Consider the following 288,358-nt stretch of genomic DNA (forward strand, 5'->3'; position numbering starts at 1 on the left):
CAACTATGGTGTGCAAAAAATTTGGAGCTTTTATAAGATGTTTCCTGGAATAATGTGTTAGATTAATTCACTCTATAGGGGGTAAATTATGGTCATAGGAGTTGTTGATTTTTTGGGGGAGTGAGCTTTGATTTCTAGACCAACAGACTTGACACTAAAGTTATCAATATGTTGTACGGTGTATGCTGGTTTTGACACAAGTTTGAAACAATGCGGAAACTTGTAAGTGGAATGACAAAATACCAGCTGTGGACAAGAGCTTTCATGGCAAAAAAGAAAAAAATATCAAGACATGTCCAAAAAAAATTGTATTTCTGCATTCATAACAATAAAATATATTATTTTACACAAATAGTAATTGTTTAAGTTGTTAAATTACAAAAAAAATAGTAATAAACCAGAATTGCTATTGTCTTAAAAAAAAGTATAGAAGCAAAGACCATCATAATAAAAATACTAAAAAGTCCTCATGCAAAAAAACCTGACAAATGATGCCTTTTAGAATATGGGTAAAAATAAAATGTGCAGAAAAATACTTTTAAATGATCTGACTGAAAACACGTGATCTGATAAAGTCATAACAATATAGAAAAATCATGTTTTCCATCCAAGATGTGCATCACCCAAACAAAAGAGCAACTTTGTGCAAGAACCCAAGATGTGCATCACCCAAACAGTGGAGCAACTTTGTGCAAGAACCCAAGATGTGCATCACCAAAACAGTGGAGCAACTTTGTGCAAGAACCCAAGATGTGCATCACCAAAACAGTGGAGCAACTTTGTGCAAGAATCCAAGATGTGCATCACTCAAACAGTGGAGCAACTTTGTGCAAGAATCCAAGATGTGCATCACTCAAACAGTGGAGCAACTTTGTGCAAGAATCCAAGATGTGCATCACCCAAGTAGTGGAGCAACTTTGTGCAAGAACCCAAGATGTGCATCACCCAAACAGTGGAGCAACTTTGTGCAAGAACCCAAGATGTGCATCACCCAAACAGTGGAGCAACTTTGTGCAAGAACCCAAGATGTGCATCACCCAAACAGTGGAGCAACTTTGTGCAAGAACCCAAGATGTGCATCACCCAAACAGTGGAGCAACTTTGTGCAAAAACCCAAGATGTGCATCACCCAAACAGTAGAGCAACTTTGTGCAAGAACCCAAGATGTGCATCACCCAAACAGTGGAGCAACTTTGTGCAAGAACCCAAGATGTGCATCACCCAAACAGTGGAGCAACTTTGTGCAAGAACCCAAGATGTGCATCACCAAAACAGTGGAGCAACTTTGTGCAAGAATCCAAGATGTGCATCACTCAAACAGTGGAGCAACTTTGTGCAAGAACCCAAGATGTGCATCACCCAAACAGTGGAGCAACTTTGTGCAAGAACCCAAGATGTGCATCACCAAAACAGTGGAGCAACTTTGTGCAAGAACCCAAGATGTGCATCACCCAAACAGTAGAGCAACTTTGTGCAAGAACCCAAGATGTGCATCACCCAAACAGTGGAGCAACTTTGTGCAAGAACCCAAGATGTGCATCACCCAAACAGTGGAGCAACTTTGTGCAAGAACCCAAGATGTGCATCACCCAAACAGTGGAGCAACTTTGTGCAAGAACCCAAGATGTGCATCACCCAAACAGTAGAGCAACTTTGTGCAAGAACCCAAGATGTGCATCACCCAAACAGTGGAGCAACTTTGTGCAAGAACCCAAGATGTGCATCACCCAAACAGTGGAGCAACTTTGTGCAAGAACCCAAGATATGCATCGCCCAAACAGTGGAGCAACTTTGTGCAAAAACCGAAGATGTGCATCACCCAAACAGTGGAGCAACTTTGTGCAAGAATTTTGCAACTTTTAAAAATATTTTTCCAAAAACATCTGGCAATGAATGAGGAGAACCGACACATGTACCAACATCTCTCCAGTCAGTGGAAGTTGGATACCGACTAGAAAGGGGGATTGTGGACACTTATTTTGGAGATACGAGCGGGTCCCAGAGGTACGTTGACTTTTATGGCACATAATATGTGAGAACCCTTATCAGTCATCTTAAAACTTCAAACTTAGTTATTTAGTAAAAACAAAAAGACAATTTGAACTATGTGTGACAGATATAACTCTATGGCATCTGTTTAATATTTTCATATTGATGCCATCTGTAGGATCTTTGCCTATCAGGAGATCAGGGGTCCACTGCCCACTGCCTGCCAATGTCTGCCCAATACTTGAATCTTGGGATGTGGCAACATTAAAAATGCAGCGGCCAGGATTTAGTGAATGGTCAGTGGACCACCGTTCGATCCAACTGCAGGATCTCACAATCCATCATGGCAGCTTCTAGTGTCAGTACATCAAAGTCTGCATTCTTTTGTGAGATCCCATACACTGACTAACATAAACAATCTCTACTTAGAACAGGGGTGAGGAGCCTTTTTTTGGTAAGGGCCATTTGGATATTTATCCCATTCTTAGGGGGTCATACAAATCGCGTACTAACTCTGCCCACAACGTACGTCCTGACGCTGGCACTGGCGTCATGATGTAATCTTTCATTGCACATGCCTCAGCTATCAGTAATGAACACTGTGTGAGCATACTCAAAGAGCAAGAAGAAACTAAAGGGCCAGCCCAAGCACTGTGGTGCCCAGAAACCTGATCGGGGGCCGGATAAAAGGCCTGAGGTTCCCCACTCTTGACCTAGACTAGAGCATGGTAAAAAAAAGTTACATTTCAGTAACCAAACGACAAATGGGTCTGTATGCTTATAAAAGCAGGGGTGAATTTAAGATCCAAACTGGCCATGATCTTGTCTATCTATTGTACATATTTCATATAATATTTGTAACATGTAATAATACAACTATTAGAAAAACAATCAACACATTACGCTAAACCAACAAATGACATGTTTATGGAAGACAATTGTGATCAGTTGCAGCTTGTACTGAAAAGTGTAAAATTTCAGCTGCAGATTCAGTTTATTTCGTCTTTTCGAAATGTGTATTTTGTAATTTTGTAGATTCAGACTACAGGCACCGAAAAGACAAAAGGACATACTTGGACAGGGAGTAAAGAAACAAGAGTGAAACACTCCAGAATAAGTGCTAATCCTTAGTATCCCCCTTTTACTCTGAGCCCAGCTTTGTGGGACCTTGGCATTCTCTCAAGCAACTTCGCCAGGAAGTCACCTAGAATAGCTTACAATGACAAGGTATGCTTCGTCAATAGTTAATTTGTGGGATCACCGGCCTTCAGAAAAGTGTTTGCAACTGTCAGGTGTGTTTTGCAGATTCAGCATTGCTCTAAGCCGGAAAATGACAAGAACCACTCAACTAAGTAAAGAAAAAGGACGTTCTTTTTAACAGGTCATTCAATCCAGAAAACTGCTAGTTTTTAACCCCTTAAGCCCCAAGGGTGGTTTGCACGTTAATGACGGGCCAATTTTTACAATTCTGACCACTGTCCCTTTATGAGGTTATAACTCTGGAACGCTTCAACGGATCCTGATGATTCTGACATTGTTTTCTCGTGACATATTGTACTTCATGATAGTAGTAAAATTTATTCGATAAGGCTTGCGTTTATTTGTGAGAAAAATGGAAATTTGGCGAAAATTTTGCAATTTGCTAACTTTGAATTTTTATGCCCTTAAATCACAGAGATATGTCACGCAAAATACTTAATAAGTAACATTTCCCACATGTCTACATCAGCACAATTTTAGAACCAAATTTTTTTTTGTTAGGGATTTATAAGGTGTGAAGAAACCAGATTGTATCTTAACCAGATTGTATATTAATTTCCCAGACAACCATGTTTTTTGCAAACCAAAAGAACTGGCTTTTTATGTATATTGGCTTGTGAATTTAAGTGTTTATGTCTGGTGAGTCAAGAAGACAGACTTGCCAACTGATATACTATCTAGCATACTGTGTAAAGGTACCGTCACACTCAGCAACTTTGCAACGAGAACGATCCGTGACATTGCAGCGTCCTGGATAACGATCTCGTTATGTTTGACACGCAGCAGCGATCTGGATCCCGCTGTGACATCGCTGGTCGGAGCTAGAAGTCCAGAAATTTATTTGGTCGTCAGGTCGGCGTGTATCGTCATGTTTGACATCAAAAGCAACGATGCCTACAACGTTTTACATGGAGCTAACAACCAGCGAGAACGATAAGTGAGTCGCCGTTACGTCACTGGATCGCTCCTGCATCATTCTGGAGTTGCCGTGTTTGACGTCTCTACAGCGACCTAAACAGTGACGCTCCAGTGATCGGCTCGTTGTCTATATCGCTGCAGCGTCGCTGAGTGTGACGGTACCTTAAGTCTGTAATAGTGACTGTACATAGGGTGTGTTAAGCTTTGTGTATTGATTTTTGCTTATATGCTAATAGTGCTACTTAATCCCATCACCATTGTATACTTTATCTTGATGTTGGACTGAAGGACCCTGGGTAATTCTAAAAATAGCTTACATGCCTTGGGTATAAAAAGACTCAGAGATCACATCCTGGGAGACTGAAGTAACACAGAGCTACCAGCCGCACATTCTGCAAACCACCCAACAGACAAGAGAACGGACTGCAGCCAATTCATCATGGCACCATCACGAGGGACACTGGTCTATGATTCTATAGGAAACAACCTAGGGGTTTTTGGCTCCGGTTGGAAGGACACAGATCTGATCCAGTGACCATCTCTGAACCATGGATATGTTTGAAGAAAGCTAGGTTTGGGATCCACTGGTCACTTGGCTCCATGGACATGGTCAGATAAGCCAGGTGGTGACTCTCGTGTCAACTGGCTTTGGACCTTGTATGGACGCTATCGACAGATCTGGGTCATCTCCCTATGCTTGTCGTTATCTCTGCTCTGTGCGTGCATCCACAGATGGAGTAGCGACCGTGGGAGCTCTGACTCTCGTGTCAACTGGCTTTGGACCTTGTATGGACTCTAGGGACAGTTCTTGGTCATATCCCTATGCTTGTCATTACCTCTTCTCTGTGCATGCATCCACAGATGAAGTAGTGACCCTGGGAGCTCTGACATAATGTCATACTGGAAATACGTGGAGATGCAGTGATCTTTTATATGCGCCCATGTAACTGTCAACTGGCTTTGGACCTTATATGGACACTATGGACAGTTCTTGGTCATATCCCTATGCTTGTCGTTACCTCTTCTCTGTGCGTGCATCCACAGATAAAGTAGCGACACTGGGAGCTCTGACATCATGTCATACTGGAAATACGTGGAGATGCAGTGATCTTTTATATGCGCCCATGAAATCAAGCAATTCCAGCCATGTTGGGATTGTTCTGTTTGCTATTGTGTGCTGTGGTTCAATAAAGTATTGCCACACTGTTTTACCTTAACCCTGTGTTGTCTGTGTAGTGTATTGCCCACTGGGAGATAGAGCGGGCATTCAGTGGTATGAGCCATTGTCCATGCAGTCTTGCTTAAGACAGCCGGGCCAGCGGATGAGAGCACCCACTGACACCGTTTCTTCAATTAAGGGTTAAAAGTTGACCAGCAATTTCTCATTTTTACAACACCATTTTTTTTAGGGATCACATCTTATTTGAGATCATTTAGAGGGGTCTAAATGATAAATATACCATATGAAAATAACCAAGTATGACACCATTCTAAAAACTGCACCCCTCAAGGTACTCAAAACCACATTCAAGAAGTTTATTAACCCTTCAGGTGTTTCACAGGAATTTTTGGAATGTTTAAATAAAAATGAACATTTTAATTTTTTCACACAAAATTTACTTCAGCTCCAATTTGTTTTATTTTACCAAGGGTAACATGAGAAAATGGACACCAAAAGTTGTTGTACAATTTGTCCTGAGTACGCCGATACCCAATATGTGGGAGTAAACCACTGTTTGGGCGCATGGCAGAGCTCGGAAGGGAAGGGGCGCTATTTGACTTTTCAATGAAAAATTGACTGGAATTGAGATGGGATGCCATGTTGCATTCAGAGAACCCCTGATGTGCCTAAACATTGAAACCCCCACAAGTGACACCATTTTGGAATGTACACCCCCTAAGGAACTTGTCTAGATGTGTGGTGAGCACTTTGACCCACCAAGTGCTTCACAGAAGTTTATAATGCAGAGCCATAAAAATACAAAATCATATTTTTTCATAAAAAATTTCTTTTTGCCCCAATTTTTTATTTTCCCAAGGGTAAGAGAAGAAATTGGACTCCAAAAGTTGTTGTGCAATTTGTTCTGAGTATGCTGATACCCCAAATTTGGGGATAAACCACTGTTTGAGCGCATGGCAGAGCTCAGAAGGGAAGGCCCGATATTTGACTTTTCAATGCAAAATTGACTGGAATTGAGATGGGACGCCATGTTGCGTTTGGAGAGCCACTGATATGCCTAAACATTGAAACCTCCCAAAAGAGACACAATTTTGGAAAGTAGACCCTCTAAGGAACTCATCTAGATGTGTTGTGAGAGCTTTGAACCCCCAAGTGTTTCACTACAGTTTATAATGCAGAGCCGTGAAAATAAAAATTATTTTTTTCCAACAAAAATTATTTTTTAGCCCCCAGTTTTGTATTTTCCCAAGGGTAACAGGAGAAATTGGACCCCAAATGTTGTCCAATTTGTCCTGAGTACACTAATACCCCATATGTGGGGTAGGGAACCACCATTTGGGTGCATGGCAGAGCTCGGAAAGGAAGGAGCGCCATTTGGAATGCAGACTTAGATGGATTGGTCTGCAGGCGTCACATTGCGTTTGCAGAGCCCCTAATGTACCTAAACAGTAGAAACCCCCCACAAGCGACCCCATATTAGAAACTAGACCTCCCCAAAAAAACTTATCTAGATGTGTTGTGAGAACTTTGAAGCCCCAAGTGTTTCACTAGTTTTTCACGCAGAGCCGTGAAAATAAAAAATCATTTTTTTCCCCAAAATTATTTTTTAGCCCCCAGTTTTGTATTTTCCTAAGGGTAGCAGGAGAAATTGGAAACCAAAAGTTGTTGTCCAATTTGTCCTGAGTACGTTGATACCCCATATGTGGGGGAAACCACCGTTTGGGCGCATGGCAGAGCTTGGAAGGGAAGGAGTGCTATTTGGAATGCAGACTTAGGCTTCTTTCACACTTGCGTCGGTACGGGGCCGTCGCAATGCGTCGACCCGATGTATCGACGCACGCTGTGAAAATTGTGCACAACATGGACACAGGATGCAGTTTTTCAACGCATCCGCTGCCCAGTCTATGTCCCGGGAATGAGGGGGCGGAGTTCTGGCCACGCATGTGCGGTCGGAAATGGCAGACGCAGCACAAATAGGTTACATTGAACCTTTTTTGTGACAACGGTCTGCCAAAACACAACGGATCCAGTGCACGACGGACGCGACGTGTGTGGCCATCCGTCGTGATCCATCGGCAATACAAGTCTATGTGCAAAAAAACGCATCCTGCGGGCACATTTGCAGGATCCCTTTTTTGTCCAAAACGACAGATTGCGACGGATGCCACACAACGCAACTGTGAAAGTAGCCTAAGATGGAATGGTCTGCAGGCATCACATTGCGTTTGCAGAGCCCCTAATGTACCTAAACAGTAGAAACCACCAAGTGACCCCATATTAGAAACTAGACCCCCCAAGGAACTTATCTAGATGTGTTGTGAGAACTTTGAACCCCCAAGTGTTTCACTACAGTTTATAACGCAGAGCCGTGAAAATAAAAAATCATTTTTTTCCACAAAAATTATTTTTTAGCCCCCAGTTTTGTATTTTCCCAAGGATAACAGGAGAAATTGGACCCCAAAAGTTGTACAATTTGTCCTAAGTATGCTGATGCCCCATATGTGGGGGGGACCACCGTTTGGGCGCATGGCAGAGCTCGAAAGGGAAGGAGAGCCATTTGGAATGCAGACTTAGATGGATTGGTCTGCAGGTGTCACGTTGCGTTTGCAGAGCCCCTGATGTACCTAAACAGTGGAAACCCCCCACAAGTGACCCCATATTAGAAACTAGACCCCCCAAGGAACTTATCTACATGTGTTGTGAGAACTTTGAACCCCTAAGTGTTTCACTACAGTTTATAACGCAGAGCCGTGAAAATAAAAAATCATTTTTTTCCCACAAAAATGTTTTTTTTAGCCCCCTAAATGTTTATTTTCCCAAGGTTAACAAGAGAAATTTGGCCTCAAAAGTTGTTGTCCAATTTGTCCTGAGTTGGGGTAAACCCCTGTTTGGGCACACGGGAGAGCTCGGAAGGGAAGAACTGTTTTACTTTTTCAACGCAGAATTGGCTGGAATTGAGATCGGATGCCATGTCGCGTTTGGAGAGCCCCTGATGTGCCTAAACAGTGGAAACCCCCAATTATAACTGAAACCCTAACCCCAGCCCTAACCTTAACCCTACCCCTAATCCTAACCCTAGCCCTAACCTTAGCCTTAACCCTAGCCCTAACCCTAATGGGAAAATAGAAATACATTTTTTTAATTTTATTATTTTTCCCTAAAGGGTGATGAAGGGGGGTTTGATTTACTATTTATAGCTTTTTTAGCGGATTTTTAAGATTGGCAGCCGTCACACACTGAAAGACGCTTTTTATTGCAAAAAATAATTTTTGCTTCTCAACATTTTGTGAGCTATAATTTTTCCATATTTTGGTCCACAGAGTCATGTGAGATCTTGTTTTTTTGCGGGACGAGTTGACGTTTTTATTGGTAACATTTTCGGGCACGTGACATTCTTTGATCTTTTTATTCCGATTTTTGTGAGGCAAAATGACCAAAAACCAGCTATTCATGAATTTCTTTTGGGGGAGGCGTTTATACCGTTCTGCGTTTGGTAAAATTGATAAAGCAGTTTTAATCTTCGGGTCAGTACGATTACAGCGATACATTTATATCATTTTTTTATGTTTTGACGCTTTTATACGATAAAAACTATTTTATAGAAGAAATAATTATTTTTGCATCGCTTTATTCTGAGGACTATAACTTTTTTATTTTTTCGCTGATGATGCTGTATGGTGGCTCATATTTTGCGGGACAAGATGACGTTTTCAGCGGTACCATGGTTATTTATATCCATCTTTTTGATCGCGTGTTATTCCACTTTTTGTTCGGTGGTATGATAATAAAGCGTTGTTTTTTGCCTCATTTTTTTTTTTACCGCCTTCACTGAAGGGGTTAACTAGTGGGACAGTTTTATAGGTGGGGTCATTACGAACGCGGTGATACTAAATATGTGTACTTTTATTGTTTTTTTTATTATTTAGATAGAAATGTATTTATGGGAACAATATATATATATTTTTTCTTAATTTAGGATTTTTTTTTTTTTTTACACATGTGAATATTTTTTTTTACTTTATAGCATTGCCCCAGGGGGGCATCATGTTATAGGGTCAGATCGCTGATCTGACACTTTGCAGAGCACTGTGTCAGATCAGCTATCTGACATGCAGGGCTGCAGGCTCACTAGCACTTGCTCTGAGCAGGCGCTGGTAAGCCACCTCCCTGCAGGACCCGGATGTAGCCCAGCGGCCATTTTGGATCCAGGGCATGCAGGGAGGAGACGCTCGGTACAAGGTGAGCACATCACCTTGTACCGAGGGTCTCAGGAAAGCACGCAGGGAGCCCACTCCCTGCGCGATGCTTCCCTGTACCGCCGGAATGCTGCAATCATATTTGATCATAGCATTCTGGGGGTTAATGTGCCAGGAGCACATTAACCCCCGCACCTGACCGCTCCTGGCACATAGTACCGGATGTCAGCTGCGATAGTCAGCTGACACCCGGCCGCGCTCCCCCCGTGAGTGCGGCTGATCACATATGACGTACTATTCCGCGGGTGGTCATACGGGCCCACCCCACCTTGACGGGATAGTACGTCATATGGGATTAAGATATCCTCAAGTGCAATCTTGAAAACCATCATTTGATGAAACTAGCTCTCAATAGGACAGCCCAGGGAAAGGACGACCAAGAATTATCTGTGCTGCAGAGGATAAGTTCAACAGAGTTACCAGCCTCAGGAACCGAAGATTGGCAGCAGCTATAACAGCCCCTATAAATTATGCACAGACATCAGGAAGCAGACGCATCTCAAACTCAGCTGTCCATAGGAGATTGCGAGCAGTATATATATATATATATATATATATATATATATACATACATACAGTTGTGCTCAAAGGTTTATATACCGAGGCAGAATTTTTGCTTTTTGGCCATGGTTAGTGGTTGGGTGAAGCCATTAGGTGTCAAACTACTGTGTTTTCTCTTTCTAAATCATAATGACAACCCAAAACATTCAAATGACCCTGATCAAAAGTTCACATACCCCATTTCTTAATAACGTGCATTGCCGCCTCTAACATCAATGTCAGCTTGAAGTCATTTGTGGTAGTTGTGGATGAGGTTCTTTATTTTCTCAGATGGTAAAGCTGCCCACTCTTCTTGGCAAAAGCTTCCAGTTCCTGTTACTTCCTGGGCTGTCCCAGAGTGGCTCAATGATATTGAGGTCAGGAGACTGAGATGGCCACTCTGGAACCTTCACCTTGTTCTGCTTTAGCCTATGACAGGTCGACTTGGCCTTGTGTTGTGGATCATTGTCATGTTGGAACATCCAAGTACATCCCTTGCACAGCTTCTGGGCTGATGAGTGCAAATTTGCCTCCAGCATTTGCTGATAACATGCTGCATTCATCTTTCTTTCGACTTTGACCAAGTTTCTTTTGTCTGTGTAGCTCACATCCCCAAAATATCAGCGATTCACCTCTGTGTTTTACAGTAGGACTGGTGTTCCTTTTATCATACAGTTTCCCCACAGTACAGCGGTAAGGCTTATCAGCCTGAAATTCCTGAAGAACCCGTCGCAAATCAGGGGAGATGGCAGAAAGAACCACCCCTTCCTTCAAAATGCCGACTTGCTCAAGAACCCCAGGGGAATCAGGAAAAAAAGTCCTAGAGAGGGCATCCGCCTTAACATTCTTAGTACCAGGAATGTACGAGACCACAAAATCAAAACGGGAGAAAAACAGGGACCATCGAGCCTGTCTAGGATTCAGCCGTTTGGCAGACTCGAGGTAAATCAGATTCTTATGATCGGTCAGGACTACAATACGGTGCTTGGCCCCCTCAAGCCAATGTCGCCACTCCTCAAATGCCCACTTCATAGCCAACAACTCCCGATTGCCGACATCATAATTGCGTTCCGCAGGCAAAAACTTCCGAGAAAAGAAGGCACACGGTTTCATCAAGGAACCATCAGAATTCCTCTGAGACAAAAAGGCCCCTGCCCCAATCTCAGACGCATCAACCTCAACCTGAAATGGAAGAGAAACATCTGGCTGATGCAACACAGGGGCAGAAGTAAATCGGCGTTTAAGCTCCTGAAAGGCAGAAACAGCCGCGGAGGACCAATTCGTCACATCAGCGCCTTTCTTGGTCAAATCGGTCAGAGGTTTAACCACACTGGAGAAGTTGGCAATGAAACGACGATAAAAATTAGCAAAGCCCAAGAATTTCTGAAGGCTCTTCACAGATGTGGGCTGAATCCAATCATGAATGGCCTGAACCTTAACCGGATCCATTTCTATAGATGAGGGAGAAAAAATGAAACCCAAAAAAGAAACCTTCTGCACTCCAAAGAGGCACTTTGACCCCTTCACAAATAAATCATTATTATGGAGGATCTGAAATACCATCCTGACCTGTTTCACATGAGACTCCCAATCATTGGAAAAAATCAAAATATCATCCAAATATACAACCATGAATTTATCAAGATAACTCCGAAAGATATCATGCATGAAGGATTGGAACACAGATGGGGCATTAGAGAGTGCAAATGGCATCACAACGTATTCAAAATGGCCTTCAGACGTATTAAATGCAGTTTTCCATTCGTCACCCTGCTTGATACGAATAAGATTATATGCCCCTCGAAGGTCAAGCTTAGTAAACCAGCTAGCCCCCTTAATCCTAGCAAACAAATCAGTAAGCAAAGGCAAGGGGTATTGAAACTTGACCGTGATCTTATTCAAGAGGCGATAATCAATACAGGGTCTCAAGGAGCCATCCTTCTTGGCAACAAAAAAGAACCCCGCTCCCAACGGTGAAGAGGATGGCCGAATATGCCCTTTCTCCAAAGACTCCTTAATATAGCTCCGCATGGCGGTATGTTCAGGCACAGACAGGTTGAAAAGTCGGCCCTTAGGGAACTTACAACCTGGAATCAAATCAATAGCACAATCACAGTCCCTATGCGGTGGAAGGGAACTGGATTTGGGCTCATCGAATACATCCTGGAAGTCAGACAAAAACTCAGGAACTTCAGAAGAGGGGAAAGAGGAGATTGACATCAAAGGAACCTGATCATGAACCCCCTGACAACCCCAACTAGTCACAGACATGGATTTCCAATCTAACACCGGATTATGTAGCTGCAACCATGGAAAACCCAGCACAATATCATCATGCAAATTATGCAACACCAGAAAACGAAAACGACAATCTTCCTGATGGGCTGGCGCCATGCGCATGGTCAGCTGTGTCCAAAACTGAGGTTTATTTTTAGCCAACGGTGAAGCATCAATGCCCCTCAAAGGAATAGGGTTCTGCAAAGGCTGCAAGGGAAAACCACAATGTCTGGCAAATTCTAAGTCCATTAAGTTCAGAGCGGCGCCTGAATCCACAAATGCCATGACAGAAAATGATGACAGTGAGATCAAGGACACAGATAACAGAAATTTAGGTTGTATAGTACTGATGGCAACAGAACTAAGGATTCTCTTAGTACGCTTAGGGCAATCAGAAATAACATGAGCAGAATCGCTGCAGTAAAAACACAACCTATTCTGACGCCTGAATGTTTGACGTTCAGCTCTAGACAAAATCCTATCACACTGCATAGGCTCAGGGCTCCGCTCAGAGGACAATGCCACAGTGTGCACAATTCTGCGCTCGCGCAAGCGCCGATCAATCTGAATGGCCAGAGACATAGAATCACTCAGACCAGCAGGCGTTGGGAACCCCACCATAACATCTTTAACGGATTCAGAAAGATCCTTTCTGAAAATTGCCGCCAAGGCATCCTCATTCCATTTAGTCAGTACAGACCATTTTCTAAATTTCTGGCAATACAATTCTGCCGCTTCTTGACCTTGACACAGGGCTAACAAGATTTTCTCAGCCTGATCCACAGAATTAACCCCAATGCCTGAAAGAACGAATCAACATTAAGCAAAGCAGGATTGCCAGATTCCAGGAAAAATGCCCAATCCTGTGGGTCACCACGCAGCAGAGATATGATGATTTTAACCTGCTGAATAGGATCACCAGAAGACCGGTGTCTTAATGCAAATAACAGTTTACAGTTATTTTTGAAACTCAAAAATTTGGATCCGTCACCAAAGAATAAATCAGGAGTGGGAATCTTAGGTTCTAAGGCAGGAGTTTGAACAATGAAATCTGAAATATCCTGTACCCTAGCAGCAAGCTGATCCACCCGAGAAACTAACTCCTGAACATTCATGTTAATACTAGACTCCGTAGCCACCCAGAGGTAAAGAGGGAGGAACAGACCAAACAGGCTAAGGAAAAAAAATGGTTCAAAATCTTTCCACCCTTCTTCTGAGATGCAATTAACCCATTGTTGGCCAGTTGTACTGTTATGATCTGGTGGCCTTGGAGCAGCATGAGACGGACTCTGGAGAAGGTGGTCCCTGTACTGACCGCAAACCCTGAACCTAGCAGCGCAACTAGAAGTAGCCGTGGGGGGTACCTAACACTCCCTAGACCCCTCGGCACAGCCTAAGATCTAACTACCCCTAAAGACAGAAACAGGAAACTTATCTTGCCTCAGAGAAAATCCCCAAAGGATAGATAGCCCCCCACAAATATTGACTGTGAGAGGAGAGGGAAAAAACATACGCAGATATGAAATCAGATTTTAGCATAGGAGGCCATACTAGCTAAAAAGAAGGAATAGAACAGAGTACTATGCGGTCAGTATAAAAACACTAGAAAATATCCACCGCAGAAAATATGGATCACCACATCTGACTAAAGACATGGGGGGTATATCTGCATCTCCAGAGAAATAGCTAGGCTGCAAAAAATCCTTCACAGACCAAGCTGGACAAGACAAAAACATGAAAATGCACAGAACTATAAGGTCCACTGCAGGTGGACAGCAAAAACAAAGCCAGGACTTATCTTTGTAGAAAAACACAGCAAACTGGAGAGACCAGCAGGGAAGTGAATCCTTCAAGAACAATGGACAACTGGCACTGACTAAAGGATCCTGCAAAGCTATATACCCCAGTCAGTCCTGCAATTAGTAGATACACATGTCCACTCCTGCAATCCAGGCACAACTGCATTACCCTCTACAACCACTGGAGGGAGCCCAAAAGCTGAATTCACAACACCCTTATTTTCCATTTGTTAATCACAGTTTGAACACTGCTGACTGGCATTATCAATTCCTTGGATATTGTTTTATATCCTGTTTTATACAGTTCAACTACCTTTTCCCGTAGATCTGTTGACAATTCTTTTGCTTTCCCCATCACTCACAATCCAGAAACGTCAGTGGCTGAATGAAAGATGCAAGAGTCTGGATCCCAGAAACTCACTCAGCTTTTATGCACACACACTGATTACAAGCAAACAGGTCACAGGTGAGGATGTTACCTTTAGTAGCCATTCAAACCCATTTGTGTCAACGTCTGTGCATATTATCAGGCCAAAATCACCAGGGTATGTGAACTTTTGATCAGGGTCATTTCGATGTTTTGGGTTGTCATTATGATTAAAAAGGAGAAAACACAGTAGTTTGAAAATAAACTGCTTCACCCAACCACTAACCATGACTGGAGAAAAGGTTTTGGTGTTATCGTTCATATTCTCTGAAAAAAGGCCAAGAAAGCAAAAATTCTGCCGGGGTATGTACGCTTATGAGCACAACTGTATATACAGGCGTATATATTAAATAGAAGTAATTAGTGTGATCTTACGACAGTGTTAAAGAGCCACTCCTATGTAATTAACCCAAAATAAATACTTTCCGATTCCTTATAATACCATACATGCAGCAAATACACACAAGCACACAGACACACTGGTTCTTGAGAAATTAATATCTATTACATAATTTTAGGATGCTGAACAAGAAAATGCGAGATTGGTTCTTGTTTGGAAGTTACAGAGCCTTCCCTCAATACAAGTGTGTATATGGAGAGCGAGGTCGTGCCCACTGGCCGGGTGTATCTATAGCTCATACATACCCCCCCGGTTTTAGCTCAGAAATCGTCAAATCCCCACAGCGCACAGTGCGTATGTTGGGGGGGATTCATAAGTAAGTAGTCACTGTGTGTGTAGTTACACATAGTGCTGCTTACCTATGATAGGGGGAGGACAAAATGAGCCCAACAATGCTCCCCCAACACGCGTTTCACGAAAAGCTTTTTTTCAAGGTGAGGTTTCCACTCTAATTTAGTATACTTTATTTTATGATTGCTGCTTTGTATACTAGACTGTTTTGATGCATCACATTTTTCCTCATTTGGACTCACATGTATTGAATGGTATACTACGTTTTAGTGAATTTCTCATTGAATTAATTTTTAATTTTATTGGTTTATGGTGACTCCCTTTGCTCTGATTATTTTTGTTAATATGACAGGTCATCTTGGAGGGCAACCTACGTATACCTATAAATTACTCCAGCCACTACTTTGTTTTTCGCTGTAGGACATTTTTAGTATGGATGATCGTTTTGTTTGTTTTATATAAATTACTAAAAATGTATTGATCTCGGAGCTGTTATTAGGCTGTGTTGCCAAGGGGGTAAAGACACAAAAAGCACAAGCTATAAAAAAAAGTCACGTTCCTGACATCAATAGCCTTTGTCCTTTCAAGAAAATGCTTAGCATTGTGCAGACAATCTGGCAATCGTTTGAAGTTCGTTAGCCATGTATACCGCTAACAGTCCTAATTTAGAATTAATCCCGAAGATGATCGTTCGTCACGTATTTGTTTTGTAGATTTTCATGAAGAGTGGACAGTATAGTGTCATGTGTACCGCTTATTGTTATACATTAAGCACTCTTTTGATGATAATGTCTTGGTGTTGCTTTGCATCTGTTTTTGACAAGTAGTTGCGGTCAGGTGGTGACCCTTTTATCTTGTTTGTTTTGAGTACAGGGCACAGGTTTGAGGAGGGGTGATGCCCCTGAAATGTTGCGATCGTGATCTCACATCGGTCACAACTGAGCCTCAAGCAGTGCCTCCGAATGTCCTACACCGCTGCTTCTACTGAAGGACCTTTTCAGCCCAAAATCAACAGGAGATCAACGCTATATGTGACTTTATGTTGAATATTTGGTTATTCATCGGATCAACCTGTATTTTTGTCAATCATTTTTTATTTTCCTAAACACTATAACTTATTTTAAGGTACCGTGTCCTCGCATTTTTCTTGCATTGAAGACTAGACCGACCAAGTCGTTTCTGCCACCCACTTCTAGATCTTTATCTGTTGCTGAGCATAGCAACATCCTTCCTTTCCTACTCAGTCCGTTCTCAGTCTGCTTCCCACGTTACTCCATTCATGTGCTACTTGGCTTTTGTGCGCCTTTTTGTTGTCTGTAAATGATCTTTCTCTTTAGTTTTCCGAGGCAATGCAATCCGACACATTCTTTTCGTTTGATAAAAGATACTGTTACGCCGCCGCAGCCGCGCAGCTCACTCGTAAGGAGGAATTCCTAGAAAGAAAACTATTTCTCAACAGCACAGATCTATGGGAAATGTGTATTTCATACCAAACTCTGAATTGGCATTGGTCTGTCACTGCTGAAAGGATTAATGACCATCAAAAATAAACCAGCATGGTAACATTTCCCCAAATACCAACCTATAAATTGAGTGGATTGGTCAGTTGACAGCTCTCTTTCCCGACTCCTCCAAAATACAAAAATACTAGGCTCAACAAAGCGCTCCTGTGTTCTCCATGAGAGGTCCCCTGCCTGAATTATCAGAGATAGGCTTTTCTCCCAACTGAAGAATTGACCATTGAATTTCCAACAGCTAGATTCTTCTCGTGACCCTTTTGTGGGCGAGTCAGTTGACCTTCATACACGTTAAGACACCAGCATGCTCGGCTGAGCTTAGTCTAAGGCTATGTTCACATCGTGTTTTAGCCTATGGTCAGTCACTGTAATGATACAGATGGAGTCACTGTAGGACATCATTTTCAACCATATATGTCTATGTGAGGCACCAAAACCCAATTAACCATGTCTCGGAGTCCACCACAAGTAGACGTTACTTGGTCAAAGATGATGCCTGAATGAACACACAGTGACTACGTCTCCATTATTACAGTCAGTGGCCCCACCAGGGCACACGCCAAAATCCTATTTTCCAGATCTTCAGACATAAGCCCCAACTATAAGCTAAAACACGATGCAAACATAGCTTTACGTGAATGGGCCTTAACTCTTTAATGCTTGTTCTCACAGCTTCAAAGGCTTTAAAATTGCTTACAATTATAGCATTTCCAAGTCCCGACTTATAGAAAACTTCTGGATCCAAATTGTCACTTGAGACTATTTTGCATGGGCAAGACACAGTCAGAAAACTTTTCTCTTTCCGATCCGGCATTGTCAAAGATCTAAATTCTCAAAGAGGTCATGTCACACATTATTATTATTGTTTATTGTTATAGCGCCATTTATTCCATGGCGCTTTACATGTAAGGGGTATACATAATAAAAACAAGTACAATAATCTTAAACAATACAAGTCATAACTGGTACAGGAGGAGAGAGGACCCTGCCCGCGAAGGCTCACAATCTACAAGGGATGGGTGAGAATACACTAGGCGAGGATAGAGCTGGTCATGCAAAAGTTTGATCGATCGGTGGTCACTGCAGGCTGTAGGCTTGTCGGAAGAGGTGGGTCTTCAGGCTCTTTTTGAAGGTTTCGATAGTAGGCGAGAGTCTGATGTGTTGTGGTAGAGTTCCAGAGTAGGGGTGATGCGCGAGAGAAATCTTGTATGCGATTGTGGGAAGAGGAGATAAGAGGGGAATAGAGGAGATCTTGTGAGGATCGGAGGTTGCGTGCAGGAAAGTACCGGGAGACAAGGTCACAGATGTATGAAGGAGACAGCTTGTGGATGGCTTTCTACGTCATGGTTAGGGATTTGTACTGGAGTCTCTGGGCAATGGGGAGCCACTGAAGGGATTGACAGAGGGGAGAAGCTGGGGAATAACGGGTGGACAGGTGGATTAGTCGGGCAGCAGAGTTTAGAATAGATTGGAGGGGTGCAAGAGTGTTCGAGGGGAGGCCACAGAGCAGGAGGTTGCAGTAGTCAAGGCGAGAGATGATGAGGGTATGGACTAGGGTTTTTGCAGATTCTTGGTTGAGGAATGAACAGATTCATGAAATATTTTTGAGTTGAAGTCGGCAGGAAGTGGAAAGGGTTTGGATATGTGGTTTGAAGGAGAGATCAGCGTCAAGGATTACGCAGAGGCAGCGAGCTTGTGGGACTGGGGAGAGTGGGCAGCCATTTACTGTAATGGATAGGTTTGTTGGGGGGGTCACGTGAGATGGGGGAAAGATGATGAATTCTGTTTTGTCCATGTTAAGTTTCAGAAATCTGACGGAGAAGGATGAAATAGTTGAGACATTGAGGGATTCTGGTTAGTAGGGAGGTGATATCTGGACCAGAGATGTAGATCTGTGTGTCATCAGCATAGAGATGATTCTGAAATCCATGAGATTCTATGAGCTGTCCCAGGCCAAAGGTGTAAATGGAGAAGAGCAGGGGCCCTAGGACTGAACCTTGTGGGACTCCGACAGATAGGGGGCGAGGTGAGGAGGTGGTGTGTGAGTGGGAGACGCTGAATGTCTGTTAGGTATGATGAGATCCAGGATAGGGCCAAGTCTGTGATGCCAAGGGATGAGAAGGTCTGTAATAATAAGGAATGGTCCACTGTGTCAAAGGCAGCCGACAGGTCCAGGAGGAGGAGGACAGAGTAGTGTCGCTTGCTCTTGGCGGTTAAGAGGTCACTGGTGACTTTAGTAAGGGCAGTTTCAGTGGACTGGTGTGACCGGAAGCAAGATTGTAAGCGGTCAAAGAGGGAGCAAGAAGAGAGATGGAAGGACAGTTTAAGGTAGACATGTTGTTCCAGTAGCTTGGAGGCATAGGGGAGAAGTGATATAGGGTGATAGCTAGATACAGAGGATGGGTGAAGAGAGGGCTTTTTGAGGATAGGTGTGATGGAGGCATGTTTAAAGCTTGAGGGGAAAACACCAGTTGTTAGTGATAGGTTGAAGAGATGGGTTAGGGTTGGGATGAAGACTGTGGTGAGGTTTGGGATGAAGTGGGATGGGATCGGGTCAAGTGCACAGGTGGTGAGATGTGATCTTGAGAGTAGAGTGGAGAGTCGATCTTCTGTAATGGTGGAGAAGTTGGTTTTGGAGGTGGAGGGCTGGGAAGTCGGGAGGAAGGGCTCTGGGGGTTGTTGACCAAAACTGTCTCTGATGTTATCAATCTTCTGCTTGAAAAATGAGGCAAAGTCTTCAGCTGAGATGAGTGGGGAGAGAGGTGCTGGGGGACGGAGGAGAGAATTGAAGGTGTTGAATAACTGTTTAGGGTTGTGAGACAGGGAGGATATGAGAGATGAGAAGTAGGTTTGTTTAGCTGTGGCGAGTGTGGTCTTGAAAGTAGTGAGGGACTGTTTGAATGCGATGAAGTGCTCGTTGGAGTGGGATTCCCACACATAATGGGGAATCTTGAAAACACAACACAATTAAAACCAAAGCTTTTCTGGAATTCCTTACTCAATTTTACAAGCCCCGAGAAATTGGCCTTCATCAGTCTCATCTTGTTTACATCTGAAATGTGTTACTGTGTAGCACAAGACCATGACACGATATGGCAGAACTATGCCCACATCAGACAGATGCCATTAACAATGATGTCACTAATATAGCCATGCTGAATATTTGAGGTGCCCCCCAAAATAGCCATTTTGTTTCCACATCATCTGAGAGGCAGCCTGTTGCAACAAGAGGTCAAGGGTTAATTGTGTTCAGGCTTCCGTTTTTTCCTTCTAGATTTATACAATCCGGTTAATGAGAGAGAGAGAGAGAGAAAGACCAGAAGGGAAAATCTGCATGATTTGTATGGAAAATGCTTTGAGAACCGGATCCGGATTCATTGTTTCACACCTCCGTTTCATGCGTTATTGGCTGCTTCCGTCGCTGCACAAAAAAAGTTGCTGTGGACGTTTTTTCTGTCCGCCGGAAACGACTATTTGGACGGAAAAGGAAAAATATGGATGGAACGTCTGGCCATCAGGCGCAAATCCGGCACTAATACAACTCTATGAGAAAAAAACGGATCCGGTGTAAACAAAAAATCTAAGAAGCATCATTGTCAGAAGCTCCCTGTCCTCTCCAACAGCTGCAGGTACTTTTCCTTGCAACCAGAAAAAATGTAAAACCTGTCCATTTATAATGACCACGGACAAGATAAAGATCCCCAATTCACATCAGGACTACAAGATCCCAGGTACTTTCAGCTGTGTCACTTCTAATGTGGTTGTACTAAATGTCCAACTGGGGGTCTGTATGTGGGGGAGACAGGGCAGAAGCTTAGAACAAGAATGAATTCTCACCGCCACACAATAAGAGAAAAAAGAATGGATCTACCTGTGGCAATACATTTTTGTCTCCCAAATCATAACATTATGGACATGAAATTACTTGTGCTAAAAGGTAGCTTCAAATCTCAGAGAGACAGAAGAGTCTGGGAATATACAGTTAGGGCCAGAAATATTTGGACAGTGACACAAGTTTTGCTATTTTAGCTGTTTACAAAAACATGTTCAGAAATACAATTATATATGTAATATGGGCTGAAAGTGCACACTCCCAGCTGCAATATGATAGTTTCCACATCCAAATCGGAGAAAGGGTTTAGGAATCATAGCTCTGTAATGCATAGCGTCCTCTTTTTCAAGGGACCAAAAGTAATTGGACAATGGACCCTAAGGGCTGCAATTAACTCTGAAGGCGTCTCCCTCATTAACCTGTAATCAATGAAGTAGTTAAAAGGTCAGGGGTGGATTCCAGGTGTGTGGTTTTGCATTTGGAAGCTGTTGCTGTGAGCAGACAACATGCGGTCAAAGGAACTCTCAATTGAGGTGAAGCAGAACATCCTGAGGCTGAAAAAAAAGAAAAAATCCATCAGAGAGATAGCAGACATGCTTGGAGTAGCAAAATCAACAGTTGGGTACATTCTGAGAAAAAAGGAATTGACTGGTGAGCTTGGGAACTCAAAAAGGCCTGGGCGTCCACGGATGACAACAGTGGTGGATGATCGCCGCATACTTAATTTGGTGAAGAAGAACCCGTTCACAACATCAACTGAAGTCCAGAACACTCTCAGTGAAGTAGGTGTATCTGTCTCTAAGTCAACAGTAAAGAGAAGACTCCATGACAGTAAATACAAAGGGTTCACATCTAGATGCAAACCATTCATCAATACCAAAAATAGACAGGCCAGAGTTAAATTTGCAGAAAAACACCTCAAGAAGCCAGCTCAGTTCTGGAAAAGTATTCTATGGACAGATGAGACAAAGATCAACCTGTACCAGAATGATGGGAAGAAAAAAGTTTGGAGAAGAAAGGGAACGGCACATGATCCAAGGCACACCACATCCTCTGTAAAACATGGTGGAGGCAACGTGATGGCATGGGCATGCATGGCTTTCAATGGCACTGGGTCACTTGTGTTTATTGATGACATAAGAGCAGACAAGAGTAGCCGGATGAATTCTGAAGTGTACCGGGATATACTTTCAGCCCAGATTCAGCCAAATGCTGCAAAGTTGATTGGACGGTGCTTCATAGTACAGATGGACAATGACCCCAAGCATACAGCCAAAGCTACCCAGGAGTTCATGAGTGCCAAAAAGTGGAACATTCTGCAATGGCCAAGTCAATCTCCAGATCTAAACCCAATTGAGCATGCATTTCACTTGCTCAAATCCAGACTTAAGACGGAAAGACCCACAAACAAGCAAGACCTGAAGGCTGCGGCTGTAAAGGCCTGGCAAAGCATTAAGAAGGAGGAAACCCAGCGTTTGGTGATGTCCATGGGTTCCAGACTTAAGGCAGTGATTGCCTCCAAAGGATTTGCAACAAAATATTGAAAATAAAAATATTTTGTTTGGGTTATGTTTATTTGTCCAATTACTTTTGACCTCCTAAAATGTGGAGTGTTTGTAAAGAAATGTGTACAATTCCTACATTTTCTATCAGATATTTTTGTTCAACCCTTCAAATTAAACGTTACAATCTGCACTTGAATTCTGTTGTAGAGGTTTCATTTCAAATCCAATGTGGTGGCATGCAGAGCCCAACTCGCGAAAATTGTGTCACTGTCCAAATATTTCTGGCCCTAACTGTAAACTGATGACGACCTTTGACATTCACTGCAGGAATGAATGTGTCGCACGGATTTATGTCTTTTTCCATCAACTAAGGAACTTGCCCCTCAGACTATGAGGGGTCATCACAACAGAACCAGACCCCAATAAAACAATCCTTATCTAAGAACTGGCCCAATATTTATGGACGTAACTGTTTACCACTCATGGTAATTCTGCTTCATGTCACCTGTCTTATCCATGGTCTGTCTTATCCATGGTTTTTCCCTTTTTTTTTCTGTGCTATGTTGTGCATAAATATGTGATTCTTCAGAATTTGTTTTAGTCTTTGCCTGATGAAGAGACGTATGTAGTCTGGAAAGCTTGCAATCTGTTACCATCTTTTCAGTTAGCCATTAAACGGTATCAACCACTGAGGACTCTCAATTCTAAATATTTTTCTATCTACTGGCTAACACGGTACCAAGATATATTTCTTTCCTGTAGTAGACCACGGACACACTTGTCCATTGATTTTATTACTGACCTACCAGTATCTGCAGGCAAGACTGCTGTCCTGGTAGTTGTCGATAGATTCAGCAAAATGGTTAATTTTGTCGCATTACCGGCACTTCCGAATGCCAAGACTCTTGCTCAGATGTTTATAAATGAGACTATGAAGCTTCACGGGGTTCCCTCCAATGTGGTGTCAGATCTGGGAACCCAGTTTTTTTCCAAGTTCTGAAGGGCGTTCTATTCTCGACTGGGGGTTCAGCTGGCATTTTCCTCTGCCTTCCATCCCATCAAATGAACAGACTGAGCGCGTTAACCGTAATCTAGAGACCTCAGGTGTTTTGTCTCTGAAAATTAGGATTGAACATCCTACTTACCGCTGGCAGGATTTTATATCAATAATCACCATCAAGAATCTACCAGCAGGTCACTGTTCTTTGGTACGTATTCTTACCATCCGCAGTTTGGTACTTTTAGTGGGGGAGGGGCTTTGGAAGTTCTGGAAGAGGAATGTTTTGCTTTGTCGCTCTCCTCAGTGTGGCGGGGTAATTTGAAGATTATGGGAGACAGGTACAAATATATGGCTGACAGAAAACAAGTGTCAAGTCCGGAACTGAATGGGAATGACTTTGTCGTTGTCGACCAGGAATATCAGGTTGAAGATTCCTTCCTGGAAGTTGGGACCTAGATTTATTGGTTCCTATAAAATAACAGCCGTCATTAATCCAGCAGCGTTTCATCTTGAGCTACCACAGGATCTTAAGATCCACAATGTCTTCCATAGTTCTTTGCTCAAGAAGTATGTGAAACCTCTTGAGCCCTCACCCCTAACGCCACCCCCAATAATAGTTGATGGAAATCTCGAGTTTCAGATTTCGAGGATTGTAGATTCTCGCCTCAAACGTTGTTCCCTGCAATACTAGGTGCACAGGAAGGGTTACGGTCCTGAGGAAAGGATGTGGGTCTCGGCATCAGAGGTGAAAGCCCCCAGGCTGGTTCATTCATTTCACACCTCTTATCCCGAGAAACCAGGTCCTGAGTGTCCAGAAGCCAAATCTTAAGGTACCGTCACATTTAGCGACGCTGCAGCGATCTAGACAACGATCCCGATCGCTGCAGCGTTGCTGTGTGGTCGCTGGAGAGCTGTCACACAGAGAGCTCTCCAGCGACCAACGATGCCGGTCCCCTGGTAACCAGGGTAAACATCGGGTTACTAAGTGCAGGGCCGCGCTTAGTAACCCGATGTTTACCCTGGTTACCATCATAAACGTAAAAAAAAACAAACACTACATACTTACATTCCGGTGTCTGTCCCCGGCGCTGTGCTTCTCTGCACTGACTGTGAGCGCCGGCTGGAAAGCACAGCGGTGACGTCACCGCTGTAATCTGCTTTCCGGCTGGTGCTGACAGTGCAGAGAAGCACAACGCCGGGGACAGACACCGGAATGTAAGTATGTAGTGTTTGTTTTTTTACTTTTAGGATGGTAACCAGGGTAAACATTGGGTTACTAAACGCGGCCCTGCACTTAGTAACCCGATGTTTACCCTGGTTACCAGTGAAGACATCGCTGAATCGGCGTCACACAGGCCGATTCAGCGATGTCAGCGGGAGATCCAGCGACTAAATAAAGTTCTGGACTTTCTGCTCCGACCAACGATGTCACAGCAGGATCCAGATCGCTGCTGCCTGTCAAAGTCAACGATATCGCTATCCAGGACGCTGCAACGTCACGGATCGCTAGCGATATCGTCTAGTGTGAAGGTACCTTATGAAGGGGGGTACTGTCATGGGTATGTCAGAAGCTGCAGTCAGACTACATCTAACGCAGAAGGTCTATGGAATATTTATGGGGTGTGCTTATTCTAGGTATATTTATAGGGTGCACTGTGTCGTGGGATTTGTTAAGGGGCTCTATGTTGTGGGATCATTATGAGGGATCTCTGTTTTGGGATGTTTAGAGGACACTCTCTGTAGTGGGATCACTATGGGGAAACTGTTGAGGGATCACATTATGGGGACACTATTTTGGGATGGTTAGGGGACATACTGTGGTGGGTTCACTCTCTGTTGCCGGCTGGTTTGGGGGGCACTCTGTCCTGGGATGTTTCGGTGGAGGGCTCCTCTCTGTGGCCGGTGTAGATGTGAGCGCCGTCCTCCCTCCATCCTGCACACACTGACAGAAGCTGTAGCAGCATGTCGTCCGGTCACATGACCTAAGAGCCCGCGCGCCGCCCTGCTCGGTTACCCCGGTAATGGAGTTTGCTGGACGCTTTTATCTTGTCACTTCCGGTCAGGTGACGTACCAAGGTGGCGACGACGATGGCAGACAGAGCGGAGCAGGAGCTGAGGCTGCGGGGACATGCGGCGGAGAAGGCGGGGGGCCAACCTGCAGCGGCAGGTGCCGGTGTGTAGGAGAAGACATGCTGTGACTTGTAGTTCTTCAGCGGGCTTTGCTGTGTTTATCAGTGGCGGGACTGTAGGAAGGTGCCCGTCAGCTGTTCAGGCTCTTGTCTCCTTCCTCCTCACAAGGATCCGGCCTCTGTGCGCGCCATTAGGGCAGTGACTTGGGTCTCAGCTCACGGTGTCTGCTGTGGTGTCACCGTCCTCCTGCCTCAGGCTGTGGGTCTGCGCCTCCTCCGTGCTTTACACTGCGGCTTTGCTCTTGGCGCCTCCTCCGTGCTTTACACTGCGGCTTTGCTCTTGGCGTCTCCTCCGTGCTTTACACTGCGGCTTTGCTCTTGGTGCCTCCTCCGTTCTTTACACTGCCGCTTTGCCTTTGGCGCCTCCTCCGTGCTTTACACTGCGGCTTTGCTCTTGGCGCCTCCTCCGTGCTTTACACCGCAGCTTTGCTCTTGGCGCCTCCTCCGTGCTTTACACTGCGGCTTTGCTCTTGGCGCCTCCTCCGTGCTTTACACTGCGGCTTTGCTCTTGGCGTCTCCTCCGTGCTTTACACTGCGGCTTTGCTCTTGGTGCCTCCTCCGTTCTTTACACTGCCGCTTTGCCTTTGGCGCCTCCTCCGTGCTTTACACTGCGGCTTTGCTCTTGGCGTCTCCTCCGTGCTTTACACTGCGGCTTTGCTCTTGGTGCCTCCTCCGTTCTTTACACTGCCGCTTTGCCTTTGGCGCCTCCTCCGTGCTTTACACTGCGGCTTTGCTCTTGTTTATAAGCGCAGTCTTTGCAGGAAACTTGTGTAATGAATCAAATGATCAATAAGGCTATGTGCACACGTTGCGGATTTTCCTGCGGATCCGCAGCAGTTTTCCATGCATTTTACAGTACCATGTAAACCTATGGAAAACCGAATTCGCTGTACACATGCTGCGTGAAAAAACGTGCGGAAGCGCTGCGGTTTCTCCGCAGCATGTCAATTCTTTTGGCAGATCTGCAGCATTTCTGCACCCATTGACTTGCATTGAGCCAGGCCAATCCGCAGCAAAACTGCAGAAGTAAAAAAGATCTGCTGTTTAGCTGGGGGGAAATGCTGCAGATCGGGAGGAGGGAGTGTTTGGACTGTGACTGTGTGTGCGTGCGGGCGTGGTCTGCGGGCTGTCAGTGGGTGTCCGGGGGGGGGGGGGTTCCCTTTGTGTTTGTGTGTGTGTGCGCGTGCAGGCATCGTCCGATGGGACTACATATCTAATCCGGCTATGCCTGCCACAGTGACAGTGATTGACACATTAGCCAATGATGGGATAGTAGTTGTCCCATCATCCGGCTAATGTGTTGAATGTATATAAAAAAAAAAAACCATACTGTACATATAAAGTACCAATCACCTTGATCCCGAAGCCATCGATCAACTGTAAAAAAATATTAAAATAAACAAAAAATATACTCCCTGATCCGCAGATATCCAATTAATACGAGTGTCCTACGACGATCTTTTGTGGAGAGCATCAGCAGTTGCGACCACTCTCCAGGGGCACTGGCGATACAATGACGGAAGGTATCCTTCCGCACTGTATCCCTCCTCCGCTGTGAGTATAGCTCATACTCTCACTTGCGGCACTGTTGGGTGGGAATATTCCCACGCAGCATTGCCATAAAGTGAGAGCAATGAACTCTGGTAACCTCAGTGATGCACTGCAGGAGCCATTGTCTCCTGTCACTGTGTCACTGGAGGCCCTATAGAGCAGTGACATCACCCGATGTCACTGTTCTATAGGGGAGATCGTCGTGGGACACTCATTATTAATTGGACTACGGCGGACAGGTAGTATACGGTTGGTTTATTATATTTCTTTTTGCAAGTGACCGAGGGCATCGCAAGAATTAGGCGTGGTTTTAAGTATGGTGAAATTAAGAATATTAAAATACTTTTTTCTGGCTGTGTCTTTTTTTTTTTTACTTTTTCACTACTATTGGATTAGTAATGGATAGGCGTCTTATTGACATCTCTCCATTATTAAACCGGGCTTAATGTCACCTTACAATACAAAGGTGACATTAACCCCTTATTACCCCATATCCCACCGCTACAGGGGAGTGGGAAGAAAGGGGCTAAGTGCGACATTCCTGGGGCAGCCGCGGGGGGTGCAAATATCCATGGCCCCTTCCTAGGCTATGAATATAAGCCCGCAGCTGTCTGCATAGCCTTTCTGGCTATAAAGTATAGGGGGACCCCACATCATTTATTTATTTTTCGGGGGATGGGTCCCCCTATTTTAATAGTAAAGCAGCGATTTTTTTTTTTTTTTTTTTTTTTTTTTTTTTTCCCCTTCCACGCAGAAATGCTGCAGATCTCCAAGGGATTTACAGTACAATGTAAATCAATGGCAAAAAAAATCTCGGAAAACGCAGCAGATTCAAAAAAGGACCATGTCACTTCTTTTGTGCGGATCTGCAGCGTTTCTGCACCCATTCCATTATAGAAATCCGCAGGGGTAAAATCGCATGAAATCCGCACAGAGTCCGCAGGAAAACTACACAAAATCTGCAAGAAAAACGCATCAAATCCGCACCTGCGTTTTCTGCCAAGAGATGCAGAATCCGCACAGAAAATTCCAGAGGCAAATCTGCAACGTGTGCACATAACCTAAAAGAGGTTTTCTCATGTTTGTAAACAATACAATAGTGCTGGTAAAACAAACAAACCAGGAACTCTGCAATTTGCTGCCTACTAATCTGAAGCACGGGAGGGGTTTTAAATCTTAGGTTAAATTTCGGGTGCTAATTTTCCAGCCGATGTCCTGGGCAAGGAGGATGTGACTTTAAATGCTGGGCTTGACCAGTTTGCACCCTGCGTTCCTTAGAGGTAAAGCTCCATGGCTGAACCAAGGGCCCGCATTGTGCCTGACCTGTCAGTCATCAGGAACTCGCCGCCCCATGACAGCCAGGAGGCAGGGGCGCACTGTGCACCTGAAGAGCAAACATGAGACCATCCCTATACCAGTCATACCAGAATGTGCTGCTCAGATCATGAGTCCTGCGGTACCCCCAGACTCATCCTAAGGGTGTCTAAGGCTGGTTTCACATTTGCATTTAAAAACGCAGCGTTTTAAACGCAAACGCATTTGGTGAAAAAACGCATGTTAACGCGTTTAAACGCTGCGTTTTTTTGACGCATGCGTTTTTGCATGTTTTAATACAAATGCGGTGTTTTGACGCGTTTACAAGCGTTTTTTCATGCGTTTGCGTTTTTTAAACGCATGATGAGAAGTGTGTGACAGCTGCCAATCCTCAAAATCAACAAGAAAACTCACTATTAACAAAAATAGCTAGGGTTAGGGTTTGGATCCCTAGTAACCCTAGGGATCCTAACCCAACCCCTAACCCTAAGGGATCCTAACCCTAAGGGATCCTAACCCTAAGGGATCCTAACCCTACCCCTAACCCTAAGGGATCCTAACCCTACCCCTAACCCTAGGGATCCTAACCCTAATCCTAAGCCGCTAAAAAATACTACATGTTGCATTTCTGCAACACAATGCATGCATACAAACGACGCATGCGGCGGCAAAACGCATGCAAAAAAACGCATGCATTTTTAATGTTAAGTATAGGGAAAAAAAGCATGCGTTTTTTTGCGCAAAAACGCAGCGTCAAAAAACGCAAAAGTGAAACCAGCCTTACTGAATGGCTGCCACATTGTGTTCATATTCAAGCTGCTGTTTCTGGCTCCCGTGTGGTGATGTGACCGAACGCAGTCATCTTTGTAGGGGCGCAGTCGTCTGAAGGGGGCGCAGTGGTCTATGAAGGGACCTGTCATCTTTGTAGGGGCGCAGTTGTCTGAAGGGGGCACAGTGGTCTATGTAGGGGCACAGTCGTCTGAAGGGGGCACAGTGGTTTATGTAGGGGCGCAGCCGTCTATGAAGGAACCTGTCATCTTTGTAGGGGCGCAGTCGTCTGAAGGGGGCACAGTGGTCTATGTAGGGGTGCAGTCGTCTATGTAGGGGTGCAGTGGTCTATGTAGGGGCGCAGTCATCTATGAAAGGACTAATCATCTTTGTAGGGGTGCAGCGGTCTATGTAGGGGAGCAGCCGTCTATGTAGGGGCGCAGCCGTCTATGAAGGGACTAATCATCCTTGTAGGGGCGCAGCCGTCCATGTAGGGGCGCAGCGGTCTATGTAGGGGTGCAGCCGTCTATGTAGGGGAGCAGCCGTCTATATAGGGGCGCAGCCATCTATGTAGGGGCGCAGCCGTCTATGAAGGGACTAATCATCTTTGTAGGGGCGCAGTCGTCTGAAGGGGGCACAGTGGTCTATGTAAGGGTGCAGTCGTCTATGTAGGGACGCAGTGGTCTATGTAGGGGTGCAGTCGTCTATGAAAGGACTAATCATCTTTGTAGGGGTGCAGTGGTCTATGTAGGGGTGCAGTGGTCTATGTAGGGGCGCAGTCGTCTATGAAAGGACTAATCATCTTTGTAGGGGTGCAGTGGTCTATGTAGGGGTGCACCCGTCTATGTAGGGGTGCACCCGTCTATGTAGGGGTGCAGCCGTCTATGTAGGGGTGCAGCCGTCTATGTAGGGGTGCAGCCGTCTATGTAGGGGTGCAGCCGTCTATGTAGGGGAGCAGCCGTCTATGTAGGGGAGCAGCCGTCTATGTAGGGGCGCAGCCATCTATGTAGGGGCGCAGCCGTCTATGAAGGGACTAATCATCTTTATAGGGGTGCAGCTGTCTATGTAGGGGTGCAGCTGTCTATGTAGGGGCGCAGCCATCTATGTAGGGGCGCAGCCGTCTATGAAGGGACCAATTATCCTTGTAGGGGCGCAGCGGTCTATGTAGGGGTGCAGCCGTCTATGAAGGGACTAATCATCTTTGTAGGGGCGCAGTGGTCTATGTAGGGGTGCAGCTGTCTATGTAGGGGCGCAGCCGTCTATGAAGGGACCAATCATCCTTGTAGGGGCGCAGCGGTCTATGTAGGGGTGCAGCCGTCTATGTAGGGGTGCAGCCGTCTATGTAGGGGAGCAGCCGTCTATGTAGGGGCGCAGCCATCTATGTAGGGGCGCAGCCGTCTATGAAGGGACTAATCATCTTTGTAGGGGCGCAGTGGTCTATGTAGGGGTGCAGCTGTCTATGTAGGGGCGCAGCCATCTATGTAGGGGCGCAGCCGTCTATGAAGGGACCAATCATCCTTGTAGGGGCGCAGCCGTCCATGTAGGGGCGCAGCAGTCTATGTAGGGGCGCAGCGGTCTATGTAGGGGCGCAGCGGTCTCTGACAGGGCGCAGCCGTCTTTGTAGGGTCGCAGCCGTCTTTGTAGGGTCGCAGCCGTCTTTGTTCACACGTTGCATTTTTGCTGCAGTTTTTTATGCAAATCTTAACCTGCATTCTTTTTTTCAGTACCAGCAAAGCCCATGAGACTTCCGATATCTCATACACACACATTTTTATTTTCCTGGCTGGTTTTGAAAACTGCAGCATGTCACTACTTTAGTGTTTTTTTTTTTTTTTTTTTTGTAGCAGGTTTTGCCTGCAGCAAAAACGCAACGTGTGAATATAGCCTGAGCATCTCAGTGGCCGACCAGTGTGGAAGTAAATACTTGACCTACTCAATGTTCTTCCAATATCTTGGGTAAACTATACCCAACCAATTCACCTGCCCCTGTTCTTACATTTTGCAGTCGTGTATTTTTTTTTTTTTTCAGAATAGTCACTATTTTTTTCAGAGTTAAAACTTATTCCACTAAATAATTTGAACAATGTACCCTTTTTTTTTTTTTTTTCTTTCAAAAATGTCTTATGGTTTCACACACGTCTCACATTGTTCATACTTCTGTGAAAATCCTGAAATGCAAAGAATTGTCTTGAGAATCGCTGTGATGTTTCCATCCTTGTGTCTTCTATAGAGAAAGAGAAGAAAAAGACTCTTCAATCCAGATTTAATGCCCACGCTGTGACTTGGATTTTGGCTGCGGTTTTCTTGACTTACTATATGAATTTCTTTCAAGTTGTCCACTCAATTTACCAAGAAGGCTGGTATGAGATTGTACACCCTTATTACTGCACCGCCGGAGTTAAATAAGTGAATATTTTATTGATTTTTTTTTTTTTTTTTTTGGATTTTTTTTTTTCTTCTTAGAAACACGTGGGCTGATTGTCTAGACCTTTTATATCCAAAGTTAAAGTTGTTAAAGTGTCAAGTACATTCTGAGCTCTTGATGAAGTGTGGGGTTATTTGCAAGTTATTTGCATTTAGTTTATGATGGAATTTAAGACTACATAAAAATATTTTTTTCAATTGGGCAGCTGTATAGGTAGCGAGGTAGTGTGCTAAAGTCGTGGGCGTCACAGTGTTTAGTGATATTCAATCTTGTTAGGCTATGTGCAGACGTTCAGGAATTTTCGCAGTTTTTTCGGTATAAAAATGCGGTAAACCCCCCCCCCCCCCCCAAAAAAAAAAAACCTGCATACATTAAGCATCCTATTTATTAGAATGCATTCCGCATTTTTTGTGCCCATGCTGCGTTTTTTTCCGCAGCGGAATCGCATTCCGGATAAAAAATGCAGCATGTTCATTCTTTGTGCGGAATCGCGGGGATTCCGCACACATAAGAATGCATTGATCCGCTTACTTCCAGCATGTGGCTATGCCCACCAATGCGGGAAGTAAGTGGATCATGTGCGGTTGGTACCCAGGGTGGAGGAGATGAGACTCTCCTCCACGCCCTGGGAACCATATAATTGTTAAAAAAAAAAAGAATTAAAATGATAAATCGTGATATTCTCACCTTCCGACGTCCCTCGCAGCGTTCCCGCTCCTCGCGATGCTCCCGTTCCCAATAATGCATTGATAGAATGACGTGTGATGATGTACGGTCTTGCGAGACCGCTACGCCATCTGGAGTCATTGCCGCTAGGCATTATTGGGAACGGGAGCATCGCGAGGAGCGGGAAGGCTGCCGGGGACACCTGAAGGTGAGAATATCGCGATTTGTTTTTTGTTTTTTTAATTATTTTTAACATTCAATCTCTTTACTATTGATGCTGCACAGGCAGCATCAATAGTAAAAAGTTGGTCACACTTGTCAAACACTATGTTTGCGTGACCAACCTGTCAATCAGTTTTCCAAGCGATGCTACAGATCGCTTGGAGAACGTTCGCATTCTGCAAGTTAATTACGCGTGTAAAACGCTAGTGTTTAGCAGGAAAACGCATCATTTTGTCTTTTACAGGCTTTGCTTCCTGCACATTTCAGATTTCATTCAGCTGAGAACGTCAGATAAGGGTTATAAACTGTCTATCTGATCGTCATAGTGAGCTGACTGATGGTTTCTCAGTTACGTCATCCTGCAGCCATCAACGAACAGTGCAACACAGAAGCTATAAGAAAGCAAAGGGTGCAGAGTCTTCGATAAAACCCAATTGTAATTTTTTTTTGTAAGTCTTAAATGAAAAGCTGGTGCGTGGGTGGGGGGGGGCAATAAACAAGGTAAAAGTGCTAGATTTTAATAGTCCAGCACCCGATGGTCCTAATTGGGGGCATAAGGCGAAGCATTGCATGTAAAGATGTGTAACACTTTCTTCACCGGCCATTCTTTGTGTCCTTGCAGTGTGTGGCTCAATGTCGGGGGTCTGTCGTTGTCCGTCGGTCTGTCGATAATGCTGTACTGCGTCGTTTATCTGGAGTGGCGATGTGGGATTAATGACTACGATGCCCAGTATCCGTGGCTCGTACCCGTGGCCATTGTGTCGTTTCTGGTGGGAGGACTCTGGTGAGTAAAGCCTGTGATCGCCTGCGGTCTAGTGCTGACATAAAGGCACTTACTGTCTGTCTTCTCTCCAGCCTCAATGTTTCCTTATGGGCTGTGTGGTCGTATTTCACCCCGGCAGTAACATTTACTCAGTTCATGGGAACAGTCATGCTGGTGTCGCTCTTTGGTTGACAGTAAGGAGGTAAGAATTTTTTATTTGTTTTCTTATTTTCTCAGTTTTTGCCACCTTTGACGTATTAGTATTTCATGGCGTTGGTGTACGGGGTGGTCTTGGAAGCTCACTCTTTATTGGGCAGAGGGTAGCTATGTCAAAAAGCAGAGATCATAGCTGGCTCCTGTCGCTGCTAATTAACCACTTAAAGCAACACTACTGTCTATAATTTTGTGTGAGTGCATTAATGTAGTCGCATACCGCTGCTCTCTCCGGTGTCCAGCGCTCTTCTGCTTCTCTTCTCAGTGACGTCACCACAATTCTGACTATCGGGCTCACTGTAAGCATGAGCCGGAAATCTCTCTTGTAATGTAAGTCTATATAGCTTCGTTCTGACGCTCCATAGACCGACCTTGTATAAGCCATTCCTGGTTCACGCAGAGTGACACAACAGTCTACAGTGGTGACATCACAGAGAAGAGGAGCAGAACAACGCTGGACACGAGAGCCGCTGTAGGTGAGCATATTATTGCACTCATTAATATTACTGCTTCTTTAAGTGGCACAATCTTGAACAAGCATCCATCACTCTCCTCCTGCCCTTGTTAGATCTCTGCATGCCAATAGCTGCCATCCTGGTCCTCCTGTCTCCATGGGCGGTTAGGATTTTCACTATATCCAATTTCAAAATATTCTATATCTTAGAGAAAACATGGAGTCAGTCCACAATCATATGCAAAATTTAAGATATTTAATAAGGACTAAAAAAAATCAGGCACAAGAATCAATATTAAGGGTATGTGCACACGTCAAGATTTCTTTCAGAAATTTCCTGACAAAAAACGGACATTTCTGCCAGAAATCCGCATGCGTTTTTTTCGTGGTTTTTATGCGTGTTTTTTGTGCGTTTTTTTTTTCACCTTTTTTTGTGTTTTTTCCCAATGCATAGAATAGCGGGAAAAACGGGAAAAATCCGAAAAATTAATGCGCATGCTGCCTTTTTTATCGCGATGTGTTTTTTTCCCCGAATGTGCACAAAAATTGCAGAATACATTCTAAATTATAGGATGCAAATGTATGCGTCTTTAATGCATTTTTATAGCGTTTTTATCGCGAAGAAACGCGCAAAAAACGCAAAAACAAACCTGAACGTATGCACATACCCTTAAAATCAAATGCGAAGACACAGGCGTCTGTGGCTGCTGATCCACAAACTGGTAGGGGGCGTGGGAAGTATTGGTCTTGTGTTTATATACACATTGCTCAAAAAAATAAAGGGAACACTTAACCCCTTAACGACCGCCGATACGCCCTTTAACGGCGGCAGTTCAGGGCACTTAAACCACAGCGCCGTTAATTAACGGTGCTGTGGAAAAAGTGTATAGCGCCCCCCAGAGTCGGAATTTCTCTGGGGTCTCAGCTGCCGGGGGTAGCCGAGACCCCAAAGATCATGATCGGGGTCGGCTTTTACCGACCACCGGGTTGCGATTGCCGGTAAATAACCGTTTACCGGCGGCCGCAAAAACAACAAAAAAAAGGGATTTCACATTTAATTTCTCTGTCCTCCGATGTGATCGCACATCAGAGGACAGAGAAATGGGGTCCCCGATAGCCCCCCCGATACTCACCCGTCTCCCCCGATGCTCCTCGTGGCTCCCAATAGGCGCCACCATCTTTTTCCGGGAAAAAAATGGCGGGCACATGCGCAGTGCGCCCGCCGGCCTGCACCGGGAAGATCTTTGGCAGCTCGGCTGCCGGGGGTAGCCGAGACCCCAAAGAACATGATCGGGGTCGGTTTTTACCGACCCCTGTTTTGTGATTGCCAGTAAATAACTGTTTACCGGCGACCGCAAAAAGAAAAAAAAAAGCGGCGTGTCATTCTCTGTCCTCTGATGTGATCGCACATCAGAGGACAGAGAAATAGGTGGATTCGGGGACCCTGTCATACTTACCGGTGTCCTTGGGTCCTCCTGCGTCCCCTCCTGGCCGCCGGCTTTTTCCTCCGGGAAGAAAATGGCGGTGGCATGCGCAGTGCGCCCGCCGTGATGTGCTGGCCGGCAGAGGAAGATTCTTCCTCTTGTTTTATTTTGGTCATTGTGAGATCCTATCACAGTGATCAAAATAGAAAAAAATAGTAAGTAACCCCCCCTTTATCACCCCCTTAGTTAGGAAAAAAATGATAAAATAATTTTTTTTTATGTATTTCTATTTTCCAATTAGGGTTAGGGCTAGGGTTAGGGTTGGGGTTAAAGTTAGGGTTAGGGTTGGGGCTAAAGTTAGGGTTAGGGTTGGGGCTAAAGTTAGGGTTAGGGCTAAAGTTAGGGTTGGGGCTAAAGTTAGGGTTAGGGCTAAAGTTAGGGTTAGAGTTGGGATTAGGATTGGGGTTAGGGTTGGTATTAGGGTTAAGATTGGCATTAGGGTTACGTTTGGGATTAGGGTTAGGTTTGGGATTAGGGTTAAGGTTAGGGTTGAGATTATGATTAGGGGTGTGTTGGGTTTAGGGATTTGATTAGGGTTGGGATTAGGGTTAGGGGTGTTTTGGTGTTAGGGTTGTGATTAGGATTATGGTTGGGTTTAGGGGTGTTTTGGGGTTAGGGTTTTGATTAGGGTTATGGATTGGGTTGGGATTAGGGTTAGGGATGTGTTGGGGTTACGGTTGGAGTTAGAATTGGGGGGGTTTCCACTGTTTAGGCACATCAGGGGTCTCCTAACGCGACAGCAAATTTTGCGTTCAAAAAGTCAATTGGTGCTCCCTCTCTTCTGAGCTCTGCCGTGCGCCCAAACAATGGTTTACCCCCACATATGGGGTATCAGCGTACTCAGGACTGATTGGACAACAAATTTTGGGGTCCACTTTCTCCTGTTACCTTTGAGAAAATAACAAATTGCGAGCTAAATCATCTTTTTTGAGGAAAAACAAAGGATTTTTTATTTTCACGGCTCTGTTATAAACTTCTGTGAAGCACTTAGAGGTTCAAAGTGCTCACCACACATCTAGATAAGTTCCTTAAGGGGGTCTAGTTTCCAAAATGGGGTCACACGTGGGGGGTTTCCACTGTTTAGGCACATCAGGGGCTCTCCAAATGCGACATGGCGTCCGATCTCAATTCCAGCCAATTCTGCATTGAAAAAGTCAAACGGCACTCTTTCCCTTCTGAGCTCTGCCATGCGCCCAAATAGTGGTTTACCCCCACATATGGGGTATCGACCTATTCAGGAGAAATTGCACAACAAATTTTGTGGTTCATTTTCTCTTTTTACACTTGTGAAAATAAAAAAATTGTTGGTTCTGAAGTAAAATGTTTGCCAAAAAAAGTTAAATGTTCATTTTTTCCTTCCACATTGTTTCAGTTGCTGTGAAGCACGTCAAGGGTTAATAAAGTTCTTGAATGTGGTTTTGAGAACCTTGAGGGGTGTAGTTTTTAGAATGGTGTCAAGTTTGGGTATTTTCAGCCATATAGACCCCTCAAAGTGACTTTAAATGTGAGGTGGTCCCTAAAAAAATGGTTTTGTAAATTTTGTTGTAAAAATGAGAAATCGCTGGTCAACTTTTAACCCTTATAACTACCTAACAAAATAAAATGTTGTTTCCAAAATTGTGCTGATGTAAAGTAGACATGTGGGAAATGTTATTTATTAACTATTTTGTGTGACATATGTCTCTGATTTAAGGGCATAAAAATTAAAAGTTTGAAAATTGCAAAATTTTAAAAATTTTCGCCATATTTCCGTTTTTTTTCATAAATAATCGCAAGTAATATCGAATAAATGTTACCACTAACAAGAAGTACAATATGTTACGAAAAAACATGAGAATGAGCTGGATCCGTTAAAGCGTTCCAGAATTATAACCTCATAAAGTGACAGTGGTCAGAATTGTAAAAATTGGCTCGGTCATTAAGTACCAAATTGGCTCTGTCACTAAGGGGTTAAGCAACAGAATATAACTCCAAGTAAATCAAACTTCTGTGAAATCAAACGTTCCACTTAGGAAGCAACACTGATTGACAATCAATTTCACATGCTGTTGTGCAAATGGAATAGACAACAGATGGCAATTACGGTATCAAGACACCCTCAATAAAGGAGTGGTTCTGCAGGTGGGGACCACAGACCACATCTCGGTACCAATGCTTTCTGGCTGATGTTTTGGTCACTTTTGAATGTTGGTTGTGCTTTCACACTCGTGATAGCATGAGACGAACTCTACAACCCACACAAGTGGCTCAGGTAGTGCAGCTCATCACCAGTACACCAGGAGACGTGGAGGGGGCTGTAGGAGGGCAACAATCCAGCAGCAAGACCACTACCTCAGCCTTTGTGCAAGGAGGCACAGGAGGAGCACTGCCAGAGCCCTGCAAAATGACCTCCAGCAGGCCACAAATGTGCATGTGTCTGCACAAACAGTTAGAAACCGACTCCATGAAGATGGTCTGAGTGCCCGACGTCCACAGATGAGGGTTGTGCTCACAGATGAGAGCAGGTTCACACTGAGCACATGTGACAGACGTGATCTGCTGCCTACAACATCCTTCAGCATGACCGGTTTGGCAGTGGGTCAGTAATGGTGTGGGGTGGCATTTCTTTGGAGGGCTGCACAGCCCTCCATGTGCTCGCCAGAGGTAGCCTGACTGCCATTAGGTACCGAGATGAGATCCTCAGACCCCTTGTGAGACCATATGCTGGTGCGGTTGGCCCTGGGTTCCTCCTAATGCAGGACAATGCCAGACCTCATGTGGCTGGAGTGTGTCAGCAGTTCCTGCAAGATGAAGGCATTGAAGCTATGGACTGGCCCGCCCGTTCCCCAGACCTGAATCAGATTGTGCACAAATGGGACATCATGTCTCTCTCCATCCACCAACGTGACGTTGCACCACAGACTGTCCAGGAGTTGGCGGATGCTTTAGTCCAGGTCTGGGAGGAGATCCCTCAGGAGACCGTCCGCCGCCTCATCAGGAGCATGCCCAGGTGTTGTAGGGAGGTCATACAGGCACGTGGAGGCCACACACACTACTGAGCATCATTTCCTTGTCATGTGGCATTTCCACTGAAGTTAGATCAGCCTGTAATTTGATTTTCCACTTTGATTATCATTCCAAATCCAGACCTCCGTGGGATATTAATTTTGATTTACATTGATAATTATGTTTTATTGTTCTGAACACATTCCACTATGCAATGAATAAAAATTTGCAACTGGAATATTTCATTCAGAGAAAATCAGACCGACTGACCAAATTCAATAAATACTGACAGATGTGTAGGTAAACTAATATAACTTGGTGTATAAAGTGCTAGTGCCTCTACTTAATAACCACCTATACCATGTGATTAAGTGTAGTCAAATGCACATAGTTGATATTATGTCCCACATACCTACCACGAATAGACACCATGATCAACCCCAAATCCTCAGTCTATATAAAGCGGGTGGGGAACTTTTTTCCAGCCGGGGGCCATTTAGAAATTTCTACCATCATCCGGGGGCCACATGAAAATGATCACCTTGAAAATTACCCCGGTATATTTAGTCAAACAAATAATTACGGTAACTCGCCCTTAATGTGACGGCTGGAGCTGTTTCTCTTTGGTACAGCTGTGATGTTGGGTGATACAGATCATGTTGCTTCTCACAGCTGCTTTTCCAGGGGTGGCATGAAGATAACGGGGGCACAAAGATCAAAGGAGGGCACATAGCCAGGGGGGGCACATAGCTGGAGGGAACAAATCACAGGGGGCACAAATATCAAGGGGGGTACATAGCAGTGGGGCACAAAGCTGGGAACCACAGATCACAGGGATGCACATAGCTGGAAGGCACAGGGCTCACAGGGGGGCATATAGCTGGAGGGCACAGAAATCACAGGGGGGCATACAGCTGGAGGGCACAGAAATCACAGGGGGGTATATAGCTGGAGAGCACAGAAATCGGGGTACAGATCACGGAGGGGAACAAAGCTAGAGAGGACAGATCACAGGGGACACAGATGACATGGGAGCACAAATATTGCAGGGGAGCACAGGGATCACAGGGGGCATATAGCTAGGGGGCACAGATCACAGGGGCATATAGCTGGAGGGCACAGAAATCACGGGGGTATATAGCTGGAGAGCACAGAAATCGGGGTACAGATCACGGAGGGGAACAAAGCTAGAGAGGACAGATCACAGGGGACACAGATGACATGGGAGCACAAATATTGCAGGGGAGCACAGGGATCACAGGGGGCATATAGCTAGGGGGCACAGATCACAGGGGGGCATATAGCTGGAGGGCACAGAAATCACGGGGGGGCATATAGCTGGAGGGCACAAATCACGGGGTACAAAGCTAACGGGCATATAGCTGGAGGGCACAAAAATCACAGGGGGGCATATAGCTGGAGAGCACAGATCACGGTGGGGCACAAAGCTGGCGGGGACAGATCACAGGGGGCACAGATGACATGGGAGCACAAATATTGCAGGGGAGCACAGGGATCAGAGGGGGGCATATATCTAGGGGGCACAGATCACTGGGGGGCAATATAGCTGAAGGGCACAGAAATCACAGGGGGCACATAGCTGGGGGGACAGATCACTGGGCATATAGCTGGAGGGCACAGAAATCACGGGGGCATGGAGCTGCGGGAGAGTAGAGAGGTCATGGGGAACAGATCACGGGGGCACAGATGACATGGGGGCTAATAGCTGGGAGGCACATAGATCACAGGGGGCTTATAGTTGGGGAAGCAAAGAGATCATATTGGGGCACATAGGTGAGGGGGCGAAGAGATCAGTGGGCACATACCTGAGGGGCACAGATCACCTGCAGACACAGAGCTGCCAGCACAGAGATCGCTCTGCACTCTCTGGCAGCAGTTCCTCTTCCTGGACAGGAGAGCATTCGGCGCTTACCTTGCCCACCCTGATGACATGATTCATGTGCAGGGCAGGCATAAACACAAACTAATTTTTTTCTTGTTTTATAATTTTCCAACACTTTTTGAAGGAACTCTTGGTGCTAAAATTTCAGTAATTGGTTAATAACAAAAATATATATATATACAGTATATACTCGAGTATAAGCCGAGATTTTCAGCCCAAATTTTTGGGCTGAAAGTGCCCCTCTCGGCTTATACTCGAGTCAAGGTGGGTGGCAGGGTCGGCGGGTGAGGGCGCTGAGGCATACTTACCTAGTCCCAGCGATCCTGACGCTCCCTCTGCCTGTCACAGCTGTCTTCTGTGCTGCAGCGTCTTCCCCTCTTCAGCGGTCACGTGGGACCGCTCATTAGAAAAATGAATAGGCAGCTCCACCTCCCATAGGGGTGGAGCCGCGTATTCATTTCTCTAATCAGCGGTGCCGGTGACCGCTGATAGAGGAAGAAGCTGCGGCACCGACGACAGCTGTGACAGGCAGAGGGAGCGTCAGGATCGCTGGGACCAGGTAAGTATGTAATATTCACCTGTCCGCGTTCCAGCCGCCGGGCGTCGCTCCATCTTCCCGGCATCTGCGCTCTGACTGTTCAGGTCAGAGGGCGCGATGACGCATATAGTGTGCGCGCCGCCCTCTGCCTGATCAGTAAGAGCAGAGACGCCGGGAAGATGCAGGCGCCGGGACCGGACGCTGGGAGCTGCAAGCAAGAGAGGTGAGTGTGTTTTTTTTTTTTTTTATTGCAGCAGCAGCGGCACAGATTTATGTGGAGCATCTATGGGGAAATATGAACGCTGCAGAGCACTATATGGGGCACAGCTATGGGGCACAATGAACGGTGCAGAGCACTATATGGCACAGCTATGGGGCACAATGAACGGTGCAGAGCACTATATGGCACAGCTATGGGGCACAATGAACGGTGCAGAGCACTATATGGCACAGCTATGGGGCACAATGAACGGTGCAGAGCACTATATGGCACAGCTATGGGGCACAATGAACGGTGCAGAGCACTGTATATGGGGCACAGCTATGAGGCACAATGAATGGTGCAGAGCACTGTATATGGGGCACAGCTATGGGGCACAATGAACGGTGCAGAGCACTGTATATGGGGCACAGCTATGGGGCACAATGAACGGTGCAGAGCACTGTATATGGGGCACAATGAACGGTGCAGAGCACTGTATGGGGCACAGCTATGGGACAAAATGAACGGTGCAGAGCATTGTATATGGGGCACAGATATGGGACAAAATGAACGGTGCAGAGCACTATATGGGGCACAGCTATGGGACAAAATGAACGGTGCAGAGCACTATATGGGGCACAGCTATGGGACAAAATGAACGGTGCAGTGCACTATATGGGGCACAGCTATGGGACAAAATGAACGGTGCAGAGCACTATATGGGGCACAGCTATGGGACAAAATGAACGGTGCAGAGCACTATATGGGGCACAGCTATGGGACAAAATGAACGGTGCAGAGCACTACATGGGGCACAGCTATGGGGAAATATGAACGGTGCAGAGCACTATATGGCACAGCTATGGGGAAATATGAACGGTGCAGAGCACTATATGGCACAGCTATGGGGAAATAATGATCTATTTTTATTTTTGAAATTCACCGGTAAATGCTGCATTTCCACCCTAGGCTTATACTCGAGTCAATAAGTTTTCCCAGTTTTTTGTGGCAAAATTAGGGGGTCGGCTTATACTCGGGTTGGCTTATACTCGAGTATATACGGTATATATTTTTTTTTAATTTTGCTCCAAAATCCAGAAGCAAATAACAATACAAAAAGGTGACTTCAATATATTACAAATGATGAATGTGGTCCATGACGTTGTGAGGTCTCTACTCTCTGCAGTAAAGACAATGAAATGGAAAGTTTGGTGCACGTCCAATAGAGAGATTATTGTTGTCCATCTAGCGGCACAGAGCGGCCAGAGCCCCTGCTTCTCATATCTAGATACAAGCAGGGTCCTGTGCTGTCCCCAATATGGCACCCAGCACCGTAGGGTAATGGGATTCTGGAGACCATACCAAGGTCTCTAGTGTATAAATGTGAGCCAGAGGGACGCGATCTGTCTCTGCGTCTGTTCTAAAGTGGAGGCACTACTGTTCAACCCTGTCCTCCAATCTATGTAATTGGATCTACCGGGTAAAGTATAGCTGCCACGAGTAAGCTGCGAAAATTCATGGACCATATCCTGCCAATTTTGAAGAATTTGGCACAAAAACCAGTAACAAATGCCAAATTGCCCCAAATGAACCCACTAAGAATCTCGCACTAATCTTCGAAAGCCACAAGTGTCCATGAGCAGGTGAAGGTTCAAAGTACCTGAGGAGAAAAGGATATTGCTTTCCTGGGCTATAAGACTAAGCAGTCCCTACACCTCCCCCCTTGTGCCGCTGCATGGGATGGCCTCTGGCTTTTTATTTTGGTGGTGTTAGCCTGAGCTTTTTCACATTATGGGACCCTATTAAATGTAGTATGGAAATGGGAGTTACAATGGGGTCCTATACAGATGAATGGGTGGTGTATGTGATCTCTTATGGCATGGTAGGACACTGCGTCATGCCCATCGCAGTGTGATGGTGATATAATGCAGGAAGTCTCTACTGACTTGCCACCTGGATCAATGGATAAGCTAAAGAGGGCAGAAAGCATCTGGTCACCAGCAAAACATCTGCCTGTGATTGTGAGCTGAGGGATAGATCAGCAGTTAGGATATCACTGCAAGATTCACTGTGGCCATAATATGGTCAAGGGCTATTATTTATAGTCGAAAGGAACCGGTCACCAGGTTTTCCCTGTATAGACTGTATCCATCACCTTTGACTTTTTCCAGCTTTCCTGTAAACTTTAAGAGCCCAGCTGTGATGCATCCCCATCGGACTAGATGGATTATAAAGGGTCTCTCCAGACCCTGCTTGGATCCTCTGTCCCCGTAATCGCCTTTTCTTTTCTTTTTTAATTCTTTTTCTTCTTCCTTGGCTGACATTACAGTCGTTGCAGCTCTTTTTCCCGACTGTGCAGGCTTGAGTGTTGGGTAGACTGTACAGATGGGATGACATAAGGAGACGTCAATCACTGTAGGAGGATGGCGGCTGCAGGGACAGGAGGCGCTGGGCACTGTCTGGAGTCGTAAGCAGAAAGCTGCTGACTTATGAAGAGGCTATGACGTGTTATTAAAGGGAATCTGTCACCCCCAAAATCGTATATGAGTTGCAGCCACCGGCATCAGGGGCTTATCTACAGCATTCTGTAATGCATTCTGTAATGCTGTAGATAAGCCCCCGATGTAACGTGAAAGATGAGAAATAAAGGTTATATTATACTCACCCAGGGGCGGTGCGGTCCGATGGGCGTCACGGTCCTGTCCGGGGCCTCCCATCTTCTTCTATCAAGAACTGCCATCCCGCTCAGGTCACCCCCACTTTCCACACTTATAGAAACATACAGGCCATTAACACCCAGGAACTTATGAAGAACTTGCAGTCCTCATTGGCCCCAATCTCCTCCATCTCATGTCCTGATTCTGCTCTGAAGCATTACAATGAAACCCTGCAAAGTGCCCTGGATGAAGCTGCTCCTCCTATACATAAAACAACTCGGCACAGACGGCAACAACCGTGGCACACGCTGCAAACACGTTTCCTGCAGCGGTGCTCCAGGTGCGCAGAACGTCTGTGGAGAAAATCTAATCTACCCGAAGATTTCATCCATTATAAGTTCATGCTAAAGACATACAATTCTGCCCTTCACCTCTCCAAACAAACCTACTTCAACACCCTCATCACCTCCCTGTCCAATAACCCTAAACGTCTCTTTGACACGTTCCAGTCCCTACTCAACCCAAGAGCGCAGGCCCCAACCACGGATCTCCGTGCTGACAATCTGGCCAATTACTTCAAAGAAAAAATTGACCATATTCGACAGGAAATCATCTCCCAATCTCTTCATACCATGCACTGTCCTCCCTCCCCCACTGCATCTAGTTCACTCTCTGACTTTGAACCAGTTACAGAAGAAGAAGTAAGCAGGCTCCTTGCATCTTCTCGCCCGACCACTTGCACCAGTGACCCCATTCCGTCACATTTCCTCCAGTCCCTTTCCCCGGCTGTCACCTCTCACCTAACTAAAATATTCAACCTTTCCCTCACTTCCGGTATTTTTCCCTCCTCATTTAAGCATGCCATCATACATCCATTACTTAAAAAACCATCCCTCGACCAAAACTGTGCCGCTAATTATAGACCTGTCTCTAATCTTCCCTTCATCTCTAAACTCCTCGAACGCCTGGTCCACTCCCGTCTTACCCGCTATCTCTCAGATAACTCTCTTCTCGACCCTCTTCAATCTGGTTTCCGCTCTTTACACTCTACTGAAACTGCCCTCACTAAAGTCTCTAATGACCTACTAACAGCTAAATCTAATGGTCACTACTCCATGCTAATCCTCTTGGATCTCTCTGCAGCATTTGATACTGTGGATCATCAGCTCCTCCTCACTATGCTCCGCTCCATCGGCCTCAAGGACACCGTTCTCTCCTGGTTCTCCTCCTATCTCTCTGACCGATCCTTCACTGTATGTTTCGCTGGTTCCTCCTCCTCTCACCTTCCCCTTACTGTTGGGGTTCCTCAAGGATCAGTCCTAGGCCCCCTCCTCTTCTCTTTGTATACTGCCCCTATTGGACAAACAATCAGTAGATTTGGCTTCCAGTACCATCTCTATGCTGACGACACCCAACTATACACTTCTTCTCCTGATCTCACGCCTGCCTTATTAGAAAACACCAGTGATTGTCTTACCGCTGTCTCTAGCATCATGTCCTCCCTCTATCTGAAACTAAACCTGTCAAAAACTGAACTCCTCGTGTTTTCTCCCTCTACTAACCTACCTTTGCCTGACATTGCCATCTCCGTTTGCGGTTCCACCATTACTCCAAAGCAACATGCCCGCTGCCTTGGGGTCATCCTTGATTCTGACCTTTCATTCACCCCCCACATCCGATCACTGGCTCGCTCTTCTTACCTGCATCTCAAAAACATTTCTAGAATTCGCCCTTTTCTTACTTTCGACTCTGCAAAAACTCTTACTGTTTCACTTATTCATTCTCGTCTGGACTATTGTAACTCTCTACTAATCGGCCTCCCTCTTACCAAACTCTCCCCGCTCCAATCTGTCCTGAATGCTGCTGCCAGGATCATATTCCTCACCAACCGTTACACCGATGCCTCTACCTTGTGCCAGTCATTACACTGGTTACCCATCCACTCAAGAATCCAGTACAAAACTACTACCCTCATCCACAAAGCACTCCATGGCTCAGCACCACCCTACATCTCCTCTCTGGTCTCAGTCTACCACCCTACCCGTGCCCTCCGCTCCGCTGATGACCTCAGGTTAGCATCCTCAATAATCAGAACCTCCCACTCCCGTCTCCAAGACTTTACACGTGCTGCGCCGATTCTTTGGAATGCACTACCTAGGATAATACGATTAATCCCCAATCCCCACAGTTTTAAGCGTGCCCTAAAAACTCATTTGTTCAGACTGGCCTACCGCCTCAATGCATTAACCTAACGATCCCTGTGTGGCCTATATTAAAAAAAAAAAAAAAATTAATTAACTGGTTCATGCAGCTTTACATGAACACCCAAGCCTTACACTATGGCTGGTCCGAATAACTATAGCAATTGTTACCATCCACCTCTCGTGTCTCCCCTTTTCCTCATAGTTTGTAAGCTTGCGAGCAGGGCCCTCACTCCTCTTGGTATCTGTTTTGAACTGTATTTCTGTTATGCTGTAATGTCTATTGTATGTACAAGTCCCCTCTATAATTTGTAAAGCGCTGCGGAATATGTTGGCGCTATATAAATAAAAATTATTATTATTATTATTATTATTATCTTCTTACGATGGCGTCCTCTTCTGAAGACAAGAAGAGGACATCATCGTATGAAGATGGGTGACCCTGGACTGCAACGTCCATCGGACCGCACCGCCCCGGTTGAGTATAATCTAACCTTTATTTCTCATCTTTTAGGATACATCGGGGCTTATCTACAGCATTACAGAATGCATTACAGAATGCTGTAGATAAGCCCCTGATGCCGCTGGCTGCAGCTCATATACGATTTTGGGGGTGACACTCTCTCTAAAGATGAAGGCTACAGTTTATATAGCAAAAATCCAGTGACTTTCTTTCTTTTTACATTTCTGCCGCTGATTCTCTTCCATGATTAACACTTACCTCCTTTTTTTCTTGCAGGCTTTTCTACAAGACCCTGAAGTGTATGACGATGTGCTTGGAGTGCTGCAGGCAGCCACAGGCATCTGATACATATATATATATATTTTTTTCTTTTCCATGAGGAATGTCTTTGCTCTGCACCCTGCATATCTTTTAAGCCGTTATTAAAGTTTACAAACTTTACAACATTAGCAATTACTTTTTTTTAAGAGATGGAAAGCCAAGTGGTGTACATCAGTAATCCATCTCCAATGAACTGTGGTTAGGTCTGGGCTTTTTCCACAGCTTCTGATACCATCTTAAATATAATCCAGTATTGGACAGATCTGTTGTGGTAAAAATAATGTACATGGGCCTTTTCAATTGCCCAAAAACGTCTGCTGTAGACCTGTGTAAGCTCATCCAGCCCTCTGGTCGGTTCAGTATGGATCGGAAAAGCCGGTGGTGTCCTACCCGAGCGTTGGGAGAGCCAAGTGCCAAACGATGCAGCAATTTCCCCAATCTCCTCGCCCAAAAAGCATCTGAATTTCAACAATAGTGGAGTGTGGAGCGGTGTATTCCTCCTGCCTGAGTCTCTGCTCAGCAGGCACAGTGATATCAGATGGCGCTGGCTGCACGGAGCCCCAGCGAGATGACGGAACAAGACTAGGTGAGTAGTTTTTTTTTTTTCTATTGATTAAAATGAACTTTTTGTTTGTCGGAAAACCCCCTTTAAGGGTTCATACTGTCTGGGATACTTTATGAGCTAGCAGAGGGAGGAATGATGCCGTTTGCTGAGCTGAGTGTACATCCTATTGTGTTGGGCGCTAATCCAGGTGCAAGGGCTGAGTAACGGGAGCAGTAGGATTATAAACTTTATATTAAGCAGTAAATTTATATGGCTTTGATTAGCTGCTACTGATAAGAACACGTTACAATAAGCCACGGCTAGGTAGTAGCGGGGAGTCAACAGACTTGGTTCTGTTTTAATAGTTTGTGCTCTTATTTATTTTTTAATATTGAGCAAAATGAATTTTAGATTATTGGTTCGTTCCTCCCTTCACCACAGTCAGTGTCTCATCTGGCTCCTTGGGTTAATTGCCGTCTCGTGTTCTAGTGTACGGCGAGCTCAGGACGCTCCTGGTTAATTGACTCGATGTATTACTTGGAAATCAAACACTAGATTACACTTCTGCAGGTTTATATTCTGTATAGCAATGACAGAATTGTCAGCCATTATTAGGTATAAATTAAACCACAAAATAAATTTTATATAACCTTCAATAACTAAATTTATTGGATTCATACTACCTATTTTTCAGTAGTTATCATCAAACCAGTTTGGGTGGATCCTGTCTTATCTATTGCATATGGGAGATGCCATCTACCACCCTATCACAATAGGCAATGTCATAGCCAATCTCTCTACCCCCCCCCCCCACAGTACAGAATGATCTTTTGCACACGCTCATTAGATGCTTAAATACAAAAGATGGGGGCCTGTCTAATGCTCCTAATGTACGTGTGTCAAACAGGAAGTAGGCGTTTTGATTTGGATTGTGTCAAATATGAAAATTGTAAGGTTTTAATATAGTGATATTTTTGTCAAGTGCATTTCGCATATCAAATGGTTTCAGTTTTTTTTAACTACTTACCTTTATTTTTATCTTTCCCTTTAATAGTAAAGTTCTGATTTAAAAATAAAAAAATGATGTTATACATGTTGTCTAATGATTACTATTTTATATATTTTTTAGAACCAGGAATGTAGACAGTATATTTATCCTATTAAGTGATATTTAATCAATAAATGTATTAAAATGTTTGCTTTTGAAGGTGTGCGGTGTTTTTTTTGTTTTTTGTTTTTTTCCTTCACTCTAATTCTTTCCCTCTTGGCAGTGAAACCGCTGTGTATAAAACCTAGCTATTTCCGTAGTTGTGTGTGTGTTTTTTTTTTGCGCAGGATAGATGTGACTTGTCTACAGTACATCTTTAATAAACTCTTTTTTTCACCAAAAACCCAGTGAATTTTATGTTTTTTTTGTTACTTTCTGTGGTTGGCAAATAGTGATGGGCAAACCCAAACAGTAAAGTTCATGGTCTGTACCGAACACATAGTGTCCATGCATGGACCCCGAACACTGAATTCTCCAGGAAGTCCCGTGTTACTGTTCAGGTTTGGGAACTCGCACATTGGCTGTTTCCCATCTGTGTGACAGCGAGAGAATCTCCGGCATCTCTGATTGGCTGTAACTTAGTTACCGCTGGCGAGAGTGCTGCCGTTCCCACACTGTCAGCTGACAGCATGCGAGCCAGCGGTAAAAAGGTAACCGCTGCCTACAGGCATCGCTGAGAGTACTACTCTTATCTTACACCTGCTGTTGCTGATAGCAGCTTGATTAGTAGAGGCTGATGAGTATTAATCAGCTGGCACCTGTGCAAGAAATCATAAATTAAAAAAAATCACATAGGATCTCTTCTATTTTTGATAACCAGTACAGGAAAAACAGACAGCTGCAGCCCTCACCTGTCAGAGCTATCCTGGCTGGTTATCAAGAATATTGGAGTCACACACAGTTTTTTAAAATTATTTAAAAAAAAAAAAAAAATCTACTGGAAATGCTAGTCACTTACATACTAGGAAAAAAAATCCGTGTTTTCAAACTTTTTTGTTTGATTTCATTTGAGTGGATGAAAAACACTGAAAGAACTCACACTCTGCGGATGTGAAACTGTCAGGAAAAACAACAAGCACAGTTTGCATGAGGCTTCAGCAGTCTCACTTTGCTGACATTATTATAATTTTTTTTTTTCCCCTACGGCAAAATGCGCATGAAAAACGCAACGTGTGAACATACCCTTTGGCTGCGTTTCCTTTAGTGTTTAAGTTTTGGATTTAGATTTTCTTCAGCATTTTTACTATTAACTATTGGTGATATTAAGTCACTTGTGATTTTTTTTTTTTTTTTTACTGTTTTTAAGTGGGTTTTTTCTTTTCCATCAGCAGATTTTTTTTTTTTTTCTTTGGTGTCCTTTTAATTAAAAACTGCTATGCTTTGGAAACTTCCTCGCATTTAGCTTTTCACAAAACTCAGTCACGTGCGGATTACATGCCTATTTATTGTTTCAGCTGCGGAAATGCACTAAAAACGTGAATGCGTTTTTATTATTTTAACTATTTGGATTTTCCTTATCTCATTCAATAGGGAAAATCCAGAAATAAAATGGATATTTACTGTTAGAGAAACTGATATTCTGCGCATTAATAAAAATGGGCAGGAGATTTTTATAAATCACATTCCAAAGTTGTTGGAACTGTAAGACAGCGAGTTTTTTTTTTTGGGCAGCAAAAATATTCAGCGTGAAAAACTGATCATATACTCATCACAGGAATGTAAACTTATGGCCGGGATATATTAGGCAGTGACTAAAGAATCACTTCTTGTTCTTGATGTATTGGAAGGATGGTCAAGTGTAGCAACCAGAACAACTTTCACTGAAGTAATATTGCGCTGACATGTTCAGTTCAAATTTAATGCAGTCATAAATCAGCTGAGAGCAACTTCAAAGAACAAAGATTAGAGTTATAAACTTTTCCCACTCGAAACTCACTGATAAATTCTATTTTAACTCATTATGCAGCCAGAGCTAGACAGTGCAACACAGAGGATATACAACCCCTGGCAAAAATTATGGAATCACCGGCCTTGGAGGATGTTCAATCAGTTGTTTAATTTTGTAGAAAAAAAAGCAGATCACAGACACGGCACAAAACTACAGTCATTTCAAATGGCAACTTTCTGGCTTTAATAAACACTAAAAGCAATCTAGAACAAAAATATGGTAGTCAATAATGGTTACTGTTTAGAACAAGCAGAGGGAAAAAATTATGGACTAACTCAATTATGTGGGAAAAAAATTATGGAATCACCCTCTAAATTTCAATTCCCAAAACTAACACCTGCATCAAATTAGATCTGCTCGTTAGTCTGCATCTAAAAAGGAGTGATCACACCTTGGAGAGCTGTTGCACCAAGTGGACTGACATGAATCATGGCTCCAACACGAGAGTTATCAATGTAAACAAAGGAGAGGATTATCAAACTCTTAAGAGGGTAAATCATCACGCAATGTTGCAAAAGATGTTGGTTGTTCACAGTCAGCTGTGTCTAAAATCTGGACCAAATACAAACAACATGGGAAGGTTGTTAAAGGCAAACATACTGGTAGACCAAGGAAGACATCAAAGCGTCAAGACCGGAAAATGAAAGCAATATCTCTCTAAAACAGGAAATGCACAACAAAACAAATGAGGAACGAATGGGTTGAAACTGGAGTCAACGTCTGTGACCGAACTGTAAGAAACCTCCTAAAGGAAATGGGATTTACATACAGAAAAGCTAAACAAAAGCCATCATTAACACCTAAACAGAAAAAAACAAGGTTACAATGGGCTAAGGAACAGCAATCGCGGATTGTGGATGATTGGATGAAAGTCATAATCAGTGATGAATCGCGAATCTGCATTGGGCAAGGTGATGATGCTGGAACGTTTGTTTGGTGCCGTTCCAATGAGATTTATAAAGATGACTGCCTGAAGAGAACATGCAAATTTCCACAGTCATTGATGATATGGGACTGCATGTCAGGTAAAGGCACTGGGGAGATGGCTGTCATCACATCTTCAATAAATGCACAAGTTTATGTTGATATTTTGGACACTTTTCTTATTCCATCAATTGAAAAGATGTTTGGGGAAGATTAAATAATTTTTCAAGATGATAATGCCTCCTGCCATAGAGCAAAAACTGTGCAAACATTCCTTGAAGAAAGACACATAAGGTCAATGTCATGGCCTGCAAATAGTCCGGATCTCGATCCAAGTGAAAATCTTTGGTGGAAATTGAAGAAAATGGTCCATGACAAGAATCCAACCTGCAAAGCTGATCTGGCAACAGCAACCAGAGAAAGTTGGAGCCAGATTGATGAAGAGTCCTGTGTGACGCTCATTAAGTCCAGGCCTCAGAGACTGCAAGCTGTTAGAAAAGCCAGAGGTGGTGCAACAAAATACTAGTGATGTTTGGAGTCTTTTTTTTATTTTTGTTTTTCATTATTCCAAAGTGTTTTTTCAGAATTGAGTGACTCCATAATTTTTCCTCTGTGCTTGGTTAAAAAAAAAGTAACCATTACTGACTACCACATTTTTTGTTCTTGATTTCTTTTAGTGTTTCTTAAAGCCAGCAAGTTGCCATTTGAAATGACTGTAGTTTTGTGCCTTGTCTGTGATCTGCTTTTTTTTTTCTACAAAATTAAACAACTGAATGAACATCCTCCAATGCTGATGATTCCATAATTTTTGCCAGGAGGTTTAGAAGGCAAATGGTGCAAAAGTTTCTATGGCACACAATTACAATTTTTTTTTTGTGCCAGCACTACATGCGTAATAGTAAAACAAAATAATCATGAAGATCCCCATCCTTCAAAGCTTGATTCCTCAGTATTTTTTGATGCTTAGACTTTTTTATATAATCTTCCCATTTTGTGTATATTTGCACCAAGCGATTTTCAGTGATGGATCGATGTTGTCCAAGGAGCTGATGCTGAAAGTTTTGTCCGGTGCCATTCTGATCAAATAAAGATGGCGACCTGAAGAAAACATTCTCCTTCATGATATGGAGTTTCATGGGAGTTAATGGCCCAGCGGAGGAGGGAATGATCAAATTGAGGTCTCGTTCACACAACCATATTTTCAATCCGAGTGCTGTCATTGGAAAAAATGGATCACACTCATCTGGACCAGTGTTATTCTATGAGGCAGTGTGATTGAGTGATTTTTTTTTTCACTGACTGAATCTATGTGTGAAAAAAAAATCCCAGCGGTCACTAGCTCTTTCTGTAGATTATCACTGGAAGACTGATAAACCTGCTGCCATGTATTCCAGTGATACCTCCACCACTGATTGGCAGCTTACTGCCTATGCACTGTGGACACAAAATGCTGCCAATCACTGACAAATTGCCTTTTTAAGAATTCTCATTTGGTTATTCCCATTTTGGACATTTATGTAAAATCCACAGACTTTGCCACAAAATAGCTGACAGATGACAGACCCATCCCTGTGCCCTGCATCTATTTCAAGAATGTGTCACCGGGAACATGGAGGAAGCCACCGATGCAGCTCTCACTATTCATTTGTAGGGGATTTCGGAAAATTAACCAGTTCTTGCTCAGCAATTTTCAGTTTCACAGTTTTGAGGTTGAAAGAAGTCACAAGTCCATCGAGCTCAACCTATATCCTATTGTGTTGATCCAGAGGAAGGCAAAAATCTCATGAGTTTGATGCTGATTGCCTCATATTAGGGGAAAAATTCCTTCCCAATTCCGTATACAGCCATTGGACTAATTCCTTCGATTAACGTCCCATCACAGTATCTAGTGCCCATGACCTTTTCAACAAAGGAGTTCATACCTTTCCTGTACTTGTTGAATGAATCAACCAGGAACATAGTCTCACTGCTCGGACAGTAAGGAATCCATAGTCTCACTGCTCGGACAGTAAGGAATCCATAGTATCACTGCTCATACGGTAAGGAATCCATAGTATCACTGCTCAGACAGTAAGGAATCCATAGTATCACGGCTCATACGGTAAGGAATCCATAGTATCACTGCTCAGTCAGTAAGGATTCCATAGTCTCACTGCTCGGATAGTAAGGAATCCATAGTCTCACTGCTCAGACAGTAAGGAATCCATAGTCTCACTGCTCAGACAGTAAGGAATCCATAGTCTCACTGCTCGGATAGTAAGGAATCCATAGTCTCACTGCTCGGATAGTAAGGAATCCATAGTCTCACTGCTCGGATAGTAAGGAATCCATAGTCTCACTGCTCGGATAGTAAGGAATCCATAGTCTCACTGCTCGGATAGTAAGGAATCCATAGTCTCACTGCTCAGGAAGTAAGGAATCCATAGTCTCACTGCTCGGATAGTAAGGAATCCATAGTCTCACTGCTCGGATAGTAAGGAATCCATAGTCTCACTGCTCAGGAAGTAAGGAATCCATAGTCTCACTGCTCACACAGTAAGGAATCCATAGTCTCACTGCTCGGATAGTAAGGAATCCATAGTCTCACTGCTCAGACAGTAAGGAATCCATAGTCTCGCTGCTCAGACAGCAAAGAATCGACTCTTTGCTCATGCCGGCTCAGTGATTGGTTAAAGCAGTGGCGCATGCAGTTAACATGTAGCGGAAACACTGGGACTGGAGCAGTGGTTGGGAGCCATTGCTGGACTCGGTCAGAGTAAGTACCTGCTGACCTTGTAATTTTATGTATTTTATGCAATTTGGGACCCAATTTTCTGAAACTGGACAAAACCTTTAGCCCCTCAGATGCCACAGTCAATAGCGAAAGCAGCAAGTGAGGAGTTGGAGAAAAGGGATATCGCTCCTTCTGTCAGCCCATCACAACCCCTGCCGGTCAATCGCAGGGTGCCGATATTTGCTATGGCGACAAGAAGGCCTAACAGCTGCCTCCAGGTCTGGAATATCCCTCCAGCTACCAGATCCTGATGGAGGTAGAGCCTGATAGACATAACTGTCAGGCAAACACTGACAGATTAGATAATGCACTGCACTACAAAGGTAGTACAGTGTATGATCAATGCGATCAAAGGATCATTGTGAGACTAGAAGGTACTGTAAGCAAAAAAAAGTTTTTAAGTTAAAAAAAGCAAAATAAAAAGACAAAACCACAGTTTTAGCAACGAAAAAATGGTTTATTTGTAAGAGATACTAGACCCCCTCGCAAAAACGGCACATATTTGGTATTGCCACAATCATAACGAGCTGTACTATGAACAATATAATTTTTCATCCTGTATGGTGAATACCATAAAAAAAAAAAGAGGAAAAGAAAGTATGCCATAATTGCTGTTTTTGTTAATCTTGGCTCAAAAAAAAGTGATCAAAAAGTCTTATAGTTCCAAATAGGTGCAAATCAAAACAGCTCGTTACACAAAAAAAAAAAAAACTATCATACAGTTCTGTAAACAGAATTTATTTAAAAAAATTAAGATTCTTACAATTTGACAAAAAATAGAAGTGAAAAAGATGTAAAAAAAAAGTATAAATTGAGTATCAGTGTAAACGTATCCAGCCACATAACCAAAGTAACATGTCAATTACACTGCAGGGTGAACTCTGCAAAAAAATAAAATGTAAAAAGTTCCAAAATCGTACCAGTACAAACTACAGCTTGCCCAAGAAAAAAAACAAGCCTTCAGACAGCTCCCCAAAAATTATATAAATTTTGGAAGGCCTTGCACTAATGTTTTATTTGTGCAGGATGATGAAGTGTGAAATTTAGAATACAAAAACAGCAGAATTGCTGTTTTCTTTATATTCCTTTACATAAAAAAGTTAGTTAAAGTTTGTTAATAGGTTTTCTATGTGTCCCAAAATGATGCCACTGACAAACATAACAAGTGCTGGAAAAAAAAAACAACAACTTAGAACGACTATGTCACCAAAAAATGTTTTAAAAGGTATGGCTCATGGGGCGACGAAATAGAAAAACGGGAGAAAACAAAAAATGTTTGTATTAAGGGCCAAAACTGACGGTGACGCCAAGGGGTTAATGTCTGTATTAGTTTATTGTTCTTGCTACATATCTTTATTGTCTTGATTGCTCATCTGTGATTACATTGTATATAGGAGCAGTTACTAAGGATGACAGGGTATTAGTGAAAAACATCTCTTCCTTGTAGTGAGCGCTGTATTTATTTCATGCGGTATCGTCACACTCACCTTTCACCTTATGCTCTTGCGTTCACTATACATTTGGCTGCTCTTCATTCTAGTTCAGCTGTGTCCTTCTTATATACCGGAGCCCTAAAATTGTACACAGTGTTCTAAGGCTATGTGCACACTCTGAAGATTTTTCTACAACAAAAAAATTCAATTTTTTTTAACGTGGTTTTGATGCCTTTTTTCCCCATTCATTTGAACTGCAAAAACGCTAAAACAATTGACATGCTGCAGAACTGAAAAAATGTTTTAAAAGGGGTATACCCATCTCCAAGATCCTATCCCAATATGTAGAAGGTGTAATAATAATAATATTAGCAAATACCTCCAATTAGAAATTTTGAAATTTTGCTCCCCTTCCTCCCAGAGCCATAACTTTTTTTTCATCTTTCCGTCAATATGGCCATGTGAGGGCTCGTTTTTTTGCGGGACGAGTTGTACTTTTTAACGACACCATTGGTTTTTCTGGTAAACGGACAAAAATTCCAAGTGTCGTGAGATTGCAAAAACAAATAAAAATTTAATTCCACAATTGTTTTTAAGTGCTAAAACTGACTGGACAATATGATTCTCCTGGTCATTACGAGTTTGCAAATACCAAACATGCATAGTTTATTTTTTATCTAAGTGGTGAAAAAAAATCTAAAGTTTGTAAGAAAAAACAAAAATGTCGCCATATTCCAGGACCCCTAGCTTCTTCATTTTTCAGGATCTGGGGCTGGGTGAGGGCTTATTTTTTGTGCGCCGAGCTGATGTTTCTATTGATACCATTTTGGGATAGATATGATGTTTTGATCGCCTTTTATTTCATTTTATTGCAATGCTGCGATGACCAAAAAAACTAAATTCTGGCGTTTCAATTTTTTTTCTTGTTAGCAATCGGATTAATTTAGTTTATGTTTTGATAGATTGAATATTTCTGAATGCAGCGATACCAAATGTAGCAAAAAGAGGTTTAATTTAAATTTAATATTTTTAAAAAATCCTTTTTTTTTTGCACTTTTTACTCTTTTTAGGAGACTTGAAGCTGCGATCATCTGATCGCCTGTGCTACACATAGCAGGGATTCAGCAGCGACATAATTAACAACATTTACCATGTTAACAGCCGCGGGTGGATCACGATTCCACCTGCGGCTGTTAGGGGCACATGACTGCTGATCAAATTAGCTGTCATGTGCCGGGAACGATGAGGGTTTCACAACTGTTTGCTAGGCAATCCCTCCATGTGTTGTGGCCGTCGAACAGTGCCGAGACATGCAGACGCGGGGACTCGAACATATTTTTCGAGCACGCCGGAGACACTTGGTTAGCAGACGAGCATGGCCAGATAACACCTTATTCGAGCACATTCGCTCATCACTATAAGTTAGCAGATCTGGGTGTCCTGTCTGGGATTTGGGGTTTTGGGTGACCAGTCTCTAGGTTTGGGCTCTCTACCGACAGTGTACGATTATTATTATTATTATTTATTGTTAGAGCGCCATTTATCCCATGGCGCTTTACATGTGAGGAGGGGTATACATAATAAAAACAAGTACAATAATCTTAAACAATACAAGTCATAACTGGTACAGGAGGAGAGAGGACCCTGCCCGCGAAGGCTCACAATCTACAAGGGATGGGTGAGGATACAGTACGTGAGGGTAGAGCTGGTCATGCAGCGGTTTGGTCGATCGGTGGTTATTGCAGTTTGTAGGCTTGTCGGAAGAGGTGGGTCTTCAGGTTCTTTTTGAAGGTTTCGATGGTAGGTGAGAGTCTGATGTGTTGTGGTAGAGGGTTCCAGAGTAGGGGTGATATGCGAGAGAAATCATTGCCTTTGTTTGGCAACTTCTCAGACCACTTTTGAAGATGTCAACAGGTGGTCATTTATAGCTTACAAATGCTTGTCCTTTCTTCCTATCATTTGCGTCTGTCATCCAGCCACTTCAGTGCTGTGTGTGTGACAGCAGCGAGCAGCATTTCCAGGAACAGTGGCTGTCTGTGAGGTCCTGGAGTAGAGCTGGAGGAGAAGGGGCAGGACACTACCTCCCGTGACTACACTATACTGAGGTGTTCTCCTGAAATCCTATCCACCTGCAGGCTGCTTCCCTATGACGTCTACTGCAAAACCATCCCTATAAGAGGGATCAAAGCCGCAGCTCGGGACAAAGTCCCATCGGAGACAATTTAGCCTCGTTACTCCTGCGTCCTGCTGCACTGAGATCACACCTGTGGATGTGGTAAGGAAATACGGAAATTCTTTGCGAGAATCTCTCTAATTTTTTAGAAATATTATTTGTAAATTATTATTTTTTTTAATTCATTGATTGCCTTTTGCTTTTGCTGTAGCAGAACCTGAGTGTGTTTTGTAAAATGGGCAAAATTCAATCCCGGTGTTATCTGCTATCTGTTATCACTTTGCCGTTTAATTGTAGCGCTGCACTATTTTTGCAATTAAAGATCTGTTATATTGAGCAATTTTGCAAAACTGTATGTGAAGACTACAATATGTAATTTTTTTCTGTAGGTAATACGATATATAAGTACACTTGCCGCCTGGCTGATAAATTACTGGCACGGCTGGTATTTCTACTCAGATGCTGGTAAAAATTAAATAAAATTACAAAACCCGTAATTTTTTGCCTTAAGAAATGGAGTGTGGCAGTAAAGTTACTTCCTATTTGGACTAATTATTACTAATTATCACTCCTCTGCCTCTTCCGTCTACTTTTATTCACTTCAGTAGTATCAGGATTAGGTCAAATGTAGGATCAACACCAGTGGGAGATGCTAATGGGAAGACATGATCTGTCCGTCTGCTTCTTACATCCTTTTAGCCTCGCTGGTATGCATCATTAAACGTTCTTACTGCCGCCCAGATTATCACAATTTTAGAAAGAGGTATCCAATATAAAATATCCTAGAATCCGTAATTTTGCATGGCAGATTCCTCTTGTTTTTTTTTTCTTAGTTCAATTTCTCCGAAATCACACCAAAAAATTGTACAAAACCAGTACATGTAAATCACCCTGAGCCTGGGTAATATTTTTGGTTGGAATCAGGATCAAAAGCAACTAGATTATAAATGGCGGCAAACCTAAAGTTATTGGTAAATAACTATGTTAAGACGAATATATTTTAATACCCGAAGGTGCCTTTAAGACATTTTCCGTATCTTGCAAATTGGGATTAAGTGTATGGATCGTGCTCAGTAGCTGTGCCCGCACCATACCCATCCACCATGTGCCTGCAACAGCAGCAATCAGAGCTCAGCTCCTGTTAACCCCTCATACACTACTGTCAATCTTTGACAGCGGCATTTGCGCTATACAGTTTGAAGCCACGCTGTTCAAAGAGTCCTTTGGCTCCCCGTAATGTTATTGCATGGTGCCAATGGGTTGTGTCCCATGACGGTTGTCTCCCATGACAGCAGCAATCAGAGCTCAGCTCCTGTTAACCTCTCACACACCGCTGTCAATCTCTGACAGCGGCATTTACGACATACGTTTCCGAGGCCATGCTATTCCAAGTGTCCATTGGCTCCCCGCAATGTGATTGCAGGGTGCCAATGGGTTGTCTCACATGACAGTGCTTCTCTGAAACCCAGCTCGCAGCTGACATTCATAGGAGATCATGATTTTCTGTATATATATTACAATACAGTTATATTGAAGCATATTGTACAAGCTATCAGATGATCACAAGTTCAAGTCCCCTTAAAGGGAGTAAAAAAAGAAAAGTTTTAATAATTCCCTTGTAGATTGTGAGCCCTCGCGGGCAGGGTCCTCTCTCCTCCTGTACTAGTTGTGACTTGTATTGTTCAAGATTATTGTACTTGTTTTTATTATGTTCACCCCTCCTTACATGTAAAGCGCCATGGAATAAATGGCGCTATAATAATAAATAATAATAATAATAAATATATATTTAAAAAAATTCAAAAGCCTAAAAATTCAAATCATTCCAGATTTCATCCATTATAAAAAAAATCATATTTGTAAAAGTCAGGTTTAGCAAAATATAAAACAGTTTGACCCGTCTGTAATATGTCGTAGCGCACAAGAAATTTCAAAACATTAAATTTGCCGTTTTATTAATTGTCACATCTCTGTAAAAGAAAAGAAGCAAAAAGTGATAAAGATATATCATATATCCCCCCCCAAAAAAAATGAAAGCGTCAGCCTACTCGCCAAGAAAAACAGCTCCCTTACATCCCAATTGGTGGAAAAATGAAAAAAACTTACAGTTCTCGGAAAAATGAAAAAAACTTACAGTTCTCGAAAAAATGGAATGCAAACAAAATTTTTATTTTTACAAATTTCTCATTTTTTTTAGCCACTAAAACATAATTTAAAAAATGGACAAATTTGATATCTTCTACTACCCTGGATAATCATATTGTCTGGTCCGTTTTACTACACAATGAACGCCATCAAAATAAAAAATCAAAAATCTATGTCGGAATTGTGGAGGTTTTTTTTATAGGAATTTTACCGCACTTGGAATTTGTTTCCCATTTTCCATTGTATGGTAAAATAAATGGTGTCGTTCAAAATTACAACTCATCCTGCAAAAAAAAAAACAAAACGGGTAAGTGGACGGAAAGATAAAAAGTTATGACTTTTGGAATAAAGGGAGGAAAAACGCAAAAAAGAAAGAGGTTAAAGGAAATGAGTGTGAAAGTATTACTATACAAAGCTATGAATGGCTCTATCAAGGGCTGAGGTAAGGGTTAAGCTATAGGGTCGAATGCCTTGATGCGAAAATTGTGGAGGTAGAAACAAGTTTTTCAATGGGCAAAGCTAATGCTATTATCATGATGTATTCTCAAAGGTTTTCATAGAACAGCAGGTAATTATAATTAGTTACGATCATGCACAAGAAATGCAACCCAAGAGAAGGGATCGACCAATTCCAGCAGTCAACAAAAAAAAACATTTTTTTAATTATTATAGGGATATTTGGGGTAAAAAAAACACATTTTTTTACTGTAAATGAAAATTTGTAATAACTCAACTTTTTTTTTCTCTTTTGTCCTTTAAACAATATCCTTCCTACTTAATTACGTAGAAGAAAATATGGCGGAAGAAAACAAGCTAGATACATTGCCTTCGCCAGAGGAACGCCAAAAATCGCCAGAAAAGAAATTCCACCTGAATTTGATTCACAACTATCCTCAAAAAAACGCAGAGATCCTCAGCAGCCAATATGGCTTCAATATCTTTCTGGTGGGGCTGCTGCTGATGTTCGCCTGGGCCATTCATGCCGTTGGGATTACAGACAGAGACCCCCTGTCCTATCTCATCACATTGATGCTCATTCAGGTGGTGTGGATGCTTTGGTACATTTTCGGGAGTTACACTCAAAGAAGAAGCATTATTGAGAAAGACGTGGATGCTGGAGCACGGTGGCTGAGATGTAAGTGATGTGAAGCGTCTTTTTTTTTATATGACCTCTAGGGGGACGCAATCTGGGTAAGATTTTAAAAGGGTTAACTTGTTTTAACTGGACATCATTAGAGAAGAGCAAACCCAAACTTAAAAGTTCTGGGTTCATACCGATTAGTGTCCAGTGCTAAACATGGGCTTCTCTCGGAAGTCCGTTGCAATTTTCGGAGTTCCATGGGAAGTCCAAGGAGAGATAGAGAGATTTTTTTTCCAGTTCAAACGTTTGGGACCCAATTGTTTTCAATGGAGTCAAGGTTCTGGTTAAAGTTCGGGTACAGTCCTGGTACCCAAGCCAAACTTTGGAGTAACATTTGGGCAGGGTACCAAAACCCCAAATTCCGCTCATTCCTAGTTATCACTATTGTGCTGTGTAGGTGATAACTTGCTGATCAGTGGAGATCTCACCGCTGTTTAACCTCGTTAATAGAGTGGCAGGTTGGACTCCTGACCACTATTTAATTAATTCTCTAAGGAACTGCGGGAAAAAGCTGAGCACAGCTATCGGCCGCCCTTTGGGGATGAATGAAGTAGTGGTCGCACATGCACACTTCCCCCTCCATTCTAACAGGGTTAAAAGTGACCTGTTATGGCTATTGGGTTGGACCACCACTGATCGAAAAGTTTTCACCTGTAAAAATCCTTTAATTACTGGGATCTTTTGAAAATAGAACAAAAGTATGTAATTTATAAAGTCATGTGAATGTGAGGTTCACACTCCCCCATCTATAGAATAAACAGTTGACGCCCATTTTTTGGGTTGGGCTTATCTCAAAATGGTAACCAAATGATCACGTTGACTATCACGTTGACTATCTTTTGAAATCTCCAAAGCTTTGATAGCTCGAATAGTGCCGCGTTGTGTGCTGTTCTTGTCATCCAACGTTATGGAACCCCAGTTGGAGCACCTCACACCACCACTAAATGTAAATTTGAACACAGCATTAGCTGACAGTCTTCTTCAAATCATGTTCTGTAAGGTAGATCAGCACCCCAAAAAGGTGGTATGACTACTGGGTGTGGAAAACCTTGATTACATTTATAGGAGTCTATAAAATAGTATATCACGATGGATGTGAGTTAATACCTGAAGGTGCCGTAAAATAAATTTAGTGAATAAGGTTTACTATACCATGCCACACTATTTCAGGTAAAAAACCCTCATCAAACTTATGTAATGCAGGAATGGAAGGTTCAGTATTTTCTATCACTTGGAACTTCCCATCAATCAATGGCAGGACAGACCAGACGTGGTAGAAGGGTGAGGGAAATGATCCTGTCTCTGTATGCTAAGGCTGCTCTCATTGTATTTCCTGATCTAAATCAATGACTGAATTGTGGTCTATGAACATAATGGAGTAGAAGAGTACTCCGCATACTGTATATTCAGGTTCTGATACAAAAAAATTATGTTCTATTTCTATTGGACTTTATCAAATTAGCTGATGTGAAGGCTCAATTTTGGATAGAGGCATACATAGAAGTCACGAGGCCCCATAGCAGGAGTCCTAATTGCACCCACCCTCACCAACAACCCCTAAAAAATATTTGGCAGAGTAGGCAATATCATACCTCCTAAGTTTTAAACACAGGAAGAGGAACATGTATTGTGGCATGTTCACAGTATTTATGCCCTTACTGAAGACCTCCAGTGTTCTCACCCACTATAATACCCCCTTCATGGCCCTTATAGAATATGATCGCCCCCAAAATACCCTAGCCACAGTGTGATGACACTACAATGCCTCCAGCAAGTTATGAAACCCCTATAGTGCTTCCACCTATTATGATGATGCCTCCGTACCCCTAAAAGAGTATGATGGCCCCCACAGTGACCTCAAATACAGTGCAACAGCATGATGTCCCCAAAGTGCTCTTCACACAGTATGATATATCCATAGTTCCCCACTGTCACGGTGCCACCTGCCGCTGCTCCTGCTACCACGCCTGCCGCTCTCTCTACGCGCCGACATACTTACACGTCCTGGCGCGCTCCAGTGGTGTGCGCGCGCCTTCCGGTCTCTTCTGACTCGCCGCCGGCCCCTGACTCTCGTCGGGTGCGTGCCTCTCACTGCGCACGCGCACTTCCTCTCTCTGGTCTGCAAATGCTCCATTCCTCCACTCTATGATTCTGGAGGATCTTGACCCGGAAGTTCTGCAGCACTCGGTCTATTTAAGGTAACTCCTTCCTCTGCTCCTTGCCTGATTGTCATTTGTCCTCATTTGACCCAAGTCCTGTGCGTCCGCCGTACCTTGCTCTGTCCTGTGCGTCCACCGTACCTTGCTCTGTCCTGTGCGTCCGCCGTGCCTTGCTCTGTCCTGTGCGTCCGCCATACCTTGCTCTGTCCTGTGCGTCCGTCATACCCTGCCTGTCCTGTGTTTCCACCATACCCCACCTGTCCTGTGTTTCCACCATACCCCGCCTGTCCTGTGTTTCCGCCATACCCTACCTGTCCTGTGTTTCCACCATATCCAGTCTGTCCTGTGTTTTCACCATATCCAGTCTGTCCTGGGCGTATGCCATATCCTGCCTATTCTTAGTCTCAGTCATTGCCAGTCTGTCCTGTGTCTCCGTTACAGTCAGTACTGCGTCTCTTCCGCTCCTACTTCCTGTACCCGGGTATCGCTTCTGCGGCAATAGTCTCCCTCGGGCCTGCCCCTAACACTCCCTGTATTGGGTGGTCCACCAGGCCTGCTCACCCTTGAGAGGTTCGTTGTCGTGGTTCTGCGGGTTCACTTTAGGAGTTCCAAAAGATCTGACACCCACACGTACAGTATCATGGCCCCCAAACCAAACCGCCTACTCAGTATGATCCCACAAACCTCCACACAGTAATATTCCCCCACAGTTCTCCCGCTACATACAGTATAATGGTCCACAGCCTCTCATACAGCATCATGTCCTTCAGAAGTCCTGACATTAAAAATTAACTAAAAACAACTCACTTTGCCCCATTTCCCCGATGTGCTGCTCCGGGCTGTGCTGCGTGTGGACTGAGGCTCTGTACAGCAGATGGATGTAGTGATGTCATTGAGCCTACTGTGCTGAGGCTCAAAAGCTTCAGCTGAGGAGTGCTGCAGACAGCAGATGGCTCTATGAGCCATTGAAATAGTAACCTCCCAAAAGTGGGGGTAAACTACCGGAACCTCACCAACTCACAGACCCAATAGTAGCCGCATAGACATCACATTTAAAAAAAGACATTGAAAAACTGGAGCAAGTTCAGAGAAGAGCTACCAAGATAGTGAGCGGACTGCACACTATGTCCTTTGAGGAGCAGGAATGTTTCGCTTGCAAAAAAGAAGTCTAAGAGGAGACTAAATAGCTGTCTACAAATATCTGAAGGGCTGTCACAGTGTAGAGGGATCATCCTTATTCTCATTTGCACATGGAAAAACGAGAAGCAATGGAAAAACTTTTTGACAGTTAGAGTGATCAATTAGTGGAACAGGCGGCCACGAGAGGTGGTGAGTTCTCCTTCAATGGAAGTCTTCAAACATGGCTGGACAGACATCTGTCTGAGATGGTTTAATGAATCCTGCATTGAGCCGGGGGTTGGACACGATGACCCTGGAGGTCCCTTCCGACTCTAATATTCTATCGTTCCATGTTCTGACACTATGTACTGTATTCCCCTGATTTTGGAGTAAACATAATTTACGAACTCAAATTAAAGTTAACCTCCACCTCAGAATAAAAAAATCACAATAAATGCATAATGCATAGTTAAATACATGGTATCCTCCTTTTTCATCTGTCTGACACTGCTCCTCCTAGTCTCAATCATCTTTGTGTATGAAAAAATGGTTGCCAGAATTTTCTATGCGCAATATGCTGAGAGCTGCAAACTGTCCAGAAATTCCTGAGTAGTATGTGAAAATAGGGCACTTTTTTGCCCGTCCTTAAAAGCATTAAATTGTCCGCAATTTTTTTTTATAAGCTGAAGAAACTTATGCAAATTATTTTGACAGTAATTATCATTTTACAGTTTACAGTGAAGGCAGCTGATGTCTTCATTTAGGAGTTATGGGCTGGAGACATAAAGATTTATTAAGCTTTTCCAATGTGCCCATAAAGAATCTTGTTTATCTGCAATTTTTATGTTAAGCTGTTCAAGAAAAATAAAAGTCAAGTTGGCAACCCTGAATGTTTTCTGAGTCTGAGCCACTCCTCCTGTTCTGGGCAGGTCCATCTAGGAGTAGGGGGGAAGCTCATGCTACCAAAAAAAAGATTTCGATTTTAACCTGAAACAGTGCTTTTTATACTACCGAAGAAAAATTGTGCATAATTTAGCCCGGGATACTCCCCCCTGCTCTTTGATGGACCAGTCCAGACCAGGAGGACTACTAAATCACATTGTGCAGAGTGTAAGCCAGCAGACAGAAGAGGATCGGGAATCAGAGGGACAGTGTCAGAAAGATTAAAAAGGACGGCACTAGGAACTTTTATCTCAGAAACATTAAAAAGGAGGGCGTCAGGAATTTTCATCTCAGAAATATAAAAGGGGGGCACCAAGAATTTTCATCACAGAAAAATTAAAAAGGAGGCACCAAGAATTTTCATCAAAGAACGATTAAAAAGGAGGGCACCAAGAATTTTCATCACAGAAATCTTAAAAAGGAGGGCACCATGAATTTCCATCTCAAAAATATTAAAAAGGAGGCACCAAGAATTTTCATCTCAGAAATATTAAAAAGGAGGCACCAAGAATTTTCATCACAGAAAGATTAAAAAGGAGGGCACCAAGAATTTTCATCTCAAGAATATTAAAAAGGAGGGCACCAAGAATTTTCATCTCAGAAATATTAAAAAAGGAGGCACCAAGAATTTTCATCTCAGAAATATTAAAAAGGAGGCACCAAGAATTTTCATCACAGAAAGATTAAAAAGGAGGGCACCAGGAATTTCCATCTCAGAAATATTAAAAAGGAGGGCACCAGGAATTTTCATCTCAGAAATATTAAAAAAGAGGCACCAAGAATTTTCATCTCAGAAATATTAAAAAGGAGGCACCAAGAATTTTCATCACAGAAAGATTAAAAAGGAGGGCACCAGTAATATTCGTCACAGAAAGATTAAAAAGGAGGCACCAGGAATTTCCATCTCAGAAATATTAAAAAGGAGGCACCAAGAATTTTCATCACAGAAAGATTAAAAAGGAGGGCACCAAGAATTTTCATCACAGAAAGATTAAAAAGGAGGGCACCAGGAATTTTCATCACAGAAAGATTAAAAAGGAGGGCACCAGGAATTTCCATCTCAGAAATATTAAAAAGGAGGCACCAAGAATTTTCATCACAGAAAGATTAAAAAGGAGGGCACCAAGAATTTTCATCACAGAAAGATTAAAAAGGAGGGCACCAGGAATTTTCATCACAGAAAGATTAAAAAGGAGGCACCAAGAATTTTTATCACAGAAAGATTAGAAAGGAGGGCACCTGGAATTTCCATCTCAGAAATATTAAAAAGGAGGGCACCAGGAATTTCCATCTCAGAAATATTAAAAAGGAGGCACCAAGAATTTTCATCACAGAAAGATTAAAAAGGAGGGCACCAAGAATTTTCATCACAAAAAGATTAAAAAGGAGGGCACCAGGAATTTCCATCTCAGAAATATTAAAAAGGAGGCACCAGGAATTTCCATCTCAGAAATATTAAAAAGGAGGCACCAAGAATTTTCATCACAGAAAGATTAAAAAGGAGGGCACCAAGAATTTTCATCACAGAAAGATTAAAAAGGAGGGCACCAGGAATTTTCATCACAGAAAGATTAAAAAGGAGGCACCAAGAATTTTTATCACAGAAAGATTAGAAAGGAGGGCACCTGGAATTTCCATCTCAGAAATATTAAAAAGGAGGGCACCAGGAATTTCCATCTCAGAAATATTAAAAAGGAGGGCACCAGGAATTTCCATCTCAGAAATATTAAAAAGGAGGGCACCAGGAATTTTCATCTCAGAAATATTAAAAAGGATGCACCAGGAATTTTCATCTCAGAAATATTAAAAAGGAGGCACCAAGAATTTTCATCTCAGAAATATTAAAAAGGATGCACCAGGAATTTTCATCTCAGAAATATTAAAAAGGAGGGCACCAAGAATTTTCATCACAGAAAGATTAAAAAGGAGGCACCAAGAATTTTCATCACAGAAAGATTAAAAAGGAGGCACCAAGAATTTTAATCTCAGAAATATTAAAAAGGAGGGCACCAGGAATTTCCATTTCAGAAATATTAAAAAGGAGGCACCAAGAATTTCCATCTCAGAAATATTAAAAAGGAGGGCACCAGGAATTTCCATCTCAGAAAGATTAAAAAGGAGGCACCAAGAATTTTCATCACAGAAAGATTAAAAATGAGGGCACCAGGAATTTTCATCTCAGGAATATTAAAAAGGAGGCACCAAGAATTTTTATCACAGAAAGATTAGAAAGGAGGGCACCAGGAATTTTCATCTTTGTCACATTTTTTTGTTGGAAGATGCAAATTTTCTTTAATTTTTGTTTTTCCACACACCCTGTAAAAAAACCAAATGCTGTCTTTTTTGTGTTTGTTTTCAATTTTTATAAGGTTCACTGTGCAGCACACAGTTTTTATTCTGTGTCTTTGTATGATTACAATATATCAATTTTTCTATTGAAGTTTTTTTTTACATTTTTAATAATTATTACAGTTTTCTTTTTTAAAGCAGATTCCGTGAATAACATTTTAGTCACTTCCAAATAATAACTTTTATAAGGCCACCTTTCCAGATGCCATGTAACCCATTATTGTATTACGGAAAGCTGGAGAATTGACGGAGGTAGCCTTATATGCTACAATCACCAAAGAGTTAACCTGCCAGGATTGGAATCACGGTATCTCTGATTCCGCAGAAGCGATGTTGTGTAATAGAGTCATATAGTCTTGTTCTTGCCGCTTTTCTCACTTGTGCACCGAATGTCACTAGCTTTTACATGTGACACTTCAATCGTTTTTTTTCCACTTTGAAACTTCTATCAATATTCATTCACCATACTGATCACTTTTGTGCCCCCTTGAAAATTGCAGCTTGCAAATTTTGTGCTAGATTATTGTATGTGATTCAATCTAAGCTTTCTATTTTTCTATGTATCATATACCTTTACATACCATATACCTTATCTCTGAATGTTTTATGACAACAGCATTGATTAAGATACAAGATAATTTATGTCACTTATATATTAACCTTACCAGTTCCAGGCCACACATAGACTTTAAACGTCAGGGCTGGCCGCACTTTATTGTACACTGATGTTCGAAAACATCAATGCAGAATATGCTGCTTGCACGAGATGGGAGACATCTGTCAGACACAGCCAGACTCCACATAGAAAAAGCAGAGATGGTTTGATACCATCTTTGCCCTGTTGATCCCTGTTTAGGCCTGTCCCACACATCCAGATAATTCCGGTACCGGAAAAATCAGTACCGGAATTATCCGTGTCCGTGTGCTTTCATAGCACATCAGTGTGGCACACGTGCGGCAGCCGTATGCCGCCCGTGTGCCGACTGAGGACCACACAGACCATGCAGGAGACAGCGCTACAGTTAAGCGCTATCCCCTGCGTGCGGTGCTGAAGCCGGTATTCATCCCTTCTTCCCAGCAGCGTTCGCTGGAGAGAAGGAATTAATAATTTTTTTTTTCTTTCCCCTTAAAAATAAAGTTTGTGCGTCCCCTCCCGCCTCCCATCCCCTGTGCGCCCCCCCCCCCCACTTGTCAGGAAATACTCATCGACACCCAGCTCCAGCGATGTCTCCTCTCAGCGCCGGCTGTTGTGAATTCTGTGGCAGAGCTCCCTCCTGTGGTCACAAGTGGTACTTCGGCTGATTCTCTCTATGAGCTTCCGTTGGTGGAGGAAAGTGGTACTGCGGCTTCTGAGTTTCCTTCCTCAGGTGATGTGGTGAAGTCATTAGGTGCTGCTCTATTTAACTCCACCTAGTGCTTTGATCCTGGCCTCCAGTCAATGTTCTAGTATTGGACTTGCTTCCTCCTGTATCGTTCCTGTGGCCTGCTGCTCTGCATAGCTAAGTTGCTCTTGTGTTATTTTTGTTTGCTGTTTTTTCTGTCCAGCTTGTTTATTTGGTTTTTCTTGCTTGCTGGAAGCTCTGGGACGCAGAGGGTGTACCTCCGTGCCGTTAGTCGGTACGGAGGGTCTTTTTGCCCCCTTTAACATAGTAACATAGTTAGTAAGGCCGAAAAAAGACATTTGTCCATCCAGTTCAGCCTATATTCCATCATAATAAATCCCCAGATCTACGTCCTTCTACAGAACCTAATAATTGTATGATACAATATTGTTCTGCTCCAGGAAGACATCCAGGCCTCTCTTGAACCCCTCGACTGAGTTCGCCATCACCACCTCCTCAGGCAAGCAATTCCAGATTCTCACTGCCCTAACAGTAAAGAATCCTCTTCTATGCTGGTGGAAAAACCTTCTCTCCTCCAGACACAAAGAATGCCCCCTTGTGCCTGTCACCTTCCTTGGTATAAACAGATCCTCAGCGAGATATTTCTATTGTCCCCTTATATACTTATACATGGTTATTAGATCGCCCCTCAGTCGTCTTTTTTCTAGACTAAATAATCCTAATTTCGCTAATCTATCTGGGTATTGTAGTTCTCCCATCCCCTTTATTAATTTTGTTGCCCTCCTTTGTACTCTCTCTAGTTCCATTATATCCTTCTTGAGCACCGGTGCCCAAAACTGGACACAGTACTCCATGTGCGGTCTAACTAGGGATTTGTACAGAGGCAGTATAATGCTCTCATCATGTGTATCCAGACCTCTTTTAATGCACCCCATGATCCTGTTTGCCTTGGCAGCTGCTGCCTGGCACTGGCTGCTCCAGGTAAGTTTATCATTAACTAGGATCCCCAAGTCCTTCTCCCTGTCAGATTTACCCAGTGGTTTCCCGTTCAGTGTGTAATGGTGATATTGATTCCTTCTTCCCATGTGTATAACCTTACATTTATCATTGTTAAACCTCATCTGCCACCTTTCAGCCCAAGTTTCCAACTTATCCAGATCCATCTGTAGCAGAATACTATCTTCTCTTGTATTAACTGCTTTACATAGTTTTGTATCATCTGCAAATATCGATATTTTACTGTGTAAACCTTCTACCAGATCATTAATGAATATGTTGAAGAGAACAGGTCCCAATACTGACCCCTGCGGTACCCCACTGGTCACAGCGACCCAGTTAGAGACTATACCATTTATAACCACCCTCTGCTTTCTATCACTAAGCCAGTTACTAACCCATTTACACACAATTTCCCCCAGACCAAGCATTCTCATTTTGTGTACCAACCTCTTGTGCGGCACGGTATCAAACGCTTTGGAAAAATCGAGATATACCACGTCCAATGACTCACCGTGGTCCAGCCTATAGCTTACCTCTTCATAAAAACTGATTAGATTGGTTTGACAGGAGCGATTTCTCATAAACCCATGCTGATATGGAGTTAAACAGTTATTCTCATTGAGATAATCCAGAATAACATCCCTCAGAAACCCTTCAAATATTTTACCAACAATAGAGGTTAGACTTACTGGCCTATAATTTCCAGGTTCACTTTTAGAGCCCTTTTTGAATATTGGCACCACATTTGCTACGCGCCAATCCTGCGGAACAGACCCTGTCGCTATAGAGTCCCTAAAAATAAGAAATAATGGTTTATCTATTACATTACTTAGTTCTCTTAGTACTCGTGGGTGTATGCCATCCGGACCCGGAGATTTATCTATTTTAATCTTATTTAGCCGGTTTCGCACCTCTTCTTGGGTTAGATTGGTGACCCTTAATATAGGGTTTTCATTGTTTCTTGGGATTTCACCTAGCATTTCATTTTCCACCGTGAATACCGTGGAGAAGAAGGTGTTTAATATGTTAGCTTTTTCCTCGTCATCTACAACCATTCTTTCCTCACTATTTTTTAAGGGGCCTACATTTTCAGTTTTTATTCTTTTACTATTGATATAGTTGAAGAACAGTTTGGGATTAGTTTTACTCTCCTTAGCAATGTGCTTCTCTGTTTCCTTTTTGGCAGCTTTAATTAGTTTTTTAGATAAAGTATTTTTCTCCCTATAGTTTTTTAGAGCTTCAATGGTGCCATCCTGCTTTGCGTGGTTGTTTGTAGGGTTTTGTGTTGACCGCAAAGTTACCTTTCCTATCCTCGCTCTGTTCAGAAAGTCGGGCCTCACTTTGCTAAATCTATTTCATCTCTACGTTTGTCTTTTCATCTTAACTCACAGTCATTATATGTGGGGGGCTGCCTTTTCCTTTGGGGTATTTCTCTGAGGCAAGGTAGGCTTATTTTCTATCTTCAGGCTAGCTAGTTTCTCAGGCTGTGCCGAGTTGCATAGGGAGCATTAGGCGCAACCCACGGCTGCCTCTAGTGTGGTTGGAGAGGATTAGGGATCAGCAGAGTTCCCACGTCTCAGAGCTCGTTCTATGTTTTTGGGTTATTGTCAGGTCACTGTATGTGCTCTGACTTCTATGCCCATTGTGGTACTGAATTACCTAATCATAACAGCCGGCAGCAGGCCCTGTGTGAGCAGTCACGTGGTCCCGCTCATTGCAGTGAGGAATATGCGCATATGCGGGACCACGTGACCGCTCACACAGCACAGGCTGCAGCTGCTGAGAGGAGACATCGCTGGAGCTGGGTGTCGGTGAGTATTTCCTGGCAAGCGGGAAGGGGGCGCACAGGGGATGGGAGGCAGGAGGGGACGCACAAACTTTATTTTTAAGGGGAAAGAAGAAAAAGAAAGATTATTCATTCCTTCTCTCCAGCGAACGCTGCTGGGAAAAAGGGATGAATTCCGGCTTCAGCACCACATGCGGGGGGGACAGCGCTTACAGTAGCGCTGTCTCCTGCACGGCTCACGGACTGCACACGGTCAGCATCCGTGTGCGGTACGTGTTTTACAGGGACCCATTGACTTTAATGGGTCCGTGCGATCCGTGCGTTCCCACAAACACTGACTGTCTCCGTGTTTTTCAAACGGACACGCGGTCCGTGAAAACACGCTGACATGTGCAGAGACACATTGATTTTAATGTGTCTATGTGAGTCAGTGTCTCCGGTACGTGAGATCCTTAGGCCTTTTTCACACTAGAAAAATTAGCGATGAAGCGCCGATAAAAATTAGCAAAGTCCAGGAACTTTTGCAGGCTCTTCACAGATGTCGGCTGAGTCCAATCGTAAATGGCCTGGACTTTAACAGGGTCCATCTCGATAGTAGAAGGGGAAAAAATGAACCCCAAAAATGAAACCTTCTGAACTCCAAAGAGACACTTTGACCCCTTCACAAACAAGGAATTCGCACGAAGGACCTGGAACACCATTCTGACTTGCTTCACATGAGACTCCCAATCATCCGAAAAGACCAAAATATCATCCAAATACACAATCAGGAATTTATCCAGGTACTCTCGGAAGATGTCATGCATAAAGGACTGAAATACTGATGGAGCATTGGAAAGCCCGAATGGCATAACCAGGTACTCACAATGGCCCTCGGGCGTATTAAATGCTGTTTTCCATTCATCGCCTTGTTTAATACGCACAAGATTATACGCCCCTCGAAGATCTATCTTGGTGAACCAACTAGCCCCTTTAATACGAGCAAACAAATCAGACAGCAACGGCAAAGGATACTGAAATTTGACTGTAATTTTATTAAGAAGGCGGTAATCAATACAAGGTCTCAAAGAACCATCCTTCTTGGCCACAAAAAAGAACCCTGCTCCTAACGGTGATGACGACGGGCGAATATGGCCTTTCTCCAAGGATTCCTTTATATAACTCCGCATAGCGGCGTGTTCTGGCACAGATAAATTGAACAATCGGCCCTTAGGAAACTTACTACCAGGAATCAAATCAATAGCACAATCGCAATCCCTATGAGGAGGTAGGGCACTGGCTTTGGGCTCATCAAATACATCCCGATAATCCGACAAAAACTCTGGAACCTCAGAAGGAGTGGAAGACGAAATAGACAAAAATGGAACATCACCATGTACCCCCTGGCAACCCCAGCTGGACACAGACATAGATTTCCAGTCCAATACTGGAGTATGAACCTGTAGCCATGGCAACCCCAAAACGACCACATCATGCAGATTATGCAACACCAGAAAGCGGATATCCTCCTGATGTGCAGGAGCCATGCACATGGTCAATTGGGTCCAGTACTGAGGCTTATTCTTGGCCAAAGGTGTAGCATCAATTCCTCTCAATGGAATAGGATACTGCAAGGGCTCCAAGAAAAAACCACAGCGCCTAGCATACTCCAAGTCCATCAAATTCAGGGCAGCGCCTGAATCCACAAATGCCATAACAGAATAGGATGACAAAGAGCAAATCAGAGTAACGGACAATAGAAATTTAGACTGTACCGTACCAATGGTGGCAGAGATAGCGACTTAGGACAATCGGAGATAGCATGAGTGGAATCACCACAGTAAAAACATAGCCCTTTCCGACGTCTGTGTTCTTGCCGTTCAGCTCTGGTCAAAGTCCTATCACATTGCATAGGCTCAGGCACATCCTGAGATAGTACCGCCAAATGGTGCACAGCTTTACGCTCACGCAAGCGTCGATCGATCTGAATGGCCAAAGACATAGACTCATTCAGACCAGCAGGCATGGGAAATCCCACCATGACATCCTTAAGGGCTTCAGAGAGACCCTTTCTGAAGATTGCTGCCACGGCACATTCATTCCACTGAGTGAGCACAGACCACGTTCTAAACTTCTGACAATATATCTCCGCTTCATCCTGACCCTGACACAGAGCCAGCAAGATTTTCTCTGCCTGATCCACTGAATTAGGTTCGTCATAAAGCAATCCAAGCGCCAGGAAAAACGCATCAACATCACGCAATGCCGGATCTCCTGGCGCAAGGGAAAATGCCCAGTCTTGAGGGTCACCACGTAACAAAGAAATAATGATCTTTACTTGTTCAACAGGGTCACCTGAGGAGCGAGGTTTCAAGGCAAGAAACAATTTACAATTATTTTTGAAATTCAAGAACTTAGATCTATCACCAAAAAACAAATCAGGAATTGGAATCCTAGGCTCTGACATCGGATTCTGAACCACAAACTCTTGAATGTTTTGTACCCTTGTAGTGAGATTATCCATCCAAGAGGACAGACCTTGAATGTCCATGTTTACACCTGTGTCCTGAACCACCCAGAGGTAAAGGGGAAAAGAGAGACAAAACACACTGCAAAGAAAAAAAAATGGTCTCAGAACTTCTCTTATCCCTCTATTGAGATGCATTAGTACTTTGGGCCACCTGTACTGTTGTGACCTGGTGGTCAGGACAATAATGGACCTGGTGGTTAAGAGCACACGGAATGACCTGATAGTTACTGATAATAAGGACGAGCTCTGGGACGTGGGAACTCTGCTGACCGCAATCCCTAATCCTATCACACACACTAGAAATAGCCGTGGATTGCTCCTAACGCTCCCTATGCAACTCGGCACAGCCTAAGGAACTAGCTAGCCCTGAAGATAGAAAAATAAAGCCTACCTTGCCTCAGAGAAATTCCCCAAAGGAAAAGGCAGCCCCCCACATATAATGACTGTGAGTAAAGATAAAAATACAAACACAGAGATGAAATAGATATAGCAAAGTGAGTCCCGACTTACTGAACAGACTGAGGATAGGAAAGGTTGCTTTGCGGTCAGCACAAAAACCTAAAAAAAAAACACGCAGAGGGCGCAAAAAGACCCTCCGCACCGACTCACGGTGCGGAGGTGCTCCCTCTGCGTCCCAGAGCTTCCAGCAAGCAAGACAACAATAAAAATAGCAAGCTGGACGGAAAAATAGCAAACCAAAGAAAAACAAGCAGGAACTTATCTTCTGCTGGGAAGACAGGTCACAAGAACGATCCAGGAGTGAACTAGACCAATACTGGAACATTGACAGGTGGCATGGAGCAAAGATCTAAGTGGAGTTAAATAGAGCAGCCAGCTAACGAATCAACCTCGTCACCTGTGGAAGGAAACTCAGAAACACCCACCAGAGGAAGTCCATGGACAGAACCAGCCGAAGTACCATTCATGACCACAGGAGGGAGCCCGACAACAGAATTCACAACAGTGATCACCAGTAACATTATACACAGGAGCTCTTTATATAGTGTCAATGTACAGGTAATACAGTGATCACCGGCGACATTATGCACAGGAGCTCTGTATATAGTGTACAGGTAATACAGTGATCATCGGTAACATTATACTCAGGAGCTCTATATATAGTGTCAGTGTACTGGTAATACAGGGATCACCAGTGACATTATACATAGGACCTCTGTATAGAGTGTCAGTGTACAGATAATATAGTGATCACTGGTGAAATTTACCAACACAGGAGCTCTGCACGTAGTATACAATGTCAGTGTACACATAATACAGTGATCACTAGCGACATTATACACATGACCTCTGTATATAGTATACAGTGTATAGTGTCAGTGTACTGGTAGCACACTGACTCATTAGTGACGTCTCTAGCTGTAGTCCTTCATCTTTGCTTTTCTTTTTCATGCAGCGCAGACTGCCACCACTTCTTCCAGCTAGGACTCGTCTCTGCATAAAACACATAGTTATGTAGAGCACCGCTTCCAGAGCACATTCCCCACTTTTTCCCTCTCTTCCACACTACACATCTGAATACAGATATGCAACCCACCATTCCAAATATAAATTATAATCTGCCACTGTTCCCCAACTAACTATACATAGCCACTTTCCCCACCTAATAAATATATAAATTAATTTTAGCACCTGTACTCTTTCCCCCAATTCATTACCAGTCACTGCATATTCAACGCCCCCACTATGTACCTCCTGCTCCGCCGATTCATTATATTTACATGCCCCTTCCGCTCCAATTCATTGTCATGTCTTCTCTCTCTCCCACCCTCTTTTCATTATCAACAGCTCTCCCACCACATTCGATACATCATTTACTCCCCCACCCTAAAAATTCATCATTATTTGATCTCCCCACCCCCCACCTTCAATTCAATTGCTGTCCCCGTCCCTCACTCTCAATTCATGCAGTTTCCCATCCCCTCCCCCTACTTCATCATGTGCAGTCCCCTTCCCACCACTTAATAATAATAATAATAATAATAATCTTCATCATGTGCAGTTCCCTTCCCATCACTCTTCACTTCATCATGTTAAGTCCTCTTCCCCCACTTCATCATGTGCAGTCCCCTTCACCCCACTTCATCATGTGCAGTCCCCTTAGCCCTACTTCATGTGAAATCCCCCTTATCCCACACTTCATCATTTGCAATCCCCTTTAACCCCCCACTTCATCATTTGCAGTCCCCTTTACCCCCACTTCATTATGTGCAGTCCCCCTTACCCCCACTTCACCATGTGCAGTCACCTTTACCCCCCACTTCATGTGCAGTGCACCTTACAACCCCACATCATCATGTGCACAGAAAAAATTGAAGGACATGGGTAAACATCAATGTGATGTGGAGGACTTCAGACTGAGGTCCTTTATACGCACTAAGGCGATGATACATTGTTGTTCACTATGCTTACTCTCATTGGAAATATGCACTAAGAACTTTATTATATATATATATATATATATATATATATATATATATATATATAATTTATTATTGCTACCTGATCTTGCTGCTTTTTGTCTCTAGTACTGTTATATAATTTTTTGGATTTATGTTATTATGTTTTTTGTACAAGTATATGTTAATTTGGGGACTCAGTACTCCAATTTTAGTAGTTGCATTTAGGAGTGTCCTACTTCAATGTTGTGCCATAGATCTGGCCACGTGGCCTTTGATCTGTCTGGCTTTTGTTTCTTGATGGCTCCATATATGGTTTATATGTGTCCCACTTCATCATGAGGAGTCTCCTTACCCCCACTTCATAATGTGCAGTCCCCTTTCCCCCAATTCATCATGTGCATCCCTCCTTCATAATGTGCAGTCCCCTTTAACCCCCACTTCATTATTTTCAGTCCCTTTTAACTCCCACTTCCTCATGTGCAGTCCACTTTAACCCCCCAATTCATCATGTGCAGTCATCCTCACCCCCACCTCATTATTTGCAATCCCCTTCCCCCACTTCATCATGTGCAGTCCCCTTTACCCCCACTTCATTATCTACAATCCACCCTTCCCCCCACTTAATCATGTGCAGTTCACTTTAACCCACCACTTCATTATTTGCACTCCCCATTCCCCCACTTCATCATGTGCATTCCCCCTTCACCCACACTTCATCATGTGCAGTCCCCTTCATCCCCCACTTCATCATGTGCAGTTCCCCTTACCCCCACTTCATCATGTACAGTCTTGTTTATCCTCCTCACTTAATGTGCAGTCCCCCTTACCCCCACTTCATCATGTGCAGTCCCCTTTACCCCAGTTTCATGTCCAGTCCACCTTACTCCTCACTTCATGTGCAGTCCCCTTACCCCACTTCATAATGTGCAGTCCCCTTTCCCCATTTCATCATGTGCAGTCCCCCTTCCTCCCACTTCATCATGTGCAGTCCCCTTTAACCTCCACATCCTCATGTGCAGTCCCCCTCACCCCCACCTCATTATTTGCAATCCCCTTTCCCCCACTTCATCATGTGCAGTCCCCTTTAACTCCCCACTTTATTATTTGCAATCCCCCTTCTCCCACTTCATCATGTGCTATTTTACCGCCACCCCTGCCTTATCTCCTGAACTAGCCCTCTGTCTGTTCTCTTCCCCCACCCAGGGAAGAGGGATGCTACTGTGCACCGCAGTGCACCAACACGACAAACAAAGCAACACAAACAAAAGTAAACTGAAAATACCAGGCATATAAATATTCACTCACATATAACAGAGGAATGCACCATGGAGTGGAAGACAGTGGGGGGAGGAACCAAAGTAAAAGGAGGAAAGGGATTTATCACACTTACAAACCATACAACAGTCACAGATAACTCCTTCAAAACTCCTCATATAAACACCTCTCCTCCAAGCCATGCATCAAAAGCTAGCTCAGACATGGGTTTGACCTAGATTATAAAGAGGATAGGAGTGGCTAACTGAGCTCAGATCAGAGATCATACTCCTAGAGTTTCTAACATGGCCGATTAACCCCTTTACTGCCAAAAGAAATAAACACAATTGAAAAAGAAGGAGAAGTGTTTCTTTTCAGTTCAGGAGTAGGAGCAATCAGACACTGCGGTCTTCTGGCTCCTCTCATTGTGCTCTCGTGACAATGATGTTATAATCTTTTTGTGTTCTTTTTTTTAAGTCAATTATCTCATCTTTTAACTTTTTGGACCACTCTCGATCCATATTTCTAACATGCAATTAAATGGTACAATAACCAAACCCCTTGCCAGTAAAGGTTTTTGATGTGTTTTATCTCAGCAACACCTAACTACTACAAAATGCCAGTGATTGTGTGATATCTAACATTATGTTCTCTTTGTATCTGAAGCTAACATTTTCCAAAACTGAACTTCATCTGGACTACTACAACTTTCTACTAATCAACCTTTCCCTTACTAAACTCTCCCCATTCTAAGCTATATTGAATGCAACGGCTAAGGTCCTATTTCTGTCAAGCTGCTACACCGATGACTCCACCCTGTGCCAGTTACTGCACTGGCTGCCCATTTATTACAGAATATAGTATAAACTTATCACTCTCATTCATAAATTTCTCCAGTAGAGATGAATGGATAGAGTGGATGCGGAAGATAGAGTTCAAGTCGAATTTCCTGACATTCGCGATTTTGCACGAATTTGAACATTTTGAAATTTAATTTGCAGTTCATAAAAAACCCCTCCCAATTACCATTTCTCGTGTTGCTGAAGCATCAGAGAATGGGCTTCCCCATTTGTGCCCTGAAGATAAGGCACCTAACGGATTATCATACTTTGTACAGTGGTGTTCAGTGCCTGGGGCCATCACAGACCGGTGGTTCCCAGTGGAGCACAATTTGAATGTCAAAAGTTGTTTTCTATCTCTCGAGTCACTAGGTAAGTCTCTCCTGTAGGTTGCAAGATTTTATGATCCGCAGTGTCCTCTCTCTCTCTCTTCTGTAGAGTTTAAGCTCTCCTGTAAGGTGTAGGCTCTTATGGTCAGCAGGGTCTTCCCTCACTTTTTTTTATTAAATCCTGTAAGTCCTTATGGTCTACAGGTTCCTTTCTCTTTTGTAGAATTTAAGCTCTTATGGTCAGTGAGGTCCTCTCTCCTGTAGAGTGTAAGCTCTTATGGTCAGTGAGGTCCTCTCTCCTGTAGAGTGTAAGCTCTTATGGTCAGTGGGGTCCTCTCTCTCCTGTAGAGTGTAAGCTCTTATGGTCAGCGGGGTCCTCTCTCTCTCTCCTGTAGAGTGTAAGCTCTTATGGTCAGTGGGGTCCTCTCTCTCTCCTGTAGAGTGTAAGCTCTTATGGTCAGCGGGGTCCTCTCTCTCCTGTAGAGTGTAAGCTCTTATGGTCAGTAATGTCCTGTCTCTCTCTCCTGCAGAGTGTAAGCTCTTATGGTCAGTGAGGTCCTCTATCTCCTGTAGAGTGTAAGCTCTTATGGTCAGGGAGGTCCTCTCTCTCCTGTAGAGTGGAAGCTCTTATGGTCAGTAATGTCCTGTCTCTCTCTCCTGTAGAGTGTAAGCTCTTATGGTCAGTAATGTCCTGTCTCTCTCTCCTGTAGAGTGTAAGCTCTTATGGTCAGTAATGTCCTGTCTCTCTCTCCTGTAGAGTGTAAGCTCTTATGGTCAGTAATGTCCTCTCTCTCTCCTGTAGAGTGTAAGCTCTTATGCTTAGCAAAGTTATACCTTTCTCTCTTCTCCTCCACATGTATTTTGCAAGAAGAAATTACAAACTTTCTTCTAGTACGATTAGAGCAAAATTTATTCGCCTCTAACCAAATTTTTAAATAAAATTTGTTGAAGTTGGCGAGTTTCTAAGACGTCTCTTATGCTGCGTCTGCTTTCTGGAGTGCACTACCCCAGACAATTTGGTGAATTCCCAGTACCCACAGTTTTAGGTATTTCTTAGAGAGGCCTATAGCTTCACCTCAATAAACTAACTGTTCTCTGTTTTCACTTCCAAACTTTTCCATAGAATCTGTTCCTTTCTAGCATTTGTTCTCAAACCCTTCATGCAGTCAGTGGCACTATGTATCTGGACATAAACAAATGCTGGTGACAGATTCATGTACTTCGACTTCAATATCTTTATTTATTGTAGCTGGACCATACATGTACATGTTCCCTCTGAATTGTAGAGTGCTGCGGAATATATAAGTTATAATAATCAAGTGTTTCATTAATAATAATATGAGTTTGCTTGAGACAAATGTGAACGCTTGTCAGGGATTCTATTCATCAGTTGAATCTGAGACTGCAGTCGTTAGAAAAAGGGGCAATTTGTGTTGAATTTGGAGAAACAACTTGTTATATTTTTTGTTTTATTCAAATTGTTTTACAAACAGAAAAAGGTTGGAAATGTTCCTAAAAATTTACATTGGGGAGGGATGAATAGTTTTGATTGCAGGTGTAAATGTATTTTAATTGGGAGACACGGGGGTATCCAAACTATGGGAGCCACGCAGATCCTGAAAATGAAGGGGTTTCAGCACTGATGTAGACTGCTGTGTTGCTGATCATTTGGCTGAGCCTTCTCCATTCATTTGGGCAGCTCTGTGGTTCCCTGCACAGCCGCTAGCACTGGGCTGCAATGCAGAGGACATAAAGTTAACCACCCCGAGGGTGGTTTGTACGTTCATGACCAGGCCAATTTTTACAATTCTGACCACTGTAAACTTATGAGGTTGTAACTCTGGAACACTTCAACGGATCCCGGTGATTCAGAGATTGGTTTTTTTTTGCGTGACATATTGTACTTCATGATAGTGGTAACATTTCCTTGGTATGACTTGCATTAATTTGTGAAAAAAAAAAGAAATTTGTCAAAAATTTTGAAAATTTCACGTCACAAAACATAGTTAATAAATAACATTTCCCACAAGTCAACTTTACATCAGCACAATTTTGTAACCAACATTTTTTTTGTTAGGAAGGTATAAGGGTTAAAAGTTGACCAGTGATTTTTAATTTATCCAACAAAATTTACAAAACCATATTTTTGGGACCACTTCACATTTGAAGTCACTTTGAGGGGTCTATATGATAGAAAATACCCCCAAATGACACCATGCTAAAAATTGCACCCCTCCAGGTGTTCAAAACCACATTAAAGAAGTTTATTAACCCTTCAGGAGCTTCACAGGAATTTTTGGAATGTTGAAAAAAAATGAACATTTAACTTTCTTTCACAAAAAAATTATTTCAGATCCAATTTTTTTTATATTTTGACAAGGGTAACAAGAAAAAAGAGACCCCCAAATGTGTTGTGTAATTTCTCCAGAGCATGCCAATACCCCATATGAAGGAGAAAACTACTCTTTGGGCGCACAGCAGGGCTCGGAAGGGAAGGAACGCCGACTTTTTGAATTGCAAAATTTGCTGGAATAATTGGCGGACGCCATGTCCGGGTTGGAGAGCCTCTGACGTGCCTAAACAGTGAAAATCTCCCACAAGTGACACCATTTTAGACTCCTCAGGGAACTGATCTAGATGTGTGGTGAGCACATTGAACCCTCAAGTGCTTCACAGAAGTTTATAACGTTGAGCCGTGTCAATAATAAAATCAAATTTTCCTGACAAAAAATGTTATTTTAACCCCAAATTTTGCATTTTCATAAGGGTAACAGGAGAAATTGCACTATACAATCTGTAGTACAATTTCTCCTAAGTACGCCGATACCCCATATGAGGGAGGAAACTACTGTTTGGGCGCACTGCAGGGCTCGGAAGCGAAAGAGCGCTATTTGAATGTAAAATTTCCTGGAATCATTAGCGGATGTAATTTCCTATTTGGTGAGCCCCTGATGTGCATAAACAGTGGAAACCCCTCACAAGTGACCCCATTTTTGAAACTAGACGCCTCATGGAATGTATTTAGATGTGTGGTGAGCACCTTGAACCCCCAGGTGCTTCACAGAAGTTTGTAACGTTGAGCCGTGTGAATGAAAGAATAACATTTTCCTGAAAGTGGACAAACCCTTCAATCCTGGTCTTGTGTTTTTACTGTTCTTGATGTCACCACTTACAGCATGTCTACCAACTTTTGAAGAACAGAAAGAGGGACAAATTATGTGGTGTGCGTAGCACAGTGCCTCAAATTTTGGCCTCACCCCTGGACACACCCCAATTTACACCCTTTTACCATTTTTTTCTCCTCTAGTAGGAGGATATGTCAGAGAGGCGGTGGCAGTGAGGCAAATTTATCAGACGCTGGAGACTGCAGGGCGTAGACCCAAATCCAGGAATGTCCGCTGTGTCCGGGACTGTCAGGACTAAAGATGAGCAGATCGATTCATGAAACTCTGGTCCAGCATCTAGATCAGGGGTGTCAAACTGCATTCCTCGAGGGCTGCAAACAGGTCATGTTTTCAGGATTTCCTTGCATTGCACAGGTGATAATTTAATCACCTGCAGAGAATGACCCCAGCACCTTGTGCAATGCTAAGGAAATCTTGAAAACACGCATGGTTTGAGGCCCTCGAGGAATGCAGTTTGACACCCCTGGTCTAGATCACTGGTACCGGGCAACTGAACGGAATGCCACAAATCTCTTACCTCCCAGTGTCCCCGACGCGGCTTTTGATTGGCCAGTGCTGGGGCAAACGTCATCCTTGCTCATCGCTAATTGGGACCTGTGGATTTACTTTTTGTTTGTTCATTCACAGTCAAAGCCGCCAGAACTTTGTCATCTTTATGTAGCTTCATTATGTGACATCCAGCTTTTTTGTGTCTGTAAAACTGTGTTTAGCATAAATACTGTGGGTTTTTTTCTGCAGAAGTCCTCACCAAACTACACAATAGCAATCTCTGATTATTGCTGTATTTTTAGGCCTCCCCCCACCTAATGTGATTAATTTCTGGTGCAGATACAAAGCCATGTTTTGAATGTGTTTTTTATAGTACAGAAAAGTTTTGATTCTGCACTTAAAGAAGTGACAAGTTTTTTATATGGTTTTTTTATTCTCGACGTAGAAGCCTCCAGACAAAAAAGCTCCAAAACTGCCAGCTAACCAGCGTGTTTGGATGCACATGGGGCGCAGATTTCGTGACATCACATCCTCTTTGCTTGGACAGTTAAACACAGTAAAATTTCTGTGTAAAAAAGCAGCAGAAAATACACGCCATTTACGCTACATGTGAGTTGGAGCGCCCCCAGACACAGGGCCACAGGTTACTCGGTACCGTTCCTGTCTGTCTCATTTCTAGGGTTGTCACGGTGGCTGGACCCGGTCCGTGACCCTGCTAAGGGGCGTCTAATAAAAGGGATGATGGCAGTTTTTCAAGGTTTCGTGATGCCACCTGTGGTATTCGGTCAGGGTGACCGACGCTGCTTGGGGTCCACAGGGGTGATGTGATGGCAGCTAGATGGCACACCTTCCCACAGGTGAAGTGTGTCCCCAGGGCTTCCCGATAATGTAGATGGCGATGGTGTGAGGTGCAGTCAATAACGAGGACACAGGGTTGCAGTCTCTTTACCTCTTTACTGAAGACTTCAGGATCCTCAATTCAGAGCACTGTTAACAGGGCTGTCTGAGACCGGCTGGTCCAAAGGCACATCCAGAGTTCCCTTTGCAGGTGGAAATCGTGGCCTACCACTAGCGCCTGTGTGTTGTAGTGCTTCCCTGCTGAGCATTCGGGATAGTCCTCAAAACTTCTGTTCTCGTTCATTCCAGTTCTTTCTAGTTCTTTCTATTCTCCGTCCCCCAGGTTTGTTATGGCTAGGACGCACCCGTTTGACGGGAAGGCTCGGAGCTCTTCCGGGACCCTAGAGATGCCCCTCTCCATGCGTTGCCCCCTATGTCTGCTTAGGTGATGTAAGGTAGACAGCCAACCTATAATTAACTGTCCTGTGGTATTTGAAGTAAGGCATAGAGTCAGTTACTTCCTCGGTGTTCCGGCCACCGGCTATGCGCCTCAGTAGGATGTTGCCATTCTCCGGGCACGACTCCTATTGGCTCTCCTTTGTGCTTTTATCTTGTTTCTCACTGTCCACAATATCCTTCGCTTCGTGTCCTTTCTTTGGATGCCGCCGCAGATAGCGCAGGCGCGGCTCCGTAACGTTCTATCCTTGTCGCTAGGTGCCTGCCAGGTTCCCACGCCTGACAGGGACCCCCCTGAATCTTCCCCCGCAACACCCCCTGCCACGGGATGTTGCCTGAACAAAACCCAGTCAGCTTCTGACTAACTTCCTATCCAACCCCTAGTTTTACCAGTGTGAGGAGTGGCCTAATAAATAAAACCTTTTGCTCCCCCTAGTGGCCGGAGTGTGAAGTAGAATGTGTGCTGGTGATACCTGGTCAGATGAACTCCTTTAGTGCCATCAGATGTACCATCACTCCCCTTAGTGGCAGAGCAATACTACTGCAACGATCAGGTCTCTGGGGCGCTGCATGAGCATGGTCCAAATGTCGAAGCAAAATGGATGTGATTCCATGAAATCTCCCCCCCTTGTGCATCAAAACTGAATTTAGACTCTGAGGTTTTGGTGTATTGAACACGGCCTCAGCATTACATTTTTAATACATTTTTATAGGTTTAATAGAGAAAAAAATATTAATTGCGCCAGTTACCGATACTGATCCCAGTAAATAATCTGATTGCTGTGTTGTGTGGGTTGTTACGATTACGGGGACACCAATTGTGTCTGTTATTTTCTGATTTGTGATGTTTATTATTTAAAAAAAAATGCATTAAGGATGACATTATTTTAAATGTTTTTCAATATTTTTAAATAATTTTATAGGATTTTATTCTCCCTCTAGACTACAAATACATAAAAATACACTGCTGTGAACAATTTATCAGTACAATCTGCCTGTGGAGTCAGCCCGGTATAAAACAAAGAGGATACCAGCCATAATACCTTATCACTAAGATTATCATGATTTCTTGGGTGTACTTTACTTTAGGTCGTGCCCGATGAAGGATCTGTGACCTGAAACATTACTTCCAAGAAATAATATTTACACATGCTCTGTTGTTTCTGGATCTGGAAAATATAATAGCGATGTTTTGACGCAAACCTGTAAATTGGAGCTGGTCTATCTTCTCTTTTACACGTTCTCCTGTAAGGGGAATAAGGACCATATGTTGTATGCCGCTTTGAGAAAATGTTTGGTTTTGTAGTTATATTGTTGTTACCATGTAATACTTTATCGTATTGTGTTGTTCTTTGCCCAAAACTTTCTTCGCTCCATGTGGACCAAGGGCCCAAAACTGTCTGCTCTCCATGTGGACCAAAAGACAGTGAACCGGCGACACTGCCATGCTCTGTCAGAGAAACTAGGCAACAGCAATGGTAGATTTCTGGCTGCCAGCTTACAAGAAGAGCCTGATGTTGATGTATATGCATCCATATTGCTGGTAGGGAAGAACAAGGGAGAATCTTTATACAGTAGTGTTTGGCACAAGAGTGGACAGTGCGGGGAGATCATGTGAGGTTGTTGAGGAACCTGTGAGAGCAGTAGACTTGACTTTGTCCACTGTAGACTTCACCGGAAGGCTGAAAGCAGTGACACATGATGGTGTGCTTGAATGGAAAGTAGGAAGTAGGTCTCTAGAAGTTAGGACAAAGCTTTATAAGTCCAGACATTGCAGAATGAAATCTTGTAACAAGGCTGGAATGTAGTCACTGAGCCAGGAGCTGATGGACAGAAAATGCCTCATCAATGATGTGAGGCTATGTGTGACTTCACTAAATGAAGAAGTAGATGAATCAGTGTCAGCCTAGAGCAAGCTAACTTTCTGTTAAGTCGCTTCTCTTCTTGCCAGAGCTGGATTCATATCGGAACTGCTTAGTACTGCTGTTTTATTTCCTCCATACTGCTGATTTTTTTGTTCTAAGGAATGAAGTGCAGGACTCACTCTCTGTGTGCTTGGCTGTGTATGTGAGGCACCATAGCAGCCATTCTCCACCCACCAGCTCAGAGTCAGTTGCAGAATTATAAATAGTGTCTGTAGGGGGGGGGGGGGGAATTGTGAAAAAATGCAAGTTATTTAATGTATTGAACAGTGTTATTTCTCATTTATAAACACAGGTCATCACAAGACAAAAGGTTACATGAAAGTATAGTTACACTTTAAGGCAAGCGATTGGAGAATATCCTTTCTCCTGTGACGGCGGTAAAGGGGCAGGACGGCGTACTGAGACCCGCACCTGTCCCTGCCACTATAAAGGGGCCCTGGCTTTCCCTTATCTCAGGGGTACCTATAATGGTTAGGAGGCCTGAGCCACCAGCGTATCCCTGTCTCCGGTGCAGGCCCTATCAGTGGCCCCCTCTCCCCCCAAGGGAGGTAGACTGCACCAGTGTATAAATACGGCAATTAAACAGGGTATACAAACAAGGTAACTAAAAGTCTCAAACTCACCAAATGCTCACACAACCACAGAGGAAACACAGCGAAGGGAAGAGAAGGAAAAAACTAGGAAAGAAAACAGGTATAACATGCAACCAAAACAGCAGACACCAATCTCTGTAAATAAACCTCCAAGCTCCTAATACCACGCTCCTTCTCACTCCAAGCCAGGCAGCAGAACTGATCTCTGACAACAGTTGTAGACAAAGCTGAGTCTATATAGGAGCGGAGATTACCAAAACCAAATCAGCTGAGAGACATAGCTCTCAGTAACTTCAGTAACAAGGTTTTAACTCCTGCCCTGCTGGCACAAAACAGCCTGGTCAGACTTCAGGAGAAGAGCTTCTGTTCATCGTGTGTGAACGAGGCCCAGAGCTCTGCGGTTCTCTGAAACCTCTCTGTCGCGGTAGCCCCGTGACATAACCCATGGAATGTAAGTCCGCAAGGACAGGGTCCTCTCCCCTCTGTACCAGTCTGTCATTGTAAATTTGTTTACTGTAATCGATATCTATAACTCTGTACATAACCCCTTTATCATGTACAGCACCATGGAATTACTGGTGCTATATAAATAAATAATAATAATAATAATCTACTATATAATTGTCTAAGGGTCGCTTCCATCTTTCTGTCTGTCTGTCTTTCTGTCTGTAACGGAAATCCCAAGTCGCTGATTGGTCATGGCCATTTTGCCACAACCAATCAGTGACGGGCACAATTCGGCGGCAAAATGGCCGCTCCCTACTCCCCTGCAGTCAGTGCCCGCTCCATACTCCCCTCCAGTCAGCGATCACACAGGGTTAATGGCAGCATTAACGGACCGCGTTATGCCGCGGTGTAACACACTCCGTTAACACTGCTATTAACCCTGTGTGACCAACTTTTTACTATTAATGCTGCCTATGCATCAATAGTAAAAAGATCTAATGTTAAAAATAATAAAAAAATTAAAAAATCATTATATACTCGCGACGCTCCGGTGACCGGTCAATGCATTGCGGTCTCGCGAGATGATGACGTAGTGGTCTTGCGAGACCGCTACGTCATCATCTCACGAGACCGCAATGCACTCTTGGGACCGGAGCGTCACGAGGAGCATCGGTAAATGCCTCGGCTGGATCTGGGGGCCGACGGAGGGTGAGTATATAGCTATTTTTTATTTTAATTCTTTTTTTAACAGGGATATGGTGCCCACATTGCTATATACTACGTGGGCTGTGTTATATACTACATCTCTGTGCCATATACTATGTGGGCTGTGCTATATACTACGTGGCTGTGGAATATATTATGTGGCTGGGCAATATACTACATCGTTGTGTTCTATATAAATCATCCCAAATAAAAAGTGCAAAAAAAAGACAATGTATAAAATTATTTTTAAAGAAAATAATATAAAGTATAAAAAACTAATATAATCATCAAATATAGCTGATAAACATGGGCACAATGTAATAGTATGAACAGATGCCAACCAAATATTACAAAAATTACAAAATAATATATAGACCTCCACAATACATAGTAACATAGTTAGTAAGGCCGAAAAAAGACATTTGTCCATCCAGTTCAGCCTATATTCCATCATAATAAATCCCCAGATCTACGTCCTTCTACAGCACCTAATAATTGAATGATACAATATTGTTCTGCTCCAGGAAGACATCCAGGCCTCTCTTGAACCCCTCGACTGAGTTCGCCATCACCACCTCCTCAGGCAAGCAATTCCAGATTCTCACTGCCCTAACAGTAAAGAATCCTCTTCTATGTTGGTGGAAAAACCTTCTCTCCTCCAGACGCAAAGAATGCCCCCTTGTGCCCGTCACCTTCCTTGGTATAAACAAATCATCAGCGAGATATTTGTATTGTCCCCTTATATACTTATACATGGTTATTAGATCGCCCCTCAGTCGTCTTTTTTCTAGACTAAATAATCCTAATTTCGCTAATCTATCTGGGTATTGTAGTTCTCCCATCCCCTTTATTAATTTTGTTGCCCTCCTTTGTACTCTCTCTAGTTCCATTATATCCTTCCTGCACAATAATATGGTACAGTGGGGCAAAAAAGTATTTAGTCAGTCAGCAATAGTGCAAGTTCCACCACTTAAAAAGATGAGAGGCGTCTGTAATTTACATCATAGGTAGACCTCAACTATGGGAGACAAACTGAGAAAAAAAAATTCAGAAAATCACATTGTCTGTTTTTTTATCATTTTATTTGCATATTATGGAGGAAAATAAGTATTTGGTCAGAAACAAACAATCAAGATTTCTGGCTCTCACAGACCTGTAACTTCTTCTTTAAGAGTCTCCTCTTTCCTCCACTCATTACCTGTAGTAATGGCACCTGTTTAAACTTGTTATCAGTATAAAAAGACACCTGTGCACACCCTCAAACAGTCTGACTCCAAACTCCACTATGGTGAAGACCAAAGAGCTGTCAAAGGACACCAGAAACAAAATTGTAGCCCTGCACCAGGCTGGGAAGACTGAATCTGCAATAGCCAACCAGCTTGGAGTGAATAAATCAACAGTGGGAGCAATAATTAGAAAATGGAAGACATAAAAGACCACTGATAATCTCCCTCGATCTGGGGCTCCACGCAAAATCCCACCCCGTGGGGTCAGAATGATCACAAGAACGGTGAGCAAAAATCCCAGAACCACGCGGGGGGACCTAGTGAATGAACTGCAGAGAGCTGAGACCAATGTAACAAGGCCTACCATAAGTAACACACTACGCCACCATGGACTCAGATCCTGCAGTGCCAGACGTGTCCCACTGCTTAAGCCAATACATGTCCGGGCCCGTCTGAAGTTTGCTAGAGAGCATTTGGATGATCCAGAGGAGTTTTGGGAGAATGTCCTATGGTCTGATGAAACCAAACTGGAACTGTTTGGTAGAAACACAACTTGTCGTGTTTGGAGGAAAAAGAATACTGAGTTGCATCCATCAAACACCATACCTACTGTAAAGCATGGTGGTGGAAACATCATGCTTTGGGGCTGTTTCTCTGCAAAGGGGCCAGGACGACTGATCCGGGTACATGAAAGAATGAATGGGGCCATGTATCGTGAGATTTTGAGTGCAAACCTCCTTCCATCAGCAAGGGCATTGAAGATGAAACGTGGCTGGGTCTTTCAACGTGACAATGATCCAAAGCACACCGCCAGGGCATCAAAGGAGTGGCTTCGTAAGAAGCATTTCAAGGTCCTGGAGTGGCCTAGCCAGTCTCCAGATCTCAACCCTATAGAAAACCTTTGGAGGGAGTTGAAAGTCCGTGTTGCCAAGCGAAAAGCCAAAAACATCACTGCTCTAGAGGAGATCTGCATGGAGGAATGGGCCAACATACCAACAACAGTGTGTGGCAACCTTGTGAAGACTTACAGAAAACGTTTGACCTCTGTCATTGCCAACAAAGGATATATTACAAAGTATTGAGATGAAATTTTGTTTCTGACCAAATACTTATTTTCCACCATAATATGCAAATAAAATGATAAAAAAACAGACAATGTGATTTTCTGGATTTTTTTTTCTCAGTTTGTCTCCCATAGTTGAGGTCTACCTATGATGTAAATTACAGACGCCTCTCATCTTTTTAAGTGGTGGAACTTGCACTATTGCTGACTGACTAAATACTTTTTTGCCCCACTGTATATACCAGCACTATTCCAAAAATAATAAAAAAAAATTAATAACAGCCACTCAAAAGTGCATAGTGCATGAATTGTGCAAATTGTACAAAATTTGTGCAAAAAAAAAAAAACATAACAATTTCTTTAAAAAAAAAACTTGTGCAACAAAGCAACAAAATTACAAAAAAGCACCAAAAAAGTTGTGTAAACAAATGTTAAATAATATGCACACATCAAATTTATGAAATTGTGATAGACCAAAGTGCAATAGTGCTATAAAGGGTGCCAAAAAATTGCAAAACCAGGCCAATATTGCGCAATATAAATAGTTAATTCAATTGCACATGGGCCCATACAAATATAGCATAACTATTGCTGTAATAAGAAAAGTGCTAGGTAGAACAATAAAGTGCAGGAAGTGGCGGTAGCTAAAAAATCACTAACACATTACCATAACAAAGTGGATAAAATTGGTAAAATCCAGTAATATTGGAGGCTCCACATACCTACATGTGCTCAGGACCCAACGCGCGTTTCGGCACTTGCCTTCTTCCGGGGGGCGTATACAATAGCACGAATAGAATGGATTTATATAAGGTTCTGATTGCTAATGAGTTACTCACGCTGAGCGGTTTGAGCGGCGCATGCGCGGCCGCCCAGCCAATGGCCGCTTCCATCCAGCGTCACCCCGGCAACGCGAAACGCCAACCAACCCCGCCCACGTGTGTCACGTGACTAGGGAAGGCGGGGACCACGTCACCAGGGAGATAGACGCCGGAATGAATGAGACCAGAAAGCCTGGAAAACCGCGCACGCGCACCACCGCCAAACTGGAACTCAGAGGATCAAGAGAGTATAGTTCAGGGACATTTAAGCAATGCAAAGGAAAACATAGCAGAAATAGCTCATATTAGGACATAATATATTATTGCACTGCACACCAAAATAATTAAATAAATACCAAATAAATTATATGAGTAAATAATAAATAATAATTAAATAATTTATATAATAATTACATAATATATATTATATAGAAAAATAATACAATTGCACTGTGCACAAAAAATTATTTTTTATACAGAAATGAAAGTATATGACAACATAACCAAAAAAATGTATTATAAATGAGTGAATGAATAAATAATACTGAGATGATTTCTATAAAAATTTCATAATAAAGACAGTAATAAACTGACAAAATAAATATTTCAATACAATATAAATATTAGTCCACGTAGAAGAATTAAAATCCACAAAGAGGTACATCATCCAATGATATTCAAAATCTTCACTCTGGGATTCCAGAATAAGTGTTCAAAAGAATCCCCAACAATCCAAAGCAATCAATGCAATTTATTAGGAATCATGAACTGAAAATGAATATAAAATAATTAAATGAGCACGTTAAAATCCAAAATTTAAAAAAGATGTTTAAAAAATATATAAAACATTATTATTAAAAATTATTACGGAATTCCAAAGAAGATCAGAGAAATGGCGAATAACTCAAAGCCTCATAGGCTGAAGTGTACGGAGAGTCCATATCCATCTACTCTCTTTCTGGGCAAGTCTACGACTAACGTTACCCCCACGCAAATCAGTGATAATCCTATCTATACCAATCACACGAAGACCAGTTGGATCACAACCATGATGGGTCCTAAAATGTCTTGGTAACGGTTTTCAAATGTTCCACGGGTATTTCCTTCTCAGCTGCTTTAATTTCTCTTACATGTTCACGCACACGTATTTTCAGGGGTCTAGTTGTGAGTCCAATATAAATTTTAGAACACGGACATGTAGCATGGTATATTACCGCTTTTGTGCTACATGTAATTGTCTGCGTAATTTTGTAAGATTCATTATCGGATCCAACAAAGCCAGTAGCCCAATCAATGTTGGAACATGCAATACAGTTCCCACATGGGGCGCAGCCCCATTTCTCAATTGGTTTTGAAATGAGAGAGTGAAATAGCAGCGATTGATTATCGATAGGATAAAAACTCCTAGTAAGATGATCCTTTAAATTGCGTGCACGACGTGCTGTAACGCATGGTCGTTCAGGTAGATAGCGTTTTAAAATGGGGTCACTTGTGAGTACAGACCAGTGTTTCGAAAGGATGTCACGCATCAACTCCCAATGGGAGTGATATTCAGTAATTAGCCTAGCTTTGACATCTTTCTGGGGCTTACAAGTGGAAAAGATTAAAGGGAACCTGTCACCTGAATTTGGCGGGACTGGTTTTGGGTCATATGGGCGGAGTTTTCGGGTGTTTGATTCACCCTTTCCTTACCCGCTGGCTGCATGCTGGCCGCAATATTGGATTGAAGTTCATTCTCTGTCTTCCGTAGTACACACCTGCGCAAGGCAATCTTGCCTTGCGCAGACATGTACTACATAGGACAGAGAATTAATTTCAATCCAATATTGCAGCCAGCATGCAGCCAGCGGGTAAGGAAAGGGTGAATCAAACACCCAAAAACTCCGGCCAAATGACCCAAAACCAGTCCCGCCAAATTCAGGTGACAGGTTCCCTTTAAATTCTCACGTTCTGTTCTCAAAGCTCGATAATAGGCTTTTTTTTAAAAAAAAGCATAAAAAAGCCTATTATCAGGCTTTGAGAACAGAACGTGAGAATTTAATTTATCTACCGGAACGACCATGCGTTACAGCACGTCGTGCTGTAAAAATGTTTAGAAAGTTTTGAAACATTCAAGTTCATGACATTTTCCCAATTCAAAAATTAAGAAATTGCAAAAATTGCAAAAAAAAAAAAAAAAAAGAACATTTGAAATCTATTAGACCATAAATGTGTAATTGGAGTTAAAAATTATCCAAAAGTCGTATATATGCACGACAAAATGGTACCAATAAAAACTGTATATTGCCTCCCAATAGAAAAACCCAGTAGCTAGCTCCATCAACCAAACGATAAAAAAAAGTTACAGGTCTTAAAAAACAGTAACATGAATCAAGTTTTTTTCTTTACAATAAAGTTTAGATTTTTTTTTTTAAAGCAGCAAAGCATAAACATTACTATATATTTGGCATCACCTGTAATCATACTGACCTGTAGAATTATGTTACCAGGTGATTTTTTACTACACAATAAATACCATAAAAATGAATCCCCTCCAAAAAGCCCCAATGGCAAAATTGCTTTTTTTTACCCTTTTTTTTAAAGTACATTATAATGGTAAAGTGAATGTTGTCATTCAGAAATCAATTCGTCCTGCGAAAAAACAAGGGTCGCCGAAAGAAGAAGAAAAAAAAAGTCATGGCTTCTGAAAGGAGAGGAAAAAAAGGAAAAGAATACTAAACAAAAACTAATATTGGTAGGAAGTTGTTAAAAATGCCTCTAATATTGACCTTTCCAAGATCTCTCAAACTTTTGTGCGAATAAAAAAGTATTTGTACAGTTATTCAAAGGCATCTTAGAGAATTGCACAAAATGCTCTATTATTATATAACATTCTGCTATTATTCAGGTGATGAAAATCTAATCATTAATTTTTCTTCCAATTTGTAACGTTTGAAAAGTCTGAATTTGTTGGACACTCCATGATTTAACCAATTCTGATGCATTTACAATAATAAGTAGAAATAGACAATAAATAGACATAGTTTGGAATGTATCATTGACTCAAAAAATCTCATAATTCCTAATGAGAACTTGTCACAATTATGAACCTATTAACTCCTTCACTTCCCCCCTAGGCTGTTTGAACCTTCATGACAAGGTCAAATTTTACAATTCTGACTAGTGTTACTTTTTGCGGTAATAACTCTGAAACGCTTCAATGGATTGTGAGAACGTTTTTCCATGACATATTGTACTTCGTGATAGTGGTAAAATTTCTTAGATATGACTTGCATTTATCTGTGGAAAAAATTGGAAATTTGGTTAAAATTTTGAATTTTTTGCAATTTTCAAACATTAATATTTTCGTGCCCTTAAATAAGCTATGTCACACAAAATAGTTAATAAATAATATTTCCCAAATGTCTAATTTGCATCAGTACAATTTTTGAAACATAACTTTTTTTGTTAGGAAGTTATGAGGTTAAAAGTAAATCGGGAATTTCTAATTTTTTCAACACAATTTACAAAACTGTTTTTTTATGGGCCACATCACATTTGAAGTGATTTTGAAGGGTCTACGTGACAAAAAATACCGAAAAGTGACATCATTCTAAAAACTCCACCCCTCAAGGTGCTCCAAACCACATTCAAGAACTTTATTTACCCTTCAGGTTGTTCACAGGATTTTTTAGAATGTGGAAAGAAAAAATGAACATTTAACATTTTTTCACAAAAAACATATTCTAGACCCCATTTTTACATTTTACAAGAGTAGCAAGAACAAATAAACTCCAAAATTTGTTGTGCAACTTCTCCTGAGTATGCCGATACCCCATATGTAGGGGAAAACCACTGTTTTGGTGCATGGCAGGGCTCGGAAAGGAAGGAGCTCCATTTGACTTTTTGAATGCAAATTTTGCTGGAATAATTAGCGGATGCCATGTCGCATTTGAAGAGCCCCTGATGTGCCTAAACAGTGGAAACCCACCTCAAGTGACACCATTTTGGAAACTAGACCCCTCATGGAACTTATGTAGATGTGTGTTGAGCACCTTGAAACCCCTGGTGCTTCACAGAAGTTTATAACATTGAGCTGTGAATAAAAAATAAATAAAATTAGCCCCAAATTTTGCATTTTCACAAGGATAACAGGAGAAATTGCAACATACAAATTTTTTTTTGCAATTTCTCAGGAGGGAAGGAGCACCATTTGACTTTATGAGTACAAAATTTGCTGAAATAAATAGTGAATGCCATGTCGCATTTGGAGAGCCTCTGATTTGCCTATATAGTGTAATTCCCTCAAAATGACACAATTTTGGATACTATACCCCTCAGGGCACTTATCTAAATGTGTGCTGAGCACTTTAAACCGCCAGGTGCTTCACAGAAGTTTATAACTTACAGCTGTAAAAATAAAATGTACATATATACCCCCTATGTGGTGAAAAACTACTGTTGTTTGCACAGCAGGGCTCAGAAAGGAAGGATGGACGTTTTGAAATGCGGATTTCGATGGAATGGTCTGCAGGTGTCATGTCGCATTTGCAGAGCCCCTGATGTGCCTAAACGGTGGAAACCCCCCACAAATAACCTCATTTTGGAACCTAGACCCCTTAAGAAATGTATGTAGATGTGTGGTGAGCACTTTGCACCTCCAGGTGCTTCACAAAAGTTTATAATGTAGAGTCGTGAAAATAAGAAAAATCACATTTTTACCACAAAAATTTTATTTTAGCCCAAAATTTTTTATTTTCACAAGGGTAACAGGAAAAAATGGAGTCCAAAATTTGTTCTTTAATTTCTCCTGAGTACGTCGAAACTCCATATGTGGTTGAAAACTACTTTTGGTGCACGAACAGAAGAAGCGCCATATTGGAGTGCATATTTTGCTGGACTGGTTTGAGAGTGCAATTTCACATTGGCAGAGCCCCTGAGGTGCCAGAACAGCAGAATCTCCCATAAAAGACTCCATTTTACAAACTCCACCTCTCTCAATGAATTCATCTAGGGGTGGAGTGATCATATTGACACCACAGGTGGGTCACAGAATTTGATACCATTGGGCAGTGAAGAAAAAATAATTACATTTTTACTACCAAAATTTTATTTTAGCCCCACATTTTACATTTTCACACTGGGAAATGGGTAAAAATGGCACCATAATTTGTCCCACAATTTCTGCTGAATGAAATCTTATATATGGCTATTCAGTACTATTTAGCCACACGACAAGACTCAGGAGGGACAGACGAATCACTGTTTGCCTCCTGGAGCACAGATTTTCCTAGAATAGTATGCAGACTCCATATACAGAGCCCCTAAGTGCTAGAAGAGTAGAATCCTTTCTTAAGTGACCCCATTTTGGAAATTATACTCCTTTAGGAATTTATCTACAGGTGTGACGATTTTGACTCCATGGGTGTTTTCCAGAACCAAGCAGCAGTGGATGTTGCTGAGTGAAAATTGCAAACTGCTATTGTAGTGACCAGTACGTTGTGCCCAGTGTTGTGAATTCCGCTCTTGGGCTCCCTCCGGTGGTTGTAAGTGGCACTTTTGTGAGTTCTGCTCTTGGGCTCCCTCCGGTGGTTTTAAGTGGAATGGCTGCTCCTTGGATTTAGCAGTCTTCAGCTGCTTCCACTGATTGTCTTTTTGCTCGGCTATTTCTGCCTGGCTCTTCCTTCAGTCAGTGCCACTTGTCAATGGTTCCTGGTTGGATCACATCTCTCTTGGATTTTCCTGATATCTTGACCAGTTCAGCAAAGATAAGTTCTTTTCTTTGCTCTTTTCTGTCCACATGTTGTGGACTTATTCGTTCTGTGCATTCTATGTTTTGTCCAGCTTGTCAGTATGGATTAATTCAGTAAAGCTGGAAGCTCTGGGAAGCAGATTTACCCTCCACACCTTTAGTCAGGTGTGGAGATTTTTGTAAACGCTGTGTGGATTTTTGTAGTTTTTAATACTGACCGCACAGTATTCCGTCCTGTCCTATCTATCTAGCTAGACTGGCCTCCTGTGCTACATCCTGGTTTCATTCTACGTATGTCTTTTCCCTCTCCACTCACAGTCATTACTTGTGGGGGGCTATCTGTCCTTTGGGGATTTTCTCTGAGGCAACTTGGTTTTCCTGTTTCTATCTTTAGGGGTAGTTAGTTCTCAGGCTGTGACGAGGTGCCTAGGGAGTGACAGGAGCATCCCACGGCTACTTCTAGTGTTGTGTTGAGCTTAGGGACTGCAGTCAGTACAGGTACCACCTCCTTCAGAGCTCGTCCCATGTTGCTCCTTAACCAACAGTTCATAACAGTACAAGTGGGCAAAAATGAATTAAATGCATCTCAAAAGAAGGAAAAAAAAATTCTGAGCCATTTTTTTTTCTGTGTTCTGTTTTGTCTTTTTTTTCCTCTTGATCTCTGGGTGGTTCAGGATTTATGCTCTGGCATGGATGTTCAAGGTTTGTTTTCTCATGTGGATCAACTTGCTGCAAGAGTACAGAGTATCCAAGATTATGTTGTCCAGACTCCGGCTTTGGAGCCTAGAATTCCTACTCCTGATTTGTTTTTTGGGGACAGATCCAAGTTTTTGAACTTTAAAAATAACTGCAAATTGTTTTTTGCTTTTAAACCCTGTTCTTCTGGTGATCCCATTCAGCAAGTTAAAATCATCATATCCTTGCTGCGTGGTGACCCTCAGGACTGGGCATTCTCCCTTGAATCAGGGGATCCGGCATTGCTGAATGTAGACGCATTTTTTCAAGCGCTCGGATTATTGTATGACGAAACTAATTCTGTGGATCATGCAGAAAAAACACTGTTGGCCCTGTGTCAAGGTCAGGAAGCGGCAGAATTAAACTGCCAGAAATTTAGGAAATTGTCTGTGCTCACTAAATGGAATGAGGATGCTCTGGCTGCTATTTTCAGAAAATGTCTTTCTGAAGCCCTTAAAGATGTTATGGTGGGCTTCCCTACACCTGCTGGTTTGAGCGAATCTATGTCTCTAGCCATTTAGATTGATCGGCATCTGCGCGAGCGCAAAGCTGTGCACCATATGGCAGTGTCCTCTGAGCAGAGTCCTGTGCCTATGCAATGTGATAGGATTTTGACTAGAACAGAACGGCAGGAATTCAGACGTCAGAATAGGCTGTGTTTTTACTGTGGTGATTCTGCTCATAATATTTCCGATTGCCCTAAGCGTACTAGGAGGGTCGCTAGGTCTGCTACCATCAGTACTGTACAGCCTAAATTTCTTTTATCTGTGACCCTGATTTGCTCATTGTCGTCCTTTTCTGTCATGGCGTTTGTGGATTCAGGCGCTGCCCTGAACTTAATGGACTTGAGTTCGCCAGGCGCTGTGGTTTTTCCTTGCAGCCTTTGCAGAGCCCTATTCCTTTGAGGGGCATTGATGCTACACCATTGGCCAAGGATAAACCTCAGTACTGGACGCAGATGACCATGTACATGGCTCCAGCACATCAGGAAGATTGCCGTTTTCTGGTGTTGCATAACCTGCATGATGTTGTTGTACTGGGTTTTCCATGGTTACAGGAACATAATCCGATGCTGGATTGGAAAACTATGTCTGTGACTAGTTGGGGTTGTCAAGGGGTACATAGTGACGTTCCTTTGATGTCAATTTCCTCTTCCCCCTCTTCTGAGGTCCCTGAGTTTTTGTCGGATTTCCAGGATGTATTTGATGAGCCCAAGTCCAGTTCCCTTCCTCCACATAGGAACTGTGATTGTGCTATTAACTTGATTCCAGGTTGTAAGTTCCCTAAGGGCCGACTTTTCAATCTGTCTGTGCCAGAGCATGCCGCCATGCGGAGTTATGTTAAGGAATCTTTGGAGAAGGGGCATATTCGGCCGTCTTCGTCACCATTGGGAGCGGGTTTCTTTTTTGTTGCTAAGAAGGATGGCTCCTTGAGACCCTGTATAGATTATCGTCTTCGTAATAAGATCACGGTCAAATTCCAATACCCCTTGCCTTTGCTTTCTGATTTGTTTGCTCAGATTAAAGGGGCTAGTTGGTTTACTAAGATTGACCTTCGAGGGGCATATAATCTTGTTCGTATTAAACAGGGTGACGAATGGAAAACTGCATTTAATACGCCTGAAGGCCATTTTGAATACCTCGTGATGCCATTCGGGCTCTCTAATGCTCCATCTGTGTTCCAATCGTTCATGCATGATATTTTCCGCAATTATCTTGATAAATTCATGGTTGTATATTTGGATGATATTTTGATTTTTTCCGAGGATTAGGAGTCTCATGTGAAGCAGGTCAGGATGGTATTCCAGATCCTTCGTGATAATGCTTTATTTGTGAAGGGGTCTAAGTGCCTATTCGGAGTTCAGAAGGTCTCTTTTTTGGGTTTTATTTTTTCTCCCTCGTCTATGGAAATGGATCCTGTTAAGGTCCAAGCTATTCATGACTGGATTCAACCCACATGTGTGAAGAGCCTTCAAAAATTTTTGGGCTTTGCTAATTTCTATCGCCGTTTCATTGCCAACTTTTCCAGTGTGGTTAAGCCCCATACTGATTTGACGAAGAAAGGCGCTGATGAGGCCTTTTGGGAGCTTAAACGCCGATTTACTTCTGCCCCTGTGTTGCGTCAGCCGGATGTTTCTCTTCCTTTTCAGGTTGAGGTTGACGCTTCTGAGATTGGGGCAGGGGCCGTTTTGTCTCAGAGGGATTCTGATGGTTCTTTGATGAAACCGTGTGCTTTTTTTTCCAGAAAGTTTTCGCCTGCGGAACGCAATTATGATGTCAGCAATCGGGAGTTGTTGGCTATGAAGTGGGCGTTTGAGGAGTGGCGACATTGACTTGAGGGAGCTAAGCACCGCGTTGTGGTCTTGACTGATCATAAGAATCTGAATTACCTTGAGTCGGCCAAGCGGCTGAATCCTAGACAGGCTCGATGGTCCCTGTTTTTCTCCCGTTTTGATTTTGTGGTCTCGTATCTTCCGGGATCTAAGAATGTTAAGGCTGATGCCCTCTCTATGAGTTTTTTGCCTGATTCTCCTGGGGTCCTTGAGCCGGTTGGCATTCTTAAGGAAGGGGTGATTCTTTCTGCCATCTCCCCTGATTTGCGGCGGGTGCTTCGGGAATTTTAGGCTGATAAGCCTGACCGCTGTCCAGTGGGGAAGCTGTTTGTTCCTGATAGATGGACAAGTAAGGTAATTTCTGAGGTTCATTGTTCAGTGTTGGCTGGTCATCCTGGGATTTTTGGTACCAGAGATTTGGTTGCTAGGTCTTTTTGGTGGCCTTCTTTGTCGCGAGATGTGCGTGCTTTTGTGCAGTCCTGTGGGACTTGCGCCCGGGCCAAGCCTTGCTGTTCCCGCGCTAGTGGGTTGCTTTTGCCTTTGCCGGTCCCTGAGAGGCCCTGGACGCATATTTCCATGGATTTTATTTCGGATCTTCCTGTTTCCCAGAAGATGTCTGTTATCTGGGTTGTTTGTGACCGGTTCTCTAAAATGGTCCATCTGGTACCTTTGCCTAAGTTGCCTTCCTCCTCAGATTTGGTTCCATTGTTTTTTCAGCATGTGGTTCGTTTGCATGGCATTCCGGAGAATATTGTGTCTGACAGAGGTTCTCAGTTTGTCTCTAGGTTTTGGCGGGCCTTTTGTGCTAGGATGGGCATTGATTTGTCTTTTTCTTCGGCGTTTCATCCTCAGACTAATGGCCAAACTAAGCGAACTAATCAGACCTTGGAAACCTATTTGAGATGCTTTGTGTCTGCTGATCAGGATGATTGGGTGGCTTTCTTGCCGTTGGCCGAGTTTGCCCTTAATAATAGGGCTAGTTCGGCTACTTTGGTTTCACCTTTCGTTTGTAATTTTGGTTTTTATCCTCGTTTTTCTTCAGGGCAGGTTGAGCCTTCTGATTGTCCTGGTGTGGATTCTGTGGTGGACAGGCTGCAGCAGATTTGGACTCATGTGGTGGACAATTTGACGTCTCAGGAAAAGGCTCAACGTTTTGCTAACCGCCGTCAGTGTGTTGGTCCCCGGCTTCGTGTGGGGGATTTGGTTTGGTTGTCTTCTCGTCATGTTCCTATGAAGGTTTCATCCCCTAAGTTTAAGCCTCAGTTCTTTGGTCCTTATAAGATTTCTGAAATTATCAATCCGGTGTCTTTTCGTTTGGCTCTTCCAGCCTCTTTTGCCATTCATAATGTTTTCCATAGATCTTTGTTGCGGAGATATGTGGTGCCCATTGTTCCCTCGGTTGATCCTCCTGCCCCGGTGTTGGTTGAGGGAGAGTTGGATTCTCGTTTTTCGAGGCGGAGGCTTCAGTATCTTGTCAAGTGGAAGGGTTATGGCCAGGAGGATAATTCTTGGGTTGTTGCCTCCGATGTCCATGCCGCCGATTTGGTTCGTGCTTTTCACTTGGCTCGTCCTGATCGGCCTGGGGGCTCTGGTGAGGGTTCGGTGACCCCTCCTCAAGGGGGGGATACTGTTGTGAATTCCGCTCTTGGGCTCCCTCCGGTGGTTTTAAGTGGAATGGCTGCTCCTTGGATTTAGCAGTCTTCAGCTGCTTCCACTGATTGTCTTTCTGCTCGGCTATTTCTGCCTGGCTCTTCCTTCAGCCAGTGCCACTTGTCAATGGTTCCTGGTTGGATTCACATCTCTCTTGGATTTCCCTGATATCTTGACCAGTTCAGCAAAGATAAGTTCTTTTCTTTGCTCTTTTCTGTCCACATGTTGTGGACTTATTCGTTCTGTGCATTCTATGTTTTGTCCAGCTTGTCAGTATGGATTAATTCAGTTAAAGGGAACCTGTCACCCCGTTTTTTGAGATTGAGATATAAATACTGTTAAATAGGGCCTGCGCTGTGCGTTACTATAGTGTATGTAGTGTACCCTGATTCCCCACCTACGCTGCGCAATACATTACCAAAGTCGCCGTTTTCGCCTGTCAATCAGGCTGGTCAGGTCGGGTGGGCGTGTTCACAGCGCTGTTTCTTCCTCAGCTTTACATTGGTGGCGTAGTGGTGTCCGCACGTTGAGGTGACTAATCCACTGTGGGCACGTGAACAAGGAGCGCGCGATCTGCGCTATCACCCCCTGTCATCGGTGGGGGCGGCCATCTTCCTGGGGCCGCGCGTGCGCAGATGGAGTGCTCTGCTGCACGGGGCTTCAGGAAAATGGCCGCGGGATGCCGCGCGTGCGCACAAGAGATCGCGGCGGCCATTTTCCCAAAGCCGAGTTTGCATCTCGGCTTTGGAAAAATGGCCGCAACGATCTCTTGTGCGCATGCGTGGCATCCCGCGGCCATTTTCCTGAAGCCCCGTGCAGCAGAGCACTCCATCTGCGCACGCGCGGCCCCAGGAAGATGGCCGCCCCCACCGATGACAGGGGGTGATAGCGCAGATCGCGCGCTCCTTGTTCACGTGCCCACAGTGGATTAGTCACCTCAACGTGCGGACACCACTACGCCACCAACGTAAAGCTGAGGAAGAAACAGCGCTGTGAACACGCCCACCCGACCTGACCAGCCTGATTGACAGGCGAAAACGGCGACTTTGGTAATGTATTGCGCAGCGTAGGTGGGGAATCAGGGTACACTACATACACTATAGTAACGCACAGCGCAGGCCCTATTTAACAGTATTTATATCTCAATCTCAAAAAACGGGGTGACAGGTTCCCTTTAAGCTGGAAGCTCTGGGAAGCAAATTTACCCTCCACACCTTTTGTCAGGTGTGGAGATTTTTGTAAACTCTGTGTGGATTTTTGTAGTTTTTAATACTGACCGCACAGTATTCCATCCTGTCCTATCTATCTAGCTAGACTGGCCTCCTGTGCTACATCCTGGTTTCATTCTACGTATGTCTTTTCCCTCTCCACTCACAGTCATTACTTGTGGGGGGCTATCTGTCCTTTGGGGATTTTCTCTGAGGTAAGATAGTTTTCCTGTTTCTATCTTTAGGGGTAGTTAGTTCTCAGGCTGTTACGAGGTGCCTAGGGAGTGACAGGAGCATCCCACGGCTACTTCTAGTGTTGTGTTGAGCTTAGGGACTGCGGTCAGTACAGGTACCACCTCCTTCAGAGCTCGTCCCATGTTGCTCCTAAACCACCAGTTCATAACAGCCCAGTTCGTACTTCGAGAGACATGCCCCCTTAAATTAGGTGAGCTCTCATCGTTACAGAAATGCCAAGCATGTGGACGCTAAATGCGGTTTAGGTACACTGTGTTGATCAGAAGGGAGGGGGTATTTAGATTTGGGAGCGTACAATTCGCTGGATTTCTTTTGGGGGCGAGGAGCCATACCGTTTTTCCAGAGCCTTTGTGCTACCAGTAACATGGAAACCCCTATGTATCTATTGACCAATATCGGACCTGATTGGGGACTTGCTTTTCTGTGAATTGATTTTAAGCTTTTGTTAGGAACATTTTACATAACGTTTGAGATCACATTTATCCGGCGCTCTATGCTGATCACTTACTTTGGGGTTTCCATCTAAATCTCCTAGTGATGTGATTCAACTGAAACCCCCGAGGGATCCATTCTGCAGCAGTAGAGTTACTCTGGACTCTGGCCGTGTTCGCATTTTCCTTTTCGTAAGTGCACAAAACTGTGGCATGCGGTATAAGTAATTAGATGACTTTATTCTTTGGGTCAGTGCAATTACAGCGATATCAATTATGTGTACTTTTTTGTTTATTTTTATTTTTTTCATAAAATATTATACACTCCCTGACAGAAGTTATGTCGCTTATCCATGTTATGTAAATAAAAGCTTATAATCTGATGTTAAATTCATCCATTGGTAGTATAAATTATTCTTTTGAAAGCTGAAACCCTCCGAAATGTGGTTTAGATTAAGAAAATAAATTGGCATCAGGGCAGAAATATTGATCAGTTAATGGACACAGAATGGTCAGATTTTGGCAAGACAAAAGTTTGGTTGGTCATATAATGCACCCAATCTTAGTTTACATCCTCACCTCTGCTCAGTAAATGATCGGTTAATTAGTGTGCGTGTGTATAAAAAGAAACCCAGCACCCCAGACCTTCACTTGAACTGCAACTTGAGCTCTGACAACATGCCAAAATTCCACCCTGCAACCAAAGCCTGGATTATCAAGAGGCTGAAGACCAGATCCACTGCAGAGGTGGCTGGCACCTTTATTGTGTCTCAGCATCAAGTACAAAAAAGTTAAAAAAAGTAAAAAAAAAAGATTAGTTAAAAAAAGATTTGAAGAGACTGGAGATGTGTTTGACAAGCCCAGGTATGGCAGACCCCACAAGACAACTGCTCAGGAGGAACGTTTGTTGGTTAGAAAATCCAAAGCAAGCCCCTCTTCCACTGCAGCAGAGCTTCAACAGGCCTGGTCACCTCAAGTCCCTGTGTCAACTAGAACAGTTTGCAGGATTCTATCTCGAAATGGCCTCCATGTTTGAATCAGTGCCCAGAAGCCAGCACTAAACAAAAGGCAAATAAAAAATTATGTGGCATTTGCAAAGTCCCACAGCTTGCTAAACAGATGGACGCTGGAAAAGTGGCAGAAGGTTTCTCTGATGAATATTCAATAGAATTACACCACAGCCACTGCAAATACTGCAGGAGACCTACTGGAGCCCAAATGGATCCAAAATACACCCAGCAAACAGTTACATTTGGTGGTGGAAAGATCCTGGTCTGGGGTTACATTCAGTGTGGGGGTGTGCGAAACATTTGCAAGGTGGAAGGCAATATCAATAGCCTAAAATATCAAGAAGTATTAGCTACCTCTTATATTCCAAATCATAAAAGGGGTCAAATTCTGCAGCAGGATGGTGCTCCATCTCATAGATCCATCTCTACAACAAAGTTCCTCCAGGCAAAAAAAATCAAGGTGCTCAAGAACTGGCCAGCCCAGTCACCAGACATGAAGATCATTGAGCATGTTTGGGGTAATAAATAATAATAATCTTTATATTCCGCAGCGCTTTACAGGTTACACACATTATCATCGCTGTCCCTGTTGGGGCTCACAATCTAAATTCCCTATCAGTATGTCTTTGGAATGTGGGAGGAAACCAGAGTACCCGGAGTAAACCCACGCAAACACGGAGAGAACATACAAACTCTTTGCTGATGTTGTACTTGGTGGGGTTTGAACCCAGGACTCCAGCACTGCAAGGCTGCTGTGCTATCCACTGCACCACCGTGCTGCTCAAGCAGGTAGGATGAAAGAGGAAGCTTTGAAGACAAAACCAAAAAATCTAGATGAACTCTGGGAGGCATGTAAGACTGCATTCTTTGCTATTCCTGATGACTTCATTAATAAATTGTATGAATCATTGTTGAATCGCATGGATGCAGTCCTTCAAGCTCATGGAAGTCACACAAAATATTAAATATGACTCTAATAGCACCACATCTTCATTCACCAATGTTATGCAACATATATTTGTATTTTAAGTTAATTATTTGTTTGCATATCACATTACAGTCTGTGGGCGACAAAACTTTTGTTTTGCCAAAATCTGACCATTCTGTGTCCATTAACTGATCAATATTTCTGCATTGATGCCAATTTATTTTCCTAACCTAAACCACATTTCGGAGGGTTTCAGCTTTCAATTGATCCCAATGGCGGCGTGTTCATGACGATGATCCGCTGGCGGTACCACGCAAGAGGCTGTGTATGGCGTATACAGTGTGTGTGTGTGTGTGTGTGTGTGAGTGGTGCGTACGGCGTATACTGTGTGTGTGTTGCGTACGGCATATACAGTGTGTGTTTGTGTGTGTGTGTGGTGTGTACGGCGTATACAGTGTGTGTGTGTGTGTGTGTGTGTGGTGCGACGGTGTTCCGCTGGTGGTACCGCGCAAGAGGCTGGTACCACCAGCAGTTTCCATATTGAGACACCTATCACTTGGGTGTCCCATTATGGAGGTCAGTGAACTTCCGCCGCTTGGAATTCTGGGATCCGGACACATCTGGATGGAACAGGATGTAAAGACATTACAAGGTAAGCATATATTAAGATATGAAGTATATGTGTATATATATATATATATATATATATATACATATATATATATATATACATATATATATGTATATATATATATATATGTATATATATATATATGTATATATATATATATATAGCTCTGGCAAACATTAAGAGACCACTGCAAAATGTTCAGTTTGCCTGATTTTTCTCTTTATAGGTATATTTTTGAGTAAAATGTAAACTGTTCTTTTATTCTATAAACTACTGACAACATGTCTCCGAAGTTCCAAGCAATACATTTTGTATTTATTTTCTGAAAATGAGAAATGGTCAAAATAACAAAAAAATGCATTGCTTGCAGACCTCAAATAATGCAGAAAAAACAAGTTCATAATCATTTAGAAACAAAAATACTAATGTTTTAACTCAGGAAGAATTCAGAAATCAATATTTTGTGGAATAACCATGATTTTTAATCACAGCTTTTATGCGTCTTGGCATGCTATCCACCAGTCTTTCACACTGCTTTTCGATGACCTTATGCCACTCCTGGTGCAAAAATTTAAGCAGTTCTTCTTTGTTTGATGGCTTGTGACTATCCATCTTCCTCTTGATTACATTCCAGAGGTTTTCAATGGGGTTCATGTTTGGAGATTGGGCTGGCCATGACAGGGACTTGATGTGGTGGTCCTTGATTCACACATTGATTGACCTAGCTGTGTGGCATGGCGCATTGTCCTGCTGTAAAAACCAGTTCTCAGAGTTGGAGAACATTACCTGAGCAAAAGGAATCAACTGTTTTTCCAGGATAACCTTGTATGCGTCTTGATTCATACTTTCTTCGCAAAGAACAACCTGCCCAATTCCAGCCTTGCTGAAGCATCCTCAGATCATCACCGATCCTTCACTAAATTTCACAGTGGGTGCAAGACTCTGGCTTGTACGCCCCTCCAGGTCCCCGTCTAACCATTAGACGACCAGGTGTTGGGCAAAGCTGAAAATTAAACTTTAACCTTTGGCATGGTTAAAAGTTATTTTTTCATTCCTATTACTTTTGGGATGTTACTAGCACTTGTTTTGCCATCTAGCTTGTCCTATTGCAAGAGGATTGTGAATACCACAGCAGTGTTTTTTTTTATACTTTCCTTCGTTAAATAAAATTTGGTTCAGGTGATCACCTAATCAGAAGCACATTAAGTAGCATGAGGTGTACGTACTCTGGTTGGAATTCAACTGACACTGGAATGGAATGGCTGTCAGACATGTAGAGAAGCTGATTTTTATAAAACTGTGCAGTGGTCTCTTAATTTTGCCAGAGCTGTATATATAAAACATTTTTATTTTGTGATTTTTTTTTTAGAATATATTTACAATTTCTTTTTTTCACATTTTTACTTTGGCCCGCTATGGGACTTTCACTTTTAAAGGCTGATCGCTTGCAAAGCATTGTAATGCAGGTGCATTCCTATGCTGTACAAACTATCAGCTCTGCACTGACAGACAAACTTGTTAGATTATGCCCTGAGCATGATTTAGCACGTTTGCTAGCTCTGGTGTCCCGGATGTTGTCATGACAACATTGGGTCACCATAGCAACAATCAGGCCCCCTTGATGATGTCGCCAGGACATCGATGCAAGGGCAGAAGGGGCTTCCTCCATTTGCCTGCTCTCTAAAAGCTGCACTCGATTTTGATTTCAGCATTTAGGGGGTTAAAGTGCCTGGAGCTGTGTGGCACTGAATGCTGGGTGTCAGCTGTCAGAATCAGCTGACATCCGGCAGCGATCGCTCACGCACAGCCCTGAATGCGGGCCATCTCCATGACATATCCATAGTCCAAGGTCATTAACTACCAGGCAACCTGGATGTGTGAATACTTGTTAGGTTGTAAAAAGGTTAAGATAATGATGGCGTTGCAGCAGATATTACACGATTGCTGTCAGTTGATTGGCATTGAGGATTTAAACTTAAATGATTAATGACAATTGAAATCCATGCCTGTGTCTCATTCATAGAAACATAGAATGTTAGAATTGGAAGGGACCTCCAGGGTCATCATGTCTAACCCCTTGCTCAATGCAGGATTCACTAAACCATCTCAGACAGATGTCTGTCCAGCCTCTGTTTGAAGACTTCCATTTAAGGAGAACTCACCACCTCTTGTGGCTGCCTGCTCAACTCATTGATAGTCCTCACTGTCAACATTTTTTCTAATGTCTAATCTGTATCTTCTCCTTTTTAGTTTCATTTCATTGCTTCTCGTGTTTTCACGTGCAAATGAAAATAAGGATATTCCCTTTACCCTGCAACATCCCTTCAGATATTTGTCCACAGGTATTAAGTATTCTTTTTTGCAAGATAAATAATACCAGATCCCTCGTAGGACATAGCTTGCAGTCCGCTCACCATCCTTGTAGCTCTTCTCTCAACTTGCTCCAATTTTTCAATGTCTTTTTTTTAAATATGGTTCCCAGAACTGGACTCAGTATTCCAGATGAAGCCTGACCGAAGAGGAGTAGAGGCGGATAATTACTTCACGTGATCTATACTCTATGCTTCTCTTAATACATCACAGAACTGTGTTTGACTTTTTTTGCTGCTGCATCACACTGTTGACTCATGTGCAGTCTGGGATCTATTAGTATACCCAAGTCTTTTTCACACATGCCGTTGCTTAAGTCTATTCCTTCCATACTGTAAATGTAATTTTTTTTTCCCAGATGTAGGATCTTGCACTTCTCTCTGTTAAATACCAGCCCTTTGTTCAAGCTTATCTACATCATTCTGAATCCTTTCTCTATCTTCTGTAGTGTTAGCTATCCCTCCTAGCTTTGCATCATCTGCAAATTTGATTAGTTTACTTTCAGTTCCCTTATCTAGATAATTTATAAAAATGTTGAACAACACTGAGGCCACGACAGAGCCGTGTGGTACCCCACTGAACCTTATAGTATCCCGTACTTCCACTTTCAATTAAGAATAAAAAATAGGCTGTGCCACTTTAAGTAAATGGGCACTTTGGAGGGCAAGTTTTTTTTTCTACTTATCCCCTTACAGAACCAATTTTGACCAAGACCCTTTTTTCAAATCTGACTTTCTTCAACATATTCCAGTGATTTTAATAGAGTTTTTTTGTGATACATTGTACTTATGTTAATTGTAAATTTAGGTCAATATGTGTTAGGTCTTGAGTTCCCACTTCTGCACAGGGGGAATCTCGGGCCGTCTCCGCTGCGGTCTCCCATTCCTATCCAGCCGCAGTGGAGTCTGCTCAGCAGGGACGTTGGTCCCAGCGTCTTGCTCAGTCTCGCTCTGTACAGAGAGTTACTGCTGCTTCTTCAGCTCCTGCCATTAAAGTCAGTGCTGGTCAGCAGCGAGCAGACTTCTCTGGGACTAAGTCCTTATTTGCGCACACTGAGCATGCCCAGGGCAAGATCTCCCGTTGGAGATCGAGGGTCATGTGCTCAGGCTCTGCAGCGCATTCCATTGGTCCTCTTGGCAGGTCTTGGAAGGGCAAAGTTTTTGTGGCCACTTCCTGTCCTGCAACTATATAAACTGCGCATGACAGCACGGCCATGCACTAGTGTACAATTATTATGTGTGTGTGTAGATGGATGTATGTCGATGGATGAAAGCTCCTAAGTATCCCTCCCTAGAGTTGTTGACTGCTCGCGGATGATGGTAGCTCTCTAGCACCCGACTATCCATCTGTATGTTACACACATCACAGCGTCCTATAGCTGTGCCTGCCAGTACGGCGCCGTGCGCTTGCCTTGCGCTTTCCATACCCAAGCCTGGGTGTTTAGTGGCGTCCGTCAGTGCGGCATCGCACGCTCTCTTGTGCTCATTTATTACTAATAAGGTTCATTACACACCCAGTTGCGGTGTTGTGCCAGCAAGGGTCTAATCGGACTTCAATCCCTTTCGGGGTTAAGTTCGCTGACTACTTGCTCGCGCTCTATGTGCGGTACCGCGGTCCTGTGACTTAACAGGATCGCTTTCTTCACGTTGGGTGAGGTTTAACCCACGTGTTTATACTTTTAGTACCGCCATATAGTCTGTCATTCACTAGCAGCGGGTTTCGCCTGCACGGTGGACCCCGGACTGCGAACGCATCTATATCATCTTACTTGGTGCGTTCCGCCAGTCCTAACATTACACTAGCGCCAGGGTCTGGCTAGTGATGACAGACAAACAGCAATTCTTGCGGTATATCCAGCAGCTGGAGGGTAGGTTGGCGGCTCTCGAGAGCGCAACCTCAGCTGTGGATGTGACCGCAGTTGCTGTACAGGCTGCCAGCGTGGCTGCAGCAACTTTGTCCATTGCCACCCCTGTTCCGACATTTTCTCGCCTCCCGCTGCCAGAAAAATTTTCTGGTGATAGCAAATTTTGTAGGGGATTTGTGAGTCAGTGCTCTATTCATCTTGAGCTCCTGGCTGCACGCTTCCCCACAGAGCGGGCTAAGGTGGGATTTATTGTATCTCTATTGTCGGACAGGGCGTTGGAATGGGCTACGCCGCTGTGGGAGCGTGGCGATCATGTGGTGCAGAGTGCTCCGCTGTTTTTGAGCACTCTGAAACAGGTCTTTTTAGGACCTCAAGTCACCCATGATACTGCGCTCCAACTGCTGGCATTAACTCAGGGTGAGTCCTTGGTCAGTCATTTTGCCGTCCAATTCCACACTTTAGCATCTGAGCTGGAATGGTCGGATAAAGCTCTTATCCCCATATTTTGGAGGGGCTTGGCTGACCACGTAAAGGACGCTCTGGCCACTAGGGAGATTCCTACCACACTGGAGGAGTTAATAACAGTCTCCACTCGAATTGATCTCCGTTTTAACGAGCGGAGGTTAGAGCGAGCCCAGTGTAGGCAGAGGTTTCGGCTGGCTCCTACTTTCGCCAAACCTCTGGAATCTCCGGTCCTGGTTCCTAAGTCACATGAGGCCAGAGAAGGGTCACAAGCGGGATCTAAGTCCCGGACCGCTTGTGCACTCAGGGTCTGTCATGTTTGCCAGCAGTCAGGACATCTAGCCACCAGATGTCCTCAGCGGTCGAGGAAACGTCAGCGTCTAGTGGTCGTAGGTGGAGGTACACTAGACACGGCGACGTTTGCCTCTAAATTGTCCTTTAAGGGGACAATTACTATAGGCTCATTCTCCCACTGGGTAGAGCTCTGCGTGGATTCTGGGGCGGAGGGCAATTTTATGTCTTCTGCCTTCGCCCAACGTCACGCAATACCCCTGGTTATGCTAGCTCAACCTGTAACGGTACGAGTGGTGAATGGGTCGACACTGCCCTCACAGATAACACACCAGACCATCCCTTTTACTCTGTCCATGTCGCCATATCATCAGGAGATTATTTCTCTGCTCGTCATTCCAGAGGGAATTGATGAGATCCTGTTGGGAATACCTTGGCTACGGTACCACTCTCCTCATATCGAGTGGTCCTCAGGCAGAATTCTGGGATGGGGTGAATCTTGTGGGGGTAGGTGTCAGAGGGAGTGCGTTCAGGTTGCTACAACAGAGGTACCCGCAGATCTATCCTCTCTCCCCAAGCAGTATTGGTCTTATGCAGACGTGTTCTCCAAAAAGGCGGCGGAGACCCTTCCGCCCCATCGCCCCTATGACTGTCCTATTGACCTCTTGCCTGGTGCTGAGCCTCCCCTGGGTAGAGTCTATCCGCTATCTCTCCCGGAGACGGAGGCAATGTCACAGTACATCCAGGAAAATCTGGCAAGAGGGTTCATCAGGAAGTCAGTGTCACCTGCTGGGGCAGGATTCTTCTTCGTGCAGAAGAAGAATGGGGAATTGCGTCTATGCATAGACTACAGGGGTCTTAACGCCATCACCGTTAAGAATAAGTACCCTTTGCCTCTGATATCCGAGCTATTCGATAGGCTTCGGGGAGCAAGGGTATTTACTAAATTAGATCTGCTGGGTGCTTACAACCTGATTCGCATCCATGAGGGGGACGAATGGAAGACGGCGTTTAACACCAGGGATGGGCACTATGAATATCTGGTGATGCCCTTCGGGCTCTGTAATGCCCCAGCCGTTTTCCAAGACTTTGTGAACGATATCTTCCGGGATATGCTTTCCACCTCGGTCGTAGTCTATCTGGATGATATTCTCATCTACTCTCCAGATATTGACTCCCACCGGAGAGATGTTAGCAAAGTCTTCGACCTCCTACGGGCAAACTCTCTCTTTGCCAAGTTGGAGAAGTGTATGTTTGAGCAGGAGTCCTTACCTTTCCTAGGCTACATCATCTCAGCCCAGGGATTGGCTATGGATCCTGCCAAACTACAGGCTGTGATGGACTGGCAGGAACCCCATTCTCTTAAAGCGGTGCAGCGCTTTATGGGATTCATCAATTATTATCGCCAGTTCATTCCGCACTTCTCAACTTTGGTAGCTCCCTTGGTTGCCCTCACCAAAAAGGGGGCGAATCCCAAATTGTGGTCTGAGGAGGTATCCAAGGCCTTTATCTCTATAAAGTCACACTTCGCTAGCGCTCCCATTCTACATCGCCCCGATGTTGATAAGCCATTTATCATGGAGGTGGATGCCTCTTCTGTTGGTGCTGGAGCAGTCCTCTTCCAAAAGGATGCTCAAGGTCGGAAGCATCCATGCTTCTTTTTCTCCAAGACCTTCGCACCAGCAGAGAGGAATTATTCCATCGGGGACAGGGAGTTGCTAGCCATGAAGTTGGCTTTCTCGGAGTGGAGACATCTCTTGGAGGGAGCACGTTTTCCCTTCCAAGTCTTCACAGACCATAAAAATTTGGTGTACCTGCAAACAGCTCAGCGGTTGAATTCTCGCCAGGCCAGATGGTCCTTGTTCTTCTCCCGGTTTCATTTCACCCTCCATTTCCTTTCTGGGGAGAAGAACATTCGGGCCGACGCTCTCTCTCGCTCCGTTGTGTCATCTGCGGAGGAGGAGGAGGAGCCTCGGCTTATTGTCCCCACCGAGAGCTTGAGAACTGTGGCTCCGGCTTTGCTGGAGTCTGTGCCCCCGGGCAAGACTTTTGTTCCATCCAGTTTGCGACCGGAGGTTCTTTCTTGGGCGCACTCGTCCAGGGTGGGTGGACATTTTGGTACTAAAAGGACATCTGAGCTACTGGCGAGGACATACTGGTGGCCGCATATGGCCCGTGATGTCGCGGAGTATGTTCGGGCATGTGTCTCTTGCGCCAGGAACAAGACTCCTCGGCAACGGCCAGCTGGTTTGCTTTATCCTCTGCCCGTGGCGGACAGGCCCTGGGAGATGGTCGGGATGGACTTTGTGGTGGGCTTGCCCAAGTCTCGTAACTGCACCATTATCTGGGTGATCACCGACCATTTTTCCAAAATGGTGCATTTGGTGCCTCTTCCACGGCTACCATCTGCACGGGCGTTGGCTGTCTTGTTTATCAAGCATATCTTTCGCCTACACGGTATGCCAGACAAAATTGTTAGTGACCGGGATCCCCAGTTGGCGTCTCGATTCTGGAGAGAGCTTTGTCGTCTACTCAGTATTGAGTTAAATCTCTCTTCGGCATATCATCCAGAGACGAATGGGTTGGTTGAAAGGGCCAACCAGACCTTGGTCACATATCTGCAACATTTTGTTTCTGCCAGGCAGGATGACTGGGCATCCTTGCTACCGTGGGCAGAGTTTGCACTTAACAATGCCGTAGCCGACTCCACCGGTCAGACTCCATTCCTCTTAAATTACGGCCAGCATCCGCGTGTTCCTGTGCCCATGCCTGTGTCTTCCGCTGACTCCAGGGTGGCAGACTGGGCTGTGGAGGCACGGGACATTTGGGATCGCACGCAGGATGCCATTCGGGCCTCCAAGGAGAGAATGAGGTCCTCCGCCGATGTTCATCGGCGCCCTGGTCCGACCTTTGCCCCTGGCGACTTGGTGTGGCTCTCCGCCCGTAACATCAGGCTGCGAGTTGAGTCCACTAAGTTTGCTCCTCGCTACTTGGGTCCCTTCAAGGTTCTCGAACAGGTTAATCCCGTGGTCTACCGTCTGGCTCTTCCTCCACGCTTGGGTATCACCGACACCTTTCACGTATCCCTCTTGAAACCCGTATACATGTCCCGGTTTTCCGAGTCATCTGCCGGGACATGGGGTTCGTCTACGGACGATTATGAGGTGAACGCTATTTTGGGGTGCAAGGTGGTACGCGGCAAAAAGTTCTATTTGGTGGATTGGAAGGGTTATGGCCCAGAGGACAGGTCATGGGAACCTGCTGAAAACATTCGGGCCCCACAGCTCATTGCTGCCTTCGAGCGTAGCGAGGCCCAAGGAGGGGGGGGGCCCTAGGAGGGGGAGTAATGTTAGGTCTCGAGTTCCCACTTCTGCACAGGGGGAATCTCGGGCCGTCTCCGCTGCGGTCTCCCATTCCTATCCAGCCGCAGTGGAGTCTGCTCAGCAGGGACGTCGGTCCCAGCGTCTTGCTCGGTCTCGCTCTGTACAGAGAGTTACTGCTGCTTCTTCAGCTCCTGCCATTAAAGTCAGTGCTGGTCAGCAACGAGCGGACTTCTCTGGGACTAAGTCCTTATTTGCGCACACTGAGCATGCCCAGGGCAAGATCTCCCGTTGGAGATCGAGGGTCATGTGCTCAGGCTCTGCAGCGCATTCCATTGGTCCTCTTGGCAGGTCTTGGAAGGGCAAAGTTTCTGTGGCCACTTCCTGTCCTGCAACTATATAAACTGCGCATGACCGCACGGCCATGCGCTAGTGTACAATTATTATGTGTGTGTGTAGATGGATGTATGTCGATGGATGAAAGCTCCTAAGTATCCCTCCCTAGAGTTGTTGACTGCTCGCGGATGATGGTAGCTCTCTAGCGCCCGACTATCCATCTGTATGTTACACACATCACAGCGTCCTATAGCTGTGCCTGCCAGTATGGCGACGTGCGCTTGCCTTGCGCTTTCCATACCCAAGCCTGGGTGGTTAGTGGCGTCCGTCAGTGCGGCATCGCACGCTCTCTTGTGCTCATTTATTACTAATAAGGTTCATTACACACCCAGTTGCGGTGTTGTGCCAGCAAGGGTCTAATCGGACTTCAATCCCTTTCGGGGTTAAGTTCGCTGACTACTTGCTCGCGCTCTATGTGCGGTACCGCGGTCCTGTGACTTAACAGGATCGCTTTCTTCACGTTGGGTGAGGTTTAACCCACGTGTTTATACTTTTAGTACCGCCATATAGTCTGTCATTCACTAGCAGCGGGTTTCGCCTGCACGGTGGACCCCGGACTGCGAACGCATCTATATCATCTTACTTGGTGCGTTCCGCCAGTCCTAACAATATGTTTGACATCTATTAATTTAAGAAAAATTTTGAAAAACTAAACATTTTTCAAACTTTGAAATTATTTAAAGTAACATATCGCTAGATTTATTCTGCCCTATTAACTAGAAGTATGAATCAGATCCTACAATTGTAGCAAAGTATGTTTTATCTGAAACATTGTAAGAAACATAGTTAGACTTTGGACTATAGGAAGAGACACGGTCCTGTCCTAGAGGGTCTGAGTCCGATGAGTTATATGCTACGTGGCTGTGCTATATACTGTGTGGACTGTGCTATATGCTACGTGGCTGTGCTGTATACTATGTGGGCTGTGATATATACTATGTGGGCTGTGTTATATACTATGTGGCTGTGCCATATACTACATGTGCTGTGTTATATGCTATGTGGCTGTGCTATATACTATGTGGCTGTGCTATATATTACATGGGCTGTGTTATATACTACGTGGCTGTGCCATATACTACATGGCTGTGCTATATACTATGTGGGCTGTGTTATATACCACGTGGCTGTGCTATATACTACGTGGCTGTGCTATATACTATGTGGCTGTGCTATATGCTACATGGCTGTGCTATATACTACATTGTTGTGCTATATACTATGTGGCTGTGCTATATGCTATGTGGCTGTGCTATATACTACGTGGCTGTGCTATATACTACGTGGCTGTGCTATATGCTACGTGGCTGTGCTATATACTACGTGGCTGTGCTATATGCTACGTGGCTGTGCTATATACTACGTGACTGTGCTATATACTAAGCGTGCTGTGTTATATACTACGTGGCTGTGCTATATACTACGTGGCTGTGTTATATGCTACCCATTTTGCACTTTTACAAATGTTCTACGTTAATACTTTTTAATGTTTACTTTGAAAAGTTTTCCATTAAAAAATTGTCATATTCAATGTATGCAGTTTTTTCTTTGCAGCAAGTTCAGCTAGCAATAAAATGCCTACTGGTAACTGAGGAAGAGGGAGTAGGTCACAAAAATTGGCATATAAGGGGTTGACTTATATAAAGCCCCTCTGCTGTATGGTATTGTAGAATTTACAATAGCTATCACTCATGTAAGAAGTGAAATCTTGCATTGTACTATACCTATATTTCTCTGCTATATCTGGGCATCATGAATCGCGGTATATGTTAAAGGGAGGGCCCAATGAGACTCTTTCGCCATGGGGTCCTTAAAAACCTGGAGCCGGCCCTGTCCATTGGACAGTAGCCTTGATTGCCACCTCCAATCTCCCAGCTTCTACAGCTCTTCTTTTGAATATTCTACCTGCTGCTGCATCACCTTTGCTTTAACCTGCTACAGTTAGCCAGGCTGGCTAATCAAAAAAAGGAACCATGAATTCCTGGAGGTAAGAGCAGTTCTTGTCCTATCTGACGGCCACAGATTACTTTCTAGCTGCTCTACTGGTCTCCTGGGAATCGATTTGCACCAACTCTAGAGCTATGTCCTTTAAACAAATTTGCTGTACAAATTTGTCTTGCTAACAAAGCAGTTGTCTTGCATTTCTGTAGATTTTAGTGGGAAAAATAAACTGAAGTGTAATGCTAAAAATATAGAGGGAAGTGTAGCCAATTATGTGGCAAATCTGAGTTTTTTTTTCAAAAGATCAAAGAACACCATTAAGGCTCAAATCACAGGTTTATTTTTCAAAGTGACTGGTTGTACATCATCTCTTTTTCTCATCAATCTCTATATGAGGGATGAATGTACCAAATAACGTGGTACACCATATTAGGCCCCTGCCCGACAAGGTAGGAATCACTTTGTGCACAAAACATTCAATCATCTGCAGATTTCTAAAAGTTCTGTCTGGTATAAGAAGTTCAACAAAACCAACACAACACTGTAAGAAAACCTATAGTTTATTAACACGGAACAACCTCAGAACAGCATTAGAGATCCTCCAGATAAAAATTCTCACGCATCTATCACCAAACAATAATAGAAAAAAAAGCTTTGTGTGGCAAGACATAGTCATATCAACAGTCAAAATAAAGCAAAATGGTCAAAAATGCAATTGTTATGTAAGTGATTAAGTGCTGGAACTAATTGTCCAGTGGCCACAATTTTCAAGAGGTCCACATTTCCAAATATACAGTTGTGGGCATGTGGTCGAGAATTTGTCTAAATAACAAAATTTGGTATGTGCTGATCATGACCTAGAATAGTCTACAAAGTATATCCAAAAAATCGTTAGGGGTAAAAAATATATACTTTTATCCTCTCCTAAATATACTTTTTTATCCTCTCCTAAATATATACTTTTTTGTCCTCCCCTTTTATCCTCTCCTAAATATATACTTTTTTATCCTCTCCTTTTATCCTCTCCTAAATAAACTTTTATCCTCTCCTTTAAGAATTCCTCTCTATTGGAGGCTAATATACAAAGAATATAAAATATATTATTGATTCCCTTAAAAAGACCCTACCGCGCACTTTGGTGTCATGCCTAAATGTCAGATTAATAATTGTAAGTTGTGCGTTGGGCAAAATAGGTGGAGATGCTGGGTTGTGTTGGGCATATGGGGCAATATTATCGAGTATTTCTACTTCATCCGTGCTTCCTACAAATCCAGCATCTTTTGGGGAGATCATTTTGGCTGGGAGTGGTATCTATAAATTGCATAAAATGATTTCAGCAAGTTTCCGGATACCTTCAGATCCATAGGCTTTCCCATGTGCCGTGGATCAAATAGAAGACACTATACAGAACAAAACTAATTTAGGTATCAGCCTCAATAACGTAGATTTTTACCTTCTTGTACCAGGCCCTGGTCTTCCGTTTCACCAGATAAGGTTGAAGAACCAGGTTTGAGAGGTTTATATTTCCCATTAATTTGTTATAGTTCATTACACAGACCAGTTTCTCCTTGTCCCTGGTGGCTCCATCTATAAATGCCATATGCAAGGTGGTTCGCATGTAGACATCTTTCCTGTTGTTCCTCCTCACCCTCAGTGCAATAAGTTTTCCCTTTCAAGTGCAAATGAAGCTCTTTTTCCAAACTTCTAGACACCAGATATGACGAGAAACCTACCGTACTCTGTTTTTTGCGACTGTCCCATGGACAGTGGGAATTTTATAGGGGCACACAATTATTTTGTAGGCACTCTTGATGTAGAAATGGCATCAATAGCTACCATACAATTTTACCAAGCACGCTAATTGTCTCTGGGCAGCCTGTAGGCTTGATTTGGTTGTTTCTGCCTTCATGAACTAAAAATCTAGGCATATACCACTTTGTGCTGTCGCACACTATATATTCTTTTATGTGTTTGAAGGAAATAAGTTGGCGGAAGGGATGCCAGACTTTCAAACCCATAATGGTCTTACGAATTGATAAATTCTAATCAAGGGCATACAAATTAAAAATAAAAGTATTAGCAGGTAAACTAGGGGTCTCAATTTATTAAGGCGACTATAGTTGGGGTCACTTCTTGGGAGGAGCAGATTGCGAGTTGTCACCATAATGCATGAATCGCCATAGGGAGATATAACAGCTTCAAATACAGGGGTACTCGGGATAGATATTGTTATCCTGTAGGAGTGGAAAGATATTTTTTTCACAAAAACCCATATTGAGAATAAAGCCTTACATTTTTTTTTTAATTTCAGTGACACTTGTTGATTGCGCATGAAACTGCCTTTCACTGACTAAGATCGAGTGGGGGTGGGTGGTGGAGGCGGGACAAAACTATACAAGGAAACTTGGCGGCACGATTTCTCTCTTGTTTTGCAGATTATTATCAAGTTTTATTGTCGATTCACTTTTTTTCTAACATGATCATTAGGGATGAGTGAATATACTCGTTACTCGAGATTTCTCGAGCACGCTCGGGTGTCCTCCGAGTATTTTTTAGTGCTCGGAGATTTAGTTTTTATTGCCGCAGCTGAATGATTTACATCTGTTAGGCCAGCATAAGTACATGTGGCAACCAGGCAACCCCCACATGTACTTATGCTGGCTAACAGATGTAAATCATTCAACTGCAGCAATAAAAACTAAATCTCAGAGCACTAAAAAATACTCAGAGGACACCTGAGCAATCTCGAGTAACGAGTATATTCGCTCATCATTAAGGATCAACACTACTCCTCACATACCCAGAATAGACAGTTTTTGTAAAATAAATTGTCTTGAATACATAAATTCCCAGTAGTTTATTGGGCTTTTAATTCCAATACTTGTGCTATTAATTCCCAAAATTTGGAAAAAGTCATAGGGGGAAAATTGGTGAATTCATATTTTATTCCAGGGGTTCCTAAAAAGGGGGTGTTTGGCAGGGAAGTACATCAAAATCATTGGGCCCCATAGCAGAAACCCTAATTGCCCCCCGCCCTCAAAAAATATTCAGAATGATCACAGAAGAGCATAAATCATTACTTTGCAGCCCATTTAAAGTAATTTTGCTCATACTGAAGCCCCATAGTGTTCCCATGCTCTAACATACCCATTTCATGGCCTCTTTGAAGAGGTTGTGGGTTGTAATAATCACCTAGGCAGGTTAAAAATGCAACTATATTTTGTTCCTTTTGTCCATGGTTTTACTATAACTCCGGGTATATAGCCAAAATGCAATGTCCCCAGTCCACAAGATCCCCTCCCCAGGACCGGTAGTTCCACCGCCCCGTACCAGGCGATACTCTCCCAACTTTTGGTTTGCCCACAGATTTCATATCTCCCGACAGTATAGTCTGTACTCACAGTCCACGCTCCTTCAAATGACAGGAAATGCATACAAAGCCCATGTGTCCAGCAGCAAGAAAGTTCCTGAAATCCAGATGACAGATACCTCAACAGTAACACGTGTGTCCAATCCATTCGGCAACCGATTTCCAAAACTTCATTGGCCCTCCATCCATCCATGTGCTCCATTCGTCATCCTATCAATCCTATCCCTTTGACGTCACTCTTCGAACTTCCTGACTAACCATGTGGCGTCTTTTTCTCCCTCCCTTTATAAACATTTGCCTTTAGTTCAAAGAATAAGGCATATTCCATAAGGCCATCACCTGGGGCTACATATGAGAACCCTGTGGTGACGGCTCCCCTGGGTCTTCAAACCCTGTCCACACAATGGGCCTAGGGCTTGAGACCTTGAGATACAGGTGAGATTAATAAAATGATTGCTTTACATTAAAGGCCCCTTCACATTAAGCGACGCTGCAGCGATACCGACAACGATCCGGATCGCTGCAGCGTCGCTGTTTGGTCGCTGGAGAGCTGTCACACAGACCGCTCTCCAGCGACCAACGATGCCGGTAACCAGGGTAAACATCGGGTAACTAAGCGCAGGGCCGCGCTTAGTAACCCGATGTTTACCCTGGTTACCATGCTAAAAGTAAAAAAAAAAAAACACTAGATACTTACCTACCGCTGTCTGTCCTCCAGCGCTGCGCTCTGCTTCTCTGCTCTCCTCCTGTACTGGCTGGGAGCCGGAAAGCAGAGCGGTGACGTCACCGCTCTGCTTTCCGGCTCACAGCCAGTACAGGAGGAGTGCAGAGCGCAGCGCTGGAGGACAGACGGCTGTAGGTAAGTATGTAGTGTAGTGTTTTTTTTTACTTTTAGCATGGTAACCAGGGTAAACATCGGGTTACTAAGCGCGGCCCTGCGCTTAGTTACCCGATGTTTACCCTGGTTACCAGTGAAGACATCGCTGGATCGGTGTCACACACGCCGATCCAGCGATGTCAGCAGGAGTCCAGCGACGAAATAAAGTTCTGGACTTTCTTCAGCGACCAACGATCTCCCAGCAGGGGCCTGATCGTTGGTCGCTGTCACACATAACGATTTCATTAACGATATCATTGCTACGTCACAAATAGCAACGATATCGTTAATAATATCGTTATGTGTGAAGGTACCTTTACCTTTGGCAATCTCCTGTCTGGCCTTAGGTATACATAAGACTCAGCCTGCACGTTTTCCTCTGCTTGCTGTCACTGAAAGGAAACATTGATTCCCGAGGACTAACGAGCAAGCAAACAAATATCTAATAAAGCAGAACAATATCAATGTAACTAGTGCTCCGTGCTAAAAAAGTCTGCATCCCATAGAGCCGTGGACCCCACTCTATGGGCATTGCTCCAATAGTTTTAGTAAGTGGTCAGCTCCTCACAGTCTCCATAAAGTATTCTGCCAAAAAAGTCCCCCCCCCCAAAACAGCATGATACCCCCACAGTGAATTCCCGTACAGTACTGTTATGTAGGCAATCCAGTGACACAGTGTGCCAGCAATCAGAGCACATACAGTGATCTGACAATAACCAAAAACAATAGAACGAGCTCTGAGACGTGGAATCTCTGTAGACCGCAATACCTGAACCTATCCTAAACACAACTAAAGGCAGCTGTGGATTGCGCCTGTCACTACCTATGCAACTCGGCACAGCCTGAGGAGCTGACTAGCCTGAAGATAGAAAAACAAGCCTGACTTGCCTCAGAGAAATACCCCAAAGGAAAAGGCAGCCCCCCACATATAATGACTGTTAGCAAGATGAAAAGACAAACGTAGGGATGAAATAGATTCAGCAAAGTGAGGCTCGATATTCTAGATAGAGCAAGGATAGCAAAGAGAACTTTGCAGTCTACAAAAAACCCTAAAGCAAAAAACCACGCAAAGGGGGCAAAAAGACCCACCGTGCCGAACTAACGGCACGGCGGTACACCCTTTGCGTCTCAGAGCTTCCAGCAAAACGAATAGACAAGCTGGACAGAAAAAGTAGCAACAAAAGCAAAGAAGCACTTATCTAAGCAGAGCAGCAGGCCACAGGAAAGATCCAGAAGCTCAGGTACAACACTGGAACATTGACAAGGAGCAAGGAAGACAGAATCAGGTGGAGTTAAATAACAAAGCAGCCAACGAGCTCACCAGAATACCTGAGGGAGGAAGCTCAGAAGCTGCAGTACCACTTGTGACCACAGGAGTGAATTCAGCCACAGAATTCACAACACAGTACCCAATCCCAGCAAAGTATGATACCCCCACAGTGACCTAAACATAGGATCATTGCCCCCAAAGTACCCGACACCCAGTATGATGGCCCCACACAGTAAGAGGCCCCCACGGCCCTCCAGGTAATATGCCCCCCACATAGCTCTCCACACAATATGATGAGCCTTCATACAGTATAGTGTCCTTCCATACACTATGATGGCCCCACACACAACACTCCATACAGTATGATGCTCCCCACAGAGCTCAGCACACAAAATGATGACTCCCACACAGCATGATGGCCAACACTCAGCCCCTACACTGTATAAAGGCCCTCCACACAGTATAATGATCCCCATATTGCCCTCCACACAGTATTATAGCCCTCCAAACAGTATAATGACCCCCACAAAGCTCTTCAAACAGTATAATGGCCACTCGTATAGCCCTCCAAACAGTATAATGCCCCCACAAAGCTATCCAATCCTGTATAATGGCCTCCTGCGTAGCTCTCCAAACAGTGTAATGGACCCCACATATTCCTCCAAATAGTATAATGTTCCCCCATTTAGCCATCCAACAATACAATCACTCCAATGAATACAGTGTACTCACTGATAATCTCTATGATGTGTTTAAATCCCTAGAGACTTAATGGTGTTATATACAGTGGGTACAGAAAGTATTCAGACCCCTTTAAATTTTTTACTCTTTGTTTCATTGCAGCCATTTGGTAAATTCAAAAAAGTTATTTTTTTCTCATTAATGTACACGCTGCACCCCAACCCCATGTTTACTGAAAAAAAACAGATTTGAAATTTTGCAAATTTATTAAAAAAGAAAAACTGAAATATCACGTGGACATGAGTATTCAGACCCTTTGCTCAGTATTGAGTAGAAGCACCTTTTGATCTAGTAAAGCCATGAGTCTTCTTCAGAATGATGCATCAAGTTTTTCACACATGGATTTGGAGATCCTCTGCCATTCTTCCTTGCAGATCCTCTCCAGTTCCGTAAGGTTGGATGGTAAACGTTGGTGGACGGCCATTTTCAGGTCTCTCCAGAGATGCTCAATTGGGTTTAGGTCAGGGCTCTGGCTGGGCCAGCCAAGAATGGTCACAGAGTTGTTCTGAATCCACTCCTTTGTTATTTTAGCTGTGTGCTTAGGGTCATTGTCTTGTTGGAAGGTGAACCTTCAGCCAAGTCTGTGGTCCAAAGCACTGTGGAAGAGGTTTTCATCCAGGATATCTCTGTACTTGGCCGCTTTCATGTTTCCATCAATGGCAACCAGTCGTTCTGTCCCTGCAGGTGAAAAACACCCCCATAGCATGATGCTGCCACCACCATGTTTCACTGTTGGGATTGTATTAGGCAGGTGATGACCAGTGCCTGGTTTTCTCCACACATACCACTGAGAATTATCATAACAAGGTCTATCTTCATCTCATCAGACCAGAGAATCTTATTTCTCATAGTCTGGGAGTCCTTCACGTGTTTTTTAGCAAACTCTCTGCGGGTTTCATATGTCTTGCACTGAGGAGAGGCTTCCGTCGGGCCACTCTGCTATAAAAGCCCAAATGGTGGAGGGCTGCAGTGATAGTTGACTTTGTGGACCTTTTTCCCATCTCCCTACTGCATCTCTGGAGCTCAGCCACAGTGATCTTGGCGTTCTTCTTTATCTCTCTCACCAAGGGACTTCTCCCACAATTGCTCAGTTTGGCTGGACGGCCAGGTCTAGGAAGACTTCTGGTGGTCCCAAACTTCTTCCATTTAAGGATTATGGAGGCCACTGTGCTCTTAGGAACCTTGAGTACTGCAGAAATTCTGTTGTAACCTTGGCCAGATCTGTGCCTTGCCACAATTCTGTCTCTGAGCTCCTTGGCCAGTTCCTTTGTCCTCATGATTCTCATTTGGTCTGACATGCACTGTGAGCTGTGAGGTCTTATATAGACAGGTGTGTGCCTTTCCAAATCAGTTCAATTAAACACAGCTGGACTCCAATGAAGGAGTGGAACCATCTGAAGGAGGATCACAAGGAAATGGACAGCATGTGACTTAAATATGAGTGTCAGAGCACAGGGTCTGAATACTTATGACTATGTGATATTTCAGTTTTCCTTTTTTAATAAATTTTCAAAAAATTCTACATTTCTGTTTTTTTTCAGTCAAGATGGGGTGCAGAGTGTACATTAATGTGAATAAAATGAACTTTCTTGAATTTACCAAATGGCTGCAATGAAACAAAGAGTGAAAAATTTAAAGGGGTCTGAATACTTTCCGTACCCACTGTAAATTAGTAAAATAAGCAAATAAGAAAAAGAAAACTACTCACTTCTCTCTGTTTTTCTGCTGCTCCAGTCTCTGCGCTGAGATGTGAGCACTCAGTCGCACAAGGATAATGATGAATGAGGGAGATGATGGAAAACTCTACCATCATTGCTTTCAACTATGGATTGAAAGTGTGCAGCATAGCTGGGGAGGTATTGTGCTGGCATTGCCCCCCCGACTCACGTGCCCTATAGTGGCCAAATGATCTACCACTATTAGCAGTATGTCATTGTTGCTTAGGGTGAGTTAGACAGTAACATAGTAACATACTTAGTAAGGCCGAAAAAAGACATTTGTCCATCCAGTTCAGCCTATATTCCATCATAATAAATCCCCAGATCTACGTCCTTCTACAGAACCTAATAATTGTATGATACAATATTGTTCTGCTCCAGGAAGACATCCAGGCCTCTCTTGAACCCCTCGACTGAGTTCGCCATCACCACCTCCTCAGGCAAGCAATTCCAGATTCTCACTGCCCTAACAGTAAAGAATCCTCTTCTATGTTGGTGGAAAAACCTTCTCTCCTCCAGACGCAAAGAATGCCCCCTTGTGCCTGTCACCTTCCTTGGTATAAACAGATCCTCAGCGAGATATTTGTATTGTCCCCTTATATACTTATACATGGTTATTAGATCGCCCCTCAGTTGTCTTTTTTCTAGACTAAATAATCCTAATTTCGCTAATCTATCTGGGTATTGTAGTTCTCCCATCCCCTTTATTAATTTTGTTGCCCTCCTTTGTACTCTCTCTAGTTCCATTATATCCTTCCTGAGCACCGGTGCCCAAAACTTACTATTTGTGCTTACGTAATTTACAGAGAGAAACAATAAAGTTGTACTATCTGTGCCTACATACCATGCAAAAGTTGGACAGTAATGCAGAACTATTTGTGCCTGCATCATTTACAGGAAGGAATAGTAAGGTGATAAGTTTGCCTATTGTACAACATTTAATAATGGGACAAGGAGGTAGTACTATCTCTGTATACCTCAATTTCAAGGGGACACAAGTAGGCAGTACTATCTGTGCCAACATCTTTCACAGAAAGTGAGGAGGTATGACTATCTTTGTACAGAGATGGTATTCATCTTGCTGTCCACAGTAGCTTTGTAAAGATATTAGCCTGAATCTTCTACTATAAAATTATAGTACATTAACAGACATTGTCAGGGAACTTGCAGAAAGCGTGAGGTTAATGTACAGACTCTTATGGAGTTTGCCTGAGCGCTCAGAGTTGCCAAGCCATGCTGTTAATAAGGAGCGAGTAAGGTTCTGGAATAATCACTGTGGGTTTGTATCACTAGATCTCCTATTTTATTTTTCACTATTTGAAAATCCTTAGTGTCAATTATTACAATCCCTTTATTTCTCTTTTAGGTGGAATCACTCTTTTTGCCGTCATCACTCTCATTTTAGATTCCTTCAAAATAGGCTATTACATTGGCTACTCCGCGTGCTTATCGATAACGGAGGGAATCTTCCCCGTCACTCACGCCATCCACACTCTCATACAGGTAGGGGTCTCCTCTGGATCTTTATTTTTTTCTTTTAACAATTAACATCTGTTTAATTTTAAGCATTTTTTGTGCGTCCTTTTAATCTTTAATAATTGCTCTGTTTCCACCCTGCACAATGAATCGCCTATTGTTCCATCAAATGAACCTTAATTGTTAGGTAGTGTATATTCTATGGCTTCGTCCTATCATTAATGACGTCTTATCTCCACATTTTATTACTATGTAACTGTTACTCTTAATGGGTCATTTCTTATCTTCATTTTATATGACCTTGTAGATGTAATGTCTCATTCTGCATTTATACTCCTAAAAATACTTGTTTCACGATTATCTTGATGTATAAACAGGCTGTCGATCATCCGATGCACGGGCAAATCACTCGTTCATCTGCTGAAATCATGTTTTGCAGAGCACAAAAAAAAACAATTTTTCTTGACGCTGTATCATCCTGGTCACACAACCTGGAGAACCATGGCAGCCTGTACGCTCTGGGTGATCTGCTGTAGATCGCTCAGTGTGCAAGTTTAACGGTGTAAACAGGCATTTAAAAGATCGCCAATTTGTTGTTGTATTGTGCCCCTGTAAGTTTTACCGATTGACGGTTGTGTCATCCCAACGCTAAAGTTTACAGATTGTCAGTTGTATTGTGCCACTCGTAAAATTTACTGATTGACAGTTGCATTGTGCCAATGGTAAGGTTTACCGATTGAATGTTGTATCGTCCCACCGGTAAAGTTTACTGATTGACAGTTGCATCATCCCACCGGTAAAGTTTGCCGATTGGTGGTTGTATCATGCCGCTGGTAAAGGTTACCGATTGGCGGATGCATCATTCCACTGGTAAAGTTTACCGATTGGTGGTTGTATTGTGCCACTGGTACAGTTTACCGATTGGCGGTTGTATTGTGCCACCGGTAAAGTTTACCGATTGGCAGTTGTATGTTGCCAATGTTAAACGTTACCGATTGATGGTTGTATCATGCCAATGGTAAAGCTTACCGATTTACAGTTGTATCGTTCCAATAGTAGAGTTTACTGATTGGCATTTGTATCATTCCACCAGTCGCTTCATGTAAATATCTAGTCTTTTAAGCCATGTAGTTGTGGTCCTCAATAGTGATGAGCGAGTGTACTCGTTGCTCTGGTTTTCCCGAGCACGCTCAGGTGACCTCCAAGTATTTATGACTGCTCGGAGATTTAGTTTTCATCGTTGCAGCCGAATGATTTACAGCTACTAGCCTGCTTGATTACATGTGGGGATTCCCTAGCAACCAGGCAACCCCCACATGTACTCAGCCTGGATAGTAGCTGTAAATCATTTGGCTGCCACGATGAAAACTAAATCTCCGAGCAGTCATAAATACTCGGAGGTCATCCGAGCGTGCTCGGGAAAACCTGAGCAACGAGTACACTCGCTCATCACTAGTCCTCAACTCTTCTCTGTGTTCTTGAGAACAACACCTACTTGGATAAAAAAAAATTGATTTACGTAAACAGAAGAGGTGGCCGTAGCCCAGCAAAAGAGAAGCACTGGAATTAAAAATTAACAATAATAGATTCAGGAGAAGAGTGGAATTTACACCAGGTAAAAAATAAAATTACATAACTATGTCAAGTGACAGGTCTTACTTAAGGATTCCAATGTTTCACGAAAAAAAATCCATACATTATCATGACAAACTAGCAAAACCTTTGACAGGGTGCAACCCACATCACAATCACCTGGTGGCCACACAGACTCATATTCTAAACATCTCTCGACAGATGATAGAAAAATCCTGTTTTTTTTCCAAAAAGATGTCATACCTGGATATTTTGAGCCAAGAGCAAAAGTAAGGAAGGAGACATTGACAGAAACAGCAGACAAAAAAAATATATATTTTTTTAATTCTATTGCGTATGATGAAAATAACAATACGCTCAAAATAATGGAACACCCATAATCTCCCCTCATTAAAATAAAAGCGAGATCAAGGATTTCGACTAATCTCTTCAACTTTCTAGCAATTACCAGATTTATCCTTTTGTGCCACAGTAGTCATGATACAAGTGAGCAGATATTTCTACACTGTTCTCCATTGTTTGCAGATAAAGACGATGACTGACATCATATTTTAGTTGGTGAGGTCTTAAGGTACCGTCACATTTAGCGACGCTGCAGCGATCTAGACAACGATCCCGATCGCTGCAGCGTCGCTGTGTGGTTGCTGGAGAGCTGTCACACAGACAGCTCTCCAACGACCACTTATTCGAAGGTTCTTGGTAACCAGGGTAAACCTTGGGTTACTAAGCGCAGAGCCGCGCTTAGTAACCCGATGTTTACCCTGGTTACCAGTGAAGACATCGCTGAATCGGCGTCACACACGCCGATTCAGCGATGTCTGTGGGAGTCCAGTGACGAAATAAAGTTCTGGACTTTCTGCGCCGACCAACGATGGCACAGCAGGATCCTGATCGCTGCTGCCTGTCAAACTCAACGATATCGCTATCCAGGACGCTGCAACGTCACGGATCGCTAGCGATATCGTTCAGTGTGAAGGTACCTTTACAATTGCTATGGTATCTGCTGGCAATCTATAGAGCAGGGGTTCAACCTTTTCTGGTTTCAGACTGCATAGCTTTTAAGGTCTGCACTAAAACTCATTTTCTGATATTATGTGTATGATGTGCGCTAATTGTATTGTACTGTGTTTTGTCCTCTGCCCTTTTATTGTCTTATTTGCACTGTGGTTGCTCCAAATGCAGGTGGTCAATCTTGGCTGTGAGTTTTGGACACCAACCTCATGGATATGTTTGTTGGAATGACTCTCGGAATTACAGTTCTGGCTGACATTTTGCAGGATCTTCATCCTATGCAGGTTATATCATATGGGCAGCCAGTGACGATGTGATAGAACATGGGGGCACAGGGACATTGAGCTGTATCTTTCATTGTGAGCTTTTTAATGGGCTGCATGGGCTATTCCCTTGCTACAACTGAAGTCATCTGCAGTAAAGGCAAAGCATCACAAAGGAGGAAACCCAACATTCGGTGACTTCCATGGCTTCCAGTCTTCAGGCACTCATTACCTGCAAAGGATTCTCTAGAAAGTATTAAAACTCAACATTTTATTCTTGGTAAAGTTAATTTGTCAGATTACTCTTGAGCCCCTGAAATTAGGATGTTTCATAGAAGAATGGTTGCAAATTGGAAGTCTACACTTCAATTGCATCTCAGTTGTTTCATTTTTAATCCAAAATAGTGGCTTGCAGAGCTGAAATCACGAAGATTTAGTCACTGTCAAAATATTTCTGGACCTTGCTGAATATGGGGGAAGGTTGACAACCAGGTTGTCGCGCATAGTCTTGTTGATAAATAGGGCTGAAATCACTGAGCTTGAAAGGTGTTATGAGTTAAAGAGGACCAAAGAAATGAGACACTCAGCTCAGACTGTAGAAGGTAGTCAGACAGCAACTATAAAGGACCCATATAGGAAACTTTGGTTGAGAGAACTGTCCGTTGTCATAAATATGTAACTTTTACTGTGTGTAAATGCCGATGTCCTGAATCTGGCATTGTTTTTCTTTTGTTCCTGTGTCTCTCCATTACAAAGATATGTCCCCCACTTCTTACCTCAGCACCCTGGTATCTCCAGTATTATATCAGATAGACATCGTGGACAGCAGTGTGAGCAGCCTCTTCTTACCTCAGTACCTCTGATATCTCCAAATTTAGATCAGATAGACAGGGTGGACAGCAGTGCGAGCAGCCTCTTCTTACCTCATCACCCCAGGTATCTCCAGTATTAGATCACATAGACAGGGTGGACAGCAGTGTGAGCATCCACTTCTTAGGGTACCGTCACACAGTGGCACTTTGATCGCTAGGACGGCACGATCCGTGATGTTCCAGCGATATCCTTACGATCTCACTGTGTCTGACACGCTCCTGCGATCAGGGACCCCGCTGAGAATCGTACGTCGTAGCAGATCGTTTGAAACTTTATTTCGTCGCTGGATCTCCCGCTGACATCGCTGAATCGGCGTGTGTGACGCCGATTCAGCGATGTCTTCACTGGTAACCAGGGTAAACATTGGGTTACTAAGCACAGGGCCGCGCTTAGTAACCCGATATTTACCCTGGTTACCAGTGTAAATGTAAAAAAAAAACCACTACATACTTACATTCCGGTGTCTGGTCATGTCCCTCGCCTTCAGCTTCACACACTGACTGGTGAGCGCCGCCCAGCCGTAAAGTACAACGGTGATGTCACCGCTGTGCTTTCCGGCTGTCCGGCGCTCACAGTCAGTGCAGAGAAGCACAGCGCCGAGGGACGCGACAGGAATGTAAGTATGTAGTGTTTTTTTTTTTTCACGTTTACGCTGGTAACCAGGGTAAACATCGGGTTACTAAGCGCGGCCCTGCGCTTAGTAACCCGATGTTTACCCTGGTTACCAGGGGACTTCGGGATCGTTGGTCGCTGGAGAGCTGTCTGTGTGACAGCTCTCCAGCGACCAAACAGCGACGCTGCAGCGATCGACATCATTGTCGTATCGCTGCAGCGTCGTTTTAGTGTGACGGTACCCTTACCTTAGCACTCCTGGTATCTCTATTAGTAGATAAGATAGACAGGGTGGACAGCAGTGTGAGCAGCCTCTTCTAACCTCAGGAATCCTGATGTTTCTAGTGTTAGATTAGATAATAAGGTAATAAATGGCAGTGTGAGCAGCCATTTATTACCTTAGCGCCCCGGGTATCTCCAGTATTTGACCAGATAGACAGGGTGGACAGCAGTCTGAGCAGACTATTCTTATCTCAGCACCCCTGGTATATCCAGTATCAGATCAGATAGGCAGGGGGAGTAGTAGTTTGAGAAGCCTCTTCTTACCTCACAACCTACAGTATCTCCAACATTAGTTCAGATAGATAGGTAGATTTCAGTATGAGCAGTCTCTCTTACTTCATCACCGCTTGTGTCTCCAGTATTAGATCAGATAGACAGGGAGTACAACAATGTGAGCATCATCTTCTTACCTCACCACCCCTGGTATCTTGGGTATTACATTTAGTATTAAATCTCCTAATTCAAAAGTTAAAAGTGTGTTAACTCTTATCCTTTCACAATTTTTGAAAGAGATTGTCAACTTTCTTTCATAGACTACAGAAACTTAGATAAAAACAAACCCCTTCTCTGGTCAAGCACCGGCTTTTCAATAATGGCCAGTCTCTGCAGCATTATGCCAATGGCACTGCAGCCAATCAGTGAGCTCATTGGCTTGTGCCACAAAAGAGAATAGAGTTGGCTCTGGAAATGGGGAGGATAAGTAATACTTTGTTTGTTTTTATAGCTGCTGCAGTGTCACAGGTTTACTGCGATAGAGGGGAGCCAGAATACCGCAGCGTCTGAATTTTCCCACTCCTGCACTGGTTAGAAGCAATTTACCTTCATACAAAATTATGAAAAAAATATTCTGGCAGTGCAGGGGTTAATTTGCTCAGTTGAGAGCTCCTAGAGTGTTTAGACTCTCAGCTGTGCACTGTTAGCCATTACCATCTCCTATATAATCTGGGCCCTGGCTAGCACTCATTGTCAGAGCTAGATTTTGCTGCATGGCTGGAAATTGTTGGTGGTTATTAGAGTAGGCTGTTGGTGGATTTATCTCTGACTGTTGCTAGGTTTTGAGTGTGTGATAATTCCCTTTCTTCTCCTACTTTGGTTTAACCCCATCTTCCACTCCCTGAGTGCATCCCTCTGTTATTTGTGTGTATATATATATTTGTATGTTTGGTATATTTCGTTACCCTTGTTCATATTACCTTGTTAGTCTGGTTGGTGTATTACGGTATACTACTACTGCTCTCTTCACTGGTTGGGGGAAAGGTACAGACTGAGCAGATTCAGGAGCTAAGGCAAGGTACGTGGCCCCAGGGTCTTCACGATCAGAAGTAATTTGGGGAACAGTGCGAGTTAGGGCACCACTAGCATTAGGGACAGGGAAGGAGCCCCTGGTTCCAGGACACCCGACAGCAGAGGCATGACACGCAGCTTATGCAGGCAGTTTTCTGAGAGTGGACACCCCATTAAGCTCTCCATTTCTTATGATACAAATTCTATTTGTTACTGCAACATGAAAGGCTGTAATTCACAGTACAGCCACTGGGCGGCCACACATAGACACATATAGCACAAACCTCTCCCAACAGAGTATCGAAAAATCATATGTTTTTTTAAACCAGTCCATTCATGCCACACAGCTCAGGATACATTTGTTAGGTGTCGAGTTCCCGCCACTGCACAGGGGGAATCTTGAACCATGTCTACTGCAGTCTCCCATTCTCCTCCAGCCGCAGTGGAACCTGCTCAGCAGAGACGTAGATCCCAGGGTCTGGCTCAAGCTGATACTTTGCACTTGGTTACTGCTGCCTTTTTCAGACTCTGCCTTTGTAGCCAGCGCTGATCAGCAGCGAGCAGGCGTTTCTTGGACTAAGTCCAGCTTTTCCCATACTGAGCATGCCCACGGGACGATCTCCCATTGGAGGTTGGGGGTCACATGCTTAGGTCCTGTTGCGGCTCCTATTGGACCATATGGAAGGTCCTGGAGTGCTACTTCTATAAAAGGTTTGCATGGCTGCTCGGCCATGCGCTAGTATAAACTTGATAATATGTGTGTAGGTGAATGTCTGTTGATGGATGAAAGCTCTTTAATGATTCCCAATCCTAGTGTTGATGACTGCTCGTGAATGGTGGAAGCTACCTAGCGCCCGACAGTGCTACCTGCACACTTAGCACACGATTCTGTGTCTATTCGCAGTGCCTGCTTGTACGGCACTGTGCGCAATCAGTGCGCTTTCCTGAAAGCCGGTCAGTGTAGGGTGAGAATTCCCGCTTGGACTCAGCATCTGACTCAGGGCATCCTCAGGCGCGGGCTCAAAAGCCACCGAGGGTCAGAGCGAGTCCAATCACAAGTTTAGTTGGGGTGATTCATAGGGATCCCACTAGTGTCTTTCAGCTGCACCCTGTGACTGTTAACCGGGCACAGCTTATTTACGGCGACTCTGTGAAGCAACAGAGTTCACTTCTATTCACACTGGGTGAGATCTAACCCACGTGTGAGCAAGTGTTCATCCGCCATTACTCGGCAGCAGGCGTCATCTCTGCACGGTGGACCCCGGACTGCGAACGCACCTCATGTTCCCTAATATCATTCTTTGGTGCATTCCGCCAGTCCTAACAACGTTAAGTCAAGAGAAGTTAGGAGCATGCAGTAGCCGGGAGTTGTGCACATGACACGTATACTTTATAGTGCCATCTCTAAACTTTGATCAAACGTCATGATTCTCATGTTTATTTTGAACAACATCTACTGTAAGGATTTGCACTTTTTTAAAAGGAACCTGTCACCCCCCCAGGCGTTTGCAACTAAAAGAGCCACCTTGTGCAGCACTAATTCTGCATTCTGTCAAGGTGGCTCTTTTATTTGAGGTCCCTTCCACCACTGAAAGAATCGTTTTTATAATTTGCCCTCCATACCTGTAGTTTGTCAAGGGGGCATGTCTTTCCTCCCAGGTCACAAACGCCTCCCAGCCATAGTCATTTCCTCCTTTCCCCTGGGCGCTGCCTCCTCAGCATTCAGTTATGTCACTGGCACCTGCGCTGTCATTTTTTTCTCGGGCATGCGCAGTTAGCGCTGCCCTTCCACTGACATCACATGATGTCTTCATTCTCGCACCTACGTGTACGCGCGGCCCAAGATCCCGCCCCACAGTCTCTTCTGATTTATTCACACTGCGGCGCTGGGAATCTTGGGCCGTGCGTACACGCAGGCTCGAGAATGAAGACATCATGTGATGTCAGTAGAAGAGCAGCGCTAACTGCGCATGCCCCAGAAAAAAAATTACAGCGCAGGCGCCGGGGACATAACTGAACGCTGAGGAGGTGGCGCCCAGGGGAAAGGAGAAAATGACTGATGACTGTGAGGCGTTTGTATCCTGGGAGGAAAGACATCCCCCCCTGACAAACTACAGGTATGGAGGGTAAATTAAAAAAAAACGATTCTTTCAGTGGTGGAAGGGACCCCAAATAAAAGAGCCACCTTGACAGAATGCAGCATTAGTGCTGCATAAGGTGGCTCTTTTAGTTACAAACGCCTGGTGGGGGGGGTGACAGGTTCCCTTTAATGCACCAGTCACTTTCTGAGCAATTGACTCTGCAAAATCATGTGATGTTCACAATGGCAAACACCTGCACTATGAACTTTATATTTCATTGTGGATGAATAGCCCTCTACATGCATATTAGGTAGCATTAACACATCTCTGGATTGCTTCATTTGAGTGCTAAAACAAATGGAATATTATTTGTGCATACTAGTATAATTACTTTTTATGAGTTACTCCCATGCTCATGTGTCTCTTCATGTTCCATAAGCTTGATATATTTTTAATCCTGTTTTGTTTTTATTTTTTATAAACTAAATATAGATTTGTATTTTATCTTTACACAATATATCGTCTGGCCTCATTACATCACTTGAGGACGTTGTACATATGTTCTAGAAAAAGACGTTTTTGCCTTGAAAACTTGATAAAACTGAGTTAATTTAATTAATTAGGAATGCAGATAGATGAGGCAGAGCAAAAGGGCATTATTAGACAAGAACACATACAACTAATATAATATAAATAATTTCTGTAATTTATGCCATTAGAGAATTTAGTATTCAAATGTAAAATCCAATACGCATCCCTAAGGGCAAGTTCCCTTTGCCACCTCGTTTGGGACAAGAGACTTTTTTCCACACCAAAAAAAAGCAAAATGGGATAAGTCACTATTGTGAACGGAGACAAAGTGTTTACATGCTCCTGAGTATGCACCATTTTTATTGTTGATATTGGCTACATGATCTGCAATTCTCTGTTTTAACTTTCTGATTGTTTGCCCACCGTAATAGATTTTGCAGGTCACTCAGGCAATACAATAAACCGCGGATTTGGAATCGCAGTTAATGAAAGAATCGATGGTGTACTGAATATTCAGAGGGATGATAAATGTGCGTGTTTTGTCAAAGGCAAAATGACATACATTGCAGTTGGACCCGGCACATTTATAAAAACCCTTAAAGGTACCTTCACACTCAGCGATGCTGCAGCGATACCGACAACGATGTCGATCGCTGCAGCGTCGCTCTTTGGTCGCTGGAGAACTGTCACACAGACAGCTCTCCAGCGACCAACGATCCCGAGGTCCCCGGTAACCAGGGTAAACATCGGGTTACTAAGCGCAGGGCCACACTTAGTAACCCGATGTTTACCCTGGTTACCAGCGTAAAAGTAAAAAAAACAAACACTACATACTTACCTACCGCTGTCTGTCCCCGGCGCTCTGCTTCTCTGCACTCCTCCTGCACTGGCTGTGAGCACAGCGGCCGGAAAGCAGAGCGGTGACGTCACCGCTCTGCTTTCCGGCTGACCGACGCTCACAGCCAGTGCAGGAGGAGTGCAGAGAAGCAGAGCGCCGGGGACAGACAGCGGTAGGTAAGTATGTAGTGTTTGTTTTTTTACTTTTACGCTGGTAACCAGGGTAAACATCGGGTTACTAAGCGCGGCCCTGCGCTTAGTAACCCAATGTTTACCCTGGTTACCAGTGAAGACATCGCTGGATCGGTGTCACACACGCCGATCCAGCGATGTCTGCAGGGAGTCCAGCGACGAAATAAAGTTCTGGACTTTCCTCAGCGACCAACGATCTCCCAGCAGGGGCCTGATCGTTGGTCGCTGTCACACAGAACGACTTCCTTAACGATATCGTTGCTACGTCACAAAAAGCAACAATATCGTTAACGATATCGTTATGTGTGAAGGTACCTTAACAGTCAGCCAAGTTGAAGTAGGAGGGGATGATTTTAGCATGCTGGGGGATAGCATATTGCCTAACATAAGACCTCTTTTGGCATTTACTCTTCAGCCATTGCTCAGAATAGAGCGTAAGGTGGTGTCCTGGTTCATGATAGGTAGATATTGCAGGACAATTCTCTTTATATCAATAAATTGAGGACTGAAGGCGGCCGAGAAGGTGATAGTGGAATGGTGGTCACACTTGATAGGTCCTTTTTGGATAATAAAGTGGACCTGTAATTGCGTGAAAGCCTGATTAGCATTGGAGTAACTATGACCATGTGTAGTTAATCTGTTGACAATTGTCATGCGGAAAGTTTCCTCAGTGGAACAAATGCATCTTGCACTTGTGAATTCTCCCTGTGGTATAGCTTGAGTGACATGGCAAGGATGGGAGCTATTAGAGAGGAGGATATTAACTGATAGTAAACAACTGTTCAGCACATTTAACTCTCTCCTCCGCCCACCACTGCCACCTCCAACTCCCCTCATCTCTTCTGAGGACTTTGCCACCTACTTCAAAAACAAGATCGACCAAACAAGGCAAACCTTTACTGTTCCACCACCCCAACCACTCCATATACAGACCTCTGTCCTTCCCTAATAACCTCCCTTTCCAACATCACTGAAGGAGAACTTACTCGCCTCCTTTCCAAATCACACCTCACCACCTGTGCACTTGACCCATCCCTTCCCACCTGCTCCCCAACCTCACTAACACGCTCATTCCAGCCCTAACCCATCTCTTCAACCTATCGCTATCTTCTGGTACTTTCCCTTCTGCCTTCAAACATGCCACCATCACATCATCCTCAAAAAAGCTAACCTTGACCCAACTGCTATGCCCAGCTATCGCCCCATATCACTGCTCCCGTTTGCTTCCAAACTCCTTGTGCAGCATGTCCATGGTCAACTTTCCTCCCACCTCTCATCTAAATCTCCTTGACAACCTCCAATCTGGCTTCTGCCCCCACCACTCCACCGAAACTGCTCTGACCAAAATGACTAATGACTTACAGCCAAAGCTAACAGACAGTTCTCCATTCTCCTCCTTCTTGACCTGTCCTCTGCTTTCGACACAGTTGACCACCTCCTACTGCTACAGATTCTTTCTTCCCTCAGCATCAAAGGCCTTGCCCTGTCCTGGATTGCCTCATTCCTTTCCGGCCACACATTTATCATTTCCCACTCCCACATTACCTCCTCACCCCACCCCCTCTCTGTTGGAGTCCCTCAAGACTCTGTCCTAGGGCCTCTACTTTTTTCCATCTATACCCTTGGCCTAGGACAACTCATAAAGTCTCATGGCTTACAGTACCACCTATATGCGGACGACACTCAGATCTACCTCTCTGGCTCAGATGTTGCCTCTCTTCTGTCCAGAATCCCGGAGTGTCTGTTAGACATATCCTCCTTCTTCAATTCTCGCTTCCTTAAACTCAATGCAGACAAAACCGAACTCCTCATCTTTCCCCATCTCTCGCGTATTCCCCCTACCTGATCTATCTATTATAGTAAACGGCATCACGCTCTCTCCCGCACCTGAAATCCGCTGCCTCGGGGTAACTCTCGACTCTGCCCTGTTTTTCAAACCACACGTCCAAACTCTTGCCACCTCCTGTTGCCTCCAACTCAAAAATATTGCCAGAATCCGTCCCTTCCTCAGCCCACAATCTACTAACACTCTTGTGCATGCCCTCATCATCTCCCGCCTCAATTACTGCAACAGCCTCCTCTGTGGCCTCCCCGCCAACTCCCTTGCACCACTCCAGTCTGTCCTCAACTCTGCTGCTCGGCTAATCCACCTCTCTCCTCGCTACTCCCCTTCTTCATGCCTCTGCAAATCCCTCCACTGGCTCCCAATTCCCCAACGAATCCAGTTCAAACTACTAACACTAATCTACAAAGCTATCCACAACCTGTTCCCTCCCTATATCTCTGAACTAATCTCCCACTATCTTCCCTCACGTAATCTTCGCTCCTCCCAAGACCTCCTACTCTTTTCCACACTTATTCGTTCCTCACACAACCGCCTCCAAGATTTCTCCCAAATATTCCCCATCCTCTGGAATTCCACGCCTCAACACGTCTGATTATCCACCACCCTCGGATCCTTCAGACGGAACCTGAAAACCCATCTCTTCAGGAAAGCCTACAGGCTGCAATAACCATTCTGCCACCTCACCAACTGCCTGAGCTGCCGCCTCATCACCAACCACCCGAGCTGCCACGTCACTAACCACCCGAGCTGCCGCCACGTCACTGACCTCCCAAGCAGCCGCCATGTCACCAACCACCTGAGCTGCCGCCACGTCACCGACCACCCGAGCTGCCACCACGACCACCCGAGCTGCCACCACGACCACCCAAGCTGCCACCTCACCACCACCATTGCTGCAGCACATCAACCAGCTGTCCCCATTATCCCGAAGAATGTAAGTCCACAAGGACGGGGTCCTCTCCCCTCCGTACCAGTCTGTCACTGTAAATTTGTTTACTGTTAAAACGATATCTATAACCCTGTATGTAACCCCTTTTCACATGTACAGCACCATGTAATTATTGGTGCTATATAAATAAATAATAATAAAAAAAATAATATTACCTGAGACGTTCTTGCTGTAAAGGGATGTTTCAAGCTTTTTAATTAAAAGATTCCCTGTGATCCCATGTGATGTCGAAAAAGAGAGTCTGGATAGAAAGACAATTAACCATGAACTATAAACATAATTCCTTGGAATTGATGTATGATGAAAACTTTTCAAATGTGTTGCTGAGACCCTCCCAGACTAAGAATTGGTCGTCCACATATCTGCTGAACTATTTAATGTGTTACTGTCAGTAACTATGTATTTCTCTTCCCACCAGGACATGTAGAGGATTGCCAAAGAAGGGGAAAATTTAGAGCCCATTGGGGCACCTAATAACTGCAAAAAATGTTTCCATTGAAACTAAAAAAGTTGTGTTGAAGTAGATAATCTAGGGCAGCTAGAGTGAAAGATTTTAACCTCTTTCTGACATCAGACAAAATATTCTGTCCATGTGACCTGGGCCTACTTGACCATGGGCGGAATATTACGTCTGAGCGATCAAGCACGCTCACGGGGGAAGCGTGGGCGATCACCGCCGGGTGTCAGCTGATTCTGACAGCTGACACCTGGCACTAGGTACCATGAGCGGTCATAGACCACTCCCGGCACTTTAACCCCTGAGATACTACGATCGAACTTGATCGCAGCATTCCGGAAGCCAGCACAGGGCTGACAGCCCCTCTTTGAATCAGAGACCCCGCAGTGTGATGTGGGGTCCCGATCATTGCCATGGTGAGCGGATGCGATCATGACGACATCCGGGTTACCAGACCTAGGAAACTTGTTGATCATTCGCAGTGCTAACAGTTTCCATAGCATGCAGATGCTGTTTCATCTGCATGTTACAGAAGCAATCAAAAAATGATTGCCCCATAGTGGGACAAAGTAAAAAAGTTAGAAAAAAATAAGAAAAATCTTTTAAAAAAATTGGAAAAATATATCAAAAAAATCATAAATAATTATAAAAAATCAATATATATTCTATCACTAAATAAATATGTACGTGTACGGGACATTTTGTGGCCCGTGCTGACATTAAAAAATGGACATGTTAGCGTGTTTTTCCCACAGAAACACCGTCTGTGGAAACACAATGACATGTGCACAGACCCATTCACTTGAATAGGCAAATAGCGCTCCGTTCCTCCCGAGTCTCTCCGTATGGCTAAGTAGCACTGTACGGCCACATATGGGGTATTGCCACGTTCAGTAGAAATTGTGGGACAAATTTTGGTGCCATTTTTACCCACTTCTTATGTGAAAATGTAAAATCTTTGGCTAAAACAAAATTTTAGTGGTAAAAATGTAGTTATTTTGTCTTCACTTCCCAATGGTATAAAATTCTGTTCCACATCTATGGTGTCAATATTGTCACTCCACCCTTAGATGAATTCATTGAGAGGTGTAGTTCGTAATATGGGGTCACTTATGGGGGTTCTGCTGTTCTGGCATCTCAGGGGCTCTCCCAGTCTGTTATGGCACCTGCAAACAATAACAGTAAAATCTGACGCTCCGTGCTTTCTGACCTATAGTTCCTGATTACATGTAGGGTATTGGCACACTCAGGAAAAAATGGACCTCAGTTTGTTGTTAAAAAATGCCTATTAGAAAAGTTAAAAACTTGGGGCTAAAACAACATTTTAGTGGCATAACATTTTGTGAGGCACATTTGGTGTTAATATGATCACTTCACCCCTAGATTAGTTCATTGGGGAGTGTAGTTTGTAAAATGAGTTCACATATAGGGGGTTTCTTTTGTTCTGGTACCTCAATGCATTCCAGCAAAATCTGAACTTCAATATGGCGCCTCTTCCCTTCTGAGCTTTGCACTGTGCCTCAAAAGTAGTATTCCCCTACATATGAGGTATCGGCATACTCAAGAAAAATTGCACAACAACTTTTGGGGTCCAATTTTTCCTGTTACCCTTGGTAAAATGAAAAACTGGAGGCAAAAAGATCATTTTTGTGGAAAAAATTTGATTTTTTATTTTCACGGCTCTACGTTATAAACATCTGTGAAGCACTTGGGGGGTCAAGGTGCTCACCACACATCTAGATACATTTCTTGGGGGGTCTAGTTTCCAAAATGGTGTCACTTGTGGAGGATTTCCACTGTTTAGGCACATCAGGGGCTCTACAAACGCGACACGGCGTCCGTGCTTAATTCCAGCCAATTTTGTGTTGAGAAAATAAAACAGCGCTCCTTCCCTTCCGAGCGCTGCCATGCGTCCAAACAGTGGTTTACCCCCACATATGAGGTATCAGCGAACTCAGGATGTACAACAACTTTTGGGGTCCAATATCTACTTTTACACTTGGTAAAATAAAAAAATTGGATCTGAAGTAAATTTTTTGTGAAAAAAAGTGAAATGTTCATTTTTTTAAACATTCCAAAAATTCCTGTGAAGCACCTGAAGGGTTAATAGACATCTTGAATGTGGTTTTGAGCACCTTGAGGGGTGAAATTTTTAGAATGGTCTTACTTTTGGATATTTTCTATCATATAGACCCCTCAAAGTGACTTTAAATGAGAGGTGGTACCTAAAAAAAAATGGTGTTGTAAAAATGAGAAATCGCTGTTTAAATTTTAACCCTCATAACTTCCTAACAAAAAAAAAATTGGTTCCAAAATTGTGCTGATGTAAAGTAGACATGTGGAAAATGTTACGTATTAAGTATTTTGTGTGAGATATCTCTTTGATTTAAGGGCATGAAAATTCAAAGTTGGAAAATTGTGAAATTTTCAAAATGTTCACCAAATTTCTGTTTTTTTCACAAATAAACACAAGTAATGTCAAGGAAATTTTACAATAAAGTAATGAAGTACTTTGAAGTACAATGAAGTAGTGAAGTTTTCTCGTGACATACATAGAAGTACAATATGTCATGAGAAAGCACTCTCAGAATCACTGGGATCCATAGAAGAGTTCCAACTTACAGAGTTATTACCTCATAAAGTGACAATGGTCAGAATTGTCAAAATTGGCCCCGTGATTAACATGCAAACCACCCTTGGGCGTTAAGAGGTTAAGGCAGTGTTCCCCAACTCTGGTCCTCAAGAGCCACCAACAGGTTTTGTTTTCAACATTTCCTTTGTATAGCCCAAGTGATAATTGCATCACCTGCACAGGCAGGTATTCCATAACCTGTGAAATACTAAGGAAATCCTGAAAACATGACCTGTTGGTGGCTCTTGAGGACTGGAGTTGGGGAACACTGGGTTAAGGAATAAGTATAAGCACTATACCTGTCTAGATGGTGTTGAATGGCAATTATTGCTGGGGAATGGGGAATAGTGGAATATAATTTAATGACATCACTGGTTTCAAAAGAAAAATTATCATGCCATTCAAACTTGTCAAAAACCTGGAGAACTGTAGTGGTGTCGTTAAGATAACCCATGGTCCTGACAATTAGGGGCTGAAGGTGCTCATTAAGCAACTAGCTTAAATTTTCATTAAGGGAACTTATACTCGAAATAATGGGGCGTAAAGGGGGGATACCCTTGTGGATTTTGGGGAGCTCATGAAAGATTGTACGTATCGGATGGTCAGGTAATAGCCATCTATGGAGCTTGTTGGAAATAACACCTGTGCGGGTACCATCATGTAATAAAGTGGATAACATACATTTGAAGGCTGACGTGGGATCGGCTGCAAAAGGTTTATAAGTGAGGGTATCTATGAGAATATTATGAATCAATTGTATGTCTGATTGTCATACAGTTAAATTAGTGTTCACTTGTAAATCTCTAATGGCTGGAGATTCCGCTGTGGTGATATTACTGTTAGTTCTGGATAAACCTGCACGGTGATGTAGTTTCTTGAGGTCATGTTCCACTAGGGATTGAAATAGATCCAGACAGGGTTGTTAGGAACAATTTGAATATCAATGTAACAGATTAAAGGATCACATCTATTTGAATCCTGAAGAGACGGCAAGGTAAGGAGAGCTGCGTGTTCTTTTTGGGAAAAATGATGAATTGTCCAAAGCCTTGAGAATATTGCTGTGTAAGGAAGTGTCGAGTTTATCGTCAAGAAAAAAGTGCTCTTTCACGGTAATTAGCTGGGTAAATTTGTTCACTTCCGTGATGGTTTTGAAAAGGTTGAAATTGGTACTGGGTACGAAGTTAAGGCCCTTGTCTAGGACCTTGATCTGTTTGAGGGAGAGTATGCTAAGTGTAAGGATCAAGACAACATTGGTGATATCGTCGATTAGAAATGTTGTCTCATTCTCCTGTGTCTTGTTGGGTAACGTCTCCAGGTATTTCTTTCCAGATCGCCTACGATGCCTCCTCCCCCCTCCTGAATTTTTTGGAAATGCATGATCGTATCTGGTATCAGGGCCATTGACAGCTGGATCAGAGTCATAAGCTGGCCATCAGAAGATGAGAAGGAGACCGACTTGGATTGTGCCCCTTTGTTATGCTTAAAGGGTGTGCGGTTCCTCAGTATGGATTTAGCATATGAACTATGTGAACGATTTTTCTGCCAGTTGTAGACTCTGTCATTCTGATAGTCAGATGTGTCTCTGGTAAATTTTGTTCTCTTGGTTTTAATTATTGATTCCTCAAGAACAACAAGATGTCCTTTCATTTTTTTTAGGGAAACATCGAAGCCTGTTGTATTTTCAAATTTAGACAGATCAGCATAGGTTTTATCCACATCAGATTTGAGAGTCTGCAACCTAGCTTTCTTGACAGATAGGATCCACTCCATTGATTTGAAGGAGCAGAAAGAATGGAATTACATTTAGTTAAATATTCCTCAGAAAACAGATGCAGAAACTATCAAGCCAGGAACAACGTACATGGTGAGATCACAATACTTTAAAGAAATACCTTGAGAAGAATATAATCCCTCATTGCCTAAGCCTTAAAAAAATACCCACCTACATATTTTCAGAGGAATATTTAACTAAATGGAATTCCATTCTTTCTCTCTGCTCCTTCAAATTAATGGAATTGATCATATCGTTCAAGGAATCTGGGTTGCAGACTCTCAAATCTGGCTTAGATAATACCTATTCTGATCTCTCTAAATTTGAAAATACAACAGGCTTCGATGTTTCCCTCAAAAAAATAACAGAACATACAGAACATCTTGTTGTTCTTGAGAAATCAATGATGAATACCAAGAGGACACATCTGACTATCAGAATGACAGAGTCTACAACTGGCAGAAAATCGTTCACATAATCCAAATCCTAAATCCATACTCTGGTACCGCACACCCTTTAAGCGTAACAAAGGGGCACAATCCAAGTCGGTCTCCTTCTTATCTTCTGATGGCCATATGATTGACTATGAGTCTGATCCAGCTGTCAATGGCCCTGATACCAGATACGAGCAAGCATTTCCAAAAAACACAGGAGGAGCAGGAGGCATTGGTGGCAATCCAGAAAGAGATACCTGGGAGACGTTACCCAACCAGAGACAGGAGAATGAGACAACACTCCTAAACAATGATATCACCGTCTTGATCCTTACACCTACCATACTCTCCTCCATGCAGATCAAGGTCCTAGCCAAGGGCCTTAACTTCGTCCCCATCACCAATTTCATCCTGTTCCAAACCATCAGGGACGTGAACAAATTTACCTGGCTCATTACTGTGAAAAAAACACTTTTTACTTGATGATAAACTGGACATTTCCTCACACAGCAATATTCTCGAGGATTTGGACCCTTCATATTTTTTCCCCAAAAGAACCCACAGCTCTCCTTACGTTGCAGTCTGGTTTCGAACAGCTGTGATCCTTTAATCAGTGACAGTGAAATTAAAGTTTTTCCTAACAACCCTATGTATTTTTCATTGCAGTCTAGGGTAGCCTCCTTGGATCTATTTCAATCCCTAGTGGAACATGTCCTCAAGGAACTACATCACCATACAGGTTCTTCCAGAACTTACAGCAATATCACCCAAGCGGAATCTCAAGCCATTAGAGATTTACAAGTGAACACTAATTTAACTATACGACAATCGGTGAAGGGGTTGCGTTACCGTCATTGATACTTTGCTATTCATACAATTATTTCGTAATATTCTCACAGATACCCTCACTTATAAACCTTATAAACCTTTGGCATCGGATCACCCGCCAGCTTTCAAATATAAGTTATCCACTTTATTACATGACGGTAACCGCACAGGTGTTATTTTCAACAAGCTCCATAGATGGCAAATACCTGACCATCCTATATGTCCAATCTTTCATGGGCTCCCCAAAACCCACAAGGGTATCCCCCCTTTTCACCCTTTTATTTTGCATCTAAGTTCCCTTAACAAAACCTTAAGCCAGTGGCTTGATGAGCACCTTCAGCCTCTAATTGCCAGGACCCCGGGTTATCTTAAAGACACCCCTACAGTTCTTCAGGTTTTTGACAAGTTTGAATGGCATGACAATTTTTCTTTTGAAACCAGTGATGTCATTAATTTATATTCCACTATACCCCATTCCTTAGCTATAATTGCCATTCAACACCATCTGGAAAGGTAGAGTGACTATTCTTGTTCCTTAAAATGTTTCATTCTAGCTGCCCTAGATTATCTACTTCAACACAACTTCTTCAATTTCAATGGAAATTGTTATTAGGTGCACCGATGGGTTTTAAATTTTCCTCTTCTTTGGCAATCCTCTAGATGTCCTGGTGGGAAGAGAAATACATTTTTACTGACAGTACCCCTCTTTTTGTCGCAAATTAAATGGTTCAGCAGATATGTTGACGACCTGTTATTAGGCTGTGAGAGTCTCACCAACACATTTGAAGAGTTTTCATCATATATCAATTCCAATTAATTAAACTTACAGCTCACGGTTCACGGCAATACTATCGTCCATTCATGCCATGTCACTCAAGCTATACCACAGGGAGAACTAACTCACGCGTGAGAGATGCATTTGTTCCACTCAGGAAACTTTACGCAAGGAAAGCATGACAATTGTCAACAGATTAACTACCCATGGTCATAGTTGCTCCAATGTTAAGCAGGCTTTCACCAAAGTCTCACGCAATTCCAGGACCACTTTATTATCCAAAAAGGGACCTATCAAGTCATAAGAACACCATTATAAAATAATAATCTTTATTTTTATATACATATTCCGCAGCGCTTTACAGGTTGCACACATTATCATCACTGTCCCCGATTGGGCTCACAATCTAGAATTCCTATCAGTATGTCTTTGGAATGTGGGAGGAAACCGGAGTGCCCGGAGGAAACCCACGCAAACACGGAGAGAACATACAAACTCTTTGCAGATGTTGTCCTGGGTGGGATTAGAACCCAGGACCCCAGCGCTGCAAGGCTGCTGTGCTAACCACTGCGCCACCGTGCTGCCCTGTCACCTTCTCAGCCGCCTTCAGTCCTCAATTTAATGATATAACGAGAATTGTCCTGCAATATCTACCTATCATGCACCAGGACACCACCTTACACTTTATTCTGAACAATGGCTGTAGAGTAGATGCCAAAAGAGGTCTTACTTTAGGCAATATGCTATCCCCCAGCATGCTACAATCATCCCCTCCTTCTTCAACTTGGCTGACTGTTAAGGGTTTTCATTAATGTGCCGGGTCCAAGTGCAATGTATGTCATTTTGCCTGTGACAAAACACGCACATTTATCATCCCTTTGAATATTCAGTACACCATCGATTCTTTCATTAACTGCGATTACAAATCCGCGGTTTATTGTATTGCCTGTGTGACCTGCAAAATCTGTTACATTGGGCAAACAATCAGAAGGTTAAAACAGAGAATTGCCGAGCATGTAGCCAACATCAACAATAAAAATGGGGCATATTCTGGAGCATGTAAACACTTTGTCTCCGTTCACAGTAGTGACATCCCATTTTTGTTATATGTTATGTATATTTTGTGGTCGAATCATTAGTTGTCACTTTTTTAAAGTATAACCACAAAAAGAAATCCTCCAAAAATGATTCAAAAAAACATCAGACAAAAAGGCAGAGATGCTTACCTGCCCAGGCCTCCAAACAAATTCACTACTTTTTAAAAGTAGCAGAAATTATGTGCAAATATAGTCCAGTCCCCCATAGTAATTTTTTTCCGTAAGCCAAAAAGTTTTGAGCAAATTTTTCACTTGCGTGCAACATTTTAACAGACCACCTGACTTTTGTGCTCTAAAAAGGCGCAAAAAAACCCCAATGACACAGAAAAAAAGAGTATTTTTTTTATTTTCGGCCAAATCCATTGAAGAATTTGGCACAAAAAGTTAAAAAAAGTGACTTGAAAAAAGTCACAAATGATGAATTGACCCTCTGGTTTTTGTTGTTGTTGTTTTCCTTGTGTTCTCTATTGTGCTTTCCAATGTATATATAGTATATCTGATAAAGAATAATGATGTGTTTTGTTGTAGGTCTACTTTTTATGGTTCCATTCTAAAGATATGATCCAATCATTTAAAACACTGGAAAGGTAAACAAATAGCATATTTTGGAGATTATATAAGACGACAATTGTATGGACTTATTTACAGCCTATACAAATCTGCATGTGTAAAAATAAAAAATAATTAAAAAAAGTTAAGGAGACTGAGTCAACAATACTTTATCTCGATGCATTGTTCCTGCGCTCTCTCATCCCACTCTCCTGTTTTATGGCTCCTCCTGTTGGTAGGTTCTAGATAGACTTTACGCAGTGTTTGTTCTATTTCAGTCTGGGAGGAGAAAAAAAGCTTAAAACTGGGTGACCTCGGAAACCACCAATCAGCTCAATCTTGGGTGCATGGCGCTACTATTAAGTGTCCATTCCCTTCATTTAATTTTCAAGGAGTCAGTAGTTGATTTCTATAAATAGAATCCCATAGGAACCAACATTGCTTTGCATCCGGATGCCATAATTTTGCACTTCATTACCAGAACCAATATGATTAACAAAGCAACTTGAAATCCCATGGAAGCAGAACCGTCAAAATAAGCATCAGCAGACGCCAATATCATGGGTGGGAGAATCTAGAACACTGGAAAAACATGGAGACTGTTGACATTGGGCAGTAGACAATCAACTATTTCCGTTTAGTCATATTCTAAAATAAAACAATCGTAGACAAAAGAATGTCATTGGCATGTAGTGTCATCAACCATCACGTCACCAGCAGCAAATGTCCTGTTGGACAGAGTATATCTCTTTCACCGATACCTCTTGTTTGATCAGTACTTTGTTTGTTCACCTGGCTGGCATTTCAGCCGACTATTTCACTGTAGTAAATAATGAGCTAAGTTTATTTCCATCATAGACTGGTCTACAGTATAAGTCTGATAGATGCAGCACCTTCCTGTGGAACAGGGGCACCCTTTCCTATCTATGAGTACTTTTGCTTTTATATTTTTATATCTCACCAATTCAGGACTGGGCTATTTACCACCATTCTTGAGCAGGCACATTTTCGGATTTTTTTTTGTACATGCGATTGAAAGAGCTGCACGATCTTTGCTTGTTCAGATATTTTGGGATCTTTTTTACATGATACATGGTGCTTCACTTTTATGTCATTGCCATACTCTCATTTTAATTTTTTTACCTTTTTTTTTTCCATATAATCAATGGTGCTATACAAATAAATAATAATAAATACTACTGCTAATAATAATAACAATAATCATTAATAATAATTTGGCGATATCAGTGGGAAAATAAAATAAGTAAGTGTCTGTTTCTCGCATGGTTTTAATTTTTTTCACCACATGACGTCACTAAAATAAATTTAACAATGTGATCTCTTTTCTATATTAATTATTTTAATATATCAAACATGTTTTTTTTCACGTGGGCAGAGCTAGTAATAACAATTTGGACTTTATGTATTTTATATACCTTTTTTTTTTAATTTACATATTTTTTAATTTTCCATTTATTTCACCAATTGTGTCCCCCATAAGTCATAAAAGACCATTGGGGGAATTTCAATATTTATTTTTTATTTCATTACTTGAGTTCCCCTGTAACTGGGGCTGCTATATATTTGCTCCAGTTACAGTGGAATTGCCGCCTCCTCCTGACTGTATAGCAGAACTGACCTTTCCTAGGCCCAGCAATCACATGACCACTGGGTCAGGAAGAGGAAGCATTGTTAGCGCTTCCTATATGCTGTCTATAGTGATTGTTCAGTGCTGTGTATACAGCGATTGGGAAGACAGAGATGGTAATAAACTGTCTCTGTCTTCTCTATGGGGAGTTTGACTGTATTAGAGCATTTTAGGACATCACTGAAGGGTAGAACGTGGACCACCTGGACATTTAAGGTCTATCGGTGGTTCAGCAGCTGGTCCAAAAGTACTGAAGACAAGTTTTGAGGGCAATGAATAAAGTATGATGTGTAAATCAGTTCTTCCCAGAGAAAGTCAATTTCTCGTTAAACCCATGGACCTTTGTGATTTCTGTTCTAGGTTTGGTCTGATCCACGCGGTGTTTACAAACCTTCTGTTATGGGTTAATGGAGTTTTAACAGAGTCCAAGCACCAGCTGAATGAACATAAGGAAAGACTCATTACTCTTGGGTTCTCGAATATAACAATGGGTAAGAATTAAGAAAGCTCCCTTGGAATATGGGTATCTATGCCTGTTACTGACTATATACATAGAAATCTGACTCCAATCTTAGGTGTTCTTAAAGCGAAAGCAGATGCTTGGCTTAAACTGCATTTATCTGTGGTAGGTAGGGTGAATCTTATTAAAATGATTTTGATGCCAAAAATACTGTATATTCTTCATAATGCGCCAGTTTGGATACCACGCGGGAGATTTAGACAGATTAACTCTCTGTTCAGGAATTTGATATGGGGGAGACAGCATCCGCGTATCAAACTGGAGACACTTCAGCGACCCAAGGAAGATGGGGGATTGGCATTGCCTAACCTTGAAATATATTTTCTTGCAGCCCAGAGTCAGCATTTAAAAGGCTGGGCGCATGTAGGGTCATCTGGGGCAGTACAGCGGCTGATGGAAGTGGTGACAAAAAGAAGGCCAGTGGTACAATGTTTGGAGGATGGATCCCTGGGGGCTCTGGGGAAATTATACCCGACTGTGTTGTTGATACGCAGGCTGTGGGGTAGGCTGAGACATTAACGGGGGGTCACGGATTTGACTAGATTCTCACCGCTATGGCATATCAGCAACTTACAGGAGTTTGAGGCACTGGGGGTACTGACAGAATGGCAAGTCAAAGGGATTCAGTACGCGTATCAAATAATTGAGCGAGGTGAATTGAAATCATTTTCCCAATTACAGGCAGAATTTGGTCTTGGGACTGGGGGAATTTCAGTATTTGCGGATGAGGCATGCTTTTGGAGCTCAGAGTAGAAACGGAGGTATTGGAATTCAGAGGGATATAGTACTGGAGTATGTGTGTAATGAAGGGACTACTGGGGGAGTCATATCTACTTTGTATAAAGATCTGTTGCACACTTTCCTATTGGGGTTTCCAATAATGGCGAGAGCTAAGTGGGAGAGGGATCTGGGTCCAATGGAGAATGAGACTTGGGAGTCGGTGCTAGAATGGGTCCCACGATTGTCACTGAGCGAACCGTATAGACTGTCACAGCTCTATGTGATACACAGGGTTTATAAGTCACCGATGGTGCTATATAAGGCTGGTTTGCGTGATGATTCTGAATGCCCGAGGTGTAAAACTGCAGATGCTGATATACTCCATATGATGTGGACGTGTCCGAGACTGGCTGCTTTTTGGGTGGTAGTTTTGAGTCGTATGGAAGGTGCGTATGGATGTAAGGTGCCAAGGGATCCAGTTGTGTGCTTGTTGGGATGTGTGGATGAGATTGGAGTGGATAACAACCTGAAGATAGCTATTGCCAGATTGTTATACATGGCTAGGAAGGTAATAGCTCGAAATTGGATTAGGGAAGAACCGCCGTCAAGAGGAGAGTTCCTCCAGTATGTGAAGCAGGGCCTCACACTAGAAAAGGGGTTTTATAAAAAAAGAGGGAAAATCGAAATGTTCAATAAAATGTGGTCTCCGTGGATTGCTATGGGATAGGGGTATTATAGAGGGAGAGTTAATTAAGGTTCCTAATTAATGGTAATGTTAAATGAGGCTTATATTATTGGCCGAGGGATTAGATAGTATATTGGTCTAATGATGGAAGTGCTAAGCAAGGTGAGCTGCTTTGTTGGGTGGGGTTGGGGGGTGGTGAGATTGAAGGGGAATGTTTGAAGGGGGGGGGAAGCTTTGTATTGAAAATGAGAATGTAACATGTCATTTATCTTGTTATTCTTAATAAAAATTTATTTGAATAAAAAAAAAAAAAGAATTAAGAAGGCTATTGTTGCCACCGCTGTTAAAACAACAGTCCCTGTCTTCAGTGAGGCTCACAATCTAATTTCCCTATTTCAGACATACTTGTGCCAAATTCATAGGAAGACCTTTTGGGGTGTGAGAGGAAACCAGAGCACCTGGAGGAAACCCGTACAAACACAAGGCGAACATACAAATTCCATGGCAATGTTGTATTTTGGGTTGATTTGAACCCTGGACCCCAGTTCTGAGAGGCAACAGTGCTAACCACTGAGCCCGTTCATGAAAGAATAGTCTTAGTCTTTAGTATTTTCACTAGTGAGTAACATGCAAGGAGGGAATGATGAGTGTCTGCACCAGGAGTTGTGTGCCAGTGAGAAACCAACTAATAACTCTGCCTTGGACAGAGTACATAGATACAAAGTAGGGCAGATAAGTGAATATGAATTTAATATGAGTTACCCAGATATCCAGCTTGCTTCTTACTGTATCTTTCCTGAGTCAGATTCCGCCTTTGGCTTTCTTGATATATATGGTTAATCCCAGGAACAGACAACGACCCATGTGCAAAGATGGTGACTGAACCCTCAAGGTTTCGATGGCAACAAACCACAAAGACTGGAAAATCTTGTACGAAAAGCATTAATGCATTGCACATATTGGAAAACTGCAATGAATCGGCACCACAACAACAATAATATAGGATGATGTGCCATGCACCAAAACAATGTATGACATTAATGTTAAATGGAAGAAAATAGTGTATAACAGGCACCAAACATCCATAACAATTCAATGAATGTAAGAGTATATCAGAAAAAAATGAAAAGAATGCTTTATTGATACCTAACACATACACAAAATACACATACACAGTAAAATCATTAAAAAAGGGCAAGAAAATGGTGAAAGAATACCCTTATACAACAAAGCACATTTACTATGTCATAATGGAAAAGGCTAAAGGCGCAAGATTAACTCCCATAGCAATAGTAAATATACACTTTTATTATTATTATTATTATTTATTATTATAGCGCCATTTATTCCATAGCGCTTTGCATGTGAGGAGGGGTATACATAATAAAAGACAAGTACAATAATCTTAATCAATACAAGTGACGACCGGTACATAGGTAGATAGGACCCTGCCCGCGAGGGCTCACAATTTACAAGGGATGGGTGAGGATACAATAGGTGAGGGTAGAGCTGGTCATGCAGCGGTTTGGTCTATGAGTGGTTACTAGGCTTGTTGGAAGAGGTAGGTTTTCGTGTTCTTTTTGAAGGCTTCTACAGTAGGTGAAAGTCTGATATGTTGGGGTAGAGAGTTCCAGAGTAGGGGTGATGCCCGCGAGAAATCTTGTATGCGATTGTGGGAAGAGGAGATAAAAGGGGAGTAAAGAAGAAGGTCTTGTGTGGATTGGTGGTTGCGTGCAGGTAAGTACCAGGAGACGAGGTCACAGATGTATGGAGGAGACAGGTTGTGGATGGCTTTGTATGTCATGGTTAGGGTTTTGAACTGGACAGAGGGGAGAGGCTGCGGAATAGCCGGGGGACAGGTGGATTAGTTGGGCAGCAGAGTTTAGAATAGATTGGAGGGATGCGAGAGTGTTAGAAGGGAGGCCACAGAGCAGAAGGTTGCAGTAGTCAAGGCGGGAGATGATGAGGGCATGGACTAGGGTTTTTACAGATTCTTGGTTGAGGAATGTACGGATTCGGGAAATATTTTTGAATTGCGGTCCGCAGGAACTGGAAAGGGCTTGGATATGTGGTTTGAAGGAGAGATCAGTGTCAAGGATTACCCCGAGGCAGCGAGCTTGTGGGACTCGGGAGAGTGGGCAGCCATTTACTTTAATGGAAAGGTCTGTTGGGGAAGTCAAGTGTGATGGGGGAAAGATGATGAATTCTGTTTTGTCCATATTAAGTTTTAGAAATCTAGCGGAAAAGGATGAAATAGCAGACAGACCTTGTGGGATTCTGGTTAGTAGGGTGGTGATATCTGCTCCAGAGATGTAGATCTGTGTGTCATCGGCATAGAGATGATACTGAAAACCATGGAACTCCAAAGATAAAAGTCTAAGGGGATCAGATTGGGAGACCTTGGTGGCCATTCAACTGGCCCACGATGACCAATCCACTTTCCAGAAAACTGTTCATGTATGAATGCTCAGACCTGACACCTATAATGTGGTGGTGCACCATCTTGCTGGAAAAACTCAGGGAACGTGCCATCTTCAGTGCATAAAGAAAGCAACACATCATCATGATGGTCGCCGTGAGCCAGTTGAATGGCCACCAAGGTATCCCAATCTGACCCCCTTAGACTTTTATCTTTGGGGTCATCTGAAGGCAATTGTCTATGCTGTGAAAATACGAGATGTGCAGCATCTGAAACAATACTAGAAGCCTGTGCTTTTCTTCTGCGGTGTTGCTATTGGTATGTCAAGAGTGGGAGAAGAGGGTTGCATTGACAATCCCAACACAATGGGCAGCATTTTGAACACACTTTATAAGTGGTCATAAACTTGTAAATAACTCATGAAAGAATAAAGTTACATTAAAATCAAGCACACCATTGTTTTTCTTGTGAAATTCTCAATAAGTTTGATGTGTCACATGACCCTCTTCCCATTGGAAAAAATAAAGTTGGATCCAAAATGGCCGACTTCAAAATGGCTGACATGGTCAACACCCATCTAGAAAAGTTTTTCCCCTCCCATATACTAATGTGCCACAAACTGGAAGTTGATATCACCAACCATTCCAATTTTATTTAGGTGTTTCCATATAAATGGTCCACCCAGTACAAACAACAAATAATAAGTGTTCATGAACTGTAAATGAAATGATACATGGTTTTCTAAATATTTAAAAAAAATAAATCTGAAAATTGTAATGTACATTTGTATTCAGCCCCCCGAGTCAATACTTTGTAGGACCATCTTTCACTGCAGTTACTGCAGCAAGAGTTTTGGAGTCTGTCTGCGCTTGCTGAAGAAAAGCCTCCCCACAGCGTTATGCTGCCACCACCATGTTTGGTGGTGGGGATGGTTTTATCAGGGTGATGAGCAGTGTTAGTTTTCTGCCACACATAGCGTTTTGCATTTAGCGCCCAAGAGTTCTATTTTGGTCTCATTTGACCAGAGCACCTTCTTTCATATGCTAGTTGTGTCCCTTACATGGCGTGTGGAAGAAGGTGCTATGTTCAGATGAGACCAAGGTGACACTTTTTGTGCTAAATGCAAAGCACTATGTGTGGCAGAAATTTAACACTGCACATCACCCTGAAAACATCATCCCCACCGTAAAATGTGGTGGTAGCCTCATACTGTGGGGATGCTTTTCTTCAGCAGGGACAGAGAATTGGTCAGACTTGATGGGAAGTTGATGGTTACAGGGCAATCCTGGAGGAAAACCAGTTAGAGGCTGCAAAAGACTTGAGACTGAGGTGTAGATTCACCTTTTGGCAGGACAATGACCCTAAACATTCTGCCAGAGCTACAATGGATGCTTTATATCAAAACATAATCATGTGTGGGAGCATCCCAGTCACAGTCCAGAATTAAATCCCATTGACAATCTGTGGCAAGACTTAAAAATTGTCATTCACAGACGTCTCCATCTCATCTCACTGAGCTAGAGCTAGCTTGTGAAGCAGAATGGGAAAAAGTTCAGCTTCTAATGTGTAAAGCTGGTAGAAACAGACCCCAAAAGACTTGCAGCGGTAACTGCAGCGAATGGTGGTCCTACAAAGTATTGACTCAGGGGCGCTGAATGCAAAAATACGTCACAATTTACAGATTTATATTTTTTAAATATTTTAAAAACCATGTACCATTTCCTTTACACTTCACAAACACTTGCTAATTAGTATTGGTATATCACATAAAATCCCAATAATCTATATATTTAATTTGTGGGTGTAACATGAAAAAAATCTAGAAAAGTCTATGGGGTATGAATACATTTTCAAGACTCTGTACACACTAGTGACACACATGCAACACATGACCCATAAACACTGCTCACTCAAAGAACATAACCTGCATGCGCACCATTCATGTATAAGATATATGTCGTATCCACACATAGGACACATGCCGCATCCACACCACTTACATATAGGACAACTGCCACATGTCATGTAAACCATATATACCCTATACACATGTTGCATCCACACATACTTGTAGAACGTATGTAACATCCACATCACTCACGTAAAAGACACAAGCCGCTTCCACACCACATAAATACTGTGCAAATGCTGCATCCACACCGCTGATACATTGGGTACATGCCACATACACACCATTCACACATTGGACACGATATCAGATATAGCGATGAGTGAATGTGCTCACATAAAGTATTATCCAACCTTGCTCCTGTGCTAAACGAGTGTCTTCGGCGTGCTTAAATAATATGTCCGAGTCCCAGCGGTTGCATGTCTCACGGCTCTTCGACACCCGCAACACATGAAGGGATTTCCTAAAAAACAGGTAATCTATGCATGTGTTGCTGCTGTCGGACAACCACGAGAGATGCAGCTGCGGGGACTTGAAACATATTTTTTGAGCACGCCAAAGACACTCAGTTTCCACCCAAGTATGCTCGGAGAACACCTTATCTGAGGAAGTTCGCTCATCACTAATCGGAAACATATTTTAAATACACAGGACAAATTATACAAATATGGCTTCTTGGACCCAAAATAATGATAGTCGAAAGAACGCGGCAACACTCACCGGACCTGTGATCAAGTCTTGTCTTTATTAGAAAGCATGTAGAACCATCTTCACGACACGGGGGAGTGGAGGAGCAAAGGAGGTGAGCGGGGAAAGGACGACGGCCGTTTCACGCCAAACCGGCTCTTCTACGGGTCCATGGGTCCAAGACTTGATCACAGGTCCGGTGAGTGTTGCCGCGTTCTTTCTACTATTGTTATATGGTATGTTCCTGTTTTTCTACGCGAGCACCTCCCGAGACTGTCAGTGTTCCATTATTAAGGACTGAGTGTGTACCGAACCTCGCTTCAGGCTGTGCTGCGGCGTTTTTCTTTTTTCCTTTTTGGTGGACCCAAAATAATGTTTGCTTTTAATCACAGAAAGCACAATCAAAGCAAGATTTTGGAAATGATTGGTTTTGGAAATCAATAATTAAAACGAAATCTCTTTAAAGACATGAGTAGATACATATTGTTGCACAATGGTAATGCATTCTTTATCTGCATATAAAAAGTGCTTTCACAACTTAATTCTATATTCTTGTTTTTTTTTTTATAGATCACCATACACCAGAATGCAATTGCACAGCCAATGTGTGCTCCATCTTTTCAGAAGGTATATACTATCTGTATCCATTCACAATTGAGTACCACATACTGTCCTCCACCATGCTCTACGTCTTGTGGAAGAACATTGGGCGCACCGTGAAGCATCACCAGCAGAAGATCCACTTCAAGTTTCATGGTATCACAGCTGGTACAATTATGGGCCTGATCGTTCTCACGACCACCATTGCCGTCTTGGTTGTATATCTCATTCAGATTGGAAGATCGAAGACCAGAAGTGAACTGGCCCTCACCATGTTCTACGTCTTTGCCATTATAGTATTGACACTTATGTGCACGGCAGGTATCATTGGTCTTTTCATTTACAGACTGGAAAATAAGTCATTGGATAAAACGGAAAGTCCTGCTAAGAAACTGGACTCGGATCTTCTTGTTGGTTCTGCGTGTGGTTCTTGGCTCATCTCTTGGGGTTCTATCTTGGCTATTATCTGTGCTGAGACTCCCCCTGATTATTCTTGGTACAACTTACCTTATTCTATCCTGGTTATCATCGAGAAGTCTGTTCAGAATCTGTTTATAATTGAGTGTATACACCGTAAGGAAGAAGAGGAACCTATGGATAGCCGGGCCATTGAAAGGATATTTTCTATGTCTGGTAGAAGTACATTGTCCCTCAGCCCTTCGTATGAGGTGGTCAATGAATCAGTCACTATTTTTAACAAGGAATTCCCTTACATGTCCAATTCAGAACTGTCTCTGGGAGAAGCCTCCTCAGAAGAAAAAAAGAATCAAGAAAACAATAACTCTATCAGACTTGCTCCATCCATTATGGCTATACAAGCAAACCGGTCGGCAAAACTCAACAAGAAACGGAGAATTCTCAAAAACATTGCGGCATTCCTCTTCCTCTGCAACATTTCGGTAAGTAGTTTTCCTTCCGTAGCCATGTTACATAGTAACATAGTAACATAGTTAGTAAGGCCGAAAAAAGACATTTGTCCATCCAGTTCAGCCCAGAGGTGCAAAATTTCTGCTTTTGTTCCGTTGACTTTTTTCTGCAATTGACTGCGCCAAAGTATGTAAAATCAATCTGTTCTACATATTGGGTTGCATTTTTGATGCATATTTGACTCACACTGTGTTTTTATTTTAATTGTGGGGGGGGGGGGGTCATAAATACTGGAATTCTGCACATAAAAACAAAATGACATCTTTTACATGTATTTAATTCAGGCTCCCCATAGAAGTACCAAATGTACCAAGACTTGCACAGTTCAACAGCATCTTAAAGGCACAGGGGGCATGAGTTTTAATGATGTCACATCCACTTTACTCAAACTGTTCAATGCAGAAAATGTTTTACATTAAAAAAGCAGCAGAAAAGTTTTGCTGTGTATGCGGTGCACCCTTGGTTTGTTGGTGCGTTGCTCAAGTCCAGACATGCAGTGCCGATGCAGGATATATACACCTGTAACAGGATATAGCTACTGCATGCGCAGCGTGCCGATGAAGACAGGGTGCGTACACCCGGCTTACAGCACAGGGTACACCCAGTTTACTGTTTATTGCTGAGAAGCCACTCTTAGAAATCATTTACTCCTACCAACAGGAGGGTGATAACATGATGAATTGGATGAGTAGTTTGGGGAAAACAATGCCACCATGACTATTCACCCACTAATTAGTATATCACCAGTGCACTTATTAAATAGTTTTCTTTTACCATATGCAGAAATCAATTAGACAATATAAAGGACTTGTTAGGGTATTGACATAGCAATAATACATGGTGGCGGTTTGGAAAACCTGGGCAAGCTGTCAGGTTCCCTTTAAATAGATCCAATAGAGCTGAAGAAGCTGGTGACATGAGATAAAATATATGTCAGAATGGCTGCATAATCCTGATATTAGGATGAGCATTTTATGAATTCAATTAAAGAATGGAATATCTCATAAGTTTATTATGTTAACAAGCAAGGTTGCCACCAAAAGAAATTGCGTGCAGATAGAAACCCGACGTTTCGACCCTCCTGGGTCTTACTCATGGGGTTACTAGGGAGACACAGAAACACTATCAGATATCAACCTAGCAAAATTAACAAAAAACGGATGCAGTAACATAGTAACATAGTAACATAGTTAGTAAGGCCGAAAAAAGACATTTGTCCATCCAGTTCAGCCTATATTCCATCATAATAAATCCCCAGATCTACGTCCTTCTACAGAACCTAATAATTGTATGATACAATATTGTTCTGCTCCAGGAAGACATCCAGGCCTCTCTTGAACCCCTCGACTGAGTTCGCCATCACCACCTCCTCAGGCAAGCAATTCCAGATTCTCACTGCCCTAACAGTAAAGAATCCTCTTCTATGTTGGTGGAAAAACCTTCTCTCCTCCAGACGCAAAGAATGCCCCCTTGTGCCCATCACCTTCCTTGGTATAAACAGATCCTCAGCGAGATATTTGTATTGTCCCCTTATATACTTATACATGATTATTAGATCGCCCCTCAGTCGTCTTTTTTCTAGACTAAATAATCCTAATTTCGCTAATCTATCTGGGTATTGTAGTTCTCCCATCCCCTTTATTAATTTTGTTGCCCTCCTTTGTACTCTCTCTAGTTCCATTATATCCTTCCTGAGCACCGGTGCCCAAAACTGGACACAGTACTCCATGTGAGGTCTAACTAGGGATTTGTACAGAGGCAGTATAATGCTCTCATCATGTGTATCCAGACCTCTTTTAATGCACCCCATGATCCAGTTTGCCTTGGCAGCTGCTGCCTGGCACTGGCTGCTCCAGGTAAGTTTATCATTAACTAGGATCCCCAAGTCCTTCTCCCTGTCAGATTTACCCAGTGGTTTCCCATTCAGTGTGTAATGGTGATATTGATTCCTTCTTCCCATGTGTATAACCTTACATTTATCATTGTTAAACCTCATCTGCCACCTTTCAGCCCAAGTTTCCAACTTATCCAGATCCATCTGTAGCAGAATACTATCTTCTCTTGTATTAACTGCTTTACATAGTTTTGTATCATCTGCAAATATCGATATTTTACTGTGTAAACCTTCTACGAGATCATTAATGAATATGTTGAAGAGAACAGGTCCCAATACCGACCCCTGCGGTACCCCACTGGTCACAGCGACCCAGTTAGAGACTATACCATTTATAACCACCCTCTGCTTTCTATCACTAAGCCAGTTACTAACCCATTTACACACATTTTCCCCCAGACCAAGCATTCTCATTTTGTGTACCAACCTCTTGTGCGGCACGGTATCAAACGCTTTGGAAAAATCGAGATATACCACGTCCAATGACTCACCGTGGTCCAGCCTATAGCTTACCTCTTCATAAAAACTGATTAGATTGGTTTGACAGGAGCGATTTCTCATAAACCCATGCTGATATGGAGTTAAACAGTTATTCTCATTGAGATAATCCAGAATAACATCCCTCAGAAACCCTTCAAATATTTTACCAACAATAGAGGTTAGACTTACTGGCCTATAATTTCCAGGTTCACTTTTAGAGCCCTTTTTGAATATTGGCACCACATTTGCTATGCGCCAGTCCTGCGGAACAGACCCTGTCGCTATAGAGTCCCTAAAAATAAGAAATAATGGTTTATCTATTACATTACTTAGTTCCCTTAGTACTCGTGGGTGTATGCCATCCGGACCCGGAGATTTATCTATTTTAATCTTATTTAGCCGGTTTCGCACCTCTTCTTGGGTTAGATTGGTGACCCTTAATATAGGGTTTTCATTGTTTCTTGGGATTTCACCTAGCATTTCATTTTCCACCGTGAATACCGTGGAGAAGAAGGTGTTTAATATGTTAGCTTTTTCCTCGTCATCTACAACCATTCTTTCCTCACTATTTTTTAAGGGGCCTACATTTTCAGTTTTTATTCTTTTACTATTGATATAGTTGAAGAACAGTTTGGGATTAGTTTTACTCTCCTTAGCAATGTGCTTCTCTGTTTCCTTTTTGGCAGCTTTAATTAGTTTTTTAGATAAAGTATTTTTCTCCCTATAGTTTTTTAGAGCTTCAATGGTGCCATCCTGCTTTAGTAGTGCAAATGCTTTCTTTTTACTGTTAATTGCCTGTCTTACTTCTTTGTTTAGCCACATTGGGTTTTTCCTATTTCTAGTCCTTTTATTCCCACAAGGTATAAACCGCTTACACTGCCTATTTAGGATGTTCTTAAACATTTCCCATTTATTATCTGTATTCTTATTTCTGAGGATATTGTCCCAGTCTACCAGATTAAGGGCATCTCTAAGCTGGTCAAACTTTGCCTTCCTAAAGTTCAGTGTTTTTGTGACTCCCTGACAAGTCCCCCTAGTGAAAGACAGGTGAAACTGCACAATATTGTGGTTGCTATTTCCTAGATGCCCGACCACCTTCAGATTTGTTATTCTGTCAGGTCTATTAGATAGTATTAGGTCTAAAAGTGCTGCTCCTCTGGTTGGATTCTGCACCAATTGTGAAAGATAATTTTTCTTGGTTATTAGCAGAAACCTGTTGCCTTTATGGGTTTCACAGGTTTCTGTTTCCCAGTTAATATCCGGGTAGTTAACATAAATACATAACAATTATATATACATATGTACACCATAGGTCATAAAAAGTAAACATTAGATACAATGCAGCCAGTGTTGGTCGTAGACTGCTGGTGAGGAGCAATAGTTTACAAATGAAATAAATCACGGAACATTGGTAATGAAAGGGTGGAAGATGTAGAAGATAATGAAGATGGTAGAAATAACAAGAGCTGATTACCTTGATTCCTGATTAAATGTATAAAGGTGGCAGAGGTTAGGCAGCAGTAAAGTTTCCCTCAATGTATAGTAACTGTGGTAAAAAATAGAGAGGTTATATGGGGGTAACTGAAAATGAGGTAGAAGGTGTTTCGGATGGGGTGCCTGGACATTTGACCCTAGTACCCTCTCAGCCCACCCGTAAATAATTATAACAGTAGGGTTGCAAAGAACATCCAGATACTAAAAATACTAAATATAATGGGATCTAGATACTGAATATAATGGGGTCCACCATACAAGACTTCAACGTATAGTAAGAAAAGGGGGGGGGGTTAGCCATGTGGCATATTAGGAGGTACCATGGTCGGGTTATGAAGCACATAGTTACCTTAATAAAGTATGAGGTAGTGGTATGGAAAACCTCAATGCGTAATAATAGTTTGGAGGAATGGCCTCCGCTTCCGTGGTGGGCCTATGGAACACATAATGCTGTAGAGGGTAAGATGGGATGCGTAGGGGGTGGAAACCAGGCATTATGGAGGCATTATATATTGTCATGGAGCGCATGTAATTACCTAATTGCGGCGTGAAGTGAGGGTATAGAATTCCCTGCTGAATGATATTTGCCCGGTGGGATGGCTTCAGCTTGCGTGGTGGGCCTGGGGAAGACATCCATATGGTGAGGGGATGTTAAAAAGAACAGAGGTGGCACAGCGTAATAGGAGAAAATTAAAATACCTGCAGCGTCCTAGATGGCTGTATACAGCGGCACTCCCGTGCCTTGCAATGAGTGGCATGTGAGGAGTGAGGGAGAAGGCGGGTTTATGTACCGTCACTAGTACCGCCGTACCGGAAGTGAGGCCCCTAGTACCGGAAGTGACGCGGCGCTCCGTCGCTGGGATAGCCGAGCATGCGCGGTGGGCACTGAATGTCATTATGGGCATGTAAGTGCCAGAAGAGGGGTTTGACAACGTGTGGTCACGTGTCTGGCTGAGACAGCACCGTAGTGCGGTGTTAGGAGGACGCCGTCTGGATCTGGAACCGAGGCTAATAGCACCTGGAAATGTCCTGCACCATGTAATAAGTGCGGCTATGCATAAATTGGAACAAAGTCACTAGGCGTAATAGGGCTCAATATAGGGGGTGTAGAAATTAAGGTGCTGATGGATGCCTGGATGTACGTGCCCGGAATTAACCGTATATTGAAATAATGAGTACGGTTATATATTCTAGGAGATTAGACCTGGATCACTGTATGTGATGAGACTACATTTGGGAGGTATAAGTGGACATAGATCCTGATATATGAGATGAGTATCCTTGTACTTCGGCACCGTGTAACAAGTGCGGCTATGCATAATAGACTGTTAGAGCAGACTAACTAGGCGTAACGGGGCTCTATATACTTGGTGTAAAAATAGAGGTGTTAGTGCGTGCCTGAATGCATGTGCCTGGAATTAACCGTATATGGGGGTGGAAATGGTATACTAGATCCGGATCACTAGTACGTGATAAGGCTCCCTTTGGGAAGTATAAGTGGACAGAAACCCTGACGTCTAAGATCAGTAACCCTGTAATGGAAAAGAAAAGTTTAAGGGGGAACTCACCTAATGGGCTGTGGGCTCACCGTGTCTGGAAAATAAAACGTAATATTGGCAAAAAATTACAGTAGCCAATCAATTTCCCTATTTAAACCTTTGGGGGTTAGGGTCTTAAGCTTATGGATCCAGAACGTTTCTCTCAGTTTCAGCTGTTTAATATGACTCCCTCCCCTTCTCGGTCTTGGCACCTGTTCAATGACTTGATATTTTAATTGCGCCACCGTATGCCTGAATTTGATGAAATGCTCAGGGATGGGCAGCCATGTTTTCCCACAACGGATGGTAGACTTGTGGCTCGCTATGCGGTCCTTTACATGTTGTGTAGTTTCACCTACATAAAGGAGGCCACAGGGACATTTTACGACGTAAATCACGAAGTTGGAATCACATGTATAATAACCGTGGATGGGGTACGATTCGCCCGTCCTAGGGTGTGTGACGTTATCTGATTTGATTATATTAGAGCATGAGGCACAGTTGAGACAGGGGAATGTACCCTGGCGGCGTGTTGCTAGGACACTTTGGCTGGTGGTTGGGTGTGAGCTGCCGATATCAGCCCTGACTAATTTGTCTTTGAGATTAGGGGCTCTCCTGTTACACATGAAATGTTTGCAGTAAGTCAGTAAGTCCTGTCCAAATGAAGAAAATATCATCGATATAGCGATGGTGACAGTTAATGTCGTGTTCAAATCTAGCATCAGTGTAAACAAAATTCTCCTCAAATGCGTTCATAAACGCATTTGCGTACGCTGGTGCGACATTGGAGCCCATCGCGGTCCCCCACCGTTGGATGTAATAGGTGTCCTCATATAAAAAGAAGTTCTCATATAGGACTAGTTTCAGTAGATCCAGACATAACTGTATGGAACTCGTGGGCATGTTAGAGGTTTCCAATAATGCTTTAGAGGCTAGGATACCCTTTTCATGGGAGATGGAAGTATAGAGGCTATTCACGTCCATAGTGACCAGGAGGCTCTCTGGAGGTACAGTATTCAGTTGTCTAATTACATCAAGGAAGTGCCTGGTATCCAGTAAAAAGGATCTGGTTGTTTTAACCAGTGGTGCGAGGATCTTTTCTAGAAAGACCGAAAGGGGCGAAAGTATGGAATCCGTGGATGCCACAATGGGGCGACCTGGGGGGTTAGACAGGGATTTGTGGATTTTCGGGAGGACATAAAAGACAGGGGTTACTGGATGAGGGTTGGACAGGAATTTTGCTGTCTGCTGGTCAATCGTACCATTGTCTGTATTCGTATTGAGAACCGACTCGATTTTGCTGCAGATGTCAAAGGTGGGGTCCCTTGGAATAATTCTGTAATTGTCACTGTCAGACAGTTAACGTAGTATCTCTCTAGAGTATGTAGAACGGTCCATGGTGACCGTAGCCCCTCCTTTGCCCGCTGACTTAATAATAGTAGATTTATTGTTCTGAAGTGATGTGAGTGCTTGTTTCTCAAATAATGTCAGATTTGTATGTGTGGGGAAGAAGTCAAGACGGTGTTGATGCGATAAATCCTTAATATCTTTGTCAACAAAAGAAATAAAAGTTTCAGTAGCGTGAAATGTCTGTGGCGGATTAAAGGAACTATGGTTCCTTAGTCCCAGTGACGAGAGGGGAATCTCCACAACAGAGACGTCCCCGTTGGGAGACACTCTCTTCTCGGAGTACCCTTCTAGAGTCCCAAAGTGAGTTTTGAGTCTCACCAGACGATAAAACCGTTGAAGGTCCCTCTCCAACTGGAAGCTGTCCCAGTTGGGGGTGGGGCAGAAAGATAGTCCTTTCTGAAGTAGGCTTAGTTCCGCAGGGGAGAGCGTATAACCCAAGATGTTCATTACTAGATTAGGTATCTTACCTGTGAACGGGTCATCATTCTTTCTCGATCTTCTTGTCGGTCGGTACGCTGTAGCCTCCCCTGCGGCCTTTCGGTAAAAAACAGGGTCTGCTGGAACTTGTGGACGAGTCGCTCTCTGTGCTGAAGGAACCCGTTTTGCGCTGGTATGGTCCGCGCCGGGGATTGTTTCCTGAGGTATCGCTCCATTTGTAGACCCTGTTATGGGTATAATTGTCGTTGTCGCGTTGAAACGTTTGTTGTGTCCTTTCCTGTAGAAACTTTTGGTGGTCTGTAAGGATCTTGTCTGTCTTGTCTTTGAGGCTGGTCCAGTCAGTAGCAGATAGCGTGGATGACAGCTGGGTTTCAATAGCCTTGATATTGTCTTGGGTTTCTGTAATTGCTTTCAGTAAGAATTCAATGGTTAGAATAATAATATCCAAGGAACATTTGTTCAGTATCCTCTAATACTTGGCGCAAAAATCGGGATTATCGGAAAAAAAGAGTGGGGCGCAAGTTACATCTAAGGCCCCTCAGGATCTTGCCCTGCTTATGGTATTCTGCCAAGGTTATGCAGTGTAAGTCATAGGATATCAGCTTTCTTCGCTCCTTTTCATAGTCTCTTGTACTCAATTCATGGAGGAGGGTTTTCAAGAACTCACTTGAATTGGAGACTTGGTAAAGTACAGTGCCTACAAGTAGTATTCAACCCCCTGCAGATTTAGCAGGTTTACACATTTGGAATTAACTTGGCATTGTGACATTTGGACTGTAGATCAGCCTGGAAGTGTGAAATGCACTGCAGCAAAAAAGAATGTTATTTCTTTGTTTATTTTTTTTTTAAATTGTGAAAAGTCTTTTCAGAGGGTCATTTATTATTCAACCCCTCAACCCACCAGAATTCTGTTTGGTTCCCCTAAAGTATTAAGAAGTAGTTCAGGCACAAAGAACAATGAGCTTCACATGTTTGGATTAATTATCTCTTTTTCCAGCCTTTTCTGATTATTTAAGACCCTCCCCAAACTTGAACTTGTGAACAGCACTCATACATTGTCAACATGGGAAAGACAAAGGAGCATTCCAAGGCCATCAGAGACAAGATCGTGGAGGGTTACAAGGCTGGCAAGGGGTACAAAACCCTTTCCAAGGAGTTGGGCCTACCTGTCTCCACTGTTGGGAGCATCATCCGGAAGTGGAAGGCTTATGGAACTACTGTTAGCCTTCCACGGCCTGGACAGCCTTTGAAAGTTTCCTCCCGTGCCGAGGCCAGGCTTGTCCGAAGAGTCAAGGCTAACTCAAGGACAACAAGGAAGGAGCTCTGGGAAGATCTCATGGCAGTGGGGACATTGGTTTCAGTCAATACCATAAGTAACGTACTCCACCGCAATGGTCTCCGTTCCAGACGAGCCCGTAACTTTCAAAGCGTCATGTCAAGGCTCGTCTACAGTTTGCTCATGATCACTTGGAGGACTCTGAGACTGACTGGTTCAAGGTTCTCTGGTCTGATGAGACCAAGATCGATATCTTTGGTGCCAACCACACACGTGACGTTTGGAGACTGGATGGCACTGCATACGTCCCCAAGAATACCATCCCTACAGTCAAGCATGGTGGTGGCAGCATCATGCTGTGGGGCTGTTTCTCAGCCAAGGGGCCTGGCCATCTGGTCCGCATCCATGGGAAAATGGATAGCACGGCCTACCTGGAAATTTTGGCCAAGAACCTTCGCTCCTCCATCAAGGATCTTACGATGGGTCGTCATTTCATCTTCCAACAAGACAACGACCCAAAGCACACAGCCAAGAAAACCAAGGCCTGGTTCAAGATGCAAAAAATCAAGGTGTTGCAGTGGCCTAGTCAGTCTCCTGACCTTAACCCAATTGAAAACTTGTGGAAGGAGCTCAAGATTAAAGTCCACATGAGACACCCAAAGAACCTAGATAACTTGGAGAAGATCTGCATGGAGGAGTGGGCCAAGATAACTTCAGAGACCTGTACCGACCTGATCAGGTCTTATAAAAGACGATTATTAGCTGTAATTGCAAACAAAGGTTATTCCACAAAATATTAAACCTAGGGGTTGCATAATAATTGACCCACACTTTTATGTTTAAAATTTATAAAAATTTAACTGAGCAACAAAACTTTTTGGTTTGTAAGATTTATGCATCCGTTAATAAATCCTGCTCTTGTTTGAAGTTTGAAGGCTCTAACTCAGGGGTCCCCAACTCCAGTCCTCAAGGTCCACCAACAGGTCATGTTTTCAGGATTTCCTTTGCATTGCACAGGTGATGCAATTATTACCTGGGCAAGACTAAGGAAATCCTGAAAACATGACATGTTGGTGGGCCTTGAGGACTGGAGTTGGGGACCCCTGCTCTAACTTATTTGCATCTTATTAAACCTGCTAAATCTGCAGGGGGTTGAATACTACTTGTAGGCATTGTATACTAGAGCTGGTTGTAATGTCATATGCAAAAGTGTCTGACGACATCTGGTGGACCGATGCTACACCAAGCAAAAAATCATATATAGAGGGATAATGGTGTGCACTCAGGGCAAGGACGAGGAGGTGCCGGTAAAACAGACCATGAGGTCCAAACAGTCACTTTGGGACTCTAGAAGGGTACACGAGAACAGAGTGTCTCCCCACAGGGACGTCTCTGTTGTGGAGATTCCCCTCTCGTCACTGGGACTAAGGAACCCTAGTTCCTTTAATCCGCCACAGACATTTCACGCTACTGAAACTTTTATTTCTTTTGTTGACAAAGATATTAAGGATTTATCGCACCAACACCATCTTGGCATCTTCCCCACACATACAAATCTGACATTATTTGAGAAACAAGCACTCACATCACTTCAGAACAATAAATCTATTATTATTAAGCCAGCGGACAAAGGAGGGGCTACGGTCATCATGGACCATTCTACATACATTAGGGAGATACTACGTCAACTATCTGACTGTGACACTTACAGAATTATTCCAAGGGACCCCACCTTTGACATCCGCAGCAAAATCCAGTCGGTTATCAATACGTATACCGACAATGGTACGATTGACCAGCAGACAGCGAAATTCCTGTCCAACCCTTATCCAGTAACCCCTGTCTTTTATGTCCTCCGGAAAATCCACAAGTCCCTGTCTAACCCCGTCGACCCATCGTGGCATCCACGGATTCCATACTTTCGCCCCTTTCGGTCTTTCTAGAAAAGATCCTCACACCACTGGTTAAAACAACCAGATCCCTTTTACTGGATACCGGGCACTTCCTTGATGTAATTAGACAACTGAATACTGTACCTCCAGAGAGCCTCCTGGTCACTATGGACGTGAATAGCTTCTATACTTCCATCTCCCATGAAAAGGGTATCCTAGCCTCTAAAGCATTATTGGAAACCTCTAACATGCCCACGAGTTCCATACAGTTATGTCTGGATCTACTGAAACTAGTCCTATAAGAGAACTTCTTTTTATATGAGGACACCTATTACATTCAACGGCGGTGGACCGCGATTGGCTCCAATGTCGGATCGGCGTACGCAAATGCGTTTATGAATGCATTTGAGGAGAATTTTGTTTTCACTGATGCTAGATTTGAACAACACATTGACTGTTACCATCACTATATTGATGATATTTTCTTCATTTGGACAGGACCCACTGACTTACTGCAAACATTTCATCAGTTTCTTAACTCAGTCTACCCTGAATTTCAATTTACCATGCATCACGACCATCAACAAATCTCCTTTTTAGATACCCTTGTGTCCAAAGACGACCTGGGCCATCTCTCTACTGACATTTATTCAAAACCAACTGACCGCAACAGTCTCCTACACTATACAAGTAGCCACCCTAAGGCCACACGTAACAGTCTTCCTCGATCTCAATTCACTAGAGTAGCCAAGATTGTCTCTGACCCTGCCATACTCCCCACACGCCTTGATGATATGTCCCTGAAATTCAGGGAAAGGAACTACCCTCAACACCTGCTTGACCGGGAGAGGTCACGGGCGCTTGAACCACAACCACCACTTTTGAAACAAACCAATGGGGACAGGGTACCTTTTGTTCATGCCTTTCATCCCTTCATGCCTAAAATTGAGTCGGTCATTAAAAAAATTGGCCATTAATAACAAAAGCCTATCCTAAAATTTCAAGCTTTTCTGCGCCTGCTCTCCTGTGTAACATGACAATATATGATGCCTCCATAATGCCTGGTTTCCACCCCCTACGCATCCCATCTTACCCTCTATTCCATTATGTGTTCTATAGGCCCACCATGCAAGAGGAGGCCATTCCTCCAAACTATTATTACGCATTGAGGATTTCTATACCCCTACCTCATACTTTATTAAGGTAACTATGTGCTTCATAACCCGACCATGGTACCTCCTAATATGCCACATGGCTAACCTCCCCCCCTTTTTTCTTACTATACGTTCAGGTCTTGTATTGTGGACCCCATTATATTCAGTATCTAGATCCCATTACATTTAGTATATTTAGTATCTGGACATTCTTTGCACCCCTACTGTCATCGTTATTTACGTGTGGGCTGAGGGGTTACTAGGGTCAAATGTCCACGCACCCCATCCGAAACACCTTCTACAGCATTTTCAGTTACCCTATATAACCTTGCTATTTTTTACCACAGTTACTATACATTGAGGGAAACTTTACTGCTGCCTAACTTCTGCCACCTTTATACATTTAATCAGTAATCAAGGTAATCAGCTCTTGTTATTTCTACCATCTTCATTATCTTCTATATCTTCCACCCTTTCATTACCAATGTTCCGTGATTTATTTCATTTGTAAACTATTGCTCCTCACCAGCAGTCTACGACCAACACTGGCTGCATTGTATCTAATGTTTATTTTTTATGATCTATGGTGTACATATGTATATATGATTGTTATGTATTTATGTTACTGCACATGTTTTTTCCCCGTTTTTTGTTAATTTTGCTAGGTTGATATCTGATAGTATTTCTCTGTCTCCCTAGTAACCCCATGACTGAGTAAGACCCAGGAGGGTCGAAACGTCGGGTTTCTATCTGCACGCAATTTCTTTTGGTGGTAACCTTGCTTGTTAACATAATAAACTTATGAGATATTCTTTGCATCACATCAACTCTGAGTGTGCGGTAATTTTCTGACATATGACTGTTTGGACCTCATGGTCTGTTTTACCAGCACCTCCTCGTCCTTTACCTGAGTGCACACCATTATCCCTCTACACAGATTTATGGGCCGGACATAAATCTCCCTGAGAATCTGCCTCCAGAGCTTAATTTAAATGAAAGGAGGTGTTACCAGTGGTCCATAAACACTACAGTGCCACAGGCCAACAATGATGCTACGATTGGAGAAACACTTTGAGATAAATACTGTATATGCAATGATGTGTTATATCTAGTGTTGAGGATTCCGATACTGCAAATATCGGGTATCGGCCGATATTTGCTGTATCGGAATTCCGATACCGAGATCCGATACTTTTGCGATATCGGATACCGGAATCGAAAGTTCCTATAGTGCAATGATGCACTATAATGGAGTGTGGGCGGTGCGTGGGCGGAGACTGCGTGTGTGTGCGGGCAAGGTCTGTGCGTAACCGTGGGGGTGTCTGTGCATGCCTGCTGGGGTTCTGTGCGTGCCTGCCGGGGCTCTGTGCGGCGTGCCGGGGCTCTGTGCGTGTGTGCCGGGGCTCTGTGCGGCGTGCCAGGGCTCTGTGTGTGTGTGCCGGGCTCTGTGCGTGTGTGCCTGGGCTCTGTGCAGGCTGTCGTGGCTCTGTGCAGCGTGCCGGGGCTCTGTGCGGCGTGCCGGGGCTCTGTGCGTGTGTGCCGGGGCTCTGGGCGGCGTGCCAGGGCTCTGTGCGGGCTGCCGGGGCTCTGTGCGTGTGTGCAGGCATCGTCCGATGGCACTACAAGTCCCATCGGACGATGCCTACTACAGTGACAGTGATTGACACATTAGCCAATGATGGGACAGTAGTAGTCCAATCATCCGGCTAATGTGTTGAATGAAAAAAAAACCCATACATACCACGTACATACTACATACATACTACATACATACATACATACTACATACATACATACTACATGCATACTACATACATACATACTACATACATACATACTACATACATACATACTACATCCATAGTACATCCATACTACATACATACTACATACATACATATTACACACATACATACATACATACAACATACATACTACATACATACTACATACATGCTACATACATACTACATACTACGCACATACTAAATGCTACATACATACATACTACATACATACTACATACATACATACTACATACATACTACATACATACAGACTACATACATACTGAATACATACTACATACATACATCCTGCATACATACTACATACATACCACATACATACTACATCCATACTACATACATACTACATCCATAGTACATCCATACTACATACATACTACATACATACATATTGCATACATACATACTACATACATACATACAACATACATACTACATACATACTACATACATGCTACATACATACTACATACATACTAAATGCTACATACATACTACATACATACATACTACATACATACTACATACAATCTACATACATACTACATACATGCTTCATACATACAGACTACATACATACATACTAAATACATACTACATACATACATACTGCATACATACTACATACATACCACATACATACTACATACATACTACATACATGCATACTACATACATACTACATACATACTACATACATACATACTACATACATACTACATACATACTACATACATGCTACATACATACTACATATTACATACATACTACATACATGCTACATACTACATACATACTACATACATGCATACTGCATACATACTACATGCTACATACATACTGCATACATGCTACATACATACATACATACTACATACATACATACTACATACATACTACATACTACATACCGTACATTCATACATTACATACAATACATACATACAGACATACAGTACATTAAACATAGAGTACATACTCACCATCACTTATCACTTTGTTCCCCGATGCCAGTGTCATCTGTAAAAAATTTGAAAATAACAAACAGCCAATATACTACGCAGACAGCTGCGGGCTGATTTTCATAGCCTAGAGAGGGGCCATGGATATTGCCCCCCAACCCCCCCCCCCCCCAGGCTACAAATACCTGTCCGCAGCTGCCTAAGAAATGGCGCATCTGTAAGATGCGCCAATTTCGGCACTTAGCCCCTCTCTTCCAACTCCTGTGTAGCGGTGGGATATGGGGTAATAAGGGGTTAATGTCACCTTGCTCTTGTAAGGTGACATTAAGCTGGGCTAATAACGGAGAGGCATCAATAAGACGCCTATCCATTATTAAAGGGAGCCTGTCACCTGAATTTGGCGGGACAGGTTTGTGGTCATATGGGCAGGGATTTCGGGTGTTTGATTCACCCTTTCCTTACCCGCTGGCTGCATGCTGGCCGCAATATTGGGTTGAAGTTCATGCTGTGTCCTCCGTAGTACACGCCTGCGCAAGGCATACAGTTTAATGTACTGTATGTCTGTATGTATGTATTGTATGTATTGTATGTAATGTATGAATGTACTGTATGTATGTATGTAGTATGTGTGTAGTATGTAGTATGTATGTAGTATGTATGTTGTTTTTTTTTTCATTTAAAACATTAGCCCGATGATGGGGCTACTACTGTCCCATCATTGGCTAATGTGTTAATCACTGTCACTGTAGTAGGCATCGTCCGATGGGACTTGTAGTCCCATCAGGCGATGCCTGCACACACGGACAGAGCCCCGGCAGCCCGCACAGAGCCCCGGCAGCCTGCAGAGAGCCCCGGCACGCCGCACAGATCCCCGGCAGGCACGCACAGAGACCTGGCAGCCCGCACAGAGCCCCGACATGCCACACAGAGCCCTGACAAGCCGCACAGAGCCCCGGCATGCCGCACAGAGCCCCGACACACACACACAGCCCCGGCACGCCGCACAGAGCCCGGCACGCTGCACAGAGCCCCAACACGCCACACAGAGCCCCTGCATGCCGCACAGAGCCCCGGCACGCCACACAGAGCCCCGACATGCTGCACAGAGCCCCAGCACACCGCACACCCCCCGGCACACCGCACAGAGCCTCAGCACACTGCACAGAGCCCCGGCAGGCCCGCACAGACCCCTGAGAGGCCCGTACAGATCCCCGGCAGGCCCGCACAGACCCCGCCCACACACACAGACACGCACAGTGTCCACCCACGCACCGCCCACACTCTTCCCCCCTCCGGAACAGGATGTAGAAGGACAGAAAGGGCTTATTTACATTCCAATATTTGTGTCCCATTGACTAGCATTGGTATCGGGTATCGATACTTCTGGATATCGGAAGATATCGCTCAACACTAGTTATATCTCTTTTTTGTAATCTGAAATGTTTTTTCTATATATTATTTCACAGCTTTGGATCCCTCCAGCATTTGGTTGCCGCCCCCAGTATGACAATGGCCTGGAAGAAGTTGTGTTTGGTTTTGAACCCTGGATCACAGTTGTCAATCTCGCGATGCCTTTCTCCATCTTCTACCGTATGCATTCAGCCTCTTCATTATTTGAAGTCTACTGCAAAGCATAAACATGTAAAAAAAAAGAAAGCAGCAAAACATGGCCTGAATGAACACAAAACTTTTAGTGTGTCACACTATCGGGGTGTACTTATCCAGGTCACTGAAATTTTTGGAGAGGGTGTGAGGTCAAATCTGACTTTCTTGGAAACATAAGCCAAGTGACAATCTTATATTTTGCACATTATCTTTATCCAATTATAAATATATAGAAAGTAGTTAAAACATTTCCAAGTATAATGCACAAATATTGAGTCATGGTTATCTGTATTGATTTCTTGTTTTATTAAATTAGTTATTCAGGATTGGGAAAAAAAGGCCATTTAAAAGAATGAGATGACCTACATTACGGGACAGAGCTCATAGACAAAAGTGGCACTATATCTGGAAAATCAGAAAACCCTTTTTTAACCATCCTGGTCAACCCTGTGTAAGGTTATATTGTAAAGTGATGGATCTTTAGGATTTGAGATCACTTTATGGTCTGTGGATATGTGACTTCTGGGACCCGAGCTGATCCTGAGAATGAAGAGGCTGCCCATTTACCTGAGCAGAGCTTTGCGGCAAGTCTCCTTCACGGCAGGTCTCCTTCACGGCAGGTCTCCTGTGCGGCAGTCTCCTTCGCGGCAGGTCTCATGTGCGGCAGTCTCCTTCGCGGCAGGTCTCATGTGTGGCAAGTCTCCTTCGCAGCAGATCTCCTTTGCGGCAGATCTCCTTCGCAGCAGGTCTCATGTGCAGCAAGTCTCCTTTGCGGTTGGTCTCCTTCGCAGCAGATCTCCTTCGCGACATGCCTCTTGTGCTGGCTGCAGGTCTCCTTCGCGGCAGGCCTCTTGTGCGGCAGGTCTCTTTCGCGGCAGGTGGACGGGGTGTCACTGTGCAGGAATACACAAAAAATGGGAAGCAATGCTCAACTAAAATTGGATCCCCATCAATCTTAGGATTTTGGGATCCCAGAAGTCCATCCGACACCAATCATAAAATGATTCCATATCCTGGATATGCGCCATCACTTTATAAGATGGCAATGCATCTAATGTATCCATGATCTATGTGTCTTGTGTTAGATCAAGTACCTCCTGTAGGTACAAGCACATTTTTTTTTTACACTGTATGTTATTTTGTTGTCACATGTTAACAGTTCACGTTAAATGAATAATTACTTGGAAGGGTTTTATGCCCCTGTGCCCAGGTCACCCTCATATTTATGCCCAGTTATCCAACATTTTTCTCATCTCTGGACTTCATTATTGGTTAATAAAATCAAGTATGAAAAACAAAAAAATAAAAAAAAATGATTTTTCCTATAATGTGCTGTTTGGAGTATCAGAATAGTTTACTTATCATTTTTCCGTGAATTGTATTCCTATGATTATTTAACTATGTGCCAAAAACATAGACATACTGTATATTTACTTTTTCTCAACTAAGGCCTCATGTAAGAAGGCATACAGTGTGTGTTACAGGCCCAAATACGCACAGACTGGGGCACAGCTTTGGAAGGTGGCAGGGTGTGTTTTGTAGTGTCAAGGGAAGGCATTAACAAACTGCCTTGCCTTGGCCAGGGTAGTAAGAATAAAGAGGACAGGGACTTTTGACCCGGATGAAGAAAAGCATGTCTACGAGGCCTCATTCAGACATCCGTATTTTTAAGATCCGAGTCTAGCTTGCATGTGTTATCCGTTGTTGTCATGAACCCATTGACTTGCACAGATCTTCCCTACCTGATGACATATCTTAGTGGGATTTAAAAAAAAAAATAATAGGTCAATACTGCTTAAAAGTTTTAGGCAAGTGTGGAAAAAACGCTGCAAAATAACTATGCTTTCAAAAATAGAAATGTTAAAAGTTTATTTTTAACAATCAACAAAATTCAAAGTGAATGAATAAAAGAAAAATCTAAATCAAGTCAATATTTGATGCTACCACCCCTTTGTCTTCATCTATTCTTCAAGATACACTTGCACAGCTTTTGAAGGAAAAAGGCAGGGACATTATTCCAAACATCTTGGAGAACCAACCACAGATCTTCTGTGTATGTCGCTTGGCCAAATCATTCAGTTTCTTTATTTAATCCCAGACAGACTGGATGATGTTGGGATCAGGGCTCTGTGGGATCAAAATCATCACTTCCGGGACTTCTTGTTCTTCTTTACACTGACGATTGTTCTTAATGACATTGACTGAATGTTTGGGGTCGTTTTCTGGCTGAAAAATAAATTGGAGCCAATTAGACACCTCCCTAATGGTATTACTTGATGGATACAAATCTGCCTTTATTTCTCAGCATTGAGGACACCATTATTCTTGACCAAATTTCCAACCCTTTCTGCTGAAATGCAGCCCCAAACTTGCCAGGAACCTCCATCGTTCTCCGCAGAAGTTTGCAGACACTCATTATTATGCCGCTCTCTAGACCTTGGGTGAATGAACTGCCTTCTGTTACAGCCAAATATTTCACATTTTGACTCATCAGTCAAGCGCACCTGCTGCCATTTTTCTGTGCTGCAGTTCCTATGCATTTGTGAATAGTCGAGTCCTTGGTCTTGTTTACACGTTGAGGGTTCAATTTTTGGCCAAAACATTTCCCATGAAGATAACATCTGGACAGATGTCTCTAAAACCTAGATGGGTGTAGCTGTGTCCCACTGGATGCTGCCAGCTCTAAGCTTATGGCACTGCTGGACATATTTTGAAGGAAAGTAAGCATGATGTGTTCTTCATGGGATGTGCTATGTTTCCTTGCCAGCTACTGCATCTAAGGTCTTGAACAGTGCCCAGTACTTGGTGTTGTCAATACCATCAGGGAGGCTTTTGACTGGCACCAAATTTGTTCTGTCGAAGAAAACCATCCCCAAACATATAGCCAATGTCTTTAAGAATAATCTTCGGTGTGAAGAAGAAAACGGAGTCCTGGAAGTGATGATATGGCCCTTACAAAGTCCAGATCACATCATCATCATGGAGTCTATCAGAGATTACATGAAGAGACAGAAGATTTACAGATTTACACAAGCGAAATCCACTGAAGATCTGTGGTTCATTCTCCAAGAAGTCTGACACATGTTCCTTGCCGAGTTCCCTCAAAAACTATGTGCAAGTATATCTAGAAGAAGTGAAGCTTTGATTTAGAATTCTCTTTTGTTCATTCACTTTGCAATTTGTTAAATGACAAAAATAAACTGTTAACATTTTTATTTCTAAAATCATTCTTACTGTGCAGAATTTTTTCCACGCCTGTCTAAAATTTTTGCCCACTATTGTAGGTTTAAATTTTTCTGCTTTTAAGTAAAAAACACGTTTCCTTTTCTGCGAATGTAATCTGTGAACATATGAATTTAAAAAAAAAAAATTCTGTAAATAGCCTTGATTTTACATAATACTTATTTTAAATACCCCAGGTCAAGCATTTTCATTATTGTACATTGTACTACATGTATTCAACTAGCGATAACAGTTCTATAATGTTTAAATGACTATTTTTATCCATTCTATTAAATATGTGAAATTGTATGCTATGTCCCATCTTGTGTTCTTAATTATTTGTGTTTGTAAAATTTCATTATAGCACTGTCCTGTTTAATATTATTTTATGTTTTTGGGGGGCCAAAAATGACAAAACTCTAGAGGGATGAACCAGTTTAATTATATAACATTCTGTTGACCCTACAATATTGAGTGCCCAATGTAATCCCTCTGGTTGCCCTCTTTATATCATGTGCTGTCATGCACTTCACAAATAACTACATATGTTACCACTACCTAAGTGGATAGAATCGTATAGTACCCAAATAATACCAACATGCAGTGACCAAATAACAGCACCACCATATATAATATAACCTAACAAAAGCGCCATATTATGTCCAAATATTATCATAGAATCATAGAATGTTAGAGTTGGAAGGGACCTCCAGGGTCATCGTGTCCAACTCCCTGCCCAGCAAAAAAAAAATCTGAGATCAGAGAAATAGTGAATCCTCCTCCAAAATTCCACCACTATTATTATTATTATTATTATTATTATTTTTATACTGCTTACTAAATGACCTAGCAGCATTAATCTCCAAGTCAGTACAATTACAGCGATACCAAACTTATATATATACAGTTGTTCACTCTTTCACACAGGACCCTGTAGATTTGGATTTCTTTTTCCCTTAATAATAAAGACCTTCATTTAAAAACTGCATTTTGTGTTTACTTGTGTTCTATTTGTCTAATAATTAAATTCGTTTGGTGATCTGAAACATTTATGTGTGACAAACATGGAAAAGAATAGGAATCAGGAAGGGGTCAAAGACTTTTTCACACCACTGTATATGTTTACATATATATATATATATATATATATATATATATATATACAGTATTAGATTAAAAAAATCTGAGCTTTGCAAAAAAAAAAGTGGTTTGGGTTGCTTTTGCTTTTTGTATATTTTTTAAGATCAGGAACTTTTTTTAAAATTTTTCATCAAATTATTTTTGAGTTTTTCAAGATTATAAAGTCAAACATTTAAACCAGGGATAATAAAACAAGGGAATTAACTCGGAAAAGGGGAGGAAGGGTAGAGGAAATGTGAGGAGTGAAGGAAAGCTAAAAAAAACTTTATTAACGAAACAAAACAGCCCAAACTCAAATTATTGTTACAAACAAATAACTGGAAAAATAAAATCAACTTGGGATTCAAGATCCTGACAATCTTAAACATTTGTATTAGTGGCGGTATTGGCCTTGAATTGGATTTTTTTTTATTCCAGAGATACCATTTGAGTCTAAGTTTTTGGACAGTGTCATTTCTAATTTCGGAGTATAGTTCAAATGTGTTATGGGATGATACTTTATCAATTATATCTTCAAATGAAGGAATAATGTAAACGGATGACTTCCAATTGTTTGCCAACAAATGTTTAGTAACCAAAAAGGTCTGTATCATAATAAATCAGGAATTAGTAGGACTGTCATCTATGTCTAGCGCCTGCGGACTATGCTTAGCCCTACTGCGGGCGCATGCGCACTTATCATGTTGGTCCTGCCCACAGTAGGGCAAAACATAGTGTGCAAGCGCGAGCAATGATTTCTGTGCACAGGCGCAAGATTTTGTCCGACAATGTGGATGATGCGAGACATCATCCTTTGTCAATTAAAAAAGGAGGCGAGCAGCAGCCGGGGGAAGGGATGGAAAAGCCTGAAATCACACCTATTGTACCGGACTGAGCTGATTTCCATACAGCACTGGAAAAATTAAAAAGGTTTTTTGGGGTATACAGAGTGAGTCAGAAGGTTTTCTAAACATTTATGGAATGCAGCACAGGCGCTGAATAAGGTCACAGTTTTAGTTCTTATGTGACAAAACTGGTGACCGGTTCCTTTTACAAGAGTATGAAGGCTTGAAACTATTTTGATTTTTTCAACCGAGGTTTTTTCTAGGTGCTAAACTTTCCTTCTGGGTAGGTGCATAAGAAATGTTTTCTCTCCGTCTGATTAAAACGGTCTGATTATTCTGATCAGAGTGGCGTTAATTTTTCTCAGAGGTGGAGAGAAAAATATACAGTTTCTCCGCCCTCTCCATTCCGTCAGCCATGACAATGTCATCCGAGTGCAGTCTAGTGTTCTTCACGGATTCATGGACTTGCTCTACCAATTTTAATCCAACACTTGGACATGTGCACAGCCCCACAGAATATCATGGGTGCATGTGCTATCCGTCAAAAAACTGATAGCACTTGTCTAATATAATCGGTTCTGCGCACGAGCCCTTTTGGTGATACCATTTTTGGGTACATGATGGCTCTTTATTGCATTTTTTATGGGAAGTGCGAAGACAAAAAAACCCCTGCCAATTCTGAATATTTTTTTATTTATTTTGATATTCACCATTTGGAATACATTTTTATGTCTTATTAGCTTTGTCAATTATACATGTGACAGTACCAAATATGTTCCTTTTTGTAATATTTTTTGCTATCTACATTTGGAGAAAAGTGAGGGGATTCAAACTTTTATATATTTGGAGTCTTTTTTTTAATATTTTTTAGCATCTTTTATTAGTCCTTTAGGAGATTTAAAGTTACAAAAACTTGATCACCTGTACAATGCAGGGCAATACAGTGGTATTGCAGTGTATTGTAAAATGACCGTTCCCCGTTTTTGGCATAGTATGTTTCCTATGGGCTCCAAACTCATGGTGGACATCTTGGATACCTTTTAGATGCCTCTGAAATACTTGACCAAAGCATTTAAGTAGTTAAACTGGTGCAATGAGAGCTAGTTCTGGGACAGATATCGCATTGAGCATCAAGAACGAGTTGTCATCAGCCATTTGGATACAAAGCAGGCTTTATGTTGAGAAGAACGGCGGCCATACATGTATGGTGTCTGATGCTATGGAGATAAAGGACATGTGTTTCCCAGGGTCACTATACCATAAGATGATAATTTTAGGAGTGTTTTGTAGGCGTATGTTCACATGTGGTGGAGAAAATCTGCAACTCCACAGCAAACTCTGAAATAATCCCTTATGTAACTGATGTGGGATTTGCTTGGGATTCGCCATGCTCTTCCTCCTGTGAGCAATGGCGGAGAAACAAGCCATTCACAATATGATGTCTAAGTGCAATAATTTGTTATTATGGTTTTTGCAACACCTTCATCGTGTAGGTGGTTCTGTTTCTTCATAAAGGTAAGTACAGAGACTGACAAACATGTTGAGGTGTTATTCTGTGAGAATAAAAAAATAAGTTATTTTCCTGAATTAAAGGGATTTTCCTAATAAAAATAAAAACCCTGTTGTCCAGCTGTAGCTCGTATGAAAAAAAACCCCAGACAAACTGAGCTTTACTCACCCTCCCTGGGTCTCCGCTGCTGGTGTCTGTTATCATCTGCAGTGGTCATGTCAATTTATTCGTTCAGCAGTTCTGTCCGCTTATACGTGAGGAGCTTGGCTTGACATGATTGGCTGCAGCGCTGTCAATGTGGAATCAATAATGCAGACAATAGTAGACACAGGCAGCAGCAGCGGAGACTCAGTCCCGGACCCAGGGAGGGTGACTACAGAACAGTTTTTTTTTTTTTTGTTTGTTTTTTTTAAACAAATTTCAGAAAGGAGTTTTCAGAATCTTGGAAAACCCTTTTTACACTAGTTGCACGCTTGGACAACATTCTGAATAATTCGTAGCTAACAGATAAACAACAGTACAGAAGAAAAGATGGCCGCCAGTAGCAATCTTGCAAAGTGCAAAATCTGACCAGATCTACAGATATAGAAGCCGCCAACCTGACAGGCGCGTCACGCTATGGCTTTATGCAGCACTCCATCGCTAGCCGAGTAGTGTTGTTCATTCCTAGTGAATGTGTAGGGCCGCATTACACAAATCATGCAGAATACCGGTGGCACATAATGCTAGTAATTTGCTGGTCGTCATTTTGACATCCTTTCCAAACCTGGAAATTCAAGAGGAAGATCCTCCTAGGAAGGGTTCGTTCACATGAGTGATGATTCTCCCCTCCAAGAAAATCGGCTCGATTATGGCAATGATACCCGGCTCAAACTCAGATCAGAGTTTGATCCAAGTGCCAGTTTAATGTGCTCCGGTTCTTTTGCATGAGAAAATCGTATCACTGGTGCAGAGAAGACGAAGAACTTGATTTCTCCATCATCTCCGTTGTCTGCGTCCTCGGTAACATCTGAGTGCAGTCCGATGTATACATGTATCCAAAACAAGAAAAAGTAACAGCGCACTGACCGGTGTTGAGCAAAAAGCGATATATTCACATGAAGTCATGCGGTGCAGGGAGGGTAGTGAAACACATACGGATGACAGCTGTTTCGTGCTGCAAGCACTTCAACAGGTCCGATGTATACTCTCGTGTGCATGAGCCCTAAAGGTAAGTAATGTTGGAAAATACACAGGAGCCTTGACCAGATTCATAACCTGATGACTGTCTAGAGAAGGATCATAAAGCGTAAAACTTTTGTTCAATTGATGAAGGATCAAATTGTAATTATATGCAAATGTAAAATCACCAAGTGAGAGGAGATGCAGATCCTGCAAGAAAAATAAACAAAATGTGCTAGAGCATACAGGACTAAAAAGTACCCTCAGAGCAGTAAAGTTATTACAAACCATCGGAGGAGGCACCAGATCAAGACCAAAGACGTCCATTGGACCGAACAGTGCCATCCATGAGTATAGTAATTGGCCTTCTTTGTGTCTTGCAGAGGGGATTGAGGACAAACATACAGCATACTAGAAGGCTGTAAAGAGGCGATGAAGGTGGTGGCCATACTTTATATGGAGAAAACCTGGTGACAGGTTCACTTTAAGGCTGGCTCAGATTGTTGTCTGCTGCCTGAATATTCAGGAAGTAGAGCACTCTGTTACTATGTTACTTCTACTTAGAATCATAGAATGGTAGAGTTGTAAGGGACCTCCTGGGTCTTCTGGTCCAACTCCCTGCTCAAAGCAGGATTCACTAAATCATCCCAGACAGATGTCTGTCCAGCCTTTGTTTGAAAACTTCCATGGAAGGAGAACTCACCATCTCTCGTGGCAGCCTGTTCCACTCATTGATCACCCTCACTGTCAAAAAGTTTTTTCTAATATCTAATCTGTCTCCTCCCATTCAGTCTCATCCCATTCCTTCTAGTCTTTCCTTGTGCAAATGAGAATAAATATGATCCTTCTACAACGTGACAGCCCTTGAGATATTTGTAGACCGCTATTAAGTCTCCTCCCAGTCTTCTTTTTTGCAAACTTAACATTCCCAAATCCTGTAAACGTTTGTTGATGTCTTTTCTAAAAATGTGGTGCCCAAAACTGGACACAGTATTCCAGATGAGGTCTGACCAAAGAGGAGTAGAGGGCAACAATGACTTCATGTGATCTTGTTGTGAATTCTGCTCTTGGGCTCCCTCCGGTGGTTGTTGTTGGTAATGTAGTTATTCCTGAGCAGCAGTCTTGGACAGGTGTTTCTGCTAATTGCAATTCGGACTGGGGTATTTAGCTTTGCAGGACTCATTAGTCCTTGCCAGTAGTCAATGTTCCTTTGGAAGTGTTGGTCCTCTGCCTGGCCTCTCCTGCTTGCTGCCAATTCAACAAAGATAAGTGTTTGCTTCTTTCTTTAGACACACTGCTGTGTGTTTATTTTCTGTGCTGATCTTGTTTCTATTTTGTTCCTGCTAGACTCTGCCTGATGTTTTTCTCAGTCTAGTTGGATTCGCTGGAGTCGCAGATATACTCTCCACATCTTTAATTAGGTGGTGGAGTTTTTGTATTTTTCTGCTGTGGATATTTTGTAGTGTTTTATGCTGACCACATAGTATCCTGTACTATCCTTTCCTATCTAGGTAGAAGTGGCCTCCTTTGCTTATCCCTGTTTTCTGTCTGCGTGTGTCTTTTCCTCTCCTACTCACAGTCATTATTTGTGGGGGGCTACCTATCCTTTGGGGGTCTACTCTGAGGCAAGAGTTTTCCTATTTCCATCTTTAGGGATATTTAGTTCTCCGGCTGTGTCGAGGTGTCTAGGTCTGGTTAGGCACACCCCACGGCTACTTCTAGTTGCGGTGATAGGATCAGGGTTTGCGGTCAGTAAAGTTACCACTGCTCCAGCGAAGGCCTTTTCATGCTGCTCCAAGGCCACCTGATCATAACAGATCTAGACTGTATGCTTATGTTAATACATCCCAGAATTGTTTTTGTCTTTTTTGCTGCTGCATCACACTGTTGACTCATGTTAAGTCTGTGATCTATTAGTATACCCAAGTATTTTTCACATGTGCTGTTGCTTAGCCCCATTCCTCCCATTCTGAATATGCTTTTTTCATTTTTATTGCCCAGATGTATTCATTGCATTTTTCCTTGCTAAAAACCATTCTGTTAGTTGCTGCCCGCTGCTCTAGTTTATTTATATATTTTTGTATCCTCTCTCTTCTCTAGTATTAGCTATCCCTCCTAGCTTTGTGTCATCAGCAAATTTAATCAGTTTACCCTCAATTCCTTCATCTAAATCATTAATAAAGATGTTGAACAATACAGGGCCCAGGACAGAACCCTGTGGTACCCCACTTGAGACATTCTTCCAACTGGATGTGCAGCCATTTACGACCACTCTTTGGGTCCGATCTCTAAGCCAGTTATGAATCCACCTAACAGTTGCCTTGTCCATTCCATAATTAGTCATTTATTCAATAAGGATGGTGTGAGATACTTGGAGACACTTTGTCAAATGCTTTGCTGAAGTCAAGATATACTATATCTACTGCGTTTCCCTGATCCACCCAGTCAGTGATTCTGTCATAGAAGGAAGTTAAGTTAGTCTGACATGACTTATTAGTTACAGACCCATACTGACTCTGGTTAATCACTTCATTCTTATCCAGGTACTTACATACATGTTGTTTAATAATTTGTTCAAAGATCTTTCCTGGTATAGAAGTCAGACTCACCAGCCTATAGTTCCCTGGGTCCACCTCAGTGGCGTAGGAAGGGGGGTGCTGTTGTGAGTTCTGTTTTTGGGCTCCCTCTGGTGGTTACTGATGGTACTGGGTGATTTGTGTTCTGCTGTCTCTGGTGTCCACCTGTTCTATTAGGATTTGGGAGTTTCCTATTTAACCGGGCTTTCTTGTCATTTCCCCGCCGGCTATCAAGGTTATCAGAGTGTTTTGTTACCTCAGCTTCTGGCTTCAGTAATCTTCAGGACAAGCTAAGTTTTGATTTTCTTGTTCCACGTTTTGCTTTATTTTTGTCTTGTCCAGCTTGCATATAATTGTCTCTTTGCTGCTGGTTGCTTTAGTGGGCTGTAATTGCTCCTTATGTTCCATGAGTTGGAACATGAGTTCAAGTAATTACAGGATGGTTTTTTGAAGGGTTTTTTGCTGACCGCGCAGTTTACTTTTGTATCCTCTGCTATCTAGTTTTAGCGGGCCTCATTTTGCTGAATCTGTTTTCATACTGTGTATGTGCCTTCCTCTCATTTCACCGTCATTATATGTGGGGGGCTGCTATTTCTGTGGGGTATTTCTCTGGAGGCAAGAGAGGTCTTTGTTTCTTCTAATAGGGGAAGTTAGATCTTCGGCTGGTGCGAGACGTCTAGGATCAACGTAGGCACGTTCCCCAGCTATTGTTATTTGTGTGTTCAGGTTTAGGGTCGCGGTCAGCTCAGGTTCCATCACCCTAGAGCTCGTTGGTGCTTGTCCTTTTGTGATTCCCTGCCATTGGAATCATGACAGGGTGCGGGGGGGGCGGGCTGCCCCGGGCGGCACACTGCGGGGGGCGGGTCACCGGGCCGCGGCCGGCGCTGCAGGAGGAGGGAAAAAAAAAAGATGTGTGCCCTTTAAATCTTCGGGCGCCCCCCCCCTGCCAGCGCTAATACTCACCTCTCCTGGTTCCTGCGGCTGCGTGGTAGCTGCAGCGTCTTCAGCGCCCTCTGACTCTGTGCCATCTCAGGGCAGAGGGTGCGATGACGTCATCACTGGGCGCTCAGCCTCTGTCCTGAGTGCGCAGTGACGGAGAGACGTTGAGTGCACCGGACCTGCGCTGGGAACGGGAGAGGTGAGGATTTTACTTTTTTTTTTTCCTTGTCTGACTCTGTCTGTCTGGGGGCAATGCTGGAGACCCTGGGGCAGATTTCTGGACAGACTGGGGCAGATTTCTGGACAGACTGGGGCAGATTTCTGGACAGACTGGGGCAGATTTCTGGACAGACTGGGGCAATGCTGGAGACCCTGGGGCAGATTTCTGGACAGACTGGGGCAGATTTCTGGACAGACTGGGGCAATGCTGGAGACCCTGGGGCAAATTTCTGGACAGACTGGAGCAGATTTCTGGACAGACTGGGGCAATGCTGGAGACCCTGGGGCAGATTTCTGGACAGACTGGGGCAGATTTCTGGACAGACTGGGGCAAATTTCTGGACAGACTGGGGCAATGCTGGAGACCCTGGGGCAGATTTCTGGACAGACTGGGGCAGATTTCTGGACAGACTGGGGCAGAATGCTGGACAGACTGGGGCAGATTTCTGGACAGACTGGGGCAATGCTGGAGACCCTGGGGCAGATTTCTGGACACTGGAGCAGATTTCTGGACACTGGGGCAGATTTCTGGACAGACTGGGGCAATGCTGGAGACCCTGGGGCAGATTTCTGGACAGACTGGGGCAGATTTCTGGACAGACTGGGGCAGATTTCTGGACAGACTGGGGCAATGCTGGAGACCCTGGGGCAGATTTCTGGACAGACTGGGGCAGATTTCTGGACAGACTGGGGCAGATTGCTGGACAGACTGGGGCAGATTTCTGGACAGACTGGGGCAATGCTGGAGACCCTGGGGCAGATTTCTGGACACTGGGGCAGATTTCTGGACACTGGGGCAGATTGCTGGACACACTGGGGGCAATGCTGGACACACTGGGGGCAATGCTGGACACACTGGGGGCAATGCTGGACACACTGGGGGCAATGCTGGACACACTGGGGCAATGCTGGAGACCCTGGGGCAGATTGCTGGGCACACTGGGGCAGATTGCTGGACACACTGGGGCAATGCTGGACACTGGGCAGATTGCTGGACACACTTGGGGCAATACTGGACACACTGGGGCAATGCTGTAGACCCTGGGGCAGATTGCTGGACACACTGGGGCAGATCGCTGGACACACTGGGGGCAATGCTGGACACACTGGGGGCAATGCTGGACACACTGGGGGCAATGCTGGACACACTGGGGGCAATGCTGGACACACTGGGGGCAATGCTGGACACACTGGGGGCAATGCTGGACACACTGGGGGCAATGCTGGACACACTGGGGCAATGCTGGAGACCCTGGGGCAGATTGCTGGGCACACTGGGGCAGATTGCTGGACACACTGGGGCAATGCTGGACACTGGGGCAGATTGCTGGACACACTTGGGGCAATGCTGGACACACTGGGGCAATGCTGTAGACCCTGGGGCAGATTTCTGGACACACTGCGGCAGATCGCTGGACACACTGGGGGCAATGCTGGACACACTGGGGCAGTGCTGGAGACCCTGGGGCAGATTTCTGGACACACTGGGGGCAATGCTGGACACACTGGGGCAATGCTGGACACACTGGGGCAGATTGCTGGACATACTGGGGCAGATTGCTGGACACACTGGGGGTAATATGCTGGACACACTGGGGCAGATTGCTGGACAACCTGGGGGTAATATGCTGGACACATTGGGGGTAATATGCTGGACACACTGGGGCAGATTGCTGGACACACTGGGGCAGATTGCTGGACACACTGGGGCAGATTGCTGGACACACTGGGGGCAGGACTTGAGGCATGGGCAGAATGTAGATACGGGGCATGATTGGAGACACGGGGCAGAATGAAAGACATGGGGCAGGATTGGATCATGGGGCAGGATGGAGACTGATGGGGCTGGATGGGGAGATCATATGGTGTAGGATGGATACTCATGAGGGCAGGATGCGAGAACATATGGCTGGAGCCAGGAATGAGATAAACGGGGCCAGGGTGGGGAATAGTATTACCATAGGGGCTAATTAAGGGATGTTACTACTGCAGTGATGTAGTTATTTTATTTTTTGAGTATACTGTTTTAAATGGGGGGGGGCGGTCCTGTTAGTGTGCAGAGTGACACTATATCACCTTTTTTTCTTCATGTGGTGTAATGTAGAAGTTGTTAAAATTAAGTAATGTGTTCTGCAAGCGGAGCTCGAGATAACTGTGTTATTTCCTGCAGAAACGAGTGCTGGCTGGGAGAAATGATGGCGGTCTGTGCTGGATGAAAGATGAATGAAGGACTTCATCTAGAGACGTCACTGGTGAGTCAGTGTTACCTATACACTGACACTATACACTATATACTATATACAGCGGTCCTGTGTACAATGTCACCAGTGATCACTGTATTACCTATACATTATATACAGAGCTCCTGTGTATAATACCACCAGTGATCTTTGTATTACCTCTACACAGACACTGCATACTAAGTACAGATCTCCTGTGAATACTGGCACTTATGGTGATAGTATTGTGTTTTTTTTTCTTTATTACTGATCAGTATTGTAGTATTCAGTCACAATGTGGTGGTAATATGTGGTCTGGAAATGGTGTTGTATTTGTCCCTTGTATGTGCTATTTGGTCACCAAGTGGTGGTAATATGTGATCTGGTCATGGTGAGGCGGTATTTGTCCCTTGTATATAGTATTATTCGGTCACTATGTGGTCTGGTCATGGTGTGGTGGTGTTTCTTCCTGTATGTGATATTATTGGTCTTGGTATAGTGGATTCTGTTGTGTATGGCGGTCATTTGTTCTCTCTGATATTAATTAATTAAAAGTCACAGGTTTGGCATGTGGGGGTGACACCATTAGGCCCAGTTTAAGTTCTACAAAACAGGAAAACTATTTTTGGTAAACTTTGTGTGTATTGAGCGGGAAGGGGGGGGGGGCAAACTCGGGAGCAGCCCCGGGCGGCAAAAGCTCTAGCTACGCCTCTGGTCCACCTTTTTCCCCTTTTTGAAGATAGGAACAACATTTGCTCTTCTCCAGTCTTCTGGGACTTCTCCTGTTCTCCAAGAATTTTCAAAGATTATGGAGAGTGGTTCAAAATTTTTTTCTGCTATCTCCTTCAGTACTCTGGGGTGTAATTTATCTGGACCTGAGACTTGAATTCATTTATGTTACTTAAGTGTTTCCTCACTATCTTTCTGTTTTTAGATATACTGGATTCTTCTATTCCTTTAATAGGACAGTGAAAATCAGTTGATGTTACATTTCCTTTCTGAGAGAAAACAGATGCAAAATAGGAATTTAAAAGTTCGGCCTTCTCAACATCCTTTCTTACCATTTCATCATTTTCATCTTGTAAAAATCCTATAGCATCTTTGACTTTTCTTTTACTTTTGACATATCCCCAAAATCCTTTTTTATTGGTTTTGACGTCTCTTGCAAGCCTTAATTCATTGTCAGCTTTAGTTAATCTGATTCGTACCCTGCAGGTTCTGCAGACAGCATTAGATTCTTCTTTAGATATGCCTCCCTCTTTCAATTTGATAAACATTTCTTTCTTCCTTTTTCGCATGTGTTTAAGTTTTGTGTTCATCCATCCTGGTTTCCTTAAATGCTTCCTACTCTTCCCTCTTTTTGGAATTTTTAATGATTGTGCTTTGAGAATCTGATTTTTCAAGATTTCCCATCCTTCCTAAACATTTTTGTCCTTAAGGATATCCAGCCATTGTATCGCTCCGATTCTCTTTCTGATTCCCTTAAAATCTGCCTTTCTGAAATGTAACCTTGAATTCTGAGTCATCCTCCTCTACTTATCCAAAATTCTAAAATAGCATGGTTGCCACCTCCTAAGCTCCCAGCCAATCTTACCTCCTCAACCATTTCCTCCCAGTTTATAAGGATTAGATCCAAGGTAGCAGATCCCCTTGTTTTCTCCCCTACCTTTTGGAAGATATAGTTGTCAGCAAGAGAGGATAAGAATTTGCTTGACCTGTTAGTTTTGCCTGAGAGAGATTCCCAACAAATGTCTGGATAGTTGCAACCTCCCATGACCACTATGTTACGGTATATTTTTTGGAGAACTTGGCCATTTGATGCATAAAGAGATCATCGATATCTTCAGCTTGCCCAGGCGGCCTGTAGTAAATGCATACAATGGTGTCCTTTCCATTGTTCTGTCCTTGTATTCTTAAGGTACCTTCACACATAACGATTTCGTTAACGATATCGTTGCAACGTCACGCTTTTTGTGACGTAGCAACGATATCGTTAACGAAATCATTATGTGACAGCGACCAACGATCAGGCCCCTGCTGGGAGATCGTTGGTCGCTGGGAATGATCAGGACCTTTTTTTGGTCGCTGATCACCCGCTGCCATCGCTGAATCGGCGTGTGTGACGCCGATCCAGCGATGTGTTCACTGGTAACCAGGGTAAATATCGGTATTGTAAAAGTAAAAAAACAAACAGTACATACTCACATTCCGATGTCTGTGATGTCCCCTGGCGTCAGCTTCCCGCCGGCTCTGCGCTTAGTAACTTGATATTTACCCTGGTTACCCGGGGACTTCGGCATAGTTGAAGACAGTTTCAACGATGCCGAAGTCTTTCCCCTGATCGTTGGTCGCTGGAGAGAGCTGTCTGTGTGACAGCTCCCCAGCGACCACACAACGACTTACCAACGATCACGGCCAGGTTGTATCGCTGGTCGTGATCGTTGGTAAGTCGTTTAGTGTAACGGTACCTTTACCCAAACAGTTTCCACAGAACTCCCCATCTCTGAAGCTTCAATCTCTGTGCAGATATACGCTTTTCTAACATACAATGCGACACCTCCTCCTCGTTTATCAAGTCTATTTCTTACAAATCAGTTGTATCCTTCTAGCCTTGTATTCCAATCATGTGTATCGTCCCACCAAGTTTCAATGATTCCAATGACGTCATATTTTTTTTCTGTGTTAGTAGTTCCAATTGTCCTTGTTTGTTGCCCATGCTTTGTGCATTTGTATAGAAACATTGTAGTTTGTGATTGGTTTCTCTTTCTCTAATATTTTTTATTATTTAGATTTGTTTGTCTTTGTTCTTCCTTTCCACTTTTAATAGCAGAGTTCTCCATAGTATTTGTCAGGCTTTTTCTGGCCTTTTGCTTCCCTTCCCACATTGTTTTAGTTTAAAGCTCTCCTGATGAGTATAGCAAGGTGACTTCCAAATACATGTTTTCCAGTCTTCGTAAGGTGCACCCCATCTCTAGCAAGCAGTCCATCGTATAGGTAATTCACTCCAGTAATTGATTCTGCTCCAGTAAGGTGTCTACCTTCTCTGCTAATTCTCTTTGTAATCCAGCAACCGGAGACTTCTTCTAAGTTAAGTCTTGTTAATTGTGATGTTATTGCCCTCTCAGCTCTGATGTGTCAAGCTACATGTTTATAAACTTAGTTCTGCTATCAAGGTACCTTATAATTAAGTCATTCCTGCTATTCTGGTGCTATTGCACATTTACAACTTTGCTTTTCCTGTGTGGAACAACACCCTTACTGCAAGACGACTCCAAATGGCTTATACATGTCAGCTATTCATGTGTGGCTGCTCTCCTGCTGCATTTAGCACTTCTGGCTCCTCTTACCCAACTGCTGACTTTCATACCTGATCCTCATAGATCTACTTGCCATACAGCAAGTCCAATTCCGCTGCATCATCACCTGTGGTCCGTGCTGCTCATCCTGACCTACAGCTTAGAGAATCCAACTTACCAGGTGAGCCCATAACAACACAGTGCAAGCTGTAATACCAAACTTTTGTTATATCATTTGTTTTTTAATTTATTCCTCTTTCCTGCCTCCCTCTTTGATCATTTCCTCTGAATAACCTGAAAAAAGAGGGGGCAACTGAATTTGTATTCACATTATCCTCCATGCTGATGGTGCTTTTGTGAGTGTGAAACATATGAGCTGTGTACTGGAAACTTTACAGCAGCCCCCTCTGCATTTGAGCTCAGATAAATTGACAATATGGGATGGAGCATAAATGCTGTATATAACTTATATAATGGTGAGAAACAGTATTATTCCATATCTACATGCATGTGACAGCTGATTCTGAAATTACAGGTACAGTTAAGTAGAGAAAAAAATGCTAAGGGAAATACAAGTAAGTAGCCGCTTTCCAGAAGATGATGGTGAGACGTTTTGACATTCTCGTAAATAGTGACATAGAAGTGGAGATGTACATGTCAAGGGTTATATCAAAAATGGGTCAGGGGCTTTAATAGTTAAAATGGTCTGGGGGTTAAATAGTCGGCCTCCAGAGGCATTCAATGTTCAGTAGGGCTGGAGAGTGGAACTCCAGTGTTTTATGTCCTGAGAAGTGAGGGGTTACAATCCTGAGCGGGGTGTTCCCTGCAGATGCAGAGACTGTACGCAATTTTGTTTTGTTTTTCCTGTTTTTGCCCGAAGGGCTGCGTTTATTTTTCACTTTGCGTTGGTTTATGCTACATGTCTAATAAAACAACGGAAGATTTAAAGAGACAGTGTACCTGTGTCTACCTCCGTGTGCAGCCGAGTGAGCCGATCTACTACAATATCTATTACCAGTTTGGATCCCAAACTCTAGTTTTCTGATATCTCACTTATTGACTTATACACAAGCAATGATTGCATAATCCAAATATGGTCCCATTAGTGCTTTATGAGGGTATAATACAAAACTTTGCATTTCTAGAGATCATACATTTCCTAATAGATGACAAGAATCCTTTGAGTCCCATTTCAAATTTTGATTTGGGCCTCCCTCTCTCTTTTTTTCCAAAATACCTAAAAATGTATGTTAATTTCCTTACATATTCACTAGTTTACCGATCAGTGTTAGAGTGTAAAGAGTTGTGCAGAGAATCTACTACATCTGAATAAGAACTGTAAGTCCAACTTACCACAACATTTATCATATTGTTAAAAAACAGAAATGAATCCCCCTCTACCAGCTCTTTGTTACTGTCGTAGATATGTCAATATTTGATGAGAAAATTGGTTGCAAGTATATATTCTGATAGTTACTGCTCTGTGCCCCAGAAAAGCTACCACAGTGCCCATACATGAGGTCAAAGTGGTTGCATATCAAGCTCCAGGACACTTATAAGATTAACTGGTTTAGTGGTCCCATTATAAGGATGTCCAAAGTCCCTCTATAATAATAGCATCAATAGAACCTCCATAACAGTCACAGCCACTGTTCCCTATTAAAGTCAGATTCAAATTTCCCCCATAAAAGGGACATTTGAGGTGCCCCCTAACAGTGCCACCGGCAGTGACATTAGTGACAGGGCTTGTATAACAGTAGCAAACTTAGTGTCCCTAAAAAAAGGGACAAAAAAGGCAGCTGAATCCTTTGCTTGTGTAATGTGGTGCGGGGCAGTAGCCGTGGGCGAGGTACTCATTTCTTATGCCCTGGCACATTACATGGAGGTGTGGGTCCTGGCCGTGTGTGCGTGGACTATGTTGTGAGGGCTCTATGCCCATTCAGGCCGCATGTTACCGATGACTGGGGGTGGCCAGGACCAGATGTTGAACTGTTCAATGAGGGAGACCACCAGTCAAAAATAGACTTTTTACTGAAAGATGACTTGGTGGGGATAATCTACAGCAGTTAGTGGGTACACAACTTTACGAATGTTTCCTTCACAACACAAAGCTTTACCCCCACACAGTTCCAATTGTTCGTTCGTTCTCCATCTCCACGGTTTCACTTTACTTCACCACAACTCAGCTGAATACTACTGTCCAGTTAGCAAAAGTCCTAATCTCAACCTGTAGTTCTGCATATTCTTTCTCCTCAAGGGAACTACAGTCCTGCTCATCGTTGTTGGCATCCATGAAGTGTAAGTACATAATGTGGAATATCTCCTGAAAAAAACGAATCAAGTGAAACAGTTTTTTCGTATGGAGCACTCGTGTTAAATACAAAAGGGCAAATCATAAACAATCATTTAAAACATAAAACATAGCCTCCCCATGATCAGCATGAGACCCACATAGCCTCCCCATGATCAGCATGAGACCCACATAGCCTCCCCATGATCAGCATGAGACCCACATAGCCTCCCCATGATCAGCATCAGACCCACATAGCCTCCCCATGATCAGCATGAGACCCACATAGCCTCCCCATGATCAGCATCAGACCCACATAGCCTCCCCATGATCAGCATCAGACCCACATAGCCTCCCCATGATCAGCATGAGACCCACATAGCCTCCCCATGATCAGCATGAGACCCACATAGCCTCCCCATGATCAGCATCAGACCCACATAGCCTCCCCATGATCAGCATGAGACCCACATAGCCTCCCCATGATCAGCATCAGACCCACATAGCCTCCCCATGATCAGCATGAGACCCACATAGCCTCCCCATGATCAGCATCAGACCCACATAGCCTCCCCATGATCAGCATCAGACCCACATAGCCTCCCCATGATCAGCATGTGACTAGTGATGGACGAGCACTAAAATGCTTGGGTGCCCGTTGCTCGGGTCGAGCAAATTGGAATACTTGAGTGCTTGACCCGAGCAACGAGCCCAATGTAAGTCTATGGGAAACTCAAGAATTTTTCCAGTGCCCGCCCGGCGGCCTGCAGAGGGACTAGAAATTGCAGAAATCGATGGAAACACTGCTCAAATGACATGGGAGCGGCATGGAGAAGACCCCTGGAAGCATTTCTGACTCCCAGGTTACTGCTGTGAACAATGTCAGAGTCTTACGCCATTTTTAGAGATTCACAATAAAACATACAAAAACGAAACCAAAGTGAATTTTCCTGGGAAATATGTTAAGGAACCTCCTTTCCAGGGTAATGACTTGTATATAAGGCAAAATAAATAACCAAAAACAAAAATGCTCTTCCACACCTTGGGCTATGTTCACACGCAGCGTTTTTTATGCGTTTTTGAACTTTAGCATTGCTTTCAACCAATACAAATGCATTCACTGGGAAATGTCATTTTAACATTTTACAACCTTATCTGGCCATTTGGTGTGTGACACATCATCAGACACATCCTGTTTCATTTATGAAGGAGGGACTCTGAAAATCACAAATCCTAATTTTATTGGGCCATCAGGCGGCCTTTACTATTCTTAAAGGGCCAGCAGTCGGCCCTCACTATTCTTAGAGAGCCATCAGCCAGCTATGCTTTGTTATTCCCATTATTAAACAGTGGGTCTCCTATACTGTTATTGCATATACAGTGAGTGGCAGGGCTGCCCAAAATTTGTACGCACCCTAGTACCTCTTTGAAGAAATGTACAGGAGGGCTTCCAGAAAACAATGTTCCCATTATTAGGAAGTGGGATTCCCATACTGTTTGCCTATGCAGTGAATGAAATGGCTGCCAAAAATTTGGACCTACTCCAATGCCCCTTTGAAGAGACGTAGAGGTGGGCGTCATGAAAAAAGTTCCCATTATTAGGAAGTGGGTCTCCCATAGTGTTTGCCTATGCAGTGAAGCAACGGCTGCCAAAAAATTTGAGGAATGCCAATGCCCCTTTGAAGAGATGTAGAAGTCAGGGGGCCTCCTGAAAACATTGTTCCCATTATTAGGAAGTGGGTCTCCTATAGTGTTTGCCTATGCAGTGAATGCAAGGGCTGCCAAAAATTTTGTGGCACTCCAATGCCCCTTGGAAGAAATGTGGAAGATGGCCTCATAAAAAAATGTTCACATTACAAAGCAATACTTATACTTGTAATGCCCATGCACTAAGTGTATGGACTGACAAACATTTACCCCTGGGGTATACATGAACATACTGTATAACAATTTTTTTTACGGGCATCATAAACACCCTTTTAAAAAATGATGTGGGCGTTGGGTCACGGACCTTCGTCACCCTGGTGATATGGTGATGGAGGATTAGGAGAAGAAGGAGGACAACAGCAAATAGCCAAAATCAGGAAGTGTATACCCATGTGTGGGTGTGAAGAGGTGCATGGGAATAGACCTCCAAAAAAAGACACTTGATTTGAGTTTGTGTTGCGCTGCTATCATTTGGTGGTGTTGAGAAGTCTGGCCCATTCCAGCCCTTGTTCATTATTATAAGAGTCAGCCTGTCAGCATTTTCAGTTGGCAGGCGGATGCCCTTATCAGTTATAATTTCACCAGCAGCACTAAAACCCTGCTCTGACAGAACGCTAGCAGCAGGGCAGGCCAGGACCTCCAAGGCACACATGCCATGTGTCCAGCTTTGATACCCAATAATTATATAGCACAGAGGAGTCATTGAGGACATTGGTACAGTCAGCAAGGTACTCCCTCAGCATCTAACCAAACTTTGCACTTCTTTTGAGAGTACCCCGTGTCTCAGGGATTTGCGATGCGAGAGTCTTAGAAAACTCTTCCAGAACTTTGACAGTGTTCCCCTGCCTCTGCTGGATTGGAGTTGAGTCTCCCTGTACTCCTTGGTTGTCCAACAAAATTTGACCTCTGCTGCCAGTGTTTTCAGATTCAAATTTTTTTCATAATTCCGCAACAAGGGCCTTCCGGTACTGCCCCATTTTAGTAGACCTGTCTACCTCGGGAATAAGACATAGAAAGTTCTCCTTGTAGCGTAGGTCTAGAAGTGTCGCCAAGCAGTAATGACTGTCACCCAAAATTTTGAGAACGTGAGGGTCACAGGAAAGGCAGCCATGCGTGCCAGACTGCTAACAGGCAAGACTTCCGTGTCCTCACCAAGAGGACGACTAACCATGCTCCCCTCCTCCTACCTGTCTTCAGGTCATCCACCCTGAACAAACGGTATGACAGTTGTGCAGGTAGTACCGTCTATAGCGCATGAAACTAGCTCTTGTACTTCCTCCTCCTCCTCCTCTTCCTCATTATCACCCAATCCACATTGGGATGAGATGAGGCTGGGCTTTGTGTAATCACCATGTATGATTCCTTGTTCCATCTCATTGTGCTACATCTGCAATGCATCCTCTTTGATTGTAAGCAAAGAGCGTTTCAGAAGACAGAGAAGAGGGATGGTGATGCTAATTATGGCGTTATCGCCACTCACCATCTTGGTGGAGTCCTCAAAGATTTGGAGGATGGTACATATGTCTGACATCCATGTCCACTCCTGGGGACTTATGTGTGGAGTCTGAACTGAATACTGATGGCCTTGTTGATGCTGGTAGTCAACAACTGCCCTCTTCTGCTCACAAATCCTTCCCAACATCTGCAGTTTAGAGTTCCAATGTGTGGGGACATCACACATCAGTCGGTGAGCCGGAAGCTGCAAATGCTGCTTAAGCACAGCAAGTGTGGCGGAAGCTGTAGCTCACTTTCTAAAATGAGCAGGCAGCGTACTTTGACAAGCAGATCTGGCTGCTTTGCGTAGCTTTGAGAAACCGCTGAACCACGAGTTTAAGCACATGGCCAGGCATGGTGCATGTGTGAGCTCACCTCAGAGCCGCCACCAGGTTCCTGCCATTGTCACACACGACCATGCCTGGCTGTAGGTTTAGCAGTGTCAGCCACAGATCTGCCTGTTCTTTCAGAGCTGTCCACAACTCTTCAGCATTGTGCGGTTTGTCATCTAAGCATATTAGCTTCAGCACAGCCTGTAGCCGCTTAGCTGAGAAAGTGCTGCAGTGCTTCCAGCTTGTGACTGATGTGGTCATTTCGGAGATGGAGGCTAAAGAGGAGGAGGATGAGGTGCAGAATCTGTAGACTATGGGGGCAACCCTGATTGACCTAGGGCCCACAATCCTCGGCATCAGGAGGACATGTTCCATCCCAAGGTCCGACTGGGTCCCAGCTTCCACTATGTTAACCCAGTGTGCCGTCAGTGAGATGTACTATCCCTGCTCACAAGCACTTGTCCACGTGTCTGTGGTTAGGTGGACTTTCCCAGTAACTGCATTCTTGAAGGCACGGCTAATGTTGTGGGACACTTGCTTTTATAACGGCACACCGGGAGAAATAGTGGCAGCTGGGGACCAAGTACCGAGGGATGGTTGCTGCCATCAGGATACGGAAAGCTTCCGTTTCCACGAGCCTAAAAGGCAACATTTTGAGTAGTCACGAAATGTGAGAATGTAGTAGTGTGGCCTGTGGGGCGCTGGCTGCGTATTTGCGCTTGCGTTTCAAGGACTGGGGTATGGACGACTGAAAGCTGCGCTGGGGCAAGGATTTGGACTTGCTTGCTTATGGTGCTAGTTGAGTGTGTGCAACAACAGGTGCAGGGCAGGAGGCATCTTCACAGGCACCATGGACAGTGGATTGGCTTGCACGCACAACAATGGAGGAAGCAGTGGTGTCACCCGTAGACACTATTCCTGGACCCTGGGGTTTGGTCCACAAAGTCGGGTGCTTTGCTGTCATGTGCCTGATCATGCTGGTGGTGGTGAGGCTGGTAGTTTTGCTACCCCTGTTGATGCTGGCCTGGCAGGTGGTGCAAATGGCCTTTTTGAGTTTATCAGCAGAGTCTTTAGAAAACAACCCGACTCAGGAAGACCTAACAGTTGTACTGGCAAATTCCGTGGTGTTGGTGTTACAGGGAACAGTTGCCCACCCTCTGTCTGCGGCCACTCTGCTTCTTCCTGCCTGTTGGGGTGCTACGCCTCCCTCCCCCTGTGTGCTGCTGTCCTCGCTCTGCATGCCCGCCTGCCAGGTTGGGTCAGTTACTATATCACCCACCACCTCCTCTTCCACTTCTGCACACTGGTCCTCCTCTTGACTGTCTGGCAATTGTGTCTCATCATCGTCCACCACCACACACTGATTAATCAGCCAGAGAGTTCACCATGGGCTTGGAAACAACATGAAAACACATAGAAAAAAGATCATGCTCATATATTGGGAACACCTCAGATTATATAAAATTCAAAAAAGCTTTATTGGTAGGAATACACAGCACAAACAACAATTAAAAACACTAAAATACAAACAGATACCTATACAAGAAATCATACCCTAGTATAGGGGCAATGATGACTAGCACCTAAAGTCCCCTTCCCCCCTTATTTTTCACACAGAAAGCAATATGCAAATAATGTGCAAAAAATGCAAACGTGCAAAATATGTGGAAAATACAAAGACTGGCTCCTAAGTAATGAACCATACAGGTCTCAATATGCATATATCCAGACACAATGTGCAGTGTAATGCAACAACCAACATGGCTGCGGCATTACAGTCTGTGGCAGACAATCCCTGCATGTTCATTGGCTCTCTTAAGAGTGCTAAAAATGCTGGGAGGGGACCCGAGCTTCCGCCAACGAAATACTCAGTGAGCTCTGAGCATCTTGAGCAGTGAGACGCTCGGGAGAGTACCGAGTAGTGGCGAGCATGCTCACTCATCACAACATGTGACCCATATAGCCTCCCCATGATCAGCATGAGCACCCCATAGCCTCCCCATGTCCAGTATGAAAGCCTCATAACCTTCTTGTGTCCAGCATGAGAACATCATAGCCTCCCCATGTCCAGCATGAGAGCCCCATAGCCTCCTCATGTCCAGCATGAGACCCCCATAGCCTCCCATTGTTCGGCACTAGACTCACACAGCCTCTTTTTGTCCAGCATGAGACCCACACGTCCTTCTCTTGTCCAGCATGAGACCCCATAGACTCCTCTAGTCCAGCATGAGACCCGCATAGCCTTCTCTTGTCCAGCATGAGACCCCATAGACTCTTCTAGTCCAGCATGAGACCCGCATAGCCTTCTCTTGTCCAACATGAGACCTTCATAGCCTCCGCATGTCCAGCATGAGAACCCAATAGCCTCCTGTTGTCCAGCATGAGACCCCGATAGCCTTCCTATGTCCAGCATGAGAATCCCAAATCTCTTCTCATCCAGCATGAGACCCCCGCAGCCTCCCCATGTCCAGCCAAACATCCCATACACATAAAAAAACACCTACTCACCTTGCTGCCATTCTGCCTCTGCTCTCTCTGATGCACTGACTCTCTGCAGTGCACAGTTGACTTGATGAAATGATGACATTGCTAAGCTGTCTCATGCTGTTTGGTGGGAGAAGAAGCCGGCGGCTCCTCCTACACCAATGCATTCACCGCTGCCTGCAGGTGATAGTAGGTGGTGGTGGACAGGCCAGGGGGGGCGCATGGTGTAGCCAGTGGCCACTGTTTTCAGCCTCTTGACTGTCTTGGTCCGCAGGCCGGACAGGAACAGCCAGAGAGCTGGATGTGGTCCGCTGGCCACACTTTACCCAGGCCTGCCTTAACCTCATTAAACATCTTTGCTTTGAGCTAGAATGGAGATAACGAGCCCGGTGCCTTCTTCAACATCAGTGTCTGACCTCACAAATGCTATTTTGGATGAATGTGCAAAAATTCCCACAGATACAATTCAAAATCTTGTAGAAAGCCGTCTTACAGCTGGACGAAGTTACAGCTGCAGAGAGGGAACTGACTCCATATTAATATCTATAGATTTAGAATAGGAAATCATAAAACCTCTTGTAGGTGTCCATATAGAGTAGTTATAAAATGCTGTGAGTGACTGATCAGAATTGCATGATTTTCCCCATGGGTACGTGTAAAGACGACCTGCTGTCAGGAACACCAACCATTTTTACTCACTTAAATGATCAGCAGAATGAGTGACCTGTTATTGACCTACGATTGGCCATAGTGGATGCTGCTCGTTGGCAAAGAGCTAAGAAACTGCCCTTGTTCCATGTGGTGGCCCACACTCGCCTACTGTTGGCTATGTTCTTCCACAATGCTGGTGATGGGATCACCAATCTAAGAGATGGTAAGAAGTTCCTTTTGAAAAGTCAGTGGTCCTTTTGGGCCCTTATGCTTCTGCGTAGGTTGTCTCTTCCCTGTCTTAGAACATCCCTCTAATTAGTTTTTTAAGATGTACTATACAATACGCTAACAATCACGCCACTAAATTGCCTCTCTTCTAATATTTCCTTTGGAAACATTTGTTCTTCACTCCATTCTTGGATCCCTCCTGCAATCCTATCCTATTGTGACGCCTCGCTGCTGACATCACCCAGGGAATGTATTTAAAAGGGATCAAACGCAGAAATTACTCAGAAGGCATGAACCAGCTCTACCAGATCAGAAGATCCACAGGGGAATTCTTCATCTCATCAGTCAGGTAAGGAAGATGATTTACCTTGAACCTGGGACAGGATTTGATAATCTTTTCTTGATTTTATAAGTACTAACACTGATCCATCATCGTGCTATGCAGTATCACATATCTTGGGTACAATATATAGTAGAATACACGGTACATCGGCAGAACAAAATATACCTGGTCGGTGGGTCAAGAAGAAGGGTTTTTTGATGTTCCTCATAATTGTTTCTATAGCAAATTTATGTTCATAAAAAGAGAACAAGGTCTGGGTTTTAGTGATATCTTATGGGTCAACTTTTTCTTTAAACACAGTTTTAAAATCACCCAATATATAATAATATAACATCAGGACTGATGAGAAGAGTCAGCAGAAGTAGGAAGTGGCCTATGAAGCTATTAGGATGGGGGTGCAATTAAAATTGAGTATATAACTGAATCAATCAAGGACGATGGCCATATTCCAACTTTTGCATGACTATGATGGGATCATAAATCATATTCCCGTAAGATGCAATTCAGGTATCGATTTTTTTTCACGTACGAGAAAAACGGGACAAGTTTCGTCACTGATTTTCATCAAAATTTCATCAGATTTTGGTCAATCACTTTTTCTCTGATGGGAAAAAATAAAAAGTGTCTCCACCTTCTCCTATCAGTCCATGAAAAACACAACACGAGTGCTATCCGATTTTTTCATGGACCCATAGACATGCATTGACATTTTTGATCCGACCCTCGGATCAATATCGGACAAGTCTCCATGATTTTGCACAGACAACTTGGTTCAGGGAAAAAGTCTCACATGTCAACATCCCCATAGATCAGTGTTCTCAACTCCAGTCCTCAAGACCCACCAACAGGTCAAGTTTTCAGGATATCCTTAGTGTTGCACAGGTGATAATTTCATCACCTGCTCAAGCATTAATTCTATCACCTATGCAATACTAAGGAAATCCTGAAAACATGACCTGTTGGTGGGTCTTGAGGACTGGAGTTGAGAAACACAGCCATAGATGATCATAGGCACAAGTGCAATCCGTGAAAAACCCAGATAAAACTCGTACAAGGAAAACTGACTTCTGAATGAGGTCGAATGCCGAGAGTCATATTATACGAGACATAGTAACATAACATAGTAACATAGTTAGTAAGGCCGAAAAAAGACATTTGTCCATCCAGTTCAGCCTATATTCCATCATAATAAATACCCAGATCTACGTCCTTCTACAGAACCTAATAATTGTATGATACAATATTGTTCTGCTCCAGGAAGACATCCAGGCCTCTCTTGAACCCCTCGACTGAGTTCGCCATCACCACCTCCTCAGGCAAGCAATTCCAGATTCTCACTGCCCTAACAGTAAAGAATCCTCTTCTTTACTCGACGTAGGAAAAATTGCCCGTGGCCATCTTTATTATAGATCAGATGAAAAATTTTGTAACACTAATGATGAATTCTTTATAACATAATCCAACCACAAGCTCCAATCAAATCCAACCTTTGACTTAAGTTCCACCCATAAAGGTACATTTATTGCTGACTCCTCCAACTATGAAAAGTCCTGGAAATCAATCAATTAAAATACAAATATAATTTAACAATACTATGCAAAATTCTATACGACGGGTGCTGGGTAGGGAGATTGATGGCCAGAGGGTATAGGGAGGTAATATCCAGCAGTATACAATCGATAGGTCTGTGTTAAAGCAAGTAGATTAGATGGCTACATTCACACATCCATGTGATACGTTCATCGTAAAGTTTCATAGATCCATGCACACATTCATCTTAAAAAGGGATTCATGCCCCAGTCCCTGAGACTCCGAACATGTCCTATTCTCAACTGTTAAAGTCAACCATTAAAAGTCGACAAAGATTCATACAGAACAGTCGAAACATGAAAAACAGATTTTGTACTTCAGTTTTCCACCCGAGTTTCGTCCTGATTCACTGATGCTTTTTGAAAGGGGTCGTCCCATTGTAGATACAAAGAAAAATTATAGGAAAAGGTATTCCAGCTCCTGGTAAAACATCACTTTTATTCAAGGGAAATAGAAATAATTGGAGTGCGGCTCAACAGGACTGGATTTTCCTTTTCTTTTTATTTTTCAAAAGAAAATATAGTGCATACAAAAGAAAAATTTACATGGTCGATATGACCCAGTCGACGCGTTTCGACTGCACTAGACATCGAAAAACAAAAAGAAATGGAAAATCCAGTCCTGTTGAGCCGCAATCCAATTTTTTCTATTTCCCTTGATGTGAGGCCAGGGCGAGGCCGGTGTCTGAGCCCCGGGTGGATGAGCACAGAGCAACTGGGTGAGCTGGAATTAAGTTTTTAGCACTTTTATTCCATATTAAATGTTACAATTTCATCCAAAGGGGTAAGACAAAAAAGCGACGCGTTTCGAAGTTTCTTTGTCAAAACTTAAAAGATGAAAATTACCAAACAGCTTTAAATAACAGGTGGACAAATCAGACAAAACATACTAAAAGATACCATATGACTGAGAAAGGGAAAACAGAGGAAACAAAATTGCAAATAAAATCACGACCAAATTTGTAATTTGACAAACAATGTCCGAAAGGCGTCGCTTTTTGTTTTACCACTGTGAATGAAATTTAACATATAGTATGGAATAAAAGTGATGTTTTACCAGCACCTTGGAATAATTTTTTTCTATATTTTTTCTTTGTATCTACATGATCCTGTTTTCTGTGCATATTGGACTTTAACTCCTTTCTGACCTCGGACGGGATAGTACGTCCGAGGTCAGAACCCCGACTTTGATGCAGGGCTCCGGCGGTGAGCTCGCATCAAAGCCGGGACATGTCAGCTGTTTTGAACAGCTGACATGTGTGCGCAATAGCGGCGAGTGGAATCACGATCCACCCGCCTCTATTAGTTAAATGCCGCTGTCAAACGCTGACAGCGGCATTTAACCAGCGCTTCCGGCCATCGGGCCGGAAATGCTTGCATCGCCGACACCCGTCACATGATCAGGGGTCAGCAATGCATCAGGATAGTAACCATAGAGGTCCTTGAGACCTCTATGGTTACTGATGCCAGCTTGCTGTGAGCGCCACTCTGTGGTCGGCGCTCATAGCAATGCAGGAATTCAGCTACATAGGAGCGATCTCCTAAATTTAAAGGATGAGAGGAGGGACGGTGGTAGATTTCTTAATAGTGGAAAGGAACTGATCACTCTGCGATCATCTTGCTCCAACAATAGCTCTCCTAATGTCCGTAGCGCTTCTGGGTGGGATGAACCCTCAGAAAAGTGTTCTGTAAGAAACAATGTACGTACGAGCGAAAAAGTATCTTTAACAGCAGGCAATAGTAAAGAGATGTCTGTGTCATTTATCAAATGATCGGCAGAGTAATTGTAGTTGAATAACTACAGAATTATGCAATGTGGACAGCAACTCATTAAATAAAGTAGCAATAAAGTGCATAGTGCATTAAATACATGATGCATATCTTATCGTAAAACATGATGTGATAGAAAAATAAAGAATAAAATAAACAATAAAGTGCATGGTGCATATAACATATGATGTAAACAATCACTTCAAAGACCATTATTCAATATATCAATAAATAAACTGCCCATGCAGAATTCAATAATATAGCTATTAAATGGAATCTGTCAGAGACACAGATTTCAGCCATGTGTCACATATGACGCTGTGTGGTATTGTTTCCTTACAATAAATGTTTTATCACCAGGATATTATCACTGCCTGGACTACATTGTGTGTGAGACCACGCCCCCTCAAATTACGCTCCCTCCTGAGATAAGTAGCTTACTGTGAATAGACTATGTACACAGAAACCTGTGGTGTGGACTGGGGCAGCTTTCTCAGCTCTGCTGCATGCTACATCTATAAACTCTGATTGTGTCTCCACTGCTGCACCCAGTAAACTAAGTGATACATTGCTGGAATCAGGGTCTCTTCTCCCACATTATGCTGCGCTCAGATGAGAAAACAGAAACATGGTGACAGATTCCCTTTAATTGATAATGAAGGTTCCACATCAGAAAAAAAAAAAATTAATATATATATATACTAGATTGTGGCCCGATTCTAACGCATCGGGTATTCTAGAACAGAGGCCCCCAACTCCAGTCCTCAAGGCCCACCAACAGGTCATGTTTTCAGGATTTCCTTTGCATTGCACAGGTGATGCAATTATTACCTGGGCAAAACTAAGGAAATCCTGAAAACATGACATGTTGGTGGGCCTTGAGGACTGGAGTTGGGGACCTCTGTTCTAGAATATGCTTGTCCCCGTAGTGTATTGGCCTCGACCAATCAGAGACGCGGGATTTCCAGGACAGACAGACGGAAAAACCCTTAGACAATTATATATATAGACTAGATTGTGGCCCGATTCTAACGCATCGGGTATTCTAGAATATGCATGTCCCCGTAGTATATGGACAATGATGATTCCAGAATTCGCGGCTGACTGTGCCCGTCGCTGATTGGTCGAGGCAACCTTTATGACATCATCGTCGCCATGGCAACCATTATGACATCTACATCGATACTGTGCCCGTCGCTGATTGGTCGAGGCAACCTTTATGACATCATCGTCGCCATGGCAACCATTATGACATCTACGTCGATACTGTGCCCGTCGCTGATTGGTCGAGGCGAATTCGCGGCAGACTGTGCCCGTCGCTGATTGGTCGAGGCAACCTTTATGCCATCATCGTCGCCATGCTGTGCCCGTCGCTGATTGGTCGAGGCCTGGCGGCCTCGACTAATCAGAGACGCGGGATTTCCAGGACAGACAGACAGAAAGACAGACAGACAGACAGACAGACAGACAGAAAAACCCTTAGACAATTATATATATAGATATATATATCTATATATATACTAGATTGTGGCCCGATTCTAACCAATCAGAGACGCGGGATTTCTACGTCGATACTGTGCCAGTCGCTGATTGGTCGAAGCCTGGTGGCCTCGACCAATCAGAGACGCGGGATTTCCAGGACAGACAGACAGAAAGACAGACAGAGACGGAAAAACCCTTAGACAATTATATATATAGATATATATATATCTATATATATATATATTCGTACATTGGCTCTCTCAGCTGTACACTGACGTAGGCACAGAAACGTTGTCTCTTTAAGTCCTTCATGGGTTTATTATGTACATGGTGAAACAAAAATAAACAGAAAAACAGGGCAAAACAGGAAAACAAAACAAGATGGTATATCACTGTCCATATGTCTGCGGGGATCTGACCGCTCAGGAGAAATCCGCATCCAAAGGTTCAGCTTTCCTTAATAGGACACATAGCACTGGAGCTCCACTCTCCAAGCCCACCGAATGCTGACTGCCTCTGGAGGTCAGATATTTAAACCCTAGACCACACCCTGGAGTGGAGTTAAGTTGGACAACCTCTCACCTGCTCTATGGTTGTCCTAAAAAACCCAGCCCTTAAAATGGCCGATTAACCCCTCTCAACACATAGTGTGCTGGAGAAAACTTCTGGGTTTGAAATCACTGAAGCTAATAGCCTCAGTGAGATGTATCTCCCCTCCAGCACTTTGCCAGTGACATTGTCACAATAGATATATACAAGTGCTTCTCACTAAATTAGAATATAATCAAAAAGATAATTTGTTTCAGTTCTTCAATACAAAAAGTGAAACTCATATATTATATAGAGTCATTACAAACAGAGTGATCTATTTCAAGTGTTTATTTCTGTTAATGTTGATGATTACTTACAGCCAATAAAATCCAAAAAGTCATTATCTCAGTAAATTAGAATACTTTATAACATCAGCTTGAAAAATGATTTTAAAATCTGAATTGTTGGCCTACTGAAATGTTTGTTCAGTAAATGCACTCAATACTTGGTCGGGGCTCCTATTGCATCAATTACTGCATCAATGCGGCGTTGCATGGAGGCTATCAGGTTATGGAAGCCCAGTGTTAGGAGTCGAGTTCCCACCGCTGTACAGGGGGAATCTCGAGCCGTGTCTGCTGCGGTCTCCCATTCTGCACCAGACGCAGTAGAGCCTGCTCAGCGGAGACGTGGGTCCCAGCGTCTCACTCAGCCTGATACTGTGCAAAGGGTTACTGCTGCCTTTCCAGGCTCTGCTGTTGTAGCCTGCTCTGGTCAGTGGCGAGCAGGCTTTTCTGGGACTAAGTCCAGCTTGCACACACTGAGCATGCCCAAGGTAAGACCTCTCATTGGAGGTCAGGGGTCACATGCTCAGGTACTGCAGCAGCTATCATTGGTCCTCTAGGAAGGTCCTGAAGTTGCTCAGGTGCTGTAGCAAACTTCCATTGGTCCTTCTAGGAAGGTCCTGTTCTTGCTGCAGCTATAAAAGGTGCGCATGACCGCTAGGCCATGCGCTAGTATCAATTTATGTATGAGCTCAGCGCCAGTGTGGTCATGTTTGTATGCAGTCAGGGACCCGGCTGAAATAAGCCCCTAGAATGCTGGCACCTCTGGCGAAGAGTATTGCATGAATGTATTCAGGGACCCGGCTGAAATAAGCCCCTAGAATACCGGCTCCTCCGGTGAGGAGTGTTTGTGTGCTTTTCTGGGTGCGTGACCACTGACTGCCTCCAGCTCAGCAGTTAGCTGTGTTCCCCTGTGACACTATCAGGGCACAGCATCTTATTTCTAGCGACTCTGTGGAGTTAACAGAGTTCGCTTATACCGCCATATAGCTCCGCCATTTGCCAGCAGCAGGTTCCTCTCCTGCACGGTGGACCCCGGGTTGCGAACGCACCTATTTATACATATATATATACTCGGTGCGTTCCGCCAACCCTAACACCCAGGTTGCTTTGCTAGCAGCCTTCAACTCGTCTGCATTGTTGGGTCTGATATCTCTCATCTTGCTCTTGATAATATCCCATAGATTCTCTATGGGGTTAAGGTCAGGCGAATTTGCCGGCCAATCAAGCACAGTGATACTGTTGTTTTTACACCAGGTATTGGTACTTTTGGCAGTGTGGACAGGTGCCAAGTCCTGCTGGAGAATTAAATTTCCATCTCCAATAAGCTTGTCGGCAGAGGGAAGCATGAAGTGCTCTAATATTTCCTGGTAGACGGCTGCACTGACTTTGGTCTGGATAAAACACAGTGGACCTACACCAGCAGATGAAATGGTCCCCAAACCATCACTGATTGTGGAAACTTCACACTAGACCTCCAGCTTCTTGGATTGTGGCCTCTCCACTCTTCCTCTAGACTCTGGGACCTTGATTTCCAAATGAAATGCAAAATTTACTTTCATCTGACAACACCTTGGACCACTGAGCAACAGTCCAGTTCTTTTCCTCTTTGGCCCAGGTAAGACGCTTCTGGTGTTGTCTATTGGTCATGAGTGGCCTGACACAAGGAATGTGACACTTGTAGCCCATGTCCTGGACACGTCTGGGTGTGGTGCCTTTGAAGCAATGACCCCAGCAGCAGTCCACTCCTTGTGAATCTCCCCCAAATTTTTGAATGGCCTTTTCTTAACAATCCTTTCAAGGCTGCGGGTATCCCGATTGCTTGAGCACCTTTTTCTACCACACTTTTTCCTTCCACTCAACTTTCCATTTATATGCTTGGATACAGCACTCTGTGAACAGCCGGCTTCTTTAGCAATGACCTTTTGTGTCTTACCCTCCTTGTGGAGTGTGTCAATGACTGCCTTCTGGACATCTGTGAAGTCAGCAGTCTTCCCCATCATTGTGGAGCTACTGAAACAGAATAAGGGACCTTTTCAATAAACGCTTAGGAAGCCTTTGCAGGTTTTTTTTTTGCTAATTATTCTAATTTACTAAGATAATGACTTTTGGGTTTCCATTGGCTGTAAGCCATAATCATCAACATTAACAGAAATAAACAGTTGAAATAGATCACTCTGTGTGTAATGACTCTATATAATATACGAGTTTCACTTTTTTGCATTGAATAATATAATAAATTAACATTTTTTGATGATATTCTAATTTATTGAGAAGCACTTGTATATATGTACAAAAAGATATTCTGCCCATATCAATATGATGAATAATGCCGTATTGGTTAAATTGAATATTTTGTGACATGGTAAATGCAGGTACTGTAAGTAATAAAGTGCTATACCATCCAAATAGATCCATGAACATTGTTTGTCCTCCACTCTAATAAAAATGCCAGATTTCTGAGATGCACACAACTCGTCAGGCGTGCCACTTCATGAAGAGATGTGCACCTCTTCATGAATCAGAAGCATCTGACTCCAAGATAAAGAGATGTGTCGGGAGCACAACCAATATATTAAATATATCCACTAGGGTGCTACACAATGCATGGAGAATGCAAATACTGAACCAAAAAAGAAAAAGACACTGCATAAATGTGTGCACACCTATGTATCACAAAATGAGTTACTCATTTTGTGATACATAGGTGTGCACACATTTATGAAGCATCTGACTCCAGCATGCCCCCCTAAACATGTTGCCAAAACTTTTTGACTTTTGGCATCTTCAGGCCAGTCTCTCCCAGCCGTGCTAAAAAAGGTGGAGCTAGGGCGGGATGAGGGAACGGAGGGAACATGATGCCACAGATTGTCTAATTCATGATGAGCTGTGGCATACTGTATGCCATAAATCTCACTCCAGGCCCCGACTTAAGTAAAATTTCTGGCATAGCACTCTGAGGCACACGTCACTGTCCGAAGATCCAGATTCATAAAGAGGTGTGCAGCTCTTCGCGCCCCATCATCAAGATCGGAGTGAACAACATCAGTCTTGATGAATCGGGCTCGGTGTTTTTCATTCTCTTTCATTCGACCAGCGCTAATCTCTGTTGTTTAGTAAGATATCCATTTTGTATTTGGAACAACATTTTTTCAAGATCTTCACATACTGTTTTCACAAATATCTTGATTGCCGGGCAAAAGGATGAGAGGAGGGACGGTGGTAGATATCTTAATAGTGGAAAGGAACTGATCACTCTGTGATCATCCTGCACCAACAATAGCTCTCCTAATGTCCGTAGCGCTTGTAGTTCCATTGCTGTAGTAACATCTGGGTGGGATGAACCCTCAGAAAAGTGTTCTGTAAGAAACAATTTACGTACGAGCGAAAAAGTATCTTTAACAGCACTGAAATATTCAAAATTAGAAGTTGAACTAAAATTAAGGCCAAAGCCAGAACAAATGGCTGTCCAGGTGATGAAGTGTGATGGCCGAAAGATGAATTACTTTTAAAACACCTGCATGTGATTCCTCGGCCTGGTTGAACATTGATGTTGCATTTGTCAGAATTGCATCTGAGGTGATAATAACATGATGATGATCTCGATTGTTGATGTGATTGTGACTCGGTGCTGCATCATCAGACCTTCTGCATTCAGACGCACAGGCTGAATGGTGGAACAGGGAGCTGACGACTCCCTGGTCCACAATTGTGTTCAACTGAATTTGCATCCCGGATAGACAGACACCGTTGAAATTGTGATGCTAAAAGGGTGAGGTTGTGCCTCTTAGCACCGACCTTACCCAACTCATGGTCCCTTTAGTAATTGCGTGGTCTCCTGCTATGAGTGATGCACCACAGCACATAATGGACCCTTGGCGGACTCCAAGATAACAAGTTGGGCTCCACAAGTTTGCATCACTTATGCAATCGATTGGCTTTTGATATTAATTTCGTTTGTCAGTTCTGTAAAACAAAACAGACAAAGAATGTCCTACACAAGTGTAAGGATAGAAGCCTTGGTCAGATATTTTTATATTGTGACAGACACGGCTCTGCTGGACATGTATGATGTCTGGAGTGCACTTATTTAACTTCTATGGTTTATTTTAGGGATTTCCTTGATCTAAATGGTTACAGACATGACTGAAGACGACGGCTATGCTACAGTAAATGCCACACTGAATGGGATCTCTCTGAATATTATGGATATCGCAGATGAAGTAACATTACCTCCTCCTCCTCCTCCACCTCCTCCACCTCCTCCGATAATATCTGACCAGCATATTCGAACCAAAAAATCGATTTCCAGACGAAAGCATAAGAACAGCGAGATTGCCAGCAGTCAATATGGCATCAATATCTTCATCGTTGGACTTATTCTTATGTTTGCAACTTATTTAAAGATCGATGGCCTCGCCGAAAGTGATCGGTTGATCTTCCTGATCATTTTAATGCTAATTCAGGTTCTGTGGATGATTTTTTATATGGCTGTTCATAGCAAAAAGAGATGGGCTACTGTTGAGAAAGATGGACACGCTGGTGCAAGGTGGCTACGGTGTAAGTAAAAACATTATTATTGTTATTTTAGTGTCTAGGGATGTACAAAGAGTTATCACATCAGTTAAAACAAATCAACACACAGAATAAAATTAAAGGGAGGGAAAAAGAGCAACTGTTCAAAAGCCTCAACGTTCTAAGGCTTTTATTTCCAAGTCCCTCCAACCAGAAATATAACTGGAAGCTCCTAATCACCAATGAAAGATCTGAAAAATGCCACTTGCCATTTATAGTACTGGTCTCCGCAGGTGAGGCAGAGATCTTTTGAGTCTTCTCAAACCTTAGGGTTAGGACATGACCCCGACCTTAGAACATAGTTTAGCATTCTTACCTATTATCCTTGGACTGTCCATAGGGACACCAAATAAAGGGTAGACCCCAAAACAACATGAAGAGTTGGCAATTCACCTGAAATTCACAGAAGCCTACTGGATCCTCCTGTAAGGAAACTCTACTAGAAGTTTTCTGGGCATGGTCCCATGATGCTTTGTCATCCATTTGAGCCTTGGTATCTAGATGTATATAATTTTTTTGGAACATTTGTAGAGGTTAATATATCTGTTTAATAAATTAACTTGATGTCAGAAACATATATTTCAGATGGTCTCAGTGGTGGGCAGACATAAAAGGCCCCTTGTGCAATAACAGTGTATGGGCCCTTTGCAGTCCAATATGTGTCTATGACAAAATCTGCTTATGGCTTTAGAAGAGAAGTGGACCCTCTTACCTCTCAGGCCTCTGTGGGACTGCACAGGTTGCAGCAATATGTCTGCTTCTGTTTGGATGTTATATACTGTACATGTAACAAGAGCACCGGGGAGGGGGGGAGGGGAATAGTTGTAGCTGAGCAATTTAGAGGCACAGTCCTTAAGGTACCGTCACATTTAGCGACGCTGCAGCGATCTAGACAACGATGCCGATCGCTGCAGCATCGCTGTGTGGTTGCTGGAGAGCTGTCACACAGACAGCTCTCCAGCGACCAACTATGCGAAGTCCTCTGGTAACCAGGGTAAACATCGGGTTACTAAGCGCAGGGCCGTGCTTAGTAACCCGATGTTTACCCTGGTTACCAGTGTAAATGTAAAAAAAAACCAAACACTACATACTTACATTCCGGTGTCTGTCCCCCGGCGCTCTGCTTCCTGCACTGACTGTGAGCGCCGGCCGGCCGTAAAGCAGAGCGGTGACATCACCGCTGTGCTTTACGGCCGGCCGGTGCTGACAGTGCAGGGAAGCAGAACGCCGGGGGACAGACACCGGAATGTAAGTATGTAGTGTTTGTTTTTTTTTACATTTACACTGGTAACCAGTGTAAACATCGGGTTACTAAGCGCGGCCCTGCGCTTAGTAACCCGATGTTTACCCTGGTTACCAGTGAAGACATCACTAAATTGGCATCACACACGCCGATTCAGCGATGTCTGCGGGAGTCCAGCGACGAAATAAAGTTCTGGACTTTCTGCTCCGACCAACGATGTCACAGCAGGATCCAGATTGCTGCTGCGTGTCAAACACAACTATATCGCTAGCGAGGACGCTGCAACGTCACGGATCGCTAGCGATATCGTTGTTAAATTGTTCAGTGTGAAGGTACCTTTAGACAGAGTCCACTGAACACACTATCAGCGAGCACCCCCGACATCCCTCGTACATACAAAGCTGGTTTGTTTTCCCAAGTTACCTTGTTTCCTTCTCCGTCCACAGTAGTCCAGGCGAAGCAGAGTCAGGAGGCAACTGTTATCCAATGGGGAATAACTTTACTATACAGGGATGGAATAGAAGGGATGAACAAGGATGGAATGGAAGTAGTGAACAAGGGTAGAGTGGAAGTAGAAGAGTACAACACTGGATCTCTGCTCTCTCCCTGCCCTTTCCACAGCTGCACCCGTAGCAGTTGCAGAGACCTGAAGTTCTGCAGTATTCCACGTTCCGGGATTAACCCTACAGAAGAGGGGGCCCCTCTGGAGTCCTGGGGGCCCGTGTTGCGATTCCTCAATCCTTTGTCCTTGGTCATTGGGACCCCTTCATGAGTCCTCGCAGGCCACTCTGGATCCTTGTCCTTTCGTCTTCTCAGTCCTTTATCAGGGGCAACAAACCTCTCCCGTCCGGGTGGTCTGGCAGTGCCTCTCTTGCAAAGTGCCTCTGCCCTGGCCAACGATCTGGCAGAACTGAGGAAGCTGCAGCTTCCTTTTACCTTGTGGCTGCAAGCACAGCCCACACTGTTAACTCTTGCTTTCCCTGACCTAGCAACAGTGCATAACAGCAGGGCAGATTACAGCAGGTAAAGGGGAACACATTACAATCAAGGCATAACAATCATAGCACATACATTACATTACATTACAAGTTAACATATATACACAAGGCAATAAAGATACAGACATTGCTACTAAATGGGTACACCTTCCGGATACCGGACCAAGTGCACAGGGGGTCCACACTCAGAAGGAGAGGGGGCAACTGAAGGGACCGGCCATCTCATTATATACATACTAAAAAACATCTATGGGGACTCTACTGCACTATACAGAGAGTTGAGGAGAAAAATTGCAAAATCTATAAAGACATCTCCAGAGATGGGACAATATATCACTCTCACATTTATCATATGGGATTCATTATAACTGGGGAAGAGAGAAATTAATTATAACTGGGGAAATGAGAAAGAGCTGACACTTCAACCTTCATTGAAGTAGGACCTCCTGTAGTGACCATGTAATTCCAACAGGAAATCTGCTATGAGAGCCAGACACCAAGGATAGGATTCATATATTCAGAGGTGGAGAAGTACGCTACCGATACAAGTGCTTCATCTGTTCAAAGGATTGGTTACAGACTTTTTGTAGCCAATGAGGAATATTGGGGTTTACATTGATCAGATATTTATGGAGATATATTTTCAGCATCATAGCGAAGAGATGAACATAACGCATTCACTCACATCACCATAAGTCCATTCTAATGCCTCCAACTTAATATTGCTCAGATGGATGATGCTCTTCATGCCAGATTTCCTCTCTATATAAATGTAAAATCATGATAGAGAACATGACAATGATATCTCTCCCCTGGGACCTCCATGGGCGACGATATATTGACAGTTGGGGATCTTATAATCTACTAAAATACCTAGCATATCTCACAACCAGCCCCCAGATGAGCTTGCCAAGGGGAGGAATATGGTGTAACTGTAATAAGCAGGTACTGGGATGCAGTAACACAAATGCTGAAGAGCAGGGATCAGCTATATTTAATTATTTAACAGTGGGAGTACTCCACGCAGGGAGTTAGCAGGGTAAACAAAGAGTAAAACTAAATAAAAGTTGGTTAACTAAACAGTCTTTTGTTAATGGTTTCACTTATCATGACTCCGCAGCCTGTCACTCTCTGAAGACTCCGTGGGTTGCAGAATGCAGGTGATGTTCTGTGTAATGTCTGCTAGCGTCCTCGCCTAGCACATGGTCCTTCTTCTGGCGGCAGCGGATGGTCTCCGGTTTTGCCCGCTGAGCCATTAGTTCATATATCTGTGGAGTAAAAGAGTAGAGCTTCCCACAAGATTCCTCTCAACACGGGTCTGCTTGAGCAGCCGCTGTGACTTGACAGGCTGCGCTGCAATGCTTTACCCGGCATGCGCTTCTCTGGATATCAGCCGACAACCGGACCTTTGTACTGCGATGCTCCATCGTTCACTTGCACACCTGCCGGTTTGGGTGAGTCCCTCACTATGCCTTCCTTTCTCTTCATGACATGGCCTGTCGATCCCCTCACAGTGGCTACGATCTGTCCTTCATTGGCGTTCTGCGCGGGAGCGACACCACAGTTGCCGCGCAATGCATTTTACCTCACACTGACTGGACACACCCCCTTCATCCTTGTTACCGACTCGCTCCAGCTGCAATCTCATTCCCCACAGAAACAGGAGGTTTGGCTCCAGCAGTTCCAGACCCGATGCTTCAGCAGCCTCAACAGCCCAGTCCTCCCATCCCCGCCTTCCTTTAACTCCCAATTCCACAGGCAAGAGCTTCTTCATCAGTCGTTAACACTTCTCGACTTCTTGGATAATTTTCTGCCAGATAAACTGATCTTGCTCATAACGGGCGGGAAGGACTCCAGCTGCGGTTCACTCTGACCGGCATAGTTTACTTTGGACAGTAAAGAGATGCTCTGACCTGGTCGATCTGTGCTTTAGGGACTTCCAGCGTGGGTGACTCAGTGTTCTTCTTCCCAAGGTAGGTAGGTGGCACATCATTGAGGCTTGAGCATGGAGCTAACATTCCCTCTTCTTCATTGAAGTCGGGGACTGGAGCTGGGAGCACCTCCCTGTTTTTTTCAGCTCTTCCCCAATTTTGGATTCCTTGGACAAGCAGGGCCGCAACATACTATGATGGACTACTCTAGTGGGTGCTTCCCCCTCCTGTTCAGGCTGAACTTCATACACCGGACCATTGGGACCAACCAGTCGTATCACTCGGTGTGGAGTACGCTCCCACTGGCTTTCCAATTTTCCCGTGGCCGCTTAATCCAGACCAAGATTCGGTCCCTGGATCGTAGAGCTGTCCCGCAAATAGGTGGTGCCTCATGGTGCTTAAGTTCCTGAAACTTCATGTGCACCAGCCGACAGAGAGTCTGCAATCAGTGCCGATGTTCCTTAACCCAAGAGGACACCCCTGTCCGCGGGTAGTCTCCCTCTGGGTCCAGTTCTAGCTCTGTAAACTCTTGTCCTTGTCACCAGAACAGCATGGTGTACGGCGTGAACCCAGCAGTGGTGTGCTCTCGGATGTTGTACACCCACACCAACTCTGCCACAAACTCAGGCCATTGTATCTTCTGGTCTTCTTCCAACGTATGTCACATCAGAATTAATGTTTGATTGAAGCGTTCACAGGCGCCATTCCCTTGAGGATGGTAGGGAGTAGTTCTGGACTTCTCAATCTGGTACAAACAGTGCAGTTCTTCCATAACTCATCCTTGGAAGTAAGTGCCTTGATCAGAGTGGATCCTTTTCGGGCAGCCGTACACACAGATCAAATCTCAACAGATAGCCTGTGCAGTTGATTTGGCAGTCTGATCTCTAGTTGGAGTTACCACAGCAAATTTGGTGAATTGGTCGGTCATCACCAGACAATGTTCGTAGTCAAGATGTGCTGGTCCTATAGTCAGGTAGTCAATCATCAATACTAACTGAGGGGCAGAGGTCACAATGGCTTGGGTTGGGGCCCGCTGTTTTGAGGGTTTAGCCATCCCACAGCTTCTGCATTGTTGACATGCATCTTCCACCGCATTCCTCAGTCGTGGGTAAAACACTAATTTCTGAAGCCACAAGAACGTTTTCTCTGCAACGAAGTGAACCCCCACTCATGAGCCTCGGTAGCCACAATTTTGATTGCTTTCTCCGGGAGTACTAATTGCAAAGTGACTTCCTCTTGTTGCAACAGCTATACTTTCCGATACAACAATCCATCTTTCAAGCAGAGTCTTTCCCGTTGTCCTAAAATTCGCAGGGTGCCTGAGGACAGCACATTTCTCTCCCTTTGACTAGTAAGTTGCTTCAACGTCACCAAATGTCGCAGCTGAGCAGTCTCCTTGTCCAGCTGTTGGAGTTGAATCTAATCATCTCGGGACCACACTAGTACTTGATCTTTGGACCCTTCTTCGATCTCCATCAACCAGAAGAGCAGGATTTGCAATCCAGGGATCTCCACTGCATCCAGCTCTTCATCCTGGTCATGGTCAGGAAGTTTGTGTGTCACCCTGTAAAGGGCGTAGGCATGGGTATTCTCGGCCCTAGCCCAGTAGAGAATCTTTTACTGATACTTCGCCATGCAGGCCACCCACCTTTGTTCCAGAGCCCCTAGCTTTGCATTCTCGAGGTGGTCTAAAGGATTGTTATCCGTGCTCACCAATACTTACGATCCAGATAAGTACTCTGCAAATGTCTCCATCGTGGTCCATACCAGGGCCAGCAGCTCCAATTTGAAAGAGCTATAATTGTCGGGGTTTCGCTCTGAATCATGCAGCAACCGGCTAGCGTAGGCTATCACCCATTCATTTTCTCCTTGTACCTGCGACAGGACTGCTCTCAGGTCATGTACAATTCCATCAGTGTGAAGGATGAATTGCTGTGAAAAATTAGCATAAGCAAGTATAGGGGCCTCTGAGAGGACCATTTTCAAAGCCCAGAAGGCCTCCTCTTGTCGGGCGCCCCACTGTATGGTTCGGTTCCTTGAGCCGGCTGACACTCCCTTTTACAATTCCAACAAGGGGTTTGCGATACAGGTGAAGTCTTTCACAAATCTCCTGTAGTAGCCAGTAAGCCCTAAGAAAGCCTGTAAATCTTTCACCGTCGGCCATTCTTGCAACGCCGTCACTTTCTTTCGTGCAGGTCTTACTCCTTCACTTGACACAATATGCCCCAAACACTCAATCTGCTTATTAAATAGACGACATTTCGGTGGCTTTACTTTCAGGCCATCACTCTGCAACAGGCTCAGCACTTGTTCGAGTCACCGTAGGTGTTCCTCTAAGGTGGGCACGTAGACGATGATGTCATCAAGGTGGATCAAGGTGGCCTCAAAATTTAAATCTACCAAACACCTCTTTATTAAATGCTGGAACGTTCCTGGAGCATTAGTCAGGCCAAAGGGCATAAGATTGGACTCGAACAGTCCCATGGGCAATACAAATGCTGTTTTTGGCCGGTCATGTTCTGCCTTGGGCACCTGCCAGTACCCGCTAGCAGAATCAAGGGTGGAAATATACTTCGCCCGTCCCAAGGTTCACCACTGTTCCATGTTTTTGCCATTTATGGATAATGGCTCTTACAGTGATTTTCTGGAATCCCAAAGCTTTAGAAATGACTTTATAACCTTTTCCAGACTGACAGATCTCAATTACTTTGTTTCTCATTTGTTCCACAATTTCTTTGGATCGAGGCATGAGGTCTAGTTTTTGAAGAACTTTTGGTCTACTTTACTTTGTGAGACAGGTCCTATTTAAGTGATTTCTTGATTGAGAACAGGTGTGACAGTAATCAGGCCTGGGTGTGGCTAGGGATATTGAACTCAGCTTACAAAGATGTGATAAACCACAGTTAATTTATGTATTAAGGTGTGGGGGGGAGGTAATCACATTTTCACACAGGTTTGGATTTCTTGTTTCTTTGATAATAAAGACCAAAATTTCATTTTGTGTTTACTTGTGTTATCTTTGTTTAATGCTAGAATAGGAAATCAGGAGGGGGCAAACACTTTTTCACACAACTGTATGTGTGTTTTTCACTTTTTTAGTATCTTTATTTTTTATTGGGAAAAAAGGTGTGAATTTAATTATGTGTTTTTAATATTTTTTAAAATTTGGAAACCTTTATTTTTCTACTTTTTAGTGAATGTGTTAGTTCCCTTAGGTGACTTGAAACTATGATTGGACAGATTGCTTGAATGCTTGAACCACATTGTTAGAATCACCTTGTAAGGATCCACTAAGCCCCAGGTACGGGTGGGCACACAGGTCCTGGGCACTGTTGCAGCAGGCAGGAAGGCACGTGGGCAGTGAGGACTTGGAACACTCAGCGATCTCAAAAGCAGCAGGACAGATGAAGTGGAACCCAGCAAGGATGAATGCAAGCACAAACACAAACAGCACAGATGGTGGAGCACCTCAAACATAGGACTACAGTCTCAATTCCAAGACATATGCATGTGTCTTAATGGGCTTTAAATAGGCCTAGTGAGGGGATGTAATTGATCTACACTGGGCAACTTGCAAAACCCGATGTGGAGCACAACAGAGGTCAGCAGACCCAGGAGATGGAAGTGGAACATGGGATACCCAGGACAGGAGTGTAACATATATACAGCAATACTTCAGTGTTAATGTGTATAGTAAAAATTACGGTATTGTTTAAAGCCCAGCCATAGGTTGGTATCAACAGAGCTTTGCGATAGTAGGGATAGTGGTCTTCAACAACCTCAATCTGCCAGCACAACCTATCAGTCCACCGCATCCGATGGGCATATAAAATGCTGCACTGTTAGAGGTAGATCATGGATGTGATGTACAGTCATTATCTGCCGGTCGTGGGGTGGGCTCAGTCATACACCAACTCCAAAATTGGCCTGTACAAATAAGGAGAATGTGGGGAAGGGGTTAATTCAATGCCATCCTATATTGTTTCTAGTACATCAGATCATATAACAGAATAATTGCGGGATTCTGTGTATTTCCTTGTATATTACAAAGTAAAGAGGAGAATGGAGAGATTAAAACCACAGAACATACTGTGCAATGGTCTCACTTGTTAGGGTTGCCATTAATGTCTAGGGGTACTGCAGTTGTCCCTAGATCAGTAAACTTCTGGCAAAGTCAGTATTAACCTTGCCTGTGTCAAATTTTGTGGCGCTAAGGACAGTAGATTTACAGGCTTCTCTTCCTTTGCCATGCCTGGGCAGCCCTATGCAAATTTCCCAGAGAAGCATTGCATGGTGTGTAAGCCTCCTTACACTGACATGCCAGGCATGTCATTCTCCACAAGGAGAAATCTTACCTCTTAGATTCCGATGTACATCCCAAGGAAAGCCAGCAGTGTCAGGACTAGGTCAAGTGTGAGGTGGCCACTAATGGTAGACTGCAATAGTTAAGTAAGGAGGAAACCAGAGACACTTACACTCCTTCCCAATCAGAACCTGTGGTCAATCCAAAAAAAAAGATGGGTGGGTATGTAACATGGTGCAGTGCGGTAGCCGAGGATGAGGCTACATGAAAATGGGGGTCCTGGCTGAGTGTGTGGACTTGTGATATGAGGGCATTATGCCCGTGCAGGCTACATGTAATCAATGTCGCTAATTTGCCAGGACCAGATGTTTCACAGTTCAATGAGGGAGACCACCATTCCTAATTAAACCTTTTACTGAACGGGAATATACACAAGAGATAGCAGATGCACAGTCTTCTAAATGTTTCCTTTACAACTCCATAAAGTTTCCTTCCTTCGTTTCGATATTGTCTTCTATGTTCACTGTTTCTCACTATTTCACCAGAACCCAGCTTTAACACTACAGTCCTACTTAGCAAGAGTCGTTTACTTGTCCAGCGGTGCCGCGTCCTCTTTTTCCATTAAGGTGTCAGTGTAGCTGGTAATGCTGACGCTCTGGAACTCCCACCTGGGACACTTTACTCGTCCTATGTAGTCAGCCCGTGACCTTGCAGCGTTATAAGCTCATAGGGTTCATGGCTAGGCATTCTCTCTTAGTACCCATCTCTGGAAGGTCACTCTGTCTCTTAGTCACTTCTGCCCCAGATCTTGCTAACCCTTTTCTTCGTTCTGCTCTCACTTAGGGTCACCCCAAAATGCGCTACTGCTCACCTTGAACCTTTAGGGCCACCTGTTATGCACTCCAGGCCCTACCTGACTCTATGACAGGAAATTGTCACTTTCCCTGTAACTTATCCCCTCCCACACTGGGCGTGTCCCAAAATTAATTCTAACTGTCTCTACAAACTAAACACATTATCAATAGCACCAATACCCTTACCGCACCTCACAGTTCACATTACATCTCATAACATTTTATAAAAATAAACTTGTTTCTTCAAGAGGGAAACATGGGCAGCATGTCCATCTCCTTACAGATAAACAAAAACACAAACATTGTGATAAACTCCAAGCACTGATTAGACAAGAATGGGTCATCAGTCAGACCGCTAAGTCATCTGGGTAATTTCGCAATGCATCTCTGGAAACGGAAGCTGGCAGCAGCTGCGCGCATCGGGACAGCTTCGCTGGATGCCGCAGGGTGAGTATATAACTATTTTTTATTTTAAGTTTTTTTTAACAGGGATATGGTGCCCACATTGCTATATACTACGTGAGCTGTGTTATATACTGCGTGTCTGCTATATACTACGTGGGCAGTGTTATATACTGCATGGGCTGTGTTATATACTGCGTGGGCTGTGCTATATATTATGTGGGCTGTGTTATATACTGCGTGGCTGCTATATACTATGTGTGCAGTGTTATATAGTACGTGGGCAGTGTTATATACTGCGTGGGCTTTGTTATATACTGCGTGGCCACTGCTATATACTGCATGGACACCGTTATATACTGCGTGGCCTGTGTTATATACTGCATGGGCTGTGCTATATACTGTGTGGCTGTGTTATATACTGTGTGGGCTGTGTTATATACTGCGTGGGCTTTGTTATACACTGCGTGGGCTGTGCTATATACTACGTGAGCTGTGTTATATACTGCGTGCCCTGTGTTATATACTGTGTGGGCTGTGTTATATACTGTGTGGCTGTGTTATATATTGTGTGGGATGTGTTATATATTACGTGGGCTGTGTTATATACTGCGTGGCCTGTGCTATACATTATGTGGGCTGTGTGATATACCACATGGCTGTGTTATATACTGCGTGGCTGCTATATACTACGTGGCTCCTATATACTACGTGGCTCCTATATACTACGTGGCCTGTGCTATATACTATGTGGCTGCTATATACATACATACAAACATATTCTAGAATACCCGACGCATTAGAATCGGGCCACCATCTAGTTTGTAAATAGAAGTCTAAGAACTTATCAAATTCCTAAATTGAACTTCAGTACCTGTAGAAACATCTGATTTAAAGATCGAAAAAGCAGCAAACTGTGTGAAAACCAAACTTTGTGTTAGTCTCAAAACTTTTGACCATAGTGGCACATGTGAACAGTGCACCACGGATGTGACTTTAGACTAACAAAGGAATATTCTGCCTACACACCGGTCCGGGGAGACCAAATCTGATATATTCTGATGGAAAGAATTATAAAGCACTAAACTTCGTGAAAGAATCCTAGGAAGTGGACTGGCCTCGGGGCAAATGGGACCATTATTATGTAAACAATGAAAAAATCTCTATTTCCACTTCCCCCAGTTTTGTTTAGTAACTAAAAATAACATTTAGGTTATAGCGGGGGCGGACACACCATTGGTGCAACCTGTGCAGTTGCATAGGGTCACAAGAGGTAAGGGGGCTGCTTCCACATAGAATTTGCTTGCTACTTTGAGTCACAGAAACATTAATGGGCGCATTATTGGGCTACAAAGGGCTCATCTACTGTTGCACAGTGGGCTCTCTTCTGTGTCCGTACCTGGGCATTAATGAAGAGCTGCAGCAGAGTTGAATTTGATACCTAGCTTTCAGGGAATGCATTGATTTTGCACTAGCACAATAGTTTGATGTACCATCCTTTGTAAAACCATATATTTTTATTTCACACTGGGTGAAGACGCAGAATAAAATTAAGGCTAGGGTCACATGACCGATTTTCACCTATCGGAGAAAATCAGGCCGATTATGCTAATCACACTCTGATCAGCGTTTGATCACAGTGTGATCTGATTTTCTCTGATGTGGAGATTTTAAAAAAATGATAAAAAATATCCATCTTCTCCATTCTGTAAGTCATTGAAAATCGCACAAGCCCTATGTCCTTTTTCATTTTTTCAAACCTCCTCGCTTTCCAAGAACTATGACATTTTTATTTTTCACTTGATGGAGTTCTCTGTGGGTTTGTTATTTTGGGATTCGAGCTGTAGATTCTATTGGTTTTAATTTGGGGTCCATACGGCTTTCTGATCTCTTTTTTAATCAACTTATTTTGAAAGCAAAGTGACCATAAAACAGCAATTCTGACAGCGATTTATTATGTTTTGTACTCACTGTATTGGATAACTATTATGATATTCTGTTATTTCGGACACTTATGCCATGCGGTGATATCAAATATGTCATTTTTTATATTTCCAAGATTTTATCTACGTTTTGGGAAAAGTGGAATGATATGAATTTTTATAACTTTAGTTTTTATTTTGTTTATAATTATACATTTATTTTATACTTTTAGAAATATTTTTTTTTCTCTACATTTTTTATTGGATCTATTAGATGACTTGAACATGTGATCACTTGATCGCTTGTTTAACCTCTTCACAACATATCACGTACATTTACGTCATATGTTGTGCCCCTGACTTTGCTGTTGGAAAGCATGCTGAGCCTCGAACTTTCCTGGCATTGATGGCTGATTACATTTTTTATTAATTTTTAATTTTTTTTCGCCACTTAAATAGAAAAAAACCCTATATGTTTAGGTTCTGCATAATTGTACTGACCTCGAGAATCATACTGCCAGGTCAGTTTTACCATATAGCGAACAAAGTACACAAAAAGACCAAAAAACAATTGTGGAATTGCATTTTTTTTTTTTAAATTTCAACGCACTAGATAAAATATACGGTGTCCTTCAGAAGTGCAACTTGTCTCGATAAAAAACAAGCCCACATACAGCTTTGTGGACAGAAAAATAAAAATTTTATGTCTCTTTGAAAGGGGGAGGGGGGGGGGGTTAAATGAAAACGAAAAAAAATTAAAATGTCACAAATGGGTCAGTACTAGCGTTGAGCGAATTTTTCAAAATTCTGTTCTGATTACAACAAATATATTGTTTTAGCAATATTTACTGAACACAGCTGAATGTCATTGGATTCAATGGGAGTAGAAAAACCGAATATGTTAAGAATCGATCGTCAAACATAAAATCAGCACAAATAGGGTACCAATATGGCAAATTAAGATTCGGCGACTGATTCCAAACATATTCGCTCAACTCTAGTTTATACACTGTAATATTCTAGTGTATAGTGAAATTATCTATCTCCTGTGAAGCCCAGCCACTGGCTTGGCTTCAAAAGAAAGCAAACATGCCAGACACTGGGGTTTTTAATAGTCGGCCCCTCTGCGGCTGACGTTACAATGCAGTCGGCACCCAACAGTCATGCCTAATAGCATTGGAAGGGTCACCTTCTCTCATTTCCAACCTTTTAAATGCCATTGTCACAATTACCAGTATCACTTAAGGATGCTTTCACGCTGCGCTCATGGGTCCCATTGGGAATATGTCCGAACCCCCTGCAAAACATGGTTTTGAAATCTGTACCGATGGACCATAGACTGTAACTATGCAGACAGAGGGAATGTGCGCTTTGACGTGCATCATTATCAGGGGTGTACACTTACAGGAGGCGGGCAATCAGATGTATGTTGAGTGCTTCCGCCTCCAGTAGGTATACACTCCCGAAAATGGTGCACGTCAGAATGCACGTTCACTTTGCTGACACCATTACACACTGTGACCCCGCTGGCGCATACGTTCGAATACCTTTTTGTGGGGAGGATCGGACTTATGCCCCAATGGGACCCACGAACGCAATATGAAAGCGCCTTAAGAGTATGGGCTCATTCACATGAGGTATGCCATCAAGGCCAATTTGGTGTCCATCTGGAAGTCTATGGATCCATTTGACAATGCAATAAATGGAGATAATAAATGGATATCGCCAATGACATGGTTGTACTGTGTCACTTCCTTTATTACATTGTAAATTGCCCTTGGCGTGACATTGACAGATTGTTAGTGAAATAGGTCACGTCCTTGTTGGTATCTATGTCAATAAATCTCTTGAAAATTCCCCAAGGTTAAAGATAAGTTCAGCGAAATTGCATCTCAAGAGGTGAAAGGTTAAAACCAAGCCTAATGAATGCACAATGGCCCTCATCAATAAAAGCGGCTCTGAGGAATAATGGCAGCGTTTCAGCCAATCAAATTGCATCATTTATCTTCCCAGAGCGTTTTCTAAAATGAAAGAGGAGACCTGATTGGTTGTTATAGACAACAATTGTTATGCATGAGGACCAAAGTCTTCTTTTTCTTTAAAATGACAGTGAAAAATCTGAGCATTGTGATAAATCTATTGTCAGTAGATGACAACATGTATCTGTGGTTGGGTTTTACTTATTTTACTTTCTGACTTTGTGATTTTGTGGATGTAGATGTAAATGTCGAAACTGCCTAGCCTGGCAATTACCTAATGATAAAGGGTGCTGGTGCCAATATCTCATCGCTATAGAAACAAGGACTGTCCTAGGTTTATGCGAGATGATCGCCATTATTTCTGTGCCATAGAAACCTCCTCCTGTGTCGCCAATGCGGTAATTAAAGTGACCTTATAAACAACAATGCGGACAAGAGGAAGCCCCTGATGAAAATGTCACTAGACTGCCCCCTATAGATAATAGTGCCATCAATAGAACCGCATGAAAAAAATGTCAATAAAGTGTCCCCTTAATAAATAGTGGCAGCAGAGTACCCCTACAGAGTGTTCTCTGAGAGAATTAGACGGTACATGGTGGAACCTGACAGCTGTATTTTGTGGGAGACTTCTCTGATCTACAGAAAGGATTTTTTTCAATTTAAGAAGTATCATCTGGGTGAGTGCACACATGCACAATATGATGACCTTCCGCATAGTATGATGACCCCACAATGACCTCCCACACATTATGTTGTCCTTGACAGTCTGATGCCCACACAGTGACCGCCTACACAGTATGATGCCCCCACCTTGACCTTCTGCACAGTATGATGACCCCACAATGACCTCCCACACATTATGATGTCCTTCACAGTCTGATGCACCCACAGTGACCGCTTACACAGTATGATGCCCCCACCTTGACCTTGCACACAGTATGATGACCCCACAATGACCTTCCACACTTTATGATGTTCTTTACAATCTGATGCACCCACAGTGACCGCCTACACAGTATGATGCCCCCACCTTGACCTTCCGCATAGTATGATGACCCCACAATGACCTCCCACACATTATGTTGTCCTTGACAGTCTGATGCCCACACAGTGACCGCCTACACAGTATGATGCCCCCACCTTGACCTTCTGCACAGTATGATGACCCCACAATGACCTCCCACACATTATGATGTCCTTCACAGTCTGATGCACCCACAGTGACCGCTTACACAGTATGATGCCCCCACCTTGACCTTGCACACAGTATGATGACCCCACAATGACCTTCCACACTTTATGATGTTCTTTACAATCTGATGCACCCACAGTGACCGCCTACACAGTATGATGCCCCCACCTTGACCTTCCGCACAGTATGATGACCCCACAATGACCTCCCACACATTATGATGTTCTTGACAGTCTGATGCACCCACAGTGACTGCCTACACAGTATGATGCCCCCACCTTAACCTTCTGCACAGTATGATGATATTACAATGACCTCCCACACATTATGATGTCCTGGACAGTCTGATGCACCCACAGTGACCGCCTACACAGTATGATGCCCCCACCTTGACCTTCCACACAGTATGATTACCCCACAATGACCTCACACACATTATGATGATCTTTACAGTGATCTCCGCAGTCTGATGCCCCCACAGTGATCACCTACACAGTATGATGCACCCACAGTGAGCCTGCACACAGTATGATGCCCCCACAATTCCCCAGTACAGTGTTATGTACCTACAGTGAACTCTCCAGTATGTTACACCTGCAGCTCCTCAAACAGTATAATTTCCCCCAGAGTTTCCCACACAATACCCCAACAGCCTGCCACACAGTATGTTATCCCTCCAGCCCCCCACATGGCATGATGGCCCTAAAGCCCTCCCCATGCAGTATGATTCCCCACATCCCCTCTACAACAGTATGATGACTGCCATAACCCTTCTCTCACAGTATGATGGCCCCCAAAAATAATCAGACAAAGTAAATAAATGACTTGCCTAGCTCCAACCCTGTGACCCACTTCTCCGATCTGTTTGTGTGTGAACAGGGGCTCAATGCAGCAGGTGTGGTCAAGTGATCTCATCATTCAGCACCAGGCTTCCACAACTCATGGGACGCATGGTGGCCACTATTGGTGGTACACTACTGATTAAAGAGGTTTTCTAACCATTGTAGCGTGTCACCAATCTCCCTGTTAACTTCGTTTTCCTTTTTTTTTTTAGCTCCCCTTGTGCCCCTTGAAGCCAAACTACATTTTCCAGGAGGCAACACTCTCTGGCTATTTTACCATAGTTGTGTCTGTCCTACAGCTTCCTCACTACCATCTTAAGTGTTGTCCACTACACTTACTGAGCACCATCTTGAGACTTCTATACAGTTTCAAGATGGATAAATTGCTGCCAGCAGTCTCTTCATTGTTAAATTCACTTTAGTTAACCTCAGATGTGCTATACTGAGACTCTTCTGCAGTGAGGTGACTTTTGCTGACACTGGCACCACACAGGCTCAGTATAGTGTAGGTGAGTAATGAGTCATATAATGTATTTATTTATTATAATATAATTTAGAACTTTGGAACACCTTACACCTTCCCCTGTTGCCAAAATACTAGTTGGTATTCTTCTCTGAGGTGCCTGCACTACTTCTATGATTTCCCTCCCTGTATGCATCCTAAGTCACTCACTACTTGTTGAGGTTCACCGGCCAGGCCTACCATGACATCATGTGCACAGATTGTGCTCTCAGAGCTGCTGGCTGAGCCCACCTCTTGCATGCAGGGCTATGCTTGACTGATAGACAACCTTCCATTCAAAGCACAGACTCAAAAACTCTATACTCTGTGCTTTGAGCAGCCTGCAAAAGCAAATAAGGGGCAGGAGGGCAACTAACCACACTTTAGAGCTTGGGAACAGATCAGAATTTTAAACAGAAAATAAATTATGAAGTTTCTTCATTTCACAAAGGATTTACATCTGTATTAATAATCCCCTTTAAATTGAAATGGTGTAGATAAAACCGTAGATTAACTCCACTAGTGTCTACACTGGTCACATACTCATAGTGATGTTTTCTGTGGAAGGTTTCTCCACTAACACCTGTGCTGACATTATCTTTGGATTCCGTGCCTAGGTGGTGTAGGTCTGTTTGCAGTAACCACAATAGCGATGCACGCTCTGAAGCTCGGCTACTTTGTTGGATACATAGAATGCATGTCGATAATTGAAGGAATATACCCGGTGACTCATATTATTCACACAGTTTTCCAGGTAAGAAGATAAATCACAGTTTTTTCCCTGCTCTGTTAAGTCACGTCCATAAACTGATGCTCCAGCCAGTGAGTGATAAAAGTGGAAAAGCTATTGTGTTCATAGGCAAGTTCCAATTCTAACAATTTTATTTATTTTTGTATTTATGGTAAGTTGTTGATTTTTACTAGGCAATGAAACAAAGAGTCAAATCTATCTATCTATCTATCTAATCATTTTTCTGATTATCTACAGTATATATATACTGTGAGATCTGATTATTGGAGGTGAATTGGGCATATGCTGTTATTTTTGGTCCTAGGAAAAAATTAGACATGTGCACGGCCTTATTTAATAACATTGGTCCAAGTGCAATCCGATGTTTTGACCGACCCCACTCAGACCGAAATTACTGTCATCTGTATGAGCCTTGCAAAGTACCGAGTAAGGAAGACAAAAGCATTTTTACCATTTTTCTTTTCTGACAGATTCTCTTTCATCCATGTTTCCTTTACAGAATCTTGTATTCTACAAACATATGAAGTTCTTCCTTCCAAAAAAAGGCTATTCGTGCTGATGAGTTTCCCTCTTCTCTTTATCTCCACCTTTACCTTGGGCCACTATATTTGTGAGCTCAGTTTTCCAAGACCACCCATAACCATACTACATTTAGGAACTAATTTTTCCATATCATATAATAAATGGTCTCTATATATAAATGTAAAGGTTCTTATGATACATATACCCAGATAGGGCTGGGCTACTGTTGGCTGTACGAGGTGGGTTTGGTTCTGTGAAAGTTGCTCACTTGTAATTCCGATCCTTTATATGTGATTATATTTCACTGGAAACAATTACATTGGCAAGACAATGATTGTACGTATTTCAATACCTTTTCTGTCTATAGATTCAGAGCTTTCCTTCTGTAAGGAGGAGATTCTTGGAATAAAAGAGAAAAGGGAATCTGTTGTAATACTAAACTTTTGAATAGGAAAGACTAAGTTGGACAAAGGACTTTAAAGCGCAATACTGACATCGATGCTGACATCACCCTATACCTCAAAAGGAAACACCTTTCTATCATTATATTTCATTCGTATTCACGTTACAGATGTTGTCTGGTTAAAACAAGATAGATGATAACTTGTTGATCGGTTGGTGTCCGACCGCTGGGACCTACGTCACTTGGCAGAATGGAGAACTTTTATCCATGTTAGAATGGATGAGTAGAGCTCATGTTCAACCGCTGCTACATTAATTCCCTATGGGGCTGAGGAGCGATGCGCTAAGCTTTTTCCAGCAGCACATTACAGAAAGAATGGAATGGTGGTCTCTACACCATTGGTGGAACTCTACAACCTCATGCACATATGTAGAGGCTGTCAGGAAACCCACGGTAAGTCCTGAACTCGTGGGCCATACTCAGAATGTGATATACGCTTTTGAATGATGCCCAAGTCAGACAACCCCTTTTGTTTGTGCCATGTGTCCAGTCTGCCACGTTGTAATGTGGATAAAAGCTTTCCATTGAGGATAATGTGGGTCCCATTGGTGGGACACCCACCAATCAGCAAGTTATCATGTATCCCGCAGGTAGGTGATAAATAATTTTCACTGGAAAGCTCCTTTAAGCGTTAAAGAGTAACCATAATTTTTATTTTTACCATAAGTTAGTAGAACAAATGAAAGTAAGAAACTATGTAATGTGTTTTATTCGAGAAATCTACTTCTTTCTCCATTTGCGCTGATCACTGATTCCATTCCTTCTCGTGTTTCCATTTGCACATAAAAACACGAGAAGCAATGGAGTGAAACTGGAAGGGAGAAGATACAGTTTAGATATTAGAAAAAACTTTTTGACCGTGAGAGTGATCAATGACAGGAACAGGCTGCGACGAGAGGTGGTGAGTTCTCCTTCAATGGAAGTCTTCAAACAGAGGCTGGACAGACATCTGTCTGAGATGGTTGAGTGAATCCTGCATTGAGCAGGGGGTTGGACATGATGACCCTGGAGGTCCCTTCCAACTAACATTCTAATCAAATTTGCAGATGATGCAAAGCTAGGAGGGATAGCTAACACTAGATTCAGAAGGATCTAGATAAGCTTGAACAATGGACAGCGACTAATAGAATGGTATTTAGCAGGGAGAAATGCAAGATTCCACATCTGGGCAAGAAATACAAAAATTACATCTGTAGAATGAGAGGAATAGAACTATGCAGCAGCACGTGTGAGAAAGAATTGGGTATACTAATAGATCACAGACTGTACATAAGTCAACAGTGTGATGCAGCAGCAAAAAAAGCAAACAGTTCTATGATGTATTAAGAGAAGCATAGAGTCTAGATTACGTGAAGTAATTATCCCCCTCTACTCCTCCTTGGTCAGGCCTCATCTGGAATACTATGTCCAGTTCTGGGCACCACATTTTAAAAAAGACATTGAAAAACTGGAGCAAGTTCAGAGAAGAGCAACCAGGATGGGGAGAGGACTGCAAAGTACATGTGCTTCTCACAAAATTAGAATATCATCAAAAAGTTGATTTATTTCAGTTCTTCAATACAAAAAGTTAAACTCATATATTATATACTGTAGATTCATTACAAACAGAGTGATCGATTTCAAGTGTTTATATTTCTGTTAATGTTGATGATTATGGCTTACAGCCAATGAAAACCTAAAAGTCATTATCTCAGTAAATTAGAATACTTTATAACACCAGCTTGAAAAATGATTTTAAAATCTGAAATATTGTCCTACTAAAATGTATGTTCAGTAAATGCACTTAATACTTGGTCAGGCTCCTTTTGCTTCAATTACTGCATCAATGCTGCGTGGCATGGAGGCGATCAGCCTGTGGCACTGCTGAGGTGTTATGGAAGCCCAGGTTGCCTTGATGGCAGCCTTCAGCTCATCTGCATTGTTGAGTCAGGTTTCTCTCATCTTCTTCTTGTCAATACCACATAGATTCTCTATGGGGTTACGGTCAGGCGAGTTTGCTGGCCAATCAAGCACAGTGATACTGTTGTTTGTAAACCAGGTATTGGTACTTTTGGCAGTATGGACAGGTGCCAAGTCCAGCTGGAGAATTAAATTTCCATCTCCAAAAAGCTTGTTGGCAGAGGGAAGCATGAAGTGCTCTAAAATTTCCTGGTAGACGGCTGCGCTGACTTTGATCTTGATAAAACACAGTGGACCAGGTATGGACTGGGACTGAAATTCAGCCCTGGCATTTGGAATCACAGAGGCCCATGCTGTCCCCGCTCCCAAGTACCAGATGGGATATATTACCCTGGATGGAGGAAAGAAAGATGTACTACAAGACCAAAATGTCTAATTATACCCATGGACCGCTGGGGTAACTGACGGAGTCAGTCTCTTTGTGCTCTGTTACAACTCTTAACATTATGGGTATCTTGAGAACACCGATTCTGCTAACAACATAGCAGACAAAGCAGCCCATGACCAGACAGGCCCATCTGGCATTTGCCAGAATTGCTAGATGGCCAGTCCGACCCTGCAGTAGACCCACACCTGCAGATGACACGGCTCCCCAAACCATCACTGATTGTGAAAATTTCACACTAGATCTCAAGCAGCTTGGATTGTGGCCTCTCCACCCTTCCTCCAGACTCTGGGACCTTGATTTCAAAATTAAATGCAAAATTGACTTTCATCTGAAAACAACACCTTGGATCACTGAGCAACAGTCCAGTTTTTTTACTCCTTGGCCCAGGTAAGACGCTTCTGGCGCTTTCTATTGGTCATGAATGGATTGATACAAGGAATGTGACACTTGTAGCCCATGTCCTGGATACGTCTGTGTGTGGTGATTCTTGAAGCAATGACTCCAGCAGCAGTCCACTCCTTGTGAATATCTCCCAAATTTTTGAATGGCCATTTCTTAAAAATCCTTTCAAGGCTGCAGTTATCCTGGTTGCTTGTGCACCTTTTTCTACCACACATTTTCCTTCCACTCAACTTTCCATTAATATGCTTGGATACAGCACTCTGTGATCAGCCAGCTTCTTTAGCAATGACCTTTTGTGGCTTACCCTCCTTGTGGAGTGTGTCAATGACTGCCTTATAATAATAATAATAATAATAATAATAATATTTTTTAGTTATATAGCACCAACATATTCCGCAGCACTTTACAAGTAAGCGGGGACATGGACAGACAATAAATTCAGTACAAGTTAAGACAATTTAAACAGTGACATTAGGGGTGAGGTCCCTGCTCGCAAGCTTACAATCTACAAGGAAATGGGGAGACACAATAGGTGAAAAGTGATTGTTATTTCAGGTCTGGCAATTAAAATAAATAGGGATTTTCATACAAAGCTGCATGATCCGGTCATCAGCCTGTGTGTTTAAGTGCAATAGTCAAGCATCAAGTGCAGTTATCATGTGTATGGAGGGTGTGAAGACAGATGAATAGTAGGGTGCAGATTCAGAGTAATACTTGGAAGGAGGGAACAGGGCAAAGTTAGTTTACTGAGTAGTTGATGTGGTAGGCTTGTTTGAAGAGATGGGTTTTCAAAGCACGCTTGAATAGGTCAGGGCTAGGTATCAGTCTTATCGTCTGGGGAAGTGCATTCCAGAGAGCTGGCGCAGCACGAGAGAAGTCTTGGAGACTGAGGTGTGAGGTTCAGATTACAGGGGATGTTAGTCTTAGGTCATTTGTAGAATGGAGGGCATGTGTAGGGCGATAGACAGAGATGAGAGAGGAGATATAAGGCGGTGCAGAACTGCGGAGAGCTTTGTGGGTGAGAGAGATGAGTTTATATTGGACCCTGTAGCGAATGGGTAGCCAGTGTAATGACTGGCACAAGATGGAGGCATCGGTGAAGCGGCTGGACAGAAATATGACTCTAGCTGCAGCATTCAAGATGAATTGGAGGGGAGAAAGTTTGGTAAGAGGGAGACCGATCAGAAGAGAGTTGCAGTAATCCAGACGAGAATGAATAAGAGCGACAGTAAGAGTCTTAGCAGTTTCAACGGTGAGAAAAGGTCAGATTCTGGAGATGTTTTTAAGATGCAGGTGACAAGAGCGAGTGAGTGATCGGATATAGGGAGAAAAAGGAAAGTTCGGTGTCGAATATGACCCCAAGACAGCGGGCATGCTGCTTGGGAGTTATAGTTGAACCCTCCAGGGTAATTTCGATGTTGGGTAAAGTGAGGTTAGTAGAAGGGAGAAACACAAGAAGTTCCGTTTTGGAGAGATTTAGTTTCAGGTAGAGGGATGACATGATGTTAGAGACAGCAGACAGACAATCCTTGATATTTTGAATTAGGGTAGGGGTGCTGTCGGGGGAAGAAGTGTATAATTGGGTGTCATTAGCATAGAGATGATACTGGAACCCAAATCTGCTGATTGTTTGTCCAATAGGGGCCGTGTAAAGAGTGAAGAGAAGAGGGCCTAGGACTGAGCCTTGCAGAACCCCGATAGTAAGGGGACGAGTAGAGGAAGAGGAGGCGGCAAAAGATACAGCGAAGGAGCGGTCAGAGAGGTAGGAGGAGAACCAGGAGAGGGCTGTGTCCTTGAGGCCTATAGAGCGGAGCATAGTGAGGAGGAGCTGGTGATCCACAGTATCAAATGCGGCAGATAGATCGAGAAGAATTAGCAGAGAGCAATGACCTTTGGATTTAGCTGTTATTAGATCATTAGAGACTTTAGTGAGGGCAGTTTCAGTGGAGTGTAAAGAGCGGAAACCAGATCGTAAGGGGTCAAGAAGAGAGTTATCTGAGAGATAGCGGATTAGACGGGAGTGGGCCAAGCGTTCCAGGAGTTTAGAGAAGAAGGAAAGGTTAGAGACAGGTCTGTAGTTAGCAGTGCAGTTCTGGTCCATGGATGGCTTTTTAAGTAAAGGGGTTATGATGGCATGTTTAAATGAGGAGGGAAAGATACCTGAAGAAAGAGAGAGGTTAAATATTTTAGTCAGGTGAGTGGTGACCACTGGTGGGAGAGACTGCAGGATATGTGAAGGAATGGGGTCACTGTTGCAGGTTGTAGGCCGAGCAGAAGCGAGGAGCTTGGAAACTTCTTCTTCTGAAACAGGCTCAAAGATGTCTAGTGAGCTTGAGGTGCGGCAGGGAAGGGGATCCAGGCACTGAGGAGATTGCGCTGAGATATTCTGATGGAAAGATACCTGAAGAAAGAGAGAAGTTAAATATTTTAGTCAGGTGAGTGGTGACCACTGGTGAGAGAGACTGCAGGATATGTGAAGGAATGGGGTCACTGTTGCAGGTTGTAGGCCGAGCAGAAACGAGGAGCTTGGAAACTTCTTCTTCTGAAACAGGCTCAAAGATGTCTAGTGAGTTTGAGGTGCGGCAGGGAAGGGGATCCAGGCACTGAGGAGATTGCGCTGAGATATTCTGATGGATGTGGTTGATTTTTTCTAGGAAATAAGTGGCAAGATACTCACCGCTGAGGTTGGTGATGGGGGCCTGTACTTTAGTTTTCAGGAGGGAGTTTAAGGTTTCAAATAGTCATTTTGGGTTGTTGGATAGTGAGGTGATGAGGGTGGTGAAGTAGGATTGTTTGGCCAGATAAAGGGCAGAGTTATAGGTTTTGAACATGAACTTATAGTGGATGAAGTCTTCTGCTAAGAGAGATTTTCTCCACTGCCGATCTGCACACCTTGAGCAACGCTGAAGAAAGCGTGTTTGCATAGTGTGCCAAGGCTGCCGTTGTCTGTGTCGGGTCTTTCTGCGTGTAGAAGGTGCTGCTTCATCCAGGGCATTCTTCAGTGTATTATTGAAGTGTGACAATGCTAAGTCTGGACAGGAGAGGGAAGAGATGGGGGCTAGAGATGTGTGGAGATTGTCCACAAGCTGCTGGGTATTAATGGTACGTGTATTCCGTTAAGTGTGGTAAGTGGGGGTGTCCCGGGTGAGGAGACAATTCTTGACAGAGAAGGAAAGAAGGTTGTGGTCCGAGAGCGGGAGAGGGGACTTAGTAACGTCGTGCAGCGAGCCGGGATGGGAGAAAACCAGGTCCAGAGTATTCCCTTCCTCATGCATAGGAGAATTAGTAAACTGTGAGAGGCCGAATGAAGAAGTTAGAGAAAGAAGATGAGAGGCAGATTGGGAGAGGGGATCATTGAAGGGAAGGTTAAAGTCTCCCATGATGAGGGCGGGGATGTCACAGGATAGAAAGTGAGTAAGCCAGGTGGCAAAGTGGTCTAGAAACTGGCAGGAGGAGCCTGGATGGCGATAAACAAGTGCCACTCGCAAGGAGAAGGGCTTAAAGAGTCTGATGGCATGGACTTCAAAGGAAGGAAATGTGAGTGAGGGAACCGGGGGATGACCTGGAAAGCACATTGTGATGAAAGGAGCAAACCAACACCTCCACCCTGTCTGTTCTCAGGTCTGGTGGTATGTGAAAATTTCAGCCCACCAAGCAAGAGTGCAGCAGCGGCGGTGGTGTCTGAATGCTGGATCCAGGTTTCTGTAATAGCCAGAAGGTTAAGGGAATTAGAGAGGAAAAGATCGTGAATGTAAGTTAGTTTGTTACACACCGACCGTGCATTCCAGAGAGCACAGTGGAAAGCAATAGGAGAAGGCATGCACTGAATGTTAATAAGATTAGCAGGGTTTCTATATGTAGCTGGAGGAGAATAATGTATGCTGGTGGAGGGTGGCCCGGAGTTGGGGGAGATGTCACCTGCAACTAGTAGAAGGAGAAAAAACAGAAAGAGCAGGTGGTGGGATGATTTGTATGAACATTTTGAGTGCTGCATGGCGGAAGTGGCTGGTTTGGAGTGGGTAAGAAATGTCAGTAGAGCCTCAGAGTTATACATGGGTGAGGGGAGAAGGGAGGATTGGACATAGAGAGAGTACCCAGAATGTGTTAAAGGGCGGGTGAGTTGTGAGAAAGCAGAAGTAAAAACAAATAAGAAGCAGATTGATATGATAAATGCATAATGTAGTATGACTGACCAAGAAGCATAATTGTTTGAAAAACTTATGCACCTTACCTGTCTCCTGCCCTGTCCAACTGCCATTTTCTAACTGCCAAGCACTTTAAACTGTTGCACACGTGACCCCGCACGCGTGCTATCCCAGCCAGACTAAATATATATGAAACTAGCTGAAGAGCCCGGTGTTGCCTGGGCATAGTAAATATCTGTGGTTAGTTATAGCACCTCACTTCTCTTATTTTCCCATCACGCCTCTCATTTTCCCAATCACATCTTTCATTTTCCCCCTCACATCTCTCATTTTCTCCCTCACACCTCTCATTTTCTCCCTCACGCCTCTCATTCCCCCATAACACTTGTCATTTCAACCTCACATCTGTCATTTTCTGATCACTCCACTATTTTTCCTCACTCTTCTCATTTTGCACTCACACCTTTTCATTTTCACCTCACACCTCTCATTTTCACCTCATCACCTCAGTATATACATGTTTGTCATCTCCCTTATATACAGCATAGTATACATCTGTATGTCATCTCCTGTATATAGTATATACCTGTATGTCATCTCCCCTGTATATAGTATATACCTGAATGTCATCTCGTTCTATATATAGTATATACCTGTATGTCATCTCCTCTTGTATATAGTATATACCTGTGTGTCATCTCCCCTGTATATAGTATATATCTGTGTGTCATCTCCTCCTGTATATAGTATATACCTGCATGTCATCTTCTATATATAGCATATACCTGTATGCCATCTCCTCCTGTATATAGTATATACCTGTATGTCATCTCCTCCTGTATATACAGTATATGTACCTGTATGTCATCTCCTCCTCTATATAGTATATACCTGTGTGTCATCTCTCCTGTATATAGTACATATCTGTGTGTCATCTCCCCTGTATATAGTATATACCTGTGTGTCATCTCCTCCTGTATTAGACCTCGTTCACAAGTTATTTGGTCAATATTTTTACCTCAGTATTTGTAAGCTAAATTGGCAGCCTGATAAATCCCCAGCCAACAGGAAGCCCTCCCCCTGGCAGTATATATTAGCTCACATATACACATAATAGACAGGTCATGTGACTGACAGTTGAGTTGCGTGTGGCGACAGGCATGTAGCGACTTTTGTGAGATGAGTTTTGTGTGGCAACATGCGTGTAGCAACTATTTGTGTGTCGAGTTGCATGTGACAGGTTAGTGTAGCAAGTTGTGTGCAGCAAGTTTTGCGCATGGTGAGTTTTGCGCGTGGCGAGTTTTATGTGTGGTGCCTTTTGAGTATGTGCAAGTTTTGTGTGAGGCAACTTTTGCATGTGTTGCAACTTTTGTGCATGTGGCAATTTTTCCGCGTGTGCAAGTTTTGCGTGTGGCGAGTTTTCCATGAGGTGAGTTTTGCACTTTTGGCGAGTTTTGCAAGAGCCTAGTTTTTGCATGTGGCGAGTTCTGCGCGTGGCGAGTTTTGAGTGGAGACTTTTGTGTTTCGACTTTTATGTGGCGAGGTTGGTGTATTTGTGGTGAAATGTGTGCTGAGGGTAATATGTGTTCAAGCACGTGGTAGTGTGTGGCGCATTTTGTGTGTGTTCATATCCCCGTGTGTGGTGAGTATCCCATGTCGGGGCCCCACCTTAGCAACTGTACGGTATATACTCTTTGGCGCCATCGCTCTCATTCTTTAAGTCCCCCTTGTTCACATCTGGCAGCTGTCAATTTGCCTCCTACACTTTTCCTTTCATTTTTTTCCCATTATGTAGATAGGGGCAAAATTGTTTGGTGAATTGGAAAGCGCGGGGTTAAAATTTCACCTCACAACATAGCCTATGACGCTCTCAGGGTCCAGACGTGTGACTGTGCAAAATTTTGTGGCTGTAGCTGCGACGGTGCAGATGCCAATCCCAGACATACATACATACATACATACATACATACACACACACACATTCAGCTTTATATATATTAGATGGAGTGACTGCTAGCATCAGGAACCAAATGGTCACAATCAGCAATTAACCAATTAGCATAAAGCCAGAGCAGGCATTACTATGGAGGGTAAACAACCAATGCTGAACAAGGCCATAAAGCAGTGGGACAAAAGGAAAAAAAATAGCTCTGAAAACTTTAAATTAGGGTTGAGCGAAACAGATCAGCAATTTTCAAAAGTCGCCGACTTTTAGCAAAGTCGGGTTTCGTGAAACACGACCCGATCCCACTGTGGGATCGGGTCGGTGGTCGGCGATCTTTACTGCAAAGTTGGGTTTCTTTTTTATATATATATATGTCATAGAGACACATATATATATATATTTATATTTACTTCAGCGCGATAATGTTGAAAAGCCGGTAATTCAATTGACGACTTTTCATTTCTCCTGCCTAAACCCGACATGATATGAGACATGGTTTACATACAGTAAACCATGTCATATCCCCATTTTTATGCATATTCCACACTACTAATGTTAGTAGTGTGTATGTGCAAAATTTCGGCGCTCTAGCTGTTAAATTTAAGGGTTAAATCGCGGAAAAAATTGGCGTGGGCTCCCGCGCAATTTTCTCCGCCAGAGTGGTAAAGCCTGTGACTTAGGGCAGATATTAATAGCCTGGAGAGGGTCCACGGTTTTGCCCCCCCCCCCGGCTAAAAACATCTGCCCCCAGCCACCCCAGAAAAGGCACATCTGGAAGATGCGCCTATTCTGGCACTTGGCCACTCTTTTCCCATTCCCGTGTAGCAGTGGGATATGGGGTAATGAAGGGTTAATGTCACTTTGCTATTCTAAGGTGACATTAAGCCAGATTAATAATGGAGAGGCGTCAATTCTGACACCTATCCATTATTAATCCAATTGTATGAAAGGGTTAAAAAAACATACACAGGTTGTTGTAATATTTTATTGTACTCTTAATCCACCTGAAGACCCTTGCTCTGTAACAAAGGAAAAATAAAAAAACAACAATATACATACCTTCCGATGATCTGTCACGTCCCACGATGTAAATCCATCTGAAGGGGTTAAAATATTTTACAGGCAGGAGCTCTGCTATAATGCAGCTGTGCTCGTGCCTGTAAAACCCCGGGGAATGAAGGTAATGTAGGTCAATGACCTATAGTTACCTTCAGTCCCGGTGATGCGCCCTCTGCTGGATGTCCTCAAATGACCTCGAGCGTGGGAACTTTCCTGGAAAGCTCCCATGCTCGAGTTCATATGAGGACAACCAGCAGAGAGCGCGTCACTGCGAATGAAGGTAACTATAGGTCAATGACCTACATTACCTTCATTCCCCGGGGTTTTACAGCCACGAGCACAGCTGCATTAGCAGAGCTCCTGGCTGTAAAATATTTTAACCCCTTCAGATGGATTTACATCGTGGGACGTTACAGATCAATGGAAGGTATGTACATTGTTGGTTTATTATTTTTAATTTGTTACAGAACGAGGGTCTTCAGGTGGATTGAGCGAGCAATAAAATATTAAAACAACCTGTGTGTTTATTTCATTAAAATACTTTTTAATAATGTGTGTGTTTTTTTTAACCCTTTCATACAATTGGATTAATAATGGATAGGTGTCAGAATTGACGCCTCTCCATTATTAATCTGGCTTAATGTCACCTTACAATAGCAAGGTGGCATTAACCCTTCATTACCCCATATCCCACATCTACACGGGAATGGGAAGAGAGTGGCCAAGTGCCAGAATAGGCACATCTTACAGATGTGCCTTTTCTGGGGTGGCTGTTGTGAATTCTGTGGCAGAGCTCCCTCCTGTGGTCACAAGTGGTACTTCGGCTGATTCTCTCTGTGAGCTTCCGTTGGTGGAGGAAAGTGGTACTGCGGCTTCTGAGTTTCCTTCATCAGGTGATGTGGTGAGGTCGTTAGGTGCTTCTCTACTTAACTCCACCTAATGCTTTGATCCTGGCTTCCTGTCAATGTTCCAGTGTTGGCCAATGTTTCAGTGGCCTGCTGCTCTGCATAGCTAAGTTCTTCTTTGCTATTTGTTTGCTATTTTTTCTGTCCAGCTTGTCTAATTGTTTTGCTGGAAGCTCTGGGACGCAAAGGGTGTACCTCCGTGCCGTTAGTTCGGTACGGAGGGTCTTTTTGCCCCCTTTGCGTGGTTTTCTTTAGGGTTTTGTGTAGACCGCAAAGTTACCTTTCCTATCCTCGCTCTGTTAAGAAAGTCGGGCCTCACTTTGCTGAATCTATTTCATCTCTACGTTTGTCTTTTCATCTTAACTCACAGTCATTATATGTGGGGGGCTGCCTTTTCCTTTGGGGTATTTCTCTGAGGCAAGGTAGGCTTATTTTCTATCTTCAGGCTAGTTAGTTTCTCAGGCTGTGCCGAGTTGCATAGGCAGAGTTAGGCGCAATCCACGGCTGCCTCTAGTGTTGTTTGGAGAGGATTAGGGATTGCGGTCTGCAGAGTTCCCACGTCTCAGAGCTCGTTCTATGATTTTGGGTTATTGTCAGATCACTGTATGTGCTCTGACCGCTATGTCCATTGTGGAACTGAATTGCCTTTCATAACAGTACAGGAAGCCAAAAGTGCTAATGATTCTCAATAGAGGGAAAAAAGAAGTTCTGAGACCATTTTGTTTTCTTTGCACTGTGTTTTGCCTTTTTTTTCCCTAGACATTTGGGTGGTTCAGGACACAGGTGTAGCAATGGACATTAAAGGTCTGTCTTCATGTGTGGATCAGCTCACGGCAAGAGTTCAAAATATTCAAGATTTTGTGGTTCAGAATTCTTTGTTAGAACCGAGAATTCCTATTCCAGATTTGTTTTTTGGAGATAGAACTAAATTTCTGAGTTTCAAAAATAATTGTAAACTATTTCTGGCTTTGAAACCTCGCTCCTCTGGTGACCCAGTTCAACAGGTTAGGATCGTCATTTCTTTTTTGCGTGGCGACCCTCAGGACTGGGCATTTTCTCTTGCGTCAGGAGATCCTGCATTAAGTAATATCGATGCGTTTTTCCTGGCGCTTGGATTGCTGTATGATGAGCCTAATTCAGTGGATCAGGCAGAAAAAAATTTGCTGGCTCTTTGACAGGCTCAGGATGAGATAGAGGTATATTGTCAGAAATTTAGAAAGTGATCCGTGCTCACTCAATGGAATGAATCTGCGCTGGCAGCTATGTTCAGAAAGGGTCTCTCTGAAGCCCTGAAGGATGTCATGGTGGGATTTCCTATGCCTGCTGGTTTGAATGAGTCTATGTCTTTGGCCATTCAGATCGGTCGACGCTTGCGTGAGCGTAAATCTGTGCACCATTTGGCGGTATTACCTGAGCTTAAACCTGAGCCTATGCAGTGCGATAGGACTTTGACCAGAGTTGAACGGCAAGAACACAGACGTCTGAATGGGCTGTGTTTCTACTGTGGTGATTCCACTCATGCTATCTCTGATTGTCCTAAGCGCACTAAGCGGTTCGCTAGGTCTGCCACCATTGGTACGGTACAGTCAAAATTTCTTCTGTCTGTTACCTTGATCTGCTCTTTGTCATCGTATTCTGTCATGGCATTTGTGGATTCAGGCGCTGCCCTGAATTTGATGGACTTGGAGTATGCTAAGCGTTGTGGGTTTCTCTTAGAGCCCTTGCAGTGTCCTATTCCATTGAGAGGAATTGATGCCACGCCTTTGGCCAAGAATAAGCCTCAATACTGGACCCAGCTGACCATGTGCATGGCTCCTGCACATCAGGAGGTTATTCGCTTTCTGGTGTTGCATAATCTGCATGATGTGGTCGTGTTGGGGTTGCCATGGCTACAAGCCCATAATCCAGTATTAGATTGGAAATCCATGTCGGTGTCCAGCTGGGGTTGTCAGGGGGTACATGGTGATGTTCCATTTCTGTCAATTTCGTCATCCACCCCTTCTGAGGTTCCAGAGTTCTTGTCTGATTAACGGGATGTATTTGATGAGCCCAAGTCCGATACCCTACCTCCGCATAGGGATTGTGATTGTGCTATCAATTTGATTCCTGGTAATAAATTCCCAAAAGGTCGACTGTTTAATTTATCCGTGCCTGAGCACGCCGCTATGCGCAGTTATGTGAAGGAATCCCTGGAGAAGGGGCATATTTGCCCGTCATCGTCGCCATTAGGAGCAGGGCTCTTTTTTGTAGCCAAGAAGGATGGTTCGCTGAGACCTTGTATAGATTACCGCCTTCTAAATAAGATCACGGTTAAATTTCAGTACCCCTTGCCATTGTTATCTGATTTGTTTGCTCGGATTAAGGGGGCTAGTTGGTTCACCAAGATAGATCTTCGTGGTGCGTATAATCTGGTGCGAATCAGGCGAGGCGATGAATGGAAAACTGCATTTAATACGCCCGAGGGCCATTTTGAGTATCTAGTGATGCCATTCGGACTTGCCAATGCTCCATCAGTGTTTCAGTCCTTTATGCATGACATCTTCCGAGAGTACCTGGATAAATTCCTGATTGTGTACTTGGATGACATTTTGATCTTCTCGGATGATTGGGAGTCTCATGTGAAGCAGGTCAGAACGGTTTTTCAGGTCCTGCGTGCTAATTCTTTGTTTGTGAAGGGATCAAAGTGTCTCTTTGGTGTGCAGAAGGTTTCATTTTTGGGGTTCATCTTTTCCCCTTCTACTATCGAGATGGATCCTGTTAAGGTCCAAGCCATCCATGATTGGACTCAGCCGACATCTCTGAAAAGTCTGCAAAAGTTCCTGGGCTTTGCTAATTGTTATTGTCGCTTCATCTGCAATTTTTCTAGTATTGCCAAACCATTGACCGATTTGACCAAGAAGGGTGCTGATGTGGTCAATTGGTCTTCTGCTGCTGTGGAAGCTTTTCAAGAGTTGAAGCGTCGTTTTTCTTCTGCCCCTGTGTTGTGTCAACCAGATGTTTCTCTTCCGTTCCAGGTCTAGGTGGATGCTTCTGAGATTGGAGCAGGGGCTGTTTTGTCGCAGAGAGTTTCTGATTGCTCAGTGATGAAACCATGCGCCTTTTTTTTTCCAGGAAGTTTTCGCCTGCTGAGCGAAATTATGATGTGGGCAACCGAGAGTTGCTGGCCATGAAGTGGGCATTCGAGGAGTGGCGTCATTGGCTTGAAGGAGCTAAGCATCGCGTGGTGGTATTGACTGATCATAAGAACTTGACTTATCTCGAGTCTGCTAAGCGGTTGAATCCTAGACAGGCTCGTTGGTCGCTGTTTTTTGCCCGTTTTGACTTTGTGATTTCGTACCTTCCGGGCTCTAAAAATGTGAAGGCGGATGCTCTGTCTAGGAGTTTTGTGCCCGACTCTCCGGGTTTGTCTGAGCCGGCGGGTATCCTCAAGGAAGGAGTAATTGTGTCTGCCATCTCCCCTGATTTGCGGCGGGTGCTGCAAAAATTTCAGGCTAATAAACCTGATCGTTGTCCAGCGGAGAAACTGTTTGTCCCTGATAGGTGGACGAATAAAGTTATCTCTGAGGTTCATTGTTCAGTGTTGGCTGGTCATCCTGGAATCTTTGGTACCAGAGAGTTAGTGGCTAGATCCTTTTGGTGGCCATCTCTGTCGCGGGATGTGCGTACTTTTGTGCAGTCCTGTGGGATTTGTGCTCGGGCTAAGCCCTGCTGTTCTCGTGCCAGTGGGTTGCTTTTGCCCTTGCCGATCCCGAAGAGGTCTTGGACACATATCTCTATGGATTTTATTTCAGATCTTCCCGTTTCTCAAAAGATGTCAGTCATTTGGGTGGTCTGTGATCGCTTTTCTAAGATGGTCCATCTGGTACCCTTGTCTAAATTGCCTTCCTCCTCTGATTTGGTGCCATTGTTCTTCCAGCATGTGGTTCGTTTACATGGCATTCCAGAGAATATCGTTTCTGACAGAGGTTCCCAGTTTGTTTCGAGGTTTTGGCGAGCCTTTTGTGGTAGGATGGGCATTGACTTGTCTTTTTCCTCGGCTTTCCATCCTCAGACTAATGGCCAGACCGAACGAACCAATCAGATCTTGGAAACATATCTGAGTTGCTTTGTTTCTGCTGATCAGGATGACTGGGTGTCCTTTTTGCCTTTGGCTGAGTTCGCCCTTAATAATCGGGCCAGCTCGGCTACCTTGGTTTCGCCATTTTTCTGCAATTCTGGGTTCCATCCTCGTTTCTCTTCAGGACAGGTTGAGTCTTCGGACTGTCCTGGTGTGGATACTGTGGTGGACAGGTTGCAGCAGATTTGGACTCATGTAGTGGACAATTTGACCTTGTCCCAGGAGAAGGCTCAACGTTTCGCTAATCGCAGACGCCGTGTGGGTCCCCGACTTCGTGTTGGGGATCTGGTTTGGTTATCTTCTCGTCATATTCCTATGAAGGTTTCCTCTCCTAAGTTTAAACCTCGTTTCATTGGTCCGTATAGGATTTCTGAGGTTCTTAATCCTGTGTCTTTTCGTCTGACCCTTCCAGATTCTTTTTCCATACATAACGTATTCCATAGGTCATTGTTGCGGAGATACGTGGCACCTATGGTTCCATCTGTTGACCCTCCTGCCCCGGTTTTGGTGGAGGGGGAGTTGGAGTATATTGTGGAGAAGATTTTGGATTCTCGTGTTTCAAGACGGAAACTCCAGTATCTGGTTAAATGGAAGGGTTATGCTCAGGAAGATAATTCCTGGGTTTTTGCCTCTGATGTCCATGCTCCCGATCTTGTTCGTGCCTTTCATGTGGCTCATCCTGGTCGGCCTGGGGGCTCTGGTGAGGGTTCGGTGACCCCTCCTCAAGGGGGGGGTACTGTTGTGAATTCTGTGGCAGAGCTCCCTCCTGTGGTCACAAGTGGTACTTCGGCTGATTCTCTCTGTGAGCTTCCGTTGGTGGAGGAAAGTGGTACTGCGGCTTCTGAGTTTCCTTCCTCAGGTGATGTGGTGAGGTCGTTAGGTGCTTCTCTACTTAACTCCACCTAATGCTTTGATCCTGGCTTCCTGTCAATGTTCCAGTGTTGGACTTGTTTTTCCCTGGATCATTCCTGTGGCTTGCTGCTCTGCATAGCTAAGTTCTTCTTTGCTATTTGTTTGCTATTTTTTCTGTCCAGCTTGTCTAATTGTTTTGCTGGAAGCTCTGGGACGCAAAGGGTGTACCTCCGTGCCGTTAGTTCGGTACGGAGGGTCGTTTTGCCCCCTTTGCATGGTTTTCTTTAGGGTTTTGTGTAGACCGCAAAGTTACCTTTCCTATCCTCGCTCTGTTAAGAAAGTCGGGCCTCACTTTGCTGAATCTATTTCATCTCTATGTTTGTCTTTTCATCTTAACTCACAGTCATTATATGTGGGGGGCTGCCTTTTCCTTTGGGGTATTTCTCTGAGGCAAGGTAGGCTTATTTTCTATCTTCAGGCTAGTTAGTTTCTCAGGCTGTGCCGAGTTGCATAGGCAGAGTTAGGCGCAATCCACGGCTGCCTCTAGTGTTGTTTGGAGAGGATTAGGGATTGCGGTCTGCAGAGTTCCCACGTCTCAGAGCTCGTTCTATGATTTTGGGTTATTGTCAGATCACTGTATGTGCTCTGACTGCTATGTCCATTGTGGAACTGAATTGCCTTTCATAACAGGTGGCTGGGGAAGATGTTTTTTGCCGGGGGGGGGGGGGGGGGGGCAATAACCATGGACCCTCTCCAGGCTATTAATATCTGCCCTCAGTCACTGGCTTTACTATTCTGGCTGAGAAAATTGCGCGGGAGCCCACGCCAATTTATTCAGCGATTTAACCCTTAAATTTAATAGCTAGAGCGCCGAAATTTTGCACATACATACTGCTAACATTAGTAGTGTGTAATATGCAAAAAAAGGGGGATATGACATGGTTTGCTGTATGTAAACCATGTCTCATATCATGTCGGGTTTAGGCAGGAGAAATGAAAAGCCGGCAATTGAATTACCGGCTTTTCTGCTATATCGCGCTGCAGTAAATATAAAAATAAAAAAATTCCCATTGACTTTGCATTGGGTTTCGTGTTTCGGCCGATCCCCGACCCTGACTTTTCAATAAGATTGGCCGATTTCACTCGACCCGACTTTTCAGAAAGTCGGGTTTCACGAAACCCGAATCAACCTGAAAAAATGAAAAGTCGCTCAACCCTACTTTAAATCAGAAACCAAAAACAGAAAAAAAAACACAGGAGTGATGGATAAAATACCATGTGCAAAGCTTGCTAAATATGGTTCAGTTCACACTTGCAGTCTGCACACAAATGGATGGCAGGATAAAAATACCATGTGCAAAGCTTGCTAAATATGGTTCAGTTCACACTTGCAGTCTGCACACAAATGGATGGCAGGATAAAAATACCATGTGCAAAGCTTGCTAAATATGGTTCAGTTCACACTTGCAGTCTGCACACAAATGGATGGCAGGATAAAATGCCATGTGCAAAGCTTGCTAAATATGGTTCAGTTCACACTTGCAGTCAGCACACAAATGGATGGATGGATAAAATACCTGTGTGAAGAAGAGAAGAGAGGAACATCAGCTTCAATGCCATTTTCTAACTGCCAAGCACTTTAAACTGTTGCACTTAAAATCTGTTGCACACGCGAACCTGCGCGCGTGCTATTCCAGCCTTCACGTCTGCAGTCTTCTCCATGATTGTTGAGCCTACTGAAACAGAATAAGGGACCTTTCTAAATGCTTAGGAAGTCTTTGCAGGTGTTTTTTGATAATTATTCTAATTTACTGAGATAATGACATTTAGGTTTTCATTGGCTGTAAGCCATAATCATCAACATTAAGGCTGTGTGCCCACGTTGCATTTTTTAAGCATTTCCGCTAAAACGCTAACAAAATGCATCCCATTAATTTTAATTGAATTCCGCAAATGCTGTGCCCATGCTGCGTATTTTTCCGCAGCAGAATCGCATAGCGGTAAAATACGCAGCATGTTCATTTATTTTGCAGAATCACCACCATAGACTTGTATTGAAATGCTTGAAATCCACAAATATTAAAAATGTTTGCGGATTTCAAGCACATTTGATGCGGTTTTGTAAAACTGCAGCAAATAGGGAGTGACATCATGGGCATCCCATCATGCCATCCCATTAGCATCCCATAATTCACGAAGACGAGAATCCCAGATAATTCCCATATTCTTGGATGATGGCTGCTAATGTAACACCCCAGGGTCCTGATTGTTACAGTGGCATTGCTTTCCTCACGGGGAGAGTGATGTTACGCTTGAAAGCAGGGGAAGATCTCTTCTGTCAGGTAAGCACAAATATGCAACAGTTCGCATTCCTGGCCAGAAGGGGGAGCTCTGATCCTGCTTATGGGTGGCTCCCTTATATAAAAATTCTGGTCTGGAGGGAAAGTTAGACAGTTAGTGCCGGACAGCAGACTGGAGCAGTCTTAGGCAGAAAGACGGGTGAGGGGTCGTGCAGCCAGAGGTGCTGCAGATCCTGGATAGTGACATACAGAAGGAAAGAACAGTTTGTAGAGAGCGTGCAGGAGAGAAAAACACATGAGAATGACATCTGGGGAGGACAGCTGCGACTGGGCTACCTCCCTGGGAGAGCGCAGACATCGGTAGTCAGAAGACCAAGATTGTGTCGGATGCTAAGAGGCACAACAGAAACCGGCAGGACAGCTGGATTAGATATCACCTGTCCGCCCTAACACCTAGGAGGCACAGTGGCACATAGAGCCCGGGTCATGATAGAGGCCCTATAGAAAGGTTCGAGCAACCTGTCATACGGGTTTGTGTCCCACCTTTATGGAGGACAGAGAGGAACTGTGAGGACCTTGCTAAAAGCCATAGGCAGAAAGGGACTACATTACCACTGTGCTATGAGGAAGGCTTTCATCTCCACCTGGTAGAGGGGACGCTGAACTTGCTTCCAAGCCGGTCGGAACCCTGCCTGTACCTGTGATCTGGTGCCCTGGACTGTGGATACCAGAAGTCTCCAGTAAACCATGTAAAGAGACTGCAAACCTGTGTCCTCGATCTTTACTGCACCATCCACCATCTTCACCTACACAACGGGAGCCCTGGGGACATACTTCACCTGTGGGAAGTTATACCTTCTTGGCTGCCTTAAAATCACCCCAGTGGACCCCTTTAAGCAGCGTCGGCCCCCATTGACCGAATACCACAGGTGGCATCACGAACACAAACTTTATTCAAAACCTCTTTAAGGACATTCCCTTTAATATGGGTTTCCAGGGCAATGGACCGGGTCACCACCACCGTGACATCCCCCTGTGAGTACCGGACCCGGTACCGAGTACTTGGCCCTTACCGGGCAACTCACTAACATGGACTGGTATGATCGCATGGCGCTGGATGTCCCTTTCATGATCAGTGTGGTGTCTATGTGTGTGTCTCTGTGTGTGTTTCTGTGTGTGTCTGTGTGTGTGGTGTATGTGTGTAACTAGACATAGGCCGATGAGACTACTACTCCCATCGGCCTATGTCTGTTCCCCTTTAGTGGCAGCAGGATCAGCTCGATGGGAGCAGTATTTCCCATCGAACTATTCCTGCTGTGAAAAAAACACTATATATATTTTTTTTGCCCCGACCCGATATTTTTTATTGCCCCACCCCTTTATTTTTCAAAATATTTTTCCCCTATATTATTTTTTTTTTAGCATGGCCCAATAATATTAATTTCATCCCTTTGTTTTGTTTTGCCCATTATTTTTTTGTTGTTAATTTGTCCCCAAAGTAAATTTTCATTGGTGGCCTGTGGTTACCTGTGGAAATAAATTATACATACCTCTCCCCGCCGATCGCCACCTAAAATAAAATGAAAAAAGCAAAAACCATATACTCACCTAGACACCTAATTCCCCGAAGCCCTCGTTCACCTTAAAATAAAAGTAAAATAACAAACCACAAAAGATACATACCCTCCGTAGAATTTTAAACAAGTGTCCCACAATGATCTAAAGTTTAGAGCACCCACATAACATGTGGCTGATCTAAACCGCCGTCGCCGATACAATTAACGGGGCCGTAAAGCGACCCCATTCATTGTATAACAAGTTCACCTGAGTGCAGCTTGTGTGAACTCGTTGGGAACCAGAGACATCAGCAGTACTCACTGCGGCTGCGCTGACTTCCCAGTTGACCAGAGGTGAAATTTTCCCATGCTAATCAGTTCATCCCCGGTCAGCTGGAGAGCCTGCGCAGAGATGATTTCATTAATTCTGCAGTGGTTTACTGTGGGGCCAGTAGCATTAGCACCGTTTCCCGTTGTAAACTCGTTAACCCATTGTGATGGATTTACAGAGTGGGACCTGACTACTGCAGTTTCTTATTGACACCTCTCCATTATTAACCCGTCTTAATGTCACCTTTCAATAGCAAGGTGACATTAACCCATTATTACCCCATATGCCACCTCTACAGGGCAGAGGGATAAGAGAGGCTAAGTGCCAGAAAAGGCGCATCTTATAGTTATGCCTTTTCTGGGGTGGCCTGAGGCAGATTTTCTTTAGCCGGGGGGCTAAAAAGAATGGCTATTTATACTGTATCTGCCCTCAATCACTGGCTTTCCCACTCTGGCGGAGAAAATTGCGCGGGAGCCCACACAATTTTTTCCTGCGATTATAGCCTTTAATTTAACCCATAGAGTTCCAAATTTTTCCTAACACAAGCTGCTAAATTTATTAAACACTTACATCAAAAAATAGTTTTGATATGGCATGTTTTACTGTATGTAAACCATGTGTCATATCATGTAGTGTTCTGTAATTAATTTGGCGCTAGGGTTAGGGTCAGGGCTAGGGTTAGGGCCAGGGTTAGGGCTAGGGTTAGGGTTAGGGCTAGGGTTAGGATTAGGGCTAGGGTTAGGGTTAGGGCGAGGGTTGGGATTAGAGTTAGGGGTGTGTTGGACTTAGGTTTGGAGTTTGAATTGGGTGGTTTCCACTGTTCCACTGAAAATAAAATGGAGAAGAGGGGTTGGACTAGGAAATGACCACATAGAAGCCTTTTTTTGGGCCCATCTTTATATGTGCTCAAAAACGCTTAGAAATAACGCATGAAAAACGCATCAAAAACGCATCAAAATCTGTATGCATTTTCCCTGGCAAGGGTGTGTGGTTTTGATGAGGAGAAATCTGCTTTTATTCTGCAACATGGTCACATAGCCTAACAGAGATAAACACATGAAATAGATCACTCTGTCTGGGATCATCATTATTCTTATTTGCACATGGAAACACGAGAAACAATGAAATGAAACTGAAAGGGAGAAGATACAGATTAGATATTAGAAAAATGTTTTTTGACAGTGAGGGTCATCAATGAGTGGAACAGGCTGCCACGAGAGGTGGTGAGTTCTCCTTAAATGGAAGTCTTCAGACAGAGGCCGGACAGACATCTGTCTGAGAAGGTACAGTGAATCCTACATTAAGCATGAGGTTGGACACGGTGACCTTTGAGGTGCCTTCCAACTCTAACATTCTATCATTCCACACTGCTCAAGAAAAAGGGAACACTAAAATACCACATCCTTGATATCTCTGAATGAAATATTCCAGTTGCAAATTTTTATTCATTGCATATTGGAATGTGTTCAGAACAATAAAACATAACAATTATCAATGTAAATCAAAATGAATATCCCATGGAGGTCTGGATTTGGAATGATACTCAAAATCAAAATGGAAAATCAAATTACAGTTTGATCCAACCTCAGTGGAAATGCCTCATGACAAGGAAAAGATGCTCAGTATTGTGTGTGGCCTCCACGTGCCTGTATGACCTCCCTACTGTACAATGCCTGGGCATGCTTCTGATGAGGCGACGGATGGTCTCCTGAGGGATCTCCTCCCAGACCTGGACTAAAGCATCCACCAACTCCTGGAAGTCTGTGGTGCAAGGTGACGTTTGTGGATGGTGCGAGACATGATGTCTTGCATTGTCCTGCATTAGGAGGAACCCAGGGCCAACTGCACCAGCATATGGTCTCACAAGGGGTCTGAGGATCTCATCTCAGTACCTAATGGCAGTCAGGCTACCTCTGGCGAGCACATGGAGGGCTGTGCGGCCCTCCAAAGAAATGCCACCCCACACCATTACTGACCGAATGCCAAACCAGTCATGCTGAAGGATGTTGCAGGCAGCAGATCGCTCTACACGGCGTCTCCAGACTCTGTCACGCCTGTCACATCTGCTCAGTGTGAACCTGCTTTCATCGGTGAAGAGCACAGGGCGCCAGTGGCGAATTTGCCAATCCTGGTGTTCTGTGGCAAATGCCAAGCATCCTGCACGGTGTTGGGCTGTGAGCACAACCCCATCTGTGGATGTCAGGCACTCAGGTCATCCTCATGGAGTCGGTTTCTATCCGTTTGTGCAGACACATGCACATTTGTGGCCTGCTGGAGGTCATTTTGCAGGGCTCTGGCAGTGCTTCTCCTGTTTCTCCTTGCACAAAGGCAGAGGTAGCGGTCCTCCTGCTGGGTTGTTGCCCTCTTATGCCCCCCTCCAAGTCTCCTGGTGTACTGGCCTGTCTCCTGGTAGCGCCTCCAGCCTCTGAACACTACACTGACAGACACAGCAAACCTTCTTGCCATAGCTCGTATTGATGTGCCATCCTGGATGAGCTGCACTACCTGAGCCACTTGTGTGGGTTGTAGAGTCCGTCTTATGCTACCACGAGTGTGAAAGCACAACCAACTTTCAAAAGTGACCAAAACATCAGCCAGAAAGCATTGGTACTGAGATGTGGTCTGTGGTCCCCACCTGCAGAACCACTCCTTTATTGAGGGGGTCTTGATAATTGCCAATAATTTCCATCTGCTGTCTATTCCATTTGCACAACAGCATGTGAAATTGATTGTCAATCAGTGTTGCTTCCTAAATGGACAGTTTGATTTCACAGAAGTTTGATTTACTTGGAGTTATATTCTGTTGTTTAAGTGTTCCCTTTATTTTTTTGAGCAGTGTGTAATCTTTTTACTCTCAAAATTTTCAATTCATGGGTAAAACCTGTCTTCTGTAAATATTGAAATAGGAGATGACAGTTGGTGCTCATAAAGTTCTATAGAACATCTAGCTTCTCACTCCTCCATCCATAGAACTTCATAAGCACCAACCGTCATCTTCTATCCTATTAATGGAATATTGTAGCTTCACTGAATACAGATATTACTGATTTTACTCATGCATTGAAAATGAAAGATCAGTCCAGGAGGAGAAAGAAGCAGATTTCTCTGATAAGATATACAGTACTACAAATCTTCTTATATTCATGTGTACTATTGATTTATGAAATAATGATGAAGATAACGGTTATTCTTTTAGCAGAATGTAAAGTACTTTAGATAAACATGGAGAATATGGATATACAGATATCATGTTGCATAGAGCTTTTTTTTTTATTATAAAACCCCTTTTAAATATTTTACTTTTATCCTCCTTTTCTTATATATTTTTCTCTCTTTCTATTATACTTGATTCCTTTTTAGATTTTTTTTCTCGCCACCTCTGCATTTCCATAATATCATAAGCAATACCAGCGCACTACCAATATAAATAATAAATAATGTAAGGGGTGCAACAAAAGTGGTATGAGAACACGAAGAAATAATAAAGAAGAAAAAAGAACCACTCTACATAATTGCACACCACTTAGAGATGATGGATAAAAAGGCAAACTTTTATTGATACACCAATAAAAACAATTAAAATGGTATCATACCAACATCCCCACATTGACCCGCCAAAGCAATACAAATAAGTGAAGGCGCAAATATACGACAATACTAAATAGCACTAAATAACACTGCCAACTGATCTATGTCCTATCAAGCAAAATACCTGTGTAGATATAACAGGATGGCGTAAACAATACAACCAACACCCCCAGAGTTTAGATACAAACACTGCCAAATGTGGGACAAAGGTAAGCCCACATAGGCAAATAGTGTGTATAAGAAAGAGGAGGTGTACTAAGCGCCTGGACCCACATGCGACAGTGGTATAGAGACTGGGCAAAGTAATAATAGATGCAACTCCACAAGAGTGCCCAAATATAGTAGTATAGCTACCACATAGCAAAAGAGTGCATCCAGGTCCCAGGTCCGGCCAGTCAGAACATCAAGAGGCACTGTAACAGAAAGACGCACGTAGCGGGACTATGCGCCGGAGGCTGGGTGAGCGTGGGGAGGAAGCCCAACGCGTGTCGCCGTCACAGGGACGTCCCTGAAAAATCACTTAAAAAAATGCTTGACTGATTTTTCCAATTAATTTCTACGGGAAAAACCACCTTTCTGGTCTTATGTTCAAACTTTTAAATGTTTTTTTTTTAACTTCAGGTTTTGAAAAACACATAGCGGGGAAAAAGAAAAAGTACATGTCATTTCTTGGGGGCGGATCCTGTTGGAATCCGCTCCAAATTAGGCACTGTCCAATCAGAAGGTTGCAAAAAAACTGCCTTCAAAAATTGAAAATTGCCTTCAAAAACTCCTCAAAGAAGGAGCTGTTTCTTCTGGAAAAATTAGTTGTTTTTGAGTACCTAAAAAAAAAAAAAATGGATCTGCACATGGCTTACAAATATATGAATGTATCCATCTCTACTACAGTACGATAGTACCGGTACGCACGTACATGTGTCATTACCGCCTTATTTCATGACTGTCGGATTAGATACACCCACTACAATTAAAACCCTGTTACCAGGTGAGACAGGTTTACTACTTTTGTGTATTAAATGTTATAGCACAAATTAAAGATTTATTGTTCCAATAAAGATGTCAGTGATTTTTATTCACAGTGATTCATCTTAAGAAATAAAAACATTTGTACATGTTTATAAATTACAGGTATATTTTCTTTGGCGACATTCAAAAGACATCGTCAAGTCCTTTAAAACGCTTGAAAGGTAAAAGTATTTGATTTCATATTAATCTTCTTGGAATGATTTTCACTAATCTGTTTTTATTTTCCATGGTGCTGTCCTGAACCTTTCTGAGGACCTCTTTACAGCCGCGACATGTTAAGCCTCAGCCCTTGACTTCTTTCAGACGTCCATTTTACGCCTACGAGTGCTGTGTGGTTTTCGCCGCTTGCATTCATACCTGGGATAATCTATGGGGCCATTCATACGTATGCCCGTGATTTTTCATGGACCAAGCTCGGTACTTGTAAAGTCGCAAAGATATGTCCGATTGTGAGCCGAGGGGTCCGGATGGGCCCATTAAAAAAAAAAATGACATCTCTGTGCAGTCCGATTTTCACGAAAAGGAGAAGGGGAAGAAACTTTTTTTTTCTCCATGAGCGAGAAATACTGATGACACTTGGATCACGTCAGTTTTGTTCACGTACAGTGATTTTTGCTCAGAGTTTCATCCGAGTCTGGTCTGAGTGTTATCAGTTTTTCTTGGACATGAAAAAAAAATTCTCTAATCTTTTCCTATGTAAGGCTATGTTCCAACAATAGTATTTTGTTGAGTTTTTGACTCTGAATTTCTGCACCATTTCTGCCTCTATTAAGAAAATTAAGTTACTTGTGCTTTTTTCATTGTGTATTTGTGTGCATTTTTTTAACATGCTTTTTTATTGCTTTTTTTACTCTTGTTGGTGTGTCATGTTTTAAATATAGCTGCTTTGTTTTTGATACTTATGAGTATTTGACTTTGACAAAACTTTATTGACATACTTAGATGTGGATTACATGCATTTTTTGTTTCCACAAGGGAAACACAAGGGAAGACCCATGTGTGTTTTTTACCTGCGGATTTTCTGCATCTAATGCAAGTCTACGGGGAAAATCCGCTTAGAAAATTCGGTTCACCGGCAAGAGAAATTGACTTGTTGCGGATTTAAAACTCGCAACGCAGATCAGTTTACGCAGCATTAAAAAAAAGCCCAGTGGTCATGAGATTTCTATAAATCCCATCCTCTTTGCTGGAACAATATGATGCTGTGTTTTTGATGCAGCAAAATTAAGCAGCAACAAAAATGCACCAAAAGCTCAACGTGGGGACTTAGCCTAACAGTCCGTGAAAATTGGATGCCATTCGAGTGCTGCACAAATTTTTTCATGGACCCATAGACTTACATTGCCAATTTTGATCTGACAATCTGATAAAAATCAGACATGTCCCTGCGATTTTGCATGAACCACTAGGTCCACGGCAAATTACGGACATGTGAATGGCCCAATTCTTCAGAAAATTTTAAAGCAGGTGAGTAACTATAATGGATGCAGGGGTTGTAGTTGCACTTAAGCCCTGGAGCATAAAGGGGGCCGAAAACGCCCTTCTGACCCTTATGAGAAGACCAATACTATTAAAGACCCATGATAGTTGCATGAAATGTTAGAAATTTTGCATGGGGGCCCATAAACCTTAATGACTGGAAACAAAGACTTCGGTAAGGAAACACGGCACTCAGTAGATATGAGGGTTGGCGGTGCTCAAGTAGGGTGTCCACCCCGAATATTAAAGATGAATGAAACTTGGCACTCAATTTTTGAGAAGAAAAGCTTCTTAGTTTATTGATGCATCCAGACAAACAAAACCGCTAAACGTTTTCGGTCCACACCGGACCTTCGTCAGAGCGTTTCTTAGACATTGACTGGATGAGGAAGCTAATAAGCCTGAATGAGCGTCAGCCAGAGCACGGGATATAGGAGCTGCAGTCTGCTGCAGGATCACAAAGGAAGGTGAAGCGCCAGAGGAGAGGCGCTGGATCCTGAGCGCTAGTAGTGCAGAGCAGAGGAGAGCGACGCTCTCCTCTGCTCTGCACTACTAGCGCTCAGGATCCAGTGCCGTTACTCCCTCCAGGCTTTGTGCCTCTCCTCTGGCGCTTCACCTTCCTTTGTGATCCTGCAGCAGACTGCAGCTCCTATATCCCGTGCTCTGGCTGACGCTCATTCAGGCTTATTAGCTTCCTCATCCAGTCAATGTCTAAGAAACGCTCTGACGAAGGTCCGGTGTGGACCGAAAACGTTTAGCGGTTTTGTTTGTCTGGATGCATCAATAAACTAAGAAGCTTTTCTTCTCAAAAATTGAGTGCCAAGTTTCATTCATCTGGAAACAAAGACTTGTCATAAATGGTACGTTCTCTAAATAGGATATAGTCAGCCGTGGGGTACGGCTGGGATCACACATGCGAGAAACACAGCCAAGTCTCCCATGTTAATACCCGACACTGCCACCGGCACTCTGGAGCAGAGCATGCGGCCACATAGCAATACATGGAGCTCCATGCTCCGCTTCCGAGTCCCGGCGGCAGTGCCGGGTATTAACATGCGAGACTCGGCTGTATTTCTTGCATGTGTAATCCCGGCCTACCACAGAGATCTGTGCTAGGACCGATTCTTTTTAACCACTATATTAATCACCTTGTGGATGGGATTGAGAGAAAAGTGTCAGTCTTTGCTGACGACACTAAACTATGTAGGATATTAAAATCTGACCTTGACAATACAGTGTTGGAAAACGATCGGAATAAGATGACCGAATGGGCAAACACTTGGCAAATGAGATTTAATGTAGATTAATGTAGAGTAATGCATCTAGGACGGAGTAATTCTATTGCTGCATATACATTAAATGGGTGTATAGTCAGGACTACGGAACAGGAGAAGGACTTTGGTATTCTCGTTACATGTAAGCTGAGCAGCAGTACGCAATGTCAAGTAGCAGCCGCAAAAGCAAATAAGATTTTAGGATGTATAAAAAGAGGGTAAAATCCCGTGATCCCAACGTATTATTACCCTTTTATAAATCATGAGGCCACATCTAGAATATAGAATTCAATTTTGGGCTCCACATTTTAAAAAGGATATTCAGAAGTTAGAATCAGTTCAACAACGTGCAACTAGATTATTACAAGGGATGGAAGGCCTCTCATATGAGGAGAGGTTGGAAAAGTGGGGCTTGTTTAAATGAGACACCACAGAGAGGGGTCTCATTTACATGTATAAATATATGTTTGGCCAGTACAAAACACATGACTTAGGTTGAACTTGATGGACCTAAGTCTTTATTCAACGTATGTAACTATGTAACTTGAGCGGCGTCCCCCAAGACTCTATCCCTTATCTATCCTAACACACCCATTCCATAACCTTTCTGCATTACTGTAAACATTAATTTTCTGCCTGAATTGTGCCCGTTCCGGGATGGCATAGTACACCCATTGTCTGCCTATGTCGTTGCTACCAATTAATTGCAATCAATGTGGATAATCTTAAATTGTAGGTTCCTAGAACGGTTGCACGTTGTGAAATCTCTCGTTCCTTGAATCAAGAATAGGAATAGAGAAAAAACACGAAACATGAGTCTTTCTCTTAATAAACATGGACTTTCTTATTGAAATGACCCAGACAATGTAATTGTAATGCGATACAAAGCGCATACATATACGTGATGTGAAAAAAAAACAACTCAATGAATAGCATTCTATATCGTGAATAAGCTTTAAAGTAGTCGTAAATGTCAGTAATTGTGAGGTGAAGAACCAACCCAAACGCTCGTTGTTCAACTAAACAAATTTGCACACGGCTTCTTAAAGTGGTTGTAACCAAGATCGCAACTTAACGCCTATCCCAACTTTGAAGGACAGAAGTCAGTGATATGTTTTGCATTGCGCTCAGCACAACTTTGTTACACATAGCCAGACCCCAAACCTGTCCTTTTTCGTGTGAACATATAGAAAAATTTCCCCTAGTGAAAACCATAAATTTTCACGCACAGTATGATGCCCCCTTAATATATCTCCATACAGTTTGAGGCATCAGGTAGCCCTTCTCACACACAGAATGATGCCCTAATAGTATGATGTGGGGACATGATGCTTACAAAGTATGATGCCCCCAAAATGTCCCCAACACACAGTATGATGCCCCCACATTGATGGCTCCACATGGTATCTGCTCAGACATTTTGATACCCCAACAGTGCATTGCCACACACACAGTATGATGTCACCACGTATAGCTTGATACCCCCACAGTGCCTCCCTCACACCTTTGAAGCCCCCCCAGTGCACAACCCTAATAGCGCATTCCCTAACACAGACTATGATTCCCGCACAGTATTTTCCCCACAAACAGTATGATGTCCCCACATATAGCTTGATACTCCCACAGTGCCTCCCTCACACCTTTGAAGCCCCCACAGTGCACATCCCTAATAGCGCATTCCCTTACACAGACTATGATTCCCGCACAGTATTTTCCCCACACACAGTATGATGTCCCCACATATAGCTTGATACTCCCACAGTGCCTCCCACACACAGTTTGACACCCCCACAGTGCACAACCCTAATAGCCCATTCCCTAACACAGACTATGATTCCAACACAGTATTTTCCCCAGACACAGTATGATGTCCCCACATATAGCTTGATACTCCCACAGTGCCTCCCTCACACAGTTTGATACCCCCACTGTGCACAACCCTAATAGTGCATTCCCTAACACAGACTATGATTCCCACACAATACTTTCCCCGCACACTATGATATCCCCACAGTGTGTTCTCACGCACTCAGTATGATGATCCTAGAGTGCCCCGTCCACGTATAGTGTAATGCCTCCACATTGCATTCTAATGCGCGTAGTATGATGCCCCCACAGTGCCAACACACACAGATGAGGCTCCCACAGAGTATGATTCCCACACATTGCACTGTCCACACACGTATGGTGCTTCCCCCAGCACAGTATGATGTCCTTCCCACATTATGATGTAAGAGTGTCACCTACAAGGTATGATGTCCCCACAATGCCTCCTACAATGTGATGCCCCATAATGCTGTGATGTCACGGAGAGCTCGATCAAAGAGGCAGAAGCTCTAAGCTGAATGTCGTGCTCCTCAATCAAAAATAGCTTAGTCCTGAGAGAGATGGTGTTAGAATCGTGCCAGAGCTCACAGACTTACTATACAAGTAAAGCAACCTGTCATTTTGGCACAGTAGGCATTTTTGGACCTGGAAGGTCTAAATTTAGAAGTGATCAATTTTACTGACCAGGAATTATTGATTCAGAGTCTGCAATGTTTGTTCCTGTCATTCTCCAATTATAATACACTAGCTATTGAACCCGTTCTACGCCCGGGTGGCGACCATTTATATTGGTATATGGTCTCCATCCTGGTATGTGCTGCTCCATCCTGCGTCCCCATCCTGTCATGTGCTGCTCCATCCTGCGTCCCCATCCTTTCATGTGCTGCTCCATCCTGCGCCCCCGTTCTGTCATGTGCTGCTCCCATCCTGCGCCTCCATTCTGTCATTTGCTGCTCCCATCCTGTCATGTGCTGCTCCCATCCTGCGCCCCGTTCTGTCATGTGCTGCTCCCATCCTGCGCCCCCGTTCTGTCATGTGCTGCTCCCATCCTGCGCCCCCGTTCTGTCATGTGCTGCTCCCATCCTGCGCCCCCGTTCTGTCATGTGCTGCTCCCATCCTGCTCGCCTGTTCTGTCATGTGCTGCTCCCACCCTGCGCCCGTTCTGTCATGTGCTGCTGCCATCCTGCGCCCGTTCTGTCATGTGCTGCTGCCCTCCTGCGCCCGTTCTGTCATGTGCTGCTCCCATCCTGCGCCTCCATTCTGTCATTTGCTGCTCCCATCCTGTCATGTGCTGCACCCATCCTGCGCCCCCGTTCTGTCATGTGCTGCTCCCATCCTGCGCCCCCGTTCTGTCATGTGCTGCTCCCATCCTGCGCCCCCGTTCTGTCATGTGCTGCTCCCATCCTGCTCCCCTGTTCTGTCATGTGCTGCTCCCATCCTGCGCCCGTTCTGTCATGTGCTGCTGCCATCCTGCGCCCGTTCTGTCATGTGCTGCTCCCATCCTGCGCCCGTTCTGTCATGTGCTGCTGCCATCCTGCGCCCGTTCTGTCATGTGCTGCTCCCATCCTGCGCCCGTTCTGTCATGTGCTGCTGCCATCCTGCGCCCGTTCTGACATGTGCTGCTGCCATCCTGCGCCCGTTCTGTCATGTGCTGCTCCCATCCTGCTCCCCTGTTCTGTCATGTGCTGCTCCCATCCTGCGCCCGTTCTGTCATGTGCTGCTGACATCCTGCGCCCGTTCTGTCATGTGCTGCTCCCATCCTGCGCCCGTTCTGTCATGTGCTGCTGCCATTCTGCGCCCATTCTGTCATGTGCTGCTGCCATCCTGCGCCCGTTCTGTCATGTGCTGCTGCCATCCTGCGCCCGTTCTGTCATGTGCTGCTGCCATCCTGCGCCCGTTCTGTCATGTGCTGCTGCCATCCTGCGCCTGTTCTGTCATGTGCTGCTGCCATCCTGCCCCCGTTCTGTCATGTGCTGCTCCCATCCTGCGCCACCATTGTATTATATGCCCCCCATAAGACGCTCCAGTGTGTATGCCCCCGTATGCTGCTGCCATATAAAAAAAATATATACCATACTCACCTATCGTCCGGCTCCACTGCAGGTGTGTCTTCAAGAAAATGGTGCCGGAAAGCGCTGACTGCGAAGGCGCCTGCGCAGTCCGCGCTTTCCGGTGCCATTTTCTTGAAGACACACCTGCAGTGGAGCCGGAGTGTGTCTGCAAGAAAATGGCGCCGGAAAGCACGGACTGCGCAGGCGCCGATTCTGGCAGCAGGAATCGGCGCCTGCGCAGTCCGCGCTTTCCGGCGCCATTTTCTTGAAGACACACTCCGGCTCCTCTGCCTGTGACTGGTAAGTCAGAGGGCGGCGCCGGCGCGCATTAAGCGCGTCATCGCGCCCTCTGAACTGTCACAGCAGAGGAGCCGGAAGACGGAGCCGCACGCAGCGCTGGAACGGGGAAAGGTGAATATACTTACCCTCCTGGCGGTTCCTGACTCTCCGGTGGAGATCGCGGTATGCGTTCAGTGCTTACGCATACCGCAATCTCCTGGGAGCGTCACTCTGTGGGGGCCAGACTGCGCCGGCGCTTGCGCCTGCCCAGTCTATAAAGGCTTCGGACAGAGTGACGCTCCCAGCGTTATATTATAGATATCTATGTAAATTTCATACTGACTTAATGGCTTTAAAGGACACCTTTTATGTACAAAAATGCTATTTACCTGCAGATATAGGGTTAATGACCAGGTAAATAGCTTCAGCGACTCTAAGAAGAAAATTGAGTTATGTTTTCTCAAACGCCGCTTGTTTCCAGCTATTGGGGCGGTGCTGGGAATGGTTACAGCCATCGCTCACTTTGATTGACAGTCTGCTTTGCACACCCATGCCGCACACATGCTCTGCAAAACAGGCTGTCAATCAAAGTGCTGGGGAGTGATTGCAGCTGCGATCTCTGTGTAGAAATGGAAAACACACTTGTGTGCTCCAGCATTTCTCTAAAATCTTCTCAATTCTTTATTGATAAAAGATTAAAATCTTCTTGTAATTCATCAAAAAGGTAAGAAAAAAACATCCTTAATTCTGAGAAGAGCAGACTGTCTTTCATTACACGTCTCACACTGGTCCTAAGCTACTATAGGGGGTGTTCTTCTTTCCTCTGTATGTCGCTGCTTCTTTATGATTGGTAAACCTCATGCCTGGGAAGAAATACACACCCTCAAAGAAAAATCTCTGGTAACATCTAGTTTGGCTTGTCATAAATTATTGCCTAAACTTTACAAGCTAATATCTCCACAACGGAGAGGAGAAATTAAAATATAAATATAAATATAAACGCAATGATTTATTTAGCCCTTCAGCCACTATTCTAAGATGTAGCTAGTTTAGCATGCTCAAACTGGTGAAAGGTCCCTATGTCTTTTCAAAACAGATTGTTCACTGCATAAGCCTGCAGCTGTTGTATAATTTGACAATATCTGTTTCCAGATGTACAGCATTCATTCTCTGTATCTTAATAATGTTCCCTTTTTATTCTGTTTATAGGTTTGGCTTAATCCACGCTGTATATACAAATTTACTGCTGTGGGTCAGTGCAGTGGCCTCAGAATCTGACCATCAGCTAGAGGAGCACATGGGCAGACTGACATCATTGGGCTTTGTTAACATAACTCTAAGTAAGTTAAAATACTGAGAGTCACTGAAAGGACATTCAAAATGACAAGCATGAATATGTAGTATATATTCAGTAAATATCATTTTATCCTCTACCAATAAGAACGGAAAGGTGCCAACTTATCAGATATCCTGGAGAATTGGATACATGCCTCCCAACGGTCCCAGATTCAGTTGGTCTATCCCAGAATTGAAGAGCTGTCCTTGTCTCCTGGGAAGTTGACGGCATTTGCCACTTTCAATTATATCATTGTCTTTAGAACTTGTGTGTGAAAATCTGATGTACTTTTAGTTTATAAAGAACCAAAAACAAAACCTCTAACACAATATTTTATTGATAATTAATTAAAAACAGTCTCCAGACACACAAAAATGGGGTATTATAAGGAAGAATGGGTATGTGAGCAGTTTAGGGGGGTAAACCAGTCAGACTTTATGCCTACATATCCCTAGTAGGCCCCATAGGCTGATGGCCTACCTGTCAGCTGAGGTTGGCACCCTAGATGAGCGATGTGGCGCCCTCACTCCTCTACGACTGTCCTTTAATTCCTTAATTATCCCCTGCACACTAATAACATATACAACAGAAAATAAACAGATCCACTTTAGACCCAGTATGTGGATCAAGTGATTTTGTCAATCTATCCGTCCTGTTTTCCCTTTTTCCCAGTCTGGTCATGTCAAGAGTTAACCTTTTTCAGCCTCTGTCTGGGTTCAGGTTGGCTATTTATCGTCGCTGCTTCCTGCAGGCGATGTCAGTTATAGTTCTTGCCCTGTACTGCTGTAGCTGACTCTGATTTGTCCTGTCTGAACCCGTGTCTCTGTTTTCCTCTATTCCCGTCTTGACTCAGTGTTTCCCTTTAGTGTGCAGACTCCCTGGTTTTGACTTGGCTTGTATCCTGACCTGCTTCTGTCTTTTGTTTTTTGGCTTATCTGCTCCTGACCATTACTGACTCCCTGGCTTGTCTCTGACCGTGAGTTTGCTTATTCCTTTGGTACTCCGGTACAGGCTAGGATTTTACCCAGCTTGTCTTACTATTCTGCTGCCACCTGTGGTTGCCTCACTGCTGCACTGCGTATCAGCTCTGTTTAGGTGCAGTCCTGCTTCCACTCTACTGCCATCTAGTGGAACCTGCACCTACCTGCATTGCAACAGCGTGACAACAATATTGTACTAGCATATGGATGAATAAACAGAAAAAAAGGAGCTACAGTGCCTTAACCTCTAATAGGAGGCTATACTAAAGGTACCTTCACACATAACGATATTGTTAAGGATATCGTTGCAACGTCACGCTTTTTGTGACGTAGCAACGATCCCGCTAACGATATCTTTATGTGTGACAGCGACCAACGATCATGCCCCTGCTGGGAGATCATTGGTTGTGGGGAATGATCAGGACCTTTTTTTGGTCGCTGATCACCCCGCTGTCATCGCTAGATCGGCGTGTGTGACGACGATCTAGCGATGTGTTCACCTGTAACCAGGGTAAACATCGGGTTACTAAGTGCAGGGCCGCGCTTAGTAACCCGATATTTACCCTGGTTACCATTATAAAAGTTAAAAAAAAAACAATACATACTCACATTCCGATGTCTGTCACGTCCCCCGGCCTCAGCTTCCCTGCACTGTGTCAGCGCCGGCCGTAAAGCAGAGCATAGTGGTGACGACACCGCTCTGCTTTACGGCCAGCGCTTACACAGTGCAGGGAAGCTGACGCCGGGGGACGTGACAGACATCGGAATGTGAGTATGTACTTTTTTTTTTTTTTTTACTTTTAAAATGGTAACCAGGGTAAATATCGGGTTACTAAGCGCGGCCCTGCACTTAGTAACCCGATGTTTACCCTGGTTACTCGGGGACTTCGGCATCGTTGAAGACAGTTTCAACGATTAATATTAAAATAAAACCCATAGCTCCAAGACAGAGACACATAAGTGTGGCACAAACCCTCTAAAAATTTCTTTGTTGAAAATATTTTCTTAAAGATTTTGTAAAACACATATGTGTAAACATAAAATCAATGCACAGAGGGTGCAGAGCCACCAGCCAATAGAAACAATACTGGGAAGCGTCACGCATAACAATGTCATCAAATAATACAATGCAAGCAAAAACAAGTAACAACCTGTCAGTGCTGTTAAGGATGACAAAAAAGTAATATAATCCAATCATGCCTCAATGTCACACAGACATTATAGATTTTAACAGTTCCTAAAAAACTACATGATCACAACTGTGTGTCACTGTGCCTCGAAGCATGTTTCACCCTGCTTCATCAGGGGGTATCAATCTTTTTGGTTAATGCTTCTGAAAATTTTAGTTGTCAGCCTCACCATCTAAAGCAGGGGTGGGGAACCTCAGGCCCCAGGGCCATTTACGGCCCTCGATGACTTTATCAGGACCCCAAACAGATTCTCAGGGACCGCATTCTTTGGCAAGGAGCTGTATTTTGATTACCACAAGCTCATTAATTTTTTCTTGCTCTGTTAGCACATACACGCAGTGTTCACTACTGAACATTGAAGGGCATGCAATGAAAGATTACGTCCTGAAACCAGTGCCAGAGTCAGTATGTACTTTGTGGGCAGAGTTTGTACGGCCCCCGAAGGACGGTATAAATATCCAAATGGCCCTTCACAGAATAAAGTTTCCCCACCCCTGATCTAAAGCAATCTATCGGTCTACAGTCTCATGCTTTTTTTTCCATACGGTCATAGGTTTCCTTAATGACTTTATCCCATGGATAATATTGTAATATATCTGCTTATCACTAGCTTTACATTTGCCACAATTTTATTTTGTGTCCTTTAACTTACAGATATAGACCACCCATCGTGTAACTGTAGCATGGATCTATGTGAGAACTTTAGGAAAGGAATCTATTACATCTATCCATTCAACATTGAATATCAGATCTTAGCCTCGGCCATGCTGTACGTACTGTGGAAGAACATAGGAAACAATCTTGGATACTGTCATCATAGATCGAAGCTTAATTTTCGAGGGGTGGTCCCTGGCACATTTTTAGGAGCCTCCGTGCTAGCTGCAACAATTGCTGTGGTGGTAATATACCTACTGAATATCGGACGATCAAAGAATAACAGCGAGTCTGCTTTGCGTATCTTCTACTTATATGCCATCGCTGTCCTGAGCTTCATGTGTATAGTATCAGTAATTGGCATTGTGATATATAAACTGGATGAAATACGTACCGTGAAAGAGAAAAGCCCAGCAGTAAGGCTGGATGAAAGCCTACTGGTGGGTTCTGCCACTGGATCTTGGATTACATCATGGGGCTCGATTATTGCTATAATATTTACTAGTAGCCACCCTCCTTATATCTGGTGCACTCTACCCTACTCCATACTAATGATATTAGAGAATTTCCTACAAAACATGTTCATAATTACATACATAAACCGAAAAGACAAGAAAAGTGCTAAGATACCGCACATGGAAATATCTGCTCTGGCAGGAGACGGCAGCTCTTCTGCTGCAAGTATAGAATACAGGAAAGGTAACGAAGAAAAGATGCAAAATCTCAAACACCACAACAGCAACAATGCCACAAAGCAAGAAGGCAATTCTACGAACAATAAACCTCCCGATTCAAGCCCAAGATTTAAGAAAGCAATCCTGAAAAACATTACAATTGCTTTGTTTCTATGCAACATTTCTGTAAGTATATGGAAATTAGAATAGTGGAGCACACAATAGTTTTAGTAAAATTTTAGAGAATACAACAACATTTTTAAATGTTAGCAAAACAATGTGTCATTACAAGCACAGCTTTATAATTTCTTCAGTGTTTTATGGCTAAGCTGTAACGTCCTCTCACTATCCAGATTCGCCATAAAATTGCTTCTGCATTTCCTGCTTTTGCTTTTATACAGGCTGTGATAGTCTTTCATGATTGGTTATGCTATACCATGTTATGTAACAGCTGCAAAGCATTATGGGGAAGCACGACTGTCTACTCCTGAGGTGATCTGAGCCTTCTCTTGCTTTAGCATTCTTCTTCATTGCGTAAAACGGCAGTGGTCATTTTTAGCATCTCACCCAGGTCCATCAAATTCCCAAAAATTCAACATTATTTTTTTTTGCAATGAATTGATGGGCTCATCTCTAAATACAATTGTTTTATGTGGTGATTTGCATACAACACTGAACATATGATAAAACTAAATACAAAAAGAAAGTGAAGGCAAGAAAGAAAGCAAAAAAGGGGAAGGACGAGGGGGAATGGAACAATTAGTTTGGCAGAATGGAGAGCTCTACAGAGTAATTTTAGAACAATACCATTCCGAGAACAATGGGAGAATTCTACAGAGTAATTTAAATAACATCAACATTCCAAGACTAATGGGATAGTTCTAAACAGCAATTTAAATAATGATAACATTACGAGAACAATGAGAGAGTTCTACAGGATATCTACTATATAATTGTCTGAGGGTCACTTCCATCTGTCTGTCTTGTCCTTCTGTCACGGTTATTCATTCGCTGATTGGTCTCGCCAGCTGCCTGTCATGTCTGCCGCGACCAATCAGCGACGGGCACAGTCCGGAAGAAAATGGCCGCTCCTTACTCCCCGCAGTCAGTGCCTGTCGCCCGCATACTCCCCTCCGGTCACTGCTAACACAGGGTTACTGCCGGCGGTAAAGGACCGCGTTATGCCGCAGATAACGCACTCTGTTACCGCCGCTATTAACCCTGTGTGTCCCCAACTTTTTACAATTGATGCTGCCTATGTGGCATCAATAGTAAAAAATGTAATGGTAAAAATAATAATAATAAAAAAACAACCTGCTATACTCACCCTCCATAGTCGCTCGCGCCGGCTACCATCTTCCATTGCAGGTTCCAGTGGAAAAGATGGTACGGCAGAAGAACCTGCCATGACGTCACAGTCATGTGACCGCAACATCATCACAGGCCCTGCGCGCCTGCACGAGAAGGACCTGCCATGACGTCACGGTCATGTGACCATGATGTCATCACAGGTCCTGCGCTCATACCAACCCTGGGACCGGAAGCTGCCGTGGACTACAAGGGGCCCTTGGAAAGGTGAGTATATGTTTATTATTATTTTTTAACCTGTGACAAACCTGGCTGGGCAATATACTACGTAGCTGGGCAATATACTACGTAGCTGGGCAATATACTACGTGACTGGCCAATATACTATGTGGTTCTGTGCTGTATACTACATAACTGGGCAATATACTACGTGACTGGCGAATATGTTACGTGGCTCTGTGCTGTATACTACGTCACTGGGCAATATACTACGTGGCTGCGCAATATACTACGTGACTGGCCAGTATACTACATGGCTGGGCAATATACTATGTGGCTCTGTGCTGTATACTACGTCACTGGGCAATATACTACGTCACTGGGCAATATACTACGTGGCTGCGCAATATACTACGTCACTAGGCAATATATTACGTAACTGGGCAATATACTACGTGGCTGGGCAATATACTACGTGGCTGGGCAATATACTACGTGGCTGGGCAATATACTATGTGACTGGGCAATATACTATGTGGCTGGGCAATATACTATGTGATGGGCAATATACTACGTGGGCTGTGCAATATACTACATGGCTGGGCAATATACTACATGGCTGGGCAATATACTACGTGGCTGGGCAATATACTACGTGGCTGGGCAATATACTACGTGGCTGGGCAATATACTACGTCGCTGGGCAATATACTAAGTGGCTGGGCAATAAACTACGTGGCTGGGCAATATACTACGTGGACATGCATATTCTAGAATACCCGATGCGTTAGAATCGGGCCACCATCTAGTTTATCTTAAATGTGCATTAAAAGGGAGCTCTTGTTGATGTCCAGGTGGAACATCATTTTTTTGTGTTGCGGATCAAAGGCGGGGTTCCATGGAATGAATGTTTTTTTATACAGCTATATGGGTATATACCTTCTTGGGGGAGCAGTTCACTTTAAGTATGTGGCAATAAGGATGTGAAGGAGCAGTCTAGCAATAGATTTGTCAAAATGTTTTGGAGTAAGTAGGTCAGTGGGTTTTGAGCAATGGTTACGCCAAACAAGACTCTGAGCAAAAATTGGATTACAGGTCACAAGTGAGTAATTTAAAATCTTTTCCCAAAAGTTTTGTAGGGAAATCACTCAGGAATTACAGTCTCAGCGGACTTTTGGAATAGTGATTGTGTCAATGCAAAATTGCTGGTATATTATTATTATTATTTATTGTTATAGCGCCATTTATTCCATGGCGCTTTACATGTGAGGGGTATACATAATAAAAACAATTACAATAATCTTGAACAATACAAGTCATAACTGGTACAGGAGGAGAGAGGACCCTGCCCGCGAGGGCTCACAATCTACAAGAGATGGGTGAGGATACAGTAGGTGAGGATAGAGCTGGTCATGCAGCGGTTTGGTCGATCGGTGGTTACTGCAGGCTGTAGGCTTGTCGGAAGAGGTGGGTCTTCAGGTTCTTTTTGAAGGTTTCGATGGTAGGCGAGAGTCTGATGTGTTGTGGTAGAGAGTATATGGTATATGTTTTTGTTTTCGTAGCTCATAGTTTGCCAGCCTTACGGCAACTGTAGTGATAGCATCAGTGCATTAAGTTCTCAGCAGCCATTAAATTAGTTATATAACCAAAAAGAAAAAGGACACTCTCAACCTAGAAAACAGGGCAATCATGTGGGCTTTTCCCTTATCTGAAGGTCAATTCACATGAACAATGTCTCCACGGCCGAGAAAAACAGTTTGATTATTGTGACCGGACTTTGGTAATAGTTTGATCAGAGTGGCATTAGATTTTCTCAGACGTGGAGAGAAAAAGAAAACATTTTCTCCACCTTTCTCCATTCTGCCCAAATGAAAACTGAACTGCACTTATGTCATCTGAATGTAGTCCTCTTTTTTCATGGACCAATTAGCTTGCGTTGCCGATTTTGATCCAACACTCGAATAAAAATCAAACATGTTTCTGATATTTTACGCAGGCCACTTGGTCCGAGAAGAAAAATTGGACAAATAAGCACAATGTTCTTCCTTCTGGAGGAGAGCTGTTTTACACATGTATAGTACAGTAATACATTTGTATACTATATACACAGTACTAACATAAACAGTTTTTTTTCTTCCAGCTTTGGATACCCCCAGCTTTTGGATGTCGCCCACAGTACGATAATGGATTGGAAGCATTTGTGTTTGGATTCACACCCTGGATTATTATTGTAGATATTGCTGTTCCATTTTCCATCTTTTACAGAATGCACTCTGCTTACTCCTTGTTTGATGTATACTGTAAAATAGGTTCTTTCTGAGAAGACATGAAGACTTACGAGGTTACCGTAATTCATAGTTTTGATGCCTTCAGTGTGAATGTACAATTTTCATAGTCATGAAAATACAGAAAAATCTTTAAATGAGGTGTGTCCAAACTTTTGGTCTGTACTGTATATGAAATACACACATAAGCATGCTTTTACACATTACATGCATCACACATATATAAAAAATGGCATAAATATATTTGGTACAAAAAAAACCCAATGTGTAAACAAACTCTAAATATGAGAAAGACTGTGTTTCACTAATTTTGTAATCCTAAACATTTTTTCTAATGGAAATATTGTCGATACTGTTGTTCTGGCACCCAGCTAGTTTTAGCTTTCACCTTTTCAAGGTCATGGCCATTACAGCCATAACTTTTTTATTTTCACATAAGCATTTTTTGTGAGACTAACAGTATTTTTAAGGTGCCATGTTAGCATACTCCTATGTAAGTGTTACATTTATAGTAACTGGAAGCTGAATAAAATGATACCTTGATACATGTGATTTGGTATCTTATTTTTGTTATATGCAAATGAGCCCTTAAGATGGGTCAGACATAGATCTCCTGGAGAATCTGCCTCCAGAGCCTATTTTACATGACAGGAGGTGTTACCAGTGTGAGACTTGTGATGAGTGACTGCTCAGTACAGCAGAAGTGAACTTTTCCTCATTACAAACACATTTGCAGTTGTCCTCTCATAGTGCTGTCAGTTTTGCTGCAGAGCTGTGCCGATTATAACCAACACAGTACAGCAGAAGTGAACTTTTCCTCATTACAAACACATTTGCAGTTGTCCTCTCATAGTGCTGTCAGTTTTGCTGCAGAGCTCTGCCGATTATAACCAACACAGTACAGCAGAAGTGAAGTTTTCCTCATTACAAACACATTTGCAGTTGTCCTCTCATAGTGCTGTCAGTTTTGCAGCAGAGCTGTGCCGATTATAACCAACACAGTACAGCAGAAGTGAACTTTTCCTCATTACAAACACATTTGCAGTTGTCCTCTCATAGTGCTGTCAGTTTTGCTGCAGAGCTGAGCCGATTATAACCAACACAGTACAGCAGAAGTGAACTTTGCCTCATTACAAACACATTTGCAGTTGTCCTCTCATAGTGCTGTCAGTTTTGCTGCAGAACTGTGCCGATTATAACCAACACAATACAGCAGAAGTGAACTTTGCCTCATTACAAACACAACAAACATTTGAAATTGTCCTCTCACAATGTTTGAGCTTCCATCTCACATGCGGCCAAATGACAACTGCAAATGTGTTTGTAATGAGCCAAAATTCACTTCTGCTGTATAATGTTAGTTCTGATCTCACTGCAGAGCTGTATGTGATTATGTCTCACACTGGTAATGCACACTTTCATATAAAATAATCTCTGTAGGCTGATTCTCGGGGAGATCTATGTCCATCCCATAGATCTTTACAGCTCATTTACATATAAGAAAAACTTGTTTAAGACATTGCATTGCAGATATCAAGGTATCATTTTCTTCAACTTTCTATGACCCGCATGTCCGTATAGATGGATTAGGAGTGCAGATCATACTGACAGATTCCCTTTTAATGAAAAAAAAAACAAAACAAAAGATATAACTTCATTCTTATTTACGACATTGAATTCACTATACTTTATAGGTTATTAGAGGTGAACTAATACATTTAAGTGGAATTAAATAATACTCAAATTTTACAAAAATCTGCATTCGCCAAAATACGGATATTTTTACGATTTGATTCCGTGCGGATTCAGCAAAATGGTGGTTGCTGACTGCCATTTTTCTGGACAAAAAAGGCCATCAAAATGTTAGAAAATAAAAAAAAACTGCTTATATTTACCTCTTCGGCCCCTCCATTACCCACTGCCACCCTTCTGGTCCTCATCGCATCTTTGGATCAGCGCTGAAGACGCCGAGGCTTCTGGGTTTGCTAAGCCTGGGCAGTTTATGCACATGCGGAGAATCCTCGCAGGCCTAGCAAACCCAGAAGCCTCGGCCTAGTGATCGAAGCATCTAGGATTTTAGTTCCGCCTATGCCGATCTCATGACGTAATGAGGATCTGATGAGGAGTAGGGGGGCGGTGAGGTAAGTAGAGACCCCGCAGCATAATAAAGGGCAATAAATTTGAAGAAATACATTTTTCGGCAAATCAATTTTCTATGACTAGAGATGGAAGAATCGGGTAAGTGGACTCTGGTTCAGTTACACTGTGATTGCCGAACAGGAGCCTTGCGAATTTCCGTGTACCTCCCGACATTCCCAGCATTTCTTTTGGTTAGCCACGTTGGCGCAACATCATCATTGCGGGTTGATGCACAGATAACGCCATGCCAGTCCGGCTAATTAAAAGAAGAGCTGGCGATGCAGGATTGTAAGTGGAGTTTCGTGGCCTCTGGTCCAGCAGTCACAGGATACTAACCTGGCTGCTGGATCAGAGTTCTGCAAAATGGATTCTCCTATGACTTTTACTTTTTTTTTATTTGCTGACACATGGCGAAATATCTGTGTGTACCAGATACATCAAACATTCTTTGAGATCCAGTTCAGCCTGAGGCTCACTGTTAGTGTTTCTGCCTTCCATATCACAGGACCTGAGTTTGAATCTCAGCAAAGACAAGCTGGAAGATGAGAATTAGTGTTATGTATACTGTAGGGATTGTACTCGCTCGGATGCATAGGAGGAAGCAGGAGGCACACTCTCTTCAGCGTTCATGTAGGTTTATTCACTCCATAAACCATTTAAGTCAGCAACACAAGGGTAAACAGTCTTACATCAGACGGAAAAGTCCTCAGTGTCCATAGTAGAGCTCCGCTCTCTCTCAGACCTGTAGGCACACAGGCGGTGCTATGTCCAGCACGTAGGCTCTCCAGCCTAAAGATGGTCTCTGTGTGCTGTTCAGGACGTCTGTCCCCACGTGGAACCGTCCAACACACAGGCCACTCTGCAGTGTCCAGCCAGGACACATGGAAGTCTGTCCACCCTGACAGACTCCCAAACACACTCCCCATGTGCTACACACACACACCTCTTTACATAGGTGTAACCACACCCAGGAACCCATCACATGATTAGACATGTGGTTCTGACATCACCACAGGTCCTGAAACAAACATAGATAGGCACGGTTATGCCCCTTACCCAGGGGTGAGGTATATGGGTAGCCAGACCCTCCCATCTCTCATAGCTACCCGTAACCCGGACCCAAATATACTACACAATTCCTTATTGCTTTATTTGCATTACAGAAAACACTCCGGGTCACATCACAGCGACAAGCCTTCTCTGTGATACATACCTCCCGTCGACTATCCAACCTTTAGCCATGCTACATACCTCCCCCCTCTGCCTAAAGCCATGGGGCTTGGCACTTGTCCTAAACCGACTAGAGACCCCTCTCAGTCGTCCCTGACAGTCAAACCGTCTCTCTAAGTCAGAGCCTGTTATTGAACCCTTTCGTCGGCATTCGTCATCCCTTTCTGTCACATCCTCTGATAACGATGACCCCTTGTCATCTCGTCTGCTATAGGATCTCCCACTTAGGTCACTGAGCCGTGAACTAACTGAGGAGTCACTACTTCTAACTCTTCCATCTGAACACCCTCGGTTCTCTCTCGGTTCTTGATCTCTCCTATTGTCTTTCTTCGGAGAGCAGCTCTTCCCTTTACCTCTATATCCTCTGTTAACTTCAGCTTGAGGACTTCCAGTCTTTAGAGAACCTCTTTGCCTCTCTAGACCACGAGTTGAAGGTGGTGGCAACCTGTTTGCCAATCCTTGCAGCTCTATATTGATCTGCTCCCTCTCAAGTCTTAGCTGCTATATCTGTTTCAGGTATGCCACACGAAACCCCAGGAGCATTTGGATATTCCCAAGGCTCTCCATGGATCCATCCCATCTTCACCCACAACCTGGGCTTCATCATCAGCCAGAATGCTCACTCTCATAACACCGGACCTATTCACCATCTCATACATCACCTTGCCAAATCTTCCGATGACTTTCCCCACCAGACCTTTAGGTACTTGGACTGTGTCTTCCACTAAGCCCAGCCGACTAAGAGCTTTCCTTTCACGCTCCAAATGTCGAACGGCTTCATCATTCTTGAAAATGATCTTCTGCTTTGTACGGAGGCAGTGTAGGTGCATATCCCTCAGGACAGCCACCCCCGCTTCACTGTGACTTCCCTAGTCGACAGTATGACCAATTGCTGAGTCTCAGGCGCCCAGTGCACACTACAAGCCTCTACTGCCTTTCTAAATGCTTCATGCACACCCTTCCTGGCGCACGCTTCTCGCATGTCTTCGGGTACTTCTATTATGCTCTTGAAAAGCGGGGTCTCATCTTCACAGACATCTGCCACAATCGGGTGACTATCTTGTTCCGCCTTAAGCACTAACTCTTCCCCAGTCTTTTCTTCTGCTTGAGCCTTCGCCAAGATGGGTATTGGCAACTCCTCTGCCAGGCAGCGACGTTCCTCCTCTCTCTGGAGAAGCTCCTGCTGATGCTTTTCTTGAGCCATTCTGAGCACATCCATATCTTTCAATATGGCCCTATTCATGGCCCGACACACTGATAGGTGACCTCTGAGTTCAACGACCTCCTTCTCTAGGTCACCCACTTTGTGCTCAATTGCTTGCCTCAGGACCCTTTCTTGTTCAACAGTTTCTTTAAGCAGCTCTATGTTATGGTCCTGCTCTCTTTTGGCCAGCGCATGTCACACCACCAGTTATTTAATTAAACTATCAAACGGGGGCTCTTGTCCACCCACACTCTGCCTCTTCAGAGTTCCACCTGTTTCCGCAACCACCTCTATGGTCTCTCCTGGGCTCTCTGTCTGTTTACTGTTCGGTACCTCTGGACTCTTGGTAACTTCAGAGTTCTCCATCTCTTCATCATCAGGTACTTCATCATACTGAGCCAGTTCAGTCTTTCCGGGCATTGCAGACGTGGGTCTACTACAGATCTGTTCTAACCCCAGCCCGACACTAACTACCTCAGTGCTAGGGTTTGTCAGAGATAAAGTGACCTCCTCATCAAGGACAATAATGTTATCTGCACCTGACCCTGTCTCTTCCTCATTATCTTTCTTCTCAGAGGGTATAACTTGTCCCGCCTTTTTGCGTCCCCCGCGACGAGATGAAGATCTGTAATTTTTACTCGGCTTCTCCTTACTGCACTCCTTTCCCTTTGTGCTCGAGTCACAGTCTGAATAGGAGTCACCCCCTCTCACTCTGTCATCCTGGAACAGCAATTCCCCATTTAAACAGGTGTCAGACCCACACTTTCTTCCGGTCACCCGGAACTCTGGACTATCGACCTTAGGTATTGCTATCTCCTTTTCACACATCACACAATCCGGAATCACTATAGCCGCCTGTTGTGGTGGGGCTCCCTTAGAGTCATTCCGACTCCGTTGTGAGCAATCAGACACTCCCCTTTCCTCCCACAAGTCCCAAAACCTTTCAAAGTCCTGGCCTATTACAACAGGGAATGGTAAGTCTGGGACTACAGGTACATCATGGCTGGCAATAATAGTGGGCGTCTCAATGATTACCCTGGACACCGGATAATCCCTAGCGACCCCATGAACGCAGTGGACTTCCATCTTCCTTCCGGGAATCAGATAGACAGGGAGTGTGGCGCTCACCAGTGTCACCAGGCTCCCCGAGTCCAGAGTTCCAGTCACGCACACTCCATTGACTTCTACAGAACAGCTCTGTGTCATCTTGCCAGATGAAAAGTCAGTACAATATTCTGAACATGTGCTGTTCGAACACTGAACCCGGCAACAGTCCATCAGTGCATTCACCGCCACCCCTTTTTGGGCCACCACCCCTATTTGGGTTGCCACCCCCTTTTTGGACTCCACCCCCTTTTGGGTTACCGCACCCTTGTGGACCATTTTCTCCTTTAAGGCCACCGCCCCTTTTAGGGACTCCACCCCCTTTGGGTTACCGCCCCCTTGTGGACCATTTTCTCCTTTAGGGCCACCGCCCCTTTTAGGGACTCCACCCCCTTTTGGGCAACTGCCCCCTTTTGAGACGCAGCCCCTTTTTGGCCAACCATAATTATTTGGGCACCGCTCCGTTTTTTTTTTTTGCTGCAACTGCACTTCACAAGGCTCTGCACCGCGGACTTCGTGGACCCGCCGATCCACAGCAAAACTTCGTAACCCGCCGAGTTACCGCCAGACGCCTTCAGTCTTCGTGGCCTCGCCGAGCCACAGCAAGTTGATCACAGAAGAAGAAAAAAAAGAAATACATGGACTCGCCGGTCCACAGCAAGCACTTGCACATGTGCTTATAGAAAAAAAAAAACACAGTCTCTCAGTGACCTCTGGTCAGCATAGCACAGACTCCTGTCTGTTACAAAAAAAATCACTGATCCCAATCAGCACAATACACGGTTTTCAGACCGTTACCCGCTGGCAACCTGCACGGGTTCCTGGACACCTCTTGGCCTCAGAGGTGCCCCAGACACAATGTCTCTTTCTTTGTTTCACACTGACCCCGGTCAGCACAACACGGATCTCCATCCGTTCTCAGCTTTACAGTCCAAACACATTTTCTCACTGATCCCAATCAGCATAACACGGATCTCCATCCGTTACCTGTTGATGGCAGCCACACAGGTTCCCGCATCCCTCTTCTCCACAGAGGTATCCCATATACAGCAGTTCTCACTGATCCCGATCAGCATTACTCACGGTTGTCAAGACCGTCCACTCTTCTGGCTCAGACCAGCCATCGCTGCAACATGTGCTCCTTGGATCGCTGCCCGCATTCGAAACACCAATTGTAGGGATTATACTCACTCGGATGCATAGGAGGAAACAGGAGGAAGAGAGATGGAAGAATCGGGTAAGTGGACTCTGGTTCAGTTACACTGTGAGTGCCGAACAGGAGCCTTGCGAATTTCCGTGTACCTCCCGACATTCCCAGCATTTCTTTTGGTTAGCCACGTTGGCGCAACATCATCATTGCGGGTTGATGCACAGATAACGCCATGCCAGTCCGGCTAATCAAAAGAAGAGCTGGCGATGCAGGATTGTAAGTGGAGTTTCGTGGCCTCCCGTCCAGCAGTCACAGGATACTAACCTGGCTGCTGGATCAGAGTTCTGCAAAATGGATTCTCCTATAACTTTTACTTTTTTTTTATTTGCTGACATATGGCGAAATATCTGTGTGTACCAGATACATCAAACATTCTTTGAGATCCAGTTCAGCCTGAGGCTCACTGTTAGTGTTTCTGCCTTCCATATCACAGGACCTGAGTTTGAATCTCAGCAAAGACAAGCTGGAAGATGAGAATTAGTGTTATATATACATATATAGAAACATTCACATTAGATGCCAGAGGTGGCCCTCTCCCCACTGTCCTGTCTTGGTGGAGGTCAGCATCCATCCTGGACCTCCCCTTACATTCCTTCATAGGCAGTATGTCTGCCCCTGATGTAATTCTCTCTTATATATTCGTCTTTAATATTTTTTCTTACAGTATATTGAATGCACTGATTATTATGGAAATAAAGGCGTAGAAGTGATTATCGCTAACAAAAGTATTATTTGTGATTATTCCTATTGCAATTATTATTTCTATGTACGTGGTTTATGAATGTCTTATATATCACATCATTGTACATACTATTAAGAAACATAGGAACAGGTGAGTTCACCAATAGCCGAGAACTTGAATTACACATTTTCTTTTCCGGAAAATTTTTTTCTTAAACTAACATAACATAAATTAGGCATGTGACGCTCACAGGAAAGCAGTTTTTATTGTAAATCTCCAAGTCTCTTAAACCCTTTACTACTTTTATTACTATGTTCTTATAGTTGTACCCTCTTGCGCTCAAGAAAAGATGACCACATGCAAAACCTGCACCAAAACTGCCATGTGCAATTGGGCAATTGTGTTAAGAACCGTTAAGATATGTTTCACCTACATTTTTAATCTGTCAGATACACAAGCCTTAAAGGGGTGTTCATACTGACTTCTGGCACCCTCACCAATCAGTTCTCTACATTGTGGCAATGAATAGTATTGTATGGGACACAGGTAGTAGTACTATTTACGACCACTGGTTAATGTATGGCGCTGTGCCGCTTCCAGTGCACTGTAGCTCCATCAATCATCTGATCGTTCAGGGTGCTGGGAGTCAAACACCCCCTCCATCAATATTAATGGGAAATTATAAGCTGATTAATGCTGCCAAAATCCCTGCACATTTTTCTACTAAATGCTAAAGGATTTTAGTGATGATATAATTAGAAAATATAGCAGGGGACCATAGCCGGCGGTAAGACTAGTCCAGTGCCGCACCCAGCCAGCTTTTAACAGCGCCACTCCTGGTAATTGTCAGGTCTGTTGTTATGGGGAAACCTGTCAATCATCTCTAGTGCCAATGGGAAAAACTAGCCAGGGGCGGCACTGGACTTCTCATGTCTCCAGCTATATAGTCCCTGGATAGATCTTAAAAGTATTGATAAATAAGATTAGAATTATCCATGGCTCTAATTGTGTAGCCAAGCTCTGACTCATGCTGGCCGTTTTTTTTTGGGTAGCATGAATCAGTTGACAGGTTTCCTTTAAAGAGTTTTTTTTTCCACAAAAAAAGTACATATTACTCAATAGATCTTGTAATAATAATAATTTCCGCAAATGCATGTGTTAAAAAAAAATGTTCCTGTGCTGAGATAATCTTAATATTGTGCCCCTTGCTGTGTACTTGTAAAGAGAAGACCCGGATCAGGCGAACCTACTCCGTGACTAGAGTTGAGCGACCTTGACCTTTTTAGAGTCGAGCCGGGTTTCGAGAAACCCGACTATCTCAAAAGTCGGGTCGAGTGAAATCGGCCGATTATGACGTAAAGTCGGGATCGACCGAAACACGAAACCCAATGCAAGTCAATGGGGCAGCATAGTCGGCAGTGAGTGGGGGCCAGGAAAACACCTAGAGTGCCCATTTTAATGTCAAAACCATCCATTCTTCTTAATGAAGCTTGTCAAGCGTAATTTACCTTATAATAATTGGAAGGCATTTGAAATTGGGGGTCATTTGGCTAAAGTTGTGTGGGGTAGGGCTGGTTCAAGTAATTAGTGGGCCCAGGAAATCTGGACCACGTCACGGCAGTGGAGCAGGGAGAGGTAAGTATTTCAACTTTGCAAGTGCTGTGATCCTGAGCAAGCAGGGGGGGCCCACTTGTTGGCATTGGCACTGGCACAGGGCCCCTCAAAGTACAGCGGTGTGTTTGCACGGCGGGGGCGCCTCCCACCGGCAGCAACACTTTTGCGTACTATGAGAGGCCCTGTGCCAGTGACGTCGCCAACTAGTATTCCTCCCCCCACCTGATGAAGGAACCTGCACTTTCATCTGCACCTTCCTCTTTGTCCCCGTGTAAGGTGGTATGGTATGCGGGAAGAGCAACCTGACTTTCAGCAGGGTCACAATGTTGTTGTGTAGCATGCACGGGGAATGTTGCGTTATGGGTCAATGTACCAGCAGACTCATCTATCACTGGCTGGGCAATGGGCACGATGAAGTGGAAACACAGATATAGGCCCAAAGAATAAAGTGGGCTAAATGCAGTTCAAAATTGGTAACACAGGAATAACCAGGGGGCATTGCAGTGGAGGACAACTGGAATGAGAGGCTGACACAGAGAGTAGGGCCAAATCAGTAAGTAGTCGAAATGCAGTTCAAAATTGGCAACCGTAGTAAACAGGCGGCACAGCTTTGTTCAGTGGAGGAGAACAGCAAGGAGTGGCAGACACCGATAGTAGGCCCCAACCCAACTAGTAGGCCAAATGCAGTCTAACATTAACAACTACTTAACGAGAGCCTGAAAATGGAATTTCAGGACAGGAAACCAGGAGAACAGCAAGGAGTGGCAGACACCGATAGTAGGCCCCAAACCAACTAGTACGCCAAATGCAGTTGTTCCATTTAACCACAATTTAATGAGAGCCTGAAGATAGAAGCTCAGGAAAGGCAACCTGGGGAACACCTTGGAGTGTAACACACCATCTCTCTCCACCCCATACCCATTTTGTAGGCCTAATGCAGTGTACTTTTCTACAACTACTAAACGAGAGTCGGAAGACCGAAGCAATGGCAAGGAAACCTGGGGAACACCTTGGAGTGTAACACACCATCTCTCTCCACCCCATACCCAATTTGTAGGCCTAATGCAGTGTAGTTTCCAAGAACTACTAAACGAGAGCCGGAAGATCGAAGCTCAGGAAAGGCAACCTGGGGAACACCTTGGAGTGTAACACACCCTCTCTCTACACCCCATACCCAATTTGAAGGTCTAATGCAGTGTAGTTTCCAAGAACTACTAAACGAGAGCCGGAAGATCGAAGCTCAGGAAAGGCAACCTGGGGAACACCTTGGAGTGTAACACACCCTCTCGCTACACCCCATACCCAATTTGAAGGCCTAATGCAGCGTAGTTTCCAACAACTACTAAACGAGAGCCGGAAGATCGAAGCTCAGGAAAGGCAACCTGGGGAACACCTTGGAGTGTAACAAACCCTCTCTCTACACCCCATACCCAATTTGTAGGCCTAATGCAGCGTAGTTTCCAACAACTACTAAACGAGAGCATGAAGATCGAAGCTCAGGAAAGGCAACCTGGGGAACACCTTGGAGTGTAACACACCCTCTCTCTACACCCCATACCCAATTTGAAGGCCTAATGCAGTGTAGTTTCCAAGAACTACTAAACGAGAGCCGGAAGATTGAAGCTCAGGAAAGGCAACCTGGGGAACACCTTGGAGTGGAACACACCATCTCTCTACACCCCATACCCAATTTGAAGGCCTAATGCAGCGTAGTTTCCAACAACTACTAAACGAGAGCCGGAAGATCGAAGCTCAGGAAAGGCAACCTGGGGAACACCTTGGAGTGTAACACAACGTCTCTCTACACCACGGAAGGGCTGATTCTTAGGAAGGAAGGCTGTTGGAAGTAAGCATTGCGCGTCCGAGGGTGATTATATTCTTATTAGGTATATACTCACCCTCGGACGCGCCCTGCTTCTTTATTTGGAATGAATGTTTATTTGCAATGTGGTGTTGACTTTCTCTATTATTTTGGTAATTAATGATTTTATTATTTTCATTGTTTTGCATCTTCTCGGCAATAATATAAAGAAGACGCGACAGGACAACACTCGGTGGATGCCATATGTGTGTTTTCAATTTAAAAAACCTTTCAGTTAACTACTTGCAGGAGAAAGTAATTGTAGCTGGTGGCCATTTTTAGTACTGTACCAGATTTTAGTTGTGTGTTTGTTTTTAATGTTAAAATGTCTGCATTTGATATCTCACCAGTATTTTCTTTTTTATAAGCAAAATACTTTTTTTTTTATTTTATGATGTTGGTTCAAGGGGTACACGGGCAGCAGTAGACAGGTCAGTGGAGGCCTAGTGGAAGGAGGGACCGCAGACAGGCTTCGAAGCCCTAACATAATAAATTGGGCTGCCTGTAGGCAATTTAAAATTGGTTCCAGGGGAACACGGGCAGCAGTAGACAGGTCAGTGGAGGCCTAGAGGAAGGAGGGACCGCAGATGCGCCAATGTTTCCCCCATACCAAATTTGTAGGCCTAATGCAGTGTAGTTTCCAACAACTACTAAACGAGAGCCGGAATATCGAAGCTCAGGAAAGGCAACCTGGGGAACACCTTGGAGTGTAACACACCCTCTCTCTACACCCCATACCCAATTTGAAGGCCTAATGCAGTGTAGTTTCCAAGAACTACTAAACGAGAGCCGGAAGATCGAAGCTCAGGAAAGGCAACCTGGGGAACACCTTGGAGTGTAACACAACGTCTCTCTACACCACGGAAGGGCTGATACTTAGGAAGGAAGGCTGTTGGAAATAAGCATTGCGCGTCCGAGGGTGATTATATTCTTATTAGGTATATACTCACCCTCGGACGCGCCCTGCTTCTTTATTTGGAATGAATGTTTATTTGCAATGTGGTGTTGACTTTCTCTATTATTTTGGTAATTAATGATTTTATTATTTTCATTGTTTTGCATCTTCTCGGCAATAATATAAAGAAGACGCGACAGGACAACACTCGGTGGATGCCATATGTGTGTTTTCAATTTAAAAAACCTTTCAGTTAACTACTTGCAGGAGAAAGTAATTGTAGCTGGTGGCCATTTTTAGTACTGTACCAGATTTTAGTTGTCTGTTTGTTTTTAATGTTAAAATGTCTGCATTTGATATCTCACCAGTATTTTCTTTTTTATAAGCAAAATACTTTTTTTTTTATTTTATGATGTTGGTTCAAGGGGTACACGGGCAGCAGTAGACAGGTCAGTGGAGGCCTAGTGGAAGGAGGGACCGCAGACAGGCTTCGAAGCCCTAACATAATAAATTGGGCTGCCTGTAGGCAATTTAAAATTGGTTCCAGGGGAACACGGGCAGCAGTAGACAGGTCAGTGGAGGCCTAGAGGAAGGAGGGACCGCAGATGCGCCAATGTTTCCCCCATACCAAATTTGTAGGCCTAATGCAGTGTAGTTTCCAACAACTACTAAACGAGAGCCGGAATATCGAAGCTCAGGAAAGGCAACCTGGGGAACACCTTGGAGTGTAACACACCCTCTCTCTACACCCCATACCCAATTTGAAGGCCTAATGCAGTGTAGTTTCCAAGAACTACTAAACGAGAGCCGGAAGATCGAAGCTCAGGAAAGGCAACCTGGGGAACACCTTGGAGTGTAACACACCCTCTCTCTACACCCCATACCCAATTTGAAGGCCTAATGCAGCGTAGTTTCCAACAACTACTAAACGAGAGCCGGAAGATCGAAGCTCAGGAAAGGCAACCTGGGGAACACCTTGGAGTGTAACAAACCCTCTCTCTACACCCCATACCCAATTTGTAGGCCTAATGCAGCGTAGTTTCCGACAACTACTAAACGAGAGCATGAAGATCGAAGCTCAGGAAAGGCAACCTGGGGAACACCTTGGAGTGTAACACACCCTCTCTCTACACCCCATACCCAATTTGAAGGCCTAATGCAGTGTAGTTTCCAAGAACTACTAAACGAGAGCCGGAAGATCGAAGCTCAGGAAAGGCAACCTGGGGAACACCTTGGAGTGGAACACACCATCTCTCTACACCCCATACCCAATTTGAAGGCCTAATGCAGCATAGTTTCCAACAACTACTAAACGAGAGCCGGAAGATCGAAGCTCAGGAAAGGCAACCTGGGGAACACCTTGGAGTGTAACACAACGTCTCTCTACACCACGGAAGGGCTGATTCTTAGGAAGGAAGGCTGTTGGAAATAAGCATTGCGCGTCCGAGGGTGATTATATTCTTATTAGGTATATACTCACCCTCGGACGCGCCCTGCTTCTTTATTTGGAATGAATGTTTATTTGCAATGTGGTGTTGACTTTCTCTATTATTTTGGTAATTAATGATTTTATTATTTTCATTGTTTTGCATCTTCTCGGCAATAATATAAAGAAGACGCGACAGGACAACACTCGGTGGATGCCATATGTGTGTTTTCAATTTAAAAAACCTTTCAGTTAACTACTTGCAGGAGAAAGTAATTGTAGCTGGTGGCCATTTTTAGTACTGTACCAGATTTTAGTTGTGTGTTTGTTTTTAATGTTAAAATGTCTGCATTTGATATCTCTCCAGTATTTTCTTTTTTGTAAGCAAAATACTTATTTTTATATTTTCTGATGTTGGTTCCAGGAGGACACGGGCAGCAGTGCCCTGGTCAGTGTAGTAGTAGTTGAAAGAATGGACCGCAGACAGGCATCGAAGGCCTAAAATAAAAAAATTGGGCTGGCTGTAGGCAATTTTAAATTGGTTCCAGGGGTACACGGGCAGCAGTGGTGTGGTCAGTGGAGGCCTAGTGGAAGGAGTGACCGCAGACAGGCATCGAAGGCCTAAAATAATAACACATGGCTGTAGGCAATTTTAAATTGGTTCCAGGGGTACACGGGCAGCAGTGGTGTGGTCAGTGGAGGCCTAGTGGAAGGAGTGACTGCAGACAGGCATCGAAGGCCTAAAATAATAACACATGGCTGTAGGCAATTTTAAATTGGTTCCAGGGGTACACGGGCAGCAGTGACCTGGTCAGTGTAGTAGTAGTTGAAAGAATGGACCGCAGACAGGCATCGAAGGCCTAAAATAAAAAAATTGGGCTGGCTGTAGGCAATTTTAAATTGGTTCCAGGGGTACACGGGCAGCAGTGGTGTGGTCAGTGGAGGCCTAGTGGAAGGAGTGACCGCAGACAGGCATCGAAGGCCTAAAATAATAACACATGGCTGTAGGCAATTTTAAATTGGTTCCAGGGGTACACGGGCAGCAGTGACCTGGTCAGTGTAGTAGTAGTTGAAAGAATGGACCGCAGACAGGCATCGAAGGCCTAAAATAAAAAAATTGGGCTGGCTGTAGGCAATTTTAAATTGGTTCCAGGGGTACACGGGCAGCAGTGGTGTGGTCAGTGGAGGCCTAGTGGAAGGAGTGACCGCAGACAGGCATCGAAGGCCTAAAATAATAACACATGGCTGTAGGCAATTTTAAATTGGTTCCAGGGGTACACGGACAGCAGTGGTGTGGTCAGTGGAGGCCTAGTGGAAGGAGTGACCGCAGACAGGCATCGAAGGCCTAAAATAATAACACATGGCTGTAGGCAATTTTAAATTGGTTCCAGGGGTACACGGGCAGCAGTGCCCTGGTCAGTGTAGTAGTGGTTGAAAGAATGGACCGCAGACAGGCATCGAAGGCCTAAAATAATAACACATGGCTGTAGGCAATTTTAAATTGGTTCCAGGGGTACACGGACAGCAGTGGTGTGGTCAGTGGAGGCCTAGTGGAAGGAGTGACCGCAGACAGGCATCGAAGGCCTAAAATAATAACACATGGCTGTAGGCAATTTTAAATTGGTTCCAGGGGTACACGGGCAGCAGTGGTGTGGTCAGTGGAGGCCTAGTGGAAGGAGTGACCGCAGACAGGCATCGAAGGCCTAAAATAATAACACATGGCTGTAGGCAATTTTAAATTGGTTCCAGGGGTACACGGGCAGCAGTGCCCTGGTCAGTGTAGTAGTAGTTGAAAGAATGGACCGCAGACAGGCATCGAAGGCCTAAAATAAAAAAATTGGGCTGGCTGTAGGCAATTTTAAATTGGTACCAGGGGTACACGGGCAGCAGTGGTGTGGTCAGTGGAGACCTAGTGGAAGGAGTGACCGCAGACAGGCATCGAAGGCCTAAAATAATAACACATGGCTGTAGGCAATTTTAAATTGGTTCCAGGGGTACACGGGCAGCAGTGGTGTGGTCAGTGGAGGCCTAGTGGAAGGAGTGACCACAGACAGGCATCGAAGGCCTAACATAACAAAAATGTCAATACAATGGTATTGTCAGTGGCAGGCATTGATGGATGTCAGCGCATAGACTAAACATTGGTGGAGCTGTGAGATAATTTTGCAAGTGGTAGAGCACTGTTTGAGCTGGGGTGGGGGGAAACTGTCTTGTGGCCGGCGGTACAGGCCCAGGGCCCCTCATATTACAACGGTGTGTCTGACATTGGGTGCGCACCACCACCGCCAGAGACACTTTATTGTACTAGGAGGGACCCAGTGGCAGTGCCGTCGACCAAAAGCGGGCTCACCCACCTCTTCAGACAAACTGCACTCTCACGGGTGCTGTCGCCAAGTGTCGATACCACGGCCCCGTGTGGGGAGTTTGGCCATTTAGTGAGGTGTAAACATGTCGTATGCTGGACAATCAGGTGCTGAAAATTACGAGATTGGAAAAGGCATTCAGAATAGTCCACAGGCAAGACCTTTTCATAGGAAAGCTAGGTGTCAGCCGGGCAAGGTGGGGCAAAAGATTTCGAAATCCAGTTGTGGTTCATTTTAATGAAGGTTAGATCATCTACATTTTGGGTAGCCAGATGAGTCCTTTTTTCTGTTAGTATTGAACCTGCAGCACTGAATACTCTTTCTGATAGGACACTAGCTGCCGGGCAAGCAAGCTCCTGCAATGCATATTCTGCCAATTCTGGCCAGGTGTCTAATTTTGATGCCCAGTAATCAAATGGGAATGACGGTTGAGGGAGAACATCGATAAGGGATGAAAAATAGTTTGTAACCATACTGGACAAATGTTGTCTCCTGTCACTTTGAATTGATGCTGCAGTACCTGTCCTGTCTGCGGTCATAGCAAAATCACTCCACAACCTGGTCAGAAAACCCCTCTGGCCAACGCCACTTCTGATTTCTGCCCCTCTAACTCCTCTGGTCTGCTGGCCCCTGCAGCTCGTGTGAGAACGATCACGGGCGCTGTGTGCAGGGAATGCCAGAAGCAAACGGTCAACAAGAGTTGATTGTTTGGTTGCTAATATTAGTTCCAAGTTCTCATGTGGCATTATATTTTGCAATTTGCCTTTATAGCGAGGATCAAGGAGGCAGGCCAACCAGTAATCGTCATCATTCATCATTTTAGTTATGCGTGTGTCCCTTTTGAGGATACGTAAGGCATAATCCGCCATGTGGGCCAAAGTTCCAGTTCTCAAATCTGCGGTTGTGCTTGGTTGAGGGGCAGTTTCAGGCAAATCCACGTCACTTGTGTCCCTCAAAAAAACAGAACCCGGCCTTGCCGCGCCACCAATTTCCAGTGGCCCCGGAAAAGCTTCCTCATTAAATATATAATCATCCCCATCATCCTCCTCGTCCTCCTCCTCCTCTTCGCCCGCTACCTCGTCCCGTACACTGCCCTGGCCAGACAATGGCTGACTGTCATCAAGGCTTTCCTCTTCCTCAGCTGCAGACGCCTGATCCTTTATGTGCGTCAAACTTTGCATCAGCAGACGCATTAGGGGGATGCTCATGCTTATTATGGCGTTGTCTGCACTAACCAGCCGTGTGCATTCCTCAAAACACTGAAGGACTTGACACATGTCTTGAATCTTCGACCACTGCACACCTGACAACTCCATGTCTGCCATCCTACTGCCTGCCCGTGTATGTGTATCCTCCCACAAAAACATAACAGCCCGCCTCTGTTCACACAGTCTCTGAAGCATGTGCAGTGTTGAGTTCCACCTTGTTGCAACGTCTATGATTAGGCGATGCTGGGGAAGGTTCAAAGAACGCTGATAGGTCTGCATACGGCTGGAGTGTACGGGCGAATGGCGGATATGTGAGCAAAGTCCACGCACTTTGAGGAGCAGGTCGGATAACCCCGGATAACTTTTCAGGAAGCACTGCACCACCAGGTTTAAGGTGTGAGCCAGGCAAGGAATGTGTTTCAGTTGGGAAAGGGAGATGGCAGCCATGAAATTCCTTCTGTTATCACTCACTACCTTGCCTGCCTCAAGATCTACAGTGCCCAGCCACGACTGCGTTTCTTTCTGCAAGAACTCGGACAGAACTTCCGCGGTGTGTCTGTTGTCGCCCAAACACTTCATAGCCAATACAGCCTGCTGACGTTTGCCAGTAGCTGCCCCATAATGGGAGACCTGGTGTGCAACAGTGGCAGCTGCGGATGGAGTGGTTGTGCGACTGTGGTCTGTGGACGAGCTCTCGCTTCTGCAGGAGGACGAAGAGGAGGAGGAGGGGGTGCGAACGGCTACAGCCAATTGTTTCCTAGACCGTGGGCTAGGCAGAACTGTCCCAAACTTGCTGTCCCCTGTGGACCCTGCATCCACCACATTTAACCAGTGTGCCGTGATGGACACGTAACGTCCCTGGCCATGCCTACTGGTCCATGCATCTGTTGTCAGGTGCACCTTTGTGCTCACAGATTGCCTGAGTGCATGGACGATGCGCTCTTTAACATGCTGGTGGAGGGCTGGGATGGCTTTTCTGGAAAAAAAGTGTCGACTGGGTAGCTCGTAGCGTGGTACAGCGTAGTCCATCAGGGCTTTGAAAGCTTCGCTTTCAACTAACCGGTAGGGCATCATCTCTAACGAGATTAGTCTAGCTATGTGTGCGTTCAAACCCTGTGTACGCAGATGCGAGGCTAAGTACTTCCTTTTTCTAACCATAGTCTCATGTAGGGTGAGCTGGACTGGAGAGCTGGAGATCGTGGAACTAGCGGGGGTGCCGGTGGACATGGCAGACTGAGAGACGGTGGGAGATGGTATTGTTGCCACCGGTGCCCTAGATGCAGTGTTTCCTACTACGAAACTGGTGATTCCCTGACCCTGACGGCTTTGGCCTGGCAAAGAAACCTGCACAGATACTGCAGGTGGTGCGGAAAATGGTGGCCCTACACTGCCGGAAGGGATGTTGCGTTGCTGACTAGCTTCATTGGCCGAGGGTGCTACAACCTTAAGGGACGTTTGGTAGTTAGTCCAGGCTTGCAAATGCATGGTGGTTAAATGTCTATGCATGCAACTTGTATTGAGACTTTTCAGATTCTGTCCTCTGCTTAAGGTAGTTGAACATTTTTGACAGATGACTTTGCGCTGATCAATTGGATGTTGTTTAAAAAAATGCCAGACTGCACTCTTTCTAGCATCGGATACCTTTTCAGGCATTGCAGACTGAGCTTTAACCGGATGGCCACGCTGTCCTCCAACAGGTTTTAGCTTTGCCACGCGTTTTGGGCAAGATACGGGCCCGGCAGATGGAACCTGTTGCGATGTTGATGCCTGCTGCGGCCCCTCCTCCTCCGCTTCAGAACTGCTGCCGCCTGCACCCTGTTCCCCCAATGGCTGCCAATCGGGGTCAAGAACTGGGTCATCTATTACCTCTTCTTGTAGCTCGTGTGCAACTTCGTCTGTGTCACCGTGGCGGTCGGTGGTATAGCGTTCGTGATGGGGCAACATAGTCTCATCAGGGTCTGATTCTTGATCAGCACCCTGCGATGGCAATGTTGTGGTCTGAGTCAAAGGACCAGGATAGTAGTCTGGCTGTGGCTGTGCATCAGTGCACTCCATGTCAGATTCAACTTGTAATGGGCATGGACTGTTAACTGCTTCACTTTCTAAGCCAGGGACGGTATGTGTAAAGAGCTCCATGGAGTAACCCGTTGTGTCGCCTGCTGCATTCTTCTCTGTTGTTGTTTTTGCTGAAGAGGACAAGGAAGCGACTTGTCCCTGACCGTGAACATTCACTAACGACGCGCTGCTTTGACATTTACCAGTTTCACGAGAGGAGGCAAAAGAGCTAGAGGCTGAGTCAGCAAGATAAGCCAAAACTTGCTCTTGCTGCTCCGGCTTTAAAAGCGGTTTTCCTACTCCCAGAAAAGGGAGCGTTTGAGGCCTTGTGTAGCCAGACGACGAACCTGGCTCCACAGCTCCAGACTTAGGTGCAATATTTTTTTTCCCACGACCAGCTGATGCTCCACCACTACCACTACCCTCATTACCAGCTGACAATGAACGCCCCCGGCCACGACCTCTTCCACCAGACTTCCTCATTGTTTTAAAAACGTTAACAAACGAACGGTATTTGTTGCTGTCACACAACTTACACGGTGAGCTATAACTTCAGTATGATTTAGCTACCCCTTTACAGGTGGGTGAGACCACAACGAAAATCAGCCACAATGTTACACACTCTGTTGTTGTTGGCAACAAATGAGATGGCACACACGCAGGACTGTCACTGAAGCGCAAATGTAAATATTTATCTCCCACTGATTTGTGTTTGTTTTTTTTAAAAGGGAGACTTCAGAAAAAAAAAAAATTTAAAAAAAATTATTTTTTACAGAAGAATTTATAAAACAAATAAAATGAAATGATTGTTTCAGGGAGAATTTAGGAAAAAAAAAAAAAAAAAGGCTTTGTAGGGCCCACTGAGTGAGAGAGGACGCACACAGGAGTCAGGAGTGGCACACAAGCCCAGAGGCCAATATTAATCTCCCACTGATTGATTTAGTTATTTTTTTTGGTAGATTTTGGAACCCAAATCAAGCAAAAAAATTAATAGGCTTTCTATGGCCCACAATTGGGGAGAGAGAGAGAGATGGCACACCCAGGAGTCAAGACTGGCACACAAGCAGAAGGGGCAATATGAATCTCCCACAGATTTTTTTTTTTTTTTTTTTTCAGGGAGACTTGAGAGAAAAAAAAATACCAAAAAAATGATTTTTTTCAGGAATAATTTAGAAACCAAAGAAAATAAAATGATTGTTTCAGGGAGAATTTAGAAAACAAATAAAACAAAAAATAGGCTTTCTAGGGCCCACTGAGTGACAGATGACGCACACAGGAGTCAGGAGTGGCACACAAGCAGAAGGGGCAATATGAATCTCCCACAGATTTTTTTTTTTTTTTTTTTTTCAGGGAGACTTGAGAGAAAAAAAAATACCAAAAAAATGATTTTTTTCAGGAATAATTTAGAAACCAAAGAAAATAAAATGATTGTTTCAGGGAGAATTTAGAAAACAAATAAAACAAAAAACAGGCTTTCTAGGGCCCACTGAGTGACAGATGACGCACACAGGAGTCAGGAGTGGCACACAAGCCCAGAGGCCAATATTAATCTCCCACTGGTTGATTTAGTGATTTTTTTCAGGTAGATTTTGGAACCCAAATCAAGCAAAAAAATTAATAGGCTTTCTATGGCCAACAATTGGGGAGAGAGAGAGAGATGGCACACCCAGGAGTCAAGACTGGCACACAAGCAGAAAGGGCAATATTAATCTCCCACAGATTTTTTTTTTTCAGGGAGACTTGAGAGAAAAAAAAATACCAAAAAAAATGATTTTTTTCAGGAATAATTTAGAAACCAAAGAAAATAAAATGATTGTTTCAGGGAGAATTTAGAAAACAAATAAAACAAAAAATAGGCTTTCTAGGGCCCACTGAGTGACAGATGACGCACACAGGAGTCAGGAGTGGCACACAAGCCCAGAGGCCAATATTAATCTCCCACTGATTGATTTAGTGATTTTTTTTGGTAGATTTTGGAACCCAAATCAAGCAAAAAAATTAATAGGC

The 288,358-nt window shown here is 43.7% G+C and overlaps 3 protein-coding genes across 3 annotated transcripts; all 3 read left to right on the forward strand.

Annotated features, from left to right (window-relative positions):
• The first annotated feature begins 25,228 nt into the window (after positions 1-25,228).
• TMEM128 (transmembrane protein 128) lies at positions 25,229-48,251 on the forward strand. Its single transcript, XM_069744842.1, has 5 exons — positions 25,229-25,364; positions 31,244-31,373; positions 32,949-33,110; positions 33,182-33,291; positions 46,466-48,251. Exons 1-4 carry the CDS (start codon positions 25,280-25,282, stop codon positions 33,279-33,281), a joined length of 477 nt encoding a protein of 158 aa, XP_069600943.1. The 5' UTR covers positions 25,229-25,279; the 3' UTR covers positions 33,282-33,291; positions 46,466-48,251.
• A 9,073-nt stretch (positions 48,252-57,324) lies between these two features.
• On the forward strand, positions 57,325-175,935 carry OTOP1 (otopetrin 1). The gene is made up of 7 exons (XM_069744843.1): positions 57,325-57,455; positions 60,286-60,633; positions 125,332-125,468; positions 146,318-146,376; positions 148,347-148,477; positions 155,497-156,425; positions 172,266-175,935. Exons 2-7 carry the CDS (start codon positions 60,294-60,296, stop codon positions 172,434-172,436), a joined length of 1,767 nt encoding a protein of 588 aa, XP_069600944.1. The 5' UTR covers positions 57,325-57,455; positions 60,286-60,293; the 3' UTR covers positions 172,437-175,935.
• Positions 175,936-198,847: 22,912 nt separating this feature from the next.
• On the forward strand, positions 198,848-267,500 carry LOC138658358 (proton channel OTOP1-like). Its single transcript, XM_069745810.1, has 7 exons — positions 198,848-199,045; positions 208,866-209,312; positions 226,113-226,249; positions 251,907-251,965; positions 259,924-260,054; positions 262,875-263,734; positions 267,216-267,500. Exons 2-7 carry the CDS (start codon positions 208,883-208,885, stop codon positions 267,393-267,395), a joined length of 1,797 nt encoding a protein of 598 aa, XP_069601911.1. The 5' UTR covers positions 198,848-199,045; positions 208,866-208,882; the 3' UTR covers positions 267,396-267,500.
• The last annotated feature ends 20,858 nt before the right edge of the window (positions 267,501-288,358 follow it).

This window comes from Ranitomeya imitator, chromosome 1, assembly GCF_032444005.1.
Source record: "Ranitomeya imitator isolate aRanImi1 chromosome 1, aRanImi1.pri, whole genome shotgun sequence".
NCBI lineage: Eukaryota > Metazoa > Chordata > Amphibia > Anura > Dendrobatidae > Ranitomeya > Ranitomeya imitator.

Coding starts and splice junctions, on each gene's coding strand:
- TMEM128 (XM_069744842.1), top strand. CDS start 25,280: ATGGCAGACAGAGCGGAGCAGGAGCTGAGGCTGCGGGGACATGCGGCG. Junction 25,365..31,243: donor ACCTGCAGCGGCAGGTGCCG/GTGTGTAGGAGA, acceptor TGTCTTCTATAG/AGAAAGAGAAGAAAAAGACT. Junction 31,374..32,948: donor TCAATTTACCAAGAAGGCTG/GTATGAGATTGT, acceptor GTGTCCTTGCAG/TGTGTGGCTCAATGTCGGGG.
- LOC138658358 (XM_069745810.1), top strand. CDS start 208,883: ATGGTTACAGACATGACTGAAGACGACGGCTATGCTACAGTAAATGCC. Junction 226,250..251,906: donor TTATTCACACAGTTTTCCAG/GTAAGAAGATAA, acceptor TATAAATTACAG/GTATATTTTCTTTGGCGACA. Junction 263,735..267,215: donor TGTTTCTATGCAACATTTCT/GTAAGTATATGG, acceptor TTTTTCTTCCAG/CTTTGGATACCCCCAGCTTT.
- OTOP1 (XM_069744843.1), top strand. CDS start 60,294: ATGGCGGAAGAAAACAAGCTAGATACATTGCCTTCGCCAGAGGAACGC. Junction 60,634..125,331: donor TGGAGCACGGTGGCTGAGAT/GTAAGTGATGTG, acceptor TTTCTCTTTTAG/GTGGAATCACTCTTTTTGCC. Junction 148,478..155,496: donor GTTCTCGAATATAACAATGG/GTAAGAATTAAG, acceptor TTTTTTTTATAG/ATCACCATACACCAGAATGC.